The sequence below is a fragment of the Tubulanus polymorphus genome, chromosome 1 (genome assembly GCF_964204645.1).
Source record: "Tubulanus polymorphus chromosome 1, tnTubPoly1.2, whole genome shotgun sequence".
Taxonomy (NCBI): Eukaryota; Metazoa; Nemertea; class Palaeonemertea; order Tubulaniformes; family Tubulanidae; genus Tubulanus; species Tubulanus polymorphus.
Genome location: NC_134025.1, coordinates 29,915,113 through 30,142,316, shown reverse-complemented (window position 1 = coordinate 30,142,316; position 227,204 = coordinate 29,915,113). Strand labels below are relative to the sequence as shown.

Sequence of the window (227,204 nt, the reverse complement as noted above, 5' to 3'; positions counted from 1 at the left end):
TACGTTTTATTGTGTGTTTCTTGCAGTAAAATGTACTACTGTTTTTATGTAGATGATGAATATATCGATGTAAAAAACGATCGATATATTCACAGTGTTAACGATGTTCATATTTTATATTTAACTATTCTTCAAACATTACTGCGGCGAATCTTGTTACTATTAGATTTTTATCCGTGTTTTATTTCTTCTCATTTAACTCCGGGTCGATGTTTTATCTCAAATAATGTAAATATACTTCTCTGATTAGCGATGATTTTGTAGGGAGTTTCTCTGAATTCATTTAATTTCAGTTCAGTTTAGAAAAGCGTTCGGGCTGCCATTTTTCCGGCATCTCAATAGCTCACTAAAAATAGGAACATTTATTCACAATAGGATTTTTCGCAACCAGTGAACAACACGCTTTGTTCTTAAATGAGCCAGGAAAATTCAGCATGTAATGAAATGGTTAAAATAGAATCTGAAAAAACCACAAAATTTCATCCAATATTTCCTATAGTGTGCATAAGAGACAGTTGAGTTCAATTCAATGATACCGGTAATTCACAGTAGGATTTTGAACTAGGATTCTTCGTAGCCAGTGAACAACACATTTTGTTCTGAAATGAGCCAGGCAATTCTTATAGCAAATGGTTAGAATTAAATCTGAAAAAAAAAAAACACAAAATTAGGATCTTTTGTGGCCTGTGAACACATTTTGTTGTTATCAGCCAGGCATTTTATAAAGTTTATAATAAAATGGTCAAAATATATATAATGTATCGATTGAATCTAAAAAAAAAAACCGCAAAATTTCATCCATAATTTTCCAATATGAAATGTGCATAAGGGACAAAGTTCTCAGGGCCCAGTTGCGAAAAAAGGATTTAATTTTGACATATACACGATCATTTATATAATACAAGAAATCAAACTTACCGGGTTATTTGATATTGAATGTTTTGTGTAACTGGGCTCAGAATCTATTATTTATCATCACATCTGCTGCTTCTCAATATTTAACACAACTAAACGTCATTATCCTATAATAGATTGGTTTTCGTCAATCAGGGTTTGCTCAGGAATGTAGTTTTCCGTAGTCTTTCATCATGGAATAAATACGTAACTGTGTTCTCAAACTAGTCTAACTGTATTTGTGCTAAATTTGAACTTTTTATCCCTGATGTTTTTCTTTTTTTTTTGGTTTGAAAATTCATTGGATTTTTGTGTAGGTACTCAAATCTTCTTTTTCCAATAAAGAGAATTAATATCTTGTCATAATAATAAATAGTGACTGAACACCATAAATCTTAATGGTCGCATAATATTTCACTTAAGGGCTATTCATAGAGTATGTGAAGGTGGCTGGGGGTCAAAATTTGGCCACTTCTCCCTAAATGCTTAAGATCAGCACAATATTACGCACATACTTAGTGAATTTTATCCCCTTTTTGACAAATTCGACATTTTTCCAAATTTTCTGAACTATTGATATGTATTTTAACGTGCGAATCTTAATTCCATCATAATTCGTACATTTTAGAATTATATCAGGGTAAAATCTTAGATGTCTGAAAACTATGCTAGTCATTCATGAATATCATTCCATTTCTGCGATCTTAAAATTGATCGTTTTTGTGGCATTTAATTTTAAGTCATCTTGTGTAGTAGTAGAGTACAGTAAACCATGCGTAAATCAGGTATCTTGGAACTGGAAGATTTTCTCTGACTTCGGAAAGTCAAAGTCACCTTTAATTGGACCATAAAAAAAATACTTAGGCAAGTTTCTGACTTAGAAAATCCAACTTTGGGACACTGAGTAATTCACTTGAAGATGAGAAGGAAAAACCAAACCCAACATGTTCTTCTGGCCGTTTACCCAACATTACAGCGATCCAACTTACACATGGTTTACTGTTGAAACTTTTTATCACAGATCAATCATTGCAATAATGAAATATGTCTTACTTGTTCTGTGAACATAAGCTGTAAAATAGTCCATGATGCATGCATTGGTTTTAGAAATTTAGTTGTGAGGATTTTGTGTGTGTAAATTAAACTTCTGTTGAGGAACTTTTCACTGTACGGAACTCTATCTCCTACTGCTAAAAAAGGAATTAATAAAGTTTTCAAATTTTTCATTATAATGCAAGCAATTGTTCTTGTTTCTGATTTTCAGGAATTATCTTCTGGTTTTCATGAATGATGCATGTTATTTCAAGTTGGGCGGGTGTGGGCAGTGACAAGCAGCCCAACCTTTCAATGCATATATATGAAATCATTTCAACTTCTAGCATCATCACTATGAAATTATCACTTTTTCCTCAGAATGACCCACATTTCACTTGCTTCATTATCTTCCCGGAGTAGTATACGTCAGTTGATGTGATAAAACAGTCTATGACCATTAACCCTTGTTTAGTAGACCTAATGCCCGAAACCTCTTCCACCATGTTAAGTATTCGTCTCTTGTGCGTTTGCTTAATCTGAAAACCTTGTTCCACTGAATTATGGATGTGTCTAATGGTTCAGCAATTTCTACTATTCAAATTAACCCTTGCAGATGTTATGTGATGTGTTTAAAGCGTGTACCATAGATGTAATCTATAAGGTTTCATTCCTGGTTCATTTCTTTGCCACTTGCAGAATGATGGGTGTGTCCTCAAGAGAACCAGCAACAACAATAGGGCTTCTGTGTTACTATGGCAGCCTCTGCCGCATAGGCCTTTCACTAGTGGATACATTCGAAACAAACTGAATGAAATTAAGATGTAACTGTGAAATCAATAAATAACCAAGTACTTATTTAGGTGAACGTTATATTGACACTTCCTATTCATATATAGTGGAAAATTTATAACAAACTGCAGCAGGACTAAATATTAGTCAACCCCACCTGGCGGTAGGCGGGGGTTGCAGTAAAAGGGAGGGCGGTATATCGGGGGTTGACTTTATTTCGTTTCTTAAGCAGGGGCAGATCCAGGTTTGATACTCAAAAAATATGTCCTCATTATTTAAGTCGAGTTGAATTTTTCATTTGTGGTTAAATCGTTTCTTTTATTGGTACCAGTACAGCAACTGCAGCAGTTAAAGGCACAGAACTCTCTATGCTTGGCTTTGAGTGAGCAGAAGTCATTTTAAATTACGTGAGATATGACGAGTTGACAAGTTAGCCAATCCAGGCTGGTTATTATTATGCGCAAGCTTGGTAGCAGCACCATACAGCCTATTTTAAGCCATTTTTAAAACAACCAAATAGATTCATGAATAAAAACAACTAAATTTGATACTATAAATACGTTTTTTTAATTCACTTAACATTATATAAAAATATAAATATCTAACAATTAATTTACCACTGGTACAAAGAAACCTTATCCAAGAACTTGTAGTTTAAAGATTAAAACAGTGATTTTAAGGCTTCGTAGAATTGTACCATTATATATAAATCTAAAATTGGCACTTGATCATAAGAAACATCATATTAGATTACAGTAACAAACATTTTTCACATAAAACAAAGGCACGCTAAAAATATGGATTCACTTGCAATAATCATGAGAAATTAACATTATTTGAATATCAGTTTTGAGATAATATCAATGAAATGTAATCAAGTAGTGCGAACCAGGGAAATGAACTCCTTGGAAATGAACTCTCGAGTCAAATTCCACTGACTGTGGATTCTGGTCATGATTGTCAACAACAGAATGAACTAAATTTTAATAATTTGCTCCGGTAATTTATGATATGTACCAATCTATAATCATAACACTTCATAATAAATAATTACTAATCATGAAAATAATAACATGAGTACAGAATTACAATAAAGAGATAGAAAAATCTATTCTATCTGAATCAGTTACAGAAATGCTAATACATACAATTCAGACTAGTAAGTAGCCACGGTAATGGTGGTTTTAAGATGAATTAATTTTTGGCCATCGAAACTTGTCTCTCTAATATGGCACAGTAAGCGTTCCAGTGGCAGATCCAGAGACCAGGATCATGAACCCGGACGAGGGTGAAGTCTGCGCCGCTATTGATGATGAGTTTAGTCTTTATAACTACTCCTTCTACTAGAAGCATTACTCGATATTTTCGGTAATGATTTCACAGCCGCTGTCTTTTTAATCGGACCCTTCCTCGGATCAATAACTCGCTGATCTGGGGGAATATTTCTGAAAATTTGAGAAAAATAGAATCTGCGTAAAAAAGCGATGGATAAACCAGATGGATTTTGAGCGATAGAACCGGACCTACGGACCTGCTATTAACTGATTTTGGGACGTCATCTTCAATTGCAGTCTTTGTTTTTTGATGAATTTCTGAGACCTGATGTTTAGTAGCGCTTATTTCTACGTTATACTTTTTTCTTTCTTCGTTCGCTCTGTGATAAGCCTACAAATATTCATTCATTTCATACTGCATTCATATCATTAAATAAGTTGCTATGTTCAAATTAATCGGTAATCAACGGTAAGACCCTCAGTAACAAGTTGCATATTTCTGTATGCATCACACAAATCAAATCAGTATTTCTCCTAATTAAGTCGTAACAAATGCTGAAAATCAGGAACAGTTGGAAGCAGCTTTTAATTTGACTCTAGATTTGAAATTAGTTCATTTCCGATGTCATAGCCAGAGTCAAATCTTAACTGATAATTGTGTCACTGGGTGAGGGTTTATTTATCATGCCTTACCTTCGACTCCTGGTCTATTCTCCAATCAATATCTCTCAGTTGACTCTGCAGACTTTGTTTTTCCCTTTCCATCATTTTAATTGTCTGTGGTGTAACCTGTACAAAGTAAGAAGAATATGAAATAAAATATCGTATCAGTAACATTGATTAAAACGAATCTGTTTGATATGCAGTTGAAAGAAATGGTTTCACACAATATTACTAATATCAATAGTGTTATAAAAGAAGTTACGATTCATTACTGCATATTATTTTGGACTGGATTGATTAAAACACAAGGCGTGCTCATCTAGAACAATCTATATGATCTACTAAACTCTACTACCGGTGTGTGTGTATTGCTGGGTTATCGGGGGTAAGACACAATTCAATTTATGGATCTAGTATCACTATTCATATTGATATTCTTTTTTAATGGCACTGATACTGGATTCATAAGTTTTTATTATCTATAGAATTGTGACGAGCCCATGTGATTTGTAATGAAATTGTTTAATAAACCAGGATCTAGTCCTGCAGTCCTTGGTTAGGTTAGAATCTACGAGTTTAAGAAATTGTTTGTTTTTTTTTATATTTCAACTTTCAAAAGAGTCAAATTCTAACAGAAAACTGTAGAAGTAGGTCAAGGTCGTTTAGGTCATCATAGTATTTTACAAATCATAATTATTCTAAGCTGATTTATATCAATATTGTGAACTAATCAACGTACATATGGTAATAATTCTAAACTGCGTCCGACGCATTCCATTTTTTTTGCTGTTGATTTTTGTGATGATTTATTTTCATGTATATTCATATTATCATCATTGTGTTTCTACATTAAAATATCATACTTACGCAATTCACATTAACATCAATGAAGCAGTAAATATAGAAATATTAGAAACAGTTTCAATTGAATAACAATTAATTGAATTCAATTTAATCACAGATAAAATAGTGGATGGAATTGCAATGATAACGGATATACGGTACATTGCGGGTAGATATTACAATCGACTCCTCTCAACTCAGTTCAAGTCAAATCAACACTTACAAACTAGAGAATCTTAGAACCATCGCAATAGAATATCAATTAAAATTCTTATAGTCGAAGTCAAACTCGCTTTAGATGTCATGATTGGGACAATCATTACATCAATGACTTAGATCCAAATGACACTAAGTAAATCGAATTTGAAATACAAATTGGGACAAAAGACTGACTGGTAAACATGAATCATCACCAATCAATTGTCCTATTTATTGACTTGTTTGTAATAATAAGTGTCAATAAATTTATGATTTTAATATTGGTTGAGTTAGGAATCTACTGCTATAGGAGAACACTGTAAATGAGGGATAGAATTTGTTATGATGAGGTATCAAATCATTTCAATCTAATATTCATTAAAAAACGAAACGGAAAATTAAAACCTAAACGTGTTAACCGTCAAGAATTCCTTCAATTTCAGTCTAAACTAAATCAAATAGATTGATTTGATGAATAGGTTTGGTATTCAGATATCTATACCTTCTCAACAAAATAAGCAATCTGTGAATAAATAACTTAAAATAGTTACAAAACTAAAAAAATTCAGTTAAACACACCACAATATTACAAAAAAACCTTCACAGAAAAAGCAAGCTGACTTACTTCCTCTTTCGCAGCCTATATATAGAACATGATAGTATGAATTGTTGATTTTTATTCATGAATAAATACAAATACAGCATTACTTTTTTATTTATCTATATAATATTCAAAGAAAGCATATTGACCACTATTATCGTGATATTCAAGAAGTTTCAAAGCCATAAATTAATGGGGGCCGCAAGTGTTATAAACAAGTATATGAAATACTTCGAGACAAATTACCGAATTTTCATTTTCCTCCTAAAACAATTCCAGTAATTAAGTTTAAATCACTAATCTATTAATAAATTTATTGAATGACCGAACAATTAGTTCAACCCAAGAAAAATGATTTTAGATATGATAAAGAATTTATACTTACATCAGAAAAATCTAAGTGTGAAAACTGTTCTCTGTAAGCTTTACTATTGACTGAAAAACAATTTCAGAAAAATGATTAGTAATCCAGGAGTGAGACATCAACTACTGTGGCAATTGAGGATCTATAAGGTGTGCGAATATTATCATTAAATACTTACTGTCTTTCGATGCTTTCTTGGCCTGTTCGATTTTGTCTTGTAGAAGAAATATCTGTTTTTGTAATTGTTGATTTATCTCGAGTTGCATCTCGTATCTCGTTTTCCATTCATTACCTGCGCAAAAAACATAGTCGAAAATTATCATTTGAATTTGGGAGACTTTCAGAATCGAAATATGTCTTTTATCTCAGTGGTCAAAGGTTAGCAAAAAAAAACATGAAAGCAAATGAATAACTGTGGAAAAACAATAGAAACTGTCACAATCGCCCTTCATTATAAACCACGAGGTCCAAAACTTTGTTAGTTTCATTTCAAACAAAGTTAGACAAAACAAACATCATTTTAAAATGATAATATTGTCACTATAATTTACTAACTAGTTGGACTTCTCAATGGTTCCAAATTAAAATACTTGCGTAAAACTGAAAACGAGAATATTGAAAATCAACTAATCAGCAAGAAATGCAAGAGAGACTGAAGTGGAAAAACAGGGTTTAAAAACTGTAGTGGTGAGAAACATTGTGAGGTAAACTTCACTGAAAGAAGCACAGACTGAAACAGATTAAATCACAACATACCTTCATCATCAATACTGTCAACTCTTCTTTCTAATTCATTCACAGTAGCCTGTAATTCTCCTATCGACTGATCTAACATTTCTCTGAAAAATTTGATAAATAATTGATTGTAACACAATATCAAGAAACTTATAAAATGTTTTCTATTTTCAGTTTGAATTTCTTGAATGCAGTTCAGAAATAAATAAATACATCTTTCCTGTATAGCCTTCAAGAGTAAATCACTTGTCATAGTTGAAAATAGATGATGTTACTTCAGAAAGATTTGGTTAATTAGAAATATGAGGTAACCCTTCACAAACCCTCCATCAGCAACATTCAGGCGCCCATAGGGAAAGAGCTAGTCTCTCTGTACTTCCCACTACCTACCTGCCCGTGTGGACTAGGACTAATTCCTGGGCAGGTAGGCGGAGCTTCTCCCAAACGGCACCGACAGAAAGCCAAGAAAACCACCAACTGACATCCGTATGATCCGTACTTTCCTGTTCCAAATCAAACAGTCGGGCTCTGAGCCATCAGTCGGGTTGGTGGCCGAGAAGGTTCCAGCTGTGGGGTTAGAATCCCGATACAGCTTAGATGTTACCTTGAGTGAAGCAAGGGTTAGATTCCCTTTATGCAACTCCGGCAAAAATATTTTCATACCGAAGAAACTTATAAAATGTTTTCTATTTTCAGTTTGAATTTCTTAAATGCAGTTCAAAAATATATAAATACATCTATCCTGTATAGCCTATAAGAGTAAATCACTTGTCATAGTTGAAAATAGATGATGCTACTTCAGAAAGATTTGGTTTATTAGATATATGGGTAACCCTTCACAAACCCTCCATCAGCAACATTCAGGCGCCCATAGGGAAAGAGCTAGTCTCTCTGTACTTCCCACTACCTACCTGCCCGTGTGGACTAGGACTAATTCCTGGGCAGGCAGGCGGAGCTTCTCCCAAACAACACCGACAGAAAGCCAAGAACACCACCAACTGACATCCGTATGATCTGTACTTTCCTGTTCCAAATCAAACAGTCGGGCTCTGAGCCATCAGTCGGGTTGGCGGCCGAGAAGGTTCCAGCTGTGGGGTTAGAATCCCGATACAGCTTAGATGTTACCTTGAGTGAAGCTAGGGTTAGATTCCCTTTATGCAACTCAGGCAGAAATATTTTCATACCGAAGAAACTTATAAAATGTTTTATATTTTCAGTTTGAATTTCTTAAACGCAGTTCAGAAATATATAAATACATCTATCCTGTATAGCATATAAGAGTAAATCACTTGTCATAGTTGAAAATAGATGATGCTACTTCAGAAAGATTTGGTTTATTAGATATATGGGTAACCCTTCACAAACCCTCCATCAGCAACATTCAGGCGCCCATAGGGAAAGAGCTAGTCTCTCTGTACTTCCCACTACCTACCTGCCCGTGTGGACTAGGACTAATTCCTGGGCAGGCAGGCGGAGCTTCTCCCAAACGACACCGACAGAAAGCCAAGAAAACCACCAACTGACATCCGTATGATCCGTACTTTCCTGTTCCAAATCAAACAGTCGGGCTCTGAGCCATCAGTCGGGTTGGCGGCCGAGAAGGTTCCAGCTGTGGGGTTAGAATCCCGATACAGCTTAGATGTTACCTTGACTCTTGAGTGATGCTAGGGTTAGATTCCCTCATTACACGTCACAGTCAGATACAGTTGTATAAAAAAACCTATAAAATGTCTTTCATTTTCAGTGTGAATTTCTTAAACAACAGACCGCCGCTGGCCAATCTTTAACTCAAAACGATAAAAGGGCCTACCAGCTTGATCTTCATTAAATACGTTGGGTATCATTAGGCGTATAACGACGGGTGAGAGAGGACGTGCGAGGACGTTAAATATCTTCCTGAATTTTAAAAGGAGTTTTTGTATTGTTCTTTGTTTATAGCTTTACATATTTTGTGGTCCCCGAAATAAAATCCTAACGAAACTCTTCTAAGTTCTACTTCTTGACGAAAGATTCTTCTTCCTTGTTCTATGTCAAAACTTACTTCATCTGTCGTTCTTGAATTACTTCAGACCGAAGTCTTTCGAGTTCTTGTTCAGCTACCATCTCATCAGCCGCCATGTTGTTTAGGCGTCGTTAGGCAGGTGCGTGGTTGAAGTATACTCAGGGAAGCGAGCATGAGCTGTACACTGGGAAGCGAGTATGAGCTGTACACAGGGAAGCGAGCATGAGCTGTACACAGGGAAGCGAGTAGGAAGTTAACGATAGACGGCGCATCACACTAAAAAGCCGAAATGGTGAGTTAGCAATTCTGGTCAAAATAAAGTTTTTTTAGCCCATTTACAAGTAAAATCTGTCTTCCAGATTTTAGATAATTGAATTCAAATACCTTCTTTATTTGGATTAATTGCTGAATGAATTACATGCGAGCATTATCCTTAAAACGTGTCGAGATACTCGATCAATTCAAATGTCAATTCAATTCATAAATATAATAGACGATTTATTTAGATGCAAAATCGAATGTGGTGAAGAATGAATTGAATCAATTTGTTAATGATTGAATTTATTGTCGTTTATTATAGTTTCGTAATCAGTATGATACAGATGTCTCTGTGTGGAGTCCTCAGGTTAGTTCTATTTTTGAGATCTTTCCAAATTTTCCTTGTTTTACCACTCGTCATCATTATATTGATTTTCTATCATTATTCCTGCAGGGCCGAATCCATCAGATTGACTACGCTATGGAAGCCGTGAAACAAGGTTCAGCAACTGTCGGTCTGAAATCAAACACGCATGCTGTTATCGTCGCTCTAAAGGTTAGAGATAATTCATTCGTCTTGCTGCTTTACAGGAATCATTGCGTTTATTGTATGTTTGATGTTATTATTTCAGCGAGCGCCTTCCGAATTATCGGCTCATCAGAAAAAGATTCTCGCTATAGACGATCATGTTGGAATATCTATAGCTGGATTAACAGCTGATGCTAGATTACTCAGGTAAGCGACTATTGATAGAGTATGCGAGAGCCCGAGGCGAAGGTGCCAGTAATTGTCCACTTAGGATACCTAGGATTTAAAGATTTAACGGACTGCTAAATTCCTGGTTCATTCTTCTTCAAAATGATTTGGTATATTTCGATAACTGATTATTATTTTTCTGATTTTGTTGTTTCAGTAAATATATGAGAACGGAATGTTTGAATTCACGGTTTGCGTACGACAGCCCTTTACCAGTAAACAGACTCGTAGGAATGCTTGGAACAAGTATCCTTTTATCTAGTATGAAATAAAGATTACAGTAGATTGCATTTGCCTTCGGATTAGAAAATGTTTGAAAGTTTCCTACGCGGAATCGTATGATTAGGACCCAACATTCAGTGTTCGTACAGAAAAGGGAATTTCAGATTAATTTTTCCCTGCAAGGATTATCAGGGAATACTGGCTCTTTTTTTTAATCGAATTTGAAATGTAGCTCAGTCATTTTTCTGAAGCTCTGTCTTTCAGGGAGCAGTCTCTTCTCTTATTTTAAGTTGTGAATTGTCTGTCACCATCTGTGGAATTAAACTCCCAGTCGATTCTACACTGTGTTTATCCAGGTTTTATTTCATTATTTTTTCCTTCACTGTACTAAAACAGAAAGTCAAGTACCGACACAGATTTATGGACGAAGACCGTTTGGGGTTGGATTATTAGTTGCTGGTTATGATGTAAGCGGTTCAGTTATTTAGAGAAATTAAGGAGTCTGATAAATGTATTGTTTGATTGAACTGACTAACTGGTACGAATGTTTGTTTTATAGGATATGGGTGCGCATATATACCAAACATGTCCATCAGCTAACTACTACGACTGTAAAGCTATGGCAATTGGATCCAGATCTCAATCAGCGAGAACTTACTTGGAGAAACATATGAGTACTTTTCTAGAATGTAAGTACTAGACGCTGCTAGTAGGAGTTTCTCTTGTTTCTGGAATTGTGTATTATTTAATAGTAAAATCTGTTAAATTCAGGTGATGGTGAAGAACTTATAAAACACGGTCTGAGAGCTCTACGCGATACATTACCGAATGAAGTTGAACTCACAACGAAAGTTTGTAATATTTCTATAAATCTTTAATAGAATCTAATCACGCGACGTGTATGGATTGTTTATTAATGTTGTCTGATTATTATTTTTATTACAGAATTGTTCAGTCGGTATTGTAGGTAAAGATATGCCATTTGATGTTTATGACGATGATAAAGTTGCCAAATATGTATCCTTTATACTACGATATTTACATCCATTTAAGAAGCCTAGGACCTGGCGTCAGATTCTACTTTCTTTTGAGCTATGATCAAACTCCTAGTTGTGATAATCAGTAAGCTGTTACTTAAGATAAAAATTTGGACTAGAATAAAACGACTTGTGGCAGTTTTTTTCAAGCGAGTTTGATTGTAAAAAAGCATCGAAATTTGCTAATTTTACCTAATCTGTAAACGATAAAACAGTTTTGTTTAGATTCCTTCACCGATACTTCAGTTGGCAATGATAGAAGGTGAAGGTCGTTCACCTGGAGCCGGAACTGATGATCCTCCGGTGAGTTATCGTCTTGTATTTCCAACGTAAGATTTTCTCACTGAGAAAATTATGTAACCAATTGTTGTTATTTTTTTCCAGGCAATGGAACAAGAAGGTGGAGAGAAGCCAGCTGGTGAGGAGGCTCAACCAGCAGCAGCAGCAGCAGCGGAAACAATGGACCAGGATTAGAGAACTTCGTTTCAATTCATAGACTCTAGTAACTATCATGTGCTGTGTATAATTCTGAATTCTTCACTGGTTTTATTCCCTCGAGTCCGAATAATTGAAGCGCACTCGAAAAAAACTTAAGATAAATAAGTGTTTACATGATAATATGTACGTTTTTGTAAAATAAATATTTACTCATAAAATATAATTTCGAAAGGTTTCTTTTCACTTGACACGTCTTATCATATTGCATTAGAACCACATATCAACAAAGGCTGAGGACTAGAAAGTCTATTCAATGATAAACCGATAGTTTATCATCCAGTGTGAAGTCATTAAAAATGTCTTATTTGCTAGGTATGGTTTGTTATAACTGATGAATTTTACCGAGCTGGATTCATTAGTCCATCAACAAGAGTTTACAAAGTCTTTGCTTTCCTTCTCTGCGTAATCCAAACAAACACCGATAAGACAACGGTGACACCAACTGTTCCTATTGAATAATACATCGGCGAAAAGTGGCCGAATTTTAGACATTTGTATCCATAGAATCCGGAGCTACAGAGACATACCACATTCACCAGACCGGGTCCGTCCATTAAACAGTCACTGTTACTCGGACATTCCAGTTTTAACAATTTACACAAATTATTCGGTGTTTCGCAAATTGTACGATTTAAACCGGTTCGCGTAGAATTCCACGCTTCTGCTCCAGCAGGACACGAGCAATACTCCGGCATCGATACATACTCCAACTTACGCAGTCCAGCTAAGTCTTTATTACTGGGGCACATAATCGGGTTGTTATCCAGGACCAGAACACGTAACTCGACTAGACGCGAGACATCAGACGTAATTGTCGTCACTTCGCACGAAGATAAATCCAATCCTTGCACAACGAATTCCTCAGCGGTTGAAGCGAGGAATTTTCCAGCATCTTCTTCAGTTGTATTTTTAATTTTCTGACAGCAGCGTCCATTGATGCGTAAACTATGATGATTTGTACAGTAAACATGAACGGGACTTCCAGCGGGTAGAGTTTTATTCATGCATGTTTTCAGATGACAGATTTCACCGTGATGATCCTCGGTGTTCACAAAACTTGCAAAAGTTAACGTCAGCAGCAGCAGTAGTGTCAAAATCTGAATCATTTTCCTGACAGGATGCAAGCATAGAGGTTTCAATTCCAATATATCGGATGACTGCTTACGCGTAGGCCCTACGGAGTCCATATAACCGTAGCTGAGTTCTATGATAACAAAGTTTCGATAATTCCAAAATATAAATTTTCATTGCGGTACATAGTTAAATAGGGAGTAAGAGTTAGTTCAGATCCGGCACAGACCACGATTTGTTTATTTATAGATGGCGCCACTAGGCGAGCGAGCACATGGGTTCCTATTAGCGCGCTATGCGAGATGGCGGAGGCCGAGTTGGATTTTGCCTCTGAAAACTTATACTCTGACGACACTAACGCTGTATTTGAAGTTCCTCATATTGATGCAGTACCTTCTACCATAAAAAGAGCTGTAAGTTTATTAAGATAGTTTACGATATTCTTATACGGAACAGGTTTAACTAACTATGCAAAGTTTTTTCAACTTTCGATTCAAGAGTTTTTTTTACATTTCCGGGACGGGTTCTATTCTATAGTACTAACCACGTCTCGATTATCTGCGACGGTTTTTTAGAAGTGATCATTTAAGGAGGTTATTTTTGTTCTATTGGCAAGCATTATATAGGTTTACACAATACCAAGATAGATGTGGCATTTAGAAATATGTTTTTTTTCCCAATAGCCAAAAGCTTTTAGCCTCTGCTCTGTAGAATCAACCACAGAATTGTGCTGAGGTCAGACAACAAGTCACATTGTAAATCAACAAACATTTGTTGATTTACAGTCATCCTGTACCTGGTCAACTTGTACCCCTTTTTAAGTCTGGAGGCCTACCTGGTAATGCTCGATTATTTTTTATCCCCTGAGTTTCTCAACATTTCATACAGCATCTTATTGTTATTAACAAAGATACAAAAATGCTTCATGTAAAATCATGATCAGAAAAAGGGTTTTTTAAAGAAGTAGAAAATAACTTCTATCACGTGATATCCGATGTCATAAGTGGAAATTTCTGTTATCTTTTGCTTTGATATCCAACAGGAATCATAGCCTTGATTCAAAAATTACTCTGGGAAAAATAAGTTGTAGGGAGGTGAACAGCTTGTCAAAAAGTATACCCAGGTTTGAGTTGACCTGCTGCGTATTTGTTGAATTGAAGTTTTTTTGGAAATCAACAGAATTTTTTTGAAATAAAGGAAATCATTTTTTTGAAACAATTGATGATTACAATAATCATTAATTGGCTTAGTGGTATACAACAACCATACAATAACATACATGAAGCTCTTCAGAGAACTGCATTTAATGTATTGTTACTGTTTGTAAAATAAGTTTGTAGATCGTTTATTCATTCTGCGTCAGCATTTCTCCAGAATTATCTCGATAAACTTTTCCAATTATTTTTTCCTAGTAATTTCTAATTAGTAATTTATTCGCAGAAATTCTCGTGTTAGATTAATATATTAGACATTAGTCAGTTATTAATAAACTCAATTTGAATACCGATGAATTGCTAATAGCTGAGACTGACAGTGATTTGATTGTCTATCTGTTTGTGAGGTCAGCCACTAACTGCTACTTACTAAACTACTTATCCGGCTATTCTCGATTGAATAAGCGCGGGTCTGCATCATCGGTTTCATGATGAACATTCCACACAGGATCAGCTTTCATTTTGCGATATGTTTCATCGATTACGATATTAGATACAAAAGGCTCTCGTGAATTGACTGTATTTGACTGATGATTAGTTGATGATTTCGGCGACGTTATGAAAAAGTTTATTTCATCCATTGATCCGTTCACGGAATCATCGATACCGGTTTATAGACCGTTCAATACATATTTCACAATATTTATTGCGGTAATATGTAAGAGAAATTAGCTGTCGGGTGTTCGCTAGCCGCTGGCAACAAGAACAAGTCTGGATTGAATGTTTAAATGTAACCTTTACCGATGATCTGTACAGAGCTTTCTTTCTGACGTTTGAGTATCATCTATAATAGACATTTACTGTTGAAAAGATGGATTATTTGTACTACAGGAATAGGGCTATTGAATTGGAAGTGCGTCGAAGACCTGCCGATATTAATATACCTAAGATTGTAATTTGCACCGATGAGGTAAGATCCACTTGTTGTAAATGGTGTCGAATACTCAATACAGCCGTAGTTGTTTCTGTTCTAGGAAAACATATTTCCTACCATTAGTCGATGCATGGTTTTATATTGTGTAATGGATTATTTTAATGGGTTTTGATTGATTGATTTGTTCAGCTATCCGACCATTATCATCCTCTTCGCGTAGCTCTACTACTGCTGTTGAAGTGATAATCATCAGATTTGAGTTTCATCTCATGTTCATTCGAAATTACACTTAAATTCGATGATTTTTTGTTCCCGAGGTAATGGACTCTCAATTTTTAAGTTTCTGTAGGTGGGCTGTGAATTGATTCAATGGAAAAATGGAGGAGTGCTCGGAAATATCATTAAGAGAATGCATTATAGACTTTAGAGCAGTATCGGAAAGATTTGATTGTAACCGAACAATCTTGTTTACCATAAACTGAGTAGGATTTGTCTGTTTCTTTTGTGTGTGGATCTGTAGAATACTGATAGACAGAATGTCTCCTATTTCCTCTCAAATCGATAATGAGTTTCTTCTGTATCCTGATTTTTTTTATATAACATATGGAGGAGGGAATATCGCTGGTAGAGATAGAGGTTTATCAGTTATTGATTTGTTGGTTGAATCCTGACGATAGAAGCTCGAACTATACCTCACGGTGGTCTGTATATGTATCACTGATAAGTTTAACACCCCATTAAATAAATTGTGAAATGTAAGAACATTTTGAAAGGTTAGATACAGACTCAACCGACAAGAGTTTGACCTTTACTGATTTATTTTCGATGACTTCTATAAATATTTACTGAATTGATTGTGATATTAAAAAGAAGAATTTCCGAATGAAGATCGACTGTGAACAGTTCATTTACAACGCGTTAGTATCACGAGGAAATGTGCAATCAATTTGTGGTGAATTTTTACACCTGTTTCCTTTACTATATCAATCTCTACCGATGATATTTTATTCACTGTATGATGACTGTTCAGTCTTGTAGATATGTTGTTTTGCCCAAACAAACACTACTTTGATTCAAACTGTTTCTTCACTTTCTACGGTAATTGAAATTATTATCAAATGTTTCAGTTTGTGAAAGGTTTTTCGAAGTTTACACAGGCACGACTTATAAAACAATCTAGAAATGCACTTTTTAGCATAGTTACATGACCCCGATGATGATAAGATTGTAATATCGATCTCATCATCGCTTGTTTCTAGAATCCTATTTTTAGAATTGATTTTTATGAATGATTTTCAATATTGTTGTGTGATGTTAAACGCAGTGGATACCGTGTGATTGGTGTCAAGTAGATAATTACGAAACTTCCCTCTCTCATCTCTGCTGTTAGTCTGTGAGTGTTTTAACTCAGTCAAGTCTCCCCTTCCCCTCATTCCCTTCCCCTCGTTCTGTTTTTACTGGGTTACCGGTATAAAGACCGCAATGATTATACCAAAAACATAGTCAGACTCGGAATGTAATCCGTGTTTAATCGATGTGCCTTGATAATCCCGTTTGAAGGCTTAATCCATTTCAATATGTTTAATCAAATGATTGATGTTCGGTTTAATCATTTCGACGGCTAATTTTTAAACCCACGGACCCAGTTAACGAAAATGTTAATTCTTTACTCGATTTTAGGTCAAATTGAATTACCAGAAATTATAAATTAATTAGAGAGTTAATCCTTTTTATGAATCTGGGTCCAGTGCAACCTCAATGGGATGGGGCAGGGGCTGAAAACCAGTACCACCTCAGCGTGTTATATCGTGCAGTGCTGTTATAGGGAAACAGTAGTTGTAAATAAGGACAAAAAACTATAACTGTAGTAGCATACATAGACACATTAACCGTAGACTTTGTCACCGTGAATAAAACAGCTGTCATTATTAGACTGATATCTTCGTTATGTGTTTTGTCAGTTTAAAACCATAGTTGAACTTTTATCTATCTATGGTATTTGCGTAGCTAGTATATTGAGTCATATACTAATGGGTCTCGCTATCTGACATGACGTTGATTAATATCACGCAGCTATCCGTAGATTATAGTCGACAGTTTGGAGACATTTTTTAAAGAATGACACGATCGGAAAATATTATTTCATCAGACGTAACACTTTCCTAGTTGTCTAAAAACAGACAATTTCTAACGTCGAAATAGAGGGAATATTCTATTCTATATATGTTATATTTGCATTATTCAGTTCTGTGTTGAATTCAGTAAATATAATAAATTGTAGAACTCTAATAGATATTGGTATTCATGTGACAGCTGTATATATATATAAATATATATATAAATGACACTGAAACTCAATATGATTTTGTCGTAAAAAAGAATCATCGTTTTTCACTAGACCTATTACACATGTTTGAGGTGAAGCTATGATAGTCTCTTTCTCTCTCATTCAACTGACAATAGTTCGACCTACAGAACACCTATAAACCTTTATATATAGTATTCAGGTTTGTGGGTACCTGGGACATGCACACACGTTCGTTTCAGTGACTATGTCATCAGTAGTAGCTCGGATAAATTCCTCTGTGCTCGGCTGTTTTTTTTGGCTCCTCTCATTTCCATTCTATGCGGAATGCATCTCAAACATTAACGACTGTTTCTGACAGTCACAGGAAGCTGATTCCTGATGCAGAAATAACAGTTTGTTCCATAATATGCGTGTCATCAGTAAGAGAGACTTACTTTCTGTGATGGATGTGCTGCTGTGTTATTTGAAAGAAAAAAAACAGCCAGAAGATGAATGTGCAGGATTCATTGTGGCAAAATCAGGGTTTTCAAGACAAATAATTGGGTATTCCTGCTGTGGCGAAACACAGAAAAAATATGGTTGTCGAAGACACAATCTTCAGCAACGTATTTTCAGAATCTTTGACACAATATGGTGCATCTATTTGACAAAAAGTACACTTTTTCAGATTTCCGTCGACAAAATTTTGCTGAGTGCTTTCCCTTGGAAGTTCAAAGTTTTAGGTCTCATGAGACCTCCTGGATCTCAACACGAAAAACACGGTTTTTCTGTTTTATCAATTTCTGCTATAGTTGATAACTGACATTCAAACTTTATGATCAGTATCTGCTCACTACTAGAGCCATTGGTAAATTGATAGTGCAGAATCCCATACAGTATATCAGAAAAATGCATTGATAATGTGAATAAATGGTCAGTTACTGCAGAGATGTGACGAGATACATAACTTAACGTAATGTGTTAATGGTGTCTCATAGGTTATAAATCTGTCATCTTGCAGCAAACTCTTCATTGAGAGTAGGAGAGAGAGAGAGAGAGGTAAATATGTATTACCAGGGTAACTGAGAGTAAAACAATCTACACACTTTGTGTATGTATTCGATCTATTCTCATCCATCATAGTTGTGTATTTAATTTAGCAGGCACTACGACAACGTCTAACTGACTGACTGCGACAATTCTCTTTGTTATGTTAGTTTTGCCTGTGAAACCACAGTTTTTTCTCTATTTTAGTCTTACAGTCTGCTGCATGTGATTCTCTCATTACCGCTATAGAAGAATATGAAAATGTAGCTTGGTTGGTAGTTTTAAGGATCTGGACTCCTGATTTACTGATTGATGTTGTTGCCCTTTTTAGGACAGGGACCATTAAAACCTGCTAATTTGACATACGACCTCTCACAAATTGCATCTTCTCCGTTATATTTCTTCAAAAGTTTTCTATTGATGAGGGGAACCCTGATTGCGGCCGTCTATGTGGCTATTTTTGAAGGAATGTCCTTCCTTACTGGGTATTCTGCGTAACCTTCTTTCTATGAATGGTATAAGGGATCAATAAACTCATTGTCAGTATTTTGGTTGTGTTTTAATTTCCGTAGTAAGATATGGCGCAACTCTATATGAAACATAGTTTTGAGTATTGATTAGATATCCATTTACACTTTCATAATAGAATGTTTAAAAAATCGCATAGATGAATACTGGTTTACGATGAGACTGGTAGTATGGTAGTAGGTAGTATAGTAGTAGGTAGTATAGTAGTAGGTAGTATAGTAGTAGGTAGTGTAGTAGTAGGTAGTGTAGTAGTAGGTAGTATAGTAGTAGGTAGTATAGTAGTAGGTAGTATAGTAGTAGGTAGTATAGTAGTAGGTAGTACAGTAGTAGGTAGTATAGTAGTAGGTAGTGTAGTAGTAGGTAGTGTAGTAGTAGGTAGTATAGTAGTATGTAGTATAGTAGTAGGTAGTACAGTAGTAGGTAGTGTAGTAGTAGGTAGTACAGTAGTAGGTAGTACAGTAGTAGGTAGTATAGTAGTAGGTAGTGTAGTAGTAGGTAGTGTAGTAGTAGGTAGTATAGTAGTATGTAGTACAGTAGTAGGTAGTACAGTAGTAGGTAGTGTAGTAGTAGGTAGTACAGTAGTAGGTAGTACAGTAGTAGGTAGTGTAGTAGTAGGTAGTGTAGTAGTAGGTAGTGTAGTAGTAGGTAGTATAGTAGTAGGTAGTATAGTAGTAGGTAGTGTAGTAGTAGGTAGTACAGTAGTAGGTAGTGTAGTAGTAGGTAGTATAGTAGTAGGTAGTACAGTAGTAGGTAGTACAGTAGTATGTAGTATAGTAGTAGGTAGTGTAGTAGTAGGTAGTATAGTAGTAGGTAGTATAGTAGTAGGTAGTACAGTAGTAGGTAGTACAGTAGTAGGTAGTACAGTAGTAGGTAGTACAGTAGTAGGTAGTATAGTAGTAGGTAGTACAGTAGTAGGTAGTATAGTAGTAGGTAGTATAGTAGTAGGTAGTGTAGTAGTAGGTAGTATAGTAGTAGGTAGTGTAGTAGTAGGTAGTATAGTAGTAGGTAGTACAGTAGTAGGTAGTATAGTAGTAGGTAGTGTAGTAGTAGGTAGTATAGTAGTAGGTAGTATAGTAGTAGGTAGTATAGTAGTAGGTAGTATAGTAGTAGGTAGTACAGTAGTAGGTAGTATAGTAGTAGGTAGTATAGTAGTAGGTAGTACAGTAGTAGGTAGTATAGTAGTAGGTAGTGTAGTAGTAGGTAGTATAGTAGTAGGTAGTATAGTAGTAGGTAGTATAGTAGTAGGTAGTATAGTAGTAGGTAGTATAGTAGTAGGTAGTGTAGTAGTAGGTAGTATAGTAGTAGGTAGTACAGTAGTAGGTAGTATAGTAGTAGGTAGTGTAGTAGTAGGTAGTATAGTAGTAGGTAGTGTAGTAGTAGGTAGTATAGTAGTAGGTAGTACAGTAGTAGGTAGTACAGTAGTAGGTAGTATAGTAGTAGGTAGTATAGTAGTAGGTAGTATAGTAGTAGGTAGTATAGTAGTATGTAGTATAGTAGTAGGTAGTATAGTTTTATGTGAGCTTGTTGATTATTGCGAAGTTTGTTAGTTTATTTGCCTGATAAATAATGTAAATTGTGAAAAGTTTTGTTTGTATTTATTCAAAGCTCGTTGTGTAAATTGTGAAAAGTTTTGTTTGTATTTATTCAAAGCTCGTTGTCACCTTATAGGACGGAGAAGAAGGGCAACTTTTCAGGACAAATCACTTGTGGAAGTATGACAAATAAAGTGCAAGTTTTCTTTTTATTTCATAGTCAAATCAGATGAGTGAGGAGTGATATATATTGGGTGTGATGAGTGAGACGTGATATATTTATAAGGGTCTGATGAAGTAGGATTTCAATACACTGATGACTGTTGACATTTTCTAATCAAGAAATCAGTAACATTGTGTTTAATTACTGCGAATTTACCTAGATGTTGATTGTGAGCTGTAGCAGCAACAGCAGCAGCAGCAGCAGTAGCGAGGACTGACTGGATGCAGCTACATCGCACCAGTCGCACCAGACGGGTCTATCGAGTACCGGATCGTGTGATAAAACCAACAACTTGCCTCACAGTTACTGACAGTGTTTGTTTACTACTTTGGGCCGATTCCATTTCAGATATTAATGAGACAAGATTTCTAATAGCTCACTCGCCAGGGCTGATTAAAACGCTCTGGTGGATTTATTTGTAATATGGCAGACCGTACTGCTTATTGGAAACAATGTTTGGAAATAGAATATGGAAAAGTAGGTGCTCATAATCTATCATATATGTGTTAATAATCTCTCTCTATCTTCTTTAAAACTTATTTGCATGTTTAGTTATTAGAATCATCTCGTGATGGGACGTTTTCCCTGGTTTTACCGTCAGCTCTTTTTTGAATTTTCGATACTGTAATTTGCGTTTTTTAATTTTTTTCCATTCTGTAGTTTTAAAAAGGTTTGAACATTCTAAATCTCGATGGAATTGTGTCCTGCATGTCATAGATTCTTTCATAGATATGTTTTATTTTACATGATGTATGCATTGAAAATATATTAAAGTAATGTTTTTTTTTCAATGAAAGTTTTTAGTCGGTAATTTACTAATCTAAAGCAAATTATTATTAGTAATGAACTGATAGTTATGGCAGACACAAATGTATAGGAATTGAATTCAGTTCTGTGATGTGTGGAATAGTTTTGAAATGTTCTGTTGTGTGAACTCCATCAATATCAATTGGTGGGTTTTTTTCTCTTTCCCGATAACTGCTCATCAAAATTCCTGAGTTAAAATCAATCTGATTCGGCTGAGTGTTGAATTCCTGAATTATTCTGTATTTAACGAGGTTTATTTCAGTTCAATCGCTTACAGTAGTCTTGCTGATCATTCTTCAGTTTGAAGAAAACATTTGTTTAAATACTGGTTAGTTTTATTGGGGCAACACAAGTCTAGCTCTAGTTGTGGATCAACACCAGGCTCTAGTTGTGGAGCAACTCCAGGTTCTAGCTGTGGAGCAACACTAGGCATTAGTGGTAGAGCAACACGCTCTGGTGGTAGAGCAACACCAGGCTCTAGTTGTGGAGGATTTGATTTGAAAATATGAAATTCAGATAAATTCTCACATCATGAAATAAATGTGAAAGCCTCAGAAGTTTGTCGAGGACAAATATTCGGATTATATATTTGTATTTCATATGAGAATTTGTCTAAGCTCTACAGGTATTCCTTACAACGGGCAAATAATACGTTAAAAGTGCCGTTTAAATTCAGTGCAGACGAGATTATGAATGTTGTATAGTCAACTGATTTATCATTCGTAATTTCAGTTGTTTGCTGATAAACTGCAGCACTGACTGAATCCTGTTCAAATATTACATTTATTGAACTTCCTTCAAACTAACCGATAAACTGCACCCAACGTAGCTACCATTTTAGAAAATTCTTTATTTGTACAACGAGATTATTTTATGATAAGTTCAGCATTAATCGTAGTTCAATAAACATTGATGGTGAAAAGAACAATTAATTGCTGCAGATTGTTTTGATAGTTGCAGTAGTTGTGGTGCTGGAGTGTGGAAGAATATTGTAAGAGGGTATAACTGAGAGCTTGGAGTAAACATTTGAACAAATGATTACTCCAAGCTGAGAGTATTAAAGAGCAGAGAGGAGACAGAGAGAGCAAGAAGAGGTAGATGCGGAGGAAGAGAGAGGGAGAAATAGACGGGGAGAGAGGGTGGGGAGCAAGAATGGAGATGAAATTAACAAGTGAAGAGAGAGACGTGAAGAAATAGGAGAGGATGAGAATGAGAAGGAGAGCGAGGATAGCGAGAGAGGTGTGCGATAGAGTGTAGATGATAATGATCAATGTTGTAATTAGATAATTATACGTGAATAGATGAAGTTATTGCTGTATGAAACAGTAAGATATTGACTTTCATGTTTCACAACTCAATTTGTGTCATCAATACATCATATAAATTACATAACTTGGCTATAAAATACTGATTTATGATCGTGTCGTTGTATGTTACTGAATTTACGTTTATATATTACATATCACTTGGTAATTCCTAATTTTGTCTCGTAGCCCGATGTCCAACTCATAAATCTGTCTTCTCTCATATTTCGTGCATGAAGATTGTATGGATGTGTGTGAATGTTCACGCTATCGTTGGTTGATCCGCTTCAATTTGGTGGCCAGTACCTGGTATCGACCAAATCAATACTGTGCGTCCGAATAAGTTTTTTAATCTGCTGTTATCACTGGTCCAGCTAGACGTAAAACTTTAATTGACAGGCAATTGAAGCTAAGTTTTTATTCGCATAGAGAAATGGTCAGTTCTAGAATTTAGAATGGACCCGAGTCAGTATTTTTGCCGGTCTAAATGGGTAGTTTCTAGAATGGAACAAACCAATTTAGAACAGTCTTTTCGCTTGTTCGAGACTAAATTCAGAATGTTCTAAATATCATTGTGTAAATCGGGGAGAGGAATCTGGTTTTGTTGTAATGATGGTAATGGAGGGTGGTTCGCATATCGGTCCAGACACAAATCAAATATAACATATTTGAGTTGGATCAATTTACTCGCTAAACCTGTCTCACAAACAATTACTTTCTGGTGCGGCTAATGCTGCGCTAGAGATGACAAAGCGTCTATGTGAAATCATCTAGGGACCTTCAGTTCATCGGTTTTCAGACAGGACCCAGTTCCTCAGATCTGAATTCACATTTGACTGGGTGAATAGATATCATCATTGAAACTCATCATTTTGAAATTAAGATATTAAGAATGAAATTTATAATAGATCGAAATTTAGAATTCGAAGAGATAATATTGTTTCAGACTCTTACTAGAAACCATCACCAGGAAACTATTTCAGACTTTATGCCTGTAGAAATATTCTTATTAGATTTAGAGGTAAACTCAGTTTTCTCATACAACATGAACAGTAGGTTTAAGTGATAGTAGTTTTATATTCGAGTCATGAAGCGCTCGCTGCGATACAGGGTCATTTAGTATGATCTCATATTTACATATGATCCGCTGAGATCTGAAGGCGCTTAGTACCGATTATAGAATCGAACTCTATGAGCAATGACGATCTGAAGAAGAGGTTCAACTGAGTCTGAAATTCTCTGCACCTCCATAAAACATTACCGTATGATACTCGAACAATATCTGACTACTGATATACCAATCAAAAGCTGCAATCATACGGGCATTTTTGGCCGTGTTCAGACGGGACAAATGGCCCCAACCAAAAACATCGGTCTAGACTCGAGCCAAATTTTAGCATGGGTCAAATCATTGCATGTGAATTACAACTGGTTCCAGAAGTGACTTATTTTGTGTTGTTTAGTTTAGAGTGAATGGGCCAAATTTGACTCGGGCTTGATCCCGGGCCAAATGGTCACCGTGAGATCGCGGCTTATGATCGGAAGACCAGAGGTCCCTTTTAGATAATTTGTTCCAAAATAGTTCTCGCATCAGTGCTTGTGGCGTACGTTAACTGCACGACCAGCCTCCTCCCCTCCCCCTCCCCCCCATCCCCCTCCCCCCCGACTGAGTCTATTATTTCTTCATTTTCTCTATTGTGGTTTGTATTGAAACTGCAGAGTGATCTATATCTATATAGACAATTAGTATTCCACGACACGGACAACTGAGAAAACCTTGCATAAATCTATCTCATCACTGGAATCCCTCCAGTAACATAAAGCACGGCTTTTATTCGCAAATTAACTAGATGTAATTATTATATTAGATGCAGTTAAGATTGTGGCTGCCAGCACAGCCACTAAATACACATAGATTTCACTGAACCTTTCGAGTGTATTGAAATACTCAGCTTGAAATCTGTAGAATATTTTTGAAGCCCTATGATAGTGTATATAAGCAGAATATCTGAGGGCATTGTCGTCATAAGTGTGGTTTCCCAATATTCATTATGAAATCTTGTGATTGATATTAACGTTGTATGGTAGTACAGATAGGGCATTATCCCACTCGTTATTTCACCAAAAAAATGACTTGATTTGATCGTAAAACGAACTGTAGTTATTGATAATTCTGACTACTATTGATCTATCCTGACTACGATGAACCGTTGTAAGCCGATGATATCAAAAGATTTGATTTTGTTTTAGAATCCAATCATTCATTGCATTAACGCTGAATATAGCGCTCGCATCATTCACTGAAAAATTCCGATGAAATTATTGTCAGAATAAATCTTTGTGTTGAATCACAGTTGTGCGTGTTAACTTACACTGCTTTCATTCAATCCTGGGATGTTTACTGTCATATAGTGTGGAATTCAAGTGATCAAACAATATCATCAATTTTTATATGAAACCTGACTGCAACTTGTCACCAGGAGTCCGAGCCATCAGTCTTCGGACCATCAATTTGTTTATTCAAATCGTTATGGGTTTTTAAAATAGCCGAAAGGATTGATAAACGTGTAAAGAGATTTTGATCAGTATTTCTAGAAAACAGTGGATTAAATGGCAGTTGCTAGGAAACCGTGATTATAAAAGATTTCCATTTGATGGAATGATGACGTGTGTTCGCGTGCAGGGGTCGCAACTTTGACACTTAATGATGGAAGGTTCCCCTGTGAAACAACAATAACTAACTCTGAAATTTCCCAGATAAGAATTCCTTCTTGGGACTTTTTTGGCTCCTTGACAAACAACAGCCAAGGGTAATACTATACTCTTTATCCATCATATCCAATGCACGTACCAAGGTGTTTTGAAGATCAGTTACTTATTTCCCAAGAGAATAATTTTTGTTGAATTATAAGTACGACAAATGCTTATCATGCATGTACATACCATGGTTTTTGTGAAAAAAAAAACTTTTTTTCATAACACAAAAAAATCTTGTGAAAATCCTTTGTATGAAAGATCTTCACATTACAAAAGGATGATCGTGTTTTGTTCTATAAAGAAACAGATCTGTTATTTTACTGGCAGCTCTTCTACGTACATCCTCTTGTCCAGTGTGATCCCTGAGGAATTAGTTGTTCTCAGACTCAGATTCTATTTATAGTTGATACGTGCAGATTTTCAGTCGTATCCTGGTTTTTTGTTGATCGATGAACCTGCAGTGAAACCAGTACGATTATTGAATAATGAGAATTTAATGTCTCATTTCGTTCGTTGGCGAAACTATAGCTTCTCGTGCTGACACTATCAAAACAATGAAGATTAACTCACTATCGCGAAAAAAACTAGCCTCACCCCTCCCCCCTGGCATTAGTATATAAGTTACCTTCAACTCAAATATTGTGAGCAATTTTCAAATCTTAGAGTTTATTTCGATTGTGGCTTTTTCATTAATAAAGCAAAAATGGTGTGAATATTTCTACGAAAATGTTTCATGATGTTTTGGTTAATGTTTGCAGGTTTTGATTATCAGTGAGGAGGGTGAGGAGGGTGAGGAGGGTGAGGAGGGTGAGGAGGGTGAGGAGGGTGAGGAGGGTGAGGAGTCGCTGTTGACTGGTTTCGGTAAAACGACGACGGTCGGTCGAATGTAATATTGGATGTGCATTCAGGGGGTTTATGAGAGTCTTGACACCTGATGCAAATTGATATGTGTACACTATTAATACTTGATCAGTGCTACTGAATAATCAAAGTAAAATAGGAAATAACCGCCATCAGCGGTGGTCGTGTTTGTAAAGCTTGTTTATGGATTGTGTTCTCATCCATAAATCTGTGCATTTTCTCTTATTTTCCCATCATGTTTCTCATTCTACTACAAAATCTCGTATCTTCTGTTTACGTTTTGTATTATATCAATTTTAAATCCGATGCTTTTTTATGACCGCTCTTTAACGGACCGTAAGAATCATTGAGATTATCTGCGTATGATTTTATTTCGATCGCCGCGTACGCCACACGCCGCGCGCTCGTTGAGAGCATTCATTCGAAGAATTAAAAATCATTGAAACGTTTTTAAAATGATTATAATTTCTAATCTTGGATGTTATATGTTTTATAGGGTGTACTCGTACAAGAAGTAGATGAAGGCCAAGCGTGTTTATCTTGCAAAGAAAGATGTCCCGGGTTCAACCCCCACAGATGGAGGTAATGGAATGATATGGTCAATTTTATGAATATGTGAGATTCTGTGGTTTAAGCCATCCGTCACATCGGACTTCATCTCTGGCCTCCCCTTTATTGCAAAAGAGGAATATAGAATCTGCTGATGGTGCCCTCAGTGGAACTCGGTTGGTTGAGGGAAACCTGCTAATAATATTCTGAGCAGCAGTTCAGTGGGTTGAGTAGATAAACTTAGAATCCGCTAATGATGCCCTGTGTCGGTGCTCAGCGGGTTGAGGGGAAAAACATACCTAGAATTTGCAAATAATTCTCAGTTTCTCACCGGGTCGAGGGAAGAAAAAAAATCACTGATTTTATCACTATTTTCCTCTGCAGCTTATTAAACGGCGAAGGAACTTTGATATTACGGCGGTCAACAAACTAACAACGCGACCAGCAATATTAGATTTCTCATTATTTGTGGTGATAAAGCTGGGGAATATATCACCATTTCGCATATTTCCAGTCATATCCCGATGGTATTCAAGAATTATTACACTTATTCCCTACGTTTCGCTGCCCGAAACATTCGTAATATTGCCATACTAGAATCATCAATAACTGACTGATCGGCGCTTCTAGATGTGAGCAATATATCGATGTCAAATGGTATTCTATCTGAGTTAGATCTGTTTTGAAGTAGATGACGTGTCGTATCTTGATTACAACTTGTCGTACATTCTACTTTCCTTCCAGATATGATTCACATGATTCCTAAATGTCTTCGAGAAAGACGAGAAATTACAGTTTTGAATAATTCATGAGGAGATGACTTTTCTATCTGGTTTGATTTTGGTTGATTTTTACAGTCAGCTACGTGTTCTTTCAAGGATATTCATTTCAGCCTATATATAGAAATAGAAAAGGAAATACAAACATTTCTTCTTCGTTCACTTATCGGTGACCTATCAAATAAACTGTGGCCTGTTTTCAACTTGAACTTTAACAAACCTTTCGAAATGTTTTTTTATGAAATGAAATAATCAGCATTATATAGTTAATATTAGATCGGGAATCAGGAATTTGTATGTGAAATAATGAACGGTGTTCAGCAGATGTTTGATAACACTTCAACCCACTGCTGCTACAGCTACTGAAACAGCCTTTAAAAATATCTCTATGCAGAAAAACTGTTCAGTCATATTTTCACACTAATTCAACTCTTCGTCGCTCATTACGAGGAGAACAGTGTCTAAAAACTGAAACAGTCTTTTGCTATTTGACGTGTGCTTAAATTTGGCACAGGTATTGTTAAACAGGCACGTTCGACACCAGTACCACTGGCAGGAGCGGGTCCAGAGGCCAATTTTTGAAGGACTTGTCACATCCCAAAAGGGCACTTTGATACCCAAAACGACAGTACTGCGCACTACTGCACTGAAATGCCAAATTTGATCTGGGTCAAAATCCTCATGTAATCACGACTTCAGAAATCGCTTTCTGACTTCCCTCAAAAATTGGTTAAAGATAACTGGATCCAGTTCCACAGTTGTGAGTTAGAGTTAACTCTGAGTTAAATTTAGTTCATTTTCAATGAGTTAATTCAGAGTCAAATCTTAACTCGGAACTGTGGAACTGGGCCCTGGAGGATAAATACCATAGTTACAAAATTAACTTTTAATTGTCAACTATCAGCTGTTAATTCAAACCAAGGACGTATAAACTAGATTATGTCCGAGCTCTAACCAACATTTGGGAAACTGGCTCCAGAACGGTGTCTATGCAGTGAGAGTTTGGGTTAATTCACGATGAGTGATTAATGATGGTCGTTACTGCCGGTATTAAAACCCACCAATCAGTAAAAACAGTCGTATTTACTGATGTCGCCAATTCTCCATTTTTCTATTTGCAGGAATATTTGCCAGAGTTGTAAGTGTCCGCGAGAAGTGCACGATGTTTACCACGAGGACTACGTCAATATTCGAGATAGACTCGGGTGGCAGAGAGAGGGTGATACCAAGTCTCGCAGGATTTCGCAAGAACAGATTTTAGATTATGGTTATACTTGGGTTCCTCCCGGTATCTCTAAGTTTAAGGTATACCAGTTAATACACAGATGTGATGTCAGATTCCCTGAACATTTTGAGCCGAAATGAAACCTCATCTACACTTTTCATTACCCTATAAAACTTTATGAATGCACCTCCTCAATATCAGTTCTTGCACTGATATTTCATAGGAAATACCTGGTATTCAATTTTCAGGTCTTCCCCGTAAAGTAAAACACATGAGCCCCTCTGATACACGCGTAATTCCTGAAACATAATTTGTGGTTTTTATTGTGGTATTGCCATTTATAGGTACTCAGACTGGTTGCCCGTATAGCTTTGACTATTCTTCCTTTTCAATGGTAAAAACATTCGAACTATTTCGGTGACTGTCAAATTCACAGAATAGAATTGCGAATCACTTGTAATCCTTTGTGACTTTGAATTGTAAAATTGTAAACACGTGAACAATATCTAGAAAAAATTACGTGGTTTATTTCACATTGTCGCCGGTATTTCATTAAAAACCTGCCCCCAAATCATATAGATTACTATAGTGTTTGGTATGTCACCCTGTATATCCCTGTATTATTGGTAAAACTGTCTGATTTATTTGCATTTCGTTTGATTAATGCTTAATTTGGTATTTTTATCAATGTTTGAAGTGCCTCCTTTAGTTGCCCTAATAAGAATTTATATCTGTTTGTAGAAAGATTAAGCAGCGAGAATGAAGTCATTTCGTTTCTGGGCATGAATTGGCAATATATGCCGTGTAATGGCACCACAAAAGCAGTCCTGGCAATGTGTTCATAGTAAGGGTCACTAGTAATGTGACTCTTGGGATTTCGAAGTGTGATTATTTGCACTTCGTCAGTAGCAAGATATAGCGGCTATGTTTACCGGCTAATATAAGGCCTGATGAAGTATTATTGATTAGAGGGTATTTCTATATCACTCATTTACTGAAACCCAGTCCTTAGTGTTTATTAGAAACCATTACAGCGACTAATTGTCTGAAACAGCTGATTGAAATACCATTCTGCGTATCTCCTATGAATAGATACCAATGATGGCGCCCTGACTGTGTTTATCAAATTGGGCAAAATTTACAGTCTAGATTTTCTAGAGTCATTCAAAGTGTAGAGGGGTCAGTTGCACAGTTCCTAGTGAAGATGGAGTCACTAACTGGACCAACGATTGTGGAACTCAATCCAGAGCTATAAACTTTTCAACTCTTTCAAGATTTTCAAGATTTTCTGGACCCCTGCCCTTCCATTTTTCATTTGAGTCTCTGGCACTTGCCTTGACAGATAAAAATGATACCGTTTTCAAGATTTATTGCCCCTTGATGAAGCATTTTGATATTCAACATGTAAAACTTTCTTTTTTTTGTAGATTGATGAATACATGGAACAACTTCCGAATAATAAAATTCCCAGAATTGACGCGACTGGGGCGAAATATCGAGAAATACAACTTATCAAACAACTTCCAAAACAGGATCTATCTGAAGAATACTGTAAAACTATAACTAGTCAAGAATTACGTAAAGCGTTCCAGGAATATCGAGATATGAGAGATGAATTAGCGTTAGATATCGGTTATGTTTGTGAGAATGTGCCTGAAGATGTGGTACGTGTATCTCAAATATGTGCCCCTGTGTAACCAGTCACACCAATAAACTATATCACACTGCAAATATCTTCTCTCAGATGTATTTAAAAAAAAAATTAAAGCTTTGGTATTTCATGAAAATTTTTTATGGTACCTCCCTCCCATCAGCCCTCACCGTTCAACCTTAGCTTGGCCCTGATGGGACTTAAACCTGTGGCCATCTACACGCCGATCCAGCATGCTAACCACTACACCACTGACACATATTGACAGCTGAGTGTTCGTAGGTTGGTCTAATCAGTGTTGTGACCATGCGGTGACCAGTCAGGCTTAGTGTCAGACTAATTGTCAAATGCTCAATTCACTGGCTTTTATTCGTTCTCAGATATTAACAAGGTTCTAGTCGGCCCATTACATGAAATTCTGAAATCATTCCATGTTAAGAGACGAAACTAGAACATAATTAACTCAACATATGAGTCATTAAAATTCATGAAAATGATATTTTGACTAGTATTTCACAAACTATTAATGAATTATATCAGTGACGTTTCCCAATGAAAATTGCATAAATCAATGGACCACATTGCTGATAATTATGGTATGATATAAATTCAACAGAATAGATGAATGAACAAGTCCCTAACCCCTTGGCGCTGATGTCATTAGATTTAGACAATTAAATATCCTTGTAATTTTAAAATCAAATTCTATCCACATTACAGTGTTGTCAATTATATCTTCATTCATATTCGGTGACTCATTCTTCAGCTTATTACTAACTGAACATATATCTATTTTTCAATCTTTATGCTAGAAATTATCATAGATTTATTGCTTCTTTATGATAGAATACAGAATTTGACTCTAAAGATCTCTTGAGTTAAAATCAGTTAATTTCCACCGTTTCAACTCAAGAGTCAAATCTTAACTCTGGAACTGGATCCTGAATATCTTGATTCGTTATGAAACATTTATTTTTCTGCATATTTCAGAATTGTTACAATTGTGAAGGCGAAATCGAGGCGGGCGAAATTGCCGTTTTCGCGTCAAAATGTGGTCCGGATCTGTGCTGGCATCCGGCTTGTTTCGTTTGTGCGAGATGTGATGAATTGTTGGTAGATTTAGCGTATTGTTTTCACAGCGGTAACGTCTACTGCGAGCGTCATTACGCCGAACTACTGAAACCGAGATGTGCCGCATGTGATGAGGTAAGCTTAGCCCTGCGTCTGAAACTCATCCCAGAGGACTCTTTCCGCGATTGATGGATTGAGTTTTTTTTTTCGAACCTGTTTAAGTATGCCGTCTGCATTTGCCCACCGATGTCCAATAAATAATCCGAAAAGAATCGCGGTTAATGTGAGCGCTGACTAAGCTTTAAAAACCGATTTGTCAATATTTTTCCCAATGATGGTTGGATATAGCACCTGCTGCCTCTTAGCTACAGAAGCCATGACTTTTCACATGCTTTAGGGTTATCACTTATAGCTTTATTGTTTACTCCCTAAAATTCACATTTTGCTTTTGTAGCAAAAGGTTTTTTCACATAATTCATTGATGAAGTTTAGGTTAAGTCCATCATGCGTTAGAAAGTATCAGTATTAGTGCGACTGGAGCTTTCTCTATTAGTTCGCTGTGTATCTGATAGGTGGCGCACTGTTTACGCGGTATATATCGCTGCAATCCAATTATTCGAGCTGCAAACTTCTTTTACGAAAATATATGAAATTCAAACGATAAAAAGCATGAAAAATCTATTTATGTTTTCATTTTATAACTTTGATTTGAAGATTTTATTGGATATTTGAATCTACATTAGCTTATTGATAGATTTAGCTGCAGGTCTGGATATGTTGATGAATTTATCAATAAATAAAATGTTATTTTTAACTTTTCATGAAACACATGATTAGGAGGAGTGCAAATTTCAACAGATCAACCAAAAAGACAAATCCAGGTCCGTTATAGATGCAATTTTAGAACTGACCATTTCTCTGTGTGTGAACAGAAACTTTTCTTCAATTGCCTGTCAATCACAGTTTTAGGTCTAGCTGGACCAGTGATAACAGCAGATTTAAATTTGTATGTGAACACATAGCATTGATTTTGGCCCATTCGAAATTGGTCCCGTTCCAAGTACTGGTCAAATTAGAACATACTAAGTAGCGATAGTGTGAACATGGCTCTAAATCATTTGTTTCAATAACTACATCTCGCAAAATCCCAAATTCCATCTCTAAAATCTCCTGTTGAAATATTTAACTGAGACTTTAGATATTTCACTGATAAAAGCAGCCACCTTGTTCAAGGGTAATTTGTTGATTGAATTTTACTGACGTGTGGTTGGCTCACTGACTGACTGACTGGGTATTTGCGGTGGTAGAGGAAGGTTAAAAATAATTCAGCTAGTTGAGGTTTGCACTCATCTCATCGATATGAAGTGGTTGAGAAACTATTGGGTAGGGGAGTTTCATCGAGGTACACTGCTGGCTTATTACTTTTACCCTTAGTAAAGGTTTGCACTCCTCTCGTTAATATAAAGTTGTTTAAAAACCATGGGTTAGTTTCATCTAGGTATACTGCTTGCTATTAGTTTTACCTCTTCGGGCCTTGGAAGGGTTTGGTGTATCAGAGAAATCGTAAGTAAAATTGTGCATTCGGGGAAATCTTTTAACCATTCAAAATTATCATCACTTATTACAATAATCATTACTGTAGCCATGTTTAAATTGATGTGATTGAGTTAAAGTTTCAGTTAGATTCATTTAGCTTTGATAGAGTTTATAGTGTGTAGAAGTTGAGTTGATTATAACACCAGTTATACCAGTTTTTTGGTTCGTCAACCGCTGGGCAGGATTTTTTATTCAGAATTGGAGTCATATTATTCGTAGTTTGTTAGATTTTGTGTGTTATCATGGAGCTGTATCTTAGGGAGGGCTACGAAATAGGACTTACTCCTTCAGAAATAAGGAAACTTGAAATTATGTTATTTCTTCTTGAAATTTTTGAGAATTGTGTGGAGTATCTCCTGAATTATTCATACTCTCGAGTAGAAGAATTCTAGCAATAATTACTGATATTGAAGACGTAGATAACGTTGAAATTAATCGATTTTAAACGGATAAAAATGAAAGATCGATTGATTAAAAATGAGGGAAAGTGAGTGAGTAATCCGTTCAGGATCTACAACATCTCTTCTCAAACTCTCACTATCTCTAGTGAACGTATCGCTTACTGTTCAGGTATGCGGCGGCCGGTTATATCTCTGTATACAGCTGTTCTCTCTCTCTGTAGGTATAAACCCCTCGATGGTAGTCACACCCTCGCAATCTCATCACCACCACCACCACCACTGCTTCAGCTCCTCACTGCTTCGTACTGCTATGATTGCCTATTACGGTGTGCAAGGTTTACTATCTATAGCACGCCTCGTGTGAATATTCATATAAAACAATACAATACATCGATAAGTTCAGATTCACGCACGTGTTTTATAAAATAAACTAAAAAAAACAACTTTTAAACTCGAGCCTTTCAGTTTTTTACATTCAAGGTCTAGTCTAGTGCCACCTGGTGGAAGTTGCTTGAGTCTCGGTAGTACCTGTTGTTCCGCATAGTTTTTCGATCGGATAATTTTCCTAAGAATAAGATTTCTGTTATGATTGTAACACTCATCGCGATGGAAAACAATCTCACCAGGTTCAGTGGCCATTGCCGTACTGCAACGAAATTTCAGAAGCCCTGTACATATCACGTGTAATGTATCACGTGTTCCGGTATATATTCCATTTGCTCGAATAAAAAAAACCCATCTAAATCAGTCTGGGTAGATTAAGTACAGAATACTACATACAATGTCTGTTCATCTTATCTATTTCTCAGATAATATGATAAGTTCTAAGTAGAAAAATGTTCTTATGTTTCTCCACACGCGTAAAACTCTTCGGTTACATGACGTGTAATAATAATGATAAACGTGTTGAGAGTGCAGAAGAAGTTTATATCAAAAATCTGTCAGAAATGAATGAATTATTTATGACGCGCGTCAAAAAAATAGTAAAATGGATTAAACGAGTCAATTATTGAATTCCGTCTGAGAGATCTTATCTGAAACATGTCTACTACGGGATCCTGAATTTATTCTTTCGATATGGCTGCTGTTATTTGCATACACGTGCTGCTGAGGCGGGAAACAATCTTTATCCATCTCGTGTAAGCAGTGATGATAAATATTTGTTTTATCGTATGTCAGTGTTTCAACCCGACTTGCTCTTACCTTGTGCAGAAATCGAATCTGATTGAACTGTTCGCTATATCTAGAGGTTAGTATGAATGAGTTGATGGAAGAGCGTGTTCTTATTGCTACTGACTACTATCAGAACGATGTCTTGAGAGTTCTAGTATTTCATCTCCGATCTCAGGTTTAATTTAGTCGCAGCAGGTTTGAAACATGTTGTGTTTAGTACCAGGGAGTTTAGTACTAAGAATCACATGGCGAAATCCCAGAAGATGTTCATCCTTGACATTTACTTCACAAACCAGCATATTACGAAGTATTCACCTGAAATAGCCAATGAGGTTCACGATCACACCATTGCTAGTATGTCCATTCTGGTATCTGGAGCGTACCGATTTAGGAAGGACTAAATCAGTGTCGTGCATTCAGGGCAGGTTTTAATCAGCTAGTATTATCACTGGTCCAACTAGACGCAACATCCGTTCAAAATTGGAAATGGACTAAATAACGTAACATGAACTTGGCTCATTACGTGTGTTTAGCTCAGGTGTATCCTCAGTTTTATCCTGTCTGTCTATGTCTGGTTCCGCAGTATTACGTATGTCTTCACCCCATTCCTAGTTCTTGCTCGCATCTTTACCATTCATTCCGGAGCTGCCAATATAATCTCTCACAAGTGTTGGCAAATATTTTCAGACGATGTTTTTCTTTTTATACTTTTCTCCAGAATAATAATCTAATTATTTACAGTATGTATCAAATAAAGTGAAATGTACTTTACTCTTCTGTCAGTCTTGACTTTTTCATCTTTATCTTCGGTGTCATTCTAGATTTTATGAATATCTTCGATATCTCTGGTCATTTTCTTTCGCATAGCAAGCATTAAACTTCATATATGTGAGTACTTCATACATGAATCAAGTAATAGTATTTATTCAGGTGATGAAAAGAGCCTATTTTAATAAGACACCTGTGATGATAAATTTAGAACTGAAAACAGGATTTCTTTACACTTGCGATGTTGCTTTCAACTATTAAGACACCTGTAATTCAGTCTGTTTCTGAAATTTTCATATCTAAATGGTTCATTTGTGCTTCTTGTTAGACTTCATTTAGAGAGGTAAGGCTATTGCTAATTGCCCGCATTCGATTAATCTTTGCATAAAACAACTGCAGATTAACATCAAAGAATTCAGTGGTTCAGTAATGCTCGTGTTGTCTGAATTCTTGTTGGATTATTGGATGTTTCCCGTGGTCAAAAGTAATTAAACTCCTGCTGAATCTGTCTGGAAAACCGTGTTGATTCAAATCTATGTTTTCCATGGGAGGCTGACTTTACGTAATCTTTGACATTTGGAACTTTGGAACTAAACAGATGTGGCCTTTTGGATTCAACAACTTCCACACGATAATCGAGCGTTCATTCGAGTTTTCTTTATTCCAGTTTCAAACATCGCAATTTAACCAATACGGAATTATTCGTATTTTCACGACGAAATCTTTGATCAGTTATCGATGTTAATAATAAGGATGTATCTATAGGAACGGATCTCGGGTTTTCGAGGTGAATGGAATATTCAAAATACATTTCGAACAATGTCTTTCTACCAGTATAGAGAAAAGATACAATTATGTGAGCACGGATGCTGTGATGGAGTTGTGAGTAGAAACTCTCCGTGTTGACACCCATCCCTTATTTAACATATTTCTCTGTATCTTTTATATCTTCCGTTTTTATGACTTCATACTCTTATACCAACCATATCAAGAAGTAACCTCTATATACCTGGTACTTTCTCTTTCATCGGACTCCATTCCTGTTCATTCCCATTATAGTTCTCATTCTGATTTTTACTTGTCCAGCATCACCTTGCCTCCTTTACAATTTTATCTTCATTCATGAATTCTGTCAAATTTTTATTTATTTCATCTCTTACAAGTTGCTGTACTACGTGATAATGTTTCTAACACTACTGTGGTGTATATTAATGTGCTTGATGCGTTCTGAGATAAACTTCCACCTTCAAAGGAGTTTCGACACAAACATGTTCTTTCTTCCTATTATCACTATCCAGTTGTTTAATGATCATGTTTTCTGTGTCAACACTATCGTGTGCCTCGTTGATATTAATCAGGCTTCCATCGTCTGACCTCCAGACATCGAAATCCAGTGGAAAACCAATTAATGTTTTTTTGGGAAATTCATTAATCAACAGGTATTTGCTGGAAAAACCAATCAAGCAGCTTGTTACATGATTTGATATCAGTTTCCTCATTTCTAGTTTATGTTGTATCTTTCACCTATTTTTCTAAAAACTTATAAAATCTTTCCTGACGAAACTTACATGAAAATAAACCTTGTTTTTCGAACGCTTTTCTACGCGATGTGAAAATGTTTGCGGAGGAGAGAGAACCAGATGTAACATAGTCTACTGAAATCAGTAGTGCCAGTAGGTTGGGTACGTGGGTAGAAGGGTAGGTGGTAAGCTATATTTAGGTGTGTACACATACCAGTAGAGTCTCGTTAGCTACTGCCATAATATTCTCTTCTACCAGCCTTTAATCCAAGGTAATGTAACATATTTCTAATTAGTAACAATATTTGTAGCGCCATCTAGAAGCTCTGGCTGGGTTTATTTTGCGTAGAACTCATCGTTGTTTGAAAACATTCTTTTTAATGAGTAAGGTCGAGATGACAGACAGAACAGAGATGAATGTTAAAGGTCTTCGAAATAGGATGTAGGAAAAATTTACAGAGTTGAATTTGATAAGAATTAAAACATTGAATATGAACTAATCTTTTCTTATCGTAATTCTTATAGAGTTAAGTCTAACTCACAACTGCCAAACCGGGTCCCTGTGCTCTCTACTTACCTCCTATTAGTATATTAGTAATTGTGTGTAGATGATTATAGGAGGGGGAGGCTGGGGAGGGGGTGTGGGGAGAGGGGAGTAATAGTTAATGATTAATGATCATTGCTCTCAACGACTTCATTCAGCAATGAGGCAGAAAAACCAGCAGAGGGAATTAAACTGTGTTCAGTCATTCATCTCCGTCTCTGCCTGTAAAAGGTCAATGATCTTTTTGGAGAAGTTTAGAAAAGTCTTATTATTACCTTAAAAACTCTGGAATCTGAAGTGAAATTATCGATATCTCGACTTCTTCGAATTAAAGATTGAATTGAAATATTTAGAATATGTTAAAACTTCCTGGTTTGAAATGTTACGTCGATATATTTACATTTAATTACTTCCTACTTCATGATCTACTGTTATTAAACATGGAATTTGTGTCGAGTTCCAGAGACGTGTAGAGCTAGTTATTACAGAATAGGATGTGTGTATGACTGACAAACAATTGTTCAAATATCATTAGAAAAAAAATGACTAACGATCCTAATACATTAACTGTCAACTACGCGGAACGATCAGCGCATGATTTCCAGCAGTGTTATAGAATTTGGGAAAGGGGAAATGAAGGTGAAAACACTGGGCAAGCTTCCTGGATTCCTGATCCGGTGGTCATAAACATAACTAACATATTTGTGGCCTAGACGCGTATTGTGTGTAGCCGATCGTTTATTGTAATAGATACATATGATTCATTATTAGCAGAAATACTATTGGATGTACGTACGTAAATACGGGGGACGATAAAATGATCAAAAATGACTACGAGGACTCTAGGATAATTTCTATAAACAAGAGGACTTGAGTGTGACTCATTTTTAAATTAGATGACTGTATAAAGTAAAGTGTTTACCGAACAGTAAGCTTGTAGTACTACGAAAGTGGGGTTCAATTGACATAAGCAAACAACATTTTCTGTCAGCAGCATCATCATCAGCCTCAGTCAGTTGGTTTTTCAAAGATCGATATCATCTTTTTTATTACTTCTGGATGATTTGTTCATGGCTCATATAATCATTGTGGCCGGAACGATTACTTTAAATCAACGCAGTTGGATATCCGTGCTATCGTCGGGTGAGTTTTAAAAAATGCTTTCAATATCGCAGTGGCAGTAACTGAAAATATCTTCATCTTCATGAATAGAAACGGTTTCGTTTTCATCAATCTGTGAAAGATGATTAGATTTAATGACCAGGATCCAGTTCCACGTAAAGTTTCATTCTTTAGTTAAATCAGTTCAAATTGTTTCTACGGTAAAGACCAATGTTTAGGCGAGATCTATGGAAACGGGTACAAGATCGAGTTTCACAGAGTTTTCAAATATTTTAAATGAACTGATTTTAACTCTGAAGTCTGACTTAATTAAACGAGGTCTGTTAAACCAGCTCCTTTATATTCAATTATAGCTAAATGTTAAGTTGATTGCTTATAGAATTGCGTGTATTTTTGCCAGTAATTCAGATTTTCTGCACCTGTGTTTATCTGATATAAGAACAATATTACCAGGTTTCGTATGTTCGAATACAATACTTCACACTTGGTATTTAGGCTGAGGTGGTTTTTTTTGAAGTTGTAAATAACATATTTTTGTTGTAATCAGGATGTATATCGGGTTTGCTGGTGAAGAATGTTCTCCTCTGCCTACACAATATAACCACACAACTCAGTATGAATGATTTTCTGTCTAGTCTGGTGGTAATAACATCTTTAAACCCCTTCTGTGTCTAGTCTTCCTAATGAATCCATCGTTTTAAGGGTGATATACATATATTTGTTTTAAGTGTAGGGCACAAGCGTCATGGCTTTTCAGAGTCCGATCTAAGGAATAAGAACCACCTGCCCGGGGGCAAGCATATCTGAAATTTTACTTGCCCCCTAAAAATCTACTTGCCCTACACAAGCAGTCCAACTGTTGTATCGATTGGCAAAAAGCTTTGAGACACAAAATTGCACTAGCCCAGCGGACAAGTGATAATGATAACCTACTTGCACTTATGATAATATACTTGTCCCGGGCAATTGGACAAGTACTTAGAACCATGAACGTATAAACTAGTTTATACGTCCATGTTAGAACGGACCCTGCTTTTTGGTGCAAAACGGGAAAAATAATGCTTGTTAAAATGAGTCTCTTTTTAACTAAAAAGAAATGTTGGGAATCATCCAGTCGTCTCTAAGCGATATACACCTCCGTCTATCGGCATTCTCTTATAGAGTAAGATAATTTGTAAACTGTTAGGATTCCCCGGTAATTATCTGATAAACTTAATCAAGACTGATTCTGAGCTATTACAACGTAAACATGTGTGTAGAATATTGTATATCTCAGTTGGTACAGTTTAATGCAGGTGTTGTAAACATCTATTGTAATCATTTTTAACTAAACAACTTTACTTGATCCATAGAATAGAGGTGAAAAACATGGATACAAAAATGAGATTCATAGTTGTTTTTATCAATGATATTCTTAGCATCAGTTTCTAGCAAATGTCGACATATCCTGTTGGCTTGTCAGTTCACTGTTGAGGGGTCTGACACTACTGAACATGTCCGATAAACAATTTTCTTTTATCTGTAATGATAAATTGATCAATCATCTCTGCCCCCGCTGTAACAGTTTTGGTGACTGATATCGTGTGAAGCTTCGAGATGCAGTTTGAATCTATCATAGCGGTGTATCGCTGTGACGACCATTCAAACAGTCACTGCGAGGCTCTGCGAAAACGTGGTATTATCGGCAAAACCTCTCCGGCGCAAATTTACACCAATAATGACCTCGCGTTATAGTGCGTTCCATTTCGACATTGACGTCGTGACGTTGGACAATTTACGGTGAGATTTTTAAATCACGCACGTGACTGATAAAGAGCGAAGGGTATGGATTATAGTCCCGGTTCTATTAGATCTCTTTCACATCTCAACAGCAGACGTTTTCTCACAAATAAACGACCAACAATCGGATTGTTATTTACGTGAAGGAATTTTCCATTGATTATTTATCAATATGGTTGAAAATCGCGCTTCCGCCACTGACTATCATTGCCGTGTAAGTGAACCTTTTTACACAGTAGAGGTACATTGAATTTTTTCGTTAGTTTTACCTTCTCTACTTATTGTCTCTATTTCTTACTCATTGGAGGGAATTCTAGTTGTTTTTCACTCAATCAGTAAAACATCAACATCTGAAGAGAATACTTGTCTTGTAACGATAAATGTTTGAACTTGATAAGATCTTTTAAAGTGTATTGAAGGAATTTGGAAGCAAATCTTATTCAAAAAAAGCTCAAAAATCATGATTTACCTGCTCAGTTATTTAGCTTCTAGTTATTATATGAATATAAGGTATTTTTAAGCGATATGAACAGATACTGTTTTCAGGTTATTGCGAGGTTACAATTTTTTGAGTTCAAGGTAATTTCAGTAATGAATCATTAGGTAAAACCACCGCACACTGGCAGATCAATCTCTTTCAGGTCTCTACACATAGAGATCGATTAGATGGATTTTATACCCGAACACAACCAACCAGAGAATAAACAGAATTCACTGACCAGTAATACCAATGCTGCCAGTGTACACATGATCATGATGTAGCTAGTTTGGGTGTGCATTGTGTTTTCAATTAAAGTTATCTATGGTTCTGTAGTCTTGGAATGAATGATTTTACTGTGGGGCTGAAACACTGGACATGGTTTCGTGATTCTCTGAGCTTATGATTGGACCAGGGTTAAAGCATTAGAAATGAACAGCTCTAGATTCCAAACTTACTGAGGAACTGTAAACTTATAGCTAGAGAGTTTATTTTGGTATATGTACCAGTATTCAACTCTACAAGGTTAAAATGTTAAACCCCCAGCTGCTGTCAAACCTTGGCATCGAATGTTTCATATCTGGGTATTTCCATGTGCGATGTTGTATGTATGAGAACTGAGTAAATATAAGCCATGATCGTCCTAGAAGGAGAATCGTATCTAATCGAACGCGACTCTTTGTTTCTTCTCATTTCAGTTAATATTCTTCGGTGAATATACAAAAGCAATGGAACAAGACTGGCATAGTGGACACTTCAGTTGTTTCAACTGTGACAAGTCTCTGACGGGACATCGATACATTCTCAGAGAGGAGAAGCCGTACTGCATAAAATGCTACGAAGATAACTTCGCCAATACCTGCGAAGAATGCAAGAAACCGATTGGAACTGATTCCAAGGTAAAAGAAAAAAGAGATTGTATCCTCAGGCATTTTCTACTACGAGATTATACGCTGTTGCTTTTTGACGGGTAGAACTGAAATTTGCGCTGCTGGGTGATTGAGACGAATCATACAATCCTTGAACTAATGGATGTTGAGTGAAGCATTTCACATAATCCTGATCCGGTCCATCGACAGTTTTCCTAAACTCGTGTATAGTTTATGGCATATTTTGCAGTCGATACGAGTATTAGTCATAGAGCATTCGAGCTTCCTAATAATTCATAAACAAGAAGCATCTTTTTGTCATTTGCAAATGTCACAAATTACCTTTATGGGGACATTAAGAAGTGCAGAATATTCTAAACTTACTGACTGGATTCTCAATTCAAGAAAACCATGAAATTAGCCTTTGTAATAAATTCAATGTGAATTGCAGTTAGAAATGTTGTCAATAAATCAGTTCAAAAGCTGCTTCTTGAAATGCGATACAGTAAATACATCACCTGTATTAGGGACAAAGTCTCAGATACCTCTCACATACTTAGGTGATGATTTCATCTTGATTACTCAAATGTCTTATTTACACTGAAAATATAAGTAGGCTTTCATCCATCTCCAGCACCGATAGCAAACATATGTACAAAAAGGTTAAACACTCCTTTCTACTTGTTCCGTTATAAAAGCATTTCATCTTTCACAAATCATCGTCTTTTACCAGTTTAAATATAGCGCTAAAAACAGGAAAATCTTGAATCGATGCAAGTCACGAATAGGTTTCCGTTTTCTATTGACCTAAAGATCAATTTATGGTTACACAAGTCTGACGCTGTCTGAAAAGCTGCTTTAAACTGATTGCCACAGAGCGGCTCTTCAAGCAATATTTATTAACACTGTTTTTGCATAAAATTTTCTTATCACATGATATTTGATTTTACTCTCAGTGGAGATGGAGAGACGTTCTTCTCCTTGCGATATTTCTTTTTCTGATTCAATCATTTTAGGAGATTGACTATTTATAGTCCCATAAAAATTGACAGCCACGACGCTAGCTTCCTTATCAGAGGAATAACATTTCCATTCTATCCAACCCTTTAATCTTACTTTAACCAAGTCTCATCAGGAGATATCTATCTTTCAAAGTTTCAAGGTCATTGGTCTATATTTGGAAATCCAGGGGGTGTCAAATTATCAGATTGTCCAGCGTTTCCCCGAGTGGGTACGGTGTCCCTGGATCCCTCAGTATTTCAGCTGCCTCTTTTATCTTTTAATCTTGCGACAACCAATCGTGATGAGAAATATTTGTGTTCGCCCAAATGCATTTAATATCTTCATTATTACTCCGTAAAGTTTTATAACTTCTCCCAAAACGGTATAAAATAATACACGAACCATTAATTTTTGATGACGAAATATCTGATATATCGCGTCGTTTAGAAGATGATATCACGGCGTATTTATTACCGAAAAGAATCTTGATAGTTCGTAATTAGCAATTGACCTTTCTATTTGATTACTCGTAAGGATTCATTCTCATTGATTTATTCTCCAAGATGAACGTTCTTTCACGACTTCCGTAATTACACCATCGTCGTCATCGTCATCGTCGTCGTATATAACTTCAGATAAGTTTCTCTACGATTTTATGTTCTATAGAGACATTAAATCAACAGTCTTGATGTCAGACGAATGTGGGCACCTGATATTGAATGCTAAAAGTCATTTCCAAATAAAGAAGTAGTCATGAATGAGAGACTGAAAAATATCATGATTAGTTAGACCACTCAGATCTAACATTCTGAACCTGATTCCACTGAGCTGAACTCTAAGAGTTCAATAGTTGCTTCAATTCTAATGATTTAACTCTTTTGAGTCGAATCTCAACCAACAGCTATGGAACTTGGTCCAAATTTACGAATTGAAAAAGAAATGGTCAATTAAAAGGAGAAATGTTGAACCAAACAATTTTAGAGATTTAAAAGACCAATGCTACCATTGAATGCAAGAAATAGTAATAAAACAACCCGTTAGCATTGCGAAATGCCTCAGAGGAAACTGTTAGTCGGGAATCTGTTAGTTATAGGCCGTATCGGTTGTGATATATTCATGCTCAGGAATGATTATACATTAGGGGCTGTTAATAGCTCTCATTGCGATCACAGAGAACCAGCAATTCTCAGATTATCTCTCTCTAACTCCAGTAATCATCAGCGATGTTGACACTGCGTAGATTGAAACCGATTCTACACAATATCGAAATCGCTGATACTTCAATAAAATCTCAACGACGATATGCTGTAAATTTGAAGTGTTCTGCATATTAATCTTAGTCGATCGTTCTGAAAGCATCGACGACTTTGTATCACGCTCTACTATAACGATATTAATGAACTGACTGAAAGTAATGGTCTTAATGAAAATTGCGGAGACCTGGGGCCAGGATTGTTTGTTCCTGCGCAAGGTTTACCTGTCCAATCTCCCACATGTTTCCGGTGTCAGTTGCAGAATCCCGGTTTAAGTTCAGGATCAGCCTGAGCCTGTTTTGGTTCTTATAGCCAATTCAACAACTTGAGACGCATGTCACACTGTGCAACTGGGTCCAGATGTTTGAATTTCAAAAATTTTCCAAATTAAATTTATTATTTTTCTATTATATTATATATATACTATATTAAATTCTCTATAGCATATTATTATTGCTGTATTTCAGGACCTGTCCTACAAGGAAAGACATTGGCACGAGGCTTGTTTCAAGTGTTGTGATTGTCAATGTTCCCTCGTTGACAAACACTTTGCTTCTAAGAATGACAAGTTGTACTGTCCCGATTGTCACGACAAGAATTTCGCTCCTCGCTGCGATGGCTGCGGAGACATATTCAAGGCTGGTAAGTCGCGGTTGACGCATTCGAAACGACCTAACCGGATCGTGGCAGGGGTCCTCAAATATGATTCTCGATTTATTTCAGGTATGAAGAAATTTGAATACAAGAATAAGCAATGGCACGACAACTGCTTTTGTTGCTTGGTTTGCAAGCAGCCGATCGGCAGTAAAAGTTTTATCCCGAAGGATAATGATGTTGTTTGTATACCGTGTTATGAGGAGCAGTTTGCCCAGCGCTGTCAGAAGTGCAATGGGGTGAGTAAGATTGATTAGAAATACGTGGTAATCTCCGTGTTGTTTGGTTCCAGTCGACAAAATTAAATCTACCCGATCAAACTGCGCATGACAAAATATATTCACCATCTCAGCAAAATTCACTTGAAATTGCATATTCTGATGAAATTAGCCATTCTTTCTGAAAAGGCAGGTGGAAGAAAGATTCGTTTTGTGGGGAGTTTAGTGGGGAGTGTTCATTGTGGTCATGGAAAGTCATCAAGCTGTGGTCATTGAAAAATTCATTGAACTGAATTTTCAAAATTATATTGCGCGAGTCTTCTTAGCAAGATATTCATTAAGCGTTTGCCAGTCTTGCGACTATCAGCGAGGATTGTGGAGCCTGTCGACCAACACACCCCTGTGACTGTCAGCAATGCCGGTTGCACAAGTGATTCCTATGTGATTGTCATTTGAAACTTCATTACAAGGTTTCTATCAATGCCTCTCGTTTCAGGTGATTAATAAAGGTGGCGTTACCTACAAGGGAAATCCTTTCCATCGTGAATGTTTCGCCTGCACAAATTGTAACCTGGAATTAGCCGGCCAAAAGTTTACATCGAAGGATGAGAAACCATATTGCGCTAACTGCTACGGTGAACTGTTCGCCAAGAAGTGCTGTAAATGCACTAAACCAATCACTGGTAAATATATATATATATATGATATAGGATTAGATATCTCTCTCCGAAGATGATCTGAAATTGTTGTTAGTTTATCGATCATGGAGTAGATTATAGTATGTCCTGAATCATGAATTATGAATCAATTAATGGCTGGAAATCTCTCTCTCCTCTCTCGATCGAGGTCAATATTTCCGGCTATTTTCCACTCGAATGAATACAGTCATGTTGTCTGATTAATACTCATCTATTTACGAGTCATCAGCCGCAGCAATACAGTTTTTACAAGATTATGTCATTTTGTACACATTGTATAATATGGAATAACTGGATTGCTAAGTATTAATTTGAATTTGAATTTGATAACAGATAGAATGAATTTGAAATTAACATACCGTATCCAGATATTCTTTCTTCAAACTGATGCAGCTGTCGATCAGCCTACTCCCTAAGACTACTGATACCTGCTGTATGTAACTTTCAGACAATTACCTCTCTGCTACTCTCAGACTCTACTCTCTGTAACGCTAAGACAATCTGCTGTTTTATCCACTCAGAAAAGTTGCCGTCTATCCCATCAACCATCCTTATGAAAACTGCGCTAGACCTCAACAGCTCAAACTTCACCCATTATGATAGAATAAAAACCCAATATGTACAGATCTAAAAGTTTTAAAACCAAAAATATATCTAATCAAAACTTTAAAATGATACAATGTTTCGAACTCTCGACTTTTTATTATATCATCCATTCTCCACGTTTGAGTGTGGTTACTATTCGCCGATCGTATGGTGATTGCATGAGGGGGCGAGGGTGCAGGCAGCAAGTTGATAACTGCGTAAACAGAATTAGCAGTAAATTGACCATTAACATAAACTATTTGAGAGAATATTTGGCAGATGTTTGTGACAAATGATTTATAAATGATTTATCGTTTTTTTGTAGGTATTGGCAGCACGAAATTCATTTCGTTTGAGGAACGTCATTGGCACAGTGACTGCTTCAACTGTTACAAGTGTAACACGTCTTTAGTCGGGCGAGGATTCCTCACTGATGGTGCTGATATTCTGTGCCCAACTTGCGGCCGATCTTAAACAACTGATCCAAACACATCGGGGTCGGCATTCAGCCGAAATCTAGATGAAGCTTTCGGATTTTATGGCCTTGTATCTTTTTTCGCGACGAAAGAAGACGCATACCCATAATACAACGAGTTCATTAATGAATATAACTTATATATTTCATAATTTAGGAGATTGCACTACAAGTAATTTAATTAATTGGTATTACATTTAAAAACCGAATGGGTATTAAATGCAACAACTTGATTTTAATGAAGAAAACCGGTTATTGTAAAGAATACATGGTGTGTATTATGAATGAAGCAAGTATCAACTGAGTCTCTTTTAATCAATGAAATGTTACCTACTAGAGTTTGTAAATAGTAAATGATTAATTTATGTCGGTCGGTTGTTCAGTATTTTATAAAAATTGATTAATACCTGCCACCATCTCTCTTTCTCTAAGTCATTACTAATCTGACCTGCATTTCTATTTGTGCGATACCGTCTTCGTGTAAATCGTTCTTCGTGTGTCGCGAAAATTGCTTTTAAAACCCGCAACAAGCCGTAATTAATGAGTAACAGCGAAATGTGTTTTTCGAGAAATGAGTGAAAATAGATAATTCTAGTAAATGGATGGTAGGAATAATAAGGTTGTGCTAGTTTTATTGAAATTGTGCTTCGTAAAAGAAACATCAATTTTCTATGTTTAATGTGACCAGTTCTAACATTCACAGAAACATAGTGTACATCTTATATCATTATCAATAACGGACCACTTGAGGGCGCTCTACGGCATGATGGGTTGTTTTATGATACCCAGATATTTTGAACTGTGATATTTCAACCACGTATGATATGAATACACATATATATTATAGCATCCACCACATGTAAATAAAAACCAAGCGGTGATTGAGTCGCGATGTAAATACAAGGAAATTCGGCGTTGTGTAAGAACTGGTCTCAATGAACTGATTGAATTGATGTTTTCCTCATGAAATACCGATACACTATGTAATGATAATAATGATAGTAATTTAATCGCTTCTGCTGAATTAATGGATTCTATAGCATCAGGGGGATCCAGGGTGCTTCACACATGGCACTCAAAATATCTGAAATGCCCTTGAACAAATTCTAAATGGCTTTGGAAACCAAGAGTAAATCTCGGAGTACACTAAATCACTGAGTTTTAGGATGGGGGTAGGGGGGTGTTTGTGCTAGGGGGTCTTTTTTCATTGGCGAGGTACCAGTAGACAAGATTGGACCCTGGATCTGCCCCTGGCATATCTTTAGAAACTGAATGAATAACTAGCGTAGAAAAACAATTGAACTTCTAGAAAATAACGTAATACTCTAGATTTACTATGCTGTGATTGCGGTTATATATGAAACTGTATGTACTGAGCGCAGTTCGCTTTTTTAGTTTTAAATAGCATCTTTGGCCTGTTGGATTGTTCATAAAAAAAGATTTATTTTATTGTTTACCGCGCCTCAATGATGAATCTTCTGGCTCTTTAGCAATAAATATATGTTACTTTTAAAAGACATGGTGTTTTATGTTTCAGTTATTGGTCGTTCATTTATTTCGTTGGCATTAGGGGAGGGTCTTAGTGCAGTTGCTTACTAATAGACTCAAAGTATTGGAAAAACTGGTCGCTTTTGCGCACAAAGCGTGGAAAGATCTTAACTTAATGCATACGTAATAATTGAATGATCGCATGATGAATATAGAAACAGAGTCGTCTCGGTGTTACAGATCCTTCCTCGCCATTTGAGAAATGACGTCCTCGGTCATCTCACTGAGAAATCCATTGCAGTAAAAAGAATTTAAAAGTTGTTTTCCAATTTCATGGTAAAGTATTTTATTATTCTGTCTGTTTTACAGGGGAGTCACTTTTGATAAGATTTCTTCAATTCGTTCCCTCGTAAAGCGGCGACTAGTTCGTGAAATGTCATTCACTGAACACATGTAAGACATATCCTCTAGATCCTCAGTTATATGTTCCTCATCCTCCTCAGATGAGGATGATGAGTTATAATCCTCATCCTGCCACAGTTCCATATTCCTATACGTTACGCTAACATCAGGAGCCGATCCGATCGGATATTGAGACCAGTCTGTATTATTGTTGCAGCGTTGCCACGGTGATGTAACTGGGCACGAGGTTACTGCGTGTATGTCTATTTTCTTTGAATTATTTTCCTTTTTCGTATTTTTCGACGACAGCTCTGAAATAAAAATTATTACTTCGATCAGTGAAATTAGATTTAATCATGAAATTCATGTGAAACAGTAGAGATTTTACCTGTGAAATCATGAATGGTATAAATTCTGTGATCATCGTCAGAAGGTTGTCTGGGGGTTCTCTGTGGACCGGTATTCGTGTAAATATCTGTTAATTTCATTACCGTGCTTTTCTGAGCTTCGGACAAATTAGAAACTTCCAAAATTCTGCAAGAAACGTTTGCATTTTCACAATTAATTCTCTGAACCACATTTACAGTACCTCAGATCTGACGGGTCTGAGGTAAGCACAGTTTGGTTGTAGTACCTGAAATTAATCGATTTTCTGACCTTTGAAATAATGAATTTTGTTCGGAATCAACATCGACGTATTTCGTTAAAACATTCCAATCTAAACATTGGAATATCGGTAAAATCTTCTCTCTTTTACCTACAAAACACAATCAACACTAAAATTAACCGATTTTTAAATTCCTGGTGCCAGTTGCTCATAGGTTGGTCAAAGATAACTGGCGGATAAATACGATTAACTTTTAATCGTCACTATCCGCTGGGTAACTCTAACCAAATTTTGAGCAACTGACCCCTGATCGTTACAGGTATATATCTGAATTGTTATATTTACCATTTGCGTGATTATTTAAAGCGTAGAGAATTTCATCAATCCAACCATTTAGTAATATCAGTCTTAAACCGGTCGACATTGGTATTACTTTCAATATCGACTCAACTAATGCTTGAATCATTTCCAATTTATTCAGAACTTTCAACGTAGGAATCCAGATTTTCTTCACTTTCTGCGGTAATGAAGGGTTTTCCGATGAGATCAATTCGTCCACATCTATTCCGAGTGCTGATAGCTGTTCTACGGTTGGTGTCAGATAGCCATCTTGCATTATCACATCTATCGCCAACTCACTAGAATCAAACAGTAATCGATCTGTTTATGAAAGTTTACAATAATTTCATCAATTCAAAACGCTGATATCATCATACCAATCTATAGAAACAAGTCGCTCCATTTCCTCCAATGAGGTGCGTATTCTTTGTCTGTCAGTGCTGCTGAGTGTTATATTTTTTGCCTGGTAATCGCACACCTCGTATTGTTCTTGCATATATATTACAAATGTATCTTCGAGTCTAAATGAAAGTTCTTGTTTCTGATGAGGCGTTAATTCTATTCCTTGCGTCGAGTCTAAATGAGATTCCCAATATTCCGCCTATAAAATAAAGCCTTACATTAACTTCTGAATGATAACGAATAATAGGATTTTCTGAGTTTATTTTTACCTTGAGCCAGTTTAAAGAGAACTCGGCTCCACATCTCAGTATTTCCAATGAAGGAAGCGCGGAATGACTCGCCTGATGACGCAGTTCTACTAACCACTCCGGTAAACCCATCTAAAATAAATTCAAAATTTGAGTTTCAGGGAAACATGAGAGTTTGAAATGAACACCGACTGAAATAGAACGCACCGATTCAGCTATTTTATGTACAGGCTGGGCGTATTCGCGGTTCTGTAGCGTTTCAGTCATTGCATTCACAAATCTACAGATAGAATAGAAAATAAATCAAATATTGGACCGAAATTCATGATAAACCGAAAGCAATAAGATGAGAATCAAACAGGAGAAGAAATTTCTACATTGACTCAGATTTCATCTGAGGGACTGATGAATTCTATCAGAGAGGCGAATTACAGGGCAGTTCAAGCAGGGATGGGGTGTTATCATCCGAGACTCTCTATTGTAAAATACCTGATTAGAGCCATAGAATAGTTCATACGCAGTTTAGTGTCGACAGCGCTTCTGTTCTCTGATTCACTGCTCGATTCTTCATCATCTAAAACAGCCTGAATCAACAGAGCTGTACATTCTATAGACGCCGATAGTTTATTAATCATTCTGAAAACAAATTACATCAACAATTATTTGATTAATAAAGACTCTAGTTTCACAACTGATCAGAGATTCCCCGCCCGGCAGCCCGAGGGGGGACTGACCTGCTTTTCCACACATCAATACGTCTCAACGCATGTTTTCTCTTTGATTTGCTTTTGCTGAACAGTTCGTTATAAACCTGATTCCATTCGTTACTAAATAAATCAATTAATAATTTCGATTAATTAACGAGAAGTATGCGGTACGTCAATTAATCAATAACAATTAATTTAATTACCTATCAAACCAGCCGACTATTCGGTATTCCATTATTAACACGAGTTCCTGGTTCAATTATTCTCGACCAGTTTAAAAAATTGTTGGGTTTGTTGATGCTGATTATTTATTTCATCCGAAGGATTTATAAAAACAGCCGTAATTTGACGAATTTAATCTCTTATTTCATTTTGGTCCACGCGAAACCTGCTCTCTGCTCTTAATCGCCGTACGGTGCTGCCACCACTTACTAGCGGCTTATGCTGAACTGTGTAGAGTCGGAGGCGCCCAGTCTAGTTATCCTGCGCGATATTTTAGGAATGTGTTGATGACACCAGGTGGCGCACTTTGAAATTAGCAACCCGGAAGTATTTGTAATTTTATGCTTTTTTCTCTAATTTGTCATCGATTCTGTGGATATTCAGAGTAAAATCGAGTTTGACTGGAATTAAAAAACATCTACACAATGTTTTATCACGTAAGAAATGATTTTAGTTGAATTCATCTGAATGTATTTCGTTTTTCAATTGTTTTGTTGTCCGGTCTCCACCATCTTTTCATTCTCCTCTACTCTCCCTCTATTTCGCTTGGGGCCTGGACCCTGTCATCCAGTTTCTTCCTGTCTCCATGTGGTATGAATCCGTACCCCTTCTATTTCTTTCTTCTCACTAAACTCCTGACTTTTATTTCTAGGTTTCTCTTGAACATGAAATTCTGTTGCATCCTCGATATTTCGGCCCAAATCTTCTGAACACCGTAAAACAGAAACTCTTCACTGAAGTTGAAGGTACCTGCACTGGCAAGTGAGTTTTAATGGAACCCAACGCAAAATAAATGATTTCATCATCGAAACAAAGGAAATGATTTAGTTATCACTATTTGTAGGTATGGATTTGTAATAGCTGTAACGACGATAGATAATATCGGTGCTGGTTATATTCAACCCGGTCGCGGATTCGTTCTTTATCCCGTTAAATATAAAGCTATAGTTTTTCGTCCGTTTAAAGGAGAGGTTCTCGACGCTGTAGTTACTCAGGTTAATAAGGTAGGAGAAATTTCTTCGAGAATTTAGGGATTATATCGAATTGAATCAGACCAGCGCTAGTTCTCCTGTTCAGCACCCAGTTCTCCACATTCTGAGATCTTGTAAAATATAGTTGATTTCCAAATGTTTTAAATCAAATCAAATTTTCACTTTAGATCTATAACTTTTGAGTTCGGTGTAACAACTGTAGGACTGGGTCGTTAATGCTGGTCTGATGCTGTATGATCAGGTTTGTCAGATAGATGGCAGAATAATCAGTAGTCCGATTATCTTTATTTCAGGTTGGACTGTTTACAGAAATTGGTCCATTATCCTGTTTTATATCAAAACATGTAAGTTGTGTTAAACATTTTAAATTTCTTCTCTTTTAAATAACATAAAAACTGTTACTTTGGAAAGTTGATTATTCCGTAACAGTGCAACTTCGATCTGTAATTATTAAGCATGAATTAAACTTAATGAGATTTTATTTCTTAATACGATTTACTTTAATAGAAGAATCTAAAAAAAATCTTATATCGAATAATTGCGTCGTGCGATGATTGAATGTAGAGTTTGAAGAGTGACTCTCGAATATCTCATGTTTGAGGTTGAAATTCAATAAGCAAGATCTCTTTGGCCTCTTCTCGAACATAATTTTCTTGGAAGTAAAATCTTCCCCGCAGCAAAATTGCATAATCTCAAATGTGCAGCAAAGTCTGTCTGTAATGAGACAGTTGAACTGTATCTGTCAATTGTGGCCTTTTTGAACTGAAAATAGATGCAATAGGCCTATAATGTACTACCGGTGATTTTTTGGCTATGATTTCATTAGTATAGATGGGAACGGAATTTGCACGTATGATGTTACATCGGGAATAAAGAAATGAAATTAAACTTGATTCTGAAATTACATAAAAAAAGAGAAAATATGAAATTTGAATCTTTTGCGAAATCATAATTTTTGAAATCATAATTTAAGTTTGTATCTCATTCTATGTATTGCGTGGCTCAATACATACAAAAAATATCATCAGCCTCTATTAAAATATCAATCCATCTAAATGTATGATGTATATATTTGATTGATGAGACGACAGTTCTGATTTGATACGCGAATGAATGCGAGATAATAACTGATAATGGCCTATCCATGCTCTCTCCTCTCTCATCCACTGAGCTTCTTAAATATCTTATACACTGTGTCGGATAATCTGATTTCGTCAGTCATTCCTCGTGCTGCAAAGATCGACACTTTTTTCGAATTGTTTCACCTGAAATTAGAATTTATATGAATCGGGAATAGTGGATGAGTTCGTGTAAACGCTGTCCCCTTCCTTGCTCTTAGTCTAGCGTCACCTGACGGTGAAATATCAAAATACACTTCACCAGTTATTGATTTCTATTTGTACGACATGTTACGATCGCGTCAAAAAGTTTTCAAACTTTAAAACAAGCTCCGGCTACGAATCTGGAAGTATCTATTTATCGACTGGGTTATAAAATGAAAACTTCATTTCTATGGTAGCGGCTCGTTCAAAGGGAGCGTGGCAAACACGATTATCTCATCTTCGTCGCATTGATTTTGACATTCTAACTGAAGTCGGTCTCAATGCACTTCCCTTGTAACGAGGGAACAGCTTTTAACATGTGATATCAGTCCCTACGCTTGTAAGTAATATACAGCAGTCAGATTTGTATGAAATATCAAGGGCTTTTCTGCCATTTCGGCAGTTTTTTTTTGCTCTTCTAAAGTAACCGAAACGGTAAATCAATATTGCTGATTAGCGCAGTTTCTAGGGACCTGTACGTATTCATATGATACTCTCCCGTTTTGTTCGTTCGCTACTCGTGTCTTCGCGAAAACTGATCTGGTTTTTTGTTATTTGTTCACTTGTCCTTCGGGATTTAGTGTAAATCGAGCCCGCTAATGCCAGCAGGTTGCGCTGTTTTCTTAATCAGTTTCATTATGATTTTTAGTTCAGGTAGATGTGAATTTCTTCTGAAAACTAGTTTCCAGTTTCGTAAAAATTTGGTCCGATTTTTAACGATCCAAAATGTTTGAAATTCTATTAAAACATCGATTTTGAAAATGAATTCACCGCTGGTATTTTTACATGCCAGATTCCGGCGCTCGTGGCAAAGTTTCTTTTAAAACTTATTCAACGTAGGAAGAACGTCTGTCCGCGCCGAGAAAGACTTCATTAACCTTTACTGAACTCAAACTCGTCTTTGAAACCGACATCAAAACCATCTCGCCGTGGATGAGACTTCTATACGACGGTGATGATTTACACTCAATCAAAGAAAACGAATTGTTTAATGAAGAAAACGTCGATGTCGAAGTTACTTTGTTTTGTAATATGGAAAGGTGTACCATAAGCCAATTAACTCGTTCAAAAGAAGCCTCAACGTTCATTTCCTTTGTTATAGATTAGACAGTATTAGACATTATTAGATGTTTTGCATGTTTGTGAAAACCTTCAATCAATTAAAACATCATCTATTCCTCTAGCTATCAGGTTTTTTCGCGCCTGCATACTTCGCGAAAGTAGAGCACTTTCAAAAATTGTTTTCGTGAATTTGATTTTCACAACGATCGGTGATAATTATGTGGAAGAAAGTTTAGGAAAAAGGAATTTTATTTTACATATTTGTCTGTAATGAGGAGAGAATCCCACAATGATAATAAAAAGTCCGAAAATGAAACTTCGAGATAGTAGTTTATTCAACGTTTCGACTATATCCTAATAGTCATCTTCAGGAATAATGACTATTAGGATATAGGATATAGTCGAATTATGACTATTAGGATATAGTCGAAACGTTGAATAAACTACTATCTCGAAGTTTCATTTTCGGACTTTTTATTATCATTGTGGGATTCTCTCCTCATCGCGTCAACACGGATATTGTGTTTTACCTATCGTGATTTGTCTGTAATATTTGTTGATTATGAAATCATCCTATTTTTCAGAGTATTCCACCTGATATGGAGTTTGATTCGAATTCAAATCCACCTTGCTACAAAACTAAGGAAGAGGTTTGTAAAACTTCGATAGATTTCACGATTTGAATTGTCTTCAGATCACGTCGAATTATTGACGAATCAACTGAAGTCTGTTCTCTATAATCGATGATAAAAAATCTATAACTCAAAATTCAAACTTTGAAAATATTTTGTAGCTATAAATCGCTGTAAGCCTGAAACTGTTTGAAGTTGTATAACTGAAACATTTTGAGTGGTTGATGCTTTCTTATTTAATCATTGATTTAGAAAATTTTGGATTCCGGGAAACTACTGACTTTTTACTTTAAAAAGCTTTGACGAATGGACTTATTGGTCTGAATGTTATAAAAGTGTTTTAGCATCCCTCCACACAACATGTGTTTTCTGCGAAACTCATCGATAAATTGATATTGATAATATATACACTTATCAGGATGATACCACATTGAGTAATATAGATATAAATAATTATTATCATTATTTAGATCTAATAAAAGCTTTAGTCGCGTAAAGTGTATTATTTACGGTGCTAGGCTGGCTGTGACACGGTCTCAGTAGGACCCCTAGTCGAACCAGAGCCGGCATGCTGGGCCGGCAAATTAGATTCTCCCTTATCTTTACTGACAGCAAGAAAATCTATCCTGATTTATTACTGAGCTTTCTTTATCTGCCGATGGGTCACTATGGAACATAATTGAGGTGGATTTCACTGCTCCCCTTGAGATTGCTCCACAATCGATCCCGAATTGTGACAATGTTGTTGTATGAATCCAGCAGCTCACAGCTGTCAAACCGATCGCTAAAATATTAATTTCATCTCATATTTCTACCCGGTTGAGTAATTTGTGTTCAGTGAAATTTATACACACTTGATCTCCATCGTAATGCGGTCGGTATCAAATGTGATTCGGGAATGATATCGAAATGAATACCCCATAAACACGTAGGCCGTAATAGGAGACCTGATACCTCGTATTATTATCACCGATCAACTTATTTGAATATTTCTGATGTGGATTCTAATTTCTAGTTGTTGAGCAGATTTTTTTTGCTGAATCCCTCGTGATAGAGCGGAATCTATGATCACTAATGAAACTTCCAGGGTCGGAATAGTGAATAAAAATAATACAGTTCTTTTGACCTCTTATGATTTATCGAGTGGTCATGTTACCCGAAGTCACCTGTATTTTTCAGTACCAATTTGTAATTCCAAATCACAATTTACTGAAAATGTAAATCGTCTTTTGGATGAGACAATAACGGTGAAAAAAAGTTCGGGGAATCAGTTGATTTTCAATAATGCTGAATGTTTGATACACAGTGTATGTTAATTGAGGGGGGTTCTGTAATTGACGATGATGATGATGATGCAATACAGTATTACGGATTGATGTTATTTTATTTTGTGACTATTTGAATATTCGTCGTTGTACAAATTGTAAATGTATTTGTATTTGTATTAGGATGTAGTGATTCAACCTGATGATGAAATACGACTGAAAATTGTTGGAACAAGAGTTGACGCTAATGACATTGTAAGTATATCATATAAATACACGGTGAACATCTGATTAAATATCGAATATTTCATCAGCTAATATTCCCATACTCTCTACAGCTTTATCGTACTGAAAACATGTTTGAAAAAATACGCGTCATCTCTACATAGATACACGACTGTCATTGGGTTTATATTCGTCAAATATTTCTCGCATACCTAATTTCAATTCATATATTTAATACAATGAAAGCTCGTTACAACCACCTCCGGGTGACTAGTAGCGAATCTGTCCGTTATAACCGATATATATCATTATCAAAATTATCATATTTTGACCGAAATTCTAAACCGATAAATCTTTATATCCGAGGTCGCTATAACGAGGTTCCGCTCTAAAGAAGATCATAATGACCGAATGATTATGATCTTTTCGTGTCGTCACCAATTGCCCTGATTTGTTAACGCCTTTGATCTATAACGTTTGCATGTATTCCTATTCTTGAGAAGAATGTCGAGCAAGGCGGATTATTCTATTAAATCCTGATAGAATAATACGCCGAGTCGTCAAAATTCTGAGCTCGTCAACTGAACTGTTTCAAAAGAAAGTTGGCAGCTTCACGCAAGCCTGTGGGCAAAAAGCCTTGAACGACAGAAAAATCATTTTTGAGATTTTTTCGTTACGGATCAAATTCATTGTGAGACGCGTCAAAATGTCGACTGTTTCCAGATTACTCGACGGTGCTTGTCACATTCTGACATTTGACCATGATAAATCAAAAATAATGACTTTTTAATGAATGCACGAGTTATCACATTATGGAAATTTGAGCGCAAATTTATGGATATTGAAGTCACCGCATCGTTGAGAACTGGTTCGGTCGTTTGCTCGGATAAACCTAACACGCTCAGAAATTCACACCGAAAATTTAATAATACGACACCGAAGTTACTGGCTATTGACTGAATACGCAATTGATTTTCCCGAAAAATGAAGCAATTTTTGACGTTTTTCAAAAAATAGGTCGATATATGACCTTGACATCGGTGTGTCTGGTTTATAGAGCAGACTTCAAATCTTTACGAACTCTTCGTTAACGCAATTCTCTAATAATGATTTGTTTTCTCTACGTCTAATTTTAGTTCGCTATTGGTTCTCTGATGGATGATTATTTAGGTACGTATTTTGTATTACGTGGCAGAGACGCTCGAGTGACTGTCAGATGTTTCTCTGTATGGCCTGAAATGCCATGAAATCCCCTTGAAATTCTGTATTTTATCACCCCGCCCCCATTTTTGACCATGATAAAATAAATTAACAGGTACCTAGAGGACATGTCTCGCATCTACGATGCTCCTTATGAGCAACAGACGGGATTGACTTCAGGATCGACTCCTTTATAACCAGCCTGTCTTGAATCCAGAATGAAATCCAGAATGTATTAATGAATATAAAAAATGAAAAACAATTGATGTATTTCATTATTTTACAGGTCTGGTCAGTTGAGATGTGTTCGGTCATGTTTTTACCAGTGACGCGGGAATTGTCGCATTTAACTCTGTATATATTTTTTACTGTATCAATAAAGGCTCGAATATCACGAGAGAAAACGATTTTTGTTTCGATTCGGGGCATTTTTTTCGATGGAAATAAGACCTGGGGCTGACAAGAGAGATTAGATTGCAACTAGCGAAGGCAAATCCCGTATTCGTCCATCACTGACGCCCACGGAGGTAAACTGTATCGAGTGTCCATTAAAAAAACATGGAATACGCTACGATTTACATCCATATATAATAACTATCATAGAATGTCAAATGCCATTAAGTGCGGAAAATGGTTTGGAACTGTCATTAATTTTGTCATACAACAGCATGCTCGGAGGAATATCATATCGGGATTCGAACCCGATCACTTAAAAACCCCGGAGCCAGAGGAGTGACGTCATAGTTTGTCGTCAGTGCTGGAGACTCGCGAATAAAAAATTCAGGGATTCGTCCTGTGAATGACCGTCATGGCGCCATCAAGTGACAAAAGCGTGATTGCACGAGCTCGTCGTCAGGGACAAGGCCCGTTTTGCTCCCCATAACCAATATATACACGTGAATTATTAAGAATACAAGATCAAGTCCATTTTCAACTTATTATCGACTGCAGATCAAACACAGAAATACATAGCCGTGTATATCGAGCATATTTAAATGAAGCTTATTATCGACAAAATCCTGGCGACTATTTTCCTCATTGTGTAAGCGCTCAATTGACTTACTGCAATGAGTTTCCGACCCGATGACAGATTTATTGTATTTTCTATCCGAGACATTTGATGAAGATACAGATAAGTATCGGAAACAAGTGCATAAAAATACTGGATGCTTTCAGCTGACAAATAGACCGAACAATCAATTATATATTCCGAACTCAATTGTGCATTTTGTCTGTGGAAAAAGACACCGAAAATCAGGTTTTATGAATTCGTTTTGTTTCACCGACATTTGTTTAACGTAATATTTGTATAAATACTTCCCTACGCATCGATCAAAGATCCACGGATATCATTTTATGAAATAAAATGTTAGAACTGTTTGACTTTCAGTTTTATGTTTACATTTCTACGCATGCATTTTATTTGCTCGATTGAGAAATGATTGTAAAGTGCGGCTGACAAAAAAATTATATATCTATATATCTATATATATATATTGAATGCATTGCATTTTCAGATTCTATGAGAAGATTTAACCCTGCACTCTTAGACATTTTAGAGTTCGTGATTAATGATTGACCATCTCATATAGGACTATACTACTCGTCGTGTTCGCTGTAACCCGATGTCAATATGATGTTCATTGTTTTTGAAGCGAGGTTTCATCGCGTGTTATCAGCATCCATGCGCATTTCACCCCCAATGAATTTAATAGTTAGAAATTTGATATCGGGATGGAAGCTCTTGGTGCAGCTGGTAATGTTTGCCTTGGTTTCACGTACATACCTTCACTTTGAATTATCAATTTCATACCAACGCGAATAGGGAAAATTCCGAACTGTTATTCACGCCATACGAATCTTTGGATATATTGTTCTACGACCAGTGTTGTATGAGAAAAGGTAGGGATTGTTTTAATTACTAGTTTTCGGTTCTCAAAGAGCGGTTAATGCGGGGTATGAAATAGATCAAAGACTCGATGGTTAGCGGTGTATCGTGTCTTCCAGAATACACGCATGAAATATCTTTTGTGTTCTAATCACGGGGGTGTATTCTGTAACTTATCCATTATCGACGAATTCTTAATGTTTGTAGAGATTAAAGATGGCCGACGGAGTCGTAGTTTGATAGTTGAGAAATTTTCTGATTATTTCATCATTTCGCACGTTATGATATTTCTACTGTAACCTAGCAATTCCTATGTCTACACAATAGATCCGAGAATGCGCAGTTTATCACGTTTTTAGCTATCGGTTTTATTTACTATCCAAACAAACGACTGGCTCATCGGGCTACACGATTCGGTTCTTTAGAACGGTCGTACTTTTTTCTATTAACGCCTAGAAGAAGGATTAGAGTGATATTAGAGCATTTCGTCGAGGACGACAAAGGATGACGAAATCCCTATCGTCTGCCAGCGTTGCGTCTAATCAATAATTTGTCGCTTTTGCGCAAAAAGCATCGATATTTGGGAGCATGAGATCGTAATCTAATTAAATTTCTATCAAAAGCTGAAAATGGAAATGTTGCGTTGGGCTCTCTTCAGGCTGTATACATTTCTGAACACTATTTTTAAATGTTCTCATCTGTCAGAAAAAAAAGAAATTGCAGACACGAGTGAAAATTGAAAAAACAATTTTTATCTATTTCGGGAAGGGATTTTCAAAGTTATGCAGTTAATGCTGGTCAGGACCCGGATTCACATTAACTTAGCTCATTTTCGAATGTAGAACGATTAAACTCTAGTCTAGACATATAACTGGGGAATTTGGTCCTCAGAGACAAAAACGTTTAAAGAATTAACCAGCCGTATCTATTCTCTTCGGAATTTCGGTGAACTAGATATTCTAAGAATGATAATGATTACCGATACTAGTAATAGCGCGTTGATGAAGATTTACCTGCAATAACCTTCATCATCGTGGAGCGCGAGGATGATTCAACTTCATCTCCGGAAAAACGAACGAAAATACAGCGAAAAATGTTCTTCGTATCGTCATCGAAATCAATAGACATTAGAATAATGAGCTAGAGACATCTCGGACGATGATGAGCTAATGGATTTCTGATTGGGAGTAGATGTCTGTGTATTATTTGCGTATGATTTCGGTTCCAGTTCTGACCATTAGCATATATACGCTTCGTGATATCTATTCTTTATCTATTTCTCTTTAAATACACCCAGTAGACTAACACACACACATACCACGCACGCTAAATCCATTCAGTTCCGTCTTCTCGTTATTTAGATTTACTGTGAAGAAGAAAATGACAAGACAAGAATGAATAATTCACAGAAACATATAGAAATGATTGGATATATTTTCCTGCTCGTAATCGAATCAGAGCCGGTCACCAGTGGATTACGCTTCTCAGTGTCCCATGCCTCCTGCGAGAACTGATCGATTAAACATTATCTTATTTCTTTTCCTTCCAAAGGACATTTTGTCATCGATATTCGGCGCGTTACGGAGAGAGAGAGGAGTTTGATCACCTTTGCGGAACTTTCCATGCGCGTTCACCTGTGAAAGTCTATCGTCCGCTCCTGGCTTCGTGTCTATATCTATTTACTCATCATTTTTTCCCGAAATGCCCGCACAGAATTCGTCTATAATTGATTGGAAAATATTAATAAACGATCAGATACTTCTTCGTTTTCTTCCATCTACTACTCGGCCTCCTCTTCTCCCTCCTTGTCCTTCTTCTACTCCTCCTTCTCGTCTTCCACGCCTTCTCCTCTTATTCCTCTTTCTCCACCTACTCCTCTTATATTTCTCCTTTCCTCCTCTCCCAACACCTCCCCCTCCTCCCCAGACCAACATTGTCACTGACGACACTGATGTAAATAGATTCTTTGATCGCGGTCACTCGTTTTAGACCTACGTGATTGTTCTGGTTCATCCGTTTGAAGTGCAGCAGCCCTTCCCAAATTATCTACAATCTACTGCCCGGGGAAGGGAGAACTTTTAGCGAAATCCCTGAAATTTTTATACATCGAAATAAGACGTCACGAAGGCGTGTTGATGGTTGAACTTCTCTATTCGTTCATTCTATGCAACTATCATAATAACACTCAAACATAGACTTATGATCGAACCGTCCTGTATTTTCTGAAAAAAATATTTTCTAAAATTCTCAATGACGAAAAAGGAATATACAAATTGACGTTTTGATCAAAGCGCAGCAGTTGGGTGAGTTTTAAAGTAAATTTTCAGGTTTTGTTATGTATTACGGTAACTCGATGTATTTGTAACGTAGAAACCATGTGTTGATATTTGTAAATATAGGTAAATGTTCGGTTAGATGAGACTGTATCCGGTGAACGGGTGTGGTATCCATCTCTTCTATTCACTCGTATCCTGATGAGTTCTGCTGTAAAACACTCATCTCCAAAACATCGCATTCTATTCGTACAGTACTACAGAACCGCTGATTTAGAAAAAAAATTTTACCCGAATAACATTTTTCTCACATTCGCCTTGATTTTCAACAGATGAAGGCTACCTATAACTTCCGATCCTTACCCAAATATCTTCTTAACAATGACCCCAAACATGCCCCGATACCGTATCATTCACTGACAGCCCACACCCATTCCAAATGTTTCCACCAAATACAGTAAACTTCGCCTAAACTCGAACATGGCCGACTCGGAATTTTGACTTTAACTCGGACATCACTGAGCTAATTTTTACCGCAGTCTCAATTTCTCCGATTTACCGCAAATGACGCGCACGTCGTATCGGTCATTGTTTGGTCATCTACTTAACTCATGTATAAATCTGATTCTCAGAATCGTGAAAATTAAATTCTATCAAATATTCCGATTGAAATCGTAGTGATTTATGTTTAATTTATTAGGTTTAATTTCTGGTTTGATTCATTTAACGATTATCTAATACTGTATGAGAGTGTGGACATTGCGGTATAGCAGTCAGTCAGTAATACGCGTCGCAATGCATTCACTCAATCGTCCTCCGATTTACCAATCTAAAGATTAAGCACAGGCAGAAAGCGTTGCGATGATGTGAGCTGCGGTAACTTTCAAAGATTAACTTGAGAACTCAATAAATGTGACTAACCGTAACGTGTGTGGTGTAAGATTCGCGTAATGAAGTGATTAGGAGAACTATAAAAGCATCACGCGGTAAGTTCGTATTTGGTCACTCTTGAGATTATGATAGGGCGCGCGAGATGGGGAGAGGGTGGCGGAGAGAAGGAAGATAAGGCAAAGAGGAGCGAGGGAGAGGAAAATAGATGTAATTGGGAAAGCGAGACGTAGGCGATGGGGAAATGGATAGTGGGACAGGGATGTGGGATGGGAAGAAATGAGAGGGGAGAGAGGGGTATGGTGTAGAGGAGGTGAAAACGGCAGGACGGGACAAGGGTGAAGAGAAAGAGAGAGGGAGACGACTGAAGAAGAATGTGTGGAGGGAGAGATGCAGAGAGAGAGAGGGAGAGACGATAGAAAAATAGATCATGGGTGGAGGAAGAGATAGATATAGATGGCGTTCAGTAGTTGTGAAGGTTTAATCTGTTTTCTATCCAGCATTAATCAGGTATTTTGTTGATTAAGACGCTTCTATTACGCGCATTGCTGATTAGAGAAAGTATAGGCAGATAATGAATAGCGATTCGTGTAGCGGAATAGAATGTTGAGCAACTATTTCAAACATTGTGTTCTACACTTTATCAATAATGAATCGTGTTTTTACTCATCTTACATTCACTGATAAAGGTCCCTCCCCATAACGGGGGCGCAGGATAGTTCTATGCTGATGATATTTGATGACTGTAGTCATTATTATAATCCTCATCGAATCCGCTGAGGGTTTAAAACACACACATATTCTACAAAAGAGAAGGACTTCCCTCGCGATCAGCCTTAAATGTAAATAGTGTAAGGTAGCATATCTAGAAGTTCGAAAACCTGATTCTTTTTCTATAAAAAGTTATTGAACGTGGATTTGTTCATTTGCAAATCATTCGGACTCCTGGAGCCAGTTCTACAGTTGTGAGTTTTGACTCCAGTTGAAAATTTACCGTTTCAGTCTGAAGTCAGAACTGTGCAACACTTTTTTATCTGATCTGATGATATTTCATCGTATTTCTCTAAAAAAAACTCGATACGTATTAATTTCAAGTGGAGGAAAAATGAGGCATTTTAGAGAAATCGATATGTATTTACAAAGTAGAAAAAATGAGGCGTTTGTCCCCGGTGGTAGTAAAATCGTGAGCTCTTTAATAATGTTCCTTTTACACAACGATATTCTCTGACTCTTATTTTGATTCGAAATTACAGTTTTCGAGTCTTGACTTGAATTTCATACAGCAGACAGAATAGTTATGAGTGAAGTACTGAAGGACTGCGTTGAGTAGAATTTGGATTTTTGTCGAGCCGTGGAGATGGATTTAGGTAACGCGAGGAAATGAATTGTTATCATTGCAACGTGATCTCCATTTATAAACGGGACCGAACAAACACAACGAATTATAATTCCCGGCAATGCCTACAAAATCGTTAAGTTATGACGTGAGTTTCTCTTTCTTCGACTCTACGAAATATCTTCAGACGCTTGCCCCAGATATTCCTGTTTGTTTGTCGGCGGCGGCGCAATCGTTTATGAATTTTTGAGTTCTAGTTTTTTTCTTCTGTCCGCGGTCGGAAAGGGGTTAATCTTCACCTCGATTTCAATCGCTGAAGCCCACGAACGTGCGCGTATAGAAGCAATTAAAAGCAGAACTACGATCTACCTTTAGGCGATAAATAGTACACCAAACCATCGCAACGATAATTGCATTATTTAATGCGTTTTCTGAACGCTTTGTAATAGCTATCGCTCGGCCGAGACTCTGGCTCAGTAATGTTTGCCGTTTTTATTTCACGATCTCGTCTAACAGCCGAAGAGAAATACAACATAGGTGAATTAATTATTAAATCAGTGCCCGACTGGTCGTATGATCGGTTAATTGCGTTGCAATACAATACCGCTGAATTCACGATCGGTAATTCACGATAGTAACAGCGTCAAACTATCAGCATGTGACGCATCGCCCCCGCTATTCAAAACCCGCACGAATCTTCAAAATACGGCGAAACCTCATCCTAGGCAGGTTACGGTTTCAGAATAGCAATCTCTACCGGCCGCTTCTATCAGGTTTACAATGTATTATAGTGTATTCTGATCGAAACGAACATTCGGTTAACAATCGAAACCTGACTTATACGAGCTAATGCGAGCGACGATAGTTTTAAACTCATTTATTTGCAAGATGTGACCATTAGTAATTAGACGATGCTTTTATAAAATTACTGTATCAGCTGTGAATTTTAATTTCCCATTATTCTATTTCAGTAATGTGTATTTATGATTTGAAGTATAGTTAAACGCTGAACTCTTAATCCACGCCTAGCTGTTCCTGTATAACACGAAACGGACGTGTCTACGTTAGATTCTAATCCCTGTGGATTCCTGATAGCGAGGATTCGAACTTCTAACCCCTCTCTCCTCCCGCTTCCTCTTTCTTACCTCTCGCACTCTGATAATGTCGATAAGTCTCGTTGTGTAATTGATATGGTTTTGATGTGATTAATAATATTGTTGCTTATCAATAGAAATTAAACGCATCCAATATAGACGGAGTCATATAGATTTCTCTCTTGAGCTGCGCCGCTTTACGAGGAGAATAATCTATGTAGGATGTAAAACAGATTCTATTACGAGTAGTTCATATTGAAATGTCCGGAACATTCAACACTTTCCGAATTATCTCGAATACATTGAATATCCTTGATGTATTTTGAGGATGTGACGCATCAAACGTCAAATGTCTTTTCAGACATGTCTGAACATGAAATGCCACTAAACCCTATTCTTTATTAATACTTGCGCCAGCGTGTATAACTCGCAAAACTTTTTTTGACTGCTGTGTATGCGCCTCCGGCTTAAAGTACGATCTACTTTAGCGTGTTAAGTAAGTTGGGATAAGTTGTAAAGCCAAGTGTCAAGGACGAATCCCTCAGTCGCGATAATTTCTGTCACTTGATTTTTCCGTCGTGCGACACTTGACCCAAACTTACGCGCACTTTGCCGACTGTAAGGTAACTATTAATGGACGCTAATATTTATAGCTGCAGATGTGAGAGTCTAAGGCGTTACATCTCGCCGTGAGCTATGGCACGTTATAGACGCCTTCCTTCCGACATCAATGGTAATTCTCTAGAGAACAATATTACACGGAAACTGTAACGGGTTGCAGACACAGTGACAACGTGATGAATGATACATTACGTCGTAAATGACCGTCCTCTGGAAACTAAGCCAAGTACCGGAACTCGCGGTGTTTGACTGGGCGACCGCGTTTACCTACTCATAGATCAGTCAATAGCGGAAGACCACAACAAAAACGAACTCTTACTAACATCAATTGTCTATAGTAATACTTCAGACTGCGCTCATAGTTCGATTCGGTTCTGAAATCACTTTTTTTATCGTCACGTCTAAATCGAAGAATTTCTTTCTGTGTTTGAAAATTGAATTTACTGCAGAATACTGATTGAACTGTTGGGATATTTGCATCTTTTTTTCTTAAGGATTTATCGGTTTTGCCCGGGTAGGTATCGATCCACGTGTAATATGGAAATGACTGGGTACATTTCTCATGGTAATTACATCATTGAAATGCCGCGAAGAGCGACGAGTATTAGATATAATAAACATATGCATGTATTCATTATTCATCTTATATTGTGTGTTTGGTTTCTTTCATAAAGCTTGCGTTCAATATACGCAGGACGGTCTAGATTAAACCCATTCAGTTCCTATCGTCGAGCAATTGATACTGGTTTTTGCGATTGAAATCACTTTTTGGACAGGAGGCCTGTAACGCTGAAAAAATCTATGTTCGAATCCACAGAATCGAAGCTGATCTCATAGATATACCCTCGCTTGCCAGGGTTTGATTGCCTCCGAAGCTCACACCCACAGAACCCGGCGGAAACGGTCACCAGTCTATGTGTCTGGCCAATCAAATACGTTGTTTTTCACCGGCAAGATTCGTTCCATACCATTGATACCACGTATCTGATTGGCTAGATATATAGACTGGTAGCCGTTGAGCAATCAACCCCTGGCAAGCGAGGATATAGGTGAACCGATAGCGAACCGTTTCTATCTTAAACGTTGATAACTTATTAAACCCATGAATCCATGTTCAAGATTTATGATGTCATAATTTCCATATATGGATATTACTGCCACACGAAAGAAAAGGCTAATGTTGTTAGATCGAGAACACGCATTGAAATAGATGTCAAATATTGAAATAGACGACGTAATCAAGATATCTATTATCTAAAAAAATAGATAGATGAATAATTGATAGTTTGTGTAACATGTTTTACCTGTTCGCGCTGTTGCCGTTTAAATGTAAATAGAGAGACAACCTTATCATTTATTCATAACTAATCAAAATTTCGTCTCATCACCGCCGAGAATCTGATAAGAAAATGACGATTGTCTTTCTTTTTCTTTCTTTCGTCACGAACCTGATAACAGAAACCTCGCGAGGTATTGTCCGTCAAAATAACGGTCACTCTCGCTTTCAATGGACGGCAAATATATGTGTACAGCGTGTGCGAAATTCATATTGAATTTCATAGAATGAAAATATCGCCATTTTGAATCATTAATATGCAGATTTTGCCCATAATTCAAGAGAATACGTAGATAAAACTGCGAGACAGAAAATACGTTAAATGAAATGGAATTAATCCATTACATTAAAACAGAGTTTATCGGATAATGAGAATAAAATAGTATCATGAGCCTGATGAACTGTATCTACAGATCCGGGCTCCAGTTTAACAGTACAACCAGCCAAAAGTGGTCTTAAATCTCAAGACTTTCAAGTTGTCAGATTGGCTATAGAACTATGTTGGTCTTCGACTAGTCTTGATTGTGCAATGATTGGCCCCAGGGTGTCGAAAGCCGCTGATGTTTAGAGTTGAGAATGTTCTGTCATGTGAGAAGCCTATCGTATTAGTGTGTTATTGATATATGTCTGATGATGTGGCGATGACATTTTTATAAGATGCGTATTCGCTTCGCTGAACTCTCCAGTGACAGACCGAACAAAAACCACGACCAAAATTAGAGGAGAGAAAGGAAATGGCGAACATAGTTCGAAGATTTTATTAAACTATTTTTTTCATTCATAAATTTGCCAAATTTTGTATGATTTTCAATTGTTTTTTCCCTTTATATTTTGCATCAAACTTTTGCGTTAAGAAACTCATTACTTATCAATCAAGGCTGGGAAATCTTAAGACTGTTTTCACCTGAGAATCTCGCAGACCTAGCCGTGTGTACTATAACTGTCCCCGTGAGTCCATCCAAATATAAATATCGAAATGTCGTATACGAGAGAGTAAACGAAGATAATCACGTATATAGATAGATTATAATGCTCGTCGTCGTCTAGTGTTTATAGATTTATTCCTACTGTGAGAATAGAAGTCACCAGACTCAAATATTTACCGTGCGGCTTTTCCCAATATATACATCAGCAGTTAACTATCTGAAAATGAAACAATGAAGAAAAATACTTTCCTTCGAATGATTTGCCAAAAATAAGATTCAGTTCTAGATTTTTGTTATTTCATTACGATAGCATTGATCGGGACCTCTAGGCTTCGTTTCAACGATCGATTGATTTTTTGCTCCAGCGCCGCGTGGAGCTGTTGCAAAAACCTCTTTTCCGATTTCAAAAGATTATCGTATTTTCTGCAGTGTGTTTGGATTCGTTTCATAACGACTGTTTTTTTTTCTTCGTTTAGAACTTTAACGAATAGAACGGCTGTAAACGATGGAATGTTCTGTTTCTGACTTTGTTTTTGCTCTCATCCAATCGAGTAAACAGCAAACACATCTCGATTATGACGTCTCTCGAGCTGATTTTCGTTCAGTGAACACTAGCAGAAATAATCCAGTTATCACTGCAATCAGAAGATAAAATAAGATTCATTGATCCCACTCTGCAATTTATTGAATCCGCTATACAGTTAGCGATTAGTTTGTCGATATTGTGTGTTATTCTGTCAAATAATCGGTCACATTTTATTTGCGTGGGTTATTCCTTAAAATCATAGATAGCGTCTATAGCGGAAATAATCCTGTGTAGAATTTTCTAGTGGAACGTTTTATTTTTGTTTTGCTTCAACATTGATTGGACGATGGTGATGGTTGTGTCTTGTGTCGTCATCACGGTTCAGACCTATACTTGTAACCACATCCAACCCCCGATATACAGCGCCCATATTTCGGCGACTTAGGATCTTGCTGGTATAGAAAGTATGGCGGTATATCGGGGATTAAATCTACTAGTTCCAAGACAAAATACAGCTGTTCTATTCCCCTAAAACCTGGCGTTGGGTGGAGTGATATATTTGGGGTTGACTATACATCTAAGGAACTTTTTATTCATTGACGTTTTCCTTATGGATTCGATATGTTTCGCAGATTGAGGTCAGTTCTCTTCGCACCGAAGGACTTGTTTCCGAACTAAATGAACCCATCTTGTCCCATGAACGGTCTGCTTCCAAACTCTTCGCTGAGTGAAAATGTTCTACCTCCAAATCCACCTTCAATATGTAATTGGTTTTTTTCTAATTTCCCCTGGTCGAAGGTTGCGATACTGTTTTGGACCTGTTTTGAATGATGGACATCAACAGGACGACTCCACGCACGGCGCTGCGTTAGACAAACGACTTACGTATTGCTTTTTAAATAAAGAATAAATATTTCCTCACAGATTCGACTCTGTCAAAGTCACCTAATATATAGCTGCAATAGGGACCGGTACTTTCTCATTTATTTTCTATTTTGAGAGATATCATTATAGAAATAGCAAGAAGTCTTTTGTTGAACTTGCAATAGATCATCAAACCCAGCAGTAAATGTATTAGATTCATAGACTATTGATATTGATGTTGTCTGTATAGTACTGAGTTCGCATCCTCTCTAGAGAATCGCTGTCGATGCAAAGGACAAACTAAGCGTTCGATGAATGCTAAGTGAAATTCGAATCAGAAGTAATCCAAGCATTAGGCCCAGTCTAGATCACTTCGACTCTTGTATGTCATCTACAAAAATCCCTCTGCCTACTACACAAAAGTCACCACCGATGTTTGCTTGTAACAAAACACCGAGATGCTTTGGAAATGATTCACGACAGAAATGCAATATTACCCTTCCCTATTTTTTGCAGGGTGGACAGAATTGATATCGATGGAATGATATCTTTTCATCTAAATCATTTCTTTTTTTAGAGAGTTTCGACCCTGGGAATGTAGTGCTGGAATGTCACGACATATTCTTTGAATTCGAATTGAAATGTCGTTGCGACCGCAGCTGCAATTTCCCACTCGTGTACCTGCCATAGATCTTCCGGAAAATGAGCGCTTTTATTTAATTGGAAAATTGAATGGAAAACGGGGCGATTGAGGTATTATTGATTCCGTTCAGTCAAAATCATGACAGGTGTGTTGTGACGATGCGTCGAACTGGAAGCGTGTATAAATTGTTACTACGACCGTCGACATGATCATTCGATTGATTTTGTAGTTTGCATGATAAATATTGAAACTGATAAAGAACCAATATTATGCAAACCCTATCGATATCTGTGTGATGGAATGAATGAATGCTCGGTCGGTCCGCTAATCATTTTACAAATAAAATCACCGCAGGTCTTCATGATTAGTATAGCTTTTTTCATGAGTATGGCTGAAACCACAACTAATTAGGATTTGACGACGATGACACCGCTTTAAAAGAGGTTTGAGTTTGATTCTACCTCCATCGCTAAGACCCGCTTGAAATTGTCTCGATTACTTACGACGGCTGAATACGTTTTGCTACAACGTTTTATCTCGCCACACACACGCTTACCGCCCGTTCCCTCTCGCCCCGCACACGCTTACCGCCCGTTCCCTCTCGCCCCGCACACGCTTACCGCCCGTTCCCTCTCGCCCCGCACACGCATACCGCCCGTTCCCTCTCACCCCGCACACTCTCTTTAATCTATTTCTGTGATAGTGAGTTTATTTTTACATCACATTCTCCTAAGGCTCTTTGAAACTGAGACGTCACTTCCGGTGATTCTACGTTGTATTTATTTGCGTCAATGGATATTTGTTTGGCTTCGATGTATATACGCGATCGTAATTGACCATTCATTACTTCTAGTATTACAACGTTTCATTTAATCCCGATATTGTGCGCTGTTACGTTATTCTTAGAATTCCTTCATTAGAATTATGCCCCCTAAGCCATTACAATGTTTACTGTACACATGGAACACGAAATGATACGATATTGTTTTCATTTTTCGCATGAAACCTTTGCGAAAGAAACAGCATAATATTGATGATACCAAGATGCATAAGTACGTAGAACGGCCCCGGAGGCCATGAAAAAATGCTCGATCAGAACGGAACAAGTTATGAACATTTTTTGACCGCATTGAAATTGAAAATTGAAAAAAAGAATACCAACATTATCATTGGCAGAGCTTCCGAAACGTCACTGGTGTCTCGACGTTGGAAAATCTGTCATCTTTTCGCTACAAAAAAAATGATGACGATAACCTTGAACTTTGTCCGTCAAAGGATGCCAGGTACTGGATGCTTACAACCGCGTATACTACTACACTACGAGTATTGAGCTCAAAATGAATAACGCGCATACCACGAAATAAAAAATGAGTTCTATGTAAGGAAAGACGAGAGAGATAAATCGATGAGGCGCGGACCGATATTCTATGAACTGAATCGGACTTCTTTCAGGATAGAACGCGATCACCGCGTAGATAAAAAAATGTCCGACGAGTTCCATAGACTGAGATCACGAGCCACATACCACTCGTCATCATACACACGATGTTAGCACGATGTAAGGGGGGTAACATGGCGAATCTATTGAAATAGTATTAATCACCTCCAGTTCTTGGTAAATCAACTGGAATCCGGGTGTGATTAAGTGAGGGTGACGCCAGAGAGCGCGGACATTCCTATAATACGTCACTGCGACCGTCTAACCGATATCATCATCATCGTTGCTTATATAATAATGATTATCTCTCAGCGGAATTCCGGCTGCAAAGGCAAAAAGCTTTCGCATGAAGAAAACAATTTCCAAGAACACGACGACAAAAGTCAATAGTACTTATCATTGTATGCACCTTATGAAAACTCCGTTTACGAAGAATTTTGCCAAATAATATCAGGGATTAAATGATAAGTATAAGTGTGCCGGTAAGTGCCCTATCCGACATTCAGGAATCTACAGGATTAGTCACGTATATCCGAAATGACCGTTTTAATACCGAAACATAATGAGATTAAGATTAAGAAGCACACACGTTGACCTAGTTGTTGAAATTAGTGTTTTAATTGATTGATATTTTATTTACATAGAACAGACACAATACAGAGAAAAGAATTATAGAATACAGAATGAAAATACGAATATAGTACATTAAGTAAGAAATATATGGTTCTTTGAAGGACTGACTGTTTTTTCGATCGAGAGAAGCTCTTTTATTCGTTTAACTATGAATAGGTCTCGTATTTTATCATTTTCTAGTTTATGCTAATCCGTTGATCCGTGGAGATTATAGTTTTGTGCGGAGGATCTCGCACGCAAACAGGTGTCGCGTGGCGAAGGCCTCATTCTCCCGAGTCGAACATGTCTGTTCCCGTTAATGCTACTGGGAGGTAATCAGCTAGCATTATTTGTCGCTGATGACACACAAAATCATAGACAGCAAAATTATGGACGTCCTCAAAGAACCTGATTGATGTAAACGCCTGCTCTCAGAGAAATCTACACTCAGTTTTTCCTAATTGGAAGTAAGAACAGAATATCGTATTGACACATGGTGCGTCTGGGTGACACAAAATGACCTCTTTCCTAAAAGTTCCCGACATTTATGGTCAATTTTCATAATTAACCAACTTTCTCCGCATATTTGTCCACTACCAGTAAGAATATGATATATACATGTAGTTGAGTATACGCGTTCAGTGTTGAGCTTTCTTTCCAAATTCCGAAGATTCTTTGAAAATTGGCAGGGCTCAGAAAATACAATGGAATGCAAAACCTCGAAGTATATACATAACTCCATTTAACATTGAGATATTGTCTCCAACCGACAAAAAGTATACTTCATTCGACAATTAAACTCTTCATTTATCGATCGTCTCATCCGCATTTGATTTTTGTCGAACAGTTTATGAGAGGAGTTTGAACGAGGGATAGACGTCACTGGCCCGGACTTGTCATCCACGAGGCCATTCCAATATCTGCACTATGATTTATACCTAATTAGCGAAGTTCGCGCATCGGTGGAAGTGAACGATAGAGTTAATTTTTCTGACGATGAATAGGCTAATTTGTGCTATTAGCGATACCATACATCAGGCGCTCTTTACAGATGTGGCACTGTTATGCGACTATTAGGGGCTCAGTCAGTCTTGTTTGTTGTTTTCTGACGAAATCTATTTTTACATATGAAAGGCAAGAAGTCAAAGAGTTCTGTCGTAAAAGACCACATCAAATTCCCGAAATGATTATCCTCTTTCGTAGCCATAACAACGGATAGGCATAAACCGACTTTATCTGCGCGCTATTGATTTTGTGTGCTTGGTTTTGAAAAAGTTTTAAAACAAAAGACATGTTTGGTGATACCGAAATGTCGACGTATTAACAGCGGCTTCATCGACCCGTTTTCATATTTGCAAGCAACGTAAAAATAAATTCTTAGAAATAGGAAAATGTAACAAAGTTAGCAATGCTTTGATTTTGAAATTTGACTTTCAGCGACAGCGACACGGTGCAGGAGAACACCAAGATGGAAAAGACTCCTGACCTTGACCAACGCCACCACCTGGTGGCGGGTGAACTCACTGAGACAAGGAATCAATGGCGTCTAGAGATTCCGAATGATCAACGCTACTTTGGATCTCATGATTACAAAACTATTCGAAAGCGAATCGTCTCCTATCGCGGCAAATTTCTTTTAGAAATGACCCTTGATAGTAGATCAATTCTCGATGTTATAACTGAAGCACAACCTCCTGGACAAGATTTAACCAATCACAACTCGCTATCATTACGTTATAAATACAATTGCGCCCTCTACGAAATTTTCATGCTGCAATTTGAAGAAAAAAATTAAATTCTAATTTGTTTTTATCGATTTGTATCTATTGATTGAACAAGGTCAATTAGGCTTCCAATTAGATGTCGGATGCTCCGGTAAAATCGATAATCGATCGCTTATTGATTGAGTCTGCTGTAACTGTTTTGAATCCTTAGGCTTTTCAAAAGAGAAAATAGGAAAAACCTCTACTTATTCAAAATGGAGATGTTGTTGATTGCATGATCTTTTTTTCAAACAGACCTCACTATCAGACAACCAAATGAAATCATATATTTACAGGAATCGTTACCAACGATGGATTAGAAGTCTATGCCCCTCTATGAATTCAATATTCTTTTTTCGAAAATTTCAGATCGTGTCGTATTTCGTGAGATAATCTCAGATAAGTGAAACTGTAGTGCGCTTTTAATCATTAGATATTAATCACGATTCGTGTTGGATAAGATTAGATTTTTTGTTTATTTGCATCGAGCATTCGATAACACGTTCAATTAACCGCATTCACTTGAGTAATATAATATCCATTTGAATTACATTGAAATTAGGAGATTTACAAGTTGTTTGTTTTGTTGTTGTATTCAACGCACCAATTCGTTGAATTGAATTCAAGCTTATCTTATTCAGAATATTTCTAAATTAAAAGCATTTTCTGATGTCCTTCACTAACGATTATGTATCACGTTCAAGATGATTGATAAGCTGTCATCCGTGGTTGGCCATTCTGCATACAATAAGCTCTTTACATTAAAAACCAATTGGTCATTTTTGATTATCCGTAATGAGTTCCAGAATGACAAAATAATTCCGATTATGTATGAAGTTGTATACATTTGAACGACCATCCGACTATCTTTACTTCGATTTCCGATTTCAAAATGAAGCCTGCTGTTTCGTTCCAGGCAGGTGTGACTGAGTTTGCATGGGACTCCAAATCTGATCAAATAAATAAGAGAAACGAAACCCTATTTCGAGACGAAAATATGTTATAGTGGTGATTGGAAGGGCCAGCTCAGGCATCATGACTAGGTGTGGACGGTGGTAGATATCCTGTATACTCGGAACTGTTCATTTTCATGTTGTTTGTTTCGGCTGGTAATGGCTATCGACTTGATCGCCATTGTTTCCTGAATTGATAAGGTGTAATGAGTGAACGTATCGGACACAGAGTATCTCTATATCCTGAAGTTGATCGCTTAGTTTAAACAACCTCTCGATCCGGATTCATTCTACACCGAATCTGTTGCTGTTTTTACGAAAGCTGCTCGAATTGCGATTTGGATTATTTTTTTTTTAGCAGTTAGCGAGAAGACGTTCGGAATAGGGGGACAAACTAACCTATCAATTATACATGGTATTATCCCGTTACGGCGATGAAACTCAATCCGTGAATATTGGTAAATCTGTCAGATTTCCTTCACGAAGCAATAAATGCAGTACTGTTTTATTCATTCTATCAGATATATCTCTATGATTGTCATCATATTTACATATCGGCGCAAATTCACAACGTATATCGTCAACTGCCAGAGCCGTTTTAATTCCTTTTTTTTAAATTTTCAAAACAGACACATTTTCGGAACTACCCCGACTAAAACTCTTGTCAACACACTTACGACAAGCATCACTTTACGCGCTAAAGAATGTCATATTTCGATAAACAGGAGATATTAACATATCAGCTTCATTATATTATGGATCTGTTGTCAGAAAGTGTCCGGTTTAGAATCATAAAACGGATCAGTGTAGGCTGTATATACGCCACCGGTTTTATGTGGTGTTGGTATGGAATACAGTTGATAGATCGATTGATTCCCAATCGCGCCACCAGAATGGTCACTTCAATACCAATTGATTAATCAACATCAAGAATTTACCATATAATTGCCAAATCAATCGAGTATGATCGATTTGACGCGAAGAGGTAAAACTGATGTTGGTATTTTTCTCCACTCGCTGCAGTTTTCCAATTGTTTTGTTGCATTTATCGTGAATTATCGACTTTTTTCTAATGTATTTTTGCAATGGCGGTTATAGTTGACTTAGTTTGACTAATATTAGCTATAGATCATTATTAGTACCGTTTATCTAATGTTTTCTGTTTTCAGTTTGTTCATGGCGCTAAGTCACATCATCAATGTGGTGCGAACAGCTATCAAACTCACTCGGTGTCCTTTTCTTTGACCGATAAAGATTTATTCGAAATGTCGAATGAGCCGTTAGCTCGAGGAAACTTTCGGGACATTTTTGGACGAATTCAGAGTTTTTCATCAAAGGTTTGTCTTGTGAATATTCCAGTGTGTTCTGTCTGTACTCCGCGAACTTGAAAACGCATTTTTAGTCATCGTATAAAACCGTGTTTTACTGATCTGCGGTGAACATTACCGATATGCATTGGCTAGTGGGATTTAGGATCGACTTCGCCGGAGTTTTTGATCGAGTTTTCTCAGACATTATGCTTCTATTTTCGATGGATAGGCTTAAACCACGTGATAACTTAATGGGTTTTAACATACACGCATCAAAGAGTTTTCTAATGGCTACTGTAAAAGGTCGCCATCATAGTATCATCGATAGACGTAAGACGATGTTCAATAGCCCGGTATGACAAAGTAAACGAACCTAAAAAGAATATTCTTTGCGAGCATTTTTTCTTATCTCCTTTCAAACACGTATATTATAAATACGTATCAGGGGAGATTGAAGTAGATATTGATATCAATAACAATGAAACGAGTGTCTGCGGATCCGCGGCTAACGTTTCTATTCCAGAGAAGGGTGTCCCGTGTGAACTATAAACACAACTAATTTTACCGCATCGCCACAAATTCAGCCCGACCGAAATCCGACGAAAATGCGTTTCCCTCAGAAAAATCGTTTTTGTGTGCGAGTGTTTTAGTTTAGCCGAGTCACGACATTAGAAAACAAAACCATTGATGTTTTTACTTGTTAAGGCCGAAACAAATGAATTGTCCTTAGGTGAATCTCTATTTCCATCCGGCTTTAGTGTTCTGTCTTGTCCAACTTCCCTTTGCAAAACATAATCAAAATCTATTTGATTAGGCATATATACACACATAGAGCGAATTGGCTGTAAAACTACACCTAGTTTTTTTATCCAGGCTCGTCATTTATACTCAAACAACTTTATTTATCCTGTGGCGTTTTGATCTCTGTGTGAATAATTTTATTACCTGCGTACACAGAAATAATTAAATTATTCATAAATTCCTCGTCGATCTACGCGTAGTTTATACTAGACGCGTAGATCGTTCCGTGTACTGCACGTTCTCTCGCCTTGGCGAATTGAAAACAACATTTTCTCGAACACGAAATTGGCATCGCCATAGTTGTAATCATTCGGGAATAAATTCATATCTAAACGGGTAGTTATTCGTTTCATATGTATTTATTGTTCCTAGGAGAATGAGGTCTGTTCGACCGATACACAGTTGTAAATAGATTAATTTGACGATATTTAGAATAAATAGACCTAAAATCTACTAACGACTTGTTTTAAAGTGAAACCTCGTTAGTACGAATCTTGTAGGCAAAAGTGAAAATGTCGTATCAAACGGGTTTCGTATTTTCCAATTCTGGATTGATGTTATCTGGGACATGCTGGTCACCATCGTAAAAGGGTTTCACCTTTAACAGAGTCATATTAACGAGGTTCAAGTGTATATACATGTACATTATACGTAAACAGCAAAGGGGGTGGGTGAGGGTCCTTGCCAAGGAAATCGTAAAATTGAACATTCTCTGCGAGCATCTTGAGCGATTCTTAACTAGAAAGACTAGCAACGATAAGCAATAATTCCTGGCCATGCGGTGAAAATAGGGGCCAATATAATCATGTCGTCTTGTCAAAGCTTATAGTTAACGAAGGTCCCACCTTCAATTTGTAAAATCAAATGAAATCTAGGAAGTTCTCGCCTTCGAATTCTATCTCTGTGACGTCAGACTTATTTTAGAATCGACTATGCGCAACTAATTCCGCGTAGATTGTACCGTCATGTATCGGGGGATATTATCCGACTTTTTACTGATAATTCAAAAGAAAACAAATCCATTGTGGCGATAGAACGATCGATATGCAGCGCGTCGTTTCCATCCATCCACCACCGTAATGATTTCCATCTGAAATATCATCCCAGTGATCATTTTCATAAAAATAGTAACTAATCGCCGAAGTTCTAAGAAAGTTTACCCCGCGACGCGGTTCTCACAATACACGTTTTGTTCGGAGAGGAGACAGAGGCGCGAGATGTATTTATTATCGTATACAGTTACCTTTCTATAATACGCGAAGATCAATACATGAAACTTCAAAAACCAGAAAACATTTGAGAAAAATATCATAATGGCGACGTATCATGTTTTTCATTACGAATAAGCCGGGAGATTATCTTAACGCAGGCGAAAATGGGCTGGTAATAACTCGAGGAGACGAATACTGAACAAAACGTATTAGTATCAACCGGTTGAGCGCGAGTGCGACTATTTTTCAGTCTCGTGACGTCAGAGGTGACATTTACAAACTGTGACAAGGAGACTACTTTAGTCGCAGTCAAAAAGAATACGACATATTTAAAATATACAGACAACGCAAATAAACACACACTAAACAAGTCGCAGGAGCCGGTTCCGATACGACTAATAGTCTAAGATCTAGAAACGAAATTGGTAGAATTATGGTGTGAGCGGCCATCTTTATAGATGTCGCTAGCACGTTGTATTCAAAACAGAATCAGAAAGATCAAAGTCTTAAAGAAATAGCTTTTCTAATAGATATATATATTTCCTAATAATTCAAATTTATTCTCAAAGTGCTTATCACGTGACCATTTGAGCCGTTACAGTTGCTAGTAATCGCAACCGACATAAGCAGGGAAGCAACTGGGAGGATCTCATATCCCGCTAGTCGGCCTCAGTTGCTGCGAATCGGAGCGCAGTCGACATAAGCTGGGCTGCGATTGCGGTTGCTCTCAGTTGCGTCGGTAGGAGTCGGTAGGCGTCGCGTTGCTTGTCGACATAAGCCAGCCTTAAGACAATCTTACTTCTATGCCCAATCTGAAAACTAAACATCAGTCTTATATCTAAGAAAACTTTTCGATTTAAGATTGCTTTTGGTCGTCACTTATACCTTGTTGAGTGTGGTGTGTCGATACAAGCAGGTCAAAAATGATATCGAATCTTGTTGGTAAATTTATGTCCGTAACTCAAAACTAAGACCCGTCGCGGGGAGAGTAGAATGGCCAAAAGGTCTGTATCGATACTTGTACTGTCCCAATATAATAGCGTATAATGAAATATTCTTTTTTTTGTATGGCTAGTTTGTTTTTCGTATTAGCCCATACGTTATATGAAGCCGGTGTGAAAAAAATCGAATTTAAGATGATGACAGCTCGTGTTAGCCTGCGGGATGTTAAGATAAACAAGATAGATGCTAGTGAATGCGAATGGCAGAGTTGATAAATGATAAGCTCTACACGGAACGGCAACCCAATTAGTCGAGGACAGCCCTCGTGCCATATCCGTCCAGGTGACTATGAAATATTTATTGCTGTACTACTCGTCGCGATATTGGTCGATTTCTGTCCCGAAAACTGTCGTCACTGGTTCTACGGAATTTTTAATCAGGTCGGCACGATGCCTAGGTTTCCCGTATACGTGATTAATATTTGGGGTCACGTTCGCCGCTTCTATTATTTCTGTCAAAAGCGTCGATGGGAAAATTGATTAAACGGTTGGCGTTATTATCCTATAAAAACTGTTCTCAAGTCAATGGTTTGCTGTCAGTTCCCGATCATCCGATGACACCACGGCGTCAAAGCGGACTTTGAATTACCCCCAGGTGTTATACCGGGTTCTCTAATGAATCCTGTAGATGAATCGAGAAATACTTTTGTCTTTAATGTCACACTCGACTACGTAAAACGAGTCGACTAATTGATTGTGTGTCTGTAGGGAAATGAAACACCTATCATCCAGTTTTGATCCGTCCCAGTTCAATAATCAGTTATTCACATGTGTTTCTATGTAATGCGCACAGCGACAGAACTGCTGCGGAAAACTTTAACTTACCAAGACAGATTTATAAATAGTCTTCCGTCTTGTGATCGATTACGATTCTGAGAAAAAATCGCTTTCAAATTACATCGCCGTGGATTTAGAAAAAATGATACTACATACGTAAGTGCTAGAAGTTCGCGATCAGGGAAACCGGCTGAGGTTCGAACCCGGAGCTAGTGCGCAGCAGGCGAGCATGCTGACCACGGACCAACCACTGCACATGGAGAAGGTGACGACGATAGTTTTGATAATGTGGGATTTTATGGTTACATTTCAGCTACTATTTGTTCACCTTTGACCTCAGGTTCAACCAAAAACTGTTGGAGCCCTGATTGACCACGTTAATCAATTAAAACGATAATTGATTTTATGAACGCGCAGGGAATTAGCTTCTGCATACCGGATTATAGTCACCTGTGCGGACTGTAGTTTTAATATACTGACGCATTCGCGATTGGTGTCGAAGTATGTCAGATATACGGAATAAAAACCGCATCAAATCGAGTTGATCAATACCCGTCTTGAGACCATTTCACTAAATTTGTGACAGATCATCGATGTATATAGTAAATGTTCTTCTAAATAAGTAAATAATGGATATATTTGCCGCGGGGAATGGCTCCAGTACAAATAAGTTAATGCGTGATTGATGGATATTCAAACAAATATATGATGTTTCTTGGCCAATATAATCTACACGTGTTTTAGCGCGGAAAATGCAAAGACACGGAGAACATTCAATACCCGAATTCTCGGAATTGATAACGAACGATTTTCGTGGGAAAATGTCGTTTGATGAGAGCGAAAAGACGATGGTAGGAATCACACGGTGAAATCACGGCAGGACATCGAATTGACACAGCCTTCGTTTTAACGCCACCTCTGCCGCCTCCTGAACCTGAAAAGAGTCCGGCGCATTTTATGGTTATTAGCGATAACCGTTGTCGATAATAGAAGAGAACGGATGTTTTAAAATGAACCGCTAGCCGAACGCGCTTTTGAAATAGAAATTCTGATCGTTCGCATGCCGGTCACGTCAGTTAATAGTCGCGTTCATATGCGACGTCAACTTCCGGTAGACGTGCAATATAATTTTGTAAGTCAGAGTTGTGGCCGCTGCCGCAATCACCGCCGCGTTGTTGTTATGGTTGTTATGCTTTTAAAGAAAATTCCATATTAATCATTCGCGGTAGCTGCTGTTTGTGGCGATAATAATCAATTCCAATAGGTTTTATTGGGTTTCGCGGCATCGAGTGACTCGGCTGAACGAGTCTAGATGGCGCTGTACTGATGTGGCAGTTGGTCGGCGCGCGATTCTGAGGTACTCGCTACTAGTCCGCATCGTTATGTGTTTATACGGCGGATTATCATACATAAGGAACTGATAGAAGTTTATATTGTATACAGGATAATAATAAAGCTGTTTAATTAATGTATAAAGGTAGGATCTCACAGCGTACATATATAGATGTAGTCATTTATCAATATACAATGTTTTTCTTATCATAATTTCTTCATCGCAGAAATACAACATCTGTAGAATCAACTTCAAAACAGTTTCATTGTGTGCTTGAAAGTTTATGAAATTCTAATTCGGACCAAATTGCGTCTATTCTAAAACAGAAAACATCAGGTATTTAAGAACGCGAAGATTGAGCGTTTCGATCCCTCAATCACGTCCGAAATCTGTTAGTAATCCGACCCAGTGTTCAACGCAATTAAATTCGCGATTAAGATATTTTGTCTGTAATAGAAACACGGATTGAAGTGTTATTAAGGCAGATGCAGATTTTGAGCTTTAAATATAAGGAGCCAGTTCTATATCAACAACCAGAATCAACAGCCAAAATTATTTCATACTTCAAGTCACATCTGTGAAACTATGGAACTGTATCCCTCTGACTATTATACAATTTTTAATGCAAAGTTTTATGTTACCGTCATATGAAATCACCGACATCGCGTCTGATATTTTGCACGAAACCTCATGTTAATGCAACTTAATAATCAAGTTTCTAACCAACGTCTATCCACGTTTCAAGTTTTGCCCCGGGCTTGAATTCTTCGAAAATATAAAATGAACATCTGCTACAAGTCTGGTAAACCATATGCTGTAAATTATAACCGTGACGTTACTAGTGACGCCGGGACTCCTGCAGTCAGACAGTCAACACTGGAGCTTAGATTTCCCGTTATCTATTTCTTTATATGTACTTCTCGGTGGTTATCATCTTGTGCCGTAATTGTGCCGGGCAAATAGAGATAAAATCTTCATCTTAATTTGTTGCGACGAAATTAAATTAAGTTTAATTACAGCGACATTTTGACAGCTAATCAGTCGGGTAATAGAAACATTAAAATAAACGCAGAACAGCTTGTGTAAATATCCTTTTCAGTAGGAGTCGAAATTTGCGATTCTTGAAATAGTGGTATTTTATACGGTCATGGTAAAAACCCATTACATCCGTATTATTATTATGGAGTGCATTCGACGATCAGAACTTTAAAAACAGTCCGTGAAATTCTATACATACAGTAGAAAACTTGTAAAACGGATGATGCTTGTCTGCGTCTCGAGTTTGTCTTTCCGTTTTTTTTCGAGTTTATTAATAATGATTTTGAATATCAGTGCAATATTGTTTTATACGGCGGCTTCACCCGATGAGGACGAGGACGATGACGAGGACGGTGACGAGGACGGTGACGAGGACGGTGACGAGGACGGGTAATATTTCTCTCGGTGTCAATGCGGACGACACCGCGGAAAAGTAGCTAATGCAATTAACTCAAAGATCGATTAATGCAGTGAAATGGCACGAAAACGAATTGATGAAAACGATACGCGTTTTAATGGACGTGTTCGTTATCGGTTCGAAAATAATTCGTGTATATGTTTTATTCGCGATTTAAATTGCAATATGAAGCAGCAGGAATAGATACAAAATAATGTAATATAAGACGCTGTAGGACTGGTGAAGTTAACATAAACTTATTACCTGAAGGGCCCAGTCGCCCACTCTCACACTCACGCACATTCATACCCCATTCATACCTACAAGTTACATGACAAAACATTTAACATTGAAAGTAGAATAGTTCCATGACATTTGGTACATTACATCGAATCAATCAGGAATACATAATTTAATCTAAACATATTGGGAAATGATCATAGCTTATCATTTCTTCTACACATTCAGCCATTCTCCACTGAGGTATTGCGACTATTCTGCAGTAGCCGTTAAAGAATACATCGATTTCTATTAATATATTCAGTCAATCTATACTCGATGTCCTTCGTATATTTAAAATTCAGTAGCGTAGCGTAATAAACATGTGTAAATATATTGTATATATATATTTGTTTATTCTTCTCGTTAGAATAATTATGCGTACTGAATAATATGATGTTACGATTGAGATCGACTGAATGTTATAGATCCCATCGGTTTCCCCGTTAATCTTGACAGGCCGCGGCGATAATGTCTAAATTTAAAACGGAGAGAGCAGAAATTGTTACTGACAATAATTATCTAGTAAAACTCGAGCACCATGTTATGCGTGCTCTTCAAACACAGAACTATATGTACTGGACCAATTAATTAAACACTGGAAGCTGCAGGGATGTAGTACACTAGGAATAGTTGAACGTTCTTTCTCCGGCTTTACGAAGACAGACATTCCACCATCAAATTCCGATACAACTCCTGCCAAAACGATCTACCTCCAACTCATATAAGGTTTATACACGTATTTCATATTTTCCGAACGATTGCTTGATCGCTCCCTCAATACAAGTGGCGCAATAAACAGACATGTGTGGTATATATGTCTGTGTTTTATTGCACATTCGTCCGGTTGTGTGACGAGGAAATGTTAGAAAAACGCTCAAAGCCGCGGTCACCGAACTTAATAATGAATTCTTAAACCCTCAGAGGAAAGAAATAGTGAAAATGAATACGAGCAAAGATTGATATGATACGATCCTCATCGTTCGGGTTCCCAGTCGAATATCATTCCGAATTTAAATTATATTTTGTTTTTTTCTTTATTTTTCATTAGCGTCGAATTTCCTCGAAAAAACGTGTCGTAATAACTTGACATGTTTAATCTTCGTTAGACACATAAACCGACAAAACGCGCTCGTATATTGAAATTAAATAATAAATTATTACACGGCGAATGTAAGTTCGATATATCATTTTCGAGACTTGAATTATATCAATTGTAATTAAGGCCAGGTCCATTAGCATTAGGTAGAATTGGAATTTACGCATTAGTTTCGATAAGTGTGGTTTCCCACACAGTGGATACGACTCCCTAGTGTACCACTGCAATCCTATTTTGCATGCATTGAAATGACACGAATATCCTTATGATGTTTGACTGAAACTAATTTGAAAAAGAAGTTTTTATGTGCTCGACGCAAACTGCAATTGCACGCACGCACATTTTCGTCTTAACGCCGCGCTTGGTGGGTCTTAAAAGTCGGATATTTCTGGAATTCGCCGTCGAATTCCTTTACTAATGGGATATCTGTGTGGTGACATTACGTTAGTGACCGTTGTGTCGTTGAACCAGTTTTAATAACAGTTTGCTGCTAAGAATTCTATCAATGCCTGATTGAATATTGCTATTTGTGGCGCGATGTTGTACATAAATAACCACAATATTACAGTCTACGCAACTTATGAGCAAACGAAAAATATTCACCGAACAAACAAAACATTAAGTAGAATATTTCTCAGAATTTTACCATAATTTCTTGTGAATTTCTCACTCAGCTAATATCGCGCCGTAGAAGGATTCATATGTTGTAGTGAAAATTGATAACTGATTATCTTTCCTAATCACACTATTTCCCGAGTAGGTCTATTCTGTTTATAATCTTACGTCTAAACGTCTCTTGAACTTTTGAAAGCGCATTTAATGTGCTTAAATCAACTGACATGGTCAAACAATCAATATAAACGCATTTAATTGATATATGTCTTACAAATATACTTCATACGTGTCTTTAAAGTTCACCGCTGTCTGTCTATCACGTGACGACGGTGGCTCATTATGTGACGTACCGGTGTCTCGAAAAATTCGGATAATATGAACTATATCTGGAATATGTAGATTCAATCAAAGGTAAGAATTGAGATACACTGTACATTAACCATTTCTGACATTATATGCCGGTTCCAATTTGACATTTATGAAAGTTCATTGCATTACTGTAAATCTTAAGAATATTTATTTCTTTGATTTTCTGGGACTTCTTCTTAATCTTCTTAAAATCGGTCTCTCGCTCGCTCCGAATATCTCAATATCTTGGGATATCGACGAACGCTTTTGTGTCTGAGCGATTTCTATCGAAATATTCTGGATGTGAAGCCAATATCAATGACATAAATGGGTAAAACAAGTAACCGACATGATACATTTTCTGCTAGAAATGGTATCGGGGTAAAGCATAGTTGAAACGCTTATATACACAGATTTGTTTGTTTCTAAAACCATAGATATATATGTTAGTTATGACTAAGATGTAATTTTTGTTAAATTCATTTGATCACTTGACACTATTAGACTTAAGTCTTTATGAATTTTTTGTGAACAGGAATTTAAACATTGTTATTCTCTCCTAAAAGGAAGCACAAATAAGAAGTAATAAACCAAGCATTTCTACAATTGGTGGTTGGTAGCACAGCATTCACTTGAATTTAATTATGAGATTGGTTGACCTTTTTTCCCTGTCATCAAACTAGTTAATTTACACCAAAATATAGATGGGTTTTTAATGGAATTTTGATTAAAGTGCCTGCACTGTTCGCTCCATTGAAGACTTTCAATGACCATTCTTACGTTTACTTTTCGAAATACACAGAAAGACTTCAACAAAAACACGGTAGTAATTTTCTTGTTAGATTCATCGCGCGCCGTTGCATATAAACTGCGAATATTTGTTATTTGGATGCGCTTAAGCATTCTGTGTAAATTAACCGGGTTTCATTCGGTTAGCATTCATTCATGTAACACACGGATTTCTCGTGGAATACAAATGCTTCACAGCAGATTTCTTATAATCAGCGTAACGGCGCGTCCTGTCGGGATAATTGATTAAATCAATAATTTCTACAGAAAAAAATAAAGATGGGATGAAACAAACCGAATAATCAAGAATATATCGCGATATCTCTAGTGCTTTGAATCGGGTTCCAGTGTCAGTTTTCGATGCGGCAAAACGGCGATTCGATAAATTGAAATAGACAAGATAGGACCGCGATCTCGCTCGATCGGGAACATTGACAAATCGAAGTTTAAGTAGACTCTTCATGTTGTAATTAAAATTGTCAGAATGTCGTACGGCAAATATTCAAATCATGCATCTCGGTTTCACGAGTCGCCGGTTAGAAATAGATTTTTACGGATCGGGGATCGTACGTAGTTTCTCGCACTCGCGAGAGATTGGCCACGAAAGGAACAAATATTCCGCGACGCACAGGGGCGCGATATCTGCGGGTATCCAAACATGACAAAAATGCTTGTCCAATACATAATAAATCATGATTTGTGGACATCGGATTTTCGTAGCTATATTGATTCTGTAAATTAATCTATTTCCCTCCGTTGACCAAAACAAAAGTAGTTGCCCGATACTTTCCGGAATCGAGGCTGTTGATCCGGGCATTTCATATATACCATTTAACCTACGTCTAACCTTGGATAAACCAAACAAACAACATTGATAACACCGTTAATTTCTGATGCAAAACACATCAATATAACGTATAATCACTTAAGGGGTTTTTTGATTTTGATAAATCATCCCCGTGTTAATCTAGTCTCAGTCAGTCCTCGTACTATCCACCAGTTAGTGGAATACTTAACCTCGTCCAATAAAACACAGACAATGAATTGATGTTTTCAAATCTAATCTCAAAACCCATTTGTTCATCAAAGCTTTTAATCAAACTAGTTTTAGTTGTCTCTTTATGAAACCAATGGCCATATTTCACATGGATTTTATTATCAACGAATTATCAATGATATTTTACAAACACGATATCGAAAATATACAAACGTTCATTGAATTACCACTTATTCATACACCATCAGCACGTGACTGCTTTCTCTGTCGTTTAAGATGATTTCAAAGTATTCCTCTTTATTTATTGGTGTCGTTGAAACCTCTTCGATAACGGTTTCCAACGAGGAAGTGGCGCAGGGTTTACTCATTTCTATGGCGGATATAAAACCGAAATCACTTCCGGGCCGGGCGGACACCGGGGCAAAAAATCTCATTGAAAAGTGACGTAGTAATTTTATCTACGACGCTTCGTTGTTGGAGATGATGTCGTGGTTGGCTGCAACCGAGTGCCTGCTGAAAGCTTGCGGTAATTTATTTGGTAACTAGTGCTCTTGCGGTAATGACAGCCTTATTGTTCAGTGTTTGATTGATTCTCGGTTAGATGGTAATTTACTTCTCACAAAACTATGCCGATGCTACATCATCTCTCGTAGGTCGCTGCTAACCAACCAACCAACAGAAAAAGTCCATCGAACTACATTTCTGAGCTTGATCGAAACATCTTTTGGTATGTTCTAAAAGGTGGCATTTGTAAACGTGCCAGCAGCCGAGACTTATGGCCATTTCACTAACTAGTTCTTCTTTACCGATAAAGACCTACACCTACATAATCTAACTGAAACACTCTGCCCCTATACATGGTAACGATGACATACGATAAAATCTTACAATACAAAAGATAAAGATTCTGAAAGGTTTGCTTAATTTATTTCGACTACATCCTATAACCTTCAGAGATACCAAGATTACAACAAGAATTGTTACTTTTGTCATATATAACGTACGTTTGTACTCAAATCTGGACAGTATAACGGAATCTTGTAATGTTTTTATTCCCATGGAATTCTCATTCTTTTACACAGTTCAATGAAGTGTCGAGATGTCCGGTAATTTTCACACTTCGCCTCGACTCACGTCCATACAAACGTACAGTATGAGTAGGCGTTAAAGTAGTACTTGATCGCACAATAAAACATGTCGAATGAGCGACGAAATACATATTATTTACCGACAACTGACAAACTACATCGAAAATCGTTTTTGTAATTGTTTTGCTGGTCTTGCCACGTAGACTCTTGACAGGACACGAGTTGTCGTCAAGTCATATGAGCCGACTAGTGACCTTGACTCTTTTGGGCGTTACGTCAACAGCATCATAAGTGTAGGGTATCTAGGTGATGTACAACGTAATTTTAAAAAAGTCGTCGGATATTCTAATTGATATTCACTTAATACACTCCTCGTGTGAACATGAGTCTAGTATACGTCATTATATAGAGACATGCAGTGATTTGTTTGTCAAAGTTTAATATCATATTCAGTTGTATAAATTTCTAACAGTCAGGACTACTCGAATAATTGCCACGTAAACCAGATACATTTAGTTTATGATACACATACATATATATTTCGTAGAGAACATATGAATTTATAACGTAAATGTTGCCGGGAAAGTTGTACTTGACAATGTTTGTTGCGCTTGACAGTAGCTTGTTCACAAGTCAATTTAGACCTCTACAACAGGAGTTGTCTGTAACTTCCCCAGCATCCATCACATCATCATTACTCTTGATTCATTAGATAATTTGATTAAAATTACATCTCATTAATACATATTTATATGTTGAAATTTAATGCGCGGTGATACGCGAATACTAAATGAAGTTGTATAACTATTGGCTTAGATGGGTTAATTCTATTGGTCTACTGGTTAGCATGCTTTCTGATTGTGTCCGAAACCCGGGCCGGTGAGAGCCAGTAACTTAATCGTTATATTGGTGGAGAAGTTCTGAAGTTCTATTATTGGTTGACACGCGAGACTCAGGTTCGAATATCGTCTTAAATTGAAATCGTCAGAGATACGCCTTCCCGCGTTTTGTAAAACATATTACAATCACTGAAACGTCCCAACCTTTCAACAACACGAACTAATTCCTTTCTGGAAAACATCGTTAATTTTCATTTTAAAAGAACTCATGTTTGCAGATCGATTGTAGTGAATGATGATTTGATTTTGACGTTTGTCTATAATAAAATACGTTGACAGCAAATACGATGTATATAATCAGATCTACTCCGGAATTCCTTAACTAGTGACGTCGTCAGGGTCCAGGAATGCCACCTTCACCATCGCCTCCATCATGATTAATAATTCTTGGTTTTATTACAATTCGTTGGCGTCGCTGCCTCGGTCAATGTTATAACATACAGAATACAACAAGAAAATCTCCTCTGGGTCTATCATTCCAATAATCATCAATAAATCTGGAATGAAAATCTCGTCAATAATTTTCGAAAACATTTCCGTGAACGGTGACGAGAGATGCGGGGGTCAATCGGTCACCTACGCGTATAAAACCTATAAACAATGAATACTCGGTATCTTGTTATCGGTATGCACACGTATCGTATCAATATCTGGGAAAGGATTTGCAAATCATATGCGGATTCATAGATCTTAGCATGGACGTATAAACTAGATAGATGAATTTCTAGTTTATACGTTCATGATCTTAGTAACTGTTATATTTGTAGGTCGCCTTTCATCCCTTTCGCAATTGGTAAACGAATACCAATGAATCTTAGTGTTTTTAGTACTAAAGAATATTAAAACAATGGTTATTGAATTTTGTTAACACCAAGAGAACATTTTGCAATTCTTAGATCTTACAGTTATAGTCTATGTCGCGTTTGTATTAGTTTCTAAATCGTGAAAAAAAGAAACTTTTTTGGAAAAATAAGTATGTTGCACTTATGATGAACGTGTTGGCGTACAGGATATTTTGGAATGTTTTTAATATCCTTTCGCGAACTGTATTCTAATTAAAATCGACTCCGAAACTTGTTATTAATTGTAGAAAAAGACAAATTTCGGGGAAAAAATAAATTTACACAGCTCAGAATATTATTGAGGTCAGAAATACTACTTGTGCACAATCATGCAGTATCCAATAACTGAAACTATTAACTGTTCACTCTCAAGGGCTCGTCATACTACACCCGCAAGTGGGCCGTGAGATATTTAATAAACATTAATGATTACGGTTCCATCCACTTGTCATATAGTACATGAACGAAATACTGATGATATATCTACAGGTGTGTTTGTCTGATCCTAGGTTCATTCAGTTTCAGCCGAATTATCATATAGTTTAATACTATATAACATTACTGAGATATTTAGCTCACTCGAGTTATGATGCAACAACGGCAATTGGAATCCACGACCGGATATGTAATCGGCCACGAACCTGCTGACAGACCTGCTTCAACTATCAGTGCGTAATTGCTGTTGGCAATTTGACATCGATGTCGTGAAGTTGAGCTGGCTCTTCAGCTCTATATATTCCAGCATACACTGATTGATTAGAAGTTTCCACATTGAAATCCTGTGTGCTCTGACTCGGTTATGCCGCCTCAAGCGCGATCACCATCCCAATATAAGACGAGATTCGCTCGAGTTTTCTCGCCATTCTTTTGTTCGATATTCGAATACAAAACCGACCACCTAACGAAGTCGAACGATTTCTACGCGTGTCTTTACCCCCTCTGTGGGCATTTTATTTCGTTAACATACTTTTAAACAGATATAAACTGGCAGCTAAATCGGACGAAGCATTACTAGAAATATACGCGGTTAGAAAGTGAATATTTGTTTTGAGCGTTCCGAGTAGATCCTGCTGTGAGTCACGGAATGCACTGTTTTCTGGACAATTAAGACATGTTCTCTTGTAACTGACCGTCTTTCTATAGACGGATCTTTACACAATATCACCACGTAGTTGACATTGCCTCGTGAGGCATAAGTACAAGTACAAATACGTCCCTGACCGGCTATGTGTCTTGGGATGACGTAATTAGAATTATTCACGCATGATAATAACTTCAGATGGACTTGTATATAATACAGTTTCAGCCAGTTTGGCAATATTTATGTGTTTATTGTCTTTATTAGATTTCTCAGTATGTTTCGCTGTGTTATTCGTTCGATAACTCATATATAAGAGATCGCAATATTAGCGACGTCTGTTCCGCTTTTTTCGGGCAATAGTTTATAATAAAAATGTCGACGGTTGATAATACAAATAACAGTGTCGGCGATGACGGGACGGTTCGTCGCCTGAAGCGTATATGACCGATTAGAACAAATAGTGCACGAACTCGGCGCAGTAATTTCAGAGAGATTTCACGCTAGCGAGCCGATGCGTTGCCAATGATTTTCTATATGCGATAGGAAGAGAGAACGGTAGTTGTATGGAGATTCTGGCCGTTAGCGAAAAAATATGACAACATATTAGTAGTCAGTAGACACAATATTGCCAGCCCTTGAGTATCGACTCGTTCTAACGGCAGAACACTCGTCGAAACGAGAAACATATACGACCTAGGAATTAATACCAATTCAATTAATTCCATTATTTCTGCCGAGTGGATGTGATAAATTATATCCGTTGTTATCATATCATTGACCGCGGCAAACTCTATTCTTGATTATTTATCATCTTTCCGAAACTATTCGTCCACAAGAAGCGTAATGCATAAGTGAATTTACTGTAAGCCTATTGTCGAATATCGCGGTCGTCAATCAGTCAACCGGTAATGAATGAGATTTCAATACATTCGACATTAGATATGCGACATAATATGTAAACATATTATCAATCAATTTTGAGAGTTTCTATTGACTCATAATGTAATCTAATTTACAATCGTCTCCGAATCCTCTTGGATCCTCGCTTGCCATTTCTAAACAGGTTTTAAGGCGTATGCAAACTACACAAGTACAGATCACGGAAATGATCAAGTACATGAAATTGCACAAATTTGTGCAAGGTTTTCGCATAAAAATCGAAAAAACTTGTAACATCAGTTCAGCCATGTACATGTAAATGTTTCAGGCTCGTGGCTGATCGGATATGATGTGGGAAGATTTAAGCAGCAATCTAACGGCTTGTTTTGGGCTGTATTCAGCTGATCACTCGCAGTCGTTAAGCTGAAGACTTAATCGCATCTCGACGCGTCTGGTTTTACTAATTGTCATCTAATGTTTACCCGGCTTATGATGTTTTATGGACGTTTATGTCAACGCTATTCACCCGCAATCAGTTTCATCCACGACTCGAGCTTATCGTTAATTCTAGAAGACGATACCGCGATTAAAGTATCTGGCAATACCGATATATTGACTTTAAGCGAGTATGCGAGGTTTAATTCAATTAGGTTCTAACACTGAGTCCGGCGCTACTGCAGCTGAAACTCACCCAACCCTTCTGTGAATACGTATCTCGGCTACAAGCGGATATTAAACACCGGTTTATTTTTCATTCAAAAACGTAATTTTCAATACGGAAGCGGCTCAATATTAGAATAATAACAAACCAATAGAGAATATGTATAGTTAATTAAGAATGCGTGTTTGAATTGCTCTAGGTTGCAAGCGAAAAGCGCAGCTTTTCTTTCACGTATTAGAAAAAAAATCGACCAACGAAAATTTCTTTTGAAAAATGAAAATCGTTGGATGTTTGTTCTACGCGGGAATTGTCGCTCATTATCGAGTTTCTGAGATTACGCCGGTTGAAAGTGGATTGAAAAATGGATTTCTTCTGGATTTTCGTGTCAAGCAGTTTATTCACGTAAAAAGGGGGTTATATTGAACTCGTCTGCATTCGAAGACGTGGAGAGTTTCACGGGTAGTTGGTGAGAGACGTGAGACTCGTATTGATAACTGGGTCCGTGTTCGTATAGAAACATCGGGGCGGGTAACACCCTTCCATAGATCATATTCAATATATATATTTCTCAGAATCGATGGCTTTGAGTCTGTTGCAAGATTGAGATTGATTTCTTCGTTATTCTCATCAACATCACGTAAGACAGTAGCTGTTAACATTTACGGAGTGTTACTTCTAGAAAGCACGTTTAACGCAGCCAGGGTCCACGCCGCGAGACATTCTAAAGAAAACACGCGCACTTAATACATCGAAACTACTATATTTATAAGAAATGTGCTATATATAAGTGAAATATGATGGATAGCTATCTGTTAAAAGGGCGTTTCCTCGTTTGGCAGTAATTTAATTTAATAATTTGCGATGGATGACGCATAGTGTTTGATGGATTTAGGTAATATCATCTAATGCCATATCGGTCTATTAGCTGGCGGAATAACATACACGTTTAGTATTGCGAATAGGTTATAGCTGTAAGAATAAATTCTATCGCGTGTCGATTTATCTATTTATTTTCAAAATCGACATCACATATACGTAAACCTACTCGAACTATGGCGCACTGCAACCCGCCAGGTGGCGTGACGAACACTCAGTCATAGTGCATATCAACCTCGAACTGAGTTTTTAAATTCTCGAATCTATGAATTATCGATCAAAAGATTAGAGATTGAATTGATTTTTTTAAAATAAATAATTGTTTTTATTTAAGAGAAAATTAAATTTCATTCGATTTTACTCATAACGTAGAATGACTCGAACAGTGCAACACCGAGAACCTGGTGGATCCTCGCTTGCCATAAAGTATGGAATCCTCGATTGCCGCAGTAGTAGTTTCCCATTGATGTACGTAAATGGCGCTGGCACTACAGGGGTGCGGATGATATACACAAGCGGAAATTATTGTAGAAGTTACAGCTAGGACACAACATCGATCATTACCCCTCGTAAAAGTCATTAATTTACCAGTGACGATGATCAGTATTGATACACGCTTATATGATTCTTGGTAATTAATTTTAGTCACTATTCGATATGACAACACGTTTATAGCGCGCATTTCATACCGCGCGATTTGAAGGACACGACGCGAAATAGAAACGTGACTCGTGAAACGCATTCGTAACCGGCCTTGTACGAGTTCACACGAGTTAAGTCGATCGAGTTGGCAGAAAATCTTAACTAAGTTTAGTATTATTCATTGATCTTCATCGCTCGCGTCACCGGTGACGTAACGTGACAACAACCGTCCTACAGTGGATATGAACAAATCATAACCCATTTCACTAAAAATCGGTTCTAGAATTAATCTAATGTTCTATTTGACATTTAATTTTCAATATGATGAAATATACTTCATAAAAAGGATGAAATATGCCAGTCGCAACTATGCTGGTTTTGGATGTGATTCTTTTAAGAAATACTTCCACATTTTCCTCTTTCTTACAATGACTCAATTTATTTATTTCATAAGAGTGATTTTCCAAAGTATTATTGATGTCAAAAGAGAGAGAGAGAGAGAGGAGATAAAAATCGTTTAGTTAAAGGTATATAAAGCTATGCGTTCAAACTCGTGCACTATATATAGCATGATATCTTATATTACGTCTAATATATTTTACGAAAGAATATAGACTATGAAAGGGAATTTTCCTTTCATCCATCAAGCTGGCTGGCATTGTCGTGTCCTTATGCGTTGATGATGAAATCTTTTTTGCCTTGATGATTAATCAGAAACCCATGATGTAAACGAAGCGAGACATGATCGTTAAATGTGCATTGCTCCGATAGGATCGGTAAGATGAGGAGGAATTCATCTCAGGTAAACCGGGCTAGTATTCTGATTTCATTTATCGACCCAATGAACACGGGAATATCTTACTGTTTTATGGACTTATCTTATCATCAAATCGTTCGTTACCTAGCGAACCTGTTTTCAAACGGACTTACATTTACAACCATTCAATAGCGCCCACATCATATATACCGTACAATGATGAAATCTTCGTAAAATGTGAAGATTTTTTTTGTATATTTCAAGCTGCATTCGTCTGTTTATTTACTAATATGCATAGTGCTTGAGTGTGATGAATGCAGATGCTTCTGATTGACAGACCGACCCAGTGCTATTACCTTGTTACTATTTTCTTGTGAGATTTCGATGTAAAAGGTCCAATAATTCACACGTCTTTATGAATATAAATTTCTACTCCGTATATCCGTATTTTATCATCGATTCAATAACAACATAAAAACGCGAGAGTTTTTCTAGTATATCGCATTGATACGATGCTAAATTAACCAATGACTTTCCTTCTAAATGCGTCTGCTTAGACTTTACTTTTTTATTTATCGTTTAACATTCCATGTTTGCAAATGACGTCATGACAATCTCGAAGAAAATTAAATCAGTTAAAACGAACCTCTAAGACTGCGTTTATTGGCAGGCCTTCGGCGCATTAAACCAATCGATTTTACCCGCGTGTTATTGAAATGTCAATTTATTGACGAATGGATAAAAAGTTGCATCGACGTTAAAAGATTTTCTTTTCAGATTATTACACCCCGTTTAACTCAGTCGGTTTCCGTTTTCACAAACGCGTCCGTGAATCACTGCGAAGAACATAGTATTATATATAAATTAAAAATTACTTTATTCCTAAGAAAAATTGTAGGTCAAAGGGGCCGAGTTCCATTGGTATTTTGTTCAACTTCAAAGAACGGCCTCTGTTCCTCCGGCATTATACCATTTTCAAATACTCTAATTCTTTTACCAATAACGGTTGAATGAAATCTATGGTATAAGATCGATACAAACTTCAAAAAATAACTATCTGAAGAAGATGTCATCTGAACTTTGGTTATTTGATAGTTTCCAATGCCGGAATTGTTAATGTTAGACCACGAATTGAGTAGTTCATAGACATTTCTACCGAATATTTCAAACATTTCTTTCAAAAGTGCTGAAGGGATGATGTTGGAGCGAATTGACAAGTGCATCGTACTGTGTGAACTTCAGGTCACAAAATGAGAAGTAATAAAAAGTTAATTGTCGCAAATTGGACATTCGTAACTTTATAACAATGAGCGAAATGGTTAATTATATTGCTTTAAACATCATTGCGCCATGATTTATCACTAGTACTTGTATAGACAGTCATTATTCGCTTTTGGTCCTAAACTGTAATGAACTCGTGAAATTGTATAATGACGTCGCCTTTCGATCGCGAAGACATGTTTAGGTACAATATCCGGGCTCTAAAGTCATTAGTGGTTATTCTGAGTTATAATCAACCCAACTGAGTCTCTATATTCTCTATAGTGTTGTGAAGATACTGCTTCCATTCTGTTCTTCTCCATCAGTAACAAGAATCGGAATGAATTTGTGAAATAACAATATCAGTAGGAAAGACTTGTAATCGTGGAATTGCGATTTTCTGTCTCTGACTATTTATCAGCATTTCTATCGAGAATATAACGTTGACGATTCAGATCACCTACGAACGACCAGGATGCCCTCAGGTTAACTCGACAGACCGTCATTTTTTTCTTATGACGTATTACATCGAGGATGGGTGGCGCTTGCGGGGTGAAAAGGGATGCTTCTCTCGCGCTTCCCTGGTGCAACATGGCAGAGCCCCATGACCACGTTCCAACGTTCGTGATTTCTTTAACTGACAGATTACTAGAAACCTATCATTTCAGTCTCTCTGGCCTGCCTGCCTGCCTGCCTGCCTGCCTGCCTGCCTGCCTGCCTGCCTGCCTGCCTGCCTGCCTGCCTGCCTGCCTGCCTGCCTGCCTGCCTGCCTGCCTGCCTGCCTGCCTGCCTGCCTGCCTGCCTGCCTGCCTGCCTGCCTGCCTGCCTGCCTGCCTGCCTGCCTGCCTGCCTGCCTGCCTGCCTGCCTGCCTGCCTGCCTGCCTGCCTGCCTGCCTGCCTGCCTGCCTGCCTGCCTGCCTGCCTGCCTGCCTGCCTGCCTGCCTGCCTGCCTGCCTGCCTGCCTGCCTGCCTGCCTGCCTGCCTCTGTATCGACATGGATTTCATTAATTCCATGCGACAATCATAAAAATACTACAGACTTTTATAATGAAAGATTGGCGACAATAACGATTGATCGAAACGGAAATAGTAATAAAGAGTATAACATCTGTTCTTCCGTTCCACACTTTTGTGACTAATAATGATTCAATACGGAAAACGTTGTTTTGCAGATTTCTCCGAGTATTGAAGGTTTTTTATTTTCTGTGTATATCGTTCTGCTTGGGGCGTTTTAGTTTCCAGTTGGACTCCGTTGAGTATTATGATATTCCATTCCGCGTCTCTGATGGATCTGTTATTAATACGAGGCTAATGCAAAACGCGAGTTGTTCAATTCAGATCGATATTCGATGAGTTTTTATTCAGTTTTATCCCGAGTTATGAATAACTTCACTTTTTCATATTACGGAACTTTGTACTGAGATTTACTAATCAGGAATTCTATATTCAAGTGTGGAAATGCGTCCAGACGCTCACACACTCCATATTCATCTAATCATTCATTCTACGTCTCGACAAGAATCTTTTCTTGAGACAGGAAAAAACTCTACGCGCAGAATGGCAGACATAAGATGACCCTCGATGACGCTAGATTATTTTCCTAACACCAGCTGAAAGATGAGCTATTTCACACGTAGTTGTCTTCCAGCGGTTGTCTTTTGATTTCTTTAAATTCTTGCGTCGATTGGTGCATTCTGTTTCGAATTTATTCCGAACTGATTTGCCCGAGGATTTCTCGCATACTGCGTTGATTACGATCCGTGTTTGTCGAGAACCCTCTTCGGTCGCCAACATCCATTCAACAACTTGAGAAATTTGTATCGCTTACGGGCAAGAATTTCTGATGATTGCGTGAAGTATATATGCTGTTTCCAGTCGTATTGCGAGTAGCCCATTCTGAACATTACCATAACTGCGGGTCGTCATATTATACAACGCAGTACAAATAGGACACTGGGGGCGTACGATAGGGGGCGTAGTTGTATAGCCCCGTGTATCTGTATTGTAAATGTTTTATTTGTAGAATTGACTGTAAATTCAGACATTGGGAATACATCAAAACCCACAAAATACGAATCTAAAAGGTTGAAAACGAAATTCATTCATCAAAAATTAAAATTGGACGACATGACGTTTCGAACTCGAGGCTCTGAAACGTCGGGTCTAATTCTTCTTCTTCTTTCCATTCTAATTCTAATTCTAATTCTTGATTGATAAATTTCGTTTTAAATCTTTTGAATTTGTAAAATGGGTTTAATCTTATCATCTGATATACATTTTGCCATTTTCGCCGTTTGGACATCAGGTCACTCGACGCTCTTTGTGAGATCCTTTTCCATTTCTTTTCGCAATAGACGTATAATTCCCGTTTCATCTTGTGCCGACTGTAAGAAAATAGAAAAGAAAACGTTAGATTTTAATGTATTTGTGATGTACTGGAACAAAAATAACGAAAATTAAAAGCTCGATCTCTCATGACAAGAATGCCGCATTGTCGGAGCAACCCGTGCGGTTTGTCATATTTGAATTAGTCGATGAAACATGCAATTGCAATTGCAACGCAAATGACTTATTCGTGTAACTGTTGATGTGACTGGGGAATCGGTTGTGTAAGGTGAATCGGGTAACATTTCGTGTGTGTGGTTACAGGTCATCATTCTATGGAATCTCTGTAACATTTCTATCGATTTTTGAGGTGGTTTAAGGCGACGTAGTTTGGCCCGAAGCCATGAATCAATGTTTGAGATTTTTAGAAGGTTAAGACGAAGGAGTGGAAACTAAGGGATAGGTGATGATAGGAAGAGCAATTCTATAAAACTATTGATTTCTAAATCGCATTAAACAAACGGTGGTTGTACGAAAGATATCTTCTACGTTAGTCTTCATTTATTGATAACTGTGATATTGCCTGGTCCGACGTTTTTGGTCGGGCCAATTTTGGCCCGTGTCAAACGGGCCCATTTGGCACCAGTAAATGGTGAACCCAGGCCTAACCGAAACCAAATTTGGCTAGAGTAAAAAACGCTCGTATTGTCGGGGCTATAATACGATATGACGAGGAGTCAGATTGGCCGTCAATCTGAAGTAAAGAAGGTCTCAGTTGCCGGCCATTATGACGCCATGTGGATAATACGTCGTAATGATGTTTCCGGCGAGATTTTTACGCGTATGTTTACAGTATCGGGCGCGCTGTGCCAATCATCTGATGAGCAGCGCGGCTTTCGAAACGTTAGCGTCAAATAGTTAACATCTACATAAAAGATGATATACAATACCCGATCTGACAACTAAAGTGTGTAAAGTTGCCTCTTGTGATCGTATAAAGAAGTTAATGTTGTGGAGCAGGTCACTAATAAATGTCAGGACAAGTGTCTGGGTATACATACCATTACGTGTTAGCTCACTTACTCGTATTAAACGCTAAAATGTGTTTATACGCTGATTGTTTTTGAGATAATCGATACTCGCTGATAAATCATTGCGTGCTTGATATTCACCTGAACGAATATCTCACTATATCGAATGTATAAACCGCATTCCACGAATGACATCATGGGTGTAGCCATAGTATGTTATACCGTTGACCCGGGCCAAAAGCTTTTTGGCCAAGTTTTTAGAACACATTTAATTCAAATCCACAATCTGGAAGAGTTAAGAGTCTGAGTTGATAACACATATTAACTCTTTTGTTTTTGTGTTTAAAGGTGTAACATAGTGCATAACAGATTTTTTCAGATCCTATATTTTCTTCCCTCAATTTTAAAAAGTCCTGCAACTCCCCTGCTGCAAATTTTACATTTACAAACAGAAAAGTTCATTATGTAATGCTTCTATGTAATGGTATTTTCGGTTTATTTCTGGTTTAAATCTCTGCTCTCGAGTCTTATTTTCAATGCAGTGAATAAACTCGATGATAAAAACCTCAGATTTAAGAAGAAAATACCGCAGAAAGGTTTTCCGTTACATTAGCTTAGAATTTCACTCTTCGATGTAATCCCTAAATGTTATTTCACAATTTACATTTACTTTTTTAATGAGCTCAACTTCTTCGGTCCATTACCCGAAGAAAATCAATGCTTTGACTCTACCGAGAGCGGTTCGGGGATTATTTCGTGCCCTAAAAACTGAATAGGTTAAAACCGAGCCTTGTTCAGTGAATGTTCAGTCGGGAAGTTGAGCTACTCGATCTAGAGGATTAACAGCTGGTTATATCCATCCTCTCATTGTCTGCAGTGTATTTCCGGATAACGTTGAGCACGTAAGTAAAAGCTTGTTCCAAGGTTCATCTTATCGGTACCGAAACATCACTCTCTCTTGCCATTAAATTGGTCATTAATTGTCCGTAATGTACACTCGAGAAAACCCCTAGCGATCGCGCTATGAGTATCTAGTGATACTTGATCGTTGCTGCTTTGTCGAGTTCCGAAATTACTCGGGGATTGATCCGTATTATGCAACTTCTCAGAAAGAACTTTGTTTTAAAGTATTTTTAGTTGTTGTAACCGTTCATAAGCTAAATATTCTTCGGATAACTTTTTCGTAAATCCGACTAATTATGATCTAAAAACTAAATCTAACTCGTAATGTTTCGCTTGATAGAAGTTACGCGCTGACTTCACACGCGTCATAGTGGACGTCAAATGGCCGTCGTTAACTCGTGTTAGCAGTTTGTATCTGATGGACATTGACGGTCAATATGACGCGCTGTTACGTCACGCGCATCGCCTCTACACCGACTGCTCTGGAACCATTATGTTAGGTTCATATCTGCAGAATATGCGCTTTGTGATGACAAATGAGTCGCGGTTGAATCGTTCAGAGCTCTCGATGATGACAATTTGGTCAGGAAGTTTTCAGCGTGGACTAGCGCACTAACCAATATACAAAATCACTGTATCGTTAGAGTCGTATAGATAAGTGTCGTATATCGAATGTCGTTCGGTTTGTGTCGGACAATCGTAGGAATCAGTAGTAACAGAATAGCGGTTAAATCATGCAGGCTTACCCTGGATTGTAAACCATCTTCATTAAATGATAAAACGGCGCGCGTATCACAGACCAATAAATGATCTATCTATTTATGCACGGTTGTTGAGCAGACTGACTAACCGACTGTCCCGACTGACCGCATCACGAACTGAGCTTTACTCACAATCAAAAACCACGTCTTTCATGTTATCCATTGATGGAACTTTCTACGGAAGAGCATTGCAGCCATACGATCATTTTCTGTAGTCAAAATCTCGACTCGATAAACTCCTAATTTAGACTTACTCGAAATTTAGACTTAATAAACCCGGAATTTTGACTTAGAAAATAATCAAATGGTCGTGTTGAAAGATTGTATAAAATCCCACACTTTAAAAAAAAGTCCAAAATGTTTCACTGAGCTAGTTCGAAGTTTCGAATATATCCTAATATTGTCTTCGAGCATTAGCATTATATGTCGTGTATATTGTAGCTTTGGATTAGTCAGGATTTGTGGATTTACGAGAATATATAAAAGGACGAAGATCACGTCTTCGAAGATATAATAAGCTTTAATCTCTATTTAAGGCTGTGGTTATTCATAGTTTACTCGTAAAATGCTGATAAAATTTTGCCCGAATTCATAACATCATCGGATACAATATAGATCAAAACGGACGATTTTTGGAAATAGCTGTTTCGGCATGTGATATCACCTTCAGTTTTCTGTACCGACAACTGTAGGTTCAGTTTTGTGTACATAACTTAAAATAACAGTAAGTTACAGCATTCTTAGTTTCCTATAAACAAAAACTGGGCATTCCTCATAACAGTGATTCCCTGAAAAACGATTCGTTCTTCTAATAAGATTCTGGTTTAATACTATATCACTAACCTTCGATAGTATATATGTTACTGAGACGAATTTAGAAATAAGTTCATTTATTAGATTTGTGTCGCCTCGATTAATGGAAAATGTTTTTACATTACTGAATAACCTTGTAACGTTAACGATGAATATTAGTAGAATCATAGTTTTTTCATCAATAGTTTTTAATCTAGAATTCTGTTTTATCTCTTTTTTCATTTCCAAATTTAGAAGAAACACAAACCGTGTAATGCAACACTAAACAAAGCCTTGGAATAACATGTAAAAGTCATTTCACTGGTCCCCTGTTACCCTGATATTTAGTCCGGCTTGGTTTGGAATTTTTCCCCAGGGATAACCTTAATACCCGGTCTATAAAACCGGGCCTCCAGGTAACTACACCAGTAGTTAGAAGCCTCATGGCCTTGTTATGTTGCTATTAATTCGTTTTCTTACCGGGGTAAAAATCTTGGCTATGTAACAACTGCGAGACTAATCGGTCTATCGAACGTCAAATAACAGTCAATTTCGGGCAATAAACACGTTTATTAAAAGCGATTCAGATGCGCAGCAGTCTAAAGATTGTTTGCATTACCCTGGCTATATCGGCCGAATTGTTTACAAATTTCTGCAGACAGATTGCTGGTTTTATCGTTGTTGATTTGATTTGCCCGAGTAAAAATGGACCGTCCCAAATTCAGCAGTTTGGTTCGACAAGATTTCGCGTATCGTTCGGGACTTTAACGCGCGCGCAACGGCTTAAAGCTTTTCGTAAATTGAACTTTGTTTATGCGCACAAACAACGGCGGGTGAATCCAGGTTTCCTGGGATTACAACCAGGTACCGGGAGTAGAAAAAAGGCGATGAATTAATAATGGTCAACATTTCAGTATTTGCTCGTCGTTTCTTCATAGCGGTGGTCCGGTTACAAACCGATCAAGTTATGAATACTTAAAAATAAACACGCGCTAGACGCTGTATCACGTTACGTCTCGAGCTGAGAGGAATGAGAAACGTCAGTCACGATATGACGACAGTCGCAACATATCAAATACCTCAGTTATCTGTCGATGAAAGTAAAAATCATATTCTATGTATGATACCGATTGTATTGCAAGATATTTTGTGCTGATTTGCGAATACAGTTTCAACTTACAATCGACAGGATGATCTCTTTTCGTATGGATAAACGGGGATAGTATTTCATCAGTTGAAATGTCATATTGGACTTTTTAAACCTGAAATATTTGAGTGGGAGAGATGTGTTTTTCCATCTCGTAGCACAGAAATAGGAATTATATAATTTCATCTGGATGTAAGATACCTCTATAAAGTTTGTCGTTAGATTTGTGGATGTTTTTGCGATTAGCAAAAAGTTGTAACATGATTTGAAAAAAAGATAATTTTCTGTTCCTGAATACTGTCAACCTTTAAGGAAGATGCACAACATTTTTAGTGTCGACCAATCAAAAAAAAAATCAAGCTCATAGTCCTGAGTTGGAATATACCGTATCGTAGAACTGAATCTAAATTAAGTAAGAATGGCTTCAATCGATCTCATAACTCGAATGAAACTGGTCTCTGTGATGTCTTCTATTTTTTCATCAGCGAAAATGTTGTTCCAATATTCAATCTTTCTTTCTGTTTGCGTCGAACAACTTTTACCTGCCGCATGAGAAAAAGAACATATGTGGAATGCTCCGTCTCGTCGGGGACTTCGTTCGACTGCGGCGATACGGAGGGGGCATGTGACGTCAACTAATAAGCACTTTAATTCAATCCTTCATAATGGATACAACAGATGTGACCAGTACCTATCGGTGATGCGAGCTAGTCGCGCAAACAGTCGCTTAATTCTCAGTGAATCAATCTTTGAAATGTTAAGAATCACGTACAATACTGCTTCACTGAATTCAAAATTACTCATTTGAATACAATATGTATTTTGTTGTATTTTGTAGGTTCGGCTCGGGATGGATATGGCGTTTTATTCTTGGATTTATAACCGAACGCAACTTTTATTGACATCGACGGCGAAAAAATTCACCGACCATGGACTTTTATCGATATAAGTCCACCAGAGGTCTGGTTAGATTGGATTCCTCATGAATACAGAACAATTCAATGATATCATCGAATTCAATGTATCGAATTACATTGGAAACTCGAGCGTGAACAACCATGGACACAGGCGCGTACACAGTGGACCAGACCACAATAGTAAACACCTCCAACTTTCTCGCCTATCCAACATCGGCTCAATCGCTATCGGAATTCAATACGACAATAAATCCGTTTTCTTCCTTCAACGACTCTAACGCAACATTGTCCGGAGTCGAACCTCCCGGGAAGAGTGTGCTGGAGATAGTGTTCGTGGCCCTCGTCGCCGGAACTTTAGCGCTCATAACATCCGGTGGAAACTTACTCGTACTCATATCTTTCAAAATCGAAAAACAACTACAAACTGTCAGTAATTATTTTTTGTTAAGTCTGGCAGTAGCGGATCTTACAATCGGAGTGTTCAGTATGCCGTTATACACGGTGACATTAATGATGGGAAGATGGCCGCTGGGTCCTATTGTCTGTGATACGTGGTTATCGTTGGATTATACTATGAGTAACGCGTCCGTAGCCAATCTTCTTATCATCAGTTTCGATCGATATTTATCGGTGACCAGACCACTCACATATCGAGCCAAAAGAACTCCTAAAAGAGCGGCTATAATGATCGCTTTAGCTTGGATTATATCGGTTCTTTTGTGGACACCGTGGATTTTTGGATGGCCGTATATCGAAGGAAGGCGCACGGTGCCGCATCAAGAATGTTACATTCAATTTATCGAATCGAATCAGACCGTTACAGTAGTAACGGCCGTTGCCGCTTTTTATTTACCGGTCACCATCATGACAATACTCTACGTGCGGATTTACGCCGAAACTCAAAAACGACAAAAGGATTTTGCGAATTTACAAGCGATCAAAAACCGATGCAGTAAAAAATCGACGAATTCCAGCGACGACGAGGGCGTTTCGAATCTCAGTCAGCGGCGCAGCGACTCGTCACCGGACATCGAAATGGACTGCGACGATCTGAATCACGAGGCCGACGGAACAAATCAAAACCGAACGTGTTGGCAAAAAATGAACTGTTGTAAACAGATGATCGATAGAGACACGGACGTGATGGAGGATTCGACATCTAGCGATCCGCCCGGGTCACCAGTAGCGGCTCCTAGTGAACCGACCGCTACCGCATTCGCTCGTGCTTCCCTAGCTTTGCGGCGGGATCACAACTGCGCGTCACATCAAAACGGGAGACACGGATATCGAAGAGACAGCGCGAGTGGATTAATGATTCCATTAATTGCCGTCGATCCGAATAAAACTCAAACACCGACTACTCCATCTACGGAAATCACCGGTACATCTAGTCGACACAGCATTATGTCTCGCGATATATCGCGTGACCTTTCGCGTGATTTTTCCAGAGATCTCTCTCGAGATCTATCTAGAGATTTGTCCACCGACCAAGACAGTCGGGCAGGTTCGATGTACACAATTCTCATAAAACTTCCATCGCAGGCGTCGACGGACACGGAGGAGCGCCCCAGTATTCGTATGTTTACCGAAAGTGACGACGATGACGATATTATCAAAGAGATTAAAGAAAGTGAATCTTGTGATAGCGCGATTCAGAAGAAAATTGGCGACGTCCTTATATCGCGGCCATGTTCTAGTGGTTCCATATCTGCTAATTTCAGAGACCCGAATAGACGCGCCCCACATAACGCCGACACTATTAGAGCGGCAATGCAAGCCAAAATTGCCACGAAATATGCTCAAAAAGTGAAATCCCAACAAAAACAACGCCGAAAACGCAAAGAACAAAAACAGGACAAAAAGGCAGCCAAAACACTTAGTGCTATACTTCTAGCGTTCATCATTACGTGGACACCTTACAATATTTTTACTGTGATAAGAGCGTTTTGTTCTGGGGCGATCGGCGATACGTTATATGCTATCGGTAAGTATGCCTGATTAACAGCTCGATGAGGTGAACATCCCCTCAGCGCAACATCGTGCCTAGCCCGCTCAATAATATTTGTGCATCTCACATTATTATGGATGTTACAAAGCTAACCCTGAAGATATTTGTCTAGGTTACAACAGAGGTTTTATTGCTTTCGTTGGTAAAAAAAAGAGAGTTGCGTGTGTGCTCGGGTGGGGACTGTTTGTTTTCTCGCATTGTGTCGGCGCGGTCGGTTTTCCGTTGTACTCTTTCATATGTCACTCACACATATTCAGAAATCTCGTGTCCAAACATTCTCCCGGAGGCGCCCGCACTGAGTGCACAAAGATCACATTACACGAAAAAAAAACCAATTACGATTAAATCTCACAAATGGCAAAAATTCTAAATGAAGTTCGAAGTGTATTCGATCTCATACATTATCGCTATGATCAATTATTGATATACACTACCACATTAAAACGTAGCCCTTATGACGTCATTACGCTACGTGCAGCATGGTTAACTATAAACCGTGGACGTAGCCGCGATCACACGGGGACGATTTGGCCGGGGTCAAACTGGTCCGGACTAGACCCCGAGTCAAATTTGGCGCGCACTCAATAATAGAGCGCCCGTGACTAATGAGACACTTCCAGAATCAGTTGCAGACGCAATAATCTGGCACGGGCCTACAATCCGAAGTTTTTGGTCAGGCCAAGTGGCCCGTGTCAAACTTGACCCCGGGTTAAAAACGCTCGTGTGATCGCGGCTCTAAACTAGATTTCATACGTCCTTGACTGAACGAACATCAACTGAATCACTTACAGCCCCTCCCCCTCCTTCCCACCTAGCATTCTTATTACGTATTCAACTTCTCGAACGTTAAATGACCTACAATTTTCTACGAAGTATTTCAGGTAGTTCGGTAAATCGCAGACAATATCAATGAGTACGTGCTTAATTTATGAGCGTTCCTACTAATTACAGTAGTAGCACCTGTGGCAGAGCTAACTGATTTCTTGTTATCTTAAACACGACTGACCTCATGGCATCAGGTGTTACCGGAGAGAATCGATACGTTTCTATCGATTTATGTTCACAAGTTAAGAATAGTAATCAATCAAAAAATAAATGATTCGCGACGAGGCGAATTAAGCTTTAATTAACTGTAGAATTCATCAACGGATTTATGTATACAACTCCTTTAAGGAAGAATTCTAATTGTGGCTTTTAATATCAACATGTTCTGAACTTCTCACTTCATTCAAACTAGCAGCAAAGGGTGCGAATTATATACAAAATATAAACCTTTCAAATTGATGTGTCTAGTGAGATACACAACTGATACAAAATATCCTGACGTTTTGTCGGAATTCTAAACCATATGACTTTTTAAATGACCATGTAGCAAATTGGGTAATGAAGCTTACATACGTTGTTTAAGTAAGTCTATAGTTAACCGACTGTATAACCTTGCTATACATTACAAACTTGAGAAAACAGCTGTTCTGACTAAACAACTCGAAGGCGTTTACAGAAAACGTGTTAAGGAATCACCGGGAAAATCAGCAAGACGTTCAAACCTTCTGTTCTGAGAGAGATTCATTTTTACGTCCGTCATAATGATTATAATAAATTCATATCGCCGTATTTCTATAACATTCAGATAATTTTGACAAATTTGAAAAATGTCACGTTCAAGCACAACTGAGTGGAATATTCTGTGGCCATTTGTACGAGGCCTTCTTTTAAGCATTAACTCATCTTCGTTCTGAAGACAATCTAATAATCGACCGCTTTTGGATTTATACATCACTGAAATCAGCCTTGAAGCTCTCTATCTCTCTCTATCTCTCTCTACACCTGACCAAGATATTCATATCTAATAATAGCCATTATTATACATATATACTGAAAATTATTGTCTGGATGAAACTGATGGATACACGGGGAATATGTTCGGTTATCTTTCAATCAGTCGAATGTTCAACGAGGCATTAACAATAATTACATTCAATGACGCGTGAACTAATATTCCATTTTTCCATATCTGATCATCGCAGACACAGACAGTCAAGAGACATTTCTGACCTCGGGATTCAATACACTGTATTTTCACCTTCGCCGAACGTTTCGGTCAAAAAAAAGCGTTTGATTTGCATTGATTGCGTTTGAGCGCGGTAATCCTTAGAGTCCGGTTAATCCTTCCAGTATTGTGAACAGTAATAAGTCTGAGTGATTACTCCCAAGGTTTACTCCCATACGCGAACGAACAAACTCGATAAAACGAACCTCATTCACAACCACGCGCATTGTTCACTGCAGACAAAATATTATACGAAAATAGCGAGGATGAAATTGATGGTCGTTAATTTGAATAATTACATGTTGTGCAACTAAGGATGTTGCCCAGTTGCGCATTCGTGACAAAAGTTGTTAGTTGGGCTACATTCGTTTTCGTTCACTATAAGAGACCTACCTCATATTGAAAACGAGCCTTTTGACTCCAACGTACATCTAAGGAATTGGGAGGTTATACATAGATTTAAAAATGACATCATTTTGAACTGGGTCCAGTGTTTTTACTGACACGCGCAGCGTGGTCGGTGGTGATACATCGATCACGCACGGCGCGGTTTACACGACTCTCCTCGACGCCCCTTCTTTGTCGGTAGTCAAGGAATTTCATTTAGATGGAATTTCATGGCAGCTGAATGATGCATTTCAATTCATAAGCCAGTAGGATGTCAAAGACACTTGGTTCAGCGGGATTCGATCGTCACAGTCATTATGATTAATAATATCGGTTATCGGGTATGGATTGCATGAGAATGAGATTTAACCAAGCGGCAATTCGTTTAACCCTGCAAACCTAAACATGCCCTGTTTCATACCAGAGTCGCGTCGTCCGTCTCAATACTACGTGAGAATTATCAAATAAAATCCACGACAACCTATCAATTGATAAATATAATTTCTCGATTAATATGCTCATAATTTCGAAGAAAACAATGACATAAAGTTCGTAATGTTAGAATATTTTCAAAAACTACGGTAGTTGATAACCTTTGATGAAATACTCCGTGGTGAAATATGAAATAGTATGAAATAGTATGAAATCCAGTATTCCTGAAGATGATTAAAATGATATATTGGAGCGAGGAATAAGATAGTCGCTAAGGAAACATTTTTCCTTCCATATTACATGATCAATACATTATACAGTGACTGTGATTGCGACCTTGAAAGTTTTAACTCAAAATTGCGGAATTATCTATTTTGTATTCCTTACGAGCAAAATATTTCGAAGCTAATGTTATTATTTTTTTCTTTTTTTCACGCAGGTTATTGGTTATGTTACATCAATAGTACAGTGAACCCGGTGTGCTACGCGTTGTGTAATGTCAATTTCAGACGGACGTTTTATCGTATTCTTACATGCCAAAGAAAACGCCGACGGAATCCACCTAGCGGCGGAAATAGAATTAACTTCTCGTCGACGACGAGGTGAAGTGTATGAAATATTCCGCGCCGCCGCCGCCGCAGCCGCAGCGAGTCTCCGTAACGCGTCTAGTCAAAGATAATCAGAGAGTTTCACTATTAAATCTTCATGAATCGTTGAGAACAGACACAGATTCATATTGATGATGTTGTCCTACTTTCCGGTAGGGACGATTCTGAAAATGAACTATATTTTCTCACTTCCACATTCGTTATTTACGAAAAGGTTTTTTGTTTTACTTAAAGCTAGTGAATAGTGTGTATGTTTTGTTTCATTACCGTTCATCGATATGATATATTCATTATCGCATGATTCATTATCATCTGTATAGAAGGGATATATTGTCTTCATTCATTCATTCACTCATCTCCAGTCGATCTATCAAATATTTGGTATCAATTGACGGAAAGATTATCGCACACGCGCCATATAAAACTGTAAAATTAAAAACAAAAACATTATCTTCAATAATAACTAGTGACAACGTTGTCTTGCGTGGCAAGAAAAAATAATTGCTCAATGTGCTAGCCCTAACATAGCTTCAGTCAATGTTTTATCGTTATAAGTTCTATTAAGGAATTGTTACAAAGTTTATGAACTGTAAATACATCGAATTGTATTATATATAGGTACATGAATATCCAACGATATTTATAAAGATATTGGCCATAATTTGTATGAATTTGTAAAATCATCTAGTCTTCGTCATTCCTAAAGCTTTGTACCCGACCGACACATTTATGTTAAACATAATTTTGTTAGATTTTTGTTTTTTCCACGTATTTATGATAAATAGTTAGTGCTAAATGACGATTATCGAAATAGAACATCGTCTATGTTTTTTTTTCTATTTTAACTTTTTTAAATCGATTGTGTAAGAGCTACAGTCGGCCATATTGATATATTTGAATTGACGGATATGATTTATCTTTGTTTCACCGATGAATGCTATCATAGTCTACCGTGTGCTATCATCTTAACATCTGACGTATCCATCAAAACCCTTCGATGTTTCGGATCTAGAAATGAATTCTAATATGTTTTCTAAAATCATGATTGTTTTTTCATTCGTATACACTCCTTGTGTTTTCGTCATGTTGTATAATGATGAATTTAGACACCTCGAAATGACGAATAAATACGGGAAAAACTGATTAACAACATTCCAATTGTATTTGTCCAAGTCATCAAGTTTTGAAATGAGTCACTCGTGATTTATGGAAGAACAACAGTAAAATGATACTCGGTTTTAGAATATGAACAGATTTCATCGAATTAATCACAGAATTTGTAAAGAATTCGATTTAGTTTCAATGAAGAGATGAAATATATATCGAAACTGAAAAGAGAAACTGAAAGAATGACAGGATGAATCATCTTTGGATTATACCCTTTATACACAAATTTAATATTCATCAACGATTAAAATCAAAATTAAAGAAAATACACGACGTTCGTTTCAATTTTCAATTATCGATAGATTGATTTTGTATACTTCTCTTTGAATGATTACCTTCAGCTACAAAATCAAACCAATTGTTCTTTCGATAGAAATAAAACTTAGACATAGTTAATTTATTGTTGTTATCGTGTAAAATATTCATTCCATTTCATTCGTTTCATTTGATTTGAAGTCGCTATAGAAAAAGTGGTCGATGTCGTTGTTGTTGAGTTTTGAGCTATTTTGAAGTTGTTGTTATTACGTATATAAGAGATACGTGATTTTAGCTGCGATGTTTTTGGTTATTTTTACAAGAAATACTTATTGTACAGAAAACAAAAACAAAGAATATGAAACGTAAAATTCGTAACTCCATTGTAAACATCGTAAATGTATGATCATTATAAATCGCTATAATGATTATATATTATAAAAAAATATTTATATGATAATTAAAATCCAATTAGTAAACCATGTTTTGTAAACGTTATATATTATGTATAAGGTCAAAGGTGTTATACCCTAATTCAGATCGTAAAATGTGCTTGTGTACACAACCGTTTCAAACCCACAACAGCAGGACCCGGTTACACAGGCGTGAGTTCGATTCAACTCTGAGTCCAGTTCATTTTCATTACTTTAAAACTCAAGAGCGGAACTCGCAACTGTGAAACTAGATCCAGATGACGAACGATGATGCGTCTATTTTATTTTGTCAACCGAATTAAGTCGACGGTTTCTAGGACTCGTTTTGTCTCTTGCTCTTGTGGCTAAGATACGGGTTGTTTTTTAAACACAGATCTCACACGGTCGTCACACATTGTAAAACTTGTCTTGTTCGAAGGAGATACAATTGTTGAGAACATTATTTATATGGAAAGCAATAAATTTATCATCCGAAATTATAGATCTAGTTCTTTTGGTGTTTTTATTCTCTTTACCGATTGTTTATCGGCCCGGAGCTCACCTTAACTGTAATACGTATTCATTTGTGTCGGTATTATGTAAATAAACGCAGTAGTATTGATAACTCGAAATTTTGCACTTAGATTATTCCATTCGTGAATTTTACTTCACTTTATCTAAATTGCGGGGTATCCTAGCGTTTCTATGAATGAACGTATGAAATCCATTAAAGCAATATTTTCTTATCTGTATTTTATCTGTAATAAGTGAATTTATCTTAGCTCTTGATTTCTTTTCGTTCAAATTACGAAATAAATTCAGCGAATTGATGATTCATTACTGCGCCATTGTAGTAGGTGAAAGTCTTACAGTCGTCCTCGCGCATGTATATTTATCTTTTCACTACCTTTTGTACGCGTGCAATCGAAACATGTATTTATGGATATTGACAATAAAAATAGATTGACAAAGTGGTAAATTTCATTAGATTCATGCGGTAGCGAGGATGGGAAATATTCAGAGAGACGCCAATAATTAACGATTGCGGAATGGTTTTTTTGAATTTCTAATATGTTTACTCAGCAATCGTTTGAAACATTTAAGTTAAATGAATGTCACTTAATTCCAATAAAACTACACTCAATTAAACTCGAGTTGCGCCCGCTTTACTGAAATAGAATTTCCCAGCCTCGTATGATGCGTGTATTATTCTAGTAGGTGTTACCGCAGGATACGTTCACAGTTTTTTTCCGTGATAAAACAAAGCACATTGATCCGGGGTATCGGGTGCACCATGGAAGGTCGATATTCGATCTGGATTTGGTTGAAGTACTTGCCGTTGTCAATTACACCTGTACATCAATAGTGAAACAGTTTGGGGTCCGGTGACATACAATATTAAAACGAAACGAGTTGACGCAAGAGTTCTGATGGTCGTTGCTTCCTGATGGCCGTATGAAACCGTCTTCTAGTTTACAAATACAGTAGACTCCGATCAACTCAGAGATAACCGCGTTTAACTCGGAGATGTTTGTTGAATATATTTACGACATCATATGAAATAAACTGTAACAATATCTACCTCAGATATCGCTCAAATCGGACAATTTCTCACGGTTCCAATATTTGAGTCTAGTGTATTTTCAGTACAATATCGCGTATATACTATGTGGCGTCTGAAAAGGATCATCATTGGACATGAAGATCGACTGAATTATGGAATTCGCTGAAATTGTATATATGTAACGTGCTTTATGCATAGACATTTTATATAATATTTAGTTCTCGGATGTAACGATTACTTCAAGGAGCCTTAACATTATTTAACAGATGTTCAAGAAATATATCGCGAATCAGTCATACAAAAATATCACATCGTACACAGAGTTTATATTATATGAACGAGAAGAATTTATAATTTCATCGATTTCAAAACGAATTACAGAAAGACTACGTTTGAACAGGTTTTAATAGTTTATACTTCGCTATTTACAACTCTTAGGATTGGTTCTTGTGGTTTTAGTCAAACCAGGAGAAATATATGATGAAAAAAGAACTACGATGAACTGGAAAGTTCTCACAGTTTTAATAGTGATTGAAACAGTTTATATCATTATCGGAGGATTGATATTCAAGGCTACGGAGGAAGCCGCGGAGAAATCGCGTCGACTTAAACTACAACAAGAAATCGAAAACTTCAGTAAGTTATGAATAACATGAACGCAAATACGCAGTAAGGCTGTAAAACCACTGGTGAAGAACCGGGTTCGATCCCTGGTGAGTGAGCGCAACTGTGTCACACTCAGTCACTTCGCATTCGTTAAACAATGATCTAGTTTTAATTCAAATCAATCATCTTCGAAAATTACACACTTCAAATTCAAAAATCAGTACGAATAAAAGGTTACGGTATGTCGTAGCTAAAACATTAATTTCTATTACAGGAGACAAGTATTCGAATATAGATAGTGATGAATTCAATGATTTGATTCAGTTGGTGTCGTATTATAGTTCACATGGTATAACATACACTGACGGCAAGAATTGGGCGCTTTGGGATTTTGCCAGCTCTGTTTGTTTTTCCATCACGTTGATTACGACGATCGGTAGGTAGAAATTATCATTCACACGCGATCTGCGGGGCCTGTTGTACAGTCTGGACTCAGATGTAAGACCAGGTAGCCAAGGCCAACTTAGTTTTACAGCCAATCTTACAGCTTAAGACTTGTTTTTGGACCACTGAAGTCACGACTGTGCCACTGGGCCCTTGTCATTTGATAAGATTTCAAACGGAATAAAATTGTTAAATAAATGACAGGTTATGGTGACATCGTTCCGTCAACTGATGCGGGGAAGTTGGTTTGCATACCTTACGCGCTAGTAGGTATACCGATGACTTTAACTTTACTCGGTGGAATCGGAGAAAGACTCGGTAAATTCATCGCAAAAATCTCACATATGAGACTTTGTTCGAAGCACTATCCGCGTCTTAACAAGGTTTTTGATATCTGTATTATCACCGCTTTGGGATTGTTGCTGTTGTTTTTCGCGCCGTCGCTGGTATTTCATTTTCTGGAAGGTTGGAAAATTACCGAAGGTCTGTATTTCTGTTTCATAACGCTGACGACTGTTGGATTTGGCGATCTTGTGCCAGGTGCGTATAAGTTATTTTTACTAAATACATGATTTCTTTTTCATCTAAGTCTTCATAAAACTCTTATATACCGCGAGTGGTATGATTGATAGTTGTATTACATGTTTTTATTACATACCCAGGAGCTCATAAAAATGTCGAAGTGTCATTGAACTACACGGAAAGAACGCTATATAAAGTATTGGTATACGCGTGGATTTTAGTAGGGCTGGCGTATTTATCATTGATAATCAATTTAGCTGTAGTCGCCGTCTCAAATACAGCGGACAGAATGCGTGAGAAAGCTGTCGATAAACTGGAAAACAACGAGGTAATGAAATTTGGAAATATTCGATTGAATATCACGAAAGTTTACGAAAATGAATATTATATAGTAATAGTAGAATAGACCGCACACTGACGTGCAGAATAGAAAATAAAAACCTCCAAAAATCTGCCAACCTGCCAGGTTTACACTCGCTAAATTATGAAAATTAATGAATTGTTCGCTTCAGATTTCGATAGTTCATCATCGGCATCATTCTTTACTGCACGACCTGGCCTCTTATACCGTCGAAAAGGATGAAGATGACGATTGCGCGGATTTGTGCGAACGATGTCGAAAACTCGTGAAGGAAAATCGTTCGAATGTTTCATTGATTAGAATGAAAACAAATCTAGACTCGGAAAATAGCGTCATTTACGAGAATTGTCACATCAATAACATCGAACATAATACATTCATGTAGCAGCAGCGCCGCCGCCTGATTCCAGAAACAAACAAACATCAAACGACCGCAAAACTGTGTTTCGTTGCAGATCATTTCAGTCAATTACGTATTCTACCGGCAGAATTATTGTTTGTTACCAAGGTCTTACCAAGGCCTATACGTATTGCAAAGTCAAATCGAATACATTTCCAATGAAGAAAGCCCCCCGAAATAAATAACTGTTATGAAGTAGTTGAGCTGCAAAAAAAATCGTTTTGAACATTGAAGAGTAAATTGTAACCTATAGTCTGGAGGGTACGTTTCGGTAACGTCTTCGTTTTCCCTAAAGCTGATAAAGTAACGCAGCCAGGTTTGACTAGTTTTCCATCTAGTGGCAGCTATACTTCATGACTGAACAGTTTTAAAACAATGAAGAGAACAGATGGTTTTTTAAATGTATAATAACGTTTTTTATTAAAATAATCTTGAATTTTCGTCAATTTTTAAAAATGCATAGAAATATATACATCATTCTCACAGCTCAAACACTTCGAATCAAACTCACCATTCATAAAGTACTTACGCACCCACCCGGGGAACGGGGTCTTCAATTGACCACTCTTCCCTTGTAAATAACGCTTATTGTGAATATGGGCGGGATTAATACCCGGCATCTTAGCGCATGTACTTTAAGAACGGCCCCAAATAGTATTAAATTCATTTTAGAACGTGGGCCACAAACTCTGATGATCAACTAAATCATGAATTACCAAACTCACCTCTAAGTACCATTCATAAAAATCTAAGTTTCGAGTTTATTTGACAATGAAATGCTCATTCAGGTTAATACATGTACTAATAATGATATAATGAACATTCTCATCATCTTGTTGCGAACGTGTATTGGTAAAAATTGTGCAGAACTTTCACAACCGAATACAAATTTTAAAACCACTTTTTATGAAATTAAAATGTGACAAATGAATATTTTCAGTTTTGATAATAATAATTCAAAAATAATGGAATAATCTAAAATTGTCGTGGTTTAATATTATCTAAAATAACCACCAGAATCCACCACCTTTATCATTTAGAAATGTTGTTTTTTTTTCAATATAATCTCCATCAATATGAAATAGTTTTAAGGATTTTACTACAACGAATGTAGAAGCAAAGCAAACACCACAAGATATGATTTATAAATCTGTTCCCAGTTCCACAGTTAAAATTTGACTCAATAGTTTTTTTAAACAGCAAAAATGAACTGATTTTCAAACTCTTGAGTCAAACTTTGATGACAACTGTCAAACTGAATCCTGTACAAAATCAACATTGAAATTATCAAGAATTTCCACGATTCAACTGTTTCTTAGTCGATTGTTGCTTTGATTTTCCTCTTCCGAAGAGAGACAGGTTCAGTCTGTTTATCATCGCTGTCATCATCAACTACATCTTCATCCTAAAAATGAAAGAAACAATTGTCGTTAAGTTAAAATAACCATGAAATCTCTTCGCTGATTCTTCAGCATTATGTACATAGGAACTCTTAAGAAGTTTGTTTCTACGTACTGACCTTATCATCGGCACTATTGATTACGGCAGATGCTGCTGCTGCTGGTTTAACATCTATTACAGGGAATATACAATCACATAAACACACCAATAACTACAACAGAAAAACACGATTCATCAGTTTCACTTAATGAATCTTCGAAGTAATGTCGATTCATACTGAAAATACCAGTAATTAAACTCACCAAGGCTAACAACAGCCCAGCTATTATTGTTAGTACTGCAAAAAATAGGTAAGAACCCCAAACCGGAATTCCAAAATCTTCAGTGATGTAATTGTGCATATTCTGAAATAGAAATAAAATACACAGTTCTGAGTTATATGTATGTTCACGATCCGAGTTGACTCAATCTTATTACAATATGTTTTACTAGAGTCAAATCTGAACACACAAGTGTGGAACTCGATCCTGAGATCTACTAGATTTCTGATATCACAATTTACCCTGATAAATACAGATGCCTTGAAGAAGGAGCTGACCAGAGACATACTGAAAATAGATTCAAAATTAGTTAAATCTATCAAGAAATAATGTAACTTCTGAGATGAATTTCAGTAAAGGTAGATACTTACTGATAGGCGTCAGGACTCTGATACCACGGAATTGCTTCAACATCCTTCCATTTTTGCTGTTTTACATAATCGACGAAAGCCATTTCGCTCCTGTCACCGCGATATACTCGAAAAATACCATCTTTTACGCTATAAAAATAAGGAATACGAAAACTAGATCATCGGATTCAACGTTAATTTCATCATCCGAACTGATGCGTTTTTACTCACTGATAGATAGTGGGTAAAGCAGTCACAAAGAAACGTCCACTAAGAGCTGGAAAATATAGGCATAAAGAGAAATTTGAGATTTTCTTATTTACTTATTGCCATTGACAATACACTTCGTTAATGTTTTAGTGAAGTTCAATCTCACATTTAGAATGAGAGAGCAATGGCCAATATTTACCTGGATTTTCAGTGATGTCGACATGCGCAATTTTGATGTTCAAAGTCTTCGCGTTTTTAGCAAACTGCTGCCAGTGAGGGGCGAGAGATCTACATGCTGGACACCAGGGGGCGAAACTGGAACAAGAAATCGAATCAATTTCATGGCGAATTTACCCGTAAATGAAATAAATAGAAACCGCCGCTGGCAAGCGACTAATTCAATTTCACAATCTTCATCTTTCGATTTCCAAATGCAAGCGTGAAATGGCATCTAACTTACAATTCAACCATCCATTCTCCGGTTAACATTTCATCCCACGTATTTTCATTTAAATTCACGACAGAATCCGCTACGACTGAGGCGATTATGGCACATTTGAATAAAATAAATAAACTTGATGACGACGACATGGAAGCTGCCATATTGAAAAATGGCTAAATGACGGACCTGGGCTAATCTACGGAACACTATAATTGTTTCCTGAATTTGAATTTGTTACAGGCACTGCTGCCACATTCTTGGAGCTTGAACTTGAACTTGAACTGGAGCTACCCCAGCCACTTGAACACAGCTCCGAGCTGTTCTCAACGGGATTCGAACCCGATTAGAGTTACCATTGGTTGACTGACAGAGATTTTGACAGATAAAAATCCACAGAAAATCACCTTTGAAAGGTTTTTACGCGTAAGATACCGTTTAGATTATTATACTATATTATATTATTACTGTGATACTTGAAATAACTGAATTTTATCGTGGATTCGTTAACGGTTTATTGGAAATCGTAACGCGAACAACTAATCAATTCAATTCATTTATTTGCTGTCTTATCGATTTACAGTAGGGAGGCTAGATCTGTTGATTATGGGATACGAATTGAACCGATTCCAAGGAGAAGTAGAAGAAGAATTACTATGTCCTATTTGTAGTGGAGTACTGGAGGATCCTTTACAGGCATGTATTTATAAAATCAGCATTGCCGTTGTGGATTAACAGAGAGTGCCCAAGCCCAGGTGTCTGAACCCAGTCCCAGTGTCAGTGTATTGTAACTGAGTCTCCGAACACTAACTTAACTAGCTAGATGATAAACAGGGGTGTCCCAGGTTTGAACCCCATGAATCCTGATTAGAAAAGAACATGGTGTTTATTATGTGAGATATTTTGTAGGTGCCTCCGTGTGAACATGCGTTCTGTGCTGGATGTATACGTGAGTGGTTAACTAGAATGCCTACATGTCCAGTTGATCGGAACCCAATAACATCGAATCAGTTAAAACCAGCCCCGAGAATTACACGGACTTTACTTTCAAAACTCAATATCTCGTGTGATAATTGTCAGTTCGGGTGTACGTCGATCGTCAAATTGGACATGTTACAAGCGCATTTACAGGAATGTGATCATAATCCAAAGAAACCGGTGCATTGTGATCAGGGATGTGGTCTCGTTATACCTAAGGATGAATTAAAGGTGAGCTATGGTCTCAGTCTTGTTGGGGTTAAGCTTTAGTAAATCAGATAGGCTCGAATCAAATTTGTTGATCGTGAAATATCAGATAATGAAACTAAAACCAGTCTGGTAACTGACTAAACCAGAGTCTGGTTACTGACTTAACCCAGTCGAGTTATTGACTAAACTGCAGTCTGGTTACTGACTGTATGCCAGTCCGTGCTGAGCTGCAATTCGGTGCTATTGCTGATGTTTTCATTTTAAAACATGAAGTGTTTGATTGTATTGTTTTTTTCGTAGGATCATAATTGTGTTCGTGAATTACGGAATTTAGTCCAACAACAGCAATGTAAAATCAGCGATCTACAAGCTGAGGTTGCTGATAACAAACTACAGTTAGTCGAACAGAGAAGAGATATACAACATTTAAAGGTAAATGAATGAAGAGGAGAATTTGATTCTAAAAACCTGTTTCGTGTTAAGCTCCAAAGAAATAGGCCTAAATTCATAGTGTATATTTGTTTCTGTAGGAGTACATGCGAACTCTGCGCTATTCAAATCCTCGAATACGTGAAATACAGTCAGAAATGGAAAATGACGATGTGCTCGGGTAAGAAACATTCATTCTCACTACTGTTATCAGTTATATTAATATAATTTGTGAATCAAGAATAAAAACATCAGAAACGAATTACCCTAATACTGGCATCAAACTTAACCCGATTTAACCAGTGAATTGTTTATTAAGTGACAATTAAAACTGTATTGTTACTATGATATCTATTCACTGGAAAACTTTAACCGATTTTTGTGCAACAGACCCCTATTCTCACTCTCGAAAAGTGCTCTTCTTATTTCTGATTGTTAATTTCTACAGGTGGGTGGAGAGTTTACAAGCGGCGCGGGTTACGAGATGGGGAGGAATGATCTCTACACCGGATACTGTTTTACAAGCCGTTATAAAACGAGCTCTCATCGACAGTCATTGCCCGACGCACATCGTTAGTCAACTAATGGAGAACGCACATGAACGTACGTGGCCTCCCGGATTGAGTACGTTAGAAACACGACAATTGAATAGACGCCAGTATGAAAATTACGTTACTAAAAGAATTCCAGGTAAAAAAAAATTATGAAAAATTGTGCATAATTTCGACAGGTTCTTAATCTCGAACGACCACTCAATATCTGCCATTTCATTGTCTGTCACCCTGACTTTCCTCAGGTCTACCACTCCTTCGACCGTTGCCTTTTTGGTTTTGGATGATTTATAATCGTAATATTGAGCTCTACATCAAACTATAGTTGACCTTATGTTTATGGTTATTTATCATATGACAGGAAAACAAGCGGTAATTGTGATGTCTTGTGAGAATACGCACATGTCCGACGAAATGATTTTAGAACCAGGTTTAGTGATGATATTCGCGCACGGAGTTGAATAAATACGTCTCAAAGTAAGCAATACTTAATGTGACAATAAAATATGGGTTTCACAGTTAAGAGATCTTATTTTGAGCAAAATTTAGTTCATTTTAAATTACTATAGTTAACTGTAGGTTTAACTTCTAACTACAACAGTTTCAAAAATCTGAGTTTGAATGTAAATCAACACATGTAGTTTAAACATTGGAAATAAACTGATTTCTCAAAATTTAACCAAGATCTGGATGAAGGGATCAGTTCACAGTTTACAGTGTGAAGTGTCATGTCTAAGTTAAAGTTTGTTCATTTTCAAGGTTTTGACCACTGAGTCGGATAGATTTTAATCTAACTGTGGAACTAGCACCTGTCCCAACTCTTTAAAAGTAATCGATAATATCTTTATTCTTTTTATCATTTTAGGTTGTATATATTGAGTGAGAAGGAACGGTTTACACTGGGGGCAATTTTATGTGATATTTCTATATATGTAAATATATAGTATAAGTATTTTGTGGACCATTAACACAATACTGCTTCTTATTGCCATTAGCGACATTAGAATAGGAGATAATACAAAACGAAAATCATTGTTCAAAAAATTAACGTTCATTTCTATTACTATATTCTTATATGTTATTATTTCTCAATCTCGACTATTAAACTGTAACTGGATCTGAATGTATGAAATATTGTAGTCTTGTAAAGTCTACCTCTGAAGAGACTTAGATTTAAGCCCTGTTATTATAACTCATTTAGCCGCTTTAAACCAAACTAACTAGTTTGATATTAGAGATCTTTTTATTATGGTAATACCAGCTGGTGTCATTAGAATTCCATAAATCTATTTTGCCATCTTTTATAAGATATTGAATATGTATGGTAAACTGGAGTTCAAGGAAACAGTACTTTTTCTGACTCATCCCTGATTCTGATTCAAACTATTGAGCAGCTTTTTTACTCAAAGAGATACAAATTCACAATGTTTTTCTCTGACAGGATCCAGTTCCAAAACTGTGAAGCTCTACATTTATATTTTAACTTGAAACTTGAGTGGAAATGGATCCTTGGTTTTTACTGAGTCTATCGTGTAAGTATGAAACGGATGAAAAAGTTTTTTTAAGTGAGAAATGCCCGTTTGAGTGCTTTTTCCTACGCTTGAGTAATCAGGTATTCATATTAAATCTATCATAGTTACTTGAATTAGCAATATTTTATTTTGACTAATGGTTGAGGACTGTATAATGATACTAGAATATTCTTTCTTCCGCCAGGTTCAGTTTCACACAAAATGAATTAAGATTTCTCGTTTTCAATGACTCAATTAATCGTGGTTATCTGTTTTGTGAACTGACCCCTGTCAATGCTCAGTGATGTTGGATTTGTTTATTTGCCGATTGATTATTATTATTATTATTATGTATTATTCGGTATTTTGTTGTTGTATATAAAAAGAAAAAATAAATACATTTTCAATCTAAACGGAATTTCGTGTCTTCATTTTTTTAAAAAGGAAGTTAGGTGATACGAAGACTTGATACGAAGTTTTGATCAACATCAAAATGCGTTGCTCAGCAACCGGTGTCTTCGTTATGTGTCACAGCAGCAGCAGCAGCTGATCTCTCATCTCTACTTACCACCTCCTCTGGTCGCAGTTACGAGGAATGTATCTTCATTGAAACGATGCCGTCCAGAGGTAAACAATCGTGTCAATTTGCGTAAAAACTACATTATTGTTGTTTAGTAGATAAAACATTCATTTTTGATGATTCCATTTTAGATATTCATACGGCTATGTATTGATTTTCATGTCATCAAAACGTAAATTTTTGTATGTTGATATATTTTTTGCTTCGGTATTTTGATTCAAGTGAATGCCCGGGGCGGAGCATTCCTTTTTTAGAAACATAGGTCAAAATCCCAAATTCTCTGTCGAGTAATAATTCACCAAAAAAAATATCTAAACATGTCGAATTGTTGTGACGAATGATTCTCCATATGAAAAATCTTCTAAAATGATAAAAAGTCGCGCGCTTGTTGTTATTCGACTCAATTTTGTTTTTATCATACAGAATAACGAACAATTAAAAAGTTGTAGATGTTGTAAACCACAGCTGTGTCTGTTGGTCACTGTGCAAAATTATTTCATTTTGATTTTAAGCATATTTCAATGAAATACGGTTGCAGTCAGTTAACTCTTAATATCCCCCTTCGCATTCTCTTAATGCGATATTCTTCTATAATACTGATGACTATTTATAACTATTTATGTGCCCAAGGGCTTTTAGTAAAAATAAATCTTGATAGGTATTACCAGATTGATTTATCGTCACTCCGCTGAGTGCAGCCATCAATGCACGTTCACGTCGTCTCAGCACGAGGATGTTTCCAGCAAGCAGACACTATAATTAGCATTCATCAAAAGTCGGAGATTTTGAATAGTGATTTTTCGTTAAGATCATAAGAGTAGCAAGAATGAATAGCACATTGAACTATACGGACGATAGTTTGTCTTCCATGGTGATTATCGCTTTGACGGCTATCATGTCGTTAACAACCACTTTGACTATTTTAGGAAACATGGCTCTCCTAATTACGATCATAACGAATAACGTTCTTCACACAGTGACCAATTGTTTCATAATATCGTTAGCGATCAGCGATCTCATTACTGGATTATTTATTATGCCGTTTTGTACGGCGGCTAAACTGGCCGGTGATTGGATATATTCGTACGAATTTTGTCAGATAACCGGATTTTTGAATACGCTTTCTAACGTAACGACTGTTTTGAATATAATGATGGTTTGCGTGGATAGATGTGTAGCTGTATCCCGCCCCCTGAAATACTCAATATGGCTGACTCCATTATCCGCTGGCGGGATGATCATTTACGTTTGGCTACAAGGACTCGTCATTTCGATTTTACCGATTTTCCGATTCGGTAGTTACGGTTACGTAAAAGCGAAAGCGTCTTGCGTCTTACTGTGGCCGACAAGTTTGGAGTTTTTGATTTCGTACGGTGTTATTTGTTACGTTTTACCGTCTTTAACTATCGCAGTTTTACTATTTCTGATCGTTCATTCCGCTTATGCCAGTCGCAGAATCATGAACTTATTTCAACCGGCTTTACCCGTTATGGCGGCAATCTTACATCGACAACCCGCTAAGGTGAACTACAGACGAACGACTATGAAAGCCATGCGAACTTTGTTTCTTGTGATATTTGTCAGTGCTGTACTCTATATACCTTATATTACAATAAGTATCGTAGACGCATTTCACCCGGGGTTATTAAAAAACGTTATAATCGCCACCGTTACTTGGATATCTATGGCGAGCACTTTGACGAATCCGATCATATTTCTATCGAACAAAAAATTCAAACAGAAATTCTTGGAAACGTTTTGCCGATGCGCGTTGAAGAGATATTCAAATCGTATCGCGCCGTCGTCAACAGAGGGATACACGCGTAGTACGTATTTAAGTTCGATAACTCCTTTCGGAATTGAGGGACCGAGTTTGAATAAACAGACCTCCCGATCCACTTTGGTCAACTATCCCGAATCTCTTATGTCGAAGCAAAAATCGAGGACTAGTCTTATCGTACCCGGTGGTACGACGACTCAAGTAACGAACATCCCAGCGTCAAAAACCGATCAGAAATTACGGTTTGGTCGAGCGAACACAGACGGTACAAGTCGAATCGCTACGGCCGCCATGATTTCATCTCAACTTTCGAAAAATGTTTTTCGTCGTACTCGTTCACACCCGGTTCAAGTTCTCAACACCGCGACGCCGCCAAAAATGACTGATACTGATTGTTAAACATTCGTTTCAAAAATTTATGATCGTTTTATGCATGTAATTAATTTGTAAATTAATATGTAAATTCATGTAAATAAATCGATAATATGTTAATTAGATACTCAAAGACAGATGTTTGGGTTATCGATATTCATTTCGGTCTCATCTCGGGTTGTTTTTGACGCATCGGTTATTCGAAGTTTTATTTTCATTCCTTGCGCGGGAATAGAATATGAAATTTAAGAACATCATTCGATCATTACGCGGTTAGTTGAAGGCGGATCACCTGTAACCTTTAAGCTTAGATGGATAGTGCTACTGTTGCCGCGCAGCGAATAGACTTTCTATTTTGAATATTGATGTCTTCGACGGCGGCAGTTTCTACCTTAAGTCAAACCATGAACTCTAATCGTTTGAAAATCCAAGGTCACAATTACCACTATACCATATACGTACACGATTAGTACAATATTTGATCTGTTTGGATAAGCAAAATTCGTATCTGAATATCTACTAACTCATTATCAACTTTTCTCTGACAATTTCACAAAAATAGCCTCCATCATGGATACCGCCAGAATAACTCTTAAGTAAATGTCATCTTAAGTCTTGCTGCTTGTCGCTGTATCTGCGTAATTCGCGTATCAGGAAATATGTTTTATTTAGAATTGGAAAAGATCAAATTATACAAAGCGAATACTGAAATAATCGGTATTTACGTCAATAACCGATTGAAGCCACACCCAAACATCGCCAGAGACGCACCTTACAGATTCCATAGATGAATTCACTATCGATTGATCGATTTTAATATCTTTAAGGTTTGATGACGCCAGCCCTAAATATTTACTATTTATTTTTGCTGCAACACAAGATATATAACAACGATTTAGTAATGATTAGAATACGATGAACCGATGTAAAATTGAAGTAAAAACTGAATAACAAACATTTCGTCTTACAGAACATGCTATCTGAGGTGACAACAAAACATTCTTTTTAAGTTACACACATTAATCGGCCGAATACATTTTCTAATATTCTGTTGTATTCTGTACGAGTAAAAAGTAGGGATGTGCGAAAAAAAAACGTGTGAAGCCATGACGCCCGGGCTATTCTTAGCGAATTCTACGGTGAATAGATCAGACCTTTTTCAATCAACTGTAGAAAGAATTGCGGTATACGAAAATTACAGGAACCCTTTATTACTACATCGGAAAGTTTCAAATATAGTCTGCGGTTTTTTCTCATTGATAATTATTCTTCAATCACTTATTTTCGTCAGTGTCTCGCCGTTGCCGGCGAGTGGAAAAGCCACATCGGGGACTTAGAGTCGAAGTATATCATTCTTTCAACTTAATTACATATTAAAATCAAAACATATTAAAATCAAAATTTCAGAATAAATCCCAGGACAACTAAGAGTATGTATTAATCGTGCACCTGCGCTAGAGCCTGCGGCCGGACAGCAATCAACTGGAAACGCTCCTTCAGAAAGGAACATATAATTTTTCGGAATTTTCCCGCAGAAAGTCCCTTTCAAATCTGATAATTTAGTACCCATTAGCTATTTCCGTGAAGCGTGTTTTTTGCGGTCGGGTCGGTGGCGTCGTCGCCGGCGAGGGTAGTAAAATACATCAGATATTGTAAACCCCTCCATACATCAGGTACTATTCATTTATTACCGCTACATCAAAACAAATTCGTTATATTGTGGAGCCATTGATTTCGTCGATATTCTCTTTTTGGTATGTAAGAATCTGTGTTTTAAGGGTTTTATAGAAAATATCTGGAAGTTCAACTTCGAATTTTGATTGCATATTTAACATTTAACTAGTATCATAATCTAAATGGAAATTTACACATTTTGAAGCCAAGAATTCGAATTTTAAGTAAAACCAATTTAATTAAAATGTATTTCATTGGATTTGACTGAAGATTACACTTCTCTTTTTAGTAAATGAAAATGTTCTCAAGTCACCTGAGAGTATGTCTGAGACGAATAAACATCAGATGTAATAGTAGCAGTAATGGGATAAAGTTCAGCAGTACTGCTGCTGCTGCTGCTGCTGATTCTGGGAAGATAATGAATTCATCTCAGTTGAAATCACGAGGACTCATTAAACTGACTGGAAACGATACTGAATCGTTTCTACAGGGTTTAATCACTAATGATTTAAAATGTTTCACTCAACATCAGTGTCATTCTCTATATACAATGATGCTCAATGTACAGGTAGATAGAAAACAACATTTTGACTGTACTATTATCCAATATCATCTGGATATGCTTCTATATATGAAATGAAATTGTGAATTGGATAAATGATCATGAGATGTTTGTTTTTGTTTTTAGGGTCGCATATTGTATGATTTTTTGATGTATAATATCAGTGAACAGAACTCTACTGATGTGAACGATATTCTGATCGAATGCGATTCATCCGCTGTAACTGAGGTTATCGCAACTTTGAAGAGATACAAGATTAGAAAAAAGGTGAAACTCAAGTGATACGCTGAAAAACATAAAGTTCGGCTATTCGACTTTCTTTTCTTATCGCTTAGTTTTAAATTCAGGTTGATATTAGCGACGTGAGTGATAGTTTAAAAGTATGGACGATATTTCCGAACAAAATACCGGAATCGAGCGAGAATCTCAAAGATCTCGATATTGTCGATGAGAGTAAAGCCACTGTGATATCTGCTGATCCCCGTTTGAAATCAATCGGTTTTCGGTGTTTACTTCCTGAAAATACTCATAGTAAGTACTGGTAACCGGTAGTAACGGATTTGGCAAAATAAGGAGCATTCTGTCTTACATTGTCGATATGTTGTTCATATATATATATTGCATTCATTTTCTACTTGATGACAAATTTCATTGATTATCGATTTATCTAAGACAAAAGTTCATCCTTTTTTAACGGAAATGTTGAAGAAATTGTACCCAAAAGACCGAGTAACTACTAGTGAACCAGGCAGATCCTCGTCTGCCATAAGTGGAATCCTCGATAGTTATCCATTAAATCATGGATTATATGAACACGATCAAATCTATTAATGATTAATACGAGTAAAGTCTGTTTTATTTGAACCATTTGAATTTTTCAGTTTCGCAAGTTGTGAAAGACACGAAAATAGAAGAAAATGAAGATCTCTATAGAATTCATAGATATCAATTAGGAATAGCTGAAGGTGTGAGTGATTTTCATCCCGGAAAATCATTGCCTCTGGAAAGTAACCTTGTATTTCTTAATGGAGGTATACAATTTGATTTCCATTTTAAACCCCTTCATACTAATGCTCATACTAATGCTCATACTCTCCAGAATTTGTTCACATTTTTCTTTGCAGTCAATTTCAATAAAGGTTGTTACATCGGACAAGAGTTGACTGCACGAACCCATCATACGGGTGTCACACGTAAACGAATTATGCCTTTATTTCTGTAAGTTTCACATTTCTATTTCTTACAACTCTTAAACTTTATTGTAAATTGTTGGAAGGTGAAAACAGATAGTAATATGTAGGTTAACTTGATTTTATTTGAACTACAAACCTTCGCTTCTAGTGCATAGAGTAGCCTCTTCGGGTAGATGAGTAAAGTCAATAGGGAAAGGACACAGTATTTGTAGGTAGAGTGGCAATGATTTAAAGAATAAAGAGTGAGCAGAATAAGTGTTAGTAGTGAGGATGGTAATTACAAATTAACGATTAGTGATTGATTACTGCGCTTACTCTGTATTCTCTAGTTATTGACACTCTACCTGTTATACACTAGTAGCAAAATCTTGTATTTCTGATAAACCTACACTATTCGTCTTCTACACGTTTATATTGGTTTGATACAATCACTGCTCATTGCACTATATTCTATTCAGGGACGGAAACTCAGACGGTTTAGAGTTCGACGATTCGATCAAAATTGAAAATGGAAAAGGTGCCGGAAAATATCGAAATGGACTTCAGAATTCGGCGATTGGTTTGATTAGACTTTCGGATGTGAACAAAAATTTAGCCATTGAGAAAAAAGATGGAGCAACAGTGAAAATACGAGCTACAGTTCCATTCTGGTGGCCTGATGACGTTACTGCTCCGAAAACTAACTAGTCATTTATTGTGATGATATAAGATTTTGATGATGTTATGAATTAAGTTTAATAAATTGAATTAAGTTTTAGTGTAAATATCGTTAGTTTTGATTTTCATAGATGGCGTAACCAGCACTGACGAGGAGCGCTTTTTCAAAGACCGCCCGTAATTGATTTTTCGCTGATCTGATGAAACCGTCTATTAGATTTATTAAATGCAATCTAATTACTGGCGTAAACATCTAGCCATAAATGACGTCATTAGTCTGCAATTTCCTTTCCGGTATGTTCTTGTATTACGGGCAGAGATAATGATTATGGTAAAATTGAAATCCTATTCAGATCGGTTTCCAACATGCGCAACGAGATAATAATAGCGTTTACTTGTGCTGGCTCGGAGGACAAAGATTATAAATATAAATGCATTTCTTTCTAAATTTCAAATATCTGTCATTGCAAAAAAAGTTTCCTGTTTTAATTTCGTTTCTAGTACAGTTTTCTTTTAACTCTAGTGCTTCCCAGGCGAATAATCACTTTACTCGAACACAAATCTAAGGATGATTGCAGCAGAATTACATTCCATTGTCTCTATCTCGTCTTATCACCTCAACAAAAATCATTGGTCCCAATTGATTCGACTTTGGAAACTGTATTCAAATAGGGACAAAGCCGCCAAAAAACTATAAAATTTAAGATATATAATTGACTAACGTGGTTTTGTCGCTTAAAATTCTTCATCGATCGTCAAGATTTTTTTATACTGGATGGTATTTTCATTTTGATGTGTTAAACAGTACGCATTGAACAAATTATCCCCTTGCAGCCGAGCGAGGTGGTTGTCATGGCAACTAACTGGTAAGTTCGATGGCTTGTATCATCTGTGTCTCCGGGCTTATTTAAGTAAGCCAGCTCGTAAAATCCACAAGTAACGAAATGGCATATAATTGAATAACAATCTATTATATATCGCGCACACGCAGATATAACCGGGTATTTCTTTGTGATCGCCACAGTGAAATATTCCGGTCCTATCGACGAAAAATTAACGTTGAAATTCATTGGTTGAGGTTAAAATTCCAGAAAACGATGAAACAGTTTTTTTCGGCATTTCCGGCGCCTCCTCACCCCAGAGCGATTCGTGAAATAGATGAAACCACAAGAAAAACTTACTATCATTCTAGCTTCATATTCATTTTCAGTAAAAAAACAATTATTCTGAATTCAACAAAAATTGGTTCCAATTCTCAGAAAAACCGAGCGTGACAGTTCAGCGGTCCATGCATTATTAATTAGACATTCTGAAAATTACGATTATGACCGTAGGCATTTTAGAATAGCATTCTCGATAACTTAAAGAAATATAAAATTAACTTGAATTAGGAATATGGGAGGAGCATTGAAATTCGCGAGATAGCTTCGCAAATAACAATTATATATGGGCGTTTAAAAGTGTTTTGCATCCTCTGAAACAGGAAGTTAGATTATTTTCCGATTCGTTAAGTCATGAACTGGTTTCTGGATGGATCCGATCTGGACACAAAGCATCAGTAGCGAGGAACTGTAGATATATCGATATGTATCTGGATTGTCAAGCCATAAGCTCAAAATCAATAGCGCACAATTCTTTCTACACGTTGTTTCCCTGAGGCAGATTATTTTACTCTTTCTCTGTTCTGTACTCACATTATAGTAGCTTCGAATAATAAAAGAGTTCACTGTAAAAAATTCTCTATATACACGTGCTTGGTAGATTTTCGAATAATCACGGAATAGCACAGACGAAAGATCAGAGCTGACAAACCGCATGGGTGAGTCTTTCAGTTAATCGTCAATTTCTATTTCAAAAAGTCATTGTTTTATTCCGCAGCAAAGTATCATAAAGATTTTACTCTATAAACGCGGTAAAACTAGGGAAATATGTGGATTTATGTATGTAAAAGTATCAACAACTCGTGTATATTCGAGGTAGTTTTCAATCTTCTTATCTTACACAATATGCGTGCGTGTTTGTTTTCGCTCGCATCGATTCAATTTTCTACATTATACGTTCTTTCGAAGAGAAATTCTTTATCAAACTAACAAGCCAGAGCCATCACCGTTAGTTCTACTAGTCTGTTATAGATCGTTGATGGTCTTTGATTAGATAGTTTCATTTTGCACCGGCACCGAGTAAGAAAATTACATATACGATTATTACCCGAGGGTTGTGGTGCATCGTTGACGGCGTTCGAGTCGAGTCTATGCCGCTCTGTTTTGTATCTGTCTTTCACGGTGGTTTAGAGCCCGCAGCTCTCGATGGCTGGGTGGATGGATATGCGTTTTTGCCTAGCTTTATTGGCGTTTTGCTGATTAGAACGATTTTCTTTTTAACAGCCGTCTCTCAGATAATCGTGACAGCTTGATGGTTGCGCAGAGAGTAAACGGATCAAGTTCTCTCCAGCTTTTCCATGTGAGTATATTATATAAATCGTAGAGTTCAGATTGAAAAATATTCACTAATAAACTAATGACAATTCGGTAGGTGAAAGTTGTTTAAAGTTGATTGGAATTTTACGAGAATTCTACGAGAGCTCTTTCCTCTCTCCTTTCTCATATCTCGTACTACGAAAGTATTTTTCTAATAAGAATCTGATGAATGATTATCTGAGTTGTGTTTATAATATTCAGGAGATTATATGTATATATACATATATATGTTATATGTTTGCATAGATGTTGCACGTCGATATCTGATATTCCTAAATCATTTTTATCACCGAGATACGAATGAAGCATTTTGAATTGTTGCTCGAAACACATGTTTCCACTTGTATGACAATTTTAGATGAGATATGCATGATGGTTAAATGGTATAAAACTATATCGAAACACACGTACGCATTGTGGCAAAGTGCATTAAGCAAATAGCCCATATACCTAATGTAATTGAATGATCACATTCCAATATAACAAAATACAAAAGAACTTCATTTCTAAAATTACGGAGCTTACGGCTGTTCTAACATTCTTTCTATTTCTGCATGTTGTGTACGTCTGGGCTTGTTTAGCTCTAGAGTCAAATTCCCCGCAGGTTATGGAACTGGATCCTGGATTTTAAATAACTAAGTATTCGGTTGCGATAGAACCAAAAAATATCGCCGAAAATTCAATAAAACAGCTGCTGTACAGGACTGGTATCGAGTGAAACCACGACCTTCATCGTCTCTAAGGTGTCCTTTTTGTCGTACGAGGCCAGAAACTAGTTCGTACCAGAACAATAAAAAACGGACGTATTCAGTCAATCAATGATTGCTCATGAGTGGTCTGTGGAAGGTTATTGAGTGCCTCTACCTTCATCACGTAATAAGGCGACCTTTTGTAGCGCATGCTAGACTGGTTTGTACGAGAACCGACCGATTTGGTCAATCTATATAGATTGCGCATGAATGGTCTTTGGAAGAGCCAGACCTAGACCTCAAGAGAGTGTGGGCCAAGACCACAATGTCTCTTTATACTCAATATAATTGATTAATCAAAGAACTTAATTTCTCAAATCTATAGGTTTTTAACATTCTATATGTTCCATATTCTTTCGTCTGGATCCAGTTCAACAGTTATCTGATCAAAATGGAATCGAATTAGACTAAGGTCATTTCATACATTCATTGTTCCATAAAGAATATTTGCGCAGGACATTCATTGATGTATTTTACAACAGATGTTATTGAGTGAAGGTATATACAGCGTAGTAATACTTCTGACATATATGAAATCAGTTGGTGACTCGCAAATTGAGTCAAGTAAATATATACCTGGCCTTCACGTATGAACCTGATCTGATCCACAAAAGCTTTCACGCTAATTTCGTGGGTACATTCATATCGAAGAGTGCGCCGAGGTGTTCTGCCCCCGTTTTCAATTACGTAGTAAACTTTCTAGTCCAATTTCATATATGAGAACTGAGGAATTAAATCGTGATTATTAATTACTGCGGTGATGGCTTAACTTTCTAATCAGATCGGTACGTATCAAATCGTTCGAATGTTCTCGATGTGCTCGAACGTTTTCAAGCTCCTGAATATCTACATCCTCCCCCGCTGATCAAATAGATGACTGTCAATTTAAGCCCCTGAAGCAGTAACAGGTGCGAGATCTCAAACCTGTTGTGAGGCACTCATTTGAATTCAAAAACTACTAATATGCACTGAATGAAATACCGGCTTAAAAACCCATATCACATACTGGACTCATTTCCTGAGTGATCGTTTAACTCTGAGTTGAAATCAGTTTATTTGAAATGTTTTTTTACTCTAGAATCAAATCTCTGACAGTGAGAACTGTGGCAATGCGACTGTTATTCATTGTTTCGGGTTTTTAATGTCTGGTTTACGTACAACGCGTAGACTTTGTAGAATGATTTAAAAGGAAATGCTGAAGTCAGACGAGTGGCAATTTCTGTTCAAAAACCCTTCACAATCTGAGCGATGACGAATTTAAAATGACAAATTTGATTGATACTTATTTATTTGCATAAAGCTACTGCATAAATTATACTAAATACGGAATATAATTCAGCGACGCTTTATTAAAAATGAGAATGATAATTAATTCTCTGTAGGGGAGGATTAGAGTGAGGTGCTGGGTTTTGTTTTATTATGTATTAACGACTCGGCCCCAGGTTTTGCTCGGTTTATCGCTGGTTTTTATGAATATTTTAGTATTTTGTCCGCAAGGTGCTAATGTACCATATTCTGTACATGCTATAGAATATAATCACATAGCATCGTTATTAGAGAACCAGCATAGTGTGAGTGCATTTCAATTCCATGAATGGCGTTACGACGAAATGAAACATTAACTTTATTAAGATTAATACATCTGATCTGAAGGAACTACACAGCAGTAATTCAGGTATTAAAACAGTTATTATTAAATGTCTATCAAGGAACAAACATTATATTCATAGAATATTGTATATTTTGTAAGTGCAATACGGTCATTGTATATACATATATACATTATATCAAGATAATTCAGGGTCAACGTAATTTGAATATGTTTAGCCACCTACGTTTAAATAAAAATTGAAGTCATCAAAACGTCTATAACTATAAACCCCCAGCAGAAATACTTAATGTAAACTAAGGTCATTACAGATTTTGGGGTGGACAATATCACATTTTACAAGGAAGGTTCTTTAAGCGGGCGATTTTGATATGCAAGGTATTGTAGGTTTAGAAACGGGCAATATTGATATTATTTTAAAAGGTAAAAGGTAGTAGGTTTTTGAAACGGGTATATGTTTTTATGTTAAAATTTATCGTACGTTTTTGATATTATATAAGCTCTTATGACATTATTCGATTGATGGAAAAATTATCGTATATTTATTTCATTGGGATTAACATATTTCATATTTATCAAAAATACCAGACGTCTGAACTTGGAATAAACTTTTATAAAAAATGATGAGGGGAACACGTTTTGCATTTATGATATGAATTCAAAATCTGAGTATTGTTTTTCAAATGAACATTGGTTTAAGTTCGGTGAGTTGTCCATATGGAACCACTCTGATTTCATGGATCGAAACCAATGAAATTTCGAATCTAAATTTTCAAAATTACATCACCGATAATCAAACAAATTAAATTAAACTAATTAATTAGAATAATTGATTTTTGTTTTGTTTCAATTTCAGAGCAATTGGAAATTTGATCGAATTTCATCAAAATACGATGATCAACTCTACTGGAGGCGACGCTGAACGTCTATCGTTTGAATCACTCGGAAATGAACTACGAACAAACATGGCGCCGAATATTCCGAATTTGATATCTGAATTCCGGCGAGAAGCTTTCTCAGCTGCTATGGCTTTAAAAAATCAAATGACGATATCGCCATTTTATCGAAGCGATATGTACATACAACCTGCCCTATTTCCAGGACACTTGCCGCCATTGACAACACCTGAAATAGCTAATTGCATCGACTATGGAAGCTTGCTGATGGCACCGTTAATTCTAAACAATCTCGTTATACCCGATATGCCGCATGAAACTAAATTATCTATTAACAGAATCTTATGCGGTGAACGATTGAAATTGGAGTCGACTCAACCGAGCGTCAAAGCAGAAAATCCGTACAGACATTTCTCGAAGAAGCCCGAAGCGTCTGAGAAAAAAGTAAGTGACGATACACAGAATAAAATCTCGTTCGTTTGTAACAGCTTTCATAGCGGAGGTTCAGTGGTAAATATACCGCGTTCATCTTCTACTAAAACTACTGATATGCAGCTTAGCTGTAATTCTTTATACGACGTCTACCCAAACAACAATCCCCCGAACAGTCCACAGTACATCAATAAATGCTACTCGAAGCGACGGAAAATTCTCAAGGGGCACGGAAATACTGAATCTAAAAACGTCGCCGATTTCGAAAGACGAATCGATGATATAGTCAGCATATCTAATAAACCTAATAGCGACGGCGCAATGACGAAGCTGTTACCCGGCAGAAGATTAAGTAGTTCCAAGAAATCTCAAGATTTACCGTTAAATGGAAGTTCCGGCAATTTTCCGGATACCAAGAAAAAGAAAACGGCCGTAGTTTCGCCAATAACGAATAATCAATTAAAACAGCGGGATAAGTTAGACATAAACCTTACTTCACCTCAACGAAATATCATTCGCGGTGAAGAACATCAAGTTCGCTTGGCTCAATATAATGTCACTCGTCTACAAAGCAATAAGGCTATCGCTACGGAAGAATGTCTTCGAATAAATTTTCCAGCGATCGATCAAAACTGCACCGTATATCCGTATTTCAAATATGTCGATGATGCTGACGTGAGAAACGACGAATGTGATAAGTACAACACCGTCTTTCAGGCTACAACGGAATCAGATGAAAACAAACCCCTTGATCTAATGATATCAACCCTGAAAGATACCGATTTTGCTTTTGATAACCATTCACAAAAACTGATGATGTCAAATGAAGAAAAATCGAATCGAGAAAAACTAATGAAAAAATTCGTTGTTTTTACGGAAAATGACGATAGCGAAGCTTTAGATCTGCGGGTAGCTGGACGGAGGGATGACGTAATGAATATAAATCGGGTAGAAATTCCCTTTTCGAAATCATCGCCGTCAAAAACTGAAAGTGAAGTCCCTAAAGATGCGCACACAATTTCAAAAGAAATCCCAGTAATGCTCGCTTATCGTCAACCGAGTGACGTCTATAGAAATAAAAAGGGGATTATGAATAAAAGCCGAACGAATTGCGTCCGCAATAGAAAATCTATGAAAGTAAAGCGAATTTCTTGCGACGAACAAGTCGTAAATGCCCAACATTCTGCTGAAAGCGCCAACGTTATTGATTTGTCGACGACATTCTCCAAAATGAAGCTTCATCAAAATGAAAATCTCAGCAGAAACGACGTCGTTCCATTATCTGAAAACCGAATTGAAATTGGTGGAAATTGCGAAGCCAATGAAGGAAAATGTGATAAACAGAGGCAAAGTGGCTTTCTGACATCGGCAGCTGATAATCTTGAAAACGCTACGATTGCTTCATCGTCGCTGCCTAATGGCCGCGTTTACTGGCAAACGACATCAGAATCTGACTCGATCAGTGCCGCCGTAAATAATAATAACAATATTAACAATAGTAGCGAACTACTTGTGAAATCTGACCGGCGAACACCATCACAAAATTCGCCCTCGCATGAAATATCGAGGAAATCGACCACGCATAAGAAAAAAAGAGTCAACCGAGCACAAAATAATGCGTTACATGCAAAAACTGCAAATAACAGCAAAGAAAAATTGCGTGGACGCGGGAGACCTCGACGAAAGAGTACTGCCGGTAATAATACAGTCTGGTGGTTCAACCAGCGTCGCAAAAAGAAAGCGGCAAAATTAAAACAATGTTTGGTGAACATTTGCGACATCAAAACCTGGTTGAATAACAGACGAACGGTAAATGTTAAAGATGTTCCGCGATGTTACGACTCGGAGAAAGTCTCGCGATCCGATTCGAATGATTTCCCGTGTAAAATTACTATCATCAGAAACGGGACTGATTATCAACTATTACAGCCCAGGGCTGCAGATAGCGAGTCATCGTCTGCCCACAAAATCCTACCGTTCGATCGATTGAGAAAAGCGAGAGAACGGGAAGCGAATATCTTCGGGATCGACACGCACACAGTGTTGCGCTGTTCGAGACGAAAATCTCATAAACGGTTGCAACAACAGCGCCGAGTTTTCAAATTAAAAATCCAATTACAAAAACAACAGAGAATATTGGACAATCTGTTGAAAATAAGCGGGAGACGCATTTTAATGAAGTCTCGTGAAAAATGTCGTAATTGAAAAGACGTTATATTCATATTTTACGATAGAAATATATATTAGATAAATTACCAGAAACTTGTCATTTCATTATAGTTTTTCAGTGATTATCGGAGGACATTAAGGATTAGTGTTTGAACTGGGTTGACAAGAATGGATGAAAGCTGGAATGAATATTCGAGAATGATTTTCGTAGAAACAGACGGATGAGTTGGTGGTTGTACTGATAGTCATTGGAAAATTCCCTTAACATCCTAAAAGTCCGTTTCTTTTGATAGGAACTATCCACGAACTGCGGGTTCCCTCCTTTCCAATAACTATTCGTGAACTCCGCGTCTGACTCTGCGTGTTGTAAAGCTATTGAGAGACGCCTTGGAGACGAAACTATAAAAAATCCAGTCGTCAGAAATTCCTTGTTCATCGCGCCATGTTTGAGGAAAATGATGACAATTTCAATTGATACTGAATAAATACTTCCAATATATAAACGATACAGGGAGGCCACTTTTCTATCACTTGCTTTTTCTCTGACATGCACGTTTCCCCTGACTCGAGGCTAAGAATCAAATCAATTAACAGTTAGATGCATTTGCACTTACAACATGTAGACAGAAACTGTAAGATTTTACGAGCGATCTAGCAATCTCAAAATTTCCTTCATATTGTAGCTTTTTCTACCGAATTCCCCGACTTTATCTTAAAGAAAATTTCTTTCCCCCGATTTCCAGTTAAGCAGCCACACTGCGATAGAATGTACGGTGGATAGCGGATAACTCGGGGAATGAACTTGTCTTCTAGTCGTTTCTAAGACTTCCTCTCCTTATGACCAACCAGTACGGTAGAAAAACTGAACAGATATTTTTACAATAAAAAATATAAAGATTTATTTTTAAAAACTTTACATATATATTACTTATGTCTATTCATGAAATTAGACATTATTAAACATAATTCACCTCAAATACAATCACAATACACTACGATCAATACAAAAATATGAGGAGGTCCGTACAGTAATTTTGGCAGTGACGTTTCATGTGTGAAATGAGCGATTTGTGAGTTAGGTGGATCTGGCTGAAGATATTTCAACAAATATCCATTTTACCGTGGTCAAATCTACCGTGTATTCTAAACATATAAATACCAATCACGTATTACTTTATTAACAGTGGAACCCTAGTTATAAATGAATACAACGAACCAAGTATTTCGTTCCATACGTGACAATTTAACTACGATAATTTAGTACTGGATATAACGATCTATCGGTTATTAAGTACAGAATCGATCGCTGGTGCTCGCAGGTTCCACTGTACTATACTGACTGGGATGGATTTCATACCTCCTGATATAAAATATACCTAGTCTACATATGATCATCTACTTATGATTTCAAATAAATACTTTGAATCGAACATAAAATACTGCATACACTTTTAAATAAAGATCGTTGTTCTAACAATAGCATAGAATTCATTATCATCTTTTTCAGTTATTTCATGTGATTTAGAAAAATCATCAATGAGTATTGAGAATATTATCATTGTTTGGCGAAGGAATCGATTATTAAAGGTGGCGATCTCGTTTCATCTTGTCTATACATCGAATGCGCTTCAGTTGTGCGGCTGAAAATACAGAAACGTACACTGTTAGAAAAGGAGAAATGAATGACGAAATAAAAAACTCTTTTTTTACAGTTTTATACCTGGATAAATCAAATCTATTACGATCAGCTTCTCGCTGATGGCGACGTTTTTCGTTGAATGCCTTCCTTTCACGAGCAATTTGAAGAGACACCTTTGAAGATAAAATAACGAGAAAACTACAACATCAAAACAGTCGCTCATGTTTATTCACCTGTGGCAGAAAACCCGTAACTCTTCTCTTCCAGTTCCCTCAAAACTGACCTGTTTGGCGGCTACTGCTGCTTTTTGTTCTGCCTCACGAACTCTTTCTTCTAACTTTCTAATATTCCTGCTGTATTCCGACAACATATCTTCAGACTGATAAATAAAACACATCCGCACAATTAGATTTAAACTATGTTACGCGTAGTAAGACTATCTCTCAGTGATTTTATAATTTACCTGTTTTGATTTATCTCTATTATCTTGAAGAATATCCGTTAATTCTTTATTTCTCGCTTTTAATCTGGAAATTTCCGCTCGTAAATCTAACACTTTATCTTCGAATTTCTGCGTTATAGATCGACATTCTTCTTTCCATTTCGCAGCCATTTTCTGATGAGCCGACAGCAGTTTACGAATTTCCAACATTCCGTGCCGATGTGCATCGTCGGTGCTCTGTAATCGAACTTCTAATTCTCTTTCTTTCAGAACTTTATCTTGTTCTAAGAAAGCGACCTATGAAATCACATAAATATATAACTACGTAATTTCGATAAAGGCACGAACCGAACACGAGCTGCAGCTATGCATCGAAACTGATACCTGTTTATTGAATTTTCTCTCAGCTGCTTCTCTATCGGTCTGAACCTCGATTAATTTACGTTTTAATTCGTCGATTTCTTCTAAATATTTCAGACGATCTTCGGACAAGTTTTCGAATTCAGTATTCAACGTCGAGATTCGATCTTTCAATTTATCCGTTTCGGCTTCGTAAAACGATTTCTCCTGTTTTTGACTGAAACGAAACAAAACAAACAATTCATTTAAAAAAGAATAAAAGATTTATAATTTCCCAAAAACGATTGAATGATTTCCCAAAAACTCACGACCCGATATGAACTCAATATGAACTCAATATGAACTCAATACTCACGCGATCTCTGCTCGTTTCTGTTTATTTTCTAACGCTTCATGTTTTATACGTAATTCATCTCGTTCTCGTTCTGCGCTGAACATTCGTGAATTCAGTTCATCGAAAACACTCGCTTCCTTCGTCCCTTTTACTAAACCTTCTCTATAAATCTAAAATGACATACAACCAGAACAATTCACACGCTAGCACTCAATAAATGCCGGTACTGGATCAATCCGGTTCCTCGAGGACCCTTCACTCCTCACACATTCAAAACACTGTATCACCAATCTTTTTAATGTGCAAAACCCACAGTTATACCTGGCAGTAAGTTCGCTAAAACACGAGTAAATAATTACACCAGAAATCAGCACTGAGTATGGAGGAGTCTAATTTACCTTTTCGAGTTCAGCTTCGATCGATTTTTTCTCTCTCACAGCTCGTTCCATTTGAACTTGTTTTTCCGTATTCTCCATTTCTAATCTATAAATTTCCTCAGTCAGTTTCTCTATATTTGTATTATACTGGCGTCGCACGTTTTCAACTTCCTCTTTAGTTCTGATACCGGCCTCATCCACTAGTTTATTAATCGTGTCTTGAAGTTTGATGATTTCCTCTTCTTTTTGTTTTTCGCTGATTAAACATTGATCTTTTTCGTGTATGATATTCTCGACCAACTGAGCGCTATCTCTCACTTGAATCATAGCTTCGTATTCGCGTTGTTCGTATTCTGTGCATCGTTTCTGTAATTCTGGAATGGTTTTCTCCGCCGTCGTTCGAGTATTCTTCTCTTCCTCTATTTCTCTCATGGCTCCTTGTAGTTTGCGTTGCACGTCCGTTAAAAGAGCCTTTAATTCAGCGGTTAACGCCTCGTTCGATCCACAATTCGATAAAGCTTCGTCGCGACTTCTTTCCTACAATTAATACATACAAAAATATCCTTTACTTGAGTTCACTTTCAGTCATGACTTTAGTCCCAAAGATGAGCTTAGTTCGACATTTTAAACAGGACTGATATCTGTGTTTCGAAACGCTATGAATTACAGGGTCCTTACAGATCAGCGAATCCAAAATTCCCTGACCCTTGACCAAAGTTTCCCCGATCAAATCATAAAATATCCCCAGTGGGGACTGTTTCTTATCAAAAGGTTCCTCGTGCCACTCATCACCAACCAGCATGAACAGCAAGACACCGAAAATTCAAATTTCCTGAATTTTCCCTAATTTTCAACGAGAGTCAGGGTTCTATCCTTTTTCCTGATCTGTAAGAACCCTCGAATTGAAACTGGTTTGCATCAAATGTACCATGTTATGAAGTTCAGTTTTCATATCCTCCAACGTACGACGCAGTTCTGTCACCTGAACGTTCGCTGTTCGTTCTGAATTTTTACTTTTCCTTTAAGAAAAAAAAACCGCAAAGAAAATCATGAATAAAACATCCGCATTCTCAGAAGTAGATTCATTGCTCATGCATAGTAATTAACAAACCTCAATTCATCTTGTAATTTACTGATTTCATTATTCAATGATGAAACGGCTGAAAAATACTGTTCCTTGATCTGAAGAGTAAAAACAACTCAATTCACTGAACACAGCATCAGGAAAGAAAATGAACATAATCGTCAATTCAATTCATAAACATGAATAAACTTACCGTGTATAAGTGCTGTATAAAATGAATAAAGAGTTAAACTGTTAGTGTTTATATCTTAGTGCAGCTGATTATCCACCAATTCCCAGAATGTTAGAAATCATGTTGTGTTATACTGGTAACATACTGTACGCTTAGAAGAATAATCATCAAAATAAGCCATAAATAGACATGTTAGACATTGTTAGAATTAAGCCTTACCGTTACAGTGAGTGAAATATTGTAAAATTATTCTTCAGTTAGTACCTGATTTGCCTGCTGTTCAAATAACTTCCATTGCGGTGAACTTTTCTGTTCTCTGAGTTCTTTTTCTAGACGCTCAATTTCATGCATAGCAGAATGAGCCATTTCAGCTTGAACTTGTTTTTCCTTCAATGAAAAACATTTAAAGACATCTGGACCGAAGGACCCTGTTCCACTGTTGTTTCATTTGACCCAACAGCTTAACGAGTTCATTTCTTATAACTATCCAAACTGGATTGCACAGAATTTAAACATTTTCAATTAAAAATCAGAACAGTTTCATGATTGAATCACATGTTCGCGCCTGCTTGCAGGTGGCGCTCTTTTTATACCTGTACGGCGATGTCTAATTGTTGTTGTAAATTCTCTAACATATGATCGTCCCCTACATTTACAGGAGCCAAATCTACAGCGCTGAAATCCTCTAATTGTGTCTGTACCACTTCTCTCATATCAGTCGCCAGGCGACGGTTCTCGGCAACCAGTTTTTCAATCTGTGACCTTAACGATTGTTGGTCGCTCTGGGAGATGAAAATAGAATGTTCATTGAGAAAACAGTAAATAATATCCAACACTTTTTAAATCTGATTGATTTATATTCATGAATTTACCTTGTACATCTGCAGTTCATCAGTGAGACTTTTGATGTGTGAATCATATTGTAACAATAGTGGCGACAATAACCTAAAATAGAATAAACAAAATTTAGAAAGATCATCATTAACAAACATTCAGTGAAAGAGACTTTCTACGATATAATACATTTAGGCCTACCCTTTATCAACGAGCCACGGAGCTGTCGGTCCATCAGAGTTTAACGGTAATCGCGTTTTCTCATCCAAAGTTAAAGGGGGATACTTCTCTTGATATTGCGCGAGGGATGCATTCAATCTTTTCACTGAAAATAGAAGTAGGCTACAGTTGGTCTTGTTTTTTTACAATTTCTCAACAACGAACCGCTTCGGTAGTTTAAGTCGGCCGGTGTGTAACTTAAAACTGGCGATTATTTATTCACCACACACAAGAAGAAGGCCGGCCCAGGGCCAGACCCGGGTAGCCAAGTTGAGGCGGTCCAAAGTGGATACTACTGACTGTCCTTACCTTGATCTCTCAGAAAACTAATTTCTTCGTTAGCCATTATTTACGGGTCGGGGCCGTTAAAACCGCAATAATCAACAAAATCGGTGGATTGTTTGGATTGTTTTGAAAAATTTGACCCGGAAGTATGCAAATGTTTGTTCCGGAACCTAGAAAGGGTTGGCTCCGAGAATATCCAAATGACGGAGTAGGGTGATATACAAAACGGTCAAAGGGAGTCTCTGAAACTTTCAGAGAAGATAGAACTAAACAAGAGCTACAGCCCAGTATATAGTTGTTGCCCGGTGCAAGGGCGCCTTGGGGGTCTAATTGACGCCCAAAGACCCCAAAATATCAAAAATAATGTTTAGAAATTAATAAATAAAATACAAAACGGACAAAGTCTCTAAACTTTTAGAAAAGATAGATCTAATTCAAGAGCTACAGTCCCGGTATATAGTTGCCCGGTGCAAGGGTTCCTTGGGGGTCTAATTGACGCCCAAAGACCCCAAAATATGAATTAGATGAAATAAGTTGTATATTCACAATTTTATTTAACGTAAAATATCTTTTTATTCAATAACAGTGCAAAAAATACACATCAAAAACCACTAAAAAAATTATAATAAATTTGAATCGAGTGATGAAATAAATTTGAATCGAGTGATACCGAATCCAGTGCTCACTTCACGATGGTGCGGTAAACAAACAAGTTATTTGTCGAATGAAACACTACTCTAATCCGTATTGTAGTTTTTTGAAGAAGATCCCACACTTCGAATTTAAAATTATTATGAGATAACTTATTAGAATGAAACCACAACGTTTCGGCTGGAGCCATCCAAGTGGAATGATTCCACCTGATGATGGCTGTTTGTCAACAGCCGAACGGGCAAGTTCTGGAAATTCTTCTGCAGAATGACTCATGAAAAACGGCATCATCGCGCATCGCGACAACAGTATACGGAGACGTCATGTGTCCGCTAGTACCCAGTCCGTGATACCCAGGGCCAGGGCGTACTCTTTTATGACCTCCGAAGTCTCCGTCCGAAATCTCCGGTTGGCTCCACACAAAATCCGAATCACACCACCTCCGGCGACAGAAAGGAGGTTTCGGAGACTCCAAAAAGTCACGTGACCAATAAAAGAGTACGATTGGAGGCAAACGGATTCTCCGATCTGATTGATAAAAGAGTTCGCCCTTGGGGTATCAGCGACTGGGTATGAGCGGACACTTGTAAAGTACATATGAATCTCCGTCGCGAGGACGAAAGTGTTCCCTGGCACGCGAGAGAAGTGTTCCCTGGCACGCGAGGGAAGTGATGATCTAAGCCGCGTTTTACCTACGTCTATCACTAACGTAAACAACTGTCTGGCATCATTTGCTGACATTTACATCATGTTTTTGTTCATTTATTAACAATTTACGGATATGTGAAAGAGGAGAGTTGCATATATTAAATGTAACTATGAGTTCTGATAGATAGTATTCGGGGTAGGGGAAACAGGGTTGAGAAAACCGGTGAAATTTCATCTTCAATTCAAAAACAATTCTAATTCAACTCCAATTAAAGGAAGATTTTATTGACAGTACTCGCTGCAGGTGACAGTTGGGATGACATTTTATTCAAAATACTGGCCAGTAAAAATAAGAATTAGCTTAACCGACCCCACAATTGTTAAATATTTTTCCATCTCTTTTTAGTTAGGACAAAAACCAAAAAAAAATGTCGACATCGGGTAGGAGTGTTCCACCCCCGGGGACTCCGTCGTCCACTGTAGGGCCGCTATCATCGAGTAGGACGAGTTCAGCTGTTAGATACGCGCCGGAATCTCTGCTATCATCACCTGTATTAGACAATCAATTACTCACTCCTAATAATATAGACATTAATAAGAAAAATTCCCCTAGAGTTCAATTCTTACAAACACCAGAATCGATAACATCTTCAGAATGTCGAGGACAGGAATTAATAAATCGTTTAATTCATCGACCAATGTTCATTCCTAAACTAAACGGTATAGGGGATACATTACAGGTAAGCACAGGTAATGCAGATTCACTTTAATTCCTACAAAAACAAACCCATATTCATTCATTGCGCAATCCTAATTTTAGCCACATCCACCGTCTGGAAAGGGTAACACTACAGCTTTCCGTACGACAATGTTAAGGAAAGATTTTACTCTGCGGAAAAAAGAAATTCGTCGTCATCCAACTGAGAGACGAGCCAGTGATCAATCTATTCTTACAGTGCACAGGTGTGGTCGCAATAAATTCGCCAATCAATCAATTTATTCCAGTGTTCAAATGTTTTAAGCTAAAACTAAAATATTTTTGTTTTGTCAGGTTACATAAAACTGCTTCCAACCAAGCGGTATCAACTAAATTCACCAGCAAAGGTGAGTTATGCAGGGAGGTGCGAGTAAACCTCCCGGGGTTAGGCTATGACTAATAGCATTAGCCTGAGATTTTCACTATAATCTTGACGGCTGTAGTTTGCACTTAGGAATTAAGTTATGAGATATATATATCAATAGGATTGATGAGATCAAAAAGATGTTTGTGTTATTAGATGGAAAAACTGAAACAATTCAACAGGAAAAGTTATTGATATCAAGAATGATAGAGCAGAAATATACATAGATAGGATAAACTAATAAAACTTGAGAAAAGATGAGAGAAAAGGTCATCACTTAAAACAAAACACAATCTAAAGATGATAGTAGTGTACCATGATATGGATAGATGGCGTTATATATTTGGCTATAAATCTAATTTCTATCTGATTTATTCAGAGATATGCGCTTAATGAATATGCTCTAGGCGATTTTTCTTTTAATAAATTTCACGTATAATTTCAGATAAATTGCCAGCCATCGTCACTCGTGATGAGACGCAAACAATTCAATTTGAACATCATCATCCCAGACGTGAATCCACTACTGGGAATTTAAAACGTTCTCTGTCTGCCTCCACTCTAACCTCGAGTAAACGACCTCATTCATCTATTCCTATCGTCACACACGGACAAGACCCTTCTATTGTTCTGACTTATCTCAAAACAAATATCTACGATGACACGGGTAAGCCTACAATAGTTAGATTAATTGTAGTGTAAAGCAAGATGGTATATTTTAAAGGTGTCAGTCCCACTTACCATGGAACTGGATTCTGTTTCATATTTCCTCAAAAACTTAATTCTTTTTTTTTCAAATGCTGGATAAATATTATTAATATTCAAATAAGTGTATCTCATTTGGTTTGTAATAGATTGCAAAAGATGGATCGGTATGTAGCTATATGGTAACTGGGTGGTCACTTACTTGGAAATCGGGGAAATTTCTTTTCTTTAGCACAGTCAGGGAATAGTTAGAGTCAGGGAAAAAACAATGTGAATGTCAGGGAAAGTGGCCACCCTGTGTAATGATGTTTTTAATGTCGTTGAATGTAGTTGCTCTATCTCTGTGTTCACTGTATTCGCACTCACTGTGTGTACCAGTAGATATAATACTATAATACTTCAAACACATATCTGATATTTTTGTTAATGATTCTAGTTCCAGAAAACGATGACCCGATTTGGCATCTGCATGAAATGCGATCTCGTCTCGGTTGGAAGACTGAGTTACCTCGACACGGTCCAAACTCGCGCAAACTCTTAGATAAATTACTTGTAGAAGACGGATTCGAGGTCGATTCAAAGAATAATGATGATGAGAAGGATGATCTAGATGAAGATGAAAATGAAGAGGTAAATTCATATTGTTCATTTTTCACTAGCCTATAGACCTTATTCACATGTATATTGATATTGTATTATAATGTACATTGTAGGGAAAAGGTGATGTCATAAGTCCTCGAAAGAAATCAATCCCATCCAGTGAAGTGAAAGTTGAACAAATTAAATTAGAAGATGGTGGAGATTTTGTCTATTGTCTACCCGTCAATCGTTTTGACCACGCCCCTCGGTACAACCCCTATCATCTACAGGTGGTTTCCGTGAATGAAGCTCGTTTGTCCGATATGTATTGGACGATCAGTGCTTCGTATGTTACTAGGGTAAGCATCTCAGAGTATCGGTGAATTTTCACAAATTCATCCGAACTCAAAGAATCCTACTTCAAAAAGATAATGATTTCATGAATGTTTATGATTAAAATTCATCCAATATCTTAAAATGCTTGTCAGAATGTTTGAAGTGATTATAAGTATCTCTTCGTACTGTTTAAATGTGAAGTTGATTTGTTGTTGTAGTGTAGTCAGAATGCTGATGGAGAATCATCTATAACTACCCCGGCGATACAATGGCTGTGGGAACGTCGATTGTTCGATATGATTTACGACGTACCCGTTTTCGAGAAATCGAAAATACGTAAAATGTTCTTCTTGTGGAAAGCGGCGGTTCGACATCAGAAAAAACAACAGAGTTTGTAAGTTACAAATCACCTTGGATCAGTGGAACTAAAGGAACTGTTATCTGGGATACTTTTTCTTACACGCGTATTTATCTATTATAGAGTAGTGATGAAGAAACAGTTGTTTTGCGCTAATGAAATATTACAAGGTTGTTTAATGCACATACGCGCGTTATGTGAATCAGCGTGCGGTAGTTTAAGAGGAGAGGGAACGGCAGATTCAGCAGTCAGTCTGTTCACTTTGAATAAAGATGTTACGTTGACTCTGACGGAATTCATTTCATTAGAATCTGCACAATGCGAGAAATCTCTTCAACAACTTCGTAATTTACAGAATGTTATCGTTTCTCTAGTTTGGGAAACTTGCGCTGTAAGTTTGACTATTCTTTGTCTATGCATTTCTTCGATGGATTCCTTGTAACGATGTTCTCTTCTGCGTTTTTAGACTGTAGCCGAAATGGAAGGAATAACGCACGGAATTCGACCGGAATCTCCGACTAAACCGACCGCGACGCCTGAGAAAAAACCGAGTAAACTGAAAACAAAAACAGTCATGACGAAATATGGTAAAATGACGATGGTCGATAAACCAGTGGAAAAAAATAGTAAGTGAATCTCTGTGAAGTGATGAATCGGAGAACAATTTATCGAGATCTCACAACAAAACGATATTTTATTTTTAGAAGGTAAACCATCTTACGCTCAGCTCGCCGAATGGCGTAAGATCTTAAAACGACTGTCGGAATTTTTGAAAGCCGTCGATCTTCAAGTGTTGGAATTGTTACGTCGTTTAGTGTATACCGCCGTGCGTAGTTTCCTCGGATACGTAATAGCGTCCTTTCAAACGGGCGAACGACTCGAGGCAGAGGAGGAAGAAAATTCTGAAACTGTAAGATACGTCTTAATTCAATAATTATTCTGATTTCTAAACATCAGGATCAAGTTCCACAGTCCCGTGAATTAGATTTGACTCATTAAAGCACTGATTTTAACTCAAGTAAAATCTAACTCACAGCGGAGGAACTTGATCCTGAGTTCAGAATTTTAACTCACTACTCAGATTATTGACTGTGTTTGTAATATCTGTATTCAGTTTGTCGATGAAGATGATTCTGACTTTGATTCTTCGAGTTTCTTCAACAAATCATTTTCTCGCAGCACAATGGCGACTATGACTACAAAAACTGATGCTTCATTCTTCAAAAAGTGAGATTTGTTTTGTCAGCAGTTTCTAGAAATAGACATGCACATACATTATGCATTATATTTTCAGACCGCCAACATTATTGATAAAAAAGAAAGAAGAGACACCTCAAGGCTATCAGATTCCTCACTTTGATTTCGACACGAAAGAGGAAGAAAATAAAGTCATTGATGCAGATGAGGTGAATTAGCAGCTAAAAACCATCTTCAATTATCATTCATGAAAAAAATCAAACCATTGATGACGACAATAGTCAAAACTTCACGGTTTAAAGTTTAACTGGATTAAGATGTTGTAAAGATTCTGGATTGATTGTTGGTTGTTTCAGATTCTCGAAGAGATTCGTAAACGTGATGAAGTGATTGAGATTCCTGAACCGATATTCTCGCTAGAATTCATCCTGAACGTTCCTCCGTTGACAAAACCGGCTGAAACTCGTAAACGATCGGTGGCGAGTGTCACAAAATCTGTTACATTCAAACAACAGGACGATTCTGTAAATACACATCAAAAACAAGGTATGGTAAATAATTGTGAAAATCAAAGCATTTCTTTCAACTCTCGGGGTCCTTAATGATCATGAAATTCCAGATTTATTTTCTCTGCAATTCTGTCTCTTTTCATGTAAAATCAGGGAATTTGAATTTTTGGTGTCTTGTTGTTCTTGTCAGTGACTAGTGCCACATTGATCCTCTTGATAAGATATTAAGAGAGGATATTTTATAATTTAATCAGGGAATTTTGGTCAAGGGTCGGGGAAATCTTGGCAGTATCAGAGAATTTTGGATACCTTGATCCTTGTAAGAACCCAGGCATCTGTTAATACTGATCTGGTTTGATTATAGATGCAGAATCAGATGCTGATGATGTAGACGACAAAAACGATGAGAATAATGAGGATAAAAAGGAAGCAATAACTGATGATGAAGAGGAAGAAATCATTGAGGAAGAAGTTGTGAAGGGAGAAGGAGGAAATTTTGCTTATCCTGACAAAACATTGTTAGTGATCTGAGCCCAATTCCAGAGTTCTCAGTCAAATTTGAAATCATTCATTTTCAATAAGTTTAACTCTGGAATCAAACTGAGGAATCGAACTTAAATTGTTTTCTTTCTTTACAGGAAAGTAGTGACTAAAAGTGAAGCCGCACCGGCGAAACCAGAATGTCTGTTATCGCCATCAGGGGATGAATTTAGAGACGGTATAAAAACTGTTATCTCTGAGTTTGAACAAACTGTCAGTACGTATGAGTACCAGGTATACCCATTACCGAACATAAATTATACATTTATCTATAAATGTTGATTGTTTATTTGTAGGTAAAATCGGTTCGTTGTTAAGAGAACCGCGATTAAAGCCGTTTTATTCGCCGCCGGTGTTCGTCGTACAACTCAGCGATGCTAATGACGACAGTAATTCTAGTAATCAGCGTCCGTGGCCCGATGTCGAATCATTATTCGGTGATGACGTCGATTATCAAAAGATCATAGAGGTAAAATACTTCCATTAACCAGCTTCCTTTCAAAGATCACTACTCATCAACAATGAGCTTACTGACTACTTCCCTGGTGTACTCACAATTTCAATTGAAATCATGAAATAAATTAATAGTTTTAAATACTTCAGCAAATAATTGAAACCTTCATTTAGGAAATAATGGAATATTTGGACGAAACATTGGAAGTGATAGAAGATTACAGTACAGACTATAATCAGTACTGTACGATGGTTGATAAAGCGAGACGTGTAAATGTTGAAGAGTCAATGAGTAAAAAAGTCTGGACTCCGGAAGAATTTCATCAAGTTCTAGCCACTCATACTGAACAGGTATGAATTACATGTGGTTTGAGTGAAATTCATTTTGAAGTAATCTGGCCCCAGGGTCATGACCATGTCCAAAAGTGGTCTCAATTCTTACGACTGGAGTTGAGGCTGCAGAACTAAATGGTCTGAGACTAGTCTTAAATCTAAGCCATTGCTGTGCAAATGGCCCCTGATATTTTAATCTTTCTCGTTCAGGTGAATCAAATGAATCGAATGAGAATCACTCGACGAATCTTCATGAATCAAATCAACGTAGAGAAATTCTGCACATCTTGTTTACCGTACCCTAAGTCAGTACTGAACGCTATACATGATAAACTACCGGTGATTGCTAATAGAAGAAATGAAGATCTACTCGCAATCATAAAGGTATTTATAGACAATTCACAGGTGAATCCAGCGCCTCTTTGTCGAGAAGGGTATAATTTTATCGAAAATAATCAAAGAAAGTTTCAATTTTGCCCCTGGAATAAAAACAGAGATTCAGAGTTAGACATTTTCTGATCAATGTTGATGTATTTGATTTCAGGGCGCGCTGAAGAAGTTGGATCATTTTCCGACAACGGTCGAAGAATTTGTCGATCATCTGTCATTTCTGGGTAAAATGCAATCGGAGCAACCGGCGCTGGAGAAAGAATTTCAAATCGTTACGAAGTTGTTCACGATTTCTCGTGATTTCGATGTTAAAATCGACCCGGAAGATTACGCCTTCTATCAAACTCTCGCTCCCAGTTTCCAACATTTAAAGGTAGATAGTGATTCGACATTAAAACAAGGTTCTTATAGATCAGTGAAATCAGGGAATTCTGAATCTTCTTAAAAATAAGGGAAAAATCCGGGAATTAGAATGTTCGGTGTCTTGTTGTTCTTGTGTGTGATAAGTGGCACCTCTTATTAAGAAACAGCCCCTACTGAGGATATGTTATAATCTCATCAGAGAAGTTTTGGCCAAGGCTCAGGGAAATATCAGGGAATTTTGGATAACTTGATCTGTAAGAACCATGTTACCTCCATTTATATCTTAAGTTCGATATTTTCATTTACCCGGCACTTGTTGCTCTTCAGACGACTATTCTTTTCTGCGACGCGAAGAAAGATGAAAATATTCGTAAATTCAGCAACGATCTCGATACTTTGATCACTGATATTCGATTCAATATCATCGAATTGAAGAATAAAGTTCTCGATCCCGAATTGTTGAATCACGAAACTATGGCGATGGTAGCGTTAGAAAACGTACGCTATTTACAAGACGAGGTTCACACGTTAGCGTTGAAAATACGCAGCTACGGGAATTATCAGGAACGATTCGGGAGTTCAATGAGAGGAGGAAAGTTTGAGTAAGTACTATTCTTACTCTATTCTACTCTTCTAAAACTAAACTGCCAACCAAGAAAACTTTCATTTCTTGAAACCTGGATCCAGTTCCACTGTTGTGATATTAACTCTAAAGTATACGTTAGACTAGAGTCAATTTGAACCCGAGGACTGTAGAACTGAGTGAAACTAACAGAGAATAAACTACCAACCCGGAAAACTTTCATTTCTCGAAACCTGGATCCAGTTCCACTGTTGTGGTATAAGATTTAATTCTAAAGTTTACATTTGACTAGAGTCAATTTGAACTCAAGGACTGTAGAACTGAGTGATGATTTATTTATAGTTATTCAGTATATTTATACAGTATTTATGATTGAATATATTTCTATTCTAAAGGGATTTCGTCGCGAGTAAAAAAGATGATACAATCAGCGCTCAAAGCGTCCAATCGGAAATATCCGAGGTAGAACGCGATCTTACGTTGAGACGGTTACTATGGGAATCTATGGATGAATTCGGTACATTGTTAGACGAATGGACGGAGACTGCATTCGATTCGTTGAATGTCGAGAATTTGCAGAAAAGCGTCGGTCGATTTACGCAAACTGTTTACATGCTCGAGAAAGGTAACGACTCATCAATTCCTTAAAAACTCCTAAACAGAAACTCCTTTAAAACTCCTTCAATTTTGAGAAATAGGAAGCTTACATACTTCAGACGTTGTACAGTCCTAATTTAGTACAGTTAGAAGCAGAATCTTTTTGTTACCCTTTCAAGTGGATACCAAGTTTAGTATTATCAAGGATAAATATTTGCTTATGATATCACCAAATTACTGTTCTACTGAAATAAATAGTACCGATTTAGAAGGAGTCTTCTGTAATTGGGATATGAAAGTGATGCAGACGCTTCCTCGAAATATGAAATGTTCTCCTTAAAAACTCTTTGAAAACTCCTTATATCCAGGAATGACTGATCTGTAGAGACCCTGGATCATCTGAGAAGAACATTCCTAGATTCACTGGTAGATGTTTAAATGAATCTATGTCTGTCTGTTTATCAGGTCTTCCTCATAACGAAGTTCTACCGAAGTTAAAAACGAACGTGATAGATTTCAAACAAGGAATGCCGGTCATAACGAGCTTGCGTAATCCGTCGCTTAAAATGAGACACTGGCAAGTGATTGAAAAGATCATCGGTAAAGCAATCGCTCGGGATAAAACATTCACTCTGGGAAATCTGCTCGATATGAAGGTTAATATCATACCCCATATAGTTCCTACCATTCATGAATATATGTAAATGTAGATCTTACGTAGAGATACCAGATAATTCAAAATCTATAGAAGCAAAAACAGTACAAATCTCATTTTCTAATGAGTAATATATATTTATTATAGCGAACGTTTTTGGGAGTTACATTATCCCCTCTTCAGGCATAGCGCAAGAGATTAAATTTACAAATCCATAGTATTTATATAGAATAAGAATAGAATAATACATGTAAATGTATTTCGTATATTCAGATATTTCAACACAAAGATAAGATTCAAGATATATCGACCACAGCCAGTAATGAAGCTACGTTGGAAATTATGCTGCAGAAGGTTCAGGATTTATGGCAAAGTACGGATTTCCGTTTGATTCCGCATCAAGGTCGCGATACATCGATCATCGCTGGAGCTGAAGATTTGATGGCGCAATTGGAAGAAAGCCAAGTAACCATAGGAACAATACGTGGTTCGCGCTACGTTACACCGATCAAGGTTCGATTTTGAAAATATTCTTCTTGTTTTTGTCGAAGTTTCGATACATGTAATACGTATATTAGTGTGTATATCATCCATTAGGGGGCGGTAGAAGATTGGGAACGTCGCCTGGCGTTGTTTTCACGTACGTTAGACGAATGGATGACTTGTCAAAGAAACTGGCTTTATCTCGAACAGATATTCTCAACACCGGATATTCAGAGGTAAAATATCGAAATATGATCATATTCTCAAAATATCACGATAATCATCTGATATTATCTATTCGTATTTAGGCAGCTGCCGACTGAGTCTAAAATGTTCAGTCAAATCGATCGTCATTGGAAGGATATAATGAGACGAACGGAAGATCGTCCGAACGCTTTAAAATCAGCGACGTCTCCGGGAGTTTTAGAGATGTTGCAATCGAACAACGCGAACCTTGAGAAAATACAGAAATGTTTAGAGGTATCTTATATCATAACAGATAAAATCTACTTCTCTCTATACATCTCGGAATCAAGTATGTGATTGATTGAAAAATGTGTTGTTTTTATCGTCAGGATTATTTGGAAACGAAGCGTATCGTGTTTCCGAGGTTTTATTTCCTCAGTAACGATGATCTGTTGGATATTCTCGCTCAGTCTAAAGATCCTGATGCCGTGCAGCCTCATCTCGATAAGTGTTTCGGCAATATCAAATCACTGGAAATCAAACGCGAGGCGCGTCTGCCTCCGACTGTGGTTACTATGACGTCTGCTGAAGGTGAAACCGTTACGATGCCAAAGTAAGTCGAAGGAAATGAGTCTTATAGGGATCTGACAGATCAAGGAAATTAGAGAATTCTGGATTTATTAGGAAATTCAGGGAAATTTCTTGTTGTTTTTTTGTTGATGAGTGGCAGGGTATTTTTGGTCAAGGGTCAGGGAAATATCAGGGAATTTCGGATTCCTTAATCAGTAAAAACCCTGCCTTTGCAAACATTATTGACATTGACAATTCAAATTTATGTTTATAGGAATGTTAGAGCTAGGGGGCCTGTAGAGCAATGGTTAGGTAGTGTGGAAAATGGAATGTTTGATACTGTGAAAAGGTAACGAAATTCTCCTCATTTTAATCTTTCATTCTTACAGCAGATCATACAGTTATTTTATTCATTATTTGTAATGTTAGGCACTTGAAGGCTGGTTTATCTGACTGGCAGGGGCGGGATTTATCGGATTGGGTCGTCAATCATCCAGGACAAGTGGTTCTGACAGTGGTAAGTTATTATTCTACGCCGTGTATGTTGTTATGAATACAGATATAGATCACTCTACGACTCGCATCTTTCAGAATCAAATTGTGTTCACTAAAGACGTTGATGAATCATTTGAAGAACCAAATCCTCGCACGGCTTTGATCAAAGTGAAAGATAGAATGATAGAGAGTTTGAAGAAGTTAGCCGGTTTAGTCGTGACGCCGTTACAACCTCACCTCAGACACAGCGTTGAAGCCATGTTGATAATCAACGTTCACAATCGCGACGTGCTGAACGACATGATCGAAAATAAAATCAGAAAACGAGATGATTTTGAATGGTCCAGGTATGATTCCTTTACACGTACAGTAGACTTGATTGCCTCAGATTATCGCGTGCTCCAGAAAATATATTACAAATTGTCTCCAATTCATCGTAATAATACATATCCCTGCTCCGACTGCCCTGGAATTTGCGTACCTTTGAGATGATTTATTGGTCCCACGAGATCCGAGACATATTTTTCCACTCATTCATAATTAAGACACTAAACTTACAACTTTCTGAAGAAATAATGATAACTTGTATAATTATCAGTATGACAAAATTTGTTTAAAATGTGAAATTCATTTTGCAGACAATTACGTTATGAATGGGACAATCAGAATAATAACTGTAACGTATTACAGTCTAACGCTGTGTTTGTTTACGGTTATGAATATTTGGGATGTTCTCCACGACTCGTAATGACTCCTTTAACCGATCGATGTTATTTGACTCTTACCGGAGCACTGCATCTGAATCTCGGCGGTTCGCCTGCCGGACCAGCTGGAACCGGTAAAACTGAAACTGTCAAAGATTTAGCAAAGGTCTGTTTAATTGCGGAACGATCTACATTTATGTACGATACATGTATCATGTATAAGTTTTGAATTATGTATTTTCGTATTTCAGGCTATGGGAAAACAATGTGTTGTATTTAACTGTTCGGAAGGTTTAGATTTTAAGGTTCGTCACAGTTTTAAACACTTATTTCTTTATTCTCATTTGTATTTTCATAGTTCTATTTTGTACTGTGTATTTTTCTATTAGATGCTCGGTAAATTCTTCGCCGGATTATCACAGTCTGGCAGTTGGTGTTGTTTCGATGAGTTTAATCGGATCGATCTGGAAGTTTTGTCAGTCGTTGCACAGCAAATTTACACCATTAAAACTGCTAAAGATGTTGGTGGTACAAATCAGAGGTAAATAAGCTGTTTTACCCCATAAACTGAATATTTAAGAAGATGTTTTCTTTGAATTTATGGTTAAAATGATGCTCTTTTATAGGTTTTTGTTTGAAGGACGTGAAATCAAATTGAATCCAACGTGTGGTTTCTTTATAACTATGAATCCTACGTAAGTAAACCGTGGAAAGTCTGTTGAGTGAAATAAATTCACAATTTTAGAGATTTATGACACGTTGCTTCCTATAATGTTTTATAGTTACGCGGGTCGAGTGGAACTCCCTGATAATCTGAAATCATTATTCCGTCCCGTCGCTATGATGGTCCCTGATTACACATTAATCGCTGAGATAATGCTGTTCTCTGAAGGTTTCACGGGAGCGAAATCTTTATCGAGGAAAATGGTGAATTTATATCAACTAGCGAGCAAACAGTTATCACAACAGGATCATTACGATTTCGGAATGAGAGCGATCAAATCAGTGTTAGTAATGGCCGGACAGCGAAAGAGATTCGCTCAAATGGGGTAAATATATAACATTCATAAACTGTGATTCAATCTGTCATGTGAATTTAACATATTTGGTCTGTTTTCTCATTTAAAGGGAACAGGGAAATGTGAGAGAAATTTCTGAGGAAGAAGAAAGTCACATTCTCATCCATGCTCTGCGCGATGCTAATTTACCGAAATTCCTGGCTGAAGATGTTCCGCTATTTGAGAGTATTTTAGCGGATCTGTTTCCGGGTGTTACCCCGCCACAGCAGGACTTCGGTATTATCGAGGTAACTTCATTCGAAACCTGTTGATTTTTCATCGTACATCAATCAATAGATAATAATTCCGTTGTTGAATTGTTTGTAGAAAGCGATTCATAAATCGATCGAAGATCAGAATCTACAGAATTGGCCGAGTCAGATTGAAAGGGTTAAACAACTGTACAGTCAGATACTCGTACGTCACGGCGTAATGCTCGTCGGTCCAACAGGGGGCGGTAAAACCACCGTACGATCAATCCTACAGAAAGCTTTAGTTCTCATGCCTTCAATTAATGTTACTGTCAATGATGAAGGCGAAAAGGAATTTGTGGTGAGTGCATTATAGATTGTTATGGACCCAGTTGTTCAGTCGTGACAAAATGCGGTCTTAAATCTTAAGACTGATCTTAAGTTGATTGATTGGCTTTAGAACAAAGATGGTCTTAGAAATCTAAGTTATGACTGGCCCCTGGTATTAAATCAGTAAACCTGTTGACTGATAGTACTTGTAAAGTTAACTTGATTATATAAAAATGCTTCCGCTACAAGTACATGGAAATTTCCTTTAGTACTACCAGTAAAGTTAACCTAAAAAGTACTGCAGTCTTCCTGTTTACTGATTGTTATTGTAATTGTAATTATGGAATAGTTTATCAACCAAACTAAACTTGATTACAGATGAATCGTTCTAAAAGGGGTCAAGTTGAAGTTTTTACCGTGAATCCGAAATGTGTCAAACTCGGGAAACTGTTCGGTGAAACTGATCCGAATACGTTCGAATGGTCAGATGGATTGATCGCTATGGCGACGAGGAAATTCGCGAAAGACGAGACGTCCGCACCTGATGAAAGAACGTCAACAGGAATGACCGTTACTTCAGAGGTGAATTCAAAATTCAAATTTTTGTATTTGATCCAAAATCTAGTTTTTTTGGATAATATAAAATCCCTCACTAGGAAAGAAAAATAGATGACTATTAGGATATAGTGAAAAGGTTGAATAAAACTACTAGCTCAAGGAAACATTTTGGACTCTTCTAAGAGAAGGGGGGTTTTGATGTAATCGTTTAAAATGTTTATCTAGTTTTTGATTGTTGATATATCTAATATTGAAAGGCATCTGGTAATCGATCGGCGAGTATCGCAGAAGCATTCCCCGAGATGGTGAACTCTACGGAAATGATCGACGCTATTCCGACTAACTGGAAGTGGTTAGTTTTAGACGGACCGGTCGATACTCTGTGGGTAGAGAATCTAAACACGGTTCTCGATGATACGAAGACTTTGTGTTTAGCGAACGGCGAACGAATTTCGTTAACGTCGAGAATGAGGCTGATGTTTGAAGTTGATAATCTTTCACAAGCAAGTCCGGCAACTATCAGTCGATGTGCTATGGTTTACATGGTAAGCACTAACAGCCTAAAATGATTGTTAATAACGGGGTGGCCACTGACCTGGAAAACCTGGAAAACTTAATCAGTACGCGATTCAATGAAAAATGAATGAATGTTACATTTTAAAACCTAGAAATTCCACAGATAAACTCAGAGGATCTTGTGTTATAACATGGAAAACCCAGGGGTTTTGTAAGTTGGTGGAAAGTGAATAAAATTCCTATTTATTTATTTGTTCGTTCCAGAAATAGATTACAAAAATTTTTACAATGACTTGTAATACATGAAGTTGTAATATGTTACAGGAGTTTCAGAAAAAGTAAAGTTTAACTGAAACCTGACGAAAATTGTCTTTAACTGTAATCACTGTTATATCTATATTTAGGACCCGGTAGATTTAGGTTGGAGGCCGTACGTGAAAACCTGGTTACAGAGATTACCTAAAGATATTCCAACAGCCGCATTGGATCACGTGATAGCATTGTTCGAACACAGTATCGATCGCGGGTTGAATTTCGTTCGTAAACGATGGAAATTCCAACACGTTCCGGCACCAGAAATGAGTTTAATCAGCACGCTGTGTAACATACTTACTGCTTTCTTTGATTTCCTCATCAAACATCGCGGATTTGGACAACAAGGTATTTTAACAATATCATTTCATATTAAGACTCAAAGCCACTGTGTATGAATTTAGAAGACATGTTTTCATCTCTAAGAGAGTCTTTGAAATTTCTTTTTTAATCTTCTGAATCATATATGGTGATTTTGATCTTATTATCTATTCTCCACATCTGAGTGAACGGGCTCTTCTGCTATCCTCTGATCTTTTGACTGATTTATTGTAATATCTTAAATTTGATATATTTCATGCAGAAGTTGAAAAGAAAGATTTGACAGCAGCAGCAGCAGCAGCAGCAGCTGCAACAGTGAGCGCTAGCGACGATAAACAGGGTAAAACTAAACGCAGTAAAGCTCAGAAAAAACAGACAAAACTCCGTCCAGATTTGGAAACAATCGCGGATAACGCGATGTCTTCAAAGAGGTGATTCACATCTATAATACAAACACTAACTGTAGCTGATGTGTTGTATGTTTTACTGTAATGTTTGTTTTTATTCATAGCAATGAGAAGAAATATTATCTACAGAGGAATCCGACACAGTTAACTACGATGGTTGGTAAACTGTTTGTATTCGCGTATGTTTGGAGTATTGGAGGTAATTTAAAGCGAGCCGATGAACAGGACGATGATCTGTCGCACTCGAAGAAAACAGTCGATCAAACTGATCATCTCTTCGATATAACTACTGACTTCGATAATATGGTCAGAGAAATGTTCGACATCGAGCCACCACTCGGTAAGTTTTACAGATTATGATCAGTAACTCAATGTCTTATATTGTATTGAGTTTTTATGGTAGTCTGAATACCAGAATCTTATAGGTTCCCCCTAGTCCCCCATGCTTGAGGCTAGTTACTAGACTAAGGATTCAGACTAGTTAGAGAGTTTCTTGTGGTTTTGATTTCTCATTTTAAATCACTTCCCCAAATTCCTCAAATTTTCAAATACCGATGAATCTGTCATGTTCATTAGTTAGCGGTCTCTAACCTTTTGCCTCGCCTTCTCTATCTCTGTTGTGTAGGAGTGAGGTTACCTGCTGGAAATCGTACGGTATTCAGTTATTTCATCGATATGCAGTCCGGTAATTTCGTGCCGTGGGATTCACTAGTACCGAGTACTCAGTCTCTGATCGATAAAGGGCAGACGATCACTATCGGTGATACGATGAGTTCGACGAACAAAGATAAAACAAGTGAAAATGAAATCGTGCCGACTGTCGATACAATCAGATATTCATTCCTAACTGCATTACTTTTACTCAACAAGAACCCGGTCCTCTATACAGGTATAGTATTTACTGTTTTATTGATCACTTCAATCTGTGATGTACGTGACATGTTGAAATCGTTCGTTTTTAGGTGATTCCGGTGTCGGAAAATCTGGAATTATTCTCGACACGTTGAAATTACTGGCTAAAGATGGAGCCACGGGTACGAAAAGCGGAACGATTCTCGGAGATGTTTTTCATTTCACCGATAGAAACAGAGCTCTTCTGGATAATATCACAAATCTATCTAAATTAGGAGAGGAAAAACCAGGTAAAACACTACAAGCTTTATTAGAAAAAAAGATGGGTATTTCAACGCTGAATTCTTTCTGAATGAGTATTTTGTTGATTTCAGAGGATGCAGAAAAGAGTTTAGATATTCTGTTAGGAAGCGCGAAGCCTAAAACAAGTGCTGGTATAATCTATACGACCCTACAGTTCAGCGCTCAGACCAGTGCCTCCAGAACTCAAGCTCAAATTATTCATAAACTTATCAAAAAGAGTAAAGACGTTATGGCCGGTCCTAAAAATCGAAAAGTTGTCGTATTTGTGGATGATTTGAATATGCCGGCTCAGGAGCAGTACGGAGCTCAACCACCGCTCGAGTTACTCAGACAGTTCTTAGATCTCGGTGGTTTCTATGACACCAAGAAACTACAATGGAAGGTACCGTGATAGAAACCGTAACATCGGGCTAAAAGAAAAAGAGATTTTTCTAAAACGCATCCTCATTTGCATAATTTCAGTCGATTCATGATGTAACGGTTGTGTCTGCCTGTGGTCCACCAGGTGGCGGTAGAAACGCTGTCAGTCCTCGACTTCTGAAACATTTCTGGTAAGTTTTTCACTTTCATAAACCTGCAATCAGAGTTCACTGTTTATCTAAGCATGTTGATGGTAGTCGCCACATTTATTCGTGCTCATATCTGTTACAGAAACTTCACACATTTAACATTCAGCATGATATTTTTGTTTTAAGTTTTCTATATGTACTGCATGTTGCCTTATTGCATGTGTATTACAGTATGTTAGCATTACCACAGCCATCAACCAGATCACTGCAACATATATATCAAGTTCAACTAGGTCGATTCTTCCAAGAAGGCGATTTCATGCCGGAAGTTCGCGAGAGTTTATTTTCACTAGTTTCGGCTAGCATCGCCACCTATATGCGAATGTGCACGATGATGAAACCGACCCCGGCTAAGTCACATTACACATTTAATATTCGTGATCTTTCAAAGGTTTGTTTCCGCTTGATATAGTTTTCAAGATACGTTACATAGTGCTGTTGAAGTTTGTCTGATGGGGGTTGATTGATTGTGGATCGTGTTATTAATGACGTGAAATGTCTATTTTTCTAGGTCGTACACGGATTGTTTCAAGCTGATGAGACAATTATAGTGAATAAAGATAACTGCGCTCAGTTATTAGCTAATGAAGCAACTCGAGTATTCCATGATCGGTTGATCTGTCACGAGGACAGATCTGTGTTCTATAAAATACTCTCAGACAACCTGCACGATTACTTCAAGGTGAGTTGCGAGAAAATTTGATGCTTTAGTAGGCACTAGTAGGCCTATAAACTGCCAGGGTCCCTACGACTCCTTGATTCCTTTAAAATCTTATATAGGATTCTAGTGTAATTGGGATATGAAAGTGATGCAGATAATTCCTCGAAATTTTTAATTTCCTCCTTGAAAACTCCTTATCTCCAGGAATTACTGATCTGTGGGGCTGCTGATTGTTGATCGTTTAATTCTAGGTTCGCTGGAGTGCGGAGAAGTTGATGAACGAACCGGTCGAGTTCGGGGATTTCATGGACGAGAACGAGACCGGCAGCGTGAGAATCTATCGACCAATCACCGATCAGAGGAAATTAGCTCAAACGATGGAAGAAATTTACATGCGTCAGAATACAGGAAACACTCAGGCTTCACAGATGGTGTTCTTCAAGGAAGCAGTTGAACATACAATACGCGCTGCTCGTGTATTCAGACAACCTGGAGGACATATGTTACTAGTACGTCTAGCCAATAAGTATATTTTCAGACAGGCATAGTGGTGACCAAGTGGTCTTTCATCTACTGCCTTCATAGGTTCAAAAACTTGTGGCAGCCTTAGAGTTTCTTGGTCAAACGTTCTTTTCTGGGAATGAGAATCCTTAAACCTGGTAATTGAACGCTCAGTGGAGGATGTAAAAAGTAGCCAATAAGTCATTTCTTCTTATCCGATCTCAAAAAGCAGTGGCTCATTGAGATAAGACATGAATGCTGTTGCATTCACTGCTGAGTGACAAGTTGGTTGGAATCCTGCTGGCTGCTTACATTGTGTGACAATGCTTCCATTAGGGTCAGTCTTGGTAAACCAAGTAAAACAAAACAAGAAAAAATTCTCTGGTTTTCATGTTGATTGTATTTATTGTTTATAGGTTGGTATGGATGGTACAGGTAAATCCACTACTGTACGTTTAGCATGTCACGTAGCTAACGCTGAACTCTATACTCTAACACTAACTCGAGGCTACAGTCTACAGGATTTCAGAGATGATCTGAAAGAAGTTTATAAATTAGCCGGAGTTCAAGGACAAAACACCGTTTTCCTACTCACTGATAGCGATATTGTGAAGGTAAAACCTGACTTTGATAATTTCAGACATAATTTCTCGTGGCGTAATCCAGATTTTAAGTGTTATTTCTGTTTTTTAGGAATCGTTTCTAGAAGATATAAACTGTATACTGAATTCTGGCGAAGTTCCGGATTTATTCGATAATGAAGAATTAGATGGAATCGCCATAAATCTAAAATCAGCCGCTGCTCAAGAGGAAATACCCGACACTAGAGAGGCTGTTTATCAATTCTTTATTCAGGTATGAATACGCTGGAACAACTACAGAACTGGGTTCTCCTGACTTTTACTCATTTTCATGCACATAGTTCTTCAGACTCCGTGATTCTGGCTCTTAAAGTCAAAACTATAATTATATGATTATTTTACCGTGATTTGTAGAGGGTAAAGAAATGTTTACACGTAGTTTTAACGATGAGTCCGGCTGGTTCAAAGTTCCGTCAACATTGTCGCATGAATCCATCATTAATCAACTGCTGTACTATTGATTGGTACGACGAATGGGATGAGAAAGCTATGTTAAGCGTTGCGCAAGTTTACTTTCAAAATGCGCACTTTATTTCTGAACCGGGACAAGATATACAGGTAAATTCTATACATCTAGACTTTGAAAAATGTAATAACTAGAATATGGGAACACAAATCACTGCTATTGAATTTGTTCTAAGATCAAATCATTGTTGTTCACCAATCCATTTTTTCGAGTTTTATTGATTTCTTGGGTCTTCCAACTCCAATTCCAACTCTAAATGTTTTCTCTTTCAGGAATTAAAGACCAGTGTTTCTAATGCATGCGTCAAGATTCACTCGAGTGTCACTCACGCTACAACTCAATATTGGCAAGAAATGAGAAGGAAGTATTACCTAACACCGAGTAGTTATATGGAGCTGATTAAGATGTACGCCCGCATGTTGGAGGATAACAAAACAGAATTCATAAACAATCGGTATAGTTTACTATTTACGCAATCTGAAATTCTGCATTCTTAAAGTACCAGGGTGGATTTGTTATATCGTGTTTATCGATGACAGAGATCGATTGTTGGGAGGATTGAACAAATTATCGGAAGCAAATCTACTGGTCGGTACGATGCAGGACGAGTTGGTGACATTGGGTCCGAAGATCGAAGAAAAAGCTAAAGAAACCGAGGTTTTATTAGAGCAATTAGAAAAGGATCAAGAAGCCGTTGAACAAGTGAAAACTATCGTCGAACACGAGAGAGAAATAATGCAGAAAGAAACAGCTTTAGTTCAGAATTACGCTGATGTAAGATTCCTGTTTGTTTTCACACTGAATTCTGTCACTGTAAACATCGTCATGTTTGATTTGTGATATTTTCGCAGGAATGTCAGCGAGATTTAGCCTCAGTATTACCAGCCCTACAGACGGCTATTGATGCACTAGATGCTCTTAATAAATCCGATGTCGCTGAAATCAGGTCAGTTTAAATCTAGCCATATATATCCAGCACTTTTTCTCAATTTTTCTTCAGTTTTTATCTCTTTTATTTCTTTTTACAGAGTTTATCAAGCACCTCCGAATGCTATAAAGATGGTGATGTCAGCAGTGGCTATTTTACTGCAAGAAAAACCAGATTGGTCGACGGCTAAACGTTTATTGGGCGACGCAAGTTTCCTCAAACAACTGATTCAATTCGATAAAAACAATCTCCCAGAAAAGGTAAATTCGTCATGGACACAATGCAGAAGTTCTTTCCCAAATGGATATCAGAATGCTGGGCACATATTGTAGCCATTTGCTATCAGCAGTCCTCTATAATCTCACAGGTTATGAGTGAATATTCGATAAAACCATTAGTTTATTTCTTCAACGTATTATTTATTTCAGGTGTTCCATAAATTGAAGAAATATACGAGTCATCCCGATTTCAACCCTGAAATCATTGGTAAAGTCTCTCGCGCTTGTCAATCAATTTGTTTGTGGGTTCTGGCTTTAGAACATTATAATCAAGTTCACAAGGTAATCATCTAATATACTGACACATTATAGATAACTATTAGCAGATAATAATCATTAAACACGCTGTATTTCTATTCATTATAGATGGTTAGACCAAAACAGAAACGAGTAGCAGAAGCAAAGGAAGCATTAGGTCTGGCTCAGACAAATTTGGTGCAGAAAGAAGCAAGTCTCAATAAGGTAAACTTGGGGCATGCATCATTACAGGATCATCTCAAACGCCTTCTATTCAGTATACTGTATATGCATCTATTCTCTCCCTTTAGATTCAAGAACATTTGAAAATGTTACAACAACAATATCAGGATTCAGTGAATCAGAGGGAAGCATTGAAAGAAAGAAAAGTAATAACGGCTTTAAGACTGCAGAGAGCATCGATACTGATTACAGCTCTATCCGGAGAGAAGGTGATTTCAATTCTCTGAGATCAAGAGTTCATTTTCAACTAGTGAAACTGTAGATAGAGTCAATTATAACCAACTAAAATTGGGTCCAGATATTATGAAAGATTTCAAAATTTGACTCACGACATTGGATCAGCCACCAAACAGATATAATCAATTATCTATTTATTTTGTGCACAGGATCGCTGGAAGGAAATGGCTGACAGTTTAGATTTCCGTTTGAAAGGTTTAGTCGGGGATACCCTCGTATCGGCCGCTGCTGTCGCGTATATCGGCGCATTCACCGCTAAATATCGTAAAGATTTAATTCAACAATGGGTTCAGTTGTGTCGCACGATGGCGATTCCGATTTCCGATGAGTACGATCTCGTGAGGAGTATCGTCGATGCTAATCAGGTATCAGTCATATACAATAATCTATATCAATACATTGAATACCTGTTAATGATCGATATTGCGGTTGTTTTTGATAGGTTTTGAAATGGCAAACTGAAGCTCTACCGAGTGATGCTCATTCAACTGAGAATGCTGTAATCGTAAAGAAAAGTCGCAAATGGCCACTGTTGATAGATCCCCAGGGTCAAGCTGTTATGTAAGTAAAAAACTGCGTATGTCTGCGATCTGTGGTATTGATGCTGAATTAAATGTTGTTTTGTGTAATCCTCAGATGGATCACGAAAATGGAGGGAGCAAAATTAAAGATCGTTCAAGCATCTGATCCGATTTATATGAGAACAATGGAAAGAGCGATTAGAGTTGGCGAACCAGTTTTACTACAGGTAATATCTAATTATTCTTCAAATTAGCGAAACTAACTGTTAGAAATGACCTCACTGTATTCTGTGTTGTTTTTCTAGAATGTAACTGAAACTTTGGATCCTTCTTTAAAATCAATTCTACTACAAGAAACTTTCATACGCGGAGGACACAAAATTATCAAACTCGGTGATACAGAGATCGAATATAACGATCAATTCAGGTAACTATTTACCACCTATTTTAATACTGTTTTCATGTTTATTTCACTAAAAACCTGACCGTGCGTTTTATCACCTATTTGTAGGTTATATATGACGACATCAATGGGTAACCCTCACTATCTTCCTGCTGTCTGTATTCAAGTTACACTCATTAACTTCACCGTCACATTTGACGGACTTCAAGAACAACTGCTTTCAAGTGTTGTTAGACAGGTCAGTTTGAGCTCCCATTGTTACACCGGTATATGAATGCGTATGACCTTCCAGTGGTTTTGAATTAAGATGTGAAACTGTATTAAATTGATGATAGCTTTTCGTGATGAATTTCAGGAGAAACCTGAACTTGAAATAGAGAGAAGTGAATTATTAGGAAGTATCGCGAACGATCGCACGGTTATACGAGAAATGGAAGATAAAACGTTGGGTTTGTTGAATAAAAGCGATGGTAACATACTGGACGATCAGGATTTAGTCGATACGTTACAGACGAGTAAAGTGATGTCTCGTGAAATCTCGAGTCGAGTCTCGAGATCAGAGGAAACTGAACGTAATCTCAACACTGCCAGACAGAGATATTTACCGGTAAGTTTCACAGAAGATCGCTGAATTTCATTCAAAGGAACAAAGACCCAGTTACACAATTATGAGTCAAGATTTGACTCAAGGGTTAATTAAACCCCTTGTTTCATTCCCGGCAGGTGTGGCCAGTTGTAATGGACACCAAAAATTAGGATAATATCAAATCAATCAAATAGATAAGAGGGACAATTCCCTATTTTAAGATAAAAAAAACATTAATCTTAAGTCAAAGATCAAACCAACAACTGTGGAACTGTATCCTGGGTTTGTTTGATGAATGGTTGGTGTATATTTCAGGTGGCCACACGAGGTGCGACGCTGTATTTTGTAATCGCTGATCTCGCCCACGTTGACGTCATGTATCAGTTCTCGTTGGACTGGTTCCAGACGTTATTCGTCGAATGCATCAACAGCGTCAATTATATCGAATCGACGCCCTCTAGTGCCGCGTCGGCGAAACGACTAAGCGGAATCATCCGTCGACCGAACAGTAAAGACAGTTCGGTTTCCACGACGACTACGACTAATAAAGATGAACTGATCGTTCCTGCTCAACAGAGAAAACGACATTCCAGCGAATTACAGTTGAATAAACACATGATAGCGATGATCGACCGTTTAACAATGAGTGTATTTCAAATCACTTCAGTCGCATTATTCGGGCATCATCAGTTAACTTTCTCGTTTCTATTGACGACCAGTATTATGAGGTCACAATGGAAGTATCGCAGCGACCTGGTGAAGAAACCCGACCCGCTCGATGACACCGAATGGTTGATATTCATGCATGGAATGATTATGGCCAGTATGATGAGTGAATCTACACTAGATAATTATGATGGTAATTAAGATAATGAAATAATTGTATTCATATAGCACAAGAATCATATACAATACATTTCCAATGTCTTCCATAAAGGTGATAAGGATATCTTTCACAGGATATATGTGATGTAATGTAATGTAATTTATTTCATCATCAATTATAATTACAAATAAAATTTATAACAAATAAGAAGATTGACCTGAACCGAACCTTATAGGCTGTACAATCACTAGGACTATGACTGGCATCCCAGGGTTGAACACGAGCACCACTCATCCCCACATTCATCCCCACACTGCTCCCCAAAATCTTAACCATGACTTCTAATGTTGAAATCTTCGCAACGATTACATTATCACTTTGAATTGTTGATTATTAATTCAGGTTTGAGTCCGATGCAGAGATTAGACGTACAAACGAAAGGTATAAAAGTACCGCAGCCGAAATGGGTTCGCGATTCGATGTGGCAACAATGTCAGCACCTGGAAGCTACGTTACCGCCGTTTGAATATCTGTGTCGCAGTCTACGCAATAATCATCAACAATGGAATGAGTTTATTCACCATGACGATGTTTATAGATTTATGGATCACAAGTTTGAATGTAGTGAAGGTATGTTCTTTGTACATATCGGTGCTGCTTTAGTTACTAGAAATATGAATACTAATATGTGTACTATCATTTCAGAAACTGCCAATGATCCTTATGCGATTGTTTTTCCGTGGGAAACGCTGACTTCGTTTGAGAAGATTCTTCTGATTAAAGTATTGAATCCGGCTGCGTTGACTGCATCAATACAAACATTCATAGCTGAACAGATGGGAGACAGATTCATTTATTCGATGGAATATGATTTGAGCGACGTTTATGAGGAATCTTCAGCTAAAACTCCCATCATCTTCACATTATCGCCCGGTAAATATCAAAAACACACATAGACCTGACAATGAGTAGTTTCTGCTCTTTTTAAGAGCTCAACTGCTGAAAATATGAAATTACTCTCAAAATCAGAATGATTTCTAGTTCATCATCAATCAAGATACTATTTTTTGCTATTTTTGATGTCGAATTACTCTCGTTTTTTGTGAAAACTACTACCAACAGGTTGTCTGGTCTGGATGAACGTGTAAGATGTATATCTATATTTGATGCTTGTTTTATGTAGGTTCCGATCCTCAAGCGAGTTTATTGAGATTCTCACGTGAATCTCGAGGTAGCACTGTACACTTGGATATGATCTCATTAGGACGTGGCCAGGGTCCGAAAGCCGAAGAACTCATCGCTAAAGCTCAGATTCTGAAAGGACGATGGGTTTTCTTACAAAATTGTCACCTCGCTATTTCATGGATGCCAAAATTACAGGCTATTGTTGAAGGGTAGGCACTTGAATTACAAAATTATAGTTCATGAATTTACAACTTTGATTCAGTTCTGTCTAATGACAACATTGTTTCTATATTGCAGTTTCCATAAACCAGATACCGACATCGATCCTGAATTTAGACTTTTCTTGAGCAGTAAACCCGATAAAAATTTCCCGATCAGTATCTTACAATCAGGACTAAAGGTTTGTATGATCTATAAGATAAAAACCCACTATTTACAAATTAAAAGAATTCTAAAATCAAGAATTTATTTATTGATACAATCTAAAATATAAGAAAACGACGTTTCGATCTCACCCTAGAGATCATCGTCAGGTGTGAACTGATCTATGTATGTTGATCTTGTATGATCTAGGTTTGGTTTCAGCGACAATTCAAGCAATGAATTTACGACACTGATTGAATGTATTTTCAGATGACCGTTGAAAGTCCTCACGGATTGAAGAACAATCTCATGGCTTCATTCGGAAGCGGAGGAGTTGGAATTATTCCTGAGAAAACGTATGAGAGCGCGTCTTGTGGCCCGGCATTCAAAACGCTTCTATTTGGACTTTGTTTCTTTAATGCTGTCATACACGAGAGGAAGAAATACGGCAGCCTCGGTTGGAACGTCGCTTACGAATTTAACGATTCCGATTTAGAGGTTTGAATCGTCGATTTCAGAAAAATATCTTCGCAATATTTGAAAGATTTTACTCCGAAAACGTGAACTGTATTTTGTAGGTGTCAGTGTTACAGCTACAGATGTTATTATCCGAAGAAATAGAAGATGAAATTCCGTGGGCTGCGTTGAAATATTTAACGGGAGAAGTAACGTACGGAGGGCGAGTTACTGATGATTGGGATCGTAGATGTTTACACAGTTTACTCAATCGTTTTTATTGCGATGATGCTCTGAAGTCTGACTATAGATATTCACCCGATGCTGTAAGTTTTCATCGATATTCAGGACCCAGTTCCACATTTAATTCTTTTGAGTCAGAAATTAGAAAATTCTACTCATTCTAATTTGAGCTATCAGGTCCTGGGTCCACTTTCTGAGTTCTGAAGGTTTAGATTTGACTATTGAAACTTTTGTATGAACTAACGGAGTCAAGTCAGCTACTTTGGCAACTAGAATTTTGAAGAATTCACTGAAATTCATCATTCCTTTAGTATAATAGTTGATTGATCTATTGACAGGTTTATCATCCGATCTCGAGTAGTTATAGTTTTGCCGATACACGTATTTACATCGACACGCTTCCAACGACTGATTCTCCTGAAATATTCGGAATGAATGAAAACGCGCAGAACGCGTATTTAGAAGCGCAGGCTAAAGATTTACTGGATACGATCATCACCGTTCAACCGAGAGTTACTTCTTCAATCATGGGGTAAGAATTATATCATCGAATTCATGCTAGAAATAGATAAGAAGATGAATTTATAAACCTGCGTTTGATTTGTGATTGTAGATCGGGTAAGAGTAACGACGATATCGTCATGGAGATCGCGACGGATATTATCACGAACGTTCCCGAATCGATCGAAGATGTAGTTCCCGATTTGAACGACGGACCGACGCAGAAAAAATTCAAACCACCGTTGAGCGAACTGCTGAAAAACGGCATCAAAGAAGACAGTCGAGGAAAATGTAAATAGTTCTCAATTATTGATGTTTATTTGGTGTTCCTGAAAATGACTATTAGCAGATAGTCACAACGTTGTGTAAACTACTAGCTGTACGAAACATTTCAAACGCTATTATTTTTCATTCTTTGTGCTAGAATTGTTTGATTCTCATTAATTCTTTCAACGTATGATTAAAAATGTGGTTCAGACACCAGATTTATGAATATTCTGTCTCATTTCTTACAGCGGTCTCCCCTATTCTAGAGGACCAGGTTATGAGTGAGCTGACGAAGTCTGCATTGATAACAGTTTTACGTCAGGAAATCGATCGTTTCAATTCGTTACTGCGTATAATACATAAATCCGTGCATGCGTTACGTCGCGCTATTAATGGTGAAGTCGTAATGTCTGAACATCTCGAAGAAGCCTATAACTCATTCCTTAGTATGAGAGTTCCTCAACAGTGGAAGGTAAGGTTTAGACACTCTAAGAGGCCATTGATTAAGTATGCTTGTTAAACTTTGCTGCTTTGTCTGTGTATAGCGGCAAAAAGCCAGTTACCTTAAGTCAAAAACCAATGTAACAATTCTTCTCATATGCCATAACAAAAACTGTTAGGCTTATAACAAAATGCCTGTCAGTCCCAAGTGAAGGATTCTACATTAAATTTTTGGCGCTAATAAGATTCAAATTTCACCATCAAATACTCAAATAAAGAAACTTTCATCTGTTATTGTAGCAAATGGCTTATGAATCGTGTAAAGCTTTATCTCCGTGGGTTCAAGATTTGATCGAAAGAGTCGATTTCTTCGCGAAATGGTTGGAGATAGTTTTACGTAAAGTTGATCGTACGGTGCGTCAGTTAACACCTCAAGCTTTACAAACACGCGCGTCTCTAGGTAACGCTTTGGAAGATATGTTTATACTCGATTACGAACCGAGAAGTTTCTGGCTGCCGGCGTTTTTCTTTCCTCAAGGTTCGTAAACAATAATCAATTTCTCTGCAAATGAATTCTTGTAGAATAAAGACACAACAGAAACACAACTAAAACAAAATGCATCCTAATATTTTCAAGGATGAATTCTGTTATTATTGACTTGATTTTCCGCCAAAAGTCTACAGTTTTTCTAGATGTTCATCGATTTCTACTGATGATTATTGTAGGTTTTCTGACGGGAGTTTTACAGAACCACGCTCGTAAAATCGCTGTATCAGTCGATTCTCTGACGTTCAGATTCAAAGTTCTCAACGATAGCGTCCCCGATGAAATACTTAACGATGCGAAAATTAAAATCAACGTTAAAGACTACGCTTTTAAGGTAAGTGACCATCGATGAAATACAGTAAAACTCACCTATTCGGTGAAATTGGTTCTGAGGTAAGCAAAGTCCTAATTAGGGATCGGAAAAATAAGGTAGGAAATCAGATAAATCTCGTTTTTGTCAGAGTTTGTCAAAATTCCGAGTTAGGTATGTCTGAGTAAGGTGCGGTTCACTGCATGTACAAATAAGGATTAGTATCTCTTACACAAAAACATTTTCATGTTTGTGTTTTTCATATTCAGCGGGATGAAGGTATTTTTAGCTATTTTAAAGATGACTATGTTTTTTTGTTGACAGGCTGGTACACCTCCCGATGACGGGGTCTTAGTTTGTGGTTTGTTTATTGACGGAGCACGCTGGGACGTCACTACAGAGGCATTAAACGAATCGTTACCAGGGCAGCGATTTCATCGGTTGCCGGAGATCCATTTTATCCCCGAACAGGTACCAGTAAATAATCCTCAGTTTTAAACTCTGTATGATTTATCTCGGGTCTGTCGGTTCATTTTATGAATATGTTTCTAGTTCATGAGAGGATTAAAAATCGTTATGAGCGGATTGAAAAATTTGAATGTTAACTGCCACATCATCGGTCGTATAAAATGAATATATCATTTTCTCTGGTGGAGAATTTATATCTAATTGTATTGTATTGATTTCAGGTGACGTCGATAAGTCCGGGAAAATCGGAGAAATCATCGCTGAGTTTACCAGAAGATTCCGAATGCGTTGAACCGTATAAAGACACGTATATATGTCCGTTATACAGGACGTCTGCCCGAGCCGGTTCGCTATCATCTACCGGCCATTCTACGAACTTTGTCACAGCTGTTAATATTCCGACGGATTTATACGCAGATTTCTGGGTCATGAGAGGAGTTGCATTACTCTGTCAATTAGACGAATAATCCCTAGCCCCCGATCTCCCCTCTCCTCTGGGGATGACTGTCTGCACTTTCTCTCTATCTCCTTATTTGATGATACGTATATTGGTTTGTCCACTCGCCAAAGTCAACAAATGCATAATTTTCTAGACCAGGAAGAATAATATTATTTCCATGCTCGTGAAGTTTTTGATTCACGTATTAATAGCAATGAGGTTTCAACACGTTTTAATCATTTATACTTCCTGATTAACTTCAATATTGCTGTTATATTGAAAGAGAGAATGTTAGTTTTATCAGATATGTTGCACCGCTGTTCGCTCGTCATCCGCCTAATGTAATATCGTTAGTTTAAGTGATTTATCTATTATTTTGTAGAGCTTAATTTGTTGTTTTTTTTACATATTTCTATTGATATTTCTGTACCATAAAAATAATAATCTATTTATTCATGAAACAAATTCTAATAGCTGTGTTTATTATATTGTATATATGAGATGGAGTCTATAGTCAACTCACTTAAGTCATCACTGCTATGATTTTAAGTCATCACAGCTATTATTATCATTACGTCGATGACTTACACTTAGTAAATGGAAATTGGGGCTAAAAAATACAGACCACTTAATTCATGATGATTTAACCGAGTTTGACTTATTTTTCGAATCGGATATCTGATATCACATAAGCAGGTATCTTTACATTCAGCAAGACGGTTCAAACTATCGATACATTTTCTGTCAGCCTCCTTGTCATCAGTAGTATAGGGATCTTTATAAGAACGCATTGTGTAGTCACAGAACAGGAAATGTAACACTTTCCAATTGGATCATGACTCATACGTTTTACAAAAACAATTCCAAACTCATTTTTTAGAATACAAATTTGCTGATTATACTCCGAACAGTAGGCTACCGGCTCAGAGTCGAGTATTATATAAAATGAATATTCGATGGAGGAATATTCCAGCTGTCGCATTCAAAACAATCACCAACTAACCACACATAGACATCAGTATTACTGGTATAATATACATTCACATGTATACATTCATTTATTTTTATAACATACTTTATATAACAATAATATTCATCTAATAAAACTAATTTTCCATGAATAATATCGGGTTTAAACATGCATCAACCAGAACTGTCGTGAGAAATTCTTATACGCACTGCAACCTGGCATATATACCTGTACAAATCACACTGCCCCTCACACCCACCCCTTTATGACAGACGTTCACAAAAAAGAGGTCAAATTCCTAACCTTGAAACACTCTGTCCATTGTGTAGCTATGATAGATAAAATCCCACAAATCAAGAGCGTAAGTTATAATATTAACTCATGGAAACCTTTCAGACTTGTTTTACTTTTGTATTGGAGGATTTTATCTTATATAGGGTCGAATTTCTATTGTTATCAAACCTCACTCAGTATGAGACTGAATTCCACGATATTGACGACATGGTTCCGCCACAGTTAAAGGCATTACACGTTTTCACAGCCAAAGATTTTGCAATAGCTACTGCAGTAAACTACTAGAAATAATTACACTTAATGCATAGAAATAAACGTAAATCGACGTGCATTTATTGAACACCTTCCTATAACCACTTTCAGTGGAATAATACTAAATAAAGAGATATCCACTTGTAAAAGCACCTCCTAACACTATTATTCAACATGTAGCAGACCACAGTGATAATATCTAACTATACATACGTCCATATGTCTTCATGTTTTCAGCTTTAAAATAATCAAAATATCATTAATTTGATATCAATAGGGTATATATTAAAATACTTCATCAAAAACACTACTAGTCATTGCGACACTACTTATGCGAGGTTCTTGATTTTCACAAATGAGTTTTTCTTTCATCTATGAAAGTAGTTTTTGCCTTTTAATATCATTGTCATATTGCACGCTTTACTCAGGGGCAGAATTTCTACAAACGAAAGCAAGTCGTGGGCAATAAAATTCTTATTCATTCGTGAAAAAATACATCTCAATTATGTACATAGATTAATATAAGTATTTGATAGATGAAGAAAGTGCAACTGTTTATAGTTAGTATTGTTAGTATTATCGTAGATGAAGAGTTATTAGTTAGCGAGTGCCTGATCTATTGTTTCTGTAGAAGTCATGAAGTTCATAAAACGTGTTAATAGATATATCAATGATCTTCGCGTCAAAGAAAACATTTGTTCTCCTCACCCAGTAATTAATTACCCCAATGGACTTAGCTTAAAAAAATATTTGACCCGCTGATTTTCTACATCAATCCCAAATGAGAAATAACTTGTTTTTGAACTGTGCTGAACACTAGAGTATTCTCTATTCCCAAAGGCCTACCTATATTTATATATCTATAATTCAGACAAAAAATCTATGTTTAGTGGTGACAAAATAAACCAAACTCAGTGCATAAATATAAATGCATATACAGTATTAGGTTATTCTGGGTCATATTATTCTGAATATCTGACGACGATAATTTGAGTGTTAAGTTTTACTATGCCATATGCATTATATGTAACGTATAAAGCTGATCAACAGCTTATATAATCATTACTGTCACCCATATGACTATAGATAGAGATAAGAGAGCATTTTATTGTCCATACATGCAGTTATTTACATACTGATATACATATAAAGGAAAACCTTGCCTGACTCGCACTTTTGAATGGCTCGTATCATTTTCTGATTGCGGGCTAATTTTGCCAGAGCTTGGCAGTTCTGAGTTAGACAAAGTGTAACGATACACTTATGGATATTTTGTCTGTAACATACGACGTAACCTCGTTAAAACGACCTTGGATAAAACGATTTCTCATCTATAACAAACCTAGAATTTCATCTCAAATAGGACGATTTTACTTATTTCATACTGACTGGATGTAATGAAACAAACAGAATTTCTCGTCCTCTCAAGTTTGTTGTAATGAGGTTCCACTGTATTCACATAATTAAATCCTTTATGCCGATATTGCCGTTAGACGTCGTGATTAACGGAGGATATTGAGCCATTGAAGGCCTACCTGTAAAATCATAACTGTATCATCCCCCCAATCCTGTTGCATCTACAGTTACAACAATCACAGTTTAAAAGCAATTTTTCCGACTAAAGCAGCAGCAGCAGCACAATTCATCGTAAAAACAGTATTTTAATCGAGGAATTCTCGTTTGGATGGTGGTATTAAATGTTGCGGTAACACGCTAGGTATTTCTATTTGGTCGTTTAATTTCATTTCGATAAGATGACTAGCCAACGCCCATTCATCGGCGTCTAACATTCCATCCCGGTCTATATCGGATAGCTTCCAGATACGAGCCAATGTATTGTTCGGTAATCTCGAATTCATCATTTCTCGTTTGGCCTTCGCGCCGCTGATCTTGCCGTCGATCGGATCCAACGTGTCGAACACGCGATCCGTTTTATCTCGTTTCCGCGCGCAGATCCATTCGCTCTCGCCCTGACCGGCGTTGATTCCCTCGAGATTACCGATTCCGAACGGTGTCTCATCGTAGTTTTCGAAAGCGCCCCCTTTAACCGTATTCACGATGTCGATACTCGCTCGTTCTTCTTGCGGAATCATCGCCATCAAACGTGAAATATCGTCGCACAACATCTTATCGACGGCTTCGATCAGCTTCGGTTTCAACGCGTGGAACTTCGTGAAGTCATGATGTTCCAATAGTTCCTGCATTTTCTTCTTCTCCGGGAAATCTCCTGTTAAATGTATATAAAATGAACAATTTAATACAGATTACACGAAGGAACAACATCTGAGGATCTTAACAAATATGTTTAGAGCAAACTAAGCTAAAGGGTATTCTGACAGTGACTTCATAGCAAAAACACCCCTCCAAAAACATAAAAAATTGTCTTCTTTTACCCCTTATTTTTTGTCATACTGCCCTTTTTGAAAATGAATTAAAAATCTGGACAATAAGTAATATCCTATAGATATTCGAGTACAAGTAAAACTGTATAAATATTATTATACCTAATGATATATTATGTTCGCGTTGTATCGAAGAGTAGATTTGATCAAGATTTTTAATCAGTTCTCTCTTTTTATTGTCTTTACCAAACATCGTTGGCATTTCCTTCCTCAACGCGCTGATGATGTATGCGTGTACCTTAAAAAGAGAAATAGAAATAATGAGTATAGGACTGATTGAGGTAATTACTACACAAGTAACATCACATACGCGATGTAAAGAAAACTTCATCAGTGGCTCGATAGTCTTAGGGGTCAGTGTCAGATCTAGACTGTATTAGCCAGCCACACTGAGAAATACAGGAACAGTTCTGGAACACCCTCGATCCACTCATGGGCACCTCTGGAAAACTCAGCCAGGGACTTCAATGAAATATCGGTTTCAGGGCTTAGAAATTTAGCCCCAACATCAAATAAGCTATTCTTGAATCAGAAATTGGAATGAACAGTAACGTAGAACTTGTATAGCCTATCCAATGATTCTAACTAATAGATATAATCTATCATATTGATTTTATGATTATCAAATTACGCTGTATTTGATCGACTCAGGTGAGTTATACCCCTAACATACACAATCTTATCATTAAATATCTTCTTAGTAATAATCACGCTCAATTAAACTATCAACTCAATATAGGGAAGGTACATAAGAGCTATATCATTATACGAGCATTTCATACATAATTACTGTGTATGGTTTTGGTGAATTTGGGTCTCCGGAAATCTGTTACAATATTCAATATTCAACACTGTCTGATTATAGTGTAATAACAAATATTAGCGTTTATACGGCAGCCAATAAAACACCTGTTACCACAGTATAGGATATGGGAGTACCATATACTGGTATCAGAATTTATCCAGTCAGAGGAGATTCATGACAGTATGATATGATGACGTAATAAAATACTATCAAATATATCTTTGAAAGAACTGGTTTTGAATTTTATCCCAAGCCAACAATGAAATCCAGATTTAACATCATATTTCACATTGTTCTACAGCTGGACACAGGGGCTCGTATTTGAAGTTTGGGGGTGAACTGTAGCTTAGATCATCCAGTTTCCAACTACATGTATAGAATATATATTCTTTTTATAAATCCAAATTCAACAGATTCAATTTTATTTTACAGTAAATATAAAAGTCCAAAAGAAATGGAGATTTTGAATCATAGTTTTGCCTTAGTAACCATTGAGCCGCTTATAAGTTTTACAGTGGAACCTTGGGTTACAACAAACCAGAATCCATGAATATAAAGATAGACCTAAGAATTTCTCATCCCAAGTTTAAAGATTAAATCAATCTGACTAGAAATAACAACAGTGAACTATCAGTTAAAACTAACAGTGTACACGTGGAAAACGACCAAAAAAATGTTAAAAATTGACAAAATGATCTTCAACCTTGTAATATAGTTATTTCCTAAATCTTGATGTATTAAATTAGGCAGCCAACTAAATTAACCCCAATCAGTCGCTTGCCGGTTCAGACTGCTTGGATGATTGTTTGAATGAACCGGAACCGAAAATTTCAAATTATGTACTTCGATTTAAACAAAAAATTCTGTAAACTCGACCGCCGATCACACAACTATATTTGTACTTCGATTTCCGATTTCAAAATCAAACCCCCTGTTTCTTTCCCGGCAGGTGTGGTGGGTTTGTAAGGGACACCAAATCAAAAAATCAAACGAAATTTACCAATCAAATAAATCACAGGGTCAATCCCTATTTTAAGATCAAAAACTAACAGTGTTCTGAAGTTTGTTCTGACGAGGTTCCACTGCGGAATGACAATGGTTTAGACACGTAATCACTCGTGAAATTCTTTTACCTTTGCTAATCTCGCTCTTTTGATCAAATCGTTCAATTTGCGAAGAGCCGCGTTGCTCGGTAAACTCTGCAGGTCATGGAATAAATCGTGTTCTTCTAATTCGAACAGTTTCCGGTTGGAATCGTAGATCAACGGTTGATCCCAGAACGAGCCGATATAAACGCGACAGACCTCGGGCGTATTGAGCACCTTCCCGAGCGACCACATCAACGCTCCGTAAACCCTCATTAACTGCTGATGATCGATCCCGTCCGCTTTGTTTAAAACGATACGTATTTTATCGTCGTAACCTTTCAACGCTTCGATACTTCGTCGAAACTCGTCGGAAATATCGAGTTTATGGGCGTCGAATAAGAGAACGATACGATCGACTCGTTCAGCGAACCATTCGAGAACGCCGGTGAAATTATAGCCGCGATCGATGCGATGTTTCTCTCCGGAGAGAATTCCCGGAGTATCGATAATCGAGATGCTCTCCAGAACGGCGTTCGGTAGCTGGGAACATTGGAACCGATTGAGGAAAGCGTTTCCGAACGATTCTAACGGTTTGAATTGTTTCTTCGGATCGACGACCAATGCGTTGCCCGGGACGACGCCTTCCGTGTCGTTGTGCATCACCGCGATGAATCGATCGGTCGTCGGTTCCGGACCGATTCGAATTCCCGGGAAATCGCTCTCCAGTAAATATCGGATGAACGTAGTTTTACCGGTGGAATATTGACCGACCAGTAAAATCATCGGTTTCGCCGAAAAATCAGGGTCATCGAGAACAGGGGAGTGAAAATCGTGGAATCTGTAATACTCTTCCAAAGGGAGGAGTCGAGTTTTATACAGCTTTGCCAAACCTCCGACGACATTCTCATAAACCTCCGGTTCTTTCTTACCCTCGGATTTAATCCACGAAAACATTGTTCCGACGTTTAAACGTTTATTTCACTGTTTGACGTCAGTTCTCAACGATTTTTAAGCGACGAGAAAATTGCTAATCCGGCGATCAAACTCTTCGTCAGAAACCGGAACTCGGCCCCGCGATACTAGCGCCACTGTGCGAACATTGGCGGAACTACAACTACCGATACTAGCGCCGTCGTGTGATGATTAAAAGAACTAACACAAAATTATACAAACTAAAATAAAAGAACTAGAAATATTAACTTTAGATGTGAAACAACATTAGAATTTACAGCATTTTTATAAAGCGCAATATTGCGATACTAGCGCCACCTTGTGAGATGATTCTTCGTGTCAGGTAAAATACACGCATGCGCAGTGACTGATGAACTTTGACAGGAACACGTGCACGTGTGACGTCATCAATGTTTTGATCAACAAACGTCATTTGTGAGTAAACAATCCTCGGATAAATTCTTATTGCGATCAAACTTAACATTCTAGAACCGATATCTCTATTTTAAAACATCGATATCTTATATATCTAAATGTAGAATTACTCTTCATTTCATAAAACTGTTTCATTAATGTGAATGATGCGTTTATCTGCAATGTTTTGATTTTGACGAGAATGAAAGAGGTCAATCAAGCTAAATTCAACTGATTTTATTTCCACATTACTCCGCAGAATATTGAAGACAAGTATAGGATTGGCTGTCAGTGGTTATTTTGTGAAATTCTGTTTGGTGCTGCTGTTGCCAACTTTTATAAGGTAACACAACTGAACACATCTAAATTTACCTATCCTGGATTCTCTGTCAATCAAAATTCTTCAACTTTTCTTTAATTTTCTCCATCTATGTTATCCTCCTTTTCAGCACCACCAAATATGGGTCGAATATTCTTGAACCATATCGGAGGATCGCGATTATTCTCGTGCGCTAGTTGTGACACTCCGTTGACGAACCGGTCGGAATTGATCTCAACACGATTCACTGGGGCGACCGGACGAGCGTTTCTGTTCAATAGAGTCGTTAATTTAAACTACAGCGAGGTTCAGGATCGCGTAATGCTCACCGGACGTCACATGGTGCGCGACGTGTTGTGTAAAAGTTGCGACGCGAAACTCGGTTGGATTTACGAGTTCGCTACCGAAGAAAATCAACGTTACAAAGAGGGACGCGTTATTTTGGAACGGGCTTTGATTACGGAGAGTGAAGGTTTTGAAGAACACCCGCCCGGAAATATCTCTAGCAGTCCGAGTAGTGATAATAACAATTGAGAGTTCAATCATAACGTCATCTTCCCCTCATGTTTATCAGTATCAATCCATCATCATCAGATCGATCATCAATCTCTGTATATGATTTATAAATCTATTCTATCGCGAAGTATGTTACTTGTGTATAGTGATTGAATTAACAGGTATTGAATGTGGAAATCAAATCAGCAAAATCTGATAAATACCGATTGTGAAAGTTGTACATAAATGATTAGAGACTGTGGTTTGAATTATAATATCTGGTTTGGGAACCTAAAAATCCAGTTTGAATTTCCATAAATGGACTAATTTTGAAAGCGCATCAGGCCTCGTGTTCGGTGAAAGACCTCTGTATTTGATTGTGGTGGTTATTATTGGTTTAGAGTTATTGTGTTATTTAATGTTGTGCTGCTGTGTGCTTGCTGAAATCATTCTTTGTAAATATTTAGCTGGTATGCTTTACCCTGCATTCTGTTGTAGTTTTTTCGTTTTTCAAAAGTCAATATGTTAAATTGCGGTAAAAAAATAATGTTGAATTGATTTCCAGATTTTCTTGAAATTATTTCTGGACCTGTATGGGTATGATTATATTTTTTGTCATCTCTCTTGTAATTGATGATTTAGAGAGAGAATTCACCTATCAACTCTATTGTTATCTAGTCTGGAGTTTTTTAATTATGGAAAACCAACTTGTGCTTTGAATGAGGCAGTTTCTGTTGTTTGGAAGCCGGTAATTAACAAAATCAATTTAAAACTGTGAGAGTCGGTTCCTGATTATTCAATGTTTATGTTACTGATTACTTCGTGATTGATTCATAGAAAAGAAGTATTGAGAATAAATTTATTTATAACTATTAATGAGTGATGAGTTTTGTTAAGTATTTGGTAGACTGGAGGTGCTCTCGCCATTACTGGCGTCCCGGGTTCGAATCGGTTAACTGATTCGCAGTAGTCAGACGAGAATATGAATTGGGATGTCACGGATAGTGGAACCCATTAGTAATGATCGGAGCCGGCCTAATCGTTGTGCAGCAATAATAGATCGTAAGGTGCTGCCCCACTACGCTGCCGGCTGGAACTATTAAAAATGGCATAATCGGGGTTCGAACCGCTTCTCGCTTAACCCCATTTCTCGGAAACATACAGCTGTCCAGTGTGAAACCCAATGAAGCGAGACACGTCGCTCTATAGACTCGAGGGTGTGCTTGGCCCGTGGTTAATTAGGGCTATTCAAAACCAAACCCGTGTCAACAAATCCGCCTGAAAACATTCTCGTTTTCCAGGAACTCATTTTTATTTCCATCATATCGATCGGGAACGTTGTCAAAATGGCTGCAGCAGCTGCAGCTCCGCGGTTTGAATCCCGAATTTCACTTGAAATTCGGACTAAATCCGTGGAGCAAACTTTAGTACCGTTGGTCACGCAGGTAAGTTGAATATTTCACTTATTTTCAATAGCTGTTGATTGCTTTAATTCCTCTATAAGTATCTTTAATGACAACAAATTAGACATTTCAATTTATGTATTAAATAGTCTGTGTTTTTTACTTTCGTACTACTGTCAAACGAATGTTCCATCTTTGGGATAAAATCTCACATTTGCAGTAGTCACTAACCTATCTGTGATTTAGTTTCACGATCGGATATTTTCACAGATTCTAAAAGCTTACCACTGCTTAGGTAACTAACCAATTTTGCTGCTGTGTGTTTTTGCCGCTTTGGGGATACTGTCACTGTCTGTTAAGTTTCAGTAGGCCTTTCATGTTAGGCATGAGTTTCATGTTAGTTCAGGATCAAATTTACTTATTTTACATTCATCTCATTAGAAATTCTCTTTATTCATGAAGTAAGCTGTTTATAGATCAACCTTTAGTTTTATAAGCTTGACTCATTCAATTCAATGTTTATCAAGTTAATCTGTTTAACATACAGTGATAATAATATATTTGTGAATCATCAATTGATGTTGAGTTGAGGGAGACTGAGGATGATACCTGTAGCCATCATCAGCAGGCGGAAAACTATAGTATAGAATCCAGTTTTTATGTCAATAATGGAGTTCATAAAATGGGATGATAGCTTAATGATTAGTACTGTGCTTATTGATACAAAACAGATTAAAGATTTCCAAATAACTGCTCTGTAGTCCCGCTCTTGAAATAGGGATTTTACCTCATATGTTGATTTGATTTGGTGTCATTCACAAATCCACCGTATCTGCTGGGAATAGGGTTTCAAACCCGAGAGTCGTCTTTCAACAACAATAATCGGTCAGGGGCCAGTTTCTCAAAAGATGTTTAGGGCCTAAAGATAACCGGTGCATAAATACCATAGTAACAATGATATTTTGATTGTCACAGCACTATGTCAACTATCCACTGGTTAACTCTTATTTGAAGAAAATGAACCAATTGCTAAAGTCTGGTTAACTCAACTTTTGAGCAACTGGCTCCTGTAAAATCATTGAACCATGAACTGCATGCATCTCTTCACCAGCATTCTACACATACAACTAACTACATTCATTCATTCATTCATCAAATAGAAATATTTTCCAGCTGTATCCAGTCAGTAGCTTCTGAATAGTTTATAGTCGACACATGTTTCTAGAAATAACTTTAGATCCATCGATGGAATTCTAATGATGAATCTTTTTTACTAGTTACCAGATTTGTTGTTTCTTGCTCTGGAAGTTTCCCGAACAAGTATCAGTGAACCCAGTAACCCATGGTCTACACCTAGTTTTATTCATATGGTAGTCCTCAAATTCAAATTACAGGGTGGCAACTTGTAAACCTGGAAAGTCAGGAAATTTTCTTTTCTAAAGAAATGTCAGGGAATAGTCAGGGAATTTTGCATGTGAAATGAAAGCGGCTCATGTGGGTTCAAGTATAGGCCTATTTCTAATAGTAAACTTTAGACAAAATTAACTTGAAAGTTTGTTGACACCTTGAAAACATGTAGTGCTTTATATTGTGACAATAAATGATATAGTATAGATTATATAATATAGGCCTAAGGGATCAATGAAATAATTTTGGATTTGAATATATCGATGATTGAAATGAATTGACCAGCAACGAGTCTAACCCCGATATATTGAAGATGTAGTACACATTGATTCACATAGAACTCAACGCATTCTAGGTTTTAAACTATATAAACATCAATTGAATTGTAACGGTTTTTAAAGTGTCAAAAAATTTTAACTCGGCAAAACAGTGGAACTGGATGCAAGTTATGTTTCGCTGTTTCAGGACTGTATAAGGTAGTGTTGCATGGGTATACTTAATAAACAAAATAAAGAGAACGTTATTAGGAACATAAGATCCGTTATAAATCATTGTTAGAACTGTCGAGAGAGGCAGAGAGGGATGTAACATGAAGCACCTGCTAATATTCATAGAGAGGGTATAGGAGGGAGAGACGTGGGGGGGAGGTGAGAGGAGAGAGAGAGATGTCACATGAAGCACCTGCTTGTATCCATATGAAAAATGATTGCCTGCTGATGATTATTTAACCGCTGTCTAATTAACCAGTTCTCGCTGTCTAATTAACCAGTTCTCAAACTGCGTCGTATAGCCGCGTATCATTAAAAACACTTCATACATAAATCATTCTCTCATCAATTATCAGACCGCAATTCCAGTTCATTTATGTAATTATGTCTTGTCACAATTACCCCCGGTCCTCGCTGGTGTTGTTCACATTTTTATCAAAATTTCTATTAAATACGGTTGTTAAAAAGCTGCAGTGCTCTCAGCCAGTGGTATGCGCTGTCTGCGCTGTATAGGAACCCCTGTAAACTCAGTGTATATGTATGGTAATTACCAATTATTAGTTCTAGTTGGATGGTTATAGATGATTAATATCGTATGTTTCAGCCTTTCTCTCACTCTCTCTTTCCCTCTCTTATAGTAAGGAGTTTGCTGGCATGTATCCGAGACCCTTCAGTTTGTGATCACTAGTTCTGATAGAATTTATGACACCCGTTAATACAGTTTTACAAAAACATTAATTCAAATCATCCGAAATGTCGCGATGAACGTTCATTATTCGCCGCGCATCGTCGTATCAATCCTGTAGTGAAATATAATCTCCAGATTCCTGGGTTAATCTCTCTGAGAATGATAATAACGATGATGACGGAGTTGAGAGAGAAGATGAAACGGTAAAATAGACGTTGAATACAGATTGAGTCAGAGATAGATATCAAAATTCTGCGTATATCATATTAAAGCATAAAGCATATCGCGCGGATGATGTTTATCTCTGGGGGGTGAATTCAGACTGGATCCAGACTGTACGCGCTACAGTCTAGAAATCCAGAAACCTCGCTCACAAAATCTCATCCGTGATCATCAGTATAGAATAGACTATCACGGAAACCTCTTCACAACAACCTCAGATATAATGAGTTATTGTTTATTACAAACTTTCATCTGAAACAGGACAAATTTAATAATTTCATACTGGTTATAACGAACAGCTATAACGAACAGATTTTTTCTGGTTCCCTGAAGTTCGTTATAACGAGGTTCCGCTAGGCTATAGAACTATCGGTTATAACAAGATTATCTCATCCCCTGAAGTTTGTTGTAAGGAGGTGCTACTGTGGCTCCTGTGTCAAAAGAATGCAAAATGAATAGAGGATTACTTTTACTTTGTGCCGCTTTTACTGGAAAAGTGCACTTTTCTGTTTGCCGGTACAATCCACCTTAGTTTCTATAGCAGTTTACCTGATTGATAAAAACCCCCTACCTCTCCCTCCCCCTCCCTCCCTCCCCTCCCCCCATGTTCACTAATGGACGTGTTTATTTAATTGTTCACATCGATTTATCGATTACGACTTAGTGAAAGCTAACATTTTGATGTTATTCCCTTTGAACAAAGAACATTGAAACGGCTACGAGGGGGGGGAAGCTAATTCCACGTATTTTGATTAAAAAAGACTCCCGGAAACGAGTCTAAAACATCTCCTCGGTTTTTAATGTCAGGGCTAAACGTGTACCGTGTAGAAAGACAGACGCAAGAGATACAACAGCTCGATGTAATTCATGAACTCGTGGGTGGCTTTTAGTTTCTCTACGCAGTCACTATCCTATCAGTATTCTATCAGTATATTATACAGTGACCTGTGTTCAATTAATCTGTTAACCTAATTATAATGCTAAACTATTATCATAGACTTGTTTTCATTTGATTCAATTGGAAGCAAAGGTTGATTAATGATTATTCTAGTATAATCTCAGAGGTCACGGTTATGATAAGTTAAGTATTCTAAACTGCACATAGCCAAAATCATGCGAGTAGCTTTCACCCATATAAGGCTCATTATAGGGGGAAAAAGCTTAGCGCTTTTATCATATTACTGTAATATAAGTAATTCAAGTAATATAAATGTCAATAAAATTTTTTTCAAACGGAAAAATATTGTATTTCAATGTCATACTGAGTGGGTAAAGACAGTGAGTCAATGTGCACTACGTCATCAATATTGGCGTTTCAAAATAACTATCAGAATTGTGAATTTTGGCGTTTATTTTGTAATCAAAAATATTTCGTAATGGAAATAAGTATATTGCGTCAGAGAATGTGCACTACGTCATCAATATTGGCGTTTCAAAATAACTATCAGAATTGTGAATTTTGGCATTTATTTTGTAATCAAAAATATTTCGTAATGGAAATAAGTATATTGCGTAAGAGAATGTGCACTATGTCATCAATATTGGTGTTTCAAAATGATAATTACGACTGTGAATTTTGGTTTTCATTCTGCAATTAGATATATTTCATGCCTCATTTTCTGTTAGATAGATTGCTGTCGTTTTGATAATGAATTTTGAGTGGATGTGCACTATGTCATCAATATTGGGGCTCGCGTTGTTAGATCGGTACCGGTCAACTAGATTCAAATTATCGATATAGGCCTATTCAGATTCAAAATAACTTAATTGGTCCTTAATGTTTTGTAATATTATTCATTGTCGATAGTATTAGGCAATATATGTGTTATTTTTCTTCAAGGTGTCGATAATCTTTCGAGTAAGTTTTCTTGTTTTTTGTTGAGATCAAGCAGTATTTGGTTGGCTGGCTATAAAGTGAATATTGACTGATTGATTGGATTGACACCTGTATCAGGTCTATCTCTGTTTATTTCCTGTCTCTCACAACTCACAGGAAATGATCTTCTCTATTTACACAATCGATTCATTAAAGTTCATGATAGTTGTTGTCGTCCTGTCTACACCCTGTTCCGCGATCAAACCTTATCCAGCTCGGGTCGACGCGCTTGAAATCGACCTATTCTAAATGTAATTGGAACTCGATCTAGTGACATTTTTGCAATCGGCTGGTGAGGGGTATCGGAGCAGAAGGTTTATCGGAGATCCGTATTAATGTATATTCATGTGACACCATCTCCGGAGATACAGCGACAGTGTTCTCTTGAGTTTCGACAGATTCTTCTAACTGCGAACCCTCTCTTCCAGTTACAGTTCGGTATTCTCTGAAAGTCAACCCCCCTGGTCGCAGCGTGTTCGACGATTGATCCAATATTTGCACTTGTGTTAATTATTGATATATATACACGGTACATGCTTGAATTATTGATCCGCGTTGAAATGAATCTATTTGGATCAGCGTTCGCCCTGAAGGTATATAAACTTCCCCTGTGACAATCACATTCACGCTGAGTTCTATTTCGAGAAAAGGAAAAACAAAAATAACTCGTCAAATCGATATAAATCTAATGAAGCAGTTTCTGCTTCTTTAATAGCACATGTATTTATAGAAAATGATATGTTAGAGTTGTCTTCGCTCGCTTCTGATGTTGTGGCACCAATTTAGCGAGTGAAAGCTGCTACAGTTGAAGGGTCGCCCGTCATCATGTGCATGTATTTTGTCAGCCGGGACGCATGATAATCCGAGGCTGTCTCGATCACACGAGCATTTTTGACCTGGGCTGAATTGCCCAGCGGTGCCAGATTAGGCCCGCGACAAAGTTTCTAATCGGTGGTTATGGGTTTGATATGGATTAAATTTGGGTGATCAAGAACATTGGACCAGGCTAGAGCCAAATTTAAGCTCCGGTGGAGTTATTGCGTGTGAATGCTATATGCTAATGTTCTATATATTTTAATCGTTTTCGCTAAAACATGTTTTATAATTCTCTTCGTAGATAACGACTTTAGTGAACGCGAGAGATCGACCGATCAAATCGGAGAAAACTTTGAAAGCGCTGGTTCGGGTCGGGCAGGCGGTGAATCTGGCGATATCTCGATTCGTAACGGTCGGAGAATCGATCGCCGAGGAGAATGTGGAAATACGTAACGACATGTGCGACGCGTGCAAGGAAGCGAGAATCAGCGGCGAAAATATACAGAAACTAACAGACGTGAAACTAGACGAGACCGGTCAGGTGAAAGGCGCGGAGAAAACGGCGATGGTTCGAGCCGCTAGACAGTTATTATCCGCTATTACCAAGGTGCTTCTACTCGCTGATAAAGTCGTAGTTAAACAACTGTTAGCGGCTAAAGATAAGGTACCGATGATTTACTATTTAGAACTAGCGTTTCATAGAATTAATCCTAATTATAACTCTGGCTTCCTTATAATTTAACTCGGGGAATTTGACAAATTTTTCTAAGAAAACCTGGAAAATACAGGGAATTTGGATATGTTATTGTCCATCCTTTTCTTAATCAATAGGGGCCTATATGATTCATGAAAAAATGAATCAATTGTAACATTTCATGCAAAGAAATTCCTCGGATTTACTCAGGGAATTTTGTGTTAAAACAACGAACATTCAGGGAAAACTCAGCGGATTGTGAATTGGCCGAAAGTGACTACCATGTTCAGTGCTATTTATTTTCTCTGTTTTGAAAATAGCTCTGAAAACCTTCAAAATCCTCTTTTGCTTTTTACTTCATAATTGTGGTTTTTTCCATAAAACTGTATTAAATCTTGTAATTTTCAGGTGGCCGTTAGTTTAGGAATTATAGAAACCGTAACAGGATTTCAGGATTTTGTGAAGGCATTTAGTCAGTTTGGTAACGAGATGGTCGAATTGGCTCATCTTACCGGAGATAGACAAAATGTGAGTGAAGTTTGTCATTCTAACTGTGTGTGCTGTTATCTAATTGAAACTTTCAGTTACTGATCATATTTCGTTAACGAATTACAGGATTTAAAAAGTGACAAACAAAGATCGCAGATGGGGGTGGCGAGAACTGTATTAGAGAAGGGAACAATGATGCTTCTGACAACTTGTAAAGTAAGTTGTTTTATTGGAACCGATCTCCTCAGTTCCACAGTTCTGGGTTTAGATCAGGCACGATTTTGATTTAGACCATTTTTGTAATGAGACCGGGACTGCGCGACCGGCCTCTGTCTCTCAAGGTCCTGCTCTCAACATCGCTCCACTTTCGTCCTGGTTTCTCATTATTCTCATTGCGTTGTTGATTTCAGACAAGTTTACGACATCCCGATTGTGATACGGCTAAGAAGAGTCGAGACGGCGTATTCAGTCAGATGCGATACGCTATGGATCTGATACAGCATATTGTATCAGATACCGGTCCGGTAAATACGGACGCATCGCCGACACCTACAGCTGTGAACGGTGATTCAGGAATCGGTCTCGCTCATTCTCAACCTACTGCTTATCGGTGTATGAAGGAGTTCGATGTACGTAACAAGAGTCTATTGTTTATATTCATTGATCGAGGATTTCATTACAATAATTCATTAATTATGAACTAGTGATAGTCAACACTAGTGATTGATTAACCGATGAATAAATACACCACAGCCACAGACTGCTTTTGTTCATAGTTGCTCAATTGTTGGTGACGGTTCACCAATTAATAACTGACTTGGTGACAATTAAAACTGTGGTTCACGCAGGTGAACTTAAAACCAAACTTTTAGCAACTGCGCCGGCTCGGACGTGTAAAATCATCTTTCTGCCCTAGCAGTTATGTTACTTTGCACCTCCTCCGTTACCCTATCCTGAGAAACTGACGGAGATGATAAAGAAAAACCAGTTTCAAACGCTGGAGCTCCTGACTGCACCATGAGTTCACAGATACTGCCATGTCTGACCTTTTATAGTCAAACTCGGCCTTTATACTAGTTAATAACTGTACGGCAACATAAACCAGGAATCTAAAAGAAACATGAATTGATAAATTGTGATTGTTTTTGCGCAGGATTTGGTTGAAATGACGAGGGTAACGTTAGTCGGACCTACAACGCAGAGTAAACTCGCGATAGCGCTAGAAAATCTGATCGAAGCGACTCAAGATTTTACCGATTCAGCGTATACAACTCACGAGCATCGAGAACGTATTGTAGAATTGTGTGAGAAACTCAGACATGAACAATCACTAGTAGTGAAAATAGGAATATTATTAGTACGTACAATGCATACATTAACCAGGGTTCTTACAGATCGGGGAAATCAGCGACTATCACTCAAGTCCAGATTTATTTATCACTGCAATGAAAATCAAGGAATTCTGATTCTTTTTCTTGCAAAATTCGGAAATTTGAATGTTTGGTGTCTTGTTGTTCTTGCTGGTGATTGGTGGTGCCAATCAGAAGAAACTACCCCCACTGGGGATATCTCAAAATTGAATCAGGGGATTTTTGGTCAAGGGTCACAGCTAATCATCGATTCACAATTCCCTGATCTGTATAAACCCTTATTTACATGCACTACACAAGTAAAGCTGCGATGTATGAAATTTGTCCATTTTTTCTATAGGATCAGTCAGATGCTGTGTCTCCAAGTCAGGAATTAGAAACAGCCATTCTGAAAACTTGCGAATTGTCGAAACTTTTGAAAAAACAGGTGAATTATTGATCCAGGATGAGATTAACTGAGAATGAAAAAAGTCTTTAAAGATTCATTGAGCTAATGGTCTATTCTATGTTTTGACTTTATCCTAATAGATGACTATAAGGATGTAGTGCATAGAGTAAGCCACTAAACTTTTCAGACTTAAGTTTTCATTCTCAGTAAGTGTGAAACATTTCACTGATTTATTGAATTTGATTCTAGTTACAAGATACAGCTATGGATCAAGCGTCGGAACTGTTTAAAACAAGCGAAGATCATGATTTGTTGATGGCTTTAAAAAGTGCCGGTTTAAACGGAGATTACGAACAAGTTTGTGAATTATCAGTGAAAATTGAAGAACATTCGGAACAACTTCAGGAAGTAAGTTCAAAAATGTAATGATTAAGAGAATTGTTGGTGAAATTAGGTGCAGAGCTCATACATAGAAACAGCAAGCCTGGTAACTAGTAGACCAATAGAACTAGTCCACTTCTGCAGTTAGGATTTTGATCTTGAGTTAAAACATCGAAAATGAACTACATGGAACTGCATAAACTATTTAAGTTTCTTTAACTGCTCATGACTTATATGTGTTTAATTTGTGATTACAGGTTTGTAAATTATTACGACATATCTGTAGCCTTGACCCACTAGTGATAACTGCTGAACACGTTGAAAACTGTATTAAATCATTATGTCCCCAGGTAAGAATCTTGACCATCTATATCAGACAAATAAAAGAACTTGTTAACCTGGTGTCAAACTAGAAAAGGTGAAAACTGGCAGTACTTAGTGGACAAAATCAAGTAAACCTTTGAATAATGATAATAATAATAATAATAATATGTGTCTTATATAGCGCTAAATCCAGCGAGGCTGCTCAGAGCGCTTTACATTTTCGGTATTATTACCCCGGCCAATTTTATACTCTAACATGTATCAGTCATCTCTCCCTGGGGAGAAGTAACACCGAGCTGCTAACAAGCGCTCAGGAGTCACAGGTATCCATTTACTACCGGGTGGAGAGAGGCAATGAGGATAAGTGTCTTGCCCGAGGACACTACGGCAATGTACGGGATTCGAACCCACGACCTGGCTTCCCAGAGCCGAACGCCCTAACCACTCGGCCAGGCCGCTCCACTTTGAAGTACTACCAATCTTCATGTTTACTGATTTGACAAATGTTGTTTTACTATTATGGTAGCCTATATGTTGTATGTATGTATTTTCAGTTGATTTATGCAGGGAAGACTCTAGCTCGATACAACAGTAGTAAAATAGCCCGAGAGAATTTAGACGTTTTCTGCGACAGTTGGGAATCGCAGATCAATGATCTTTCCGTTCTAGTCAAGGATATCAACGACGTTCTATCCGGGAAAAATGATCGACAGATTTACATGTCTTTACCGAGACCGGGCGTAAGTATTCTTCTACTTCTCATTCGTCGTCACATTTCAGTTGATTAAACGAATAAATTCATCTCGAAACCAGTTCACGATTTATCCCGTCATGAATGGCTAAATCCTCACTATAGTAAACCTACCCTTTTTATGTTCATCGCTTTTCGGAATTAGTGAATTTTATGTTTTATTTTTAACTACAAATCGTGCAGATTACAGTAAGTAATAGTATTTTGTTTATAATACATGTATGTATGAAAACGTACCTCTCTATGACCTTTCTATGACCTCTATTGACCTCGCTCTATAACGGTATGATTAAACAGGTATACGTTTGAATTGAAGGAAAACCCAGAATCAATAAAAAGTCTCAACTCAAATCCTATGAGTTCTGAAAATGGCTTGTAGTATTTGAGTCGAAACACCATTCTACTCTCATAGTTTTCTTTTAATCCTTGACCTGGCTTTGAAACTGGTATCAACTGAAAAGGTATATAAAACTGGGCCATGGATTTTGCTTCGATTCAAAAACAGACAGTGACTTGTCTATTGAAACGTGAAGGTTTATTCGAGACTCTGTGAGGAGATGAGTTTTATAGATATGAGTGATGGATGGTGTGTGTCGTGTGTGTGTTTTTATCTGGCGCTCGCTCGTGCGTCATGGAGAGGTACCCCGGTTTATCTCAGTTCTAATGTTGTTCAATCCACCTGAAAACAACCGACCAAAATTCACCCGCTGTTTGATGTGTGTTCCCGGCTGCATCCATCACCCATCATCTATTTCTGTCTCAATCCGCGCACTCCACACACACACAACTCTCTCTTATAATTCTCCTCAATATTTCAAATTGAATCATACTTTTTGCTCATGCAATTCTTCAGTTTTATCAGAACTTCGAAGTCATCTAATCAGTTACTGTGTGCGCTCAAATAGTTTGTTCTGTGTTTTATAGAAACATGGTACGACTACGAAATCGATCAGACCGGGACATCTCGATTCAGAGGTAAGACTCAATAAGAGAAAGTGAGGGTGGAGAGGGAGAGGAAAGACAAGATGAGAAGGGATCCTCGATAGTTTGATAGCTATTCATCTGAACTGATCATTATCTAATTACTAACCCGACATACCGGTGCCCAGCATGTTGAGTGTATTAGCTATTAATGAAACATATCGATGATGATTTTCAGACTAAAGGACCATTAGCTGAATGGGTAAATAACCAGATTCGTTGTTGTTTAGATTAATCTTCAGTTCTTTTCAAATATTTCCTATTCCTTAATTTAACGTTTTAAGTTGAACTTCGAAGGAGTCACTGGTGAAATAGATTATATTTTTATCTACAATATTTCAATCACACGTTTCATTGAGACTTAGAGTATTATTTATGTTCGTAGCTGTCATTAGTTAGAAAAAACAACTGATTTACACTAAACTCACGGTGTTTAACTTTCTAGTATTTGCAGTTTTTATTGCGGGAAATGAATAGTTATTGACGCATTTTAGTTGATTGTTTTTGACAGGCTAGTTTTAACGATACAGTCACTGTTGATTGGGTAATTTTGATGTATATTGTTTCTCTGTTACTATAGATATTCCTATATTGTATGTAAATGGTATGTTAATTAGGTTATGAATATTAAAATTTATCTATCAGTTTCTTTCATTGCTCATTTCTTCTTGATTATCGTCCAAATCTCCTTTTAATTTCATGTCAGTTAAGTTGACCATTTATAAATGTACTTCTCGTTGAAATGATGAAATGCAGGTTGAATTCCGTTTCCAATTGAAGTTTAGTTTGAATTATTTCGAACTCATTGATAATTTTTGCTAATATACGACTTTTATTTGAATTTTTTTTACCGAAAATAAAAATATTTTTTGCTATTAGATGTATTTCTTATCCCGTAAAATGTTTTTTATTTGTGGAACCTAAAGTGTATGAATGTTAGAACCAACTCGAGTCACTCTAAGGCAAAACTCGTTGCCTTAATTCAAATCAAACACGGATTATCCATCCCTTCATTGCTAGTGTATTGAATACTTACAGGTAGCTCACTTTTGAGATAAGAAATGTAGTAATTTTTCGATGAATATTTCAGGAACAAGCGAAAATAGCTAAACTCGGTCTGGAAATGAAATTGATCACATCAGAAATGGATGCGGAAACCGAGAAATGGGAAGAGCCGGATAACGACATCGTAAAACGTGCCAAGAATATGTCGAGTATGGCGTTCTCGATGTACCTGTTCACTAGAGGTGAAGGTCCGCTGAGAACTACGCAGGATTTATTCACTCAGGCCGAATATTTCGCCGAGGAGGGAAATAAATTATTCAAAATAGTCAAAGAATTTGGTCAAAGGGTAAGAATCACAACACCCCGAAAAAACCAGTAAACTGAAGAACGAAAGCTGCCATCAAATGAATGTTTTGGACCCGGACCAATCGTTTACACTGGTGCCGATTGGGTCTCTGTGTCTGACCAAAAACGTTGGACCTGGTCCATGCCAAATTTTAGCACGAGTCATTGCCCTTGAATGCTAACTGGTTCTTGAAGTGACTCTCCTCGCTTGCCACAGCATCATTTTGATAATATTTCAGTATCACGCGAGTGATTTACATGTAAACGTGCTCTATTATGAAATTTGAGTAAAATTTGACTCTGGTCTGATCCGGACCAGTTTGACCCAGGCCAAGTCATCTCTGCGCATTCACTGCTTAAGAATAGATTTGACTATACAGTTGTGGTTCAGTATTTATATGATATGTTTGATTGAAGCTATATTTTTCATCTTTAGGTTCCGGTTGGTGGACTGAAAACTGAATTGATCACGTATTTGGATAAAATTCCGGCTTATTGTCAGCATTTACACTTCACACTGAAGTCTCCTACATTCGGTAAAACAGCTACTTTTAATAAAGTTGACAGTGCAATACAGGAAACCAAAAATCTAATGAATGCTGTCGCTAAAGTTGTCACAACTTGCTTTATTTGCGCCACTAAGGTAAATCACTTTGCACTACTCAAGTTTCACAGTCTAGAACTCAGTCCTAGAAACTCAATGCATGATGTGAAAATCTGGAAACGTTATTTCAAAAACTGAAAAATTCTGGTATTTTGTTGTGAGAAAATGTGAAATAAGCCAATTAAAAGGATGTGAAAAATTTGAAATTCCAGAGTTTATGTTTATCAGTCTGACCGCTGTAGAGAGTTTATCTTCACTCTCGGCTGTGAGCTACTGTTAAATTATTTTCTCGTTTATTTTGTTACAGTATAATATAGACTATAGAGGATCACCTACTAGCTGTACACCCCCGCGATGGCAAAGTGGGCAAGTTCCAAGAAGTAACAGCTGCGATGCGGAAGCTACCCCACCTGGAATAGATGCACTGCTCCGTGGTAAAACGATGCAAGCTGGACCATCGCAAGATCCTAGGTATGGTAGACACTGGGTTTACAATGTGTAATGAACCAATGTAAAATATTGTGTAATTGGTATCGGGTTCTTGGACAGGAACGTCCTCCCTCAGCAGGGGTTCGAACTTGATGGCATCACGAGACTCTGCCTTGGCACAAAACCCTGATTAGCCTGTACCTGCACATTTGGGCTGATCAGGCTGGGTTTTGTGCCATGGCACAGACTCGCGATGCTATCAGGTTCGAAACCCTGCCTAGGGATGTTTGAACAGGAATGGAAATATTCTGTTTTGTATATTGTAAATAACACTTGTGGTGCTGGGTTTATTTATATCGACACGTCAATCATTCACTTTCAGGATTCGTTATTACGGATATAATCACTACCCTACCATGCTGCCCCCTAGGAGTAGGAATCGGCATCACTCACCGCTATCCCCCAGTAGTAGACAGCCCCAATCGCAACAACCTCACCATCGTATGTACATGGTGCCTGGCAACCTGTACAGTACTATCAGTTATGGACGTAGGCCACCCCCTAATGTCTGAGAGAGAGAGAGTAAGTCCGCCTGTCGGTTGCCGTCAGTAACTTTATTGTTGCGATGGTTTTAGTAACCGATGGGTTGCCGTGAGTTACCTGCCTGCTGCCTCGTTTTATTAATCAACGTAATTAGCCGAACTAATATCCTACTGGATGACTCCGGAGTCGACTCTGAGGAGTCAGTCTTAGATTTAACAGAACTTACCCCTAATATGTATGATTATAATTATTCACTGCCTTTCTCTTATAACTGAAACCCGTTATATAGGACGCCGATATATATCTTACACATTAAACCAACTGTTAACATTTAAAACAGCATGAACAGTAGAATATAAATCCCAACGAGGATGTACCAGCACAGCTACTGTGGCAAACGAGGATCAATTGAAGATATCAATTTGAAATTTACAAAAGCAACTAATTTTCACTGTGAATGACCGAGTGTATTGTTGCGCCATCTGGTGTGTGCTGCTGGTACTCCGTCGATCAAATATCTTGTTTATTTTCTGTTTCACTCTAGTTTGACTTGATGATGATAGGATTTAGGCAAAAACCTGAAACTGTTAAAAAGTAAATGAGATATTTCATCGATTGTTTGGGATTTTTATTTTATCTACAAAATGAGGAAAACATCATTCAGTGAAGCAGCGTCAAGCATGAACAGTGTTTTAACCCCACAGATATATAAACCATTAGTTTGTATCACTGCTCTGGCAATGTGCAGTATTTTCTTATTTCAGCCCTCGTAGTAGTAAGACAAGTAGCCCTAATCAACGTCTAGTTTGACATGCTGTAAGTCACTCATAAACCTGTCCACACGCACTCCATAAACACTTCACAGTAAATGTAGTCGTTAATCAGAACCTTAGCTGTACCTGTCATACCTGTATTCAATTACTGAACCTTCAGTTTAAATCCAAAAAAAATCTCTCTTCAACCAAATGAAACTTCAGTTAACTGCCTCAGTCTAGGATATAAATATTTCACTGAATTGAGAATTGAAGGAAATAAAAACTCTGAGAAAAAACTCTAAAATTCACGCATTAGCTGAGTTGACCGGAACCGAGTTGTGAGGGATCTATTCCTCAAGCTATTACGGATGGTATTGGCTAAGGTTCTTTAATTGGTAGTTGTAGGTTCACAGTATATTCCCATCGTACAGCTTATTCCACAAACAGGGAGAAGTTTCTCACGTTTCTTCTAGTTCCAACTGATTTTAGAAATGAGTATGAATTTGCATGTGTTCCTGCATGCTGATGTACAAAACACATAACGATCAGTTTAGCTTGTATACAAAGCACAACAATGTTAAAAATGCATGGTGTGAACAAAAAAACCGTAGTGAGTCGATTTAAAACTGATAAAAACTGTCTAAAATCATTTCTGAAATGATATATGTTGTTTATGTTAAACGATGTAATGAATGAAGTTCTATTTTATAGATGGTAAAATAGCGACTGCCCCTGCGTGCCTAGTTACCGTACATCAGTGTCTTCACGACGATACAGTGTCGTCGTTAATTTAAAGACAATGGAATTTAATTTGATCGCGTGTACAATCGGTCGGTGCTGTATGTGGTGGCGCTTATAGTTTAACTTCAATATAATGGTCAACTGCGAACCGTGCTGAGATGCGATGAGTAGTAGACTGGAACCCGTAATACTCCGCTGAAAGATTTAACTACACCTCAGAAAGAACTCTTATCGAAATTTGACAAGTGTCGGGTCGATTGAAAGACTTAAGACCAGTCTTAATACGTTAACTATAGGACAAAAATGAGAGAAGTATCAACCATGTGACCCGAGGTCTGTTTCACAGAATGACTAACAGTTTATTTAGACATACAAAAGACCCGTTTTATAAACAAGCTGAGAAAATTTCATCCAAAGTTTTACGACAATTTAATTAATTTCATGTTGAATACAACAAACTATAACGAACAGGACTCAGTTCCAGAACTGTCGGCTTAATTTGACTCTTGAGTTGATTTCAAATGTTTAAACTCTCAGAGACTGGTAACTTTTGTAACCATTGAAGTGGATCCTGATTTTCTGGTCCTCAGAGGTGGTTAGCCACATTAGCGATAAATCTAATGAAATTCTTAGTCATTTTGTGAAACGGGTTTCTTTCAGTCATGATTGACTCAATCGTCAATGAAACTCAGCTATACTTGTAAAAGTGCCTTACATGTTCGATGTAAAATGGCCGCCGTATATAATATTTAGATATACACTGTATCTGCAGCAGCAGCAACAAAATTCTGTGTGTAAAAAACAGCTTATCGTGTTAAGTAGCTTTATGTATTAATACATGTATTAACAACGACGTAGAATATCAATTGATGAATAAATCTGAATGATTTTGATGAATAATTTTCCCGCTCTGCTGGATGCTGGCGAGATGAACCGTGCAGCTTGTATCGATGTCAATTTTCATTCTTCTGCGATCGCGATTAAAAATCAATTCATATCTGATATTTTATTCCATGTATATACTACTGATACTGTGAATGACTGAAGGCTTCGAAACACTGCATTTTGCCACTTATTTTTATAGCTTTTATTTCCAGAGTAAGTTCACTTTTATCCGATGTTTACGTATCGTTTTTTTTGTAGTCATTAATTAGTAATATATTACATAATTTATTTAATCTATAGAATTATAATATATTGAAATGATAGTAATTTTATTCAATGATATACGTACAAGTTGTTTAAAACGAAATTACTAGGACTCCGTTCAATCGGATGTATTTAGAAAGTGAGAATTTTCTGAGTAATGCAGTAGACTCCAATTGGCTTAGAGTCGACTGCCCCGGAATTTGCTTACCTTGATGAGAATGGTCTCATGAGGCGGGTGTAGTCTATTGTAACCCGGTTGATGCATCTGAGAACAGTTTTATGAGTTGGTCGGGTTTAGAGTTGTCGCGGAGTCTACTAAATTGTAACAGAGTCTACTGTATTATTTCGCCAGTCTTGGTCTCATTTCATCAAACGGTGCTTTTAAAAAGATTCATTTGGAAATTATTTAATTCCTATTTTACTCATTTTTAGGCAGTATTTCCTGATATTTTTACCGGATCATTTTATCGATGATAGTGTTTTATCTGTTCGGAGATTGTGAATTACGCGATGAAGATTATTAGATTGATTACATGTATATAGTACTTTCAAAACTCAACCAGTCGTGCAAATTAAGGAATCAGTTTTAGAGTTACGTGTTTAAATTTGACTCGAAAATGATTTATGTTAACCAGCAACTAATAAACTGGGTTCTGGGGCCAGTGTTGAATTCCTAACTCAATCTTATATTTTAAACCAAAGACAGTACTTTAAGGGAACGATTAACTTGCGCCAGTGCTCGAGATACATTGAATTATGGTAATAATCAGCACGAAGTAAATAGCTGTATAGATATAAATAGATTCAGATGTATAAAGCTGCTAGCTGATTCTAATCGATTGTGTCTAGGATTAGATGGTAAAACAACACCTTTCAATTAGTTCATGAAGGTGAACAGGTTATTTCTGTAGTCACGCCACACGTACTATATTATTATACTGCTGCAGTTTATTTTTCGGTCTTTGAGTCTAATTCTAGCCGCGATGTTTCCAGTTTAGGAATAGCAATTCCTGTGTACACCGAAAAACAGGATACAGACTTAATTGCAACAGCATATATACCTCCTTCATGCTTCACAAAGTTTGAATGATTACCAGTAAATCTGTAATTCACCGAGTATTTAAAAATGTCATATCAGCACAATCTTTAAGTTAATCAGTTAATGATGAGTTACAGGCTTCATTAAGTGATAAAAGGCTTACACACATCGTAGTCGTAGATGTAATATGTAAAATAATAAATAATGACGTTTAATGCCCCAAAGAGAGTCGAATTACATGATGAAAATGATATAAATTTGAATGTGATAAAATTTTGTAAGAGAATTAATTAAAACTATTTGTCGTGTCAACTCAATATCTATATATGATAATCATTGCTGTATGATGCTTTTATTTATTTAAATAAAATGTAAATTTAATATAACATACAACGACTTTGTTTTAATGTACATGAAATACAGGGGCTTCAGGTGGTACAGCTATCAGCAGTAAGGACTCTGGAGGGATCCGTCTGAAAACACTCTACAAGCATTATCAATAACCTATAGATGGCAATCAAATTATAATTAATGAGCGTTTGATAGAGAAAAGATTAAATATATTCTTAATTACCGGTAATCATTTGTCTTAATCATATTTGACCACTCTTACCCTTTCTAGAAGGGGTTCAAACTGTGGATGTCCCGTCCATACATCTCTGCACACAAGTCACCGACACAATTGGTATCAATTTGATCTCAAGATCTGGGACACGCGTTTCCTCTACGGTATTCAGCTGTACTCATCTCATTGGTAAGGTTACAAGTATGGTGTCCTCGGTGTTAATCCTCAATCGCAAAATAAGACTCGAAGAGATAAGAATGTACCCGGTAGATCTGTATGTATGTATATATGTATTGTAATCTCTGTATAAGACACACGTATAATAAATAAGATTATATATATATATATGGCTATAAAATTATCAAAAGTTTTTTACACTCAAGATAAATCAGACTAGGATATAATCCGTATTTGATATGATACTAACGATGTATACACTCAAGTAATATCACAGCAGTTTAGTTTTATATATCGAGGTATCTTCACCATTACTTAACTTTATGGTATCTCGAATACACAGGACGGTTGATATAAGTAGTATGGAATAAAAGAGCTATAAAATACTGTCCCAATTGACAAGTTACTTAGGCATTTGCTCGGCCGAGCATTATACTAGAAAGTTGTTTACTCGGCCGAGTGATAGTTTGTATTCGACAACCCACTCAGCCCAGCTTAGTAAAAGTTAAGTTCTTTACTCGGCCGAGTGACTGATTAAATTTGGCAATCTCACTCGGCCAAGCAAATACCTAAGTAACTTGTCAATACCTGAATAATACATAGGTAAGTACGTTGGATGGTATTATAACAATGAACAACTACGACTTCGTCCATATTTCACCTCATCATTTGTACCATTAGATGATATTTGATTGTTAACACTAGTAGTACGAGCATCATCGACTATTTGATTTGATTCACTATCTTTCAGCTGTTCGGATTCACCAGTATTTGTAGATGTATCTGGTTGTGACGAGTCTTCAAACTCCTTTGGTTGTGCAGTTTCAGTAGGCTCCTTCAGTTGTGCACCATCTTTCGGCTCCTCTAGTAGTGCAGCGTTTGTAGGCTCCTTCAGCTGCGCAGTGTTTGTACACTCATCGGTCTCAGTAGCACCAGTGGACTCTTCAGGAAAATCAAGAACATGAACTTTCTCCGATCTGAAATCCATCACATCAGTTTTCTCAACATGTTCATCACCAGTTTCAGTCTTCGTCGTAATTGTTCTTATGAACTGTGAAATAAACATCACATGAAACGATACAAACTGTCTCTTTATTAAAGAAACCCAAGCATTTGAGGTTGCCTCTACTCACCCCATCGGGGATTGGAATTCGTTCTTTGGGGTCGACTTTCATGTCCATAGCTATAATATTCCTGATAATCATGTTCTTCTCTTCTGATCTATAATATATTTACACTGATATCAATTTCAAATACCGTGTAACACCATTACTGCCAACTACCGAGATATCGAGTTTGCCCGTTGCTAATGATTTTTATTCGCTGTTAGTCATTTGTACTCTGGCATACAGAAGTGACACTGTTCCTGATAACTCATAGTAGCAACAGGGGCAGCACTATTATTATGATGGCAGTGAATGCATTGAATTTGAGGAAAGCATCTAAAACATTAAAACATACCTCGAAGTTGTGAGTAGTTCTATAATAACCTCTGAGGCCGCGTCGAGAGCAGTGAAAATCTTCATATTCATCTGTTCGTCACATTTAAACTGATACCACACTTTATCAGCTGCTTCGGTAAATGGAGTGACGCCGTTCTGATTGGCAACCCACGACAAATCCTTCCAAATCGAATCATAACACGCGATATCACACGGAATCAGATGAGCGTAACTCGGTTTATCCAACAACTGCGACATCTGTATCACATAGAGAACCTGTTTACCTATTTCAGCGCGATGTCTACAGAGGGCGCTATGAAACTCTTGTTGTTCGCGTTTCGAAGTGAAATACGCCGGAGACACGACGGCGACGATGATTTTCGCTCGTTCCAGTTTCGACAACTGACTCGCCTCGGATTCCGTATCGAAATGAATCTCCAGTTCGTCCGATTTAAACTTAAGAATCTTGCGAAGACAGGACGCGTAAATCTTGTCCGAATCATTAACGCTGATGAATATATCACACCGATTCTCATGCGTCGTTTCCACATCCGCAGTCGTCTCGCGTTCAACTGGTTTTTTAATGAATTTTCCGGCTTTACGAGTAAAATTTTCTCGGAAATATGAATTACGATTCTTAGCCATCAGCCAGTCGAGATGATGCTTGGTCTGAAAATATTTCAAGAATTCAAAATATTATTTCAACTCGATAAGCCATAAGTTGTATGCTCTATCTTTGAGTCCCAAATTTTACTTCCATTTAGATTCCCTATAAAGTGTAAATCATCATTTCAGTAAGTCCTCAACATATTGATGGTATAAGAATCCACAGTTAGATAGCACTGAAACTCATTCTGCAGTACCTTATTAGTCTGGAAGATATTCGGATCGATTTCTCCGTTGTCCAAGAAATTGATGATTTTCTGACAGACTATTGAAGCGATTTGATGCGTATTTCGGCCATCCACGACAGGAACGTAGGAATAACCTCGCTGCAATGACTCATCTACATCTTCTATCAATACGGGAACTAAATTCACATCTACTGCCTACAAAACAAAATACTATAATACAGGACACAGTTCCACAGATGAGTTTGACCCAAGAGTTAAAATCAGTCTGTTGTTAAATGATACCTGTGGTTGCGGATGCCGAGGGGAAAGTAAATAATATCTCTGCATGAAGAGGGCGAGAAATGGTACTTACAGATGACGTGTGGCAGGCGAGCGCTAGATTGTACTCTTCACAGCAAACACTTGAATTCATGTAATCAGGAGTGAGCATAACTAAAACTACGTCACTGGATTCTATAGCACCGTACAATATCTGCTGCCACGAAGCTCCTATAGAATATAATAAACAATCAATGAGCTGCTCTTCAGGACCCGGTTCCACAGAAATCATCTTAATCTACCGCAAACGATCAATACCTGTTTTCAGCTCATTTCGGTCGAAGAAAATCTTCAAATCTGGTTTCAATTTCTGCAGCGTTTCCAGAAACAACGCGACTTTATTCGTGTTTTTATGACAATATGAAATGAAAACGTCGTAATCCGTTTGTTTACGTGCGGCGGTCGCGTGCTTTATTCCTGCGCTCAACTCGGATTTCACAAACGTTCTACAGCCGGTTATCAGCTTATCGAAACTTCCATCATCAATCCTGTCGAGTTTGAAAATAGAAATATCTCTTTTATCAGGTAGTCATAGTGATCCTGAGAAATATATTTGAATAACAAAAAGAAATCTAACCCAGGTTTAGTATAGAAATTTTTCTGTGCATTATCATTATGTACAAACAGATTTTGAAAGGGACCATTCATAATACAAGCATGCATACATGGGGTGAAGGGGTAAACAGTCAGCCACTTCTCCCTTTGAACATACTGTGATGCTTAAAATTGCATTATAGAGCGGGGGTTTAGAAATTGTCATTTTGAGCTATGTATTTCATGGATGGCCCCAAAGTGCATAACAGCTATAAAACTTTACCTACAGTCCAGATATTGAATCAGTTGCATATAAACGGGTAATTGAGGTATCGTTTTCAAAAGGAACGGTGCTAAAATATCACGCGATGACACTCGATTACAACACAGTGCGATATTATACTCTTCGACACATTCTAATGATGTCAGGTAATTCTGCGTTAAAACGGGCAGAACTCTAAAAACAAATGATAAACACAACATCAACGGATAAAATACCTGAAATCTATATATTGAGTAACGAGCATGTATGTCGGCATCACTTGAACTTGTTTTAGATAAACAGGAGCTAAAACATGGCGTTCTACAACTCGATTACAGCATAAAGCCATATTGTATTCATCTAAACAACTGGAGCACTGTAAATAACTCGGGCTCAATATGGTTATCACTCTGAAAATATTCATTATCAATATCCTGTTATTTTTATTATTGATTGAATTATTTTCAAAGAAACATGGTTAGACATAATGTCGTTGTCCACAGCCTGAAGGTTGTCACTCTGTACAGAGTGGATGAGCCCAAGTGTCTCTTGCCGGTCTTACTGCCCGCAACTCATGAATTCCTGGGACTGGGACAAGATAAGCCAATAAGAAAGACAATGGACCAAATTCTTAAAACTTGAAGGGACACCGATTCATTTTCAATTCCATGGAGTTTGCCATAATCAAGGAGGAACAACAGATCATTATTCAGAAGAGAATGTCTCTAGAAATAAGGGATGGTTGGTTGGTTGGCAGTACTGTTCAACAGTAAACCAGAATAGATATCCGAGACAGGCGATGACAGTTACCTGAGACAGACAATCATAGTATCATAGATCTCCTGTTGCCAAGCTTGTTCTAAGTCCAGTTCATGTTTTTCTGTATTGATACGAAGTCCCGGTTTTTCAAGTAATAATTGTTTTCGTATCATTTCTACGTAATCCTGATCTTCGCGACTGTAGGACAGGAATACATCGTACTGTATAGAAACCTCCTGTCAGTGAAATAAAGACAAACATGTTACCCATTGAGACTGTATGCTAAATTGTGTAGGTATCTGTAGCCTGGATCCAACTTATTTAGACAACTTCTGGCATCAATCTTCCAATTCTTTATCATTCACATTTCACATGTGTTTAGAACCTTTCCAAAGACATTTTCGAGTGAAACGTAACTACAAACACCGGACATTTTATCACTTTCAAAAAGTGATGATCCCCACAATTCACACAATAAATGGTACACATGGCTTTGGGTTAATAATCAATATTTTTATTATTGATTTTGACTCTCAAGTCATTACGTAAAACTGGAGTGAAATTTCGCACTAACCTTCCATTTAGTTTTTCGAGACTCCCATTTCAATTTCTGTTTATTGAAAACATCGATGAGACCATTGAGATAAGATGATTTGATATCCGATTCACAGGTGAATTGTTCTCTCGTGAAAACAACTATCTTGAGACAAACGAGAGGTAATCCAGCAGTGATCCAGTTACACGCTGCAACTACCATCGATGTCAACATCACATTTATATCACAGTTCTGGAAAATAATTACAACAAACTAGATACATCCCATACCGTACATGACCCTGAAACAGTTTTGAGTAAGGATATACAAATGCCCAGATATGATTAACTCCTGAATGAAATTGAGATGCAGATTTAATGATTGGAGAAATTAAATCAACCTTTTTTGAAACTGGGTCCAGAAGTCCAATGTCCCAAAAGAGTGAAAACATAAGTATTTAAACAGTGTCTAAACCAAAAATTGAGAACTTTTTTGTGAACGTGGGAGAATAACTGTGGAACTGGGTCCCAGATTAGTATGAAAACTATCGAAATGAAATTTTGCGTGCAAGTTGTATACAATGTAGAATATGAATGAATTTGATATGATGTGGATAAATCGACCCACCTGATCGCCAGACGCGAGAATAGGAGTTATAACGGAACTCGGTTGATTGTTGAATGCTGGAATCATACATCGAAAAACATCTCCTATTAACATACTCGGGTGGCTGAAATCACGCACTTGTTGCTCAAAACATAAAAGTCGTCTGAAAATGTTTAAAATCAAGCAAATCAGAAGGAATCAAGAATACAGTAGACAACACAACAGGGACTTGTCACAATTGATGGTGGATAAAACCAGTATTAAGGACCAACAATGAAAGATTTCTCATTATCATACAGGGATACAGGGTTGGTCATTGATCAATTGTCGCTAACACGATAATGTTTTTGATTATGAAGTGTAATTACTTGTAGGGCAAACCATCTGGAAGTGGATGAGAGAACCAACAATTGAAATTCCTTCTCAAATCTTCAGCTTTATCTCGCGCTAAATCGCGCACGTTGATTCCAAACGAGCGTTTTAACGCACCAATCACAGACGTCGGAGTGGCGCAATAATCACCTGAAATATAACGATAGTTTCATAGCACCGATGAATTCAGTCCCGGGTCGGTCAATTAACGGTGTATTTATTATTACCAGGAAAAGCGGAAATCATAAGAAGATCGACTTTATCTTCAGGGGGCAATAATGTAATATCACCAAGTAATAACTGAATCTCATGATGTCCTTCATCGGTGACTAAATCAATTGATGATGCTCGATATAATCCTGCAGCCATCTTTTTAGTCGAATATTGGACACTCGCACTCCACAGCTGCTGCTAGACGGAACCACTGTCAAGCAGTTGAATGACACAAACAAACTGGCACAAACTAAACAAACAAACTTATATCGTATGTAGACATACGATATAAACTAATGTCTATTTGGCTTGATTTGAGTTTCACAGGTGGCCCAGCGTAAGTCAGTTTCGGTGCCTTCACTTCATTTAGGCTACAAATAGGCCAGAAATTTCATTACTTACTTACACAGGGTCAGGGAGGGATTTCGGATGTAAACTTGATGGGGTTTCATATTTTAAGGAGTTCGATTTAAATGTCGTCACCTCTTTCGATAAAGTTATATTTACACTTACTTCCTAGTTATTAGCTGCAAGCCAGCAACGCGGATGTTAGATGTCACCTTAGTCAGTAACCTGTCTGTGGTTTAGTTTCACGATCGGATATTTTCACAAACCACAGTCAGGAATGGGAAGGTCATTTTTGTATGAAATCTTCGTCAGCCAATTTGACTGACGAGTAATTTGCCTGGCATTTCATTGTCTCTTAAGATATCTGTCTCATTTTTGTTGTAATCGACGCACAACAGATTCGTAGTTTGTCTGATACCTATAACACCTCACCTGACGATCTTAATCCATGTGCAAATCGGCCGTAAAGTGAGAGTAAATTTCCGTCCAGTCAACAGCTGCCATTTTGAAAATTACTGGAGGTGCTGGCACCTGTGGACTGAGGCCAGGACAACAGCACAAACTAACAAAGCGAAACGACGAAATTTAAAAAAATTAAAAAATCAACACTTATTCACATTTTTCTTTTACCAGAAATTTATTATTTTATTATTTATTATGGAAAACACGAAGACTTGAAATAAAAGTTGGAAAACCATCAAAAATAAAAATTGTCGTTTCGTCTTGGAAGTTTTATATAAATCCTTGTAGGTCCCCTTGTCTTATCATGCCACATGTGCAATACAGAGAAATGGCGGCCAATGGCGAAATTTGTGGAGAAATTAATTAATTTCTCAAAATAATGTTGATTAATCACTCGAAACATACATAAAATTGGATTATTTCGAAAGGTACCTGTGTTAGTTTGTGAATTAAGCCATTAATTGTGGACTGAAGTGAATAGAAAGTATATTTTTGAAGTGTTACTTTTTTCAACCGTGTTTTGGTCCTTGTCATCCCTAACGTTGGTATAAGCCCATCCGATTATAAAAGCTTACCACCAACGATTAGGTAACTAACTAATGTCACCTGTGTCGTTCTGAATCACGTTAAGCCATTCAAAAAGCCGCCATTTTGTTTATTCTGGTACTTACGGGTGACTGTGGCCTTTAGCAAAAATCGTATTCGTGTCAGCCGCTGGATTAAGCAGGTGAGAACCGTAAAACTATCATCCACGCGCCACTTTCTCTCCGAAATAAATTTTTATTTTTTTCATTTCTTTATATTGATGAAAAGTAGTTTTATTTTTTAATTTCTTTCAGTAAAATACCAATTCTGATTCTATATTCTTATATATTCTTGAATAGTTGTTGATAATAAACGTGGGCATTGCGGATTAAACTTTTGTTTGTTTAGATTTTCCCTATTATCTTGACTTTCCACCGTTTCAGCTCAATCTGGTGAATGGATTTTTAGTTTTTATTGACCGCGGCCCCTGAGGGTAGGTTTCTGCCCTGAGAGGCCAGCTCACCTCTGAGAGCAGGTTCTGGAAATTCTGCAGAATGACTCATATTCAATTCAATTCAATTCAATGAAATGAAACAAATACAAATTTGCGGCGGTTTTCTTACTAATATTATTAGGCGGTGAAAACCCTCTCACCACTCACTGACAGGATGTTGCATGAGTTATTTATGGCATTAGCCGGGTACCCGGGTAATATATTTGTTATGAAATCGGCTGAGATAAAGGTGAGTAAGTTTTAAATAAAAAAGGAGGCCTTCCTTCCTCATTCTTTCTCTCCCGATCCAGTCCTCGACCTCACTCGACTCAGTTCACTCCTCAGGCTTTCTTATCAAAGTAAACAAATCTGACTATATTTTGCCACCCTCTGTGACGACTGTCAGTATAACTGACATGGAGACATGACATTTTCAGGTTGTTGCTGATTTGCCTTTTCTTTCGAAAGAGGAAGAAAATTTATTGAATCAACTTCTGAAGCTCGGCAGTCAATATTGTGCGTTCAACTCTTTTATAAGCGAGCATTCCTGTTGTCCTGCGCTTAAAGAAGGTAAGCCCTTACCCATGGCGTGATGCCTGGGCACACCGGGTGCTGGGTTAGGGTAGGAAGAGTTCAGAGCTGATGGTACAAAAACCACACATCACATATCAGAGCAACTTCAGTTCCGGGTTAAGGTGTCTTTAATGAATAGTTTTGAACCCAGCCTTACCATTACACTAGCACCACCACAGTGGAAAGGTGACCTAAACTGTAGGTAGACCCTACAACTCTCTAAAGTTATATGTCCTTGTTTTTGTCCAGGCTAGTTGATCTAATTCTCTTAATTTCAGATGATTGTTTTAAATCTGGTTTGAAACCTGGTTTATATCTGACAGCATTCTGTGATGGGTTACTTCAAACGTTAGCTCCCTATAAACAGAAATTATTGGAACTTGAGCAAAAAATTTTAACCGATGCACATCTTACTGTCATGTATATATCTAGTGAATTACAACAGGTAAATATTTCTATCCTACTGAGAGAACAGTGAAACCGGCTTCACAATTATGATCGAAGATTTGGAAATTAACTAATTTTAATTCTTTAAGTCTTAACTTGGTTTTAAGGTTTAGAGTCCTGTGATTTTCATCTTATTCTAAACGTTTGAATATTTCGATTTCAGTTTAGATATCTATTTGTCGCATTAACTGGGCTTTTAGAACAAATCACAGTAAAGAAGGTTAGTAGATGCAATCCAGATCAGTTAACCCTACATTTTGATCTAATCCGGATTAGAGATTTAAAAAATTGGACCGTTGAATCATAATGTTTGAGATTGAAATCTGATTTAATTTTTACAGAGTCACGGTTGTCAAATTTTGGACGTTATTTACAAGAACAGTCAAACTGGTTTAACTAGTGTTAAAGATGCTCTTAATGAGTAAGTGTTATAATTCTGACTGATGGAACGAATCTGTCTGTCCACAATCATAGTTAGATGATATGTTAATATTTCAGGTTGTTATATTATTGTCACGGTGTAATGTATAAACAGTTATCTATATGGATGTTACAAGGCGTTCTATTGGATCAACATCACGAATTCTTCATCCAACACGAAACTCCGACCGCTGTTGCTATGGCGATGGCCGATGACGACGATCTCGGGATAGGCGGGATCACCGGGCGACAGTTACAGGAGATTATTATGGTATCGTCAGCATGAATTTGTTTAAAAGATCATCGCAGTTCAAACATAAATGTGAAATCCCACAATTGTTGAAATACTACATGTAAAATCTATATTATATTGTTTTCTATGCACAATCTCTTTCTTCCTCTGTACACGCAGACGTGGAGTCTGCAGTCTTTCTTCGGTCAAAAATGAAAAAATTAAACTGGTCAGGTGGCAGTGGAATCATCCGATATATTTCCAGTATTTTAGATATACTTTTTCAACAATTGTGGGATTTGACATGTATTGTTCTCCATCATGGTTATTGCGATCTTACTGATTCACAGTTCCAACATGTGTGATGTTTTTCTTTTTCTTTCATTTTAGCAAAGTTCGATGTATGAACCGTCGATTCCGAATAAAAGAGAAGAATTCAGTATCCGTAGCGACATGTTCCCGTCGTATATACCTCTGAGTCTCGGAGAGAAAATATTATTTGTCGGCGAATCGGTTCAAATGTTTGAGCAGAAACATGAAATAACAAGTTTCATGCATTACAGTAAGACCAATGAATTAACAATTGGATTTTATGAAGTCAACATTTTCTCTCTATCACTGATTTCTCTGTTTAGATTCTGTTTTGAGAGAAAATGAAGAAAAATTTGCCAAAGAAATTTACAATCTTTCGAAACATCGAGAATTTGATCTTCAGAATTTCGAAGAAGTCGTCGGCAAAGTACGAATGTGTGTTGCAGAGGTAACGAAAACTTTTCAGTTCTGTTCCCTGTCCTCCTGACAGCAGTTTTTCTGGCCCCTTATCTCCTGACCCCCTGTTCTGTGAACACTTTTCCCCCTCTACTGACTCAATCATCGGTTGATTATTGTCTATGTATGATATGAATTCCGACAATGTTTCCTTTAAGATGACTATTAAAATATAGTCAAAACTAAAAGAAAAGAAAAATTTTCAGAATTTATAATAAATAATAATCATAAGTCTTTATTTCGTACAAAAAGTACAGACTATAAGAGGAAAGATAAGAATACAAAAATACAAAAATTCACGTGAAGAACATTTTTACAGACTGAATAATTAAAGGACATAGATTCAAATATAAATGTAGGCTACATGACTTAATAGATACAGTAATAATTGTAATAATACGGTAATATATTTTGCTGTTTTAGCGGGATTTGCATCACAACAGGGATATCGTGTTTTATCAATGATTATGTTGTGTTGTTTATATTTCTAGCGTCTGTGGCACATGGTTCTTGAAGAGAATCATTTATATACACATTTACAAGTGATGAAGGATATGTATTTACTCGGTCGCGGTGAATTATTCCTAGCGTTTATCGATACGTGCAACGAAAGACAACTTCTTAATCATCCTCCGAATGCTAACACACAACACGGTAAGAATGGGTATGAATCGTTGAGCTTTAAGCGGTTATAAAACCTGATTTTCACTGTATAATTTCATTGTCTATTTTGATAGATGTAAATTTCGCGTTCCACCAAGCCGCACGCATGGTTTTACAAGTAGAAGATGATCAGTTGTTTCAAGCTTTTCAGCTGACAATCAACTCTAATAAAATCCTTTCCAAAAGTAAGAATGAAAATAATGCAATTTTTTTTCAACTGTTTTGTCTTAGATTTGAAGTTACAGCGGGGTCTCATGGCGGATCTAGGAAAATAATCGGAAGGCCAGAGTACAGAAGGAAAGAAATGGCATTTCTTGGATAATGCAGCCATGGCAAAAGCCACTAGTGGGGGTCCCACCCTCGGTGTTAATATAGTTTTGATGAAATACATCTAAAAGATGCAAATTCTGACAGGATGAGTGTGAAATTTATAGGTTTTAGCTATCTCTGGCTTGGCAAAAACGGCACCTCAGTGCGAAGGCAGGGTCTGGATCCATGAGAACGCCCCCAAAACCTACCTCTGGGCCTGTAGTGTTTGGAATGTCATCGAGTGTACAGGATTCCGAGCTGAGCTAACTGTTAAAGAAATTAAAAGTTTTGAATGTTTGTTATTTTAGAGCCATCTCGCACAGACTCAGTCATCAACGGATGGAGTGCATTAGGTCTAACGTGTACTGTAGAATGGCCGTTACATTTACTCTTCACAAACTCAACATTAGACAAGTACTGTATTCAAATCATTCCACTTTAAAACTCCTTTTCAGATGACGTTCCTCTCATTAAACTATTTCTCGTTTCGTAGGTATAATAAATTATTCCGGTTTTTGCTGACGCTGAAACGCGTTCAGTTGAGGTTGCAGAATTGTTGGGCGGAGCAGATGCAAAATAAACAAAGTCTAAACGAAGAACAAGCGAGATTGAAATGGTTGCTACGATATCATATGGCTTACCTTCTCGATAATCTGCAGTACTATCTACAGGTATCAGTTCTATATTCATCGAATAATCGTTCGTTTTGATATCTATAGCGAGAATGTAGAATTTGTTTGGTAAAAGGAACGTTTGTTTAATTGATTGTAGGTTGATGTGATTGAATCTCAGTACAGTATTTTACTCGGTAAGATCGAAGCTACTCATGACTTCGAAGCTATCAGATTGGCTCACGATCAGTTTCTGGCCGCGTTATTAGTTCAATCATTCCTACACATGAAAACCGTAAGTTTTTCGAAGAAGCTTCGTATTTTTCCCTTGGAAATAATCGTAATAAATTCTTTTCTCTTACCGGTATTTGCAGGTGTCGCGTTACTTGAAAGAAATTCTAGAGATTTGCAACAATTTCTGCGTTCTGATGCAAGGCGAAGCTCCGAGTCAGGAAGCCGAAACAAATAAATTAGAAGAACTGTCTAAGGTAGGCCTACTGCAAGCATCTGTAGTGTTACAACCTGAATGAAGTGAACTCATTACTGAGAGATATTTGTTTTATTTCATACAGAGTTTTCAGGTACAATCTGGTTTATTATTCCGGATATTGTCCAGTGTTCAAAGTCATCAATCGAGTCCACATTTAGCTCAGTTACTCCTACGTATGGACTTCAATAAATTTTTCAGCATGGCTGGAGGTCAACTGGGCAGGTGAGAAAATACTTCTAACTCATTCATAGCATGATGAATCTATAATAATGTTACTATAACTATTGTGATTGTTATTTTCAGTTACTCGGCATCCACTGATAAACAACCTTCTTCGAGCAGAAGATAGTAAACTCATTCCTCGAGAATTTGTAAATATTATACTGTAGTTTATAGTGCTGGTCATGTCATTACTATTGCATTTATATTACTTGGATATATCAAAATATATTATTTTCATGAGACAAATATTACATATCATCAATCTTACTTAATCTTTGTGTTGGGTTATTCGGATTTTATTGGAACTGGTGACTGAGGAATATCCTAAAACTTTTGTTTCTGGTGAAAAGTTTCTAATCATCAATCTATTTACAAGACCAATTGTTCGTGCATCAGATTCGAATCCCAGACATTGGAAATATATTTTCCTTTCAGTTCAAATGTGAGGAGTTGCATGATCTTGATTCTTACCATGGGCCCAATTCACTGAAGTGCCATTACTTTCCATACCAAAAGCGCTTACTTTTGCTTTATCCTCTCTATTACAAACAACACACAAGAGTTAAGTTGACACAGCTCCGGAGAATTTGAAACGAGAAACTCGACAACAAACTATATATTTATAAGATATTCAAATTTATTCCGATTTGTAAATAAAACGCACCAATAGATAAACAGAGAGCTGTAACTATGGATATTACTTCATTTCATTTGGTTTATTATCATTATTACTCCTATTAATGAAGGTTGCATGCATAATATATTCGGATAACACGGTTGATTTTTGGCACAGGTAAAAATTGTGTTATTATTCAAATTGATTCTGTGCCACATGAACAATATTCCATAGTTAAAGTTATTATAATAATTGGGATCGTAGCTCTCTTCAAACAAAAGCCATTTTGTAATAATCGTGATTTTTCTGTAACGGGGGGGGATTTTTCCCTGGGAACTAATATATCTTCACCACAATACATACACGTTGTATAGCACGTACGTCTCTGATCAACCAATGGTTTATACAGGTTTATTGCCAGACGGTTTAATACTTATCTATATATTAAAGAATCATACGAAGAGGTCGTCTATTTATCATGTACGCGTTGAGGGGTACGAAATCAGTTTCTCCTACACCACGTAATAATACCGCAGGGTCAGATCCAGGCCGCTTCACGTGGCTTACGTGAGATACACATGGTTAAAAATTGCTTATACATTATACTCCTTACTCAGTACCGGTCAAATTAGTCAATTTTTCTTCGATCTATTTAGCAAAACATTAAATTGGCTGAAGTCTTCAGCTCGGTATCCGGTTGTTATTAACAGTCCCAACGCTACCGAGTAAAGTGGAGTCTAATGTACTATGAATTGGGGTCGATTCCTATAACGAATCATTTTTCTTTGGCGTGGATCCGCCCCTGCGCCGCGTACACAGGAGAGGTCAAAATCGAAAGGAAATTTGCACACATTATAAATAGACGACCCCCCAAAAAACATATACTTCGCTGGCTTTAATTATCATCACAATCTCTATAAATTATACATAGTTGTATAAAACAGTTACATTTATCTTATATCGTATTTACAGTTTTTCATAATTCATTCTCATAATGTCTGTTCAATATTTACAAAAAATCAGTTTTTTTGATGGTAGATTAGAGAGCAGCAGGAGTTTTGATCACTCATAGTGTAAGCTGCCAGCTTCTGCAAAGACAAGTAGCTGATCTTCTCTCGAATAAAAGCTCATGACCGTATTTCAGTGTCAGCACTCGAATACGCCATTCTATACAACTAAAGCTCATTTCTCATTTTTTTGTACGTAGAACAAATTAAAAAATTTTTCAGAAATTATCCATCGTCTATTGCCTACCGTAAGAGCACCCACCGATCAAAGAAAACAATACCTGATCAAACTAAATTCTCATCTAAAACCATATTTATTATTTTCACTCGAATTTATAATCGATCATGTATTCAGAGGTCAAATTGTAACCTTAAAATCTCATCAGAGTTAGTTTATATATATATACATATATATATATATATATATATATATATTATATATATATATATATGTATATATATATATATAAGTACTTATGACAATCCCATCTTTACATACGGTATTATATACAAAACGAATATTACAATTTTACACTAATCTAGGAATCTCTGGGGGAAAATAGTTCTCACAAATATAACACTGCTCGTGTTAGCTGGCTTTCTACCATTCAGCTCGACATAAGCTAATCAAAGATTGCTGCAAATGCTAATTCGAAAGGATCCTAAAACTATCCAATAACATGCTTGAATCGATAAGAAGATGTGTGTTGCAATAAAAGGCAGAAGCTTTACAATATTTGTAGGACGCAGAATTTTTGTGTCATGGGACTTCAATTCTAAAATACATACAACCATCCAATACAGTACTAGGCGCATTCTTAATGGAAGATTCTAATTTCTTTTTCCGGTGAAAAGATTTGAGTTGGGAGAAAAATTCAGTTATCATTACATGTACATCGCAAGGGAAACACCGACGACAAACGGCGTCAAAGATTTGGAACTTAAAGAACTTCAAAGCAGAACTTCTTATAAGCATAATTTCCAGTCTAAATCTTCCACGTATTATTGCAAAAATGTCCATTTTCATCGCAGAACAAACTAAAACTGACCAAACTACGGTATCATAGTCAATCCATATCTCAATCCGTAATCCTCAATTTATTCATCTGGATCCGAATCCCAGTCCATATCATCGTCCTCGCTGTCTTCATCTGAATTATTCTCTAAATTAACCCTTCGTTTGTCTAACTCACGGATTATCGCTTCCACGTCGAGTTGCGATGATTTCTGTTTCTGTTTTTGTTCCTCTTTCTTCTGTTCGACTTTACGCAATTCAAATCCTACAAAAAATACACAGATATTCAGAATTCATTTTCAACTCATTAGTTCAACTCATAACCGTGGAGCTAGATGCTGGGCCTAGTTCCACAGTACATGGTTTAAATCAACTTCATTTATTTCTCTGATCTGTAAGAACCCTGTATAGCGTGAAACTCAGCCAAGAGACCAGGGTCAAGTTTCATGAAAATGTATTATTAAGCTAAAATTGAAAAAGTTTGAATTGTTGTCCTGTCCTCATTAACAGAGTGAAATAACCACAAAAGCAATTAATCAAAACTACTAGTGTGAATTCGTCATGAAACTGGACCGTGATGAAGCACGAGATCCTGTGAATCTTACCTCTTCTAATAGCTGATAATAATTCACTGCGATCGTCTCTCTCTGATGGATGCGTATTCTCGTCGGATGATCTCGTCGTAGCCGAAGCAGACGTCATCGAACTCGTATTCGACGATAGTGATATATTATCGGGATGAGGAGGAGGAGGAGCGATGATGTTACCGTTAGCGAGTATCGACGGCGGAGGTGGTGGGGGAGGTGGTGGAGGCGGGGGAGGTGGTGGAGGAGGCGGACTCGGTATCGGACCGCCGTGATCGCTATAATCGATATCGAGCGGAGGTGAAGGAGGCGGAGGAGGCATCGAACCTCCACTCATCGGAGTATCCGGTGTATTTGAATGTAATGGGGGTGAAGGAGGGGGCGGGGGTAGGTTGATACTATCGGGCGTATTACGAGCGGGACTCGGTGAATGATGAGAGTCGAGCGATCGCGCCGGCGAGTGACGCTGTATCTGAGTTATCATCTCGTTACGAGCGATCATCTGCGGACTCTGCGAATACCCGGACGGCACCGGACTGTAATTCTGTCGGTCGCCGTTCTCCATCGCTGCAGTCGGAGGAGGAGGCGGAGGGGGTAGAGCTCTCCGCGCGGCTGACGGAGAATCCGTTTTATCGATATACTGCGACGACGTCTGCGGGGGAGGAGCGGGAGGCGGAGCCGAAGGGCGGGGACTATTTATCGATTGGGTTTGACTGACACTTCGATTATTGACGTTATTTCTCATCTGCACCTCGTCTTGCTCGTTGTGTATATATTGAGCGGCCATCATCGCTGTATTTTGATAATGCGATTCTTGTTGATAAACCTGTTGCGTTTGCGGTGATCTATATTGCGCTGCTGATTCTGTATTATATCCTGAAGTCCTATCGTTATGTACTGGTCCGTTAGAATGATTTGCATATTGATCCTGCTGTTGTTGGTATTGACCTTGTTGTTGTTGAGGATACTGAAACTCCAGACTATTCGGTCGTTTATTGTGTTCTGAATGATACTGTCCTTCGATGTGGTAACCTTTATGCTGCTGACGAAATTCGACTCCCATTTTTTCATTTTCGTAATCGTGTTTTTTCACTTCCCTGATTTTAATTGGTTTTCTCTGTTGATCACGTTGTTGCTGAAAGAAAAATTACAATTAGAATTGATTTGTCAACTGTTTTTGTCTCCTTTGAATCTACTGAAAACTTTTCATTTATGTGAAATAATTACCTTGTGTCGCTTTTTAGTTTTATCAGTTTTCTGTTTAGTGTGTTTCGTGTGTTCCTCCATTTCTTGTCGCCAAAGCTCGAAGAAATACATCGGATCAGTGTAAAATTTCATACTTCTTTTATCATCCTCTCTATAACAGTAAATAATACAATCAATTTAATATCGACGCGATCTATTTCTGAATCTGTTTTGAGGCGAGTTTCATAAAGGATAAATTTTGACTATTTGCTTATTAAAATTTCTCATTTTCAAGAAAGCTTTCTTCAAGAGCATAAATAACAGACTTGATTGAATACAAACCTGTAAATATCTAATTTATCTAAAGGAGGTGGTTGTTCACACGCGGCGTATGTTTCCAGGATACAAAGCGGCATTGTCTCATGTTTCAGAACCTCCTGATCGGTTATCACTGAACTTCGGAATGGTTTACGTAGATGTATCTCAACAACGGATACTGAAAAAATATGATAAATGTATATTGAATTAATTATTGCGGTTTACTCAGTGAGATTAACCCTTTCCAAGGTAACTAAACATCTACAGTACTGTACAGCGAGACTTGAAGCGTTTATGACCAGGGCCAAATCGTCTCCGTGTGATCATGGCTTTATGAGAGTGAGGTTTAATAGCAGTTAGTGATACATTAACATTGTGGTCGTAGTACATCAGGGAATAATAAAAGACATTTAGTTGCAGCGAGTTGTACGAGCTCAGTACTAGCTTAATGCACAGACATAATACAGCAGTCTATTTAATGGAGAATGTAAATTTTCTGAGCAACAATTTTCTGAAATTGAGGGGCTTAGGCTAAAAAAATTCACAATTTGAGGATTCTTTTTACCAGTGGACCAGAATTTTGGAATTCATGGTTTTTGAGGGAACCCTGTCAGTATAAGGAATCATTGAAATGAATATCGTGTAAATTCTTATTTTAGAATGATTCATGCTAAAGTTTGATCTTCTAGAAAATGCGTAGTCCGTGCTTGTAAAGTCTGATCATCCATATGGATGGCAGATTTTACAACTACATTTATAGAAAAGAGTTGTCTATAGTCGAACTGAAGGTTCTACTCAGCACATACCAGCTACATACAGTACACAAATGTATATCAGAACATACTGATATATGAATATTCTTCTCGATAAGCTTTTAATGTCAATAATTGCCAGACTAATCAATCTCTACTCGACTAACATTTGAATTTTTGCAGGTATTTATGAGTTCTGGTCTCATATTCAAACAGGAACTTAGTTGAAAGTTAATATCGACCGTTCTGCCCAGTACTGTTATTATCATACTATTATTCTAGTGTTTATACAAATAATACTGACTAAATTTGACCCAAATAACGTTACATTATCAGCAAATTAGTTGCTTATTATTTACGCAGTGCTAAATACTAGAAAAACCTACAACATTTACAGAGTACTGAGTTGAAGCCCCACAATAAACGCTTAGAAATGAGATGACCTTTTCCCAATCCCTGATGAAATCAAGTTCTTTCTGCAATCTCTAGTACTTCCTCATTCACGTAAACAACTTAAAATAGCTTCCTAATGTATTGAATGATTTTCCAAATGGATTGAATTTATAATATGGGTTACAATTCTTTTCAAAATATTTTACACATAGAGAAATCAATTGAAACTGTCGCAATTCAGAGAACGAGGAATGCGGTCTTAATTGACACTGACTCATCTTCTTCTTCTTCTTTAGAGTAATGTGGAGGACCCGTAGTTGGGCATTGTCCCACAGCGTCATTTCTTTTTTTAATCAGTGAGTCGATGAACGCTGATATGTGTCCTGCCTGAATGCATGGTTTCACTAGGATTCGAACCCTCAACCTCTCAGTTGTGAGTCAAACACCTTATCCACCATGCCACGGGACAGGATAATCATCTGAACTTTTCATCAATAAATAATAACATGAAGCATGAAAAAAAGTTTTAGTTGACATAGTAGTGATAATTAAGAGTTCAATCAATTGTTACTAGGTATTCATCCACCAGATATCTTTAACTAACTTTTAAGAAACTGGCAAATAAAAACATTGTTGACAATGAAATTCTTACCTTCTTCAGCAGTTGAATCTAACTGCGTCACTTTAACTTTTAACCTATCGATGCGATCGCATAGTTGATTCGTTCGGTTGTACAAATCACCGGCTTGTTGAAACAATTCACCGAATATATCCTCGGCGTGTTTACTGAGCGTACTCAACTGTAGAATCACGTTACCCAGAGTATGGTTCGTTACGCATTCTAATTCATTTTGAATCCCGCGAGGAACCGTCACGCGACTGATCTCTTTAGGATCAACTGTCCGTTTTATCAAAGGCATTTTATAATAATCTTCCTCTTTTTAATCTCTTCGTTCATTACCTAAAAATCAATATTACAGCATTAGGGAAATGTTTGTAAATCTCAATGTATTTCAGCTGATGAAGCCACTGCAGTTCTAGGTGTCCATAATGGTTATGTACCTAACCACAACTGTAATCCCTAATAACGCTAAGATCAATACTCTAGTGGCCATAATGATTTTGCATACATGCATTAATTCAAGTCTCTGCCCCAGATCCTAACCATTACTACCTTTTGATGTAAAATTCCTAGATCAACCCCTGCAGTCATCGGACCGCGTTAGATATAAGATGTGTAAAAGTTATTCGTATTATAGGACATCATGAGCCGGTTAGGTACTACAGGTTTTTCATATTAACCAACTATCGAGCAAACAATCTGCCCTGTTGCCCCTACAATTTTGATCAACCAACCAAAACTACAACTGACACTGGGTGGTAACTGCCAATCGACAAGTTCAACATCCTCCAAGTCAATATTAATTTATTTTTATTAGGTTAGGTGATTGGCCTATACGTTGTTGGCTTCTTAGAAAACTATTTCACCATCAAAACTGACCTTCACAAAAAATGAATGGTTGCATTATTGTAATCGGGACAAACCCATTGACAAATTCCAGCGAAAAAAATTAGTCAGTCGAACCCGTCGTCGTCGAGTCAAGATTGTTAGTTAGAGAAAGAGGGGAACCTGTGCTGTGATAGAGGTATCTCAATCGAGTTTGAGGATGAGTTTTTAAATGACATCACTAGAAATACAACATATAAACCGAACACACCTGAAAACCGTTCACATATTTAATCGAATCATTTCTCTAACGCTCTAATTCATCGCTAAATCCGTCTCGACAAATTCCTCAAATCTCTGAAGCAGGAAGTGAATGACAAAATGGCGTATATCCGAGATATAGCGAGAATCGACGAGATCCTACGAGATTTGAAGTACCGCGGCGGAGGAGTGGGAGTACTCCGAATATTATACATTCGGCACTACAAATAGATTTGATCGCGGTCGCCGCCAGGTGGTGCTTCGGGCGAAAATTTGAGATATTCGTGAAAATTTCGAAATGGATACGTTGAAATCGTACGGAGAGAATTCCAGTGATTCTGATGAGAATCCTGATACAGAAAACAATGAGGAGGCTTCATATACTGCGCATCTAAACTACAATAAAAATGAAAATAAGTCTCAAATTGCCGTGCTCGACGCAGCTCCGATGGTCGTGACAAAGGTTCGTGGCGTCGTTCGTAACTTGCTTGAGCCCCCTTCTTCTTAGTCTCTTAGTTAGTGTTTCTGGTGAATGATAGCCAGATTGGAACAGGAATGAACACCATAGAAATATGGCCCTATGCAATTAATCCAGCTTTAAGGTTGAGACCCAGCTCCCCGGCCCAGGATCAAGTTCCACAATTGTTTTTTAGATCTGTCTGTGGATGTTCATCCTTAACAACGACAACGTACGCCTCTCCACACTATATTTTCTGGCTGCCATTTTAATCATACAGATTTCAACTGTGAACTAGAACTTTGTCATAGTTTGAATGTTGTTGCGATATAAACCAATTATGTAATCTGTTTGTCATTCTGTAGGAAGATATAGATCAAGGTTCCCCAATTGATCCGACTACTAAAGATTTACAGTTCAATCCACGATATGAACAGTTATACGCTCCAAAGGTAAGACTGTAACGGTTGAATAGAATTTACAGTATTTGAAATTAACTACATTTGAAATGCAGTGGAATTTCATTATTACTGATTGATCGATGATAAATTGGTTTATATTTCATCCATTGGTTTAGGTCGGTCCTGATCACCCTTTTAAGACTCAACAAGAGAGTATGAAACGTAACCAACTAGCAGGATACACCGAACCGAGTCATATGAATAATTTCCAATTCGAAACGCAGCGCAGAACTTTCACAAGCTACGGTTACGCTCTGGATCCGTCAGTTGATACCGGAGATGTATCGGCTTCAGTTGTCGGAAATGCTGATGCAATGGAAGAATCAAAAGGTACAATGAGACAATATTTATTCATTTATTCGATGATTATTTTTTTCAACACTTAAGAGTAGAAAAGTGAAGCTGATATATTTTGTATGTTTGGAAGTCTTCTTACAATCCGGATAAAAGATAAGATTTACCACACTCTAACCCTGCATAGAGTATTACACATTATTTACAATAAAGTACAATGAAAAAATTTTCCAAAGTTGAAAGGATAGTGTCGTCATCTGGTGGAATATTACTTAAAATGTGGTATATTTCTTTATTGTAGGAATAACTGTGTTTGAAGCTATGAAAAAACGACCGGGAGACAAACGTAAACGCGTTAGAAACACTGACGCCTCGGATATCGACGGATACCTCGGACCGTGGGGAAAATACGTCGATGAACAAACAGTTTCTAAACCTTCAGAGGTACGACGGATCATCTGTGATGGACACACCCCTCAAAATTTGAAAATTTTTTCCTTCAGGAATTACTGATGTGTATGGCCCCTGGATCGATATATTCACTGTTATGTCAATTTTTGTTCATAGGAAGACCAGGCAGAGTTGGATGAGATTCTGGCGAAGAGAAACAAGAAAGGGAAGAAAGTTGAAGAGAAACCGATGGAAGAGAAATCTACGTTACACAGTAAGATTTCGCTCAATAGAATCGTCGATATTTTCTAAAATCATTCGGAACTTTCAATTTCGATATTTTTCTCATTTCAGTCAAAGATTCTCACGATTATCAAGGCAGATCGTTTTTACACATACCTCAAGATATCGGTGTCAATTTGAAATCTGAATATCCACCCGACAAATGTTTCATACCGAAAAAACAGATCCATACGTGGACCGGTCATACGAAGGGAGTCTCGGCGATCAGGTGGTTTCCTAAATCGGCTCATCTTTTACTCTCGTGCAGTATGGATTGTAAAATTAAGGTAATTTGTCATTTCATCGTATTGAAAATGCATTAGAAAATATCTTATTTCTGAATAATCACACAATTGATGATAGTTAAAGTTTATCATTCGACAGTTTCAAGATTTTCCTCTCATCTTCAAAGTCTCGTTAGTAGCGGTATCCTGTTTTAATCTGATGACTGATCACCATATCCGGTTTCTTTGTCATTTCTTTTAGATTTGGGAAGTTTATAATAAAAGGAGATGCGTGCAGACATATTTAGGACATCGTCAGGCAGTCAGAGACGTTACATTCAACAACACCGGAACTCAATTCCTTAGTTGTGGTTATGACAGATACTGTAAATTATGGGACACAGAAACTGGTAAAGAATCGTTCAACAGCTTTAAGACGAATTTATCACGTCAAATTACACTTGATTTTAAGCAAAATCGTTTTTATCTTGTCAATCAAATTAGATTTGGTCTAATTTTTTAATCTAACTCGGCATCAAATTCAAATCGATTTGTCAAATCATTAAATCACCCCCGGAAGTGATTTGATACGATTTAAAGATGGTTGCCTCACAAATTTTTTTCGAAAAACTGATTCAAATGTCAAAACTGAAAGAGAAACCTGAAACTCATTCGTAGGAAATAATATTTCAATAGCCGGGACAGTATTTTGTTGTCAGCCGTTTGGAACAAGGCGTCAAATTCATCCTGTTGTGCAAATCTTATTTGATTAGATTACACATGACTAGCAAATTATGATTACGAAAAATCAAATCTGATTTGACAAGATAAATTCACCTTTAATTAATCGCCTCAGATTTAATATATTATTTATAATCTGATTGTTTCTCTATTCAGGTGAATGTATTTCTCGTTTCACAAGTCGTAAAGTTCCGTATTGCGTTCGTTTTAATCCCGATGAAGATAAACAGCATTTATTCGTGGCCGGAACTTCCGACAAGAAAATCGTTTGTGTAGGTTTTCTGAACTTCGAACCTAAAGTAGTTATAGCGTATTTCATAAACTTCTTACATATTATCTGTTGTGTTTGTGCGTTTCTAGTGGGATATCAGATCCGGTGATGTCGTTCAGGAATACGACCGACATTTAGGAGCTGTAAACACTATAACATTCGTAGATCAAAATAGAAGATTCGTATCAACTTCCGATGATAAAAGTTTGCGTGTTTGGGAGTGGTAAGTTTAAATGATCACGACCCTGAGGCCAGTTGTATAGTCATGGCTTAGAGTTACAGTTTAAGACCATCTTAGTTCTTATAGCCAATCTTACAACGTAAGACTAGTCTTAAGAATTGAAACCACTTTTGGAATTACATCATGACAGTGCAATTGGGCCCTGGATCTTGTCCAATGTAAACTCATAACTGTGAAACTAGATCCTGAAGTGTTGAACTGGGTCCAGTTTCTATATACTATCTCCTAATTCTCTGTTATGCGATGTTTATTTTCAGGGATGTTCCGGTTGATTTTAAGTATATCGCAGACCCATCAATGCATTCGATGCCTGCTGTAACGTTATCACCGAACGGCAAGTGGCTCGGATGTCAATCGATGAATAATCAAATCGTTATTTTCAACGTTCTCAATCGATTTAAATACATGCGCAAGAAAATATTCAAGGGACACATGGTACGTAGCTTAATGTAGAAAAAAAACAGCTGAGCCTCGTTAAGATAAACTTCATGTGGACTTGGAGTTTGTTTCACAGGGATCGCAGTGATATGAAACATACTAAGTTAATATTTTGTTAGGCTCCCATTCATTAGATTACAAAATTCATCAATTACTGGGTATTTCATCATTTGGGTCAAAATTCCCACCGTGTTTAATGTGACAAATGCAGTATGTTATAACTTGGTAACCGGTCTGTGGTTTAGATTCACGATCAGATATTTTCACAAGCGACAAAGTTGGTATAAGCCCATCCGGTTATAAAAGCTTACCACCAACGATTAGGTAACAAACTACATGTAGTTATAACTGAGCAATCACTGTATTCATATAGATAGATGAAATTGTCTCTGCTCATTTTAATGCACTCATTCTTCTAACACAATGTTCTGTTTGATTATAGGTTGCTGGTTACGCGTGTATGATGGACTTTTCACCAGATATGAGGTTAGTTTTACCGCATCTCGTTCGGCAAAACATTTTTCATGTCCTTCGATGATTCTTATGATTTTGTGTATTTTGCAGTTATCTGATATCTGGAGACGCTGATGGTAAACTTTACATCTGGGACTGGAAAACAACGAAACTATTCACTAAATTCAAAGCTCACGATGATGTTTGTATCGCGTGTTTGTGGCATCCGCATGAAACTTCTAAAATAGTCACCGCTGGCTGGGACGGTGCCATCAAATTTTGGGATTAGAATCCAAACTGACGTCATTAGAAATAAACTTTGTTGAATATTACAGCGCGTGTAATTCTACAATTCTCGTATAAAATGTGAATTGTTATTTGTAAATGTTTTGTAGATAATGTATAAAAATAAATAATAAAATTTCATATAAAGTAATCTTAGTTTCTATCTTATGGTCTCAGTTTTGATATTCATTGATTAAGAAGGGAAAAATAACGTATTAAAACCACACTTATTGTGAACTTAAACAACAGTTTATTATCATTTTTTTCAACACCATTTTGGGCAAAGTTTCAGGTATTGTACCGTTATACAGCAATAGAAGATTTTCGAAGCCATTCTTCACATTTCATTCAAACTTCCCACTTATATACCGGTATCCGTCGTCTATCTTATTTTGACGAAAAACTTTTGATATAGAAATGAACACATTGAGTTTCTAAGGGGCATTTGATGCGCCAACAACACATATAGCTGGTAATTCATTTTATCTATTAGCACCATAAACTTGGATCTATGATGGCACCTAGTACATCATACATGCAGTATATTTAACTAACTACAACCCTCATCAATTATTGCCATCAGCAAAGGTGGAAAATCTCGAATTATACCGTTATGGGATTCTGTAAGAGCTGGATGTGCCAGTAGTTGTACGATTCACTTTGGGATTGAAATTTGTCAAAAGCGATTCGAAAAACTGTCTGGCAGCCGCTTGTTTCAAAGGTTCGCCCATGAATAGCAGTTCATCACCAGTGTCAGTCCATTTAGATCCATCAGCCTGTCTCTGAACGGACCCGGTGTGGTGCACTGGTGATTGATAGATGGTCAGTGATCTGTGACCCGCCGTTGGTCTGTGTTTCGGTTTCGGAGATGAATGGCGAAGTAAACTGGGCATCGTCACCGATTTCTTGACAACGGTCGGCATGGCTTTTGGGTCCATGCAGTACTGTCTCAACTCGTAGAAGGTGCATTTATTGTAACAACACTCGCAGACGATACCCTGCTCTGACGACCGGTACGACTTTTTCTGCAGATAGGAAAACGCCTGTTTTTTACTCAAAAATGGCGAATTCACTGGTAATTTCTCCATGGAAGAATCTGCAGATAGAAACAATAGCATAAACGATTAAAGGATCGTTGCATTAAACGGAATTTGACCCATCCAGGGCCTGGATATTTCATTCACCCGTTTCCACAATTATAGCTTGATAAATATTGAGAGTTTATCTATTCCCAATTTCCGTAACCTAAAACAAATAGTTTTATGCTTGAAGTACCAGTAATTAGACTTTAATCGAAATGTGTTTGATGATATCGAAAGAGTTTGATCGAAATTTATGCTTTTATATAAATATTAACGAATCGAAATCTACTCCGATCTACGCTTACTATCTCAGCATTTCCTAATTACAATTCTCCACATGATCATGTAGAAACATTATGGACCTTTAACGCCGGAACGTAGACATGAAGTAAAACGATACGTGTCGTCAAGTCGGCCATAGAGTCTGACCACTTGACCGCGGTCAATTACACAATTACGCCGCTTCTTACTCAGACTTAGAATTTGAGGAAAACGCCCAGAAACAGACAGAAAACAAAGAAACTTTTTAGGAACAATGTTCTTCGGATTTTAATACTTGTCGTGGGCTTTTGGTACCAAACCGCCCAGGAACTGCCCAACTGACCTAAGAAACGGGCTGTATTGCAGGAAATAAGGGTTTCGGATGTTGGTTTCCTCTGTTTGAAAATAGCTGGTGATTATTCAGATAAATAGAGGTCGTCGTCAGGTAATCCCCTCGAGTAAACATAAACACAACTTATCTTACAGGGAATCAACAATGACCCGAATGTAAACTATATACATGTCTTATTGTAATGTGATCTACATAATTTTTAAAGTTACATAATATAATTCTTATCATAGATACCAATCATCGAATATTAAATAGGCTCTCTAGCAACTAATGATATTCAGTTGTCAATTCTCTAATTGGGAAAAACAATGTAGCTAAGATATCTACAATGATAGAAATATCGACATCGACAAAAATACACAGATAAATTGTACAATGTATTTTTAGGGAGACATGTTCTTGAAGAAGGGAGGGATGGAAGTAATGGATGTTCGACTATGTTTAGATAATTTGTTATTCTATCGAGGACAGTTTCCGGATGTAGCAGAGGTGTTGATCCAACGACAAACACTATTTTTTCAACACTGTCTCGTGTTTTTTCATAACTTTTTTTCCGTCGGCAAATATAAGACGCGAGGTTTTTTTCTGATCACAACGTGTTTTCCAGTGACAAGAAAAACAACTTGCACGCGCACGTATAATTTTAGCGCGAAGAGTATTTTTGTATATAGCCTATACTATCATTCATACAGATTATGAGGAAATGGTGTTGGACCTGGTTCCACAGTCCCCTGAATCTAAACTTGTTCATTTCAGTTTTTTAAAGTTTGGTTGTAGAGTTAAAGCTAGTTCATCCATGTTTCAACCATGGATTCAAATTCATACCGTCGAACTGTCGAACCAGATTCTGAACCCACTTTTACAGTTGTTTTCATATCTAAAGGATTTATATATGTACCGCTAAATCGATTAACGATAAAATGAATGAAGAAATGAAGAAATGATAAAGAATTGCCTGAAGCCTAAGT

At 37.2% G+C, this 227,204-nt stretch overlaps 20 protein-coding genes across 27 annotated transcripts; 12 read left to right on the top strand and 8 right to left on the bottom strand.

The window, feature by feature from the left end:
* Nucleotides 1-3,284: 3,284 nt before the first annotated feature.
* Nucleotides 3,285-9,523, bottom strand: LOC141908429 (coiled-coil domain-containing protein 169-like). Of its 2 annotated transcripts, XM_074798481.1 has the most exons (9): nt 9,438-9,523; nt 7,418-7,500; nt 6,840-6,953; nt 6,683-6,732; nt 6,322-6,336; nt 6,199-6,219; nt 4,686-4,781; nt 4,250-4,383; nt 3,285-4,187 (listed from the first exon to the last, which is right to left on the bottom strand). In XM_074798481.1, exons 1-9 carry the CDS (start codon nt 9,512-9,514, stop codon nt 4,037-4,039), a joined length of 741 nt encoding a protein of 246 aa, XP_074654582.1. In that variant the 5' UTR covers nt 9,515-9,523; the 3' UTR covers nt 3,285-4,036. The 2 variants fall into 2 exon arrangements, with proteins under 2 accessions (XP_074654582.1, XP_074654590.1); XM_074798489.1 differs by lacking the exons at nt 6,199-6,219; nt 6,322-6,336 and having other exon boundaries at nt 3,285-4,163.
* Nucleotides 9,524-9,634: 111 nt separating this feature from the next.
* On the top strand, nt 9,635-12,280 carry LOC141901075 (proteasome subunit alpha type-1-like). Its single transcript, XM_074788152.1, has 11 exons — nt 9,635-9,690; nt 9,979-10,023; nt 10,111-10,212; nt 10,289-10,392; nt 10,571-10,659; nt 11,032-11,102; nt 11,195-11,324; nt 11,407-11,486; nt 11,581-11,652; nt 11,919-11,975; nt 12,057-12,280. The coding sequence occupies exons 1-11, from the start codon at nt 9,688-9,690 to the stop codon at nt 12,144-12,146; spliced, it is 843 nt and encodes a 280-aa protein (XP_074644253.1). The 5' UTR covers nt 9,635-9,687; the 3' UTR covers nt 12,147-12,280.
* LOC141901081 (all-trans retinoic acid-induced differentiation factor-like) lies at nt 12,233-13,411 on the bottom strand. Its single transcript, XM_074788160.1, has one exon. The coding sequence runs from the start codon at nt 13,355-13,357 to the stop codon at nt 12,545-12,547; it is 813 nt and encodes a 270-aa protein (XP_074644261.1). The 5' UTR covers nt 13,358-13,411; the 3' UTR covers nt 12,233-12,544.
* A 111-nt stretch (nt 13,412-13,522) lies between these two features.
* Nucleotides 13,523-48,602, top strand: LOC141898566 (testin-like). Its single transcript, XM_074784535.1, has 10 exons — nt 13,523-13,654; nt 27,172-27,257; nt 29,125-29,308; nt 30,656-30,892; nt 31,870-32,085; nt 42,030-42,230; nt 44,923-45,097; nt 45,179-45,348; nt 45,824-46,010; nt 46,936-48,602. Exons 1-10 carry the CDS (start codon nt 13,544-13,546, stop codon nt 47,082-47,084), a joined length of 1,716 nt encoding a protein of 571 aa, XP_074640636.1. The 5' UTR covers nt 13,523-13,543; the 3' UTR covers nt 47,085-48,602.
* Nucleotides 48,603-48,901: 299 nt separating this feature from the next.
* Nucleotides 48,902-51,682, bottom strand: LOC141902402 (ribosomal biogenesis protein LAS1L-like). Its single transcript, XM_074790112.1, has 10 exons — nt 51,482-51,682; nt 51,306-51,398; nt 51,061-51,207; nt 50,779-50,851; nt 50,593-50,703; nt 50,299-50,522; nt 49,928-50,220; nt 49,633-49,732; nt 49,364-49,509; nt 48,902-49,286 (listed from the first exon to the last, which is right to left on the bottom strand). The coding sequence occupies exons 1-10, from the start codon at nt 51,511-51,513 to the stop codon at nt 48,937-48,939; spliced, it is 1,569 nt and encodes a 522-aa protein (XP_074646213.1). The 5' UTR covers nt 51,514-51,682; the 3' UTR covers nt 48,902-48,936.
* Nucleotides 51,683-51,778: 96 nt separating this feature from the next.
* LOC141902394 (DNA-directed RNA polymerase II subunit RPB7) lies at nt 51,779-58,596 on the top strand. The gene is made up of 8 exons (XM_074790102.1): nt 51,779-51,937; nt 52,153-52,262; nt 52,345-52,504; nt 52,786-52,836; nt 55,461-55,526; nt 56,957-57,028; nt 58,135-58,168; nt 58,485-58,596. The coding sequence occupies exons 1-8, from the start codon at nt 51,926-51,928 to the stop codon at nt 58,496-58,498; spliced, it is 519 nt and encodes a 172-aa protein (XP_074646203.1). The 5' UTR covers nt 51,779-51,925; the 3' UTR covers nt 58,499-58,596.
* A 45,760-nt stretch (nt 58,597-104,356) lies between these two features.
* LOC141915449 (muscarinic acetylcholine receptor M5-like) lies at nt 104,357-109,698 on the top strand. Its single transcript, XM_074806982.1, has 3 exons — nt 104,357-105,621; nt 105,688-106,199; nt 109,532-109,698. Exons 1-3 carry the CDS (start codon nt 104,357-104,359, stop codon nt 109,696-109,698), a joined length of 1,944 nt encoding a protein of 647 aa, XP_074663083.1.
* A 3,898-nt stretch (nt 109,699-113,596) lies between these two features.
* Nucleotides 113,597-115,417, top strand: LOC141915440 (potassium channel, subfamily K, member 16-like). Its single transcript, XM_074806968.1, has 5 exons — nt 113,597-113,735; nt 113,980-114,141; nt 114,354-114,689; nt 114,812-114,999; nt 115,184-115,417. Exons 1-5 carry the CDS (start codon nt 113,597-113,599, stop codon nt 115,415-115,417), a joined length of 1,059 nt encoding a protein of 352 aa, XP_074663069.1.
* Nucleotides 115,418-115,847: 430 nt separating this feature from the next.
* Nucleotides 115,848-118,309, bottom strand: LOC141911104 (thioredoxin-related transmembrane protein 1-like). Its single transcript, XM_074802066.1, has 8 exons — nt 118,174-118,309; nt 117,913-118,028; nt 117,735-117,780; nt 117,525-117,653; nt 117,396-117,441; nt 117,136-117,237; nt 116,952-117,044; nt 115,848-116,837 (listed from the first exon to the last, which is right to left on the bottom strand). The coding sequence occupies exons 1-8, from the start codon at nt 118,302-118,304 to the stop codon at nt 116,748-116,750; spliced, it is 753 nt and encodes a 250-aa protein (XP_074658167.1). The 5' UTR covers nt 118,305-118,309; the 3' UTR covers nt 115,848-116,747.
* Nucleotides 118,310-118,459: 150 nt separating this feature from the next.
* On the top strand, nt 118,460-122,231 carry LOC141905174 (E3 ubiquitin-protein ligase NRDP1-like). Its single transcript, XM_074793957.1, has 8 exons — nt 118,460-118,578; nt 118,736-118,848; nt 119,062-119,361; nt 119,641-119,772; nt 119,871-119,950; nt 120,218-120,459; nt 120,682-120,797; nt 121,186-122,231. Exons 2-7 carry the CDS (start codon nt 118,759-118,761, stop codon nt 120,783-120,785), a joined length of 948 nt encoding a protein of 315 aa, XP_074650058.1. The 5' UTR covers nt 118,460-118,578; nt 118,736-118,758; the 3' UTR covers nt 120,786-120,797; nt 121,186-122,231.
* Nucleotides 122,232-126,285: 4,054 nt separating this feature from the next.
* LOC141914819 (iron-sulfur cluster assembly factor IBA57, mitochondrial-like) lies at nt 126,286-128,703 on the top strand. Its single transcript, XM_074806130.1, has 7 exons — nt 126,286-126,317; nt 126,527-126,805; nt 126,926-127,066; nt 127,147-127,330; nt 127,681-127,830; nt 127,924-128,017; nt 128,451-128,703. The coding sequence occupies exons 2-7, from the start codon at nt 126,530-126,532 to the stop codon at nt 128,677-128,679; spliced, it is 1,074 nt and encodes a 357-aa protein (XP_074662231.1). The 5' UTR covers nt 126,286-126,317; nt 126,527-126,529; the 3' UTR covers nt 128,680-128,703.
* Nucleotides 128,704-137,916: 9,213 nt separating this feature from the next.
* On the bottom strand, nt 137,917-142,863 carry LOC141904549 (sodium channel and clathrin linker 1-like). Of its 2 annotated transcripts, XM_074793151.1 has the most exons (15): nt 142,752-142,863; nt 142,425-142,548; nt 142,262-142,334; nt 141,983-142,171; nt 141,654-141,776; nt 141,411-141,422; nt 141,245-141,315; nt 141,062-141,152; nt 140,155-140,670; nt 139,778-139,926; nt 139,447-139,639; nt 139,084-139,359; nt 138,904-138,999; nt 138,702-138,793; nt 137,917-138,621 (listed from the first exon to the last, which is right to left on the bottom strand). In XM_074793151.1, exons 1-15 carry the CDS (start codon nt 142,786-142,788, stop codon nt 138,537-138,539), a joined length of 2,127 nt encoding a protein of 708 aa, XP_074649252.1. In that variant the 5' UTR covers nt 142,789-142,863; the 3' UTR covers nt 137,917-138,536. The 2 variants fall into 2 exon arrangements, with proteins under 2 accessions (XP_074649252.1, XP_074649258.1); XM_074793157.1 differs by lacking the exon at nt 141,411-141,422.
* A 1,591-nt stretch (nt 142,864-144,454) lies between these two features.
* On the top strand, nt 144,455-172,771 carry LOC141915433 (dynein axonemal heavy chain 6-like). Its single transcript, XM_074806958.1, has 78 exons — nt 144,455-144,766; nt 144,847-144,989; nt 145,078-145,130; nt 145,593-145,814; nt 146,289-146,404; nt 146,596-146,790; nt 146,986-147,161; nt 147,249-147,516; nt 147,592-147,751; nt 147,830-148,035; nt 148,240-148,352; nt 148,420-148,531; nt 148,679-148,868; nt 149,196-149,349; nt 149,470-149,588; nt 149,668-149,840; nt 149,999-150,175; nt 150,368-150,541; nt 150,702-150,920; nt 151,238-151,512; nt 151,889-152,118; nt 152,556-152,746; nt 153,019-153,258; nt 153,343-153,464; nt 153,537-153,708; nt 153,804-154,027; nt 154,259-154,333; nt 154,414-154,501; nt 154,576-154,826; nt 155,118-155,349; nt 155,435-155,488; nt 155,573-155,724; nt 155,810-155,878; nt 155,966-156,232; nt 156,312-156,489; nt 156,569-156,793; nt 157,141-157,344; nt 157,578-157,865; nt 158,241-158,496; nt 158,732-158,900; nt 158,981-159,216; nt 159,502-159,765; nt 159,839-160,018; nt 160,103-160,413; nt 160,494-160,582; nt 160,772-160,991; nt 161,112-161,282; nt 161,513-161,770; nt 162,179-162,376; nt 162,456-162,617; nt 162,758-162,961; nt 163,142-163,323; nt 163,409-163,643; nt 163,721-163,815; nt 163,898-164,057; nt 164,226-164,357; nt 164,442-164,537; nt 164,624-164,764; nt 164,942-165,157; nt 165,235-165,353; nt 165,429-165,540; nt 165,619-165,740; nt 165,825-165,954; nt 166,072-166,323; nt 166,618-166,824; nt 166,879-167,161; nt 167,531-168,061; nt 168,312-168,522; nt 168,611-168,713; nt 168,947-169,174; nt 169,255-169,458; nt 169,714-169,907; nt 169,989-170,167; nt 170,392-170,615; nt 170,885-171,122; nt 171,311-171,465; nt 171,766-171,912; nt 172,131-172,771. The coding sequence occupies exons 1-78, from the start codon at nt 144,455-144,457 to the stop codon at nt 172,374-172,376; spliced, it is 14,679 nt and encodes a 4,892-aa protein (XP_074663059.1). The 3' UTR covers nt 172,377-172,771.
* A 604-nt stretch (nt 172,772-173,375) lies between these two features.
* On the bottom strand, nt 173,376-179,229 carry LOC141906502 (EH domain-containing protein 3-like). The gene is made up of 3 exons (XM_074795831.1): nt 178,205-179,229; nt 176,369-176,504; nt 173,376-176,091 (listed from the first exon to the last, which is right to left on the bottom strand). Exons 1-3 carry the CDS (start codon nt 179,111-179,113, stop codon nt 175,526-175,528), a joined length of 1,611 nt encoding a protein of 536 aa, XP_074651932.1. The 5' UTR covers nt 179,114-179,229; the 3' UTR covers nt 173,376-175,525.
* Nucleotides 179,230-179,512: 283 nt separating this feature from the next.
* On the top strand, nt 179,513-181,210 carry LOC141908538 (protein yippee-like 5). 2 transcript variants are annotated; one of them, XM_074798636.1, is made up of 3 exons: nt 179,513-179,545; nt 179,784-179,867; nt 179,974-181,210. In XM_074798636.1, exon 3 carries the CDS (start codon nt 179,985-179,987, stop codon nt 180,375-180,377), a length of 393 nt encoding a protein of 130 aa, XP_074654737.1. In that variant the 5' UTR covers nt 179,513-179,545; nt 179,784-179,867; nt 179,974-179,984; the 3' UTR covers nt 180,378-181,210. The 2 variants fall into 2 exon arrangements, with proteins under 2 accessions (XP_074654737.1, XP_074654745.1); XM_074798644.1 differs by lacking the exon at nt 179,513-179,545 and having other exon boundaries at nt 179,592-179,867.
* Nucleotides 181,211-181,471: 261 nt separating this feature from the next.
* LOC141907624 (alpha-catulin-like) lies at nt 181,472-199,609 on the top strand. Of its 2 annotated transcripts, XM_074797335.1 has the most exons (16): nt 181,472-181,783; nt 187,540-187,902; nt 188,341-188,460; nt 188,548-188,637; nt 188,832-189,050; nt 189,575-189,778; nt 190,132-190,218; nt 190,429-190,587; nt 190,818-190,910; nt 191,439-191,624; nt 192,560-192,610; nt 193,707-193,967; nt 194,403-194,609; nt 194,878-195,041; nt 196,307-196,358; nt 197,009-199,609. In XM_074797335.1, the coding sequence occupies exons 1-15, from the start codon at nt 181,685-181,687 to the stop codon at nt 196,350-196,352; spliced, it is 2,349 nt and encodes a 782-aa protein (XP_074653436.1). In that variant the 5' UTR covers nt 181,472-181,684; the 3' UTR covers nt 196,353-196,358; nt 197,009-199,609. The 2 variants fall into 2 exon arrangements, with proteins under 2 accessions (XP_074653436.1, XP_074653442.1); XM_074797341.1 differs by lacking the exon at nt 196,307-196,358.
* Nucleotides 199,610-200,098: 489 nt separating this feature from the next.
* On the bottom strand, nt 200,099-206,829 carry LOC141905942 (uncharacterized). Of its 2 annotated transcripts, none has more exons than XM_074795060.1 (13): nt 206,377-206,829; nt 205,878-206,234; nt 205,647-205,800; nt 205,300-205,441; nt 204,712-204,924; nt 204,189-204,373; nt 203,400-203,573; nt 202,841-203,070; nt 202,617-202,753; nt 202,274-202,459; nt 201,430-202,079; nt 201,102-201,189; nt 200,099-201,019 (listed from the first exon to the last, which is right to left on the bottom strand). In XM_074795060.1, exons 2-13 carry the CDS (start codon nt 206,017-206,019, stop codon nt 200,591-200,593), a joined length of 2,730 nt encoding a protein of 909 aa, XP_074651161.1. In that variant the 5' UTR covers nt 206,020-206,234; nt 206,377-206,829; the 3' UTR covers nt 200,099-200,590. The 2 variants fall into 2 exon arrangements, with proteins under 2 accessions (XP_074651161.1, XP_074651171.1); XM_074795070.1 differs by lacking the exon at nt 206,377-206,829 and adding an exon at nt 206,266-206,343 and having other exon boundaries at nt 205,878-206,074.
* Nucleotides 206,830-207,367: 538 nt separating this feature from the next.
* On the top strand, nt 207,368-212,670 carry LOC141905952 (gamma-tubulin complex component 4-like). Of its 2 annotated transcripts, XM_074795090.1 has the most exons (18): nt 207,368-207,400; nt 207,642-207,691; nt 207,834-207,941; nt 208,129-208,261; nt 208,543-208,709; nt 208,875-208,931; nt 209,053-209,132; nt 209,210-209,402; nt 209,754-209,925; nt 209,999-210,123; nt 210,623-210,785; nt 210,869-210,979; nt 211,412-211,517; nt 211,597-211,774; nt 211,875-212,009; nt 212,089-212,202; nt 212,287-212,426; nt 212,508-212,670. In XM_074795090.1, exons 3-18 carry the CDS (start codon nt 207,867-207,869, stop codon nt 212,551-212,553), a joined length of 1,995 nt encoding a protein of 664 aa, XP_074651191.1. In that variant the 5' UTR covers nt 207,368-207,400; nt 207,642-207,691; nt 207,834-207,866; the 3' UTR covers nt 212,554-212,670. The 2 variants fall into 2 exon arrangements, with proteins under 2 accessions (XP_074651191.1, XP_074651183.1); XM_074795082.1 differs by lacking the exons at nt 207,368-207,400; nt 207,642-207,691 and having other exon boundaries at nt 207,768-207,941.
* Nucleotides 212,671-214,518: 1,848 nt separating this feature from the next.
* LOC141903765 (uncharacterized) lies at nt 214,519-220,130 on the bottom strand. 2 transcript variants are annotated; one of them, XM_074792050.1, is made up of 6 exons: nt 220,015-220,130; nt 218,949-219,257; nt 217,176-217,329; nt 216,876-217,005; nt 215,670-216,783; nt 214,519-215,329 (listed from the first exon to the last, which is right to left on the bottom strand). In XM_074792050.1, exons 2-6 carry the CDS (start codon nt 219,214-219,216, stop codon nt 215,148-215,150), a joined length of 1,848 nt encoding a protein of 615 aa, XP_074648151.1. In that variant the 5' UTR covers nt 219,217-219,257; nt 220,015-220,130; the 3' UTR covers nt 214,519-215,147. The 2 variants fall into 2 exon arrangements, with proteins under 2 accessions (XP_074648151.1, XP_074648161.1); XM_074792060.1 differs by lacking the exon at nt 220,015-220,130 and adding an exon at nt 219,471-219,612.
* A 171-nt stretch (nt 220,131-220,301) lies between these two features.
* Nucleotides 220,302-224,645, top strand: LOC141908015 (pre-mRNA-processing factor 17-like). Its single transcript, XM_074797786.1, has 12 exons — nt 220,302-220,467; nt 220,827-220,913; nt 221,039-221,252; nt 221,518-221,660; nt 221,784-221,880; nt 221,961-222,175; nt 222,375-222,522; nt 223,010-223,125; nt 223,214-223,347; nt 223,623-223,800; nt 224,246-224,289; nt 224,368-224,645. Exons 1-12 carry the CDS (start codon nt 220,303-220,305, stop codon nt 224,543-224,545), a joined length of 1,719 nt encoding a protein of 572 aa, XP_074653887.1. The 5' UTR covers nt 220,302; the 3' UTR covers nt 224,546-224,645.
* The last annotated feature ends 2,559 nt before the right edge of the window (nt 224,646-227,204 follow it).

Coding starts and splice junctions, on each gene's coding strand:
- LOC141901081 (XM_074788160.1), bottom strand. CDS start 13,357: ATGGACTCCGTAGGGCCTACGCGTAAGCAGTCATCCGATATATTGGAA.
- LOC141907624 (XM_074797335.1), top strand. CDS start 181,685: ATGGCTGCAGCAGCTGCAGCTCCGCGGTTTGAATCCCGAATTTCACTT. Junction 187,903..188,340: donor TGTTAGCGGCTAAAGATAAG/GTACCGATGATT, acceptor TGTAATTTTCAG/GTGGCCGTTAGTTTAGGAAT. Junction 189,779..190,131: donor TGAAAATAGGAATATTATTA/GTACGTACAATG, acceptor TTTTTTCTATAG/GATCAGTCAGATGCTGTGTC.
- LOC141904549 (XM_074793151.1), bottom strand. CDS start 142,788: ATGGCTAACGAAGAAATTAGTTTTCTGAGAGATCAAG. Junction 140,671..141,061: donor AAACTGAACTTCATAACATG/GTACATTTGATG, acceptor TATTAATTGTAG/GAAAGAAGTCGCGACGAAGC. Junction 138,794..138,903: donor CAGCAGTAGCCGCCAAACAG/GTCAGTTTTGAG, acceptor TTATCTTCAAAG/GTGTCTCTTCAAATTGCTCG.
- LOC141908015 (XM_074797786.1), top strand. CDS start 220,303: ATGGATACGTTGAAATCGTACGGAGAGAATTCCAGTGATTCTGATGAG. Junction 220,914..221,038: donor AACAGTTATACGCTCCAAAG/GTAAGACTGTAA, acceptor CCATTGGTTTAG/GTCGGTCCTGATCACCCTTT. Junction 221,253..221,517: donor TGCAATGGAAGAATCAAAAG/GTACAATGAGAC, acceptor TCTTTATTGTAG/GAATAACTGTGTTTGAAGCT.
- LOC141905942 (XM_074795060.1), bottom strand. CDS start 206,019: ATGGCTGCAGGATTATATCGAGCATCATCAATTGATTTAGTCACCGAT. Junction 202,754..202,840: donor CCGAAATGAGCTGAAAACAG/GTATTGATCGTT, acceptor TATATTCTATAG/GAGCTTCGTGGCAGCAGATA. Junction 202,080..202,273: donor ATATCTTCCAGACTAATAAG/GTACTGCAGAAT, acceptor AAATATTTTCAG/ACCAAGCATCATCTCGACTG.
- LOC141908429 (XM_074798481.1), bottom strand. CDS start 9,514: ATGGCGGCTGATGAGATGGTAGCTGAACAAGAACTCGAAAGACTTCGG. Junction 6,954..7,417: donor TGACAGTATTGATGATGAAG/GTATGTTGTGAT, acceptor TTTTTTGCGCAG/GTAATGAATGGAAAACGAGA. Junction 4,782..6,198: donor TTGCTTATTTTGTTGAGAAG/GTATAGATATCT, acceptor TACTTTGTACAG/GTTACACCACAGACAATTAA.
- LOC141905952 (XM_074795090.1), top strand. CDS start 207,867: ATGTTGCATGAGTTATTTATGGCATTAGCCGGGTACCCGGGTAATATA. Junction 207,942..208,128: donor TGAAATCGGCTGAGATAAAG/GTGAGTAAGTTT, acceptor TGACATTTTCAG/GTTGTTGCTGATTTGCCTTT. Junction 210,980..211,411: donor TAATAAAATCCTTTCCAAAA/GTAAGAATGAAA, acceptor TTGTTATTTTAG/AGCCATCTCGCACAGACTCA.
- LOC141915433 (XM_074806958.1), top strand. CDS start 144,455: ATGTCGACATCGGGTAGGAGTGTTCCACCCCCGGGGACTCCGTCGTCC. Junction 163,324..163,408: donor ACAGAATTCATAAACAATCG/GTATAGTTTACT, acceptor TATCGATGACAG/AGATCGATTGTTGGGAGGAT. Junction 163,816..163,897: donor TCCGATGTCGCTGAAATCAG/GTCAGTTTAAAT, acceptor TTCTTTTTACAG/AGTTTATCAAGCACCTCCGA.
- LOC141908538 (XM_074798636.1), top strand. CDS start 179,985: ATGGGTCGAATATTCTTGAACCATATCGGAGGATCGCGATTATTCTCG.
- LOC141902402 (XM_074790112.1), bottom strand. CDS start 51,513: ATGGAATACCGAATAGTCGGCTGGTTTGATAG. Junction 51,399..51,481: donor ATAGTCGGCTGGTTTGATAG/GTAATTAAATTA, acceptor TGATTTATTTAG/TAACGAATGGAATCAGGTTT. Junction 50,221..50,298: donor CGACTTGTTTCTATAGATTG/GTATGATGATAT, acceptor GTTTGATTCTAG/TGAGTTGGCGATAGATGTGA.
- LOC141898566 (XM_074784535.1), top strand. CDS start 13,544: ATGGCGGAGGCCGAGTTGGATTTTGCCTCTGAAAACTTATACTCTGAC. Junction 29,309..30,655: donor CCGGTATCTCTAAGTTTAAG/GTATACCAGTTA, acceptor TTTTTTTTGTAG/ATTGATGAATACATGGAACA. Junction 42,231..44,922: donor CGATTGGAACTGATTCCAAG/GTAAAAGAAAAA, acceptor GCTGTATTTCAG/GACCTGTCCTACAAGGAAAG.
- LOC141901075 (XM_074788152.1), top strand. Junction 11,103..11,194: donor TATTAGTTGCTGGTTATGAT/GTAAGCGGTTCA, acceptor TTTGTTTTATAG/GATATGGGTGCGCATATATA. Junction 11,976..12,056: donor CCGGAACTGATGATCCTCCG/GTGAGTTATCGT, acceptor ATTTTTTTCCAG/GCAATGGAACAAGAAGGTGG.
- LOC141915440 (XM_074806968.1), top strand. CDS start 113,597: ATGAACTGGAAAGTTCTCACAGTTTTAATAGTGATTGAAACAGTTTAT. Junction 114,142..114,353: donor CACGTTGATTACGACGATCG/GTAGGTAGAAAT, acceptor AATAAATGACAG/GTTATGGTGACATCGTTCCG. Junction 114,690..114,811: donor ATTTGGCGATCTTGTGCCAG/GTGCGTATAAGT, acceptor TTACATACCCAG/GAGCTCATAAAAATGTCGAA.
- LOC141906502 (XM_074795831.1), bottom strand. CDS start 179,113: ATGTTTTCGTGGATTAAATCCGAGGGTAAGAAAGAACCGGAGGTTTAT. Junction 176,505..178,204: donor AAAGAGCGAGATTAGCAAAG/GTAAAAGAATTT, acceptor TCTCTTTTTAAG/GTACACGCATACATCATCAG. Junction 176,092..176,368: donor CGAACATAATATATCATTAG/GTATAATAATAT, acceptor TACATTTAACAG/GAGATTTCCCGGAGAAGAAG.
- LOC141911104 (XM_074802066.1), bottom strand. CDS start 118,304: ATGTCGTCGTCATCAAGTTTATTTATTTTATTCAAATGTGCCATAATC. Junction 117,781..117,912: donor CGACATCACTGAAAATCCAG/GTAAATATTGGC, acceptor TATATTTTCCAG/CTCTTAGTGGACGTTTCTTT. Junction 117,654..117,734: donor GCTTTACCCACTATCTATCA/GTGAGTAAAAAC, acceptor TTATTTTTATAG/CGTAAAAGATGGTATTTTTC.
- LOC141915449 (XM_074806982.1), top strand. CDS start 104,357: ATGGACACAGGCGCGTACACAGTGGACCAGACCACAATAGTAAACACC. Junction 105,622..105,687: donor TCTAGTCGACACAGCATTAT/GTCTCGCGATAT, acceptor AGATCTATCTAG/AGATTTGTCCACCGACCAAG. Junction 106,200..109,531: donor CGATACGTTATATGCTATCG/GTAAGTATGCCT, acceptor TTTTTCACGCAG/GTTATTGGTTATGTTACATC.
- LOC141902394 (XM_074790102.1), top strand. Junction 52,505..52,785: donor TAGTTACTCAGGTTAATAAG/GTAGGAGAAATT, acceptor TCTTTATTTCAG/GTTGGACTGTTTACAGAAAT. Junction 57,029..58,134: donor GAGTTGACGCTAATGACATT/GTAAGTATATCA, acceptor GTCTAATTTTAG/TTCGCTATTGGTTCTCTGAT.
- LOC141905174 (XM_074793957.1), top strand. CDS start 118,759: ATGGGATACGAATTGAACCGATTCCAAGGAGAAGTAGAAGAAGAATTA. Junction 119,362..119,640: donor TACCTAAGGATGAATTAAAG/GTGAGCTATGGT, acceptor TTTTTTTCGTAG/GATCATAATTGTGTTCGTGA. Junction 119,951..120,217: donor GAAAATGACGATGTGCTCGG/GTAAGAAACATT, acceptor TAATTTCTACAG/GTGGGTGGAGAGTTTACAAG.
- LOC141903765 (XM_074792050.1), bottom strand. CDS start 219,216: ATGCCTTTGATAAAACGGACAGTTGATCCTAAAGAGATCAGTCGCGTG. Junction 216,784..216,875: donor AAACTAAAAAGCGACACAAG/GTAATTATTTCA, acceptor TTTTTCTTTCAG/CAACAACGTGATCAACAGAG. Junction 215,330..215,669: donor ATTATCAGCTATTAGAAGAG/GTAAGATTCACA, acceptor TATTTTTTGTAG/GATTTGAATTGCGTAAAGTC.
- LOC141914819 (XM_074806130.1), top strand. CDS start 126,530: ATGAAAATGTTCTCAAGTCACCTGAGAGTATGTCTGAGACGAATAAAC. Junction 127,067..127,146: donor GATACAAGATTAGAAAAAAG/GTGAAACTCAAG, acceptor TTTTAAATTCAG/GTTGATATTAGCGACGTGAG. Junction 127,331..127,680: donor ACTTCCTGAAAATACTCATA/GTAAGTACTGGT, acceptor TGAATTTTTCAG/TTTCGCAAGTTGTGAAAGAC.